Genomic DNA, 288,358 nt, shown 5'->3' on the forward strand with positions numbered 1-288,358 from the left:
GTTTTTGTTTTTCCTTTATGTTGTGCATTTGTTTATTCATGTATAGGCTCTCTAGCTAAAGCTAGACTTCTGTTCCTTTTTGTAGATGGACTTTTTATAGGTGACCTTATATTATGGTGTGAGGAATCTGTACAATTCACTAAAGCTCCACCTTTTGGATATCGATATTTGCCGGAAAGAGAAGGTTTTCATCCATTAATCCTTATGGATTAATAAACGACCATGAGTATAATTTTTTACTCGGTTTTTACTCGGATTTTACTCGGTGGATCGTAATTTTGTGGACTATTTGCACTTTTGAAGGTCAATGTTGCTAGCCATTGTGGAACTGGGACATCAGCATAAACATAATTGACAATTGACTTTCATTGTAGTGAGCCATACTTGCCCAAGGAATCTACAACCCTGAACTGATCATATAAGATTCTTTATTGTATTGTCATTTCATTATTTTTTTTGTCTAAAGATTTACTTTGCAGAATTGCTATATTCCTTTTGACTTACTGTACTAGTTTAATTCAAAGTATTTTTCATTTTTTATATTCATGCTTTGTTCTGTTTATGATTTCTGATCTACCGAAAGCAAACCACTTATATAAAGATATAAACATTTAATTCTGGTTTTTATTGTTTGTGACAACACACTGGGAAATATACTTAGATAGGTGTTAGCAGCGTTAAGTAAGTAGTTGGTGGGCCCCTCTTTTATTTCAGATTTATATAGCTGTGGTTGTTTATGTGGACACTGGACAGTGGTTATAGTGTTATCTTAACTTTATGAGAACATTCTGGTAACACAAATAAAATTAGCTAAATAAAACATTACAAGAACAAAACATAATGCTCTCAAAACATTAGAACAATAACATTTCTATCTGGGATGAGCTCATATTGTGATCATAGTTTACGCACACAGTGAGAGCGCTGTGAGTTACACTTTTAGCTCACTGTGACTCACATTGCTCATGTTGTGACCACATGGTGAGATCAGTTTTGACTGGAAAGAACATCTTATTATCAATGTTTTACACTCACCCCTCAACTGAAACTCTCCAATATTGCTCTCCATTCTCTTCAATTCTTCTTTAAATTTCTCCTCTGTTTCACGTCTGACTCTGTTCTCTTGAGCTTTCATACACATCTGAAATGAATATGGTTTAGTCTTCATGTTCTCTATATAATACAGTAGTTCTGGGATCTGTCTTGAGTTTTCAGGCTCATTTAACCCCATCACTCTGTAATGACCTCCACAGAGACGGATTAACCTCTGAGATTCTGGGCTGGATTTTATTACGTTTGTCACTGGTTGGTTAACAGTGATCCGTGTAGTGAAAAGCACCATAAAGTGTTCACTGGAGTCAAATATTTTCTGGATCTTCTCTATGTCTGCTTTGTCTTCATCAGTCAGTGGACCATCAGGAACAATGAGGAGGAAAACATGAACTCCAGGATGACAGAGAGACACACAGTTAAGAGCTGCACTCTTCAAGTTCTCTTCTGAGAGCTGATGGACAGCTGGAAACTCCACCAGTCTGATCAGACGACCATCTATCGTCTTAGCCTCCATCACAGACTTGGACTCAGTCTGAGGTGATCTGGAAAGTGTTTTTTCTTCCCTGAAATGTTTCGATACAGAGGCCTTGAGAACCGCATCACTTCCACACAACACCAGATTCAGAACTGCTTTTCTAGATGCTTGTATTGACACTGAAATGCAAGTTAGGGAGAAGAGCCAGTTTAGACTCAGTCTTCAAAAATACACAAGAACATAAAATATCATTACAATCTGCAACATTATAGTGACTGTAAATGGACTACTTATAGTATTTGACAAAACACTTTAATGAGCTTTTTGTTTAATAAATATAAACATTTCAGGTTAAAATTTACTGCATTTTTAAAAATTCGAAAACAATTAGCAAAATGGTCTTTAAATGTCCATGTCCTGCAACTATTTAGGTCTAATGTCAGAACAGTCGTAATGTCAAATGGAATTATTATGTGGAATTATCGTGGTCCAAGCACTAATGGACTACTAATCCACTGACTGTGGGTGATTTGCAATGCAGTCAAAATGTATCTTATATGTGTTTTTTACTGAAAGTTGGGGTTTGATCAAAATATGTGTGTTGTATGTGGAATCATATTCAACATTTAAATCTTAAATGTCTCTTTCTATAGAAATGTTAGAATAAACACAGCAAAATCCCCGGTGTTAAATTAACTCTGAAAAGAGTGAATTATATAAACTCTGAGCAAAGTGTTAAATGAACACTGAAGAGTGTTAAAGTTAATGAGATAATTAAGTGATTAATTGAGAGATGATTGAGCATTATTGAAGACATCTGATGTTAACAAGCAGAATCACTGAAGGAGAAAATCATAATTTTAGTCACCATTATGTAAATCAGTGTTTGCTTTAGTTGGTCTCTTGACCCTTAAATTATTAACTTTAGATTTTGTTTGGCTGCTGTACATGAGTTAAAACAGCCGGTAACACTTTACAATAATAGTACATGAATAATCATGTACTAATTCCTGAATTAATAATTACTTTACTATGAACTAATGATGAGTTAAGACATGTATTAATGAGGTACTAACCTTAATTACGACATGAGTATCATGAATTCCTACATGAATATACCATCTTAACTACGCATTAGTACATGCTTGTTAATTAATGTATGTAATGTATAATGTATAAGTAAATCAAACATGCTCTAGATCAGAAGAAAGATGTACTAAAAGGGCACAATGTTAAATTGTTCATAAATTTAACACCATCAATTGTCACATACATCAGTGAATGACACAAGATGTCTTGAAATATTTATATTAAGCCTACTCATTGAACACACATTCCGTTTTAAGTGATTCCACTGCTGCCTTCAAGTGTAAAATACCTACTACACTAGCATATTCATTAAACAGATGCAATTTTCAAAATTAAAATCAGTGTTAGCACAGATGATGGTTATTTTCTGGATTTGTTTACTGTCTTTATATCATAATGCAGTCGGATGTTAGTCTTGTTTGCTGGCTCTTCTTTGGGGCCACTATTGCCCCTTCAAAATTTGTCCACTTTTTTCCTACCGTTCAGTTCCTTCTCCATCTAAATTCAGGCACAGCACCTCTGCTCTTCCACTTCTTTACAAACCACCGACAAGCACCAAATGATATCTGATTTAGAAGAGCTGAATATGTATAAAACATGTGTAATTGATACATTTTTGAAGATTTACTCTTGGATTTTCCAAGTAATTAATGATGAGTTAGTAATGATGTGCCCCCCCAAGTAAAGTCATGACATTATGATACATTAACAAGTCATGAATTCATGTTACTTTCCAAGTAATTAATGATGAGTTAGTAATAATGTGCCCCGCCATGAAGTAAAAGTAACATGAATTCATGACTTGTTAATGTATCATAATGTCATGACTTTACTTGGGGGGGCACATCATTACTAACTCATCATTAATTACTTGGAAAGTAACATGAATTCATGATTTGTTAATGTATCATGTAATTTCTTGTCTTGGCCCTCCAAGAGTAAATCTTCAAAAATGTATCAATTACACATGTTTTATACATATTCAGCTCTTCTAAATCAGATATCATTTGGTGCTTGTCGATGGTTTGTAAAGAAGTGGAAGAGCAGAGGTGCTGTGCCTGAATTTAGATGGAGAAGGAACTGAACGGTACACTGTAAAAAAGAATACATTGATTTTATTGATATCTAATTAATAAAAATGAGGCAACAGATTACAAGCAATATTATTAATTAAATTTAACAAATTAGAATTGAGTAATAATTAATCAAATGAATTCCTTAAAAGTTAACCATTTAAAATGAGTAAAATGTACAAAATATCTTTTATTGCCAACATTGAAGACACCTGGTGTTAACAAGCAGAATCACTGAAGGAGAAAACCATAATTAAAGTCACCATTGTGGAGATAAGTGTGTGTTTTAGTTGGGCTCTTGACCCTTAAATTATTAACTTTAAGTTTTGTTTGGCTGCTGTACATGAGTTATAACAGCCAGATGAACAAAGAGAAAAGGTGATCTGATGGTGTTGGTTGTGTTTTAACATAATCATTATTTCACAATCATTAGACCTGAATCACTGAACCTCATATAGAGTCCAATTTATGAATTAAGTTAACTTTATTAATTACAGCAGTATAATATTTTTAGCCTTTTCAATGAAATCCAAATGATCAAATCAATAATAAAAAATAAATAAATATGTATTTATGGTGTTTTTTTTTTTGTTTTTTTTTAGGCACAAACACACATCAAGATTTTGCGTATGAATCTCAGCAATGGTGACGAACAGATCACCTCTGAACATAAGCTCATTATTTATTCATGCAGCAATGCATGATGGGAGCCATGAATGAGTTTTGATTGGTGGAACCCAGAATGCACTGCAACATGCTTTATAAATGTCACCATTGTTGAGATTCACAGGCTGATTATTGATGTCTGTGTGTCTCCTTATTATGTAAGAGAAACTTTTCAGAAATTATTTGCATTACATTGTAAAAGTTAAAAATATTATGCCGTACAAGGCCAGTGCTGCTATAATTAAGAAAGTAAACCTAACTCATAAATTGGACTCTATGAGTTCAGTGATTCAGGTCAAATGATTGTGAAATAATGATTATGTTAAAACACAACCAACACCTTCAGATCACCTTTTCTCTTTGTTCATGTGGCTGTTATAACTTATGTACAGCAGCCGAACAAAACTTAAAGTTAATAATTTAAGGTCAAGAGCCCAACTAAAACACACACTGATCTCCACAATGGTGACTTTAATTATGGTTTTCTCCTTCAGTGATTCTGCTTGTTAACACCAGGTGTCTTCAATGTTGGCAATAAAAGATATTTTGTAAATTTTACTCATTTTAAATGGTTACCTTTTAAGGAATTAATTTGATTAATTATTACTCAATTCTAATTTGTTAAATTTAATTAATAATATTGCTTGTAATCTGTTGCCTCATTTTTATTAATTAGATATCAATAAAATCAATGTATTCTTTTTTACAGTGTAGGAAAAAAGTGGACAAATTTTGAAGGGGCAATAGTGGCCCCAAAGAAGAGCCAGCAAACAAGACTAACATCCGACTGCATTATGATATAAAGACAGTAAACAAATCCAGAAAATAACCATCATCTGTGCTAACACTGATTTTAATTTTGAAAATTGCATCTGTTTAATGAATATGCTAGTGTAGTAGGTATTTTACACTTGAAGGCAGCAGTGGAATCACTTAAAACGGAATGTGTGTTCAATGAGTAGGTTTAATATAAATATTTCAAGACATCTTGTGTCATTCACTGATGTATGTGACAATTGATGGTGTTAAATTTATGAACAATTTAACATTGTGCCCTTTTAGTACATCTTTCTTCTGATCTAGAGCATGTTTGATTTACTTTACCTCGAAATGTTAATTAATACATTAATTAACAAGCATGTACTAACGCGTAGTTAAGATGGTATATTCATGTAGGAATTCATGATACTCATGTCGTAATTAAGGTTAGTACCTCATTAATACATGTCTTAACTCATCATTAGTTCATAGTAAAGTAATTATTAATTCAGGTATTAGTACATGATTATTCATGTACTATTATTGTAAAGTGTTACCAAACAGCCAGATGAACAAATAGACAAGGTGATCTGATGGTGTTGATTGTGTTAAACATAATCTTAACTTCACAATCATTTGGCCTAAATCACCAAACTCATGGATCTCAATTTCTGAATTACATTTACTTTGTTAATTATAGCAACACTTTCCTTGTACAGCATAATATTTGTAACTTTTACAATGTAATCCAACTAATTTCTTAAAAGTTTCTCTCATTCAAATTTTGTTCAAGACACACAGACATCAAGCATCAGCCTGTGAATCTCAACAATGTGACAATAATAAAGCATGTTGCAGTGCATTCTGGGTGCCATCAATCACAACTAATTCATGACTCCCATCAAGCATTTATGCACGAATAAATAATGAGCTTATGTTCAGAGGTAGGGCTGGGCGATTTAAATCACGATATTGTTATGCTCATCTCTCAGTAAAGCCGGTTCCTTGATTAGTAGTAAATCGCCATCACCTGCTTTCAGATGGAGCAGAATTTACTACAAAGAGCCGTATCGCCATATACCTGAGCCATATCGCATTAATTATCGCTGGCGATACGTCCGCGATATTAATGCGATATGGCTCAGCTTGTCAGTTAAAGGGACACTAGGTAACTTTTTAACCTTATCTGAACAGCTTCAGATTCAGTGGAATGGTTATATTACTTATTTCGGGTTGAATGGTGGTGGTTTCGCACCCCCCTGGTGCCCGAGAGCGGAAAATACGCACTTGCAACTTTGGCCGGCGGGTCGGCGTCAGGAAGTATCGCGTGATATCAGGCCTCGCGATGTAACGAATTGCTTGACGGCACTGCACACGTACACGCCCCCATTCAAGCACCGGCTAGCTAGCTATAAGCAAAGGGCAACGATAGATTGAGTTATGGCTGAGCCTGTAAAAAAGAAGCAGAAAGCTAGGAAATCTTTGTCGGAGGACCGATGGAAGAGGAAACGGGAGACTGACCGAGCAAGAAGTCAGACTTGAGTAAATATTGGACCGGCTTTTTCAGAATGGGGAGAACTGAGAGAAACAGAAGCCTGCAAAACGGATGCTGATCCTGCTGTTGAACTTGTAAGTGTCTTTGGAATAAGCTGTGTTTAATTTTTAAATTTCAAGTAATTGTGACCTCAGGATGTTTGCTATTGTCTGTAAAGGTTTTTATTATGATCGCTCTCTGTTAGGGGCTTACTAGTACGCTAGATACTATAACTTTGATGTTAGCATTGTCATTAGCAAACATGTTTGATTTCTGTAGTTGTTTGGCCGTTCCTCTGTCGGTTTGATTTGTGTAACTTACACTTTTATTTTATGTCACTATGTCAACGCGTCTGATAATAGGCAATATCAGACGCGCAAAATGTTGCACATATCATGATCGAGCTAGAAAAAAACGCTCTGAAGCAAAGGTAAACAATCATTCTACCAGATTAACTTATAGACCTTGCTAATATAACTTTAGACAAATATTAGCCTCCGATATATATATATATATTTTTTTTTTATGCTCATGCCCATTCTCCCAAAAACAAACAAACACGAAAGCAGTAGTTCGCCTCGTTCATATCGTTCGTTCCCGGTAAAAATACTAGTATGCATGACAACACAATAAAAATAAAAAAATTGCCATCAGTTGGAAAGAAAGTATTGCTTTACTTGCCTCGGTAGACATAACTGGTTTTGAAATAGCCGGTTCCTCTGCTTAGCTAGGTTGACAGCTGATCAGCTGGGTTGCTCGTGGCGAGGGGGGAGGGACAACAGTTCGTTTTTACGAGTGTTTTAAGAGTGTTTGAAAGCATTATACTACCAGACACTAGGGGGAGCTCGTAGAGAAAAAACACTCAGACTTGCAAAATGCCCCTTTAACTACGGCTCTTTGTACTAGGGCTGGGCGATATATCACACGATATTGTTATGCGCATCTCGTCAGTAAAGCCGGTTCCTTGATTAGTAGTAAATCACCATCACCTGCTTTCAGATGGAGCGGCATTTAGGGCTGATGAGATAATTAAGTGATTAATTTAGTGATGATTGAGCATTATTGAAGACACCTGATGTTAACAAGCAGAATCACTGAAGGAGAAAATCACAAATTGTAAGTTACCATTAAGGTGATGGGTGTTTGCTTTAGTTGGGCTCTAGACCATTATATGTTTACTTTAATATTTACTGTTGTTTGTCTGCTGTTATTGATTTATAACAGTTAAATGAGCAAAGTAAAATGTTATCTTATAGTGTTGGTTATGTTTTGACATAATCATGCTGTGATCTGAAAAAGGAAATTTATTGAGATAGCTTGGTTTAACTTGTTAGCAGCAGTTTTTTGATTCTTCAGCCTATGATTATCAGTACTTTACTTATAGTTCAAAATATTTAATAAATATTGTTCTGATCAAAAGACATTCAGATAAATTCATTTAAAACACAGACATCAATAATCACCCCTCCTTGAACTGCCACCTCACCGTGGTGGAGGGGTTTGAGTACCCGAATGACCCTAGGAGCTATGTTGTCTGGGGCTATATGCCCCTGGTAGGGTCTCCCAAGGCAAACAGGTCCAAGGCGACGGGTCAGACTAAGAGCGGTTCAAAACCCCTTATGATGCAAAAAAACCAGAGGACCGTGACGTCGCCCGGTATGGCGCAGCCGGGGCCCCACTCTGGAGCCAGGCCCGGGGTTGGGGCTCGTATGCGAGCGCCTGGTGGTCGGGCCTCCCCCCATGGGGTCCGGCCGGGCTCAGCCCGAAGGAGCAACGTGGGGCCACCCTCCCGTGGACCCACCACCTGCAGGAGGGACCGTAAGGGGCCGGTCCCTGGATGCGTAATCTAGCTCTAGGGACATGGAACGTCACCTCTCTGGAGGATGGACTCTTCACCACTCTGGAGTTGCCCATGGTGAGAGGCGGCGGGCTGGTGTGGGTTTGCTTATAGCCCCCCAGCTCAGCCGCCATATGTTGGAGTTCACCCCGGTGATCGAGAGGGTCGCTTCCCTGCGCCTTCGGGTCGGGGATAGGTCTCTCACTGTCGTTTGTGCCTATGGGCCGAACGGCAGTGCAGAGTACCCGGCCTTCTTGGAGTCTCTGGGAGGGGAGCTGGAAAGTGCTCCGACTGGGGACTCCGTCGTTCTACTGGGGGACTTCAACGCCCACGTGGGCAGCGACAGTGACACCTGGAGGGGCGTGATTGGGAGGAACGGCCCCCCTGATCTGAACCCGAGTGGTGTTCTGTTATTGGACTTCTGTGCTAGTTACAGCTTGTCCATAACGAACACCATGTTCAAGCATAAGGGTGTCCATCAGTGCACATGGCACCAGGACACCCTAGGCCGGAGGTCGATGATCGACTTTGTGGTCGTTTCATCCGACCTCCGGCCGTATGTCTTGGACACTCGGGTGAAGAGAGGGGCGGAGCTGTCAACTGATAACCACCTGGTGGTGAGTTGGATCCGATGGCGGGGGAGGAAGCTGGACAGACTCGGCAGAAGTACTGTGAGGGTCTGTTGGGAACGTTTGGCCGAATCTCCTGTCAGAGAGATCTTCAACTCCCACCTCTGGCAGAGCTTCGACCAGATCCCGAGGGAGTCTGGAGATATTGAGTCCGAGTGGACCATGTTCTCCACCTCCATTGTCAACGCGGCCACTCGGAGCTGTGGGCGTAAGGTCTCCGGTGCCTGTTGAGGCGCCAATCCCCGAACCCGGTGGTGGACACCGGAAGTAAGGGATGCCATCAAGCTGAAGAAGGAGTCCTATCGGGCCTGGCTGGCTTGTGGGACTCCTGAGGCAGCTGATGGGTACCGACAGGCCAAGCGGACTGCAGCCCGGGTGGTTGTGGAGGCAAAAACTCGGGCCTGGGAGGAGTTCGGTGAGGCCATGGAGAAGGACTATCGGCTGGCCTCGAAGAGATTCTGGCAAACCGTCCGGCGCCTCAGGAAGGGGAAGCAGTGCCCTACCAACTCTGTTTACAGTGGAGGAGGGCAGCTGTTGACCTCGACTGGGGATATCACCGGACAGTAGAAGGAATACTTCGAGGATCTCCTCAATCCCGCCGTCACGTCTTCCATTGAGGAAGCAGAGGCTGAGGGCTCGGAGGCGGACTCGTCCATCACCCAAGCTGAAGTCACCGAGGTAGTCAAGAAACTCCTCGGTGGCAAGGCACCGGGGGTGGATGAGATCCGCCCTGAGTACCTCAAGTCTCTGGATGTTGTGGGGCTGTCTTGGCTGACACGCCTCTGCAGCATCGCATGGCGGTCGGGGACAGTGCCTTTGGACTGGCAGACCGGGGTGGTGGTCCCTCTTTTCAAGAAGAGGGACCGGAGGGTGTGCTCCAACTATAGGGGGATCACACTTCTCAGCCTCCCTGGGAAAGTCTATGCCAGGGTACTGGAGAGGAGAACCCGGCCGATTGTAGAGCCTCGGATTCAGGAGGAACAGTGTGGTTTTCATCCCAGTCGTGAAACACTGGACCAGCTCTATACCCTCTACAGGGTGCTGGAGGGCTCATGGGAGTTTGCCCAACCAATCCACATGTGCTTTGTGGATTTGGAGAAGGCATTCGACTGTGTCCCTCGCGGCATCTTGTGGAGGGTGCTCTGGGAGTATGGGGTCCGGGGCCCTTTGCTGAGGGCTATCCGGTCCCTGTACGACCGGAGCAGGAGCTTGGTTCGTATTGCCAGCAGTAAGTCAGACTTGTTCCCGGTGCATGTTGGACTCCGGCAGGGCTGTCCTTTGTCGCCGGTTCTGTTCATAATTTTTATGGACAGAATTTCTAGGCGCAGCCTGGGGCCGGAGGGTGTCAGGTTTGGGGACCACACAATTTCATCTCTGCTCTTTGCGGATGATGTGGTCGTGTTGGCCTCATTAAACCAGGACCTCCAGCATGCACTGGGATGGTTTGCAGCCGAGTGTGAAGCGGCTGGGATGAGAATCAGCACCTCCAAATCCGAGGCCATGGTTCTCAGCCGGAAAAGGGTGATTTGCCCGCTTCAGGTTGGTGGAGAGCTCCTGCCTCAAGTGGAGGAGTTCAAGTATCTTGGGGTCTTGTTCACGAGTGAGGGAAGGATGGAACGGGAGATTGACAGGCGGATCGGTGCAGCTTCTGCAGTAATGCGGTCCCTGTACCGGTCTGTCGTGGTGAAGAAGGAGCTGAGCCGCAAGGCGAAGCTCTCGATTTACCGGTCAATCTACGTTCCTACTCTCACCTATGGTCATGAGCTTTGGGTCATGACCGAAAGGACAAGATCCCGGATACAAGCGGCCGAAATGAGCTTTCTCCGCAGGGTGGCTGGGCGATCCCTTAGAGATAGGGTGAGAAGCTCGGTCACTCGGGAGGAGCTCAGAGTAGAGCCGCTGCTCCTCCACATCGAGAGGGGTCAGTTGAGGTGGCTCGGGCATCTTTTCCGGATGCCTCCTGGACGCCTTCCTGGGAATGAGTTCGGGCATGTCCCACCGGGAGGAGACCCCGGGGAAGACCTAGGACACGCTGGAGAGACTATGTCTCCTGGCTTGCCTGGGAACGCCTAGGTGTCCCCCCAGAAGAGCTGGAGAAAGTGTCGAGGGAGAGGGAAGTCTGGGCATCCCTGCTTAGACTGCTGCCCCCGCAACCCGGCCCCGGATAAGCAGTAGAAGATGGATGGATTGATGGATGGATGGACATCAATAATCAGCCTGTGAATCTCAACAATGGTGACAATAATAAAGCATGTTGCAGTGGCTGCCACCAATCACAACTCATTAATGGCTCCCATCATGCATTGCGGTATGAATAAATTATGATCTGAATTGTCTATGTAATTTACTTTTCCTAATTGAATATTCTGCTCCTCGTCTTTTGATCAGAACAATGTTTGTTAAATATTTTGAATTGTAAGTAAAGTACTGATAATCATAGGCTGAAGAATCACTAAACTGCTGCTAACAAGTTAAACCAAACTATTTCAATAAGTTTCCTTATTCAGATCACAGCATGATTATGTCAAAACATAACCAACACTATAAGATAACATTTTACTTTGTTCATTTAACTGTTATAAATCAATAACAGCAGACAAACAACAGTAAATATTAAAGTAAACATATAATGGTCTAGAGCCCAACTAAAGCAAACACCCATCACCTTAATGGTAACTTACAATTTGTGAATTTCTCCTTCAGTGATTCTGCTTGTTAACATGCAGATGTCTTCAATAATGCTCAATCATCACTAAATTAATCACTTAATTATCTCATCAGCCCTAAATGCCGCTCCATCTGAAAGCAGGTGATGGCGATTTACTACTAATCAAGGAACCGGCTTTACTGATGAGACGCGCATTACAATATCGCGATTTAAATCGCCCAGCCCTACTCAAGCCCACACGGATGGATGCTACCTCCTACTTTAACAGAAGCGGTTATTACAGTGATAAAAGGGTAAGGACCCAGAAGAGGTTGGCTCTTTTCGACCTATTTCTTTATTAAACCAAGATGGGAAATTATTTTCTAAAATTTTGGCCAATAGATTGAGCCCCTTTTTAGATAAGTTAGTACATCCAGACCAAACTGGTTTTATACCAGGTAGAAATTCTTTTTTCAATCTTATACGTTTATTTAATATCATGTATATAATATCATGTATTTAATATCACTCTGCAAATGTAAATTATGTAATGGTACATTTATGCAACTCATTTCAATGCCTTGTATTATTACACTTGAGCCACAAAAGGTATCGTCAGACAACGGTAACATATCTGCCACAATAAACGACTGCATTGCACCTGTGTCTTGGAGCATCCTTATCTCTATCTGATCCTGACGATTACCAGTTAAAGAAACTAACCCTTTCAAAATAAAAGGTCAGTAACTGTCATCAATTTTCTCCTCACTATGTACAACATCAGACGGCTTAACAGCTTTCAGAAATCCTACGGTTTTAGTTTGTGACTGTTGTTTGCGTTTTAACGTCAAACAATCCGCTATCACATGCCCCTGTTTGTGACAATAAAAACATTCCCGATCCTCTCTAGTACGAGGTGGGCTGTGTCTGGAACGTGACGTTTGGTTTTGCAAAGGAACAGGCTGTGACTTTTCTGGGCGTACAAATGCAAAGACATTTTTGTGGGTTAAAACAAACTAATCCGCTAGCACGGCTGCATGGGACAATGAAGTTACTTTCTGTTCATTAAGGTAAACCACAACACGATCAGGCAAGCATCCCTTAAACTCTTCAAGCAGTACAAGCTCTCGCAACTCGTTAAAGTCACTCACTTTACTGGCTGTGCACCATTTGTCAAATAAAACTCCCTTGTCCCTTGCAAACTCCACGAAAGTCTGGGTAGCATTTTTTTATGTCCTCTAAATTTCTGCCTATATGCTTCTGGATTCATAAGCACGAAGAATAGCAGACTTCATAGACTCATATTTTAAACCTTCCTCTAACGATAAAGTAGAGCAAACCTCCTGAGCTTAACCAATCAACTTACACTGTAACAATAAAGACCAGATTTCCTTAGGCCAGCGAAGCGAAGTAGCGATGTGTTCAAACGCATTGAAATACGAATCTACTTCTGATTCTCTAAATTGAGGTACTAACACAATGTGCTTACTTATGTCAAACGTTACCTGGGATGAATCAGAGCGCGGAGGAACCTGAGAGAGCTGCCCTGGATTCGACTGCACAGCTGAACCGTCAGCAACCCTCATTGCTTCCAGATCATGCTGTCGCAGCTTCACCTGAGTCTCAGCCTCAATTTCGAGCCTGCGTACCTCCATCCGCAGATTCTGCTCAGCCTGACGTGCTTGGGCTTTCTCCTGTGCCTCATATTGCAACTGGGCTAGAACTTGGAGAGAATGGATCAAACGGGGGCAAGCCGGCCTTATCATCGGCGCTCACCTCTGCCCCAGCACTAGCTCTACCGCTCCGCCTATCCTCATCATCCATAAAGCTGAGATTTGCCACTGCAACATCACCAACAACGACCTTTCCACCCGCCAATGTTCCACCCACAACATTTGCCATAGGAAGAACATTGATCTCTCTTAAACGCTGTATCAGCGTAGTCTTTATAACATTTTTAAGAGCCTGTTTACTCACAACAATCTGATAGTGATCAGCTACCAATAATAAATCTTGCTTCCTGTACAAATTAATCTGCTCTAAAGACGGACTGGCAATAAACGTCTGCAAGCTTAACACTTCCATAATGTACAACAAGCAAACGAGCACAACGATACCATTCTGCATGAGTATGTCAAATAAATAAATAAATAACGTAATATCAGTTGCCACCAACACACACACAAAAGTATCACAACTAATTTATTTGGGATTGAACGATCCCGGACGAGCCCCCATTAAATGTTACAAACTCTTATGAATTGCAAGGTCAGAAGAGGTAACATTGAAGTCATGACACTATTTGGTGTGGTTAAGGTAGCAAAAGATAACATGGCAACAAAGTAAGGCGGAAAAAGATAATTTATTATACATAAGTGAAATAACTATACAAAAAGAAAGGATAATGATAATAATAATAATAATAATATTAATAAATATATAAACAAATGAGAAAAAAAACAACAACAACAAGCGGCTCAAAAAGATACTGAAAAGATAAATAAACCAAGAGTAACGAGAGGACGAACGAGAGGATTGAAGGCAAAGAAATGAAAGTAACAAAACAAAACTCGTTCTAACTCATAGTTAAACCTCTTGCCTAACTAATAAACAAAAGAAAAAAAAAACAACAACTCTTCGGCGTCACACGCCCTAACTTCCTTACTCTATCTCACAAACAAAACATACAGGGGGTGGCATTCACTTCCTTACCTGATGTTCTATACAGATCGAGTTACCTACGTGTTTGTAATGTAGGTCATGTGACATATAAACTGTCCTCTTAACTTTATACTCTTTCCGTAACACGCCAAACAAAACCAAAACTGAACGAAAAAGGGAAAATGCAAAGCAACAACAAAACCAAACGACAGAAAACAAGTTGCTTCCTCGCTCTGTGTCAGCGTCCTTTTAACTGCTGGCGAGGAACTTGATTAGCTGCGGTGGAATATGGCGTCACGCCACTGGTAGCGAACGATAGCCCTCCAGCAAACGGGAGGTGGAGCAAACCTAAGAGCGCGACAGAGAGAGAGAGATAGAGAGAGACACACAGGCATGCGCAGGCACGCGCAACCACGCAGGGACGTAACAGCTACTAATAGACCACAAGAAGAGCTAGCCATCCTTTCACTCGATGCTGAGAAGGCATTCGACCAAGTCAAGTGGCCGTATCTATTTGAAATTTTAAAGAGATTTAATTTTGGAGAAAAATTCATGTCAATGGTAAAGCTTCTCTACAACAACCCCTGTGCACAGATACTGACTAATCAAATATTGTCCCCCCGTTTCAAACTACATAGAGGAACGAGACAAGGGTGCCCTCTTTCCCCCTTAATTATTGTTTTAGCAATCGAACCCCTTGCCGAGAGTATCTGCTCAGACCCATTAATTCATGGTTATAATACCTATAAACAAAATCTCATTAAATGCCGATGATGTTTTATTATTTATCTCTCAACCCCAAGTCACAATCTCACAGATACTCGATAAAATAAATTCATTTGGGACCTTTTCTGGTTACAGGATAAATTGGAATAAAAGCGAGCTAATGCCCATGCAGGTGCGGAATATTGCCTGGTTACAGAACCTCCCTTTTAGTGTATCTTCAGAAAAATGCACGTATTTAGGAATTCAGATTACAAAATGCCACTCTAATTTATTTAAGGAGAATTTCCCACCACTGCTGTCTAAATTACAATCAAATATACAGTTTTGGAAGACCTTGCCAATATCATTACTTGGCAGAGTATGCTATGCTATGAGTATGCATGCTATCAAAATGGTTTTCTTGCCCCAATTACTATATTTATTTCAGAACATTCCAGTGTTTCTTCCCAAATATTTCTTTAAAAAAATTGACCTGATTGTGCTCCCTTTCTTATGGGACTACAAAACCCACAGAATATGCAAGAAACACCTCTGCAAATCTAAAATAGAGGGAGGCTTGGCACTCCCGAATTTTTTGTCATATTACTGGGCCTCACATATCAAGATTATGGCGTACTGGCTGGATAACACTGCTACCCCAACCAAACTGGCTCGAATTAGAACAAGAGGCATGCCAGCCTAACTCTATAGGTGCCATCCTTCTGGCACCTTACACTATTGAGAAGTCTTTGTACAATAGCAATGTGATGATCCAAAGTACAGTGCGTATTTGGAAACAAATCAAATCACACTTTAAGTTGAAACCCATATATTATGCATTACCTATCACTGGAAACCCTACGTTTCCTCCATCCATTCTTGATAATACTTTTAATCTCTGGATGAACAGAGGCATCCATACAATAGGAGAGTTATACATTAATGACATTTTTGCATCCTTTGCACAATTACAGAGTAAATATAATTTACCGGGTAGTAAATTCTTTAGATACTTGCAAATTAGAAACTATGTAAGAAAATATTTGCAAAATTTTGAGACCTTCTCAGGCTCTTGTCTTGATTGATGCCTCCGACCCATGTCTTGCTCAGAAAAATCGATATCTTATATTTATGACACTTTGCAGTCTATCAGTCCAGTGATCTCCACTTCAATAAAAACAAAATGGGAGGAAGAAATGGGCACTGTGATCCCAGACCCTCTATGGGAAAAGAGTTTGAAACATACTCATCAATGTTCTAATAATGCTAGGCACTGCCTAATTCAATTTAAGATTCTACATCGTCTTCACTATTCTAAGGAGAGGTTACACAAAATATACCCTGAGATATCCCCTCTATGTGACAGATGCATTGTTGCAGAAGACACGTTGCTTCACAGCTTCGTCCTGTGTCCCAAGGTTAAGATCTTTTGGTTTAATATCTTCAGTTTAATTTCTAGGATACTTAAAATACAATTGGAGCCTAATCCACACATTATTATTTTAGGAATTTCAGATGATATTAAAAGGTTAAACAACTACCAACAATGCCTCCTGTCCTATAGTCTCATAACCGCAAAGAAGCTACTTCTCATGCATTGGAAAAATAATGAAACACCCATCACAAAGATATTGCTTAGTGATCTTACTAACACTTACTACTTAGAGAGAATAAAATATATTCTTATGGATAAACTCCCACACTTTGAAAAAGTGTGGTCACCTCTCATTCACTATCTCACACCTGGCAGTGGAAATTAATATTTCCCTCTAACTATAATAAAGTAGTATTTAGACGGAAGGATATGGCTGGGTAGGGTGGGAAAGAGGGATTATTTAGGTTTGTTTTTGTTTTTTTTCTGTACTCTGTATGTCTATCTGTTGATACTGTTCTTCTTTTACCATTGTTGTATGTTCTAAAAACAAAAAGAGGAGTATGTCCTAACTGCACACATTTCTATGTGGATATATATTATACTCTTGTGTATGATGTAGATAATATAACGATGTGAATATGTGCTCTAATAAAAATATTTGAAACATAAAAGGTAATCCCATGGTTTGAATAGCCGCTGAGCTATGTTTTTGTTTTGCTGCTGAAACAGTGAAGTAAAAATGCTGTAATTTTATGCTGTATATTTGCTTTGAAATCTTTCCATGCTGTTTTTCAAACTTGAATTGGTGTATTCTCTGAACTGAGTATGATGGCATCATTGACACTTTATAATCGCCCTTGTAGACTCATGTAAAATGTAATAAACACCGCTATGTTGTAGGCTGTTATGTCTGTTCTGCTGAAACGGTGAAGTAAATATGCTGTTTTAAATGTGTGCAGGTGTTAAGCTGTTTTATTTCTAGGTGTTTCTAGGTGTTAAGCTATATATATATATATATATATATATATATATATATATATATATATATATATATATATATATATATATATATATATAAAATTCTGGCTATATATGTTGCCCCCTCATTTAAAGATGGGACCCCCAAAAAATAAAATTCTGGCTATGCCCCTGGTGTTGCTCTGATCAGCTGATAGATATCTCTTCTCACATGGTGAGATCACTGTAAGATTAAATTGTTGACTGGGTAATCTCATTTAGTATTTATTAATTATCAAAAAATAATATTGATTACTATTGTAAACAATTATTACTGTCAATAATGTTGATTATTTTGTTAACATTAGTTAATAAGTGAAGTGTTAATGTATTTCTACTCATTTATCTTGCATTACTTATTGCATATTTAGTTACCTATTAATGATAGACAATTATTCATTATTTACTGACACTTTGCCAGTTTTGGCATTAAAAATAAAAAACTTCTTTTACATTTGTCTATAAAAACATTTGTGATAGTATTTGTTACAGTAGAATACTTACTGTCATGTTTCTGAGAGCTATTTTCATTTGTCAACTCTTTCTGGTTATCATATTTTCCAAATTTCTGGTCATCAAAACCTGCTGCTCTCTCTTTCGGTCTGACTGAACACACAGATCTGCTGAGTTCTTGATCCGCAGATGAGCTCTGTTGTGTGTCTTTAAATTCACTACGAGAGATTATTTCATCCACTTTTTGAAGTAATTGAGAGTTTTGTGTATTTTGAAGTTGAAGATGACATCCACATTCTGTAGATATTTGTTTAATAAATTCATTTTCTTCATGTTTCTCATCATCAGTAGTCAGAATCATTGTGCGCTTCATCGCCTGCTCACCAAAGTAGTTAAACACAGAAGTTAATCTTTCTCTATCTTTCTCATTAAAATCCTTATGCTGCAGCACCAGTATGATCACATGAGGTTCTGGACGAGACAACGCTGATACTTTCTGTGTTATTTGCGATCTTGAGAGATTTGATTTGAGCAGTTGAGTTGTGTGGACTGTGATTTTTCTCCTTTCCACTATTTGAATGAACGTCTCTACATCAGGTTGTGGTGTTTTCATTACCAACACATTTCTATTCACGATGAAGTTTCCCACTCTGTTGGTTTCTGATGCGTTCTTCCCCACCAGGACAATCCTCAGATCACACACTGAAACAAACACAATGTTATCAAATGGTAGTTGTACAAACCTCATTGTATATTGAATCAAACAATCAACAACAACAGTTTTCTGAGAAAAAAAAATATGAAAATGAAAAAATAGACTACATCTAATTTGATTATTTAAGTTTTACAACATTTATCACATACTATGCAAGCTATCCATTAATATAAACAATCTTTATAATCATATTTTTTGTTTTACTTACTGTTGGGACGATCAATAGGTGGACTTTGGTTTCCTACAAATAAATAAATCAACAGCTGTTAAGTATATCTGCATTATTTTCCTTTTTGACTAAATTAAGTCAATGAGCCAAAAGTCAAAACACACATTACAAACTATCATTGTGTCTGTAATTTGATGGATACAATTACAACTTTTTGTATTTGTACTCAAATAAAGGTGCAATATGTATTAGGACAATAGTTTTGAGACAGTAATGCAAATACAGGTTGGCACCTCATATTTTGTACAGAAATTTTAGTAATTTATATAGAAAGTATATAAGATTCCCTTTGTTTTACTTGGTCTACTACTGTCTCAATTCGAATCAAGTTTGATTAGATAGAAACCCTTTAAAAGCATTTATATGGTCACTGTGATTGCTGATGTAACAAACTTTCGCTGCAGTCAATGACATGGTGTTTGGAAAGCACTTCTTGAATGTGGTTGGCATAGTGGCCTTAATGGTTTATTTTGGGAGCCAGCTAATCAGAGGGCGCAATGCCTCCTCCATTTTATCAATCCAGAATGAGATAACCTTACTGGCAACACTCTGAGACACATGAAACTGCCTACCAAGGTCACCCAGCACACGATTTAAATTCAATTTTATCAGTGTCATTAGTATCTGGTCACGCACTGACAAAACAAAAGCCCTTTCAGCAAACCCCTTTAAGGTGGACACAAGAGAGTTGAAGGTTTCAAGTGAGACTCCAGTGTAGAGGAACGAATCGGCATCACTCTGAAGCATGGAGGAGCTGAAATCTTCAGTTTGTGTTGTGGCATCATTGGCCGTCTCATTAACACCCTGCTGTTCACCATAGTTGTGGTCCCAAAGCGATGGATCTTCCCACTGGCTGGAAACAGTGCTGTATGACGGTTGTGGCACCTCAGGTATGCCCTCATCCTCCTGGTCTGTCACTTCTGCTGTTGCTGTAAAAAAAGAGCACATGGGCTACATGTTAAACTCTACAGTTTCTGTCCATGTTTCTCACACTGACAACATTACAGTAAAAGCTTATGATAAATGGTGATTGAAGCTCTTCCTCGCTCAGGCTAACGTGGCCCACATAATGACAGCAGCTAGCTCTACGATAGCCCTCAGTGCTGCAAAAAATGCTTTTCTTACTTAGTATTTTTGTCTTGTTTCCAGTCCAAATATCTACACATTTTTAAATCAAGATGCATTTACTAGGTAAAATGACATAAGATATTATGTCCTGTTTTCCTGGGGATTTAATAAAAATGAAGTGAGTTTTTGCTTAGAAAAATTATCTGCCAATGGGGTAAGAAAAATAATGCTAATTCAAACAGAATTCAAACTTGTTTTAAGCAAAAATTTGTATTTATTTCCCCAGAAAAACAAGACTTAATATCTTATGTCATTTGACTCATCTAGTAAATGGATCTTGATTTAAGAAATGTTTGATATTTGAACTGGAAACAAGACAAAAATACTAAGTAAAAAAAAACATTGTTTTGCAGTGTAGCATTAAACCTAAAGTAACATTCAATGGACAAAGGCATAAACCATAGCCATGTTTTTAACACATTTACTTTATCCAGCGACATAATGGGAATATAATTGTTCATAAAAATGTAGGTTAGACTGCCCACAGATAACACAAATATTTTTGTAGCAGGCCGGTGGAGCTTGTAAAAATGTAAACAACTGGAAGTAACTGTAAGCTAACTAACTAGGTTAGCTGTGAAGTGGTGCTATCGCTAACCAGCTACACAATTCAACATTAAAAGTGGCTTACCTGTCGCTTCGACACGAACAATTGCACGTCTCTTCTTCACCACTGGTCTGTCATATCCAAGGTATAATTCCAGGTTGGGATGGTCATCCATGATGTCATCAAAAAAATGGTGTGAACAGACATACACCTTTTTCTGTGGATGCTTCAGTTTTAGCGCAGCTAACCACTCTAAACGTTTACTCTCTGGCATTGAATGTAACTGATACGGAGCCTGACATGGGCATTCTCTCCTTCTTATCTTATGCTCGAAGCACTCAGTTTCTAAAAAGTTTGAAATCTTCTTTGAATTGTTAAAACAACCAACAACAGCACATGTGAAGCCTGAACTCATTCTCTCACTGCTAGTACAGGTAGAAGGTCTATTGCTACGAACCAGAAGTAGGCAATCAGAGTCATCGTCATGGCGGCGCGCATTGTTTAGAGCAGAATAAGGTGGATATAGACTTTATGCACCCGAGAAACAAGGGCGCCGCCATCTTTAAAATATTGTCTTTGAACTTCCGGTTCTGTGGTCGCTCTGTATATTTCAATGAGATCACTGTCCAGGAGTAATTAGCTTTTGAAGTGGATTTAATCAATGTAAAGTTAACTAAACTTATCATGAGGATTGTAGTGTTTAAAGCAGATGTCTTAACAAATGTCAGTTTACCGTCAAGATTTTAAAACGAGCCGTTCGTTGATTAATACACAAGATCACTGTGCAAATACAGACTGGAAGACAAAAGACAACGAGCGCAGCGCTAAAAAGGGGCGGAGCTACATAAGGTCTATATAGGAAAGTAGGCATAATCAGAGCCCGTCTACGGAGAGCCTGCCCACTCCCTATTAAGCCCTGTTGTACCGAATTTTGGTTGTAGTACCACCAGAATTCCACTGGGGGCGATCGCCATGAGTGCAAAATGAATGGGAGTCAATGGGGCTAGACGGCTAAATTTGTCTCTTTCACCCGATTGCCGTTGAGAAATCTCAGATCTGATTGTAGATTTTGCAAGTTCAACATGGGTTATAGGTTGAAAGTTGAATGAACGAGTACTTATGTCCTTTTGATTTCTTACAGGTCGAGTTGTTGTTGTCCATAACACACTAGCATTCTGCTAATGAACGCTGATTGGTCAGTGAAGGACTGATTACGACCAGAGATCCCGCTTGATGGCATCGTGTCATCCGAAGCGGGACCAGAAACAAACAAAACAAAAACTCTTCTAGCACGTGTGTTTACCTGTGTCAGCTGTGTTGTCGATGTCTCGAGAGAAAAGAAAGTGCAGAGCACGAAAGCACCAGAGTGACTGAAGGATTGCCGTAAAGCAGTATCTCTGGTCGTACGTTTATGACGTCATTGACACTTTAAAAGACTTTTTAAAGCAAATAAGTGACTCTAAAAAATCTAACACCCAGCAATGTGTAATTTATTTGCATTTCCTTTCGAATACAACATTCAAATTACTAGACAAAAAATTATATCCTGAGAAAAGTGGATTTTTATTGGTATAGCGCCATAGACCTCCATTCATTCTGCACTCGTCCTGTGAGCGCCCTCATATGGAATCAGAGAGGAACTGCAACCAGTTCAGAAGCCGGAAGTGTAGTGAGAGTGAAACTTCTCGCCATATTAGACAAGAGGTGCGTTCCATTCGACAGGGTCCCTACGCAGTGTTCACTGCTCCCTACTCCCTGAGCACGGTATATCAGTTGAAGTGGACTTCACTGACAATAACCGCTCATTTGGAATTGCCCTGCAAACGTCATCAAAGAAAGTCAACGACGGGTCGCGCAGATAATGATATAACATAAATATAGGACTACATTCATATTTTAATTTTTATTTACTATCACATGTAAAATATCACTTTACTTCACAAACTAGCTAAGCTGGGTGCATTCACTGAGGTAAATTATAATCATCAAAAATAGTATATGTAATATTCACAAGAATAACCGTTAAAAATACTGTCATTTGTATAACAATGGTGAAATGTTTGAATAATTACACACATACGTAAACTCCTCCATCATTAGTTATGACCGTTACTGGTGACGACGTGGTGCGTGCAATGACAGTTGGGTGATCATCGCTCTCCACTTCCTGTGAAGTGATGTATCGATGTTCCCTTATTCCCTATGCCGTGCACAGTGCCCTTCGAACTGAACATGTTCGCTCCCTTCGGATTGGAATCTCACTTAAGATGGCGGAATACCCTGTGAAGTCCACTTCGCAGTCCACTTACGGTCGAATGGAACGCACCTATTCTCTGGCATAATGCACTATTAGTATGCGTACGTCCGAATCTCGCGAGAATTAGTACGTCACCCTGGTAATTCTCGCCTACTTTTTTATGATTCGTACATACTTTTTCGCTCGCCTACTGCTTTTCCCTACTATATAGGGAAGTAGGCCTATGCGGTTTCGAACGCTTTTTAATTGTATTTTATTTAGAAAATATTTTAGTTTGTTTTGAATATATTTTTAATTAGATCAGATAACATTTTAAGCTGTCATATGTCATGTTACAATGTACCCCACCTATGGGGCATGTTGTCACATTTCACTTCCATTCTTTCGGGGTATATCAAGAAAAAAGTATATACTGTATTAATAAAACAAAAACACATAATTGTAGTAGACATATGGGAAATTAATGTGGGAAAAAATAAATACTCTGAGCCATAAGTAGATTTACACAAACTGAGAAAGTCAAAAAGCATTACTTTGTGCCCCGCTCTCCCCTATAGTAGGGAAGAATGCGGTTTCGAACGCAGCCATGCTGTGTGTTCCACGTGGAATAAAGACGCCAGTATCAGCCATTCCTTTTCTCTTTATTTGTTATCTCTTGAACAATACAGTGGTCATGTACAGTGGTAGTGGAATTCAGAATACAAAGATACATTCATATATTGTTGCAAAGAAAAGTGATATTTAATGTCCCCAAAACATTTATATCTTAGACACAGAACTAGTTTAATCTAGTCATTTCTGATAGTGTTATTATTGCGGACTGTATTACATTAGTTTTACATTACAACCTACATTAGTTTGTGATGATTCTTCACTCTGTATGGTTTCATTGTAGCCTACAAGGATGGATTTAACCAATAAGCATAGTAAACATCAAATACCAACACCATCAAATATCCAGAAGCCTATAAATATATAAATATATATATATATATATATATATAAATTATTTTCAATTGCATTTTGCTTCTTCAAGATTTCATAGTTAAAACATGTTTTCAGATGTGAAGGTAAACACTTTACGTGAGCAAATTGAAAGTAAAACAGTATGAAATCTCTGGAGAAAATACACACGCATCTGTGTTGTTACACAATTATCTCGATCAACGTTAGTCTCATTATTGTTAAGGTAGAAAGTTACCTTTTGTCTCTGTTGTGGGGCTTGAGGTCGCCATGATTCAAGAGCAAATATCAGCGCGTCTCCCGAATCCAGAGTCCCGAATCCCGCAGATAATGGCGATCACACACCTGCGAACACAGGAAGTTATAAGAATTATTTCAAGAATAATTATAAGAAAAACATGAAAACATGCCATAAGGACCCATTACGGAGGAAAATATAGGCTAATTACAGCCAAACTTTCCCTAGTGGAAAAAAAGTATACTTTATTGTATTTGAAATATAATCCCCTTTTCAATAGTACATTGCAAATATACTAACAAAAATTGTACTATCTTTTAATATATTAAAAGTATATTAGCATCATGTTTTTTACCTATTTTTACAATACAACTTTTAACGCACTTTAAAATAATTGTAATTTAGTATATTTTCTAAAAATATATTTAAAAACAAACATACTTTTAACATATTTCTAAAAAGTGCACTATAAGTACATTGGTAATAAATATATGCTTAATTTTAAGAAATATGCTAAAAACAAGCATACTTTTAACATATTTAATATTTTTGTTTTCAGACCATGGGCACACAGATGTGCGCAAATGCATTTGCTATTTAAACAACGTGGCGCAGGATGTGAAAATGATACATGCGTCACATGCGTCCTGGCGCTGCGTTGGTACGGGTGTAAGATAAGGCAGTCTTGTCCCTCAGCAGCAACTCTTCACAGCAAAAGGGGGTTCTGCTTGTTAACAGCAGGTGTTCATCACTAATGATCAATCATCACTTAATTATCTTTAACACTCTGAGCAGAGTTGATTTAACTCTGTGGATTTTGCTGTAATCTCGCATTCTAGTTATTAATCAACATTTTATTTAAGCGTAGGCTATACACCAGTTGTGTAGCCATGTGGATGCCTGAGTGGGCCTAGAACTTGTGAAAACACCAGTGTTAACAATTATACACCGCATATTTTACAAGAAAAGATATTCGTCAATGGTGCTTAAAATTTCTGGCGCTTATTTGATCTTTAACGTTAATGCTTAATGTTGATTCAATATTATTCTTAATGTAAAAACACAACAATAATAAAATAGTACAATGACAAACTCATGATTATGTTCCGACATAGAACTTTCAATAACAAAAGGAATAAGACTGATGACATATACCACATTGTAACAAAAATAAATGAAAGGTCTTTGGATTTTCCCCTTAAAACACATCAACAACAAAATAGTACAATGAAAAATTTGCTTATATTAAACATCAAACTTGTATTAACAAAATGAATATGGATGATATGGTATACCCGTGTTGTTTGGATTTTCCCCTTACTTTAAAAAAAAAAAAGTTTTGTAATTGGTTTATGGCCGAACACTGTGTAACACCGACTACAGCGCCAAGCCCACCTCGGAAAAATACCGAGGTCTGAACCTCGCGAACGTTAGTGGTGGGAACGGCCCTGCTCTCAACTCTGAACACTGCCTTTTACACTCATTTGTTCCTGATACTGTACTTCTGTGACAAAACTAGTATCACTGCAGTTCATAGAGTTATTCATTAAATTCATCATTAAACTAAACTTATGTTGTATGTTACTGTACATTTACATAGACCCGAAATACGCCATTTTGAATTTTAATTTAATTTAAATTTAACATGGATGAAAGCGATTCTGTGAGGAATCGTCATATAATCGCCATACGTCTTTACAATGACACGCACTGTATAAAGGTTAATCAACAGTACAATCCATTGAACACACAGTAGGCCCACTGTCTATCACAGCCTCATCATTCTGCCTAAAACTAAATATGGCTCTTCTCTCACTAAGGTCTTATTCATATAACAAACAATAATGTGTTTATAATTAAATGTGTTACCTTTATGTGGAGGTTTAGAAGTCATTCTTGGGAGTTTCTTTCCTCATTGCCTGTATAAGAGCAAGATGAAATCTGTGTGTGCGGGAGGAGTCAGTCATGATACAAAGGTTAAAACTTTTACTGTCTATCTTGAGCAACAGGTGCAGGTAAAAGTTCAAGATACAGTTCTACCAGAAAGACTTGGGAGAATAAAAACTGTGACAATTAAACATTTATTAACAGCCCAGCAAGCAATCAAGTTCTTTGGCCCCGTCCGTAGCTTGCAATCCGAGGGTCCGGACTATGCATATCCTGCCTGAAGACAAAGGCAGGGGCGCAGCCAACCCCCTGCGAGGTATGGGAAGGGACCATCCTGGTGGTGTTGGGGAGGATGGAGGGAAAGACCCATCTTGATGGTGGTGGGGAGGATGGAGGTGAATGGAAGTGTCAGCATCTGCAAACTCAGACGTGTGTAAGTACCAATCTTTTATACAAAAGTATAGGAATATGATTGGATAGATGAGAAGGTAAAGTGACGTAACAATTGAGTCTTCCTGGCAGAACTTATACTAAAGCTTAATTTCCTGTGGGAATAAATAAAGCAGAGTGAAATTATGAATTTCTGGCATGGCATTCTGTTAATTGATCACTATATTGCATTGTATATGACAGTATATATATTATTCTTTTACTTATTCCGAGAATCATATGCATAAGGTTGGTCATATTCATTTCATTTCTGTAAAACACACTCCTTTGTTGAACATTATGTTGTGCGCTTAGAAATCACCACACTATCTTGAATCATCAGCAGTGTTTATTATTTCTATAAAATGATATGTGGAGATGATGCTGATACCCCTCGTCATAATTCTCAGTGATTATTACTCTCATTAAACCGTTATATTTTCTTGTATTGAGCATGTTGTATTAACCGCATATTAAAAGCGTCTGTATCATCTACATACTTGATTCAATGTTGGTAAAAAAACCCATCAGATTTCAAATTTTTTGTTTTAGGTTGCAAAAGTGTTGGCTTAGTGGGTGTTATAATGTTCTCATCATGAGCACAGTCAAACCTTGTTATGCAAGAAATAGTGCTTTTTTTCTTCTTCCAGTATTCTCATCCATAAACAAATGCATTGCCCAAAACTTAACTCATTTCCTCAAAAAAAAAACAAAAAAAACTCACTTCCTCAAGAATCACTTAACCCTGTTTGCCTGCCCCCTAGTGTCTGTAATTGACATAACATTAAACATTACAACTCTTTCCACTTTTAGATATTTTCAAATAAATCAAATACTCAAACATTAGCAGTGAACATTGAACATTTCACTCTGTGTCCAAAGAGTTCCTCAAAATGTATATATTTTGAATTTCATAATCTACTAATCTCCTTGGAGGTCATCTGTTATCTTCATCTTTTATATATCATGAATGATATGCTGAGACGAATGCTGTGTTATCTCACATTTTGTTTACTGGGAACTCTTGTACATCAACACAACATCCGAGGAGTTGTCCTAAGTAAGTGCATATATCATCCTCTGAGGAGATCTTCTGACCTCTGAAGTCTGTGGCTGTAGATCCACTGCTGAGGACAAGTACACCTGGCTGCAGCCTGCAGATCGGGGCGGGGCTGCACATAACGCTTCTCATTGGTTTGGGGTAAAGTGATGACGTCGATCGAGGCGGGGCCGCACCTGGTTCTCATTGGTTAGTGGCACAGTAATGACGTCGACGCCACGGTAAACAGGAAATGCGGTTGAAAACTCTTGTGCCATATCGCGCTGACAGCGCATGCGTCGTATTTGCGCAAATTTGAAATAATACTTTAATAAAATGATAAAGTATTAAAACAATTCTAAAGTAATAATGAAAGCAGCAAAAAGTAGTTGAGCATATATCCATAGTTTTAACTATGTCTGATCTAAGGTAAACATAAGGAATTACAGAGTTTTTTTTTTACATTCTGTTGCACTTCACTGTGTAAATTACAAAATTACTGTAAACATTAATGGCACCTTACATATTTTTTATTTTAATCATTCCTCTGTAATAGTTCTTGTTTATTTTTGTGCATTAGGTTATTATAAAACATTTATGCCAATAAAGTAGTTTTAAGTTAAACTAACTACATATAGTATAGTACATTGTCAATCTCTGTCTGTATCCCATATTATGCATGGCAACTCAAAAAAAAAAAAACTCAAACCAGTGATAACTTTTATTTCAAAACAAAAATAATTGTGTAAAAGAGATATGCACACATACAGATAATCACATACATCAACCGTACACACACAAGCGTACGTACGTACGTACGTACGTACACACACACACACACACACACACACTTGTACGTACGTACACACATGCACGCGTGTACCTACACACACGCATACGTATACACAGACAGACGCGTACGTATACACACACACACACGCACACACACGTACGTACATACACACACACACACACACAGACGCGTACGTACACACACGCGCGTACACACATGCGCACGTACACTCACACACACGTACACTCACTCACACACACACACACACACACACACACACACGTACTACGTACACTCACACACGTACGTACACTCACTCACTCACACTCTCTCTCACACACACACACACACACACACACACACACACACACACGTACGTACACTCACACACACTTACGTACACTCACGTTCACTCACACACGTACGTACACACACACGTGCGTACACTCACACACACTCTCAGAAAATAAAGTACATAATTGTACCTTTAGGGGTACAATGGCTTGTCACTGGGGCTGTACCCTCAAGGGTACAATATTGTACCCTTGGCATAGGGTACATATTTGTACCCTTGTGATTTGTACCTTAAGAGACCAGTCTTGTACCTGTGGTGACAATTTTGTACCTTTATTTAACAGTACAAAAATGGACCCTTCAAAAATGGTACAAAATTGGCTTTGACAGGGTACAATCGTTGACTATAATGAGATATATTTCACACACACGCAGAAGTAAAATAAAAATGTAGCCTATTAAATACTTTTCATTTTCACATTTTCCAACATTTCATTTTAAACTTAACCCATTTAATCCCAAATCCAGTGTTGTATCTGTTAATTTAATGCACTGTGAACGAACATGAACTCACATATTTTATTAACTCACATTAACAAAAGTTTTTCTCTCTGTTAGTTCATGTTAGTTAATGCAATAACATATGTATTGTGAAGTTTTACCAAAACATATATTGCCTTAATAATAATAATAAATCAAATGAAATTAAAATGCAAACAAGTTATTAGACAACATTAAACTTAAAATGAAATGGCCTAAAGAGCTGAAGGAACACCCCTAAACTGAGGCTTTGTTAGATGGTTTTAGCTCAACGGAACACAACCTATATATGATAAATTAGATATTTATACAAAATAAACACAATATTACAACTTATACTTGCACAAAATCATGCACAGATTAACTTGAGCTATTATTAATATTATCAACTATTACATAGTGAAACTCCTGTTGTGGATGTGCTCCTCCCAGGACAACACGCTGAAACACAGCAACTAAACCCGAAGAATTCACGACGTTTTTAATGCAATAGTTTGCTCATTATAGTGTTATGTATATATGACAGTCCCAATCATAATTAATGTTTTGCTGACCACCGGTAGGCCTACAGTGAAGTGTTTACTGCAGCACTCATTAACTCAGCCAAATGCATCCTATATGAGATAAATCAGATATATATCACAAAAATAAAAAATATTACAACTTACAATTCCACAAGCGAACTCTCCCTGTAACAATGCGCTGATTTCACAGATTTGTGATTCAAACATTTCAAAACCATCATGGTGAACAGCGCACATCTGAAGCTGAAGGAAGTAATCCATTATTTATTAGTGTTAATATAGCGGCCTAATTTTCTTATCGGATTGACAATGATAACATTAATAATGAGCATTTATTTTCATGCATCCCTGATTGGTTATGACCATATATTTATAGGGTTTTAACTTTATGCTTGATTACAATGAATGAATGAATGAATGAAATCTTTATTTCGAACAATTATTTCGAACAATTAATAAAATAATAATAATAATAATAAAATTAAAAAAGACAGCAATGCGTATGAAATATTCATACAAATAAATAAACAAGTTTTAGCATGATAATCAACCTGTTCGAAAAGGGATAGGTAGAAGCCCTAGGCTTATCAAGACCTACCCCCAGTAATACCCATACCAATTCACATTTAAACAAGAAAAATCAAACATAACGTTTTAAATAATAAAACAATTAAACATAAATTTAAATAATGCTTTATCTTAATATTAAGAAAAAAAAACATAAACAAATACCATTTCAAGCAGCATTTACAACCATAATGACTTATCATTCACCCTCTCCACTTCTGTATTTATCAAAAATAAAACTTTTGTACCTTTTTTTAAATTGCAACATATTAACACTTTGTTTGATCGAACTGCTCAGACCATTCCACAAAATCACCCCACAAATCGAAATACACATTCTTTTGAGTTTTGTCCGAGTCCTATGTTGACTCAAATTTAAATCCCCTCTCAAGTTATAACCCCCAACCCTATCTGTAAATAACTGTTGTATGTTTCCAGGCAACAGTTTATTTATTGCTTTATAAATTAATTGAGCGGTCTTAAATTTAACGAGATCATTAAACTTTAGAGTATGCAATTTTAAATATAGTAAATTAGTATGCGCATGATATCCTACCTTATTTACTATCCTAATTGCTCTTTTTTGTATTGTGCTTAATGTATGTAAGGTGGTTTTGTAGGTGTTGCCCCATACTTCAACACAATAATTTAAATAAGGCAACACAAGTGAACAATACAAAATAAAAAGTGCTTTTTTACTTAATACATGCCTTGCTTTCCCCATTACTCCAATACTCTGCGCTACTTTTGTTCTAACATATTTGATATGTGGTTTCCAACAAATTTTATGATCAAGAATCACACCCAAAAATTTATTTTCATACACTCTTTCTATTTCAACATTATTAATCATAACTTTTACTTGTGTGTCGGTTTTACGATTACCAAACAGCATAAATTTGGTTTTATCTAGATTTAATGATAATTTATTTAAGTCAAACCATATTTTTAACTTATTAATTTCTGATGTGACCACCTCCAAAAGCTGATTTAGATTTTCCCCTGAACAGAATATATTAGTATCATCAGCAAAAATCACAAATTTTAAGAGGTTAGTCACCCTACATATGTCATTTATGTACATAATAAATAATTTTGGACCCAATATTGACCCCTGTGGTACTCCACAGGTGATACCCAAGCACTCCGATCTGTAATCCCCCATTTGAACAAATTGTAGTCTGTTAGTTATGTAACTTTTCATCCAATCTAATGCAACTCCTCTGATACCATACTTTTCCAGTTTATTGATTAACAAACGATGATCAATTGTATCGAAAGCTTTTTTTACACACAACTTATGTCACAGTGTTTTAAATCTTAAGTCACTATTCATATCATTAATTTGATCAGTATTAATACTGAGTGGTTTGAAATGTCCCATTATACCTGAATTAGTTTGGCGTCATCAGCCTTATTTTGCTCAAGTATATCATTGATAATGTGAAATTGTTTTAATTTTATGTTTTATGACAGTGATCAGTCAGTGTTAATGGAGTCAAGTATCTGTGCTGCTTCATTTGGAGAATCTCTGAATCCTTTGTCTCTAATAGATGTTTATTTTTTCTTTCTTTGCCTTGCTTTCAGGTGAGCCCTGAGAAGGAACAATCATCATTGGAGGATCAAGACTGTGTTGAGATGGTAATAAAAAGAGCATTGCATCATTTTTGGAAATGCTAGTCTAGTAAGAACTTTTTCACATCATCTTTGGGGCTGTTTTACACCTGGTCATTTCATTGTCAAAACAATTCCATTTACACTTGGCCACATAAATGTGTCTTTACAAAACGGACATAAATCCGATCTTCATTTCCCGCGCTATATCAGATTTAACGGTGTTCACGTCATCGAAAGCTACCGCTATGAGCAGCATTTTTTGTATCATCAGCTAATTTTAAGATCAATAGGAGAGAGAGAGTAGCATCAGCACTGGTAAAATCATTTATTCTCACTACTTTTAATGAAGATGACTGTGTTGAGCATCTGCGACTTACTTTAATTTATTTTTAGTTTGTATTTTGTGCATCAGCATGCTGAAGAGATCCTCAGCTACTCATCTGCAGTGATGCGTGTTGCAGAAGCGCTGTCATATCTCACTATAACGTGTCTTATAGCCTAAAATATGCTCTCACCTGTTTATTATTTGGCATTTTTGGGAGGAGTAAAATTCATAGTGTTACCATTAATTACCTTTACTCTAGTGACCCACCACAGTCTAATCTGTCCCTCCACAGTTTGAACCAAAAGAACCGAAAATATTTTTACGCCTCATAATAACATAAATTGTCTTTGTTTTTTGCGCAATTGCTTTGGCAAAGCATCTCTCAAACATACTAAAATCAAAAGCACAACATGGCTTAATGCCCTTATCAAATCGCAAAAGACGATAAGAAAGTAAGTCTGTAGTCTGTTGTGCTGCGTGTTTCGAACTGAAGAGCACACTTTGCTCGCTCGATCAGCTCATGATCTGGCTTTTTCCACGCCTCGTTTCACAGGGAATGAATGCAGTGAACTCCATCTCTGCTTGTGCCATAAGTTTAACATGCATTTGGGAACGCAACCAGCACCAGTTACTCTCTATTTTTACATTCGCATTATATCCACATTTTTTGTGGTAATACAATTTTGCAATAAGATGCGTTTATAAACCTGTTTCACTTAAACTGCAGGTTTCTGCCAGTATAACAGCTTAAGTGAAGAAATTAAGAAAGTATTATAACCTCTTATTGTAAAATAATATACTCATTATAAAATATTAATTTTTCATTGACAGTATTAGTATATCACTGTCTAGGCGATAATTCTAATAATAGTGATCTTAGTGAAGTATTATAGTTGTTATTAATATGATTATTATTATTAAACGGTGCCATTTGTCATGTTTCATAAATGACTTCTGAATACAGGTTAATCTGAAGATGTTCTTGTTTTAAATGTCTCTTTTTCTTTAAGATGAGATCAGTATGACGGACTCTGATGCCAGTGATCCTGATGAAAGCGGTTCTGAAGGTGATGTTCCTGCTGGAGCTGCAGGCGTCTCCAGTAATGTTGGTATGTGTCAACTAATGCTGGGTACACACCAAAAGATTTTTTACATCTTATAAGATTTTCAAAATGTGATAGACCACAAACATGAGGACAAAAAATCCTAGATTTAACCGTTTGGCTCCTATAGTGTGTGGTGTGCCATGATGTGAAAAGACCGTTAGGGTTGGGTATCGTTTAAATTTTAACGATTCCGATTCTGCTTATCGAATCTGGTTCTTAACGATTCTTGGTTTCGATTCCAATATTTATTGGAGAGAAAAAAGAGAGCAAATACTTTTTTCTACCTTTTATTCTTGTTACATTTAGGCTATTACCAGTAAAACTGTGACAATGCATCTTCATTTACAATATACTGCATATATATAACACTTTAAGGAATTATAGACTCGACTCGTATTAATTGTCTGATGTATTTATTCATGATCTCTATTTTAAACAAAACTGGTTCTCATTTTATCCAGAATTATGCGGCTCTAGTTTTGTACCTGAGTGTGAGAGACTGCTATTGCTGCTGCTAGTAGCTTTATCTGGTGTGTGGAAACCTGTGGTACTGCTGTTGAGAGATCGCACCGAATCAAATGCGCTGCATTCCTTCAAATAGACCCCGTGTTGCAGAAAATGTTTCATCATATTGGAGGTGCTTCCTCCCTTGCATGAAATGTCTTTCTTGCATGTGATACAATTTGCTGTATTTTCATCTTTTTTTGAAAAGCTTAACCAAACTTTTGAACGTCTGCTGCGCTCCGCCATCGTAAATATAACCTACAACGCATGTGCGGCAGGCAGGTCCTGGCAGATCAATACAACTGTAAACAAATGCTCACTGCCATTCACCTCACGCATGTGAGCATCACCAAAGTAAGGAATCGATAAGCGGAATCGAAGTGTGCGCGTCTTATCGAATCCCCGGTTTTTGGCATTTTGGAACCGGTTCTAGATACCCAACCCTAAAGACCATGCAACCAGAGTCTCGACTGTTAACACTCTAGAGACCTCAGAATAAGCATGGCGGACGATATGCAGGAAGAAATTGCGATGATAGTGTTTGGAAAAGTTTTACACAACACGTTGTGTAAACATTTGTGCCACAAATCAACAAGCTGATCCTCCATCTCTGCTGTCCACATCAATTTCAGTTTGTGCTCCGCCATGACTGCGTTTGTTATGCTTCCGTCTTCCTTCATCTCGCTTTCTGATTGGATATTGTTTCCTTTCACGTGATAATCTCCAGAGCATGCGCGCGTTTGTCCTCGGGCTTCCCCCCACATTTCAGGATTTCTGATCGTAAATATTCAACATGTTGAATATTTGCGATTCGCGATCAGGGCGACTCCGGCGTTCTTCTGATCAGGTTCGGACACTCTTAACACACCTCACACCAAGGGAAAATCTGATAAGATAATCTATAACCATCAAGATAATCGGGACACAGCTAGGATTGTCAGAAGGGGGAAATCGGCCCAAAATCAGCCTGATTATCTTTTGGTGTGTACCCAGCATAACAAGTTTGTGTTTATGAACATGTTTATTATTATTTTAAACCAATATATATTGTAGTGCAATTTTACGTTAGTATTTTCACCAAAGAAAAATGGTTTTAAGCCAGTTATATACACTGAACAAAATTATAGATCTAACTCAAAGTTCTAAGACTTTTTCTATGTACCCAAAAGGCCTATTTCTCTCAAATATTGTTCACAAATCTGTCTAAATCTGTGTTAGTGAGCACTTCTCCTTTGCCGAGTTAATCCATCCACCTCACAGGTGTGGCATATCAAGATACTGGTTAGACAGCATGATTATTGCACAGGTGTGCCTTAGGCTGGCCACAATAAAAGGCCACTCTAAAATGTGCAGTTTTGTCACACAGCACAATGCCACAGATGTCGCAAGTTTTGAGGGAGCGTGCAATTGGCATGCTGACAGCAGGAATGTCCACCTGCTGTTGCCCGTGAATTGAATGTTCATTTCTCTACCATAGCCGTCTCCAAAGGCTTTTCAGAGAATTTGGCAGTACATCCAACCGGCCTCACAACTGCAGACCACGTGTAACCACACCAGCCCAGGACTTCCACATCCAGCATCTTCACCTCCAACACCGTTGAGGCCAGCCACCCGGACAGATGCTGCAACAATCGGTTTGCATAACCAAAGAATTTCTGCACAAACTGTCAAAAACCGTCTCAGGGAAGCTCATCTGCATGCTCATCGTCCTCATCGGGGTCTCGACCTGCAGTTGGTCGTTGTAAACGACCTGCGTGGGCAAATGCTCACATTCGATGGCGTCTGGCACTTTGGAGAGATGTTCTCTTCACGGATGAATCCCGGTTTTCACTGTACAGGGCAGATGGCAGACAGCGTGTATGGCGTCATGTGGGTGAGCGGTTTGCTGATGTCAACGTTGGGGATCGAGTGGCCCATGGTGGGGTTATGGTATGTGCAGGCGTATGTTATGGACAACGAACGCAGGTGCATTTTATTGATGGCACTTTGAATGCACAGAGATACCGTGATGAGATCCTAAGGCCCATTGTTGTGCCATTCATCCACGACCATCACCTCATGTTGCAGCATGATAATGCACGGCCCCATTCTGCAAAGATCTGTACACAATTCCTGGAAGCTGAAAACATCCCAGTTCTTGCATGGCCAGCATACTCACCAGACATGTCACCCATTGAGCATGTTTGGGATGCTCTGAATCGGCGTATACGACAGCGTGTTCCAGGTCCTGCCAATATCCAGCAACTTCGCACAGCCATTGAAGAGGAGTGGACCAACATTCCACAGGCCACAATCAACAACCTGATCAACTCTATGCGAAGGAGATGTGTTGCACTGCGTGAGGCAAATGATGGTCACACCAGATAATGACTTGTTTCCAGACCCCCGACACCACACAAAACTGCACATTTTAGAGTGGCCTTTTATTGTGGCCAGCCTAAGGCACACCTGTGCAATAATCATGCTGTCTAATCAGTATCTTGATATGCCACACCTGTGAGGTGGATGGATTATCTCGGCAAAGGAGAAGTGCTCACTAACACAGATTTAGACAGATTTGTGAACAATATTTGAGAGAAATAGGCCTTTTGTGAACATAGAAAAAGTCTTAGAACTTTTAGTTCAGCTCATGAAAAATGGGGGCAAAAACAAAAGCGTTTAGAATTTTGTTCATAGTGTATGTATAGTGTGCCAGTAGATAATATCAGATTACATTTCTAAACATTCCTTTTGCCATTAATTGTAAAAATCAGTTTTCAATAATCAGATATTATTATAAATAACAATTTTTCTAGAACAAAATTAATGGAAAAGTTTATCATGTTCATGTTGGTCAAAAACTTTGAAAAGGAGATGTTTAACACAACATTCCATCTCCAGAATAATGTTTTGAATGTCATTTGAAATGTATTTTTTAGATATCAGATGTATAACCAGTTTTAAGTTCTAGATGCAGGTTTGAGTTACATCTGAGTTTCTGATCTGTCTATAACTGATTTCCTACAGGTGTTCAGAAGATGCCCATCGAGAAACCACTGAAGTTTCTCAAGGTACCTGAGGTTTAAATCAGAATATGACTACCATTGTAAGTACATGAGCTCTCATATAGTTAGAGTTTACTAAAGCATGTATTCTTCTGTACAGAGAATGAACGTGAGGCAGGAATTGAAAACCTTGTGGAAAGGACAAAAAGTGTGCTGGTCAAATGCTGAAGTTACAACTGTAATTGAACATTTTAAGGCACATACACTCTCCTAAAGGATTATTAGGAACACCATACTAATACTGTGTTTGACCCCCTTTCGCCTTCAGAACTGCCTTAATTCTACGTGGCATTGATTCAACAAGGTGCTGAAAGCATTCTTTAGAAATGTTGGCCCATATTGATAGGATAGCATCTTGCAGTTGATGGAGATTTGTGGGATGCACATCCAGGGCACGAAGCTCCTGTTCCACCACATCCCAAAGATGCTCTATTGGGTTGAGATCTGGTGACTGTGGGGGCCATTTTAGTACATTGTCATGTTCAAGAAACCAATTTGAAATGATTCGAGCTTTGTGACATGGTGCATTATCCTGCTGGAAGTAGCCATCAGAGGATGGGTACATGGTGGTCATAAAGGGATGGACATGGTCAGAAACAATGCTCAGGTAGGCCGTGGCATTTAAACGATGCCCAATTGGCACTAAGGGGCCTAAAGTGTGCTAAGAAAACATCCCCCACACCATTACACCACCACCACCAGCCTGCACAGTGGTAACAAGGCATGATGGATCCATGTTCTCATTCTGTTTACGCCAAATGCTGACTCTACCATCTGAATGTCTCAACAGAAATCGAGACTCATCAGACCAGGCAACATTTTTCCAGTCTTCAACTGTCCAATTTTGGTGAGCTTGTGCAAATTGTAGCCTCTTTTTCCTATTTGCAGTGGAGATAAGAGGTACCCGGTGGGGTCTTCTGCTGTTGTAGCCCATCCGCCTCAAGGTTGTGCGTGTTGTGGCTTCACAAATGCTTTGCTGCATACCTCGGTTGTAGGGCTGGGCGATTTAAATCGCGATATTGTTATGCGCATCTCCTCAGTAAAGCCGGTTCCTTGATTAGTAGTAAATCACCATCACCTGCTTTCAGATGGAGCGGCATTTAGGGCTGAGGAGATAATTAAGTGATTAATTTAGTGATGATTGAGCATTACTGAAGACACCTGATGTTAACAAGCAGAATCACTGAAGAAGAAAATCACAAATTGTAAGTTACCATTAAAGGCAGGGTAGGTAGGATTTATTAAAAATTAAAGATCCAAATTTGTTAAAACTTTCTATATATATCAATACATAATTAAAATGTAAGAACTCTGAAAAAAAGAGTATAAAAATCAAGTGACTCTAGACCGTTTAATCTGTATTAAACACAGCTCATTATTTCGATTCGGGACGAATCAAAGGATTGGCTTAGGCGACTGTCACTCTCTCGCAACCATGGCAACCACCCTTTTGCCACACAGCACCTGCCCACTTGCGCGCGACCGTTTGATTTGAGGAGTGCGAGAGGCACGGAACCTGATCACACCTCCGTCCAGTAGATGGCGGTAATGCACTATGTTTGCAAGCTGCCAATAAAATCTATCGAAGAAGAAGAAGAAGGCACTGAACCTAGGAATACCAAAACAATGGCAGAGAAAGAGCAATCTAAATTTACAGTACCGGCATATGCAGTTAGTGAAGGCAAACCAGGCAAAAAAATGCCCCTTCCCCTCCGCTTGTCTCAGGTAAATAATGCGTCCTCTAGCTCAGCGGTCGGAGTCGCGCGTTCATGTGTTTTGGGGGCGTGGCTTTGGAAGAAGCACAGAAATGAGGGGTATGAATAAATTATGATCTGAATTGTCTATGTAATTTACTTTTCCTAATTGAATATTCTGCTCCTCACCATTGTTGAGATGCATAGACTGAATCTTGACATCTGTGTGTGCCTAAAAGAATGATTTTTTTTTAAAAACAACTTTTAAGAAATCTTTTATATTATATCAAAAATTCTGGGCATTTATGCAGATTCACAGTTATGCTGTAACCAACAACATAAATCGAAGTCAGAAAGAAGGATCTTAATGAGTTCAGTGATCAAATTCAAATGATGATTGTCATAATATAACCAACACCATCAGATCACATTTTTCTTTGTTCAACTGGCAGTTATAAGCCAGATACAACAGCCAAACAAAATCTTAAGTTAATAATATATGGGTCAAGAGTCCAACTAAAGCAACCATTGATCGTCATAACGGTGGCTTACAATTTGAGATTTTCTCCTTCAGTGATTCTGCTTGTTAACATCAGGTGTCTTCAATAATGCTCAATCATCACTAAATTAATCACTTAATTATCTCATTAACTTAAACACTCTTGAGTGTGGACTCCTACACTCCCAGGAGTGTTAATTTAACACTGGAGTTTTTGCTGTGTACAAAGAGCCGTAGTTAATTGACAAGCTGAGCCATATCGCATTAAAAATCGCTGGCGATACTTCCGCGATTTTAATGCGATATGGCTCAGCTTGTCAGTTAACTACGGCTCTTTGTAGTAAATGCCGCTCCATCTGAAAGCAGGTGATGGCGATTTACTACTAATCAAGGAGCCGGCTTTACTGACGAGATGCGCATAACAATATCGCGATTTAAATCGCCCAGCCCTACTCGGTTGTAACGAGTGGTTATTTCAGTCAAAGTTGCTCTTCTATCAGCTTGAATCAGTCGGCCCATTCTCCTCTGACCTCTAGCATCAACAAGGCATTTTCGTCCACAGGACTGCCGCATACTGGATGTTTTTCCCTTTTCACACCATTCTTTGTAAACCCTAGAAATGGTTGTGCGTGAAAATCCCAGTAACTGAGCAGATTGTGAAATACTCAGACCGGCCCGTCTGGCACTAACAACCATGCCACGCTTAAAATTGCTTAAATCACCTTTCTTTCCCATTCTGACATTCAGTTTGGAGTTCAGGAGATTGTCTTGACCAGGACCACACCCCTAAATGCATTGAAGCAACTGCCATGTGATTGGTTGATTAGATAATTGCATTAATGAGAAATTGAACAGGTGTTCCTAATAATCCTTTAGGTGAGTGTATAACCAAAGGAAAACTGGCCACACTGACTGAATGCCAGCAGTGTAAGACCGCTGAGGATCCTTTCCGTGGGTTTTCAATTTCTGCCTCACTCTCATTCTCTGTACAGAAGAATACATGCTTTAGTAATCTCTAAACACATGAGAGCTTTTGTACTTACAATGATAGTTGTATTCTAATCTATCTATTCTGACACTATACTCTTCTAGAGCTGATGTACAGCCCAAACTAACTTTGTTGAATAATTTCCCTGTTATCTCTGTAATTCTGCTTTGAAACTTGACAGTTCTGTTTACATTTTCTGGAAATAACAGAATAGTCTTTTTAGGTAAACCGTCCCTTGTAAGTCGGTTTCTCTACATGTTGCAGCATTTATTGCATGTTGAGTGAGTTCATTTTATACATTTCAAAGCCTGTTTAATGACATCTTTAAATTGTGCCTGTTTCCAAGGGCTGTTTTGTCAATCTTTTCGAAGTTTTGAATGGTTCATCTGCTTGTCATTTTAATATGTCAAAACAGTAATGATACTGTATGCTTTCGGAAAGATCACACAGTTGTGCAAGTTTTATTGACCATGTTTTTAAGTTTGTGGATGTCACTTTTCCCTTAAAATGGCATGTCATGATTGTATTACATGGTAAAACTGAAAAAACTCAATGTTTATGATGATATTATTGAAGTCATAATTAAAGCACTTCTAAAACACCTCTGTCCCTGTAATGTTGCAAGTTGTTTTGTGTATTGTATTTGAGATCCGGTACTCTTAAATCACCTTAGTCTTGGTAATACACCGTGTTGTCAGGTTTGTGTGTGTGTGTGTGGGCATGTACCATTAAACACACTCGTCCTTATAATGTTGGATTATGCAGTTGTGTATTGTTTAAGATCCAGTCCTCTTAAATCACCTTAGTCTTGGTAATACACTGTGTTGTCAGGTTTGTGTGTGTGTGTGGTCATGTACCAGTAAAACACATTGGTCCCTGTAATCCACTGAAATGACATATTTAGTGTATTGTAAAAAGAGTGTCCTCATAATCAAGTCGGGCCCCAAAAATCACAATTATGTCATAGGCGGGAACATTTTAGGATGGGCGGGAATGTCCTTGTGTACCACCAAAATATCATATGGTCATATTTTCTGTTCTGTTGTGTGTATAGAACATTTGAAGTCAGATTTGTGATCTGCAGATTAAAACAAAATTTTTGATATTTGCATCATCACTGTAGGGCATTGGGAAAGGGGTGTCCCCATATACCACCACCAAACTTGTTTGGGCATCAGTGTCCTTCTATACCACAAAAACAAGTGTGTGTGTGTGTGTGTGTGTGTGTGTGTGTGTGTGTGTGTGTGTGTGTGTGTGTGTGTGTGTGTGTGTGTGTGTGTGTGTGTAAAATTAGGTAGAAAGTAAGGTAGAACAGTTAGCCTATGTGTATTAGTATGTAGATACAATGGGTTATCCCACCGGTCACTATTGTTGCCGTTGACATGTTTGTGAGTTCTATGACCACATTAAACAAAGTTGAGTAATTGCAAATGCATATATCAATACTAGACACCTTAAACATGATGTGTACCAAAAATCTATGTCCTATCTTTATGTTAACATACTTTACCACCCTTTTCTTTGGGAGCTTTCTTGCTGGCATCCTCTTCTCTTGGCGCAAACAAGAAGTAAACAGCTCTGGTCATGTGACAATTTACAGTAAACATGCGACACTGCACATATTTCATTGAGACCCTTTATTATTTCAATATCTGCTGGAAATGCATTGATAGATCATTCAGTAACATTTTTATAGCCTTAGAAATGAAACACTTTTTTACGGTCACTATTGTGACCGGTGGGATTAAATGGGTTAATGTCTTGCTGTGACATATAAATTATTATCATCTGAGTAATTGTCATTTGCCTGAAAGTCTATTTCATGTCCTTTCATCTCGACACCGGTTACTTCTATGCCTGCTTCTGATATTTTCTGAAGGACCTCCTCGGTTGAAAGCCCTGTAAGAACCATGAGTAACCGTGCTATGACTTCTTCTCCACCGATGGCCAAAAGAAAGAAAGGCCGCGAACTGGACGTTCTTTTAAATTGAGATTCAAGCAGCCAATCAGGGCTGGCTCTATACACTCTCAGAAAATAAAGTACATAATTGTACCTTTAGGGGTACAATGGCTTGTCACTGGGGCTGTACCCTCAAGGGTACAATATTGTACCTTAACCTTTAAAGGAAACGGTACATATATGTAACTTTTAATGCTTTTTGATCCTCAAAAAGTTACATATATGTACCTTGAGGTCCAACAGCAAAAACTCCAGTGTTAATTGAACTCTCCTGGGAGTTTATATGACTCCAGACTCAAGAGTGTTAAAGTTAATGATATAATTAAGTGATTCATTTAGTGATGATTGAGCATTATTGAAGACACCTGATGTTAACAAGCAGACTCACTGAAGGAGAAAATCACAAATTGTAAGTTACCATTAAGGTGATGGGTGTTTGCTTTAGTTGGGCTCTTGACCCTTAAAGCATTAACTTTAGATTTTGTTTGGCTGTTGTATCTGAGTTATAACGGCTAGATGAACAAAGAGAAAAGTTGATCAGGTGGTGTTGGTTATGTTTAGACATAATCATAATTTGATCTGAGTCACTGAACTCATTTAAAGTCTAATCTCTGACTTAAATGTTTATTTTTGATTACGGCATCACTGTGATTCTACAGCAAAAGAGTTTCAGCATTTTCAATATAAACTAAATATGCGTAAAAGTTGTTCTGATCAAAAGACTTTGAAAATTCCTTTATGTAGACACACTAACATCAATAATCAGCCTGTGAATCTCAATAATGGTGACAATAATAAAGCATGTTGCAGTGGCTGCCACCAATCACAACTCATTCATGGCTCCCATCATGCATTGCGGTATGAATAAATTATGATCTGAATTGTCTATGTAATTTCCTTTCCCTAATTGAATATTGTTTTTGTCACCATTGTTGAGATTCATAGACTGAATCTTAATGTCTGTGTGTGCCTAAAAGAAAGATTTGCTTTATCAGAACAACTTTTAAGAAATCCTTTAGATTATTTCAAAACTTCTGGATCTTATGCTATAGTATCACAGTGATGCTGTGATCAACAATAAACATTTAAGTCAGAGATTTGACTTTAAATGAGTTCAGTGATTCAGGCAATTTCTGATTATGTCAAAACATAACCAACACCACCTGATCAACTTTTCTCTTTGTTCATCTGAGAGTTATAACTCAGATACAACAGCCAAACAAAATCTAATGTTAACAGTTTAAGGGTCAAGAGCCCAACTCAAGCAAACACTGATCACTATAACGGTGTCTTAAAAAATGATATTTTCTCCTTCAGTGATTCTGCTTGTTAACATCAGGTGTCTTCAATAATGGTCAATCATCACTCAATTAATCACTTAATTAGATCATTAACTTTAACACTCTTGATTGTTAATTTAACATTAAAACATCATTAAAACCTTAAAAAAAAAAAAAAAAATTACTTAGCAGAGGCTGTCTTTTGATATTGTACCGTAACCTTTAAAAGAAACGGTATATATTTGTACCTTTTAATGCTTGGGGACATATATGTACCTTTTTGACCCTCAAAAAGGTACATATATGTACCTTGGGGGACAGAAATGGACTCCTGCTGTACCCCTATTTCTGACAGTGCATGTACGTACACTCACACACACACACACACACACACGTACGTACGTACTAGGGCTGGGCGATTTAAATCGCGATATTGTTATGCGCATCTCCTCAGTAAAGCCGGTTCCTTGATTAGTAGTAAATCGCCATCACCTGCTTTCAGATGGAGCGGCATTTACTACAAAGAACCGTAGTTAACTGACAAGCTGAGCCATATCGCATTAATATCGCGGCCGTATCGCCAGCGATATTTAATGCGATATGGCTCAGCTTGTCAGTTAACTACGGTTCTTTGTACACAGCAAAAACTCCAGTGTTAAATTAACACTCCTGGGAGTGTATGAGTCCACACTCAAGAGTGTTTAAGTTAATGAGATAATTAAGTGATTCATTTAGTGATGATTGAACATTATTGAAGACACCTGATGTTAACAAGTAGAATCACTGAAGGAGAAAATCTCAAATTGTAAGCCACCGTTATGACGATCAATGGTTGCTTTAGTTGGACTCTTGACCCATATATTATTACCTTTAGATTTTGTTTGTCTGTTGTTTTTGAATTATAATTACCAGTTGAACAAAGAAAAAAGTGATCTGATGGTGTTGGTTATGTTATGACAATCATCATTTGAACTTGATCACTGAACTCATTAAAATCCTTCTTTCTGACTTCGATTTATGTTGTTGGTTAGTGAATCTGCATAAATGCCCAGAATTTTTTAATATAAAGGATTTCTTAAAAGTTGTTTAAAAAAAACAACAACATTATTTTAGGCACACACAGATGTCAAGATTCAGTCTATGCATCTCAACAATGGTGAGGAGCAGAATATTCAATTAGGAAAAGGAAATTACATAGACAATTCAGATCATAATTTATTCATACCGCAATGCATGATGGGAGCCATTAATGAGTTGTGATTGGTGGCAGCCACTGCAACATGCTTTATTATTGTCACCATTGTTGAGATTCACAGGCTGATTATTGATGTCTGTGTTTTAAATGAATTTATCTGAATGTCTTTTGATCAGAACAATGTTTATTAAATATTTTGAATTATAAGTAAAGTACTGATAATCATAGGCTGAAGAATCACTAAACTGCTGCTAACAAGTTAAACCAAACTATCTCAATAAGTTTCCTTTATCAGATCATAGCATGATTATGTCAAAACATAACCAACACTATAAGATAACATTTTACTTTGTTCATTTAACTGCTATAAATCAATAACAGCAGACGAACAACAGTAAATATTAAAGTAAACATATAATGGTCTAGAGCCCAACTAAAGCAAACACCCATCACCTTAATGGTAACTTACAATTTGTGATTTTCTTCTTCAGTGATTCTGCTTGTTAACATCAGGTGTCTTCAATAATGCTCAATCATCACTAAATGAATCACTTAATTATCTCCTCAGCCCTAAATGCCGCTCCATCTGAAAGCAGGTGATGGCGATTTACTACTAATCAAGGAACCGGCTTTACTGACGAGATGCGCATAACAATATCGCGATTTAAATCGCCCAGCCCTAGTACGTACGTGCGTGAGTGTGCGTACATGGGTAATTCTTCAACTATGGTACTCTTTGAGCTAGACAGTTTCAGAAAATAAAAACATTTCTACAAACAGTTTTTTAGTATCAGTTGGTTTCTCAATCTGTCTAGAAACCTTCCCTTAAGTTGGCTGTGATGATTTGTATTGAATAATATATATATATTTTGCCATTTTTACCTGACAGTCCAAGAAAACGGTCATTTCCATCACATAGCAAAACATGTGTTTTGAAGAGAAAATAATAAAATATATTCTGTTATAAATATATTTGATTAAATAGCACACAAATCTCTGATCAAATTTGTAATTTATTTATTTTTCAGAAATGTAATTGTAAAGATTTTACAATGTTTACACTAAAAAACACCTAAAACTAGATCACTGGAACATTTCATTTACTTGTCATAGCTCAAAATCATGTATTTCTCAAAGTGTATACACATATCTTACCCCTAACTGCACAATTATCAACACCACTGAATATAGTTGTTTTGATTGTATGTTTTTCATATGTTTTACTTTAAAATATGTGTTGTTGTGGAAATGACATGGCGTGGCGGAAGAGACAGTGTGTGGCGGAAATGACATAGATAGGCAACTTCCAATTAAAAACTATTTTTCTACTGCTCTATGTGGTGAACCAGAGCAAATCAATAAGCAACAGCATTAGTGAACAAACAAATATAATCAATATTTTTAAATGAAAATCAATCCAAAAAAAAAAAAACATAAATATGTGTTAAAAATCAGCAAATAATTTATTCACTGCTTACATGCTGAACTAGAGCAAACTAGTACAAACTAGAGCAAACTAAAGCAAACCCTTTATGTCATCATTGCCTTAATATAACCAGTTGAATATAATGTTGAATAACAGATAAAATAGGCAATATTTTGAAATGAACACCTTGTTGCTTTTTCTTCAGGTATCTTTATATGTCCTTCTTGAGGGACTCTGCATATTTAAGTGGATCTAATTTTATTCTTTCTCTATATGATCTTGACCTCTGTGCTGTGGTATTGCTTGCCATCTTAAATAAAGAGCCAAGACATCATGTCAAACTTATCTATTGTTCTCTTATTTACCAACAATATTGTAACAATAATAAATAATAAAATATTTCCTTACTACCTTAACTTAACCTTTTCATGCATGAATTATGATAACCTAGGTCAGGATTTTTTTCCTATGTGTTTTTATTGCTCTTAGGGCATGAAAAACAAGATTTGAATTGTTTTTTGTTTGTTTTTTTTTAACACATTTTTCAAAGAGATTATCAGATGTCCACTTGAGTGGACAGTATGCGTTTATAGTTTAAACTGAAGAGATACTGTATTAAACATACCGTAATACAATAATCAAACAGATAACGTATGTGTATTTAACAAACTAATCAATAAAATTATATTAAATCATGTGAAAACTATAAAATATATACAAAAAATATAAATGTGAAATATTGCAAAGGCAATTGAACTTCATACAAGTTGCACTTCGCGTGTCTGTTATATCAGAGGTGGACAGTAACAAAGTACATTTACTTGAGTACTGTACTTAAGTACACTTTTTGAGTATCTGTACTTTACTTGAGTATTATTTTTTCTGGAAACTTTGTACTTTAACTTCGCTACATTTGAAAGACAAATATCATACTTTTTACTCCACTACAATTTTGTCAAGGTCCTTGAGTAGAAAGTAACATCAGTCAGTGGATGATTTTGGTTGCAGGGTTGCATTTTGGTTGGAAATGAAAGTTGGGTTGACATCAGAACCCTGCATCTTATTGACATCAGAACCCGACGTCAGATTGATGTTGGATATTAATTGAAAATAAAAGACGGGTTGACGTCAGAACCCGACTGATGTTGGTTTCTGACGTCAACCCGATTTTCATTTTCAACCACAATACAACGTCTGTCCAGCGTTGGAGATCAACGTCAATCTGACATTGGATTCTGACATAAACCTGATTTTCATTTTAAATGCTGGGTTTGGTCTTCTAAATGCAAATTTTGTCACTTTTTTGGAGCACACTAGCTTATAGATAACAGTAAGGCTAACATATTCATACTAAAAGCCAAAAAAAATTAAATAGGGCACTTTTTGAGGGAACAGCCATTTGGGTGTCGGAAACCATTGTGGACATTATTGAGCGATCAATCTCACATTCAATCCCACTACTGGAACTGTGTTCTAGAAATAAATTTGATATTGACATGAGGGTAGGTTATGCAGGCATAGATTTAGAGGCATACGGTCCTTTAAGTATTACATACAACAATAAAACAATGCATTGACATTTACTTTTGATACTTAAGTACTTTTAAAAACGAGAACTTCTGTACTTTTACTTAAGTAAAAATAGGTCTTTACAACTTTTACTTGTAACAGAGTAATATTTGACCAGTAGTATCTATACTTTCACTCAAGTAAGGAAGTTGTGTACTTCGTCCACCTCTGAAATCAGAACATGAGGACGTGATTCCATCAGAGATCTCTACAAGGTACAACTGTGGAAACCACTCAGATGCTCCCTCCAGTGTACCAGAGTATGGAGATTTACCCTTATTAGCTGATAATTCTGATTATGTTCAAGACGGACCGACCTGATCTCACGGGAAAATGTACAAATTCTACGAGGTGGAGGTGGCTAATTCGTACGAATTCATACGACTTCAATTGTACCTCAATCGTACGATTTTTGCAAAACCGTACATATTTTTACAAATTGAATTATACGAATTCATACGAATGACCTACCCCTGCCCCCTGCCTAAACCTACCCATCACGTGGGTTTAGATAAATTAGCCACCTTTTTATCATTTGTACAAATTCGTACGAATAGGTCGTGAGATAGTGTTAGATGAACACATTTCTAGCATAGCCCTCCTCTGAGAAAACCTAGCGATACGTTTTTATCAATCTCATCTTGAATGAGCAGTGTTGGGGGTAACGTATTACAAGTAACATGCATAATGCATTCAGATTACTTTTTGATGTTACAAGTATTACAAAAATCTGCCTGCCTCTATGGGAATTTAACATAGGGGTGTCCAAACTTATGCACCCTGTATTTTAAGGAAGAACATTTATTTATGTATGATGCATTATTCATTCACAAAGAAAATTGGTGTCCTTAAAGGTTGGATTTTTCCTAATTTTTTAAATTAAGGCATTAAGTTCAGTTTCCAAAAGATGATTTTTTATTCCTCTTTTTAGTCAACTTTAGTATGGGTGTATACACTTATGCATAGCACTGTACACTCACACACGTACGTACACTCACACACGTACGTACACTCACAGACGTACGTACACTCACACACACTCACACACGTACGTTACATACACTCACACACGTACGTACACTCAAACACGTACGTACACTCACACACGTACGTACACTCACACACGTACGTACACACACTCACACACGTACATTACATACACTCACACACACTCACACACGTACGTACACTCACACACGTACGTACACTCACACACACTCACACACAATCTACTCAGCCTGAGAAAAAAAAAAACAGTCAACAGAGCAATAGCCCTCAACCTCCTTCTCAGAATAAAGTCCCCGCAGGACTCCCCTTCGGCCATCACCCACAGACCCAGGTGGGCAGTCCCTGTATACTTCAGTGCAGTGCAAGCACAGAGTCAGCGAGTAGGGCACCTGGAACTCTTGCTTATATTGTCTGGAAAATGCACTCCAGTTCACAACACCTAATTTAGATAAAATACAGAACAAACAATCTTTGTATATTACTATTAACTCTTAAATCCTATATTTCTTCTCCTGGTTTAGTTTTGCCACTGTATTTCTTTTTAAGGGCCTCTGTTTTAACCTATGGTTTTAACACTATATCCTAATCCCACCAAAACCACAGACACCACGCAAACGCACACACACACACACACACCACGCACACACACACACACACCACGCACACATACACATACTTCTTTCTTTGATCCCTAGCTGGCGCTTGGTCTGGATTGGCCGTACTAAGTCCGTACGCTGCTGTGGGTGCCAATGGTTGTCGAATCTCATTTACGAGGTGTTTCCATGCGGGACGATCCAAGGCGGTTGTTCTGGCGTCGTGGATATTTAGTCTACGATTCCTGATGTCCTCCTCAACCTGTTTGAGCCACGTTTTCTTTGGTGCCGTTCGCTGGATTCTCCACTGGGAGGGTCGGTCATGCCAGAGGAGTTGGTGTGGTAGTCGGCTCCCACTCATTCTGCAGACATGACCAAACCATCGCAGTCGTCGTTTTTGGATTTGTTCCTCGATCAGAGGTTGTTGTTGACATCTGCGCCGGATGTCCTCATTTCGAAGGCAATCTCGAAGTGATACTCGCAAGATCTGGCGCAGGCATCGCATTTGAAAAACTTCGCGTTTGTTGAGGTCCGCCTTCAGCACCGTCCACGTTTCGGATCCGTAGAGTAGAATCGGCAGGATCAGCGTCCGGAACAGGCGAACCTTGGTCGGGATAGAAACATTGGTTCGCTTCCACAGACACCACTTTAGCGAGGCGAATGCTGCGGTTGCTTGGCCAATTCGACTGTGGGTCTCCGCCGTAGACGCAACTCTCCTCTCTTCAACCAGTGAGCCCAGGTATTTGAACTTCTGAACTTGCTCAATCTGGATGCCGTCGAGGTTGATGTCGGCCGGCGATCCATCTGTTGTCAGTACCTTCGTTTTGTCAACATTAATTTTTAAACCATATGATTGGGCAACGCCGGCGATCTCGTAGAGAATGTCCGTGGCTTCGGCATCATCCTCGGCCAGCACGCCACTGTCGTCGGCGAACATAAGATCCGTTACTGATGAGCCATTTTCGTCGAACTGGACTCCTCGCCTACCCTCGAAGACTTTCCTCATGATTGCGTCGACAACGATGTTGAAGAGCAATGGTGAGGCGACGTCTCCCTGGCGTACTCCAGTGCGGATGGTAAGTTCAGCAGATAGTTCGTTTCGGATGCGTATTTGGCTTGATGATCCATTGTAGTTTTCCTGCAGGAGCTTGATGACTTTCGATGGGATGTGCTCGGTCTCCAGCATCGTCCAAAGTGCTTGCCAATCGACGCAGTCGAAGGCAGATCTAAAGTCAATAAAGACGATGACCGTCCGCTTTCCACATCAAATTCGCTCCTCCATCACCTGGCGGAGACTGAATATTTGGTCACAGCACCCCTGTTGTGGTCTGAAGCCGGATTGCTCCTCTACTCGTTTGCATACACACACACACACACACACACACACACACACACACACACACACACACACACACACACACACACACACACACACACACACACACACACACACACACACACACACACACACACTTAGACCTACGCTGTCCTAGTTATTTGTGTGATATGATGAGTAAAGTTAGCACTACACGATCTCATTTTTACACCAATTAACATCACACTAAACGCCACTTCAGAATTAAAAATTGTAAAATAAAATGTAAATAAAATTAGAACAAAAAAAGAGTAGCTTGCCTGTAATGTACTCATCATGCAGTGATGAACATCGGAAATTAAAACATGTTAGAAGAATCACGTCATGACTTCACGCCACTAACCAATGAGAAGAGATGTTGGCGGGAAGAGACGTGCAGCCCCGCCCCAGGTGCGACCCCGCCTCGAATGACGTCATCACTTGCCACTAACCAATGAGAATCATTGTGGGCGGGGCTGCACGTGCACCCCCGCCCAAATCTGCAGGCTGCAGCCAGGTGCTTCTCGCTGAGGAAGGGGCTGTTGCTGGTGTCAGTGGTTTGGGTTGACCTGGGATGTTTAATTCCCAGCCATCCATTTTATTTTTGAGGACCACAGAACTTTGAATTCTGACGAATTTCTTGTGATCTTACGATTGCCAGAGACTGCTGTGATCATTGGCCCTTTTACAGAAATCACACTGTATGGTTGAGAGTCAAAAGCTGAACAGAGCGTCCCACTCTTCTGTTGTCGACACGAGAACAATGTCATCCACGTTTAGGTTTGAAGGTTTGGTGTGATATTTCATATCTGCATGCCATTTCATTTTTTATTTTGCTGCTGCATCTGTACAGCGAAACATGTCATCACAGCTGAGGTGTTTTAGAGAAAGCTCTGCTAGATTAGTGTGTATGGGCCTTCCGGACTAAACTTCAGCAGTGGACTTTAGTGCAGTGAACAGTGTGGGCTGGCACGATAATAGCGAAGGAAAGTGTACAAAACTTGATTCCATGGTAAATCATCCACATGGGCTGCTTGAATGGCTTTCTCCAGCATCTTCATAAACCACTCTGCTTCTACGCTTGCTTGTGGCCATAGTGGGGTGATATGATTAGGAAAAATCTGCAAAATCGGTGGGTCATGGTCTGTTGTTACTTCTGAAGACACGCCAAAAGATGAGAAAATCTAATCTTATCTAACTTCAAATGTTGGTTTTTGCTGATGTGGACAGAACAATCTCAACCTCAGGGTACCTGTAATATTCATCAGTCATGAGAAGGAGGTAATCTCCTGAGGGAAATGGCCCACAGAAATCAACTCTAATTATACAATATAAACTAATGACTTCGACGTCACAGCGCTGTCGTCATCTGTTTAGCTCGCCTCTGGCCCGCCTATATCAGATACACAGATGTGATTGGTGCAGCTCGGATACAAGTTAATGACCATCATTACTCAATGCCAGAGTGACTCGCTGAATAAATCATGTAAAATCTCCTATATGATTTAGTTTTTGACACAATGAATTTAATATTTCTATTTAAAGTTGACTCTAACAAGTGTGTTATTTAAAATGAATGGAAATGACCTGTTTGAATTTGACTGAGTTATGTTGTACAACTAAAACACTGTTTGCTGCGAGCACAGCACAAGTAGAAACAAACTAATTACTACCCTAACATTAACAAAGCTATTGCTCATTGAACAAAGCACCATACTTAATAATATTAGTACATGTAGTTATCCACAACCTAACTTATCATAAGCTCTAGTGGTTCCGGTTTGGAACGCACTTGATTTAAGGATTAAATGCAAAGTTTAACCATCATAGAGTGAACCCCAGATAGCAAGCAAACATCGAAACAACATTAAAGCAATGTTAATGTGTCAATGTTAACTGCATTGAATCAACATCACTTTTGCACCTGTAATTAATGTTGAACATTTTTTGAAATGTCATCCTAAAATTGAGTCAATGCTACAATGTGATGTTGGTTCAACATCATGCTTGCATAAGGTTGCCAACTGTCCCGAATTAGGCGGGACGTCCCGTATTTTGGACCTAATTTATTTGTCCCGTGCGTGACCTCCCGTGTCCCGTTTTTTGACAAGCTGATAAACCACTGACTGATACAACAGCAACAGCAGCAGTGCTGACCACGACACTTGAGAATGATCACCGACACCTGTCATCATCCAATCACAGCTTTTTTTAATCAGTGTTTTGAGACAAATCATTGTTTGATTTGCGAACATCCTCTGCCGTCTGGTCGCTTCCGCTTCAAGCCGGACTCGTCTCGCACTAACGGTAATTTCCTTTCACTGTCCACGTTTTGATTTCAGCTAATCAATTTTGGCGAATGCAAACAACGTGATTATTGTTCATGAGTCTAACATCCAGCCACGCAAGAAAACATGTAATCTACCTGAGGGAATAATATGCTCAAAAAACATTTCTGATTATTATTAATGTTTTAAAGCTTTTAGAAAGTACATAGAAAGCTTTTGTAACATTATCTTAACTGTCACTTTTGATTAATGTAATGCATCCTTGCTGAATAAAAGTAGGCAATTACTTTCTTTATTTTTTTTCCCAAAAAATAATCTTACTAACCCCAAACTTTTGAACTGCAAGCCTAGTGTATAATGTTAAAAAAACTTTCTATTTTAGATAAATGCTGTTATTTTGAACTATGGTTTGTTTGTAATGTGACTTTTTTCATGTATGACATTAAAATTATTTTTAGAATTAAATACATAAATAGGTTAAGCAATACAAATGTGTTTATGTCTGATAACCTTTTAAACACAAACTTAACTGCAGACACTGAAATGACGTACACTGTGTGATACAGTACAAATATTTTGGTGTCCCTCATTTTCCTATAAATAACCACGATTGTCCCGCATTTTCCTTTTCTGAAGTTGGCAACCCTATGCTTGCACTCTCAGAAAATGAAACACAACTACAACTGACTTAAAGCCACACAGCCTGAAATCAACTGCTGATAAAAGATGATAATAAATCTGTCAAGATCTCAGAAGTTCTTTTTGAGAGTCAACAGAGGTTTAGATGTCGATGTGTTATTGAAAGTGTTTGCTTTAGTTGGCCTATTTGACTCTTGGCTTTTTATGTAAGTTTGTGGTCTTTTTAACAGTGTTTACCTAAACACAATTCCTGACACATAAACATCATAGAAACCATAAAATAATTAGACCAACATTTACTTGCATCAAGCAACTATGTTGGAATTTTCATAATTAGTATTAATATAATTTTTGCATTTAATTTATTGCCACTCTTTAATATATGAATTATTTTATCAAAAAAACTGAATATTTAGCGTTGTCAGGCTTTTATTTGTGCTTAATGGATAAAACAACGGCGCCGCACACTCAGCTGCTCATAAACATGGCTGCTATACATTTGATCTGCCACAAGATGGCGCTGTTTTCGACACTCTTGATGCTTCAACTCTTTTCCCAAACAAAGTCAGTCTGGTCAGTATTAAGTGAAGCTGGTAATGCTGTTTGTGGAGTTGTTTAATCCTCCTCTGCTGAGATCTTCACATATTTAATGTCTTCTTTTCTCTTCAGTTGATTTCATCTGAGGCTGTGTCTGAAGTCAGTTGTAGTTCTTGTGTTTCTGCTCTCTTCAGAGGTGTTAAGTCCAGGTTCAGAAAGTAAAAGTCCTGCTCAGTATTTTGTTCCAATCACCTGGATTTGCTAATTAGCAGTTTTTCAGACAGGAGAGAGAACTAATTAGTGAAATCAGCTGACTGAGTTCATGGGTGGAATAAACATATGGCAGGACTTTTATTTTCTGACCGCTGGACTATACACCTCTGGTTTAAATGGAATTGTTGTTAATATCAAAGCTTCAGTGTCAGACTGCCGTCACTACAAGAAACAATGATGCACCCAGTGCAGGACTCGGGCCAGTTATGGCTTGTGTGTGGTCCTTTAACCCAGATCTGGGCCACTCCAGGGCCGTCATTCTTTGTGGCATGTGGGCCGTGGGAAAAGGGGCTTTGTGGACCAGAGCTGGGCCAGATAAAAGATACTATGTGGGAAACAGGAGAAGCTTTTACTAGCGCCGTGTAGAACACTGTGTCATGCGCGAGATACTGCAAAAGGCTTAAAGAAATAACTGATGATGTCATATTTCAATTATGCAAACATATGGTGCAAACAATAAAGCCGTCTTCCAAAAAAAATGTACACACAAATAGGCTATGTGTGTAAGGAAATATTATTTTAAAATCGTGATTAAAAATCGAAATCCAATATTTATCCAAAAATCGTGATGTTTTTTTTTGTCCATATCACACAGCTCTAATGAATATGAATACATTTAAAAAATAATAATAATGTTGAATAAAATGCTGAAATGAAGTACAATTCAGAGCATCCTCCTACGAAACGAAGATGAATTGTTATTGAATGTCAGTACTAATGTATTTGTTTGTTTGACACACCACTCACATCATGTCATGTTTCTACAGATTCTCTGATTTTAGATAAGATAATTCACTGTGTCAGCTGGAACTATGATGATGATATTCTGATTCATGCCGACTGCAGTCATTGCAGTTTTCTTTTTGCTTCTTTTTTCTGGTTGTCAGGTGAACATAAAATCAGTTGTGGATTTTTTACTTTATCTGAAGTGGGGAAAAAATGTGCCATGTTTTTATTGCAAAAAATAACCAAATTACCCGTTTTCCACCACATGAGGTTGTGGCATAGTTTCCGATCATTATGATGACAAAATGTCCCCACAAAGATGGCAATAACCGAAATCCCCATGAAGAAAACAGCTATAAATCATACAGAATGAATTTTTTTTTAATACGTTTGGTGGGATGGATGGGTTTTGGGGTAGTGTTAGGGTAAGGGGATTATATACTATAATAGGGAGACCGGGTATGGTTGTAACACTTTTTGCTTCAGTAACTATAACTCACTGAATTTTGTAGCTAGAGTTCTCAAAATTTTATACAAATGGCACCAATTCAATCCTCTACAAGAATATCACAGACCTCGTGAGTTGGTGTCAAGTACATGGTGTACCTTTGTTACAACCTACCCCAATACCGGGGTAGGTTGTAACACATGCTGGGGTAAGTTGTAACAATTACACAAAAGAAGCAAAAATGGATGCCACACTATAAGATATGCTTCAAAAACAGGTTTATTGACATAAAAGAACAATGTCTCACTCCCTCTCTGGAACAGACTGTCTGATTAACTTGTGTGTGTGTGTGTGTGTGTGTGTGTGTGTGTGTGTGTGTGTGTGTGTGTGTGTGTGTGTGTGTGTGTGTGTGTGTGTGTGTGTGTCTGTGTGTGTCTATGCAAATGTGTCTACTTGAACGAACTTATTTAACAGTATACTTGATAAACATACTATAATTTCTAACAAAAAACAATATATGTGTCTCTCTGTGTGTGTGTGTGTGTGTGTGTGTGTGTGTGTGTGTGTGTGTGTGTGTGTGTGTGTGTGTGTGTGTGTGTGTGTGTGTGTGTGTGTGTGTGTGTGTGTGTACGTACGTGCGTGTGAGAGTGAGAGTGTGTGTGTGTGTGTGTGTGTGTGTGTGTCTTCTTAATCAGAGTCACAGTGCTGACAAATGAATGCCGGTAACCCTGGAGTGCAGGCTTTGTGGGCCCAGAGACTGCAATAGGCATTCTGTAAAAATATTAAAATCAATCAGTTGTATGATAGGGGGATGGTTGTAACACTTTTTCAAGAAGTGTTACAACCCACCCCACCCCTGTCAGTCACCGTTTAGCTAGAGCCCCTTTCACACAGCGCATTGAACCCGGGAAATTGCCGGCAAATTGCCGGAACGCCTTCTGTGTGAACGCAAACACGACCCGGGATTGATGCCGGGATCGATGCCGGGTTGGGGACCTAGTAACATTGCCGTGTTCAGTCCCGGAACGCGCGCTGTGTGAACAAAAGCCGTAATAATGCCGTGTCGCAGTGATGACGCTGAAGCGTGGGATCGTTCGCCAGCTGTGAAACGGCACGTAATGCGCAAGTTTATGATCGAATCAGAGAAATAAATGCACAAGCATGGTTTCTCGAGAGAGAAATCGTATGGAATTAATTTTGTTCCAATAATAATGAACGTAACTTTTCAAGAAACTAATTAAAATATAAATTGAAACTGAATAAAATATCTTTGAAACTGAAAAAGAATAAATCGCAGGCAAATTTTTTGACTTCGTTTTTAATACACTTCATGTTTTGCTAACTATTTCTCATATTGCGTTCGCTGATCTGAACTTACAAATGCGCTTCCAGAGATTTCATTTACGCTTCTGAAGTTTTCGTTTACGCTCCCAGAGTTTTCGTTTGCTGTTCTGACACATTTCTCTCGTGGGGGCGGGGCTAGTAGCAGTGTGCTCTTATTGGCTACTGAGTTTTTGATTGACAGCTTCTTCACCTGGAAGTGAAGACGTCAGTGCTGTGTTTATGTGTGGATGTGAGCGTCTGTAAGCGCAGCTTTCTATTTCATTTTAATGATATTAAGTTTATATCTGTATTTTTTTGCTGCTACACTATATTGTTGAAATGATTTCCTATAGAAGGAATAGTACAGACGAATGATATCATTATCATTAGCCATCGTCGCTATCAGGATACTGGATAGCCTACTCGTGGTAAGTCAGATTTATTTATTTTTAATCAATACTATAGCCTACTAATACTATTTATAATACAGTACTGGCTTTTTTCAGGTGAGAGCCCATAACATTATACAGCTGTGTTGTCTTGATTTAACTTAGCCCAATCATTACATGACTTGTTTATCTACATTCGGTTACAGTCTTCGATTAGATCATATTTCCCCCCAGCCACCCCAAACAACATTGTGCTAGAGTAATGTACAGTATCTGTAATGTAGCCTACAGTACAAAAAGTACTGTATCAGTCAATGATGCCATTGGACCAGGGCGCTGTCAGTCACTGCCTGATTCAACTTTGGCAATGTAAAGCCTTTTTTTTTACCATGCCAATTAAGCTATTTAAACCTGAATTTCTCAATTGCTGATTAATTTGCGATGCAGAGTTTTTGAAAGAGGAGAGAAACGACTTGACCACAGAACACGTCTCTGTTCATAATAATAAACACTCAATTATTTTGAAGTATCTTGAAAATTATTTAATTATTTGATTATCTGATTACTTTTGTGTGATAAAGATGACTGATAGATAAAGCTATTATATGTAGCTAGTATGAGTAAATGCTTTTTCTGTGTCCATATTTGACTAATAATAATGGCAAAAATTGCACTTCAAATGAACATTTCTGAGAAAAATGTTTAATCTTTAATAGTCTTTCATAATAAATATATGTCCAAATTAAAACCTTAATACATGCAAGTAATTATGACTGAAAACATCCAGCAACTGGGGAATACACAGCCATGGATATATGTTTATAGGGGTATACAGCCATCTACTGGTTACACAACAGTATTACATATGATAAATGCTTCATGACTCCCGAGGTAAATATTTAAGCTAGTGCTGTAAAATCCCTTAAAACATTTATATAATTTGTTTGGAAAAAATATTGTAAATCTGCAACTTGTTACTGTATGTGGGGGTTCAAAGTAGTTTGTATTGTTAGATTATAATACATTTCCTCTCTCATTTTCCAGGAGTGGAGCAACTTTTCCATAAACAAAATTCCGATGCTGACAGAGGATGGAGTGATAGTACCAGAGATGTCATCATTTATCAGACAATAATCTTACTTTGTTCAGACACATCACCTTTGAATGACTGGGATCTTGATCTTCAGACACCTGATTTATTTTATTTTAATATAAACTAGCAAATATTTTAATTTCCTCTAGATTAAAACAAACACAGTTCACAAGAGGTTGCACTTTATTCTTATTAGTCTATGCTGATCTTGGATTAGCATACCAACAGCATATGAATGTTAAGGGCATAGTTCACCCAAAAATAAAATTCTCACTTATTTTACTCACCCTCATGTTGTCCCAGATGCATTTTACTTTCTTTCTACAGATAAACACGAATTAAGATTATGAGGAAAGTAATCCATCTCTGCGAGTCCTAAATACGCTTTAAAAACCACACACAGTGAGCGTGACGGTAATCCATGCGACCTCAGTGAATGAATCAATGCCTTCTGAAGTCAAACAATAGGCTAGATAAAAGAAATACTAATAATGTAAACTGTTTTAACTATTAAAAATCACTTCCGACCAACTGTCTTACGTACATGGGTTACAATCCACTTGTATTATGGACTCACAGAGACGGATTATTTCCTTAAAAATCTTTGTCTATGTTTATGTGAAGAAGAAAGTCATATACATCTGGGATGGCATGAAGGAGTAAATGATGAGAGAATTTTAACTTTTTGGGTGGACTATCCTTGTACTGCTTGTGTCCAGTCACTGCTTTGTTACTTGAACTGCAACATTTAAAATTTTTTAAATGTATTCTGTATTTGTAATTTTTCATTTTGTATAGTAATGTATATGAGAATACTGTACATGTATATTATGCAGTTAATGTTTTGTGAATTCTGGTCTTTCCTGTCACAACATAATTGCATCCAAGACCTTCACTTCGATGCTTGTGTATATGCTTTAGTGACAATAAAGAATGTACATTTAATTGAATTCATATTTTCAATTACATTAATATAACTGGTTGTATAAGTCACAATTGAAATGGTTGATGATTGTTACAATATATTTACAATTTTAAATCTTAGAAGGTAGTATTAATTAAATGAAATAACTAAATACAATTATCAGTTAAAAAAAAAAATGGCAACAAGAACATTCTTTGTGGTTCTTGGTTCATGGCCATGGTTGCCAACCTTGATTAGCTGCTACCTGGTTGAAGTTTGACTTTCTTGACGGCTGAATATATCACACACGTTTGCTAGTATTCTCTTTAAATTGTAACAGCTCAACCTAATCAGAGCCTAACATGCAAAAGAATCATCAGGAATAAACAAATATTGTCCGAAAACATTGGACACTATACAATATTTTAAGCATTATACAGTACTTTAATGTACAATTACACCTGAATAGACTGGATAGATCTCTTGTGCTCCTAAAAGCTTCTGTCGACAAAGTAGTAGCAGCAGGTAAATACAGATAAAATTAAAAAACAAACCTAACTTAATATCATTAAAATGAAATAGAAAGCTGCGCTTACAGACGCTCAAATCCACACATAAACACAGTACTGACGTCTTCACTTCCTGGTCAAGAAGCTGTCAATCAAAAACTCAGTAGCCAATAAGAGCACACTGCTACTAGCCCCGCCCCCACGAGAGAAATGTGTCAGAACAGCAAACGAAAACTCTGGGAGCGTAAACGAAAACTTCAGAAGCGTAAATGAAATCGTCTCCGGTTACTATCGTAACCTCGGTTCCCTGAGAGGCGGGAACGAGACATTACGTCACTGACGTATATGGGAACTCCTTCCTTCTCCATTTCACTGAAATCTTATAGGCTAACGCCAGCTGGAGACAGCTGGCCAATTGACGCGAACATGCAAATGCTGACCGACCGCGGGCAGTATAAATAGCGTGGGCGCGACAATACGTCAGAATCAAGACTGAACGCTAGCACAGCTGATCAAACGGCGAGCACGGCGGCTGACGTAATGTCTCGTTCCCGCCTCTCAGGGAACCGAGGTTACGATAGTAACCGGAGACGTTCCCTTTCAAGGCGGTCACTTCGACATTACGTCACTGACGTATATGGGAACTGTATAGAATCCCGCCGTGAGCGCAGTGAAGATAAGCCCTGAACGGGGTCAAGCCACACTCCCACGAGAGACAACAGTTCTAAGCCAGCAGCACCGCCAGGAGCACTCGAACTGATAGGCAAAACTAGACCAAGAAACATCTGATCCGACCTTACCAAGTTGCATATCCAATGCAATGAAGCGAAGGCTGCACTGGACAGGGCAGCACAACACCATAAGCACTCAAACACAAGAGTTAACACAGTGTCGACAGCAATAGCGGTAACAGCTGCATAACCTATAGCCATACACAGAGTAACAGTATATAGAAAACTACTGCGTAATGCGGAAACAGCCATGAAACCTTAAGTCATAACACAGAGTTAGCAGCAATGGTAACTCTGCATAATGCAGACCACTGCACAGCTGGTGGTACCAGTTCATGAGTACACTTAATAAAACTCACCGAACCCACGACGCTATAGGCAGTGCACCAAACTTGAAACCCTGGCGAATGTGTTCTGAGAAGACAGCCAGCATACCTAAATCCCGTAGGCATTAAGCCAACATTGAAAGCGTCGAATTTAGGAGAAAGTCTCAGTATAAAACAGCACGTCCCTAGTACCATCCACCAAGCACACAAACAGCTAGTCAGACTGCTGCCTAGTGATCCACGTACATCCGCAAAGCCCTTACAGGGCCAACAGCACTCTGAGCATCGGCATCATGCGAGGCTGACGGCTCAGCAGATAAGGCGGGCAGGGATCAAACTGTGCTCTGAACGGTGTAAGCGACTTCGGAACGCAGCTTGGTATCGGATGGAGAGTGACGCTGCAGTCACCAGGTCCGAGACAATGCAACATCATTCACTTAGAATGAGCGTAGGTCTCCAAAGTGCTTCGCTGGGGCGAGAGCAGGTGGAAGGCCATATTCAAGGAAGCTCTCAGCACTTATTAGTGTGAAGTGTCTTGCTCAACTATGGACCCAGCAGCGGACACACAAGAAGGTTCCACAGCTTGGGGCTGGGGTGCCAATCGTGCCGATCACCTGTAGAAGCAGGACCTTCCTGAGGGGGATTGTCATGGGGGAGCCCCATAACTCTGAGGTCCATGAACCGGGGATGAAAGGCCAGTAAGGGGGTCACAAGGAAACTGACACTCCCTAGTAGAACATAGCCGATGTTCTATAGCCGATGTACGGAAGTTCAAATTAACACATAACTGAATGTACATAAACACAGTGCTAGTGGCCGTAGCGACAACAACTGTGAATATACGCAGTTAGATAATAGCCCCATAATAGCATGGAACCTCAGAAGTACACAAACACAGTCGTAGCCGTAGCTAGAACTGTGAGTATAAGAGTTAGTACAGAATAGCCAGTTGCACTGAAGGCAACGGGGCAACATAACAGCGTAGCACGTGTACGTAACAGCATCGGTCGCTGTAGCGCCAACTTAACGCAGTAGCTCAGTATAGGCACTGAAGGATACGTGGCAACACCGCAGCATGAACACATCCATGTGCAATTAAATGCAGCGCAGGTCGCCGTATATCGACAGAGACTGTGAATATGCACAGTTCGACTGGGATAGCTAGTTGCACTAAGATACAGGGCAACATGACAGCATAACACAAGTGCGCAAGAATAGCGCATCCATGTATGTACATAAATCCAGCGTAGTCGCCGTAGCGACAGAAACTGTGTAGAGACAGAACTGAGATGCACAGTTAGATCAGGATGGCTAGCTGCACTGAAGGAAACAGGGCAGCATTACAGCATAACGCATCCATGTATGTACATACATCCAGAAATTGTGAATATGCACGGTTAGATAAGACAGCTAGTTTTGCACTGAAGGAAACAGGGCAACAAAATAGCAAAAACACATCCTTGTACGTACATAAGTGCAGTGTAGTCGCCATAGCGACAGAACTGTGAATATGCACAGTTAGATAGGACAGCTGGTTGTTGCACTGAAGGATAGAGGGCAACATAACAGCATAACACATCAGTGTGCACTTTTAAAACATCTGTGTGTATAATGCAGCGCAAGTCGTCGAAGCGACTGAAACTGCATGAATATGCGCAGTTCAAACGCAATGGTCGGTTATGTTGAAGGGCAACATAACAGCATAACGCTTCAGTGTGTACACAGATGCAGCGCAAGTCGCCGTAGCGACAAACTGTGACTATGCACAGCGACAACGACTGTGAATACGTAGTAACCAGAATAGGCGGTTGCACTGAGGATACAGGGCAATATATAACGGCATAAGTCATAGACACATATCAATGTACATAACACAGCGTCAGTGGCATTGCACAGCAACTGTGAATACACAGCAATCAGAATAGCCATTTGCACTGAAGGATACAGGGCAATATACAGTGAGGAAAATAAGTATTTGAACACCCTGCTATTTTGCTAGTTCTCCCACTTGGAAATCATGGAGGGGTCTGAAATTGTCATCGTAGGTGCATGTCCACTGTGAGAGACATAATCTAAAAAAAAAAATCCAGAAATCACAATATATGATTTTTTAACTATTTATTTGCATGATACAGCTGCAAATAAGTATTTGAACACCTGTCTATCAGCTAGAATTCTGACCCTCAAAGACCTGTTAGTCTGCCTTTAAAATGTCCACCTCCACTCCATTTATTATCCTAAATTAGATGCACCTGTTTGAGGTCGTTAGCTGCATAAAGACACCTGTCCACCCAATACAATCAGTAAGAATCAAACTACTAACATGGCCAAGACCAAAGAGCTGTCCAAAGACACTAGAGACAAAATTGTACACCTCCACAAGGCTGGAAAGGGCTACGGGGAAATTGCCAAGCAGTCTGGTGAAAAAAGGTCCACTGTTGGAGCAATCATTAGAAAATGGAAGAAGCTAAACATGACTGTCAATCTCCCTCGGACTGGGGCTCCATGCAAGATCTCACCTCGTGGGGTCTCAATGATCCTAAGAAAGGTGAGAAATCAGCCCAGAACTACACGGGAGGAGCTGGTCAATGACCTGAAAAGAGCTGGGACCACCGTTTCCAAGGTTACTGTTGGTAATACACTAAGATGTCATGGTTTGAAATCATGCATGGCACGGAATGTTCCCCTGCTTAAACCAGCACATGTCAAGGCCCATCTTAAGTTTGCCAATGACCATTTGGATGATCCAGAGGAGTCATGGGAGAAAGTCATGTGGTCAGATGAGACCAAAATAGAACTTTTTGGTCATAATTCCACTAAACGTGTTTGGAGGAAGAAGAATGATGAGTACCATCCCAAGAACACCATCCCTACTGTGAAGCATGGGGGTGGTAGCATCATGCTTTGGGGGTGTTTTTCTGCACATGGGACAGGGCGACTGCACTGTATTAAGGAGAGGATGACCGGGGCCATGTATTGCGAGATTTTGGGGAACAACCTCCTTCCCTCAGTTAGAGCATTGAAGATGGGTCGAGGCTGGGTCTTCCAACATGACAATGACCCGAAGCACACAGCCAGAATAATCAAGGAGTGGCTCTGTAAGAAGCATATCAAGGTTCTGGCGTGGCCTAGCCAGTCTCCAGACCTAAACCCAATAGAGAATCTTTAGAGGGAGTTCAAACTCCGTGTTTCTCAGCGACAGCCCAGAAACCTGACTGATCTAGAGAAGATCTGTGTCGAGGAGTGGGCCAAAATCCCTCCTGCAGTGTGTGCAAACCTGGTGAAAAACTACAGGAAACGTTTGACCTCTGTAATTGCAAACAAAGGCTACTGTACCAAATATTAACATTGATTTTCTCAGGTGTTCAAATACTTATTTGCAGCTGTATCATACAAATAAATAGTTAAAAAATCATACATTGTGATTTCTGGATTTTTTTTTTTAGATTATTTCTCTCACAGTGGATATGCACCTACGATGACAATTTCAGACCCCTCCATGATTTCTAAGTGGGAGAACTTGCAAAATAGCAGGGTGTTCAAATACTTATTTTCCTCACTGTATAACGGCAAAATTCATAACACATATCAGTGTGTAGTGTGTACGTATACATAGCGTCAGTTGCATGGCACGACAACTGTGAATACGCACTGCATAGTAATCAGAATAGCCATTTTCACTGAATGACACAGGGCAATATATAATGGCATAGATCATAGCACATAACAGAGTGCGGTGTGTACGTAACGCAGCACCAGTTGCATAGCGCAACAACTGTGAATACGTAGTAGTCAGAATAGCCATTTGCACTGAAGGATACAGGGCAATATACAACGGCAAAATTCATAACACATGTCAGTGTGTAGTGTGTACGTAAACAGCGTCAGTTGCATCACGCAACAACTGTGAATACGCACTGCGTAGTAATCAGAATAGCCATTGCACTGAAGGATACAGGGCAATATACAACGGCAACATTATATAGTGGCATAAAACCTAACACATAACAGTGTGTAGTGTGAACGTAACACAGTGTCAGTTGCATCACACAACAACTGTGATTACGTAGTAATCAGAATAGCCCGTTGCACTGAAGGATACAGGGCAATATCGTGGCATAAGCATAACACACACATAGTGTACATAGACACAGCGTCTGTGGCATCGCACAACAACTGTGAATACATAGTTGAATCAGAATGGCCAGTTGCACTGAAGGATACAGGGCAATATATAATGGCACAAATATAGCACATATTAGTGTGCAGTGTGTACATAAACACAGCGTCAGTGGCGTAGCGACAACAACTGTGAATACGCACTGCGTAGTAATCAGAATAGCCATTGCACTGAAGGATAAAGCGCAATATACAACGGCACAAATCATAGCACATATCAGTGTGCAGTGTGTACATAAACACAGCGTGAGTTGCATCGCGCAACAACTGTGAATACGCACTGCGTAGAAATCAGAATAGCCATTGCACTGAAGGATACAGGGCAATATACAACGGCAAAATCATAACACATATTAGTGTGCAGTGTGTACATAAACACAGCGTCAGTAGCGTAGCGACAACAACTGTGAATACGTAGTTGCATGGCCAGTTGCACTGAAGGATACAGGGCAATATATAACGGCACAAATCATAACACATATATCAGTGTGCGGTGTGTCCATAAACAGCGTCAGTTGCATCGCGCAACAACAGTGAATACGCACTGCGTAGTAATCAGAATAGCCATTGCACTGAAGGATACAGGGCAATATAAAACGGCAAAATTATAACACATATCAGTGTGCGGTGTGTACATAAACACAGCGTCAGTAGCGTAGCGACGACAACTGTGAATACGTAGTTGCATGGCCAGTTGCACTGAAGGATACAGTGCAATATATAACGGCACAAATCACAACACATTAGTGTGCAGTGTGTACATAAACACAGCGTCAGTGGCGTAGCGACAACAACTGTGAATACGTAGTTGAATGGCCAGTTGCACTGAAGGATACAGTGCAATAACGGCACAAATCATAACACATATATCAGTGTGCGGTGTGTGCATAAACACAGCGTCAGTTGCATCGCGCAACAACTGTGAATACGCACTGCGTAGTAATCAGAATAGCCATTGCACTGAAGGATACAGGGCAATATACAAAGGCAAAATTATAACACATATCAGTGTGCGGTGTGTACATAAACACAGCGTCAGTAGCGTAGCGACGACAACTGTGAATACGTAGTTGCATGGCCAGTTGCACTGAAAGATACAGGGCAGCCTGACAACATAAGCTGTAAGCACATCAATATGTAATGTTACGTAGGCCCAGCGTCAACAGCATAAGCGGTAACGACTGCGCAACCCCGTAGTCAAGACTGAAGGGGGGTAAACACTCACCGGATTGCGGCTGTGCACTTTCCATTGTCAGAGCGGGGCGTCTAGACTCATAGCATCCACACTTCCCTTTTAGACTCGGCCATGCCTTTGCCTCGTCTCTCTAGACGTGCGTCTTGCGCACGACTACCACTTTTAGGACGTTGTGGAAGACGGAGTCTTTCGTGAAGCCTGTTCTTTAGAAGTTTTGGTGGAAGTCCGACCGCAGCGGGACTTGAACACCGTCGTTTCCCTAGACTGGCTAGGAAGACTTGAGTTGCTATAGAAACAGTGTTTGGGTGCAGGCGAGCGGGTTGTACAACGCGCTCGTTGGCTGCTGCTGAGATACCGGGCTAAAGTATCGTCTTTGGGCGGGAGAGGGCCCACCAGCGGCCTGCTGGCGGCAGTGGGCCTCATCCCCGCTGATGCCCGGGTTTATTCCCCTGAGGGCGCGCACTGTCCGGCACGTGCCTGTCGTCCTTGAGTGCGGCCTCGGTTGATCCTTGTTAGGGTAGAGCGAGTCAATAGGACCCGCACATATCTGGCATGTAGTAGCAGCCATCGGATGCGGGGAGGGTACATGGTCAGTAACCTCTATTGCAACTTCCACGATGACTTCAGATAAGACTTCTAGCGTGAAGAAAAAGAGTCTGACGTATTGTCGCGCCCACGCTATTTATACTGCCCGCGGTCGGTCAGCATTTGCATGTTCGCGTCAATTGGCCAGCTGTCTCCAGCTGGCGTTAGCCTATAAGATTTCAGTGAAATGGAGAAGGAAGGAGTTCCCATATACGTCAGTGACGTAATGTCGAAGTGACCGCCTTGAAAGGGAACTCTGGAAGCGCATTTGTAAGTTCAGATCAGCGAACGCAATATGAGAAATAGTTAGCAAAACATGCAGTGTATTAAAAACGAAGTCAAAAAATTTGCCTGCGATTTATTCTTTTTCAGTTTCAAAGATATTTTATTCAGTTTCAATTTATATTTTAATTAGTTTCTTGAAAAGTTACGTTCATTATTATTGGAACAAAATTAATTCCATAAAATCGCAGCTCATAAGCAAACTGAAGACGCAGCTGAGACATTACAAGTCACATCGATGTCACGTGTCTTTCCGGGACATACACGGGTTGTGTGTGAACGCGCTCTCTGATTCCGAAAATCACTGGCAGTGTGAATGAACCAAAATCAAACGAACCCGGGTCAAATCCTGGGTCACTTTATCCGTGTATTTTCCGGAATCTCTGTGTGAAAGGGGCTCTAAGCTGTATTAGCATACTGGTTTGAAATTAGCAGGGGAAAACTGCATCACATTTTGCCTAAGAAACTACATTTTAATCTAGTATAAGTCAAACGACTTTATCTGCAATAGTTTAAATACTAGACAAAAAATAGTCTTGGTCAAAAAATTTACTTTCTTACCTCAAAATCAGTTTTTTCTATATAAATTCAGAATGTGTCGGTTTCCAGACTTGACAACCACCATGCGGTATCAGAGAGGCAGTAGGTAAATATTGAAATTATCACATGACTCCTATCTTATACCCAAGTGGTGGAAATGGTAGTGTTACAACTCTCCCCGTGTTACAACCATACCCGGTCTCCCCTATATATAAATATACAGTTTGTACAGTATAAAAAGCATTACATCCCTGGAAAGTTTCCATAAAACAACCTGTAGGGGAAAAAAATATGGGAATATACTGCAAAATATAATGCAATATTTTACATAATACATTTCCATATACACAAAACTAATGCTTATATTTTTCAATATACTGCAATTATGCATTGACCATGTGGCTATATATTAATAACATATTTATAAATGAAAACAAAAATAGCATTACATGTAACATTCACAAAATGTATCCTTTATTGTGTACATATATTACATACATGTTCCAATATAAATGTGAATGTATGTTCACACACACATACACATATTCATGGAATGAGTCACAACAGATTTCTAGTTCCCAGCATGCTTTGTTTCTGACTGTTAAAGGAGAGCAAATGTTAAAATTAAGTGTTATTTAATGTGTTTTGCTCAATATTAATATAGGATTAAGATCTGTTAGTGTTTAATGTAGCCTACTATTATTTTGGAATGTAAAAGGTTTTCTGGTATGTCTGAGTGTTTGGTGTTACCATTGTGCTGAAGAGCAGAGCCTGTGATTCGGTTGACGATTGGCTGCATATCATTAAAGGCGCTTTCACACTAGCACTTTTCGTGCGTACCCGGGTTCGAATGACGTCAGAGTTTGATTCGTTTGGATGATGTGAATGCTGTTTTCCGAACTTGGGTGCGCACCCGCGAATTGTATTCGAGGCCGCTTAAAAAGGTGGTCTGTGGTACGGTTCATGTGAACTCTGGTACGGTTCACTTCTGATATGAACGCAATCGTACCAAATCGTGGAAGTGAACCACTATTGATGACATATAATGTAGTGTGTGCTTGCGTGCGTGCGTGTGTGTTTAACAACTGTAAAAGTCAAGTCATCTTCATTTATATAGCGCTTTTAACAATGTAGATTGTTTCAAAGCAGCTTTACAGAAATAAACGTATAATTTAAGGTAACAGAGAATGTTTTGGCTTTATAGCGGCTCTTTAATAAAGCTATTTTACAGCTAAAGTTAGTTTTGATCGACTCGCTTCCGTCGCAACGATCATTTGTTATTAAATTAGGGGCCGCCAAGACGACACCATTCTCTCTGACACAAACTTTAAACGCGACGCAAATTGAGTTTTCCTGACGATGCTTTATCTGTAGAGTGTTAAAGGGATCCTCCATAGGGAGAGACTAGTTGCCACTTCAGCACTGCGTTGACATCGGGTCCAGGCGAAGGTCCTTCATCAGATCTGGATACGGCCTGGATCCGGCAGGCTGCGGGAAGACCTCAGGATAAACAAAGACACTAAAATTAGCGTAGATGCCATTCTTCTCATGATGTAACGAGTACATCAGGATTTATGGGAAGTGTTCCCGGTTCCAGCTGACCTAATCTATGCAGCCTAACACTGAATTATAGAAGTCTATAATGTATTATGTGAATGCTAGGTCAAAGAGATGTGTCTTTAATCTGGCTTTGAACTGACAGAGTGTGTCTGCTTCCCAGACAATGTTAGGAAGATTGTTCCAAAGTTTTGGTGCTAAATAAGAGAAGGATCTACCGCCAGCAGTCGATTTTGATATTCTAGGTATTATCAACTGGCCGGAATTTTGAGATCGCAATAGACATGAAGGACTATAATGCGTTAAGAGCTCGCTCAAGTACTGCGGAGCTAAACCATTTAGTACTTTGTAAGTCATCAGCAATATTTTAAAATTGATGCGATGTTTAATAGGGAGCCAGTGCAGTTTTGACAGAACTGGGCTAATATGGTCATACTTCCTGGTTCTGGTAAGAACTCGAGCTGCTGCGTTTTGAACTGCGTTTAGCTGTAGTTTGTTTATCAAGCGTGCAGGGCAACCACCCAGTAGAGCATTACAATAATCTAGCCTTGAGGTCATGAAAGCATGAACTAATTGTTCCGCATTTGTCAATGAGAGCATATGACGTAATTTAGATATATTTTTAAGATGGAAAAATGCGGTTTTACAGATACTAGACACGTGACTTTCAAATGAAAGATTGGTATCAAAGAGCACACCCAGGTTCCTAACCGACGACGAAGACTTAACAGAGCAGCCATCAAGTGTTAGACAGTATTCTAGGTTATTACGTGAGGAAGTTTTTTGTCCAATAATTAGAATCTCTGTTTTTTCAGAATTTAGAAGTAGGAAATTACGAGTCATCCAATTTTTGGGGGCAGGGGGCAGGGGGAGCAATCGAACTCGGGTTCGGAACAGGCAATCGAACCAAGTGTGAAAGCACCCTAAGATTACTAATTACTGTTTTTAAAAGAAATGTGTATTTTTCAGCAAAGTAGTCTGTTGTCTAAATACTTTAGCACAAACAGACGTGTTTTTGTTAAATAGCTTGAAAATATGGAACATTTATAATGTAAATATTTGGAGAAATGTATGAAATGTATTACATCATATATATTTCTCTATTTTTGTTCATGATGCATGAGTAATATTTGCAATACAGTATAATACACATGCAGTACTGTATCTGATCACATACATCAATATATTATGAAGTGTATTACTGAATATAAAATTACATACATTATGATATTTTAGGTGCATTGGAATGTTGCAATATGTCGATTTATCTGAATTCCTCTAATAAATCAGTCAGGCACAACAGCTCAGTCGATTTACCATAGTACACAAACTGCTTTGCAAATGTGAACAGTTGCAGTTTATGATTATCACTGAAACTTTATTACCTCAGCACCCCCCACTGACACCAAATATCTCAGGAACCAAATATTGTAACACCAGAACCCTGACACTGTTTAAAAAAAACATCTCGGCCGTTAATGGGTGTTTCTCAAACAGAAGACTGCATCTCGGCTGCCACGTCATCAAGCGACACTGAAGGCCATCTCAATTTGAAGGATCCTTGGAAGGCAGCCTTCGTTTCACGTCCTTCATTCTGCCTGTTTTGCATCGGATGGATCCTTCGCTGCCTTAAATCACCCACAATCCTTTGCACACATTCACGCATTCCAATTCACGAAAATAAACTGTCAGAAATAAACTGTCAGAAAACTGAGCTTGTCATAACAGTTTCAATAATAAGCTAAAGTAAACCTAAAAAATTATTGTATTTACTTATATAAGACCATAATAAATAAAAACTTGATCATTTACAGCTGTGTAGAACTATTTTCCTTGGAACAAATTAATTAATTATACACGCTCATAGCTATTGGTAAGAATTTTTTTACATTTATATATAATTGTTATGTTTAAATTAAAATATTCTGACAGTGAGAATTGTTAACCACAGGCTACTCGCTCCCGCTGTATACAAAATGCCGAAACACAGGTTAAAAACTAAACGCACCTTCACAAAGAAACTGACATAATTTCATAACAAAAAATAATTATATATTTCTCTACCCAGCTAATAAATATAATGCAATATAAATGACTATAACATATTCAATATAAATATTCCACATTTCTGCCCAATTCATGGAAACTACTACAGTACATTCATGGTAAATGTAATCAAACACTGAGAGAGACGTGATTAATCAGTAAGTAAATTTTATGAATATTGATTGTTATTTTTTATCTGATTTCACCATGATTGACTGTATATGATCGTCAGGATCTGAATGTGGAAATCATCTTTCATTTGAAAATGAATCATGTTCAATAAGACAAATTGTTCATTGATTTAGTTTTACAGTTGTGCTTTCAGTGGGAATCAGAGATCAGAACTCAAAACAAGTAATTACAATGAAGGATAACATCAAAAAAATCAACAAAACATCACAATACATAAATAATGGTTTTGTAAATTGAGCATTATGACCATATAGATAACTTAATATTTTTTTATTATATTTTTCCCCCCCACAATTTATCTGATTTCACACTTTTGATTCTTAGCTTGGCATTGAGAATATTAATTAAAAATCCAATTCTTAATGTCTTCATTAGTACCAACAGCTCCACCAGCAGCTCCAAGAACAGGAACATCAGTCAGACTAGTCCCCAGTCACTAGCATATCTGTATGGTCCCATACACAAAAGAAATGTATTTTAAATATATTTTCAGAATATATTTTTGGTATATATGCAAATATTTGATATTGGCCCAATAAATATATTTTAGTTAAATATATGTAATATATTTTGAAATTTAAAAAGTCAACATTTTCACAAACAAACAGCACATTTTCAATTTATTTTTTAGATAGACCACTTCAGCCGTGGATGTGGGAGAGCAGTGCTCTGCTTCATCCACCCACATTTTTCCTACCGGTCGAGGATCGAAGCGGCAACCTTTCGGTTACAAGCCCAAAGCCCTAACCAGTAGGCCAGTAGAAAACAACACAGAATGCTGAGTTTTTTCCCTATTTTTACAGAATTGAATACAGATATTTAATAGTGTGTGTATACAGTGTTAGACACTGAGTTCTATCTATTGTTTAAGTGCACTTCACTGTTGGAGTGTCACTTATACTTGCATCATAAATACTGTGCATATTTTCAATATTTAAATGACTTCAGGAAAGATGTCAATAAAACAACAATAAATCTAATAATTGCACTTAGTGTTAGGTACATGCCACCTAATATGGCCTAATAGTCCTAGGAAAGCAACTATCTGTTATTTTACATTGCAGTCATTTAAATGTAAGTACAATATTTATAATAGCTGTGTGTCATAATACAGTAGTGAAATATGGTAGCCTACTGTTGTGTATTGGGGAAAAGGTAGAGGAATTACTATGATCAAAATACATTTTCGACCCTTCTTTAGCAAGCTAAACATTTTCTGACCATATAATTTGTCATATATTTTACATTATATGTTATAAATGTAAATATATTTCACACTTATGTATATTTCACACATATATTTTTGTTATATTTCAGAATATATTTCAAAATGATAAATATAAGTGGACAACGTCTATGTATTTGGAATATATGCCACATATATTTTTGACACTATAAAATATATTTACATATATTTCTTTTGTGTATGGGGTGGTTCTTCTAAAGTTTTAGTCACCTCTTTCTCTTTCAGGATTCTCTCTTGTTCCTCTTTGATGTTCTTCTCCACCAGCTGGAACATCTCATTGGTGTAGAAACTTCCTCCATTTACTGCCACCATTCGGTCGATCTTCTCAAGAAGATCAGAAACCTGCATCTGATCTTTAGTCTTCTTGTTATTGAACACATGGTATCTCTTACCACACTGCTGGATGAGGTTCTGTAAACTATCATCTTCTTCGATAAAATCTTCAACCCTTGCTTCTCCAAGATCATCTCCTCTGGTGAACAGCACCATGGTGTACATTCTGGATTTGTCTCCAAAAGTCTCCTGGATCATCTTCACTGTGTCTTTCTCCTCTTGAGTGAATCGTCCCAGTTGAATCACCAGCAGAAACACATGTGGACCAGGTGCCACCATTGAGACGCACTTCACAATCTCCTTCCTGGTCTCAACATTATCAACTCCAGTATCAAACAGGCCTGGAGTGTCGATCACAGTTATCCGTCTTCTGTTGAACTCAGCTGTTTCTTTCTCACACTCTCGTGTCACTGAGCGTGAAGTCAATTTTGATTTAAAAGCTGTCTTTCTCAGTATGGTGTTTCCCGTTGCACTCTTCCCAACACCCATCTTTCCCAGCAAAACAATCCTCACACCATCATCATCATCATCATCACTGTGTGTTAAACCTGCCAAGAGCAAAACCAAAACAGCTATTTCAGTGATATTCTTCAAAAAGAATTTAACACCAACGCATCTTCTCATGTGATATTAAAATGCATTTTTACATTTGTGGCATTAGAAAAATTGAATGGACCGTGAACAAATCAGAAATATGTCTCATAATTGAAAATATTAAGAAAAAGACACTTTAGTTTCACTTACTAATTGATATAAGATATTATGGCATAATGGACATGTTTTAAGATTAACATAAGGAATAAAATTGACATTGAAACAAAAATTATTTATGAAATTGTGATATTGACAGTATAAATAACAGACTTTTGAACACATACCAGCTGTTTTCATCATAGATCTTCTCAGTTCCTCTATTTCAGCTCTGTGTTTGTTCTTCTCCAGTTCTACTCGAGCCTGAAGGTACATGAAGGTGGTGTAGAAACTTCCTTTGTTCTTTTGAACAATATTCTCCACCTCCTGAAGTAGAGCTGGAACCTGTGAGCTGTTCTCCAGAACAAAATGATGATCTCCAAACATCTGAAGAGATGTCTTGGCCTCAGTTGCTGAAGAATTCTCTTGCATTATAACAACCATGAGGTGGTTTTTGATTCTTGAGCCAAATGTCCTCTGGATCTTCTCCATTTCTTTGTCTTCATTATTGAGTGGATCAGGAATAATGAGGAGGAAAACATGAACTCCAGGATCACAGAGAGACACACAGCGGAAAGTCTGACACATCACTTCCTCCTCTGAGAGCCGAGTGTTGAACAGAGCTGGAAGCTCCACCAGACTGATCACACGACCATGAAGATCCACGTCTTTCTTCTCTCGTATAAGTTTGGATACAGAGTTCTTCAGTGTTTCATCACTTCCACACAGCACCAAGTTCAGCTTCTGTTTTCTGTTCACACTTACACCTTTAACAACAATCATAAATTTTGTTACTACAACATATTGTAGAAAGTCTAAAGACTGTTTTATGCTCTATATCAGGTGTGTTTTAGGTGCATGTATGTTCTTTCATGTGTTATGAGCTCTGTTTGTGTGGGGCTTTAAGGTGTGGGCTGTTCTTCTGAAGAACGAGTGTGTGGGCGGGTAGTTAGTGTAAAGAAAATGAAACGTTTATCACATAATTAATTTCTTATCACTGTATTATTTTAAAGATTGGTAACACAATTAATGGATTGTACAAATCAAACTGAACATTTATTATTTTACTAAAACATTATTTTCAGGAACAGCTTATTTCATTTCTAAGTTGATATAAATCTTTGAAGTTATCTTTTGCCAAGGCTTTATGGGTGCAATGTTTATAATGTGTTAATCAACAGTAGAAACATATTAAACATACGAAGACATGCATTGACTTTTTAGTTTGGTTGACTATATTCAGATTGCAGCAGTTCTCAGATCAGCACACTTACACATAGGCAGAGGTGTATAGTCCAGGGGTCAGAAAATAAAAGTCCTGCCATATGTTTATTCCACCCATAATCTCAGTCATCTGATTTCACTAATTAGTTCTGTCTCCTGTCTGAATTAGCAAATCCAGGTGATTGGAACAAAATACTGAGGAGGACTTTTACTTTCTGAACCTGGACTTTACACCTCTGAAGAGAACAGAAAAAGAGACGAGCAGAAACACAAGAACTACAACTGAAAAGACAAAAATATAATCAGAGTTAAGAACCCAACTAATGGAAACACTAATCACTGTTATGGTGACTTTAAATTAAACAAATTAGAATTAAACCTCTGTTAATTCTCAATAAAACCTTTTGTAGACGTCTGACAGAAATAAAGTCAGTCTGGTTAGTAATAAGTGAAGCTGGTAATGCTGTTTGTGGAGTTGTTTAATCCTCCTCTGCTGAGATCTTCACAGATTTAATGTCTTCTTTTCTCTTCAATTGATTTCATCTAAGACTGTGTCTGAAGTCAGTTGTAGTTCTTGTGTTTCTGCTCGTCTCTTTTTCTGTTCTCTTCTTTTCTTCAGTGATTCTGCTTGTTAACAGGCTTATTAAGGCTGAGATGAGTCTATATTTAATATACACAGATTTTGTGTGTCATATAAGGTCCAGTTCTGGTTTATTTCTTTGCTCTTGGCTCACATGTGGCATTGCTATGGCCAGTGCCGTCGCTGGTGGGGTGCGAGGCCCTGTGCGAACCTGAAATGCGAGGCCCTGCTCTTTGATGTGTATATATTGCGCATGAATTACAGTCACACGGACGTAGCTGTTCTAATTCTTTTGCACGCATAATCTTGCTGCAATACGTTTTTATCAAGTAGAATAATACAGCATAATCATGCACAGTCTCAGCTATGACTTTTTGCTATTTATTTCAGAGGGAGAAAAAATCAACTGTGCAACCACGAATGGCTTTACATCAAGTCAGCTCGAGAATTTTCATCGAGAATCCGCCTACATCAATAACGTGTATCTTAATTGTCCAGTGGTAGAACTTTCGTTTAGCGTGTCAGAGGTTATAGGTTCGAATCCGCTCTCGTATGGTATCATTTTTCTCGTATAACGTTAGTTTTTTTTTTTTTTCATCAAAACCGATTATGTTAATCAGTGGTTGTACGCCATATCAAGCAGGGACACATTTGTGTGCATTATGTTAGAGTATCCACAACAGATTGAAGCGCGTGTCCAAATTAAGACAGTGCGGCGTGTGCGCAAGCCACACGAGAAAACACTGTATCCGCACCACTGATCGCAGCGGCAACGAGCACTTTGATCACTTGATTTACAAAACACATTTCAGCGCTAGATCTTCTCTTATTTAAAAAAATGAACGAAATGAATGCTCTGCCAGTTAACTGTATATGTTTTATTTATTTGTAGAATTGTTACATTCGTGCCGTGAGATGTTTTAAAAAGTGGTGAAAAAAAAAAACCAGCAGGATTGCGAGGCCCCCTATTAGCGCGAGGCCCTGTGCGGTTGCACAGTTCGCACAGTCTATGCGACGGCTCTGGCTATGGCCTGCTTGTGGCCCAGATCTGGCAAACAGGAGCGGTCCACTCAAGTGCCGTCATTCCACGCTGCATGTGGGCCAGATGTGGGCCGGATCTGGGCCGAAGCAATGTTGCTATGTGGGCACTCGACGAACAGGTTCCACTTTAAGGCATAAGTGTGTCTCGCATACGGTGCTCGCGCAGAAGTGAGGGTGTTCACTACCTCCTGGGGTAAGTCACCTAGAACCAAATATTTATACTATTCTTAGTAAATAAAGTAGTATAAATATACGTATTTCTCTCGCGGCAGTTTGAGGCCCATGCATGTAAGATATAGTTCCGGGTCGCTAAAGATCCGAATATGTAATAATGATTGGCGAAACATTCATGCATTTAAGGTTAATTGTAACATATATTAGAAAAATTATGAAATGCCAAATTTCAAATAGAAAATTAAATGATGTAAAATATTATAGCTTATGTTTTCTATTAACCCTTGTATGGTGTTCGGGTCTGTTGGACCCGTTTTCATTTTTTATCAAAAGAAAAATGATACAATTAGTTTACAATTACAATTATTTTTTCAAACTGAGACTCATTGGCCTTGGCTCATTTTCTGTGAGGAATATATATCAGAACACATTTTCAATGAAAACACACTGTACACTCCCCCTACACATTTACAGATGGTGGACTACCAGAATAAGACTTTTACCGCCGCCGTTCCCGCAGCGGCAAAATTGGGATGTGTATTAGCTGCCTTTTACCGCTGAGTGGCGCTGTAATCACAGACTTTGAAAAGTGTCAGTTTATTCTCTTTATGACATAATCTGCCGCGGCAGTAATCTGAGCTGAGGTCACAGATAAATTCAAGATAAATATTGTGGTTAAACGAATTCAAATTAATTAAATTTAAACAAAGTAGACACACGTTAACATTGTGTGCCCAGTTTTTCTATAATTTAGAAAGGCTATGTCAATAGATTACTACTTGTCATTTACTTCGTGTTATTTTAATGTGTTTGTAGATTTATTAACTGAAACATAACAGTGAAATAAATTAAAATAATTTACCGTAAAATTAAAACATTTTCAGGACGTGCAGTTACTAACCGATGTTAGTCGGTTTAAGCATTCTTTGTTATATTCAGAATTAAAAAGGGTTACATGTTGTTATGATTATCAATTGAATTCTTTAATAAATAATCAACCACAATGCCTATTACTGCCGCAGCAAAAATAAACCAGTCGAATTTCAAAGTCGTTCGCGAAATGACTAGGCTATGTTGTAGCCATTAAATAATCTCATTTAGTATCATATTTGTTAAAATATTATAATGTTATTTTTTCCATCTATGTTGAATATGAAAATTGAACAGCACGAGTAAGATAGGATGCATTATATCGAGAGATGGATATGGAGTGGGTCAGACATGATTTTGACCACTTCATTAAGTTTTGTTTAGTAGAAAACCTTTCTTTAAAGTGAATTTCGTTTTCTATAAATTGTATCTTAATTTTAATCAATTTTTCATCAACCAATTGCCTGGATTTAATAAGTAAGAGAAGCAAATATAACAGACACTATATGGAGGCGCCCGCGCAGTCACTTGCATTGCACGTCAGCTGGAGCGCATCTCATCCTCCTAACTTAACGAAACTCAGCGTATGCCTCACACAGACATGATAAATACATCAAATACACAAAGCTTGAAATGTCTTCAAACGAAATAATTAAAAACGAAAAGAAAAAGGCTACTCTCTGATTATGTCTTTATGTGCATTTCTCTCTAGGTGCGTTCACTACAAATATGGCGATCGTCAACTTTATCTTTGCAGTCGACACTGTCAGAAAACACTAGTTTATTGATAAAAATCAATGCACGTGTGAGCGGAGGCTATTGCCACCTAAGATATAGAATGTGTTTTGTAAATGCTCCCAACTACAGGGTTTCCAAATAAATGGAAAAAACAAGCAGAGATGCATATAATCTTTATTTGACACCAAAGTAGTAAAAGGATAATCATACAAAAATTATAGGAAAAAATACACAAGTTACAAATACAACAACATTCACACAAAAGAAAAAGAATAAATCATAAAGTGGCCACCTGTGAAATTGGATCTTGGACAGTCAATATCAATATCCCTTGGGATAAGTCACATTTGGGAAAGAGAAAGAAAAATGAAAACAAAATATCCAAATAAATTAAATTCAAACCACCTCAATTCACACCTTCATGCAAACGTATAACCAAAAATTACAATCCACACAATAAACAACAAAGTTTAAATGGATTAAATAAATCCTCCCAATTGCAGCAGCTAATAGCCCATGTTAGTTGTAAAGGAATTGACAGTAGATAAGAGCGGTGGCAATAACCACCCACAGTACTCAAGAACACAATTAGCCACAAAAAAAAGAAACAAAAAGAGAAATATCAAATTAAAGAAAATACAATTAAATCAACCAATATAACAAATAAATAATTCAATACCCAATCATCTCAGCACACGCACACACTTACACACAAACACGCGTTCACACCGAGCTCACTCAAATACGCGCTCGCCTCAACACACACTCAAATAAAGACTCGCTCACATCAAACGTGTTCACACGAACACACGCTCGCATCAACACACACGCACACACACATAAAACCCCGCTCACACAACCGTGCGCTCGCACAACACACGCTCGCTTCTAAATTACAGTAGTCCGTGGTGGGACTTGAGCGCGCACCCTCTTCAGTCTTCACAGCACAGCACCACGGGTCGCAGTAACGAGCCGCCACACAGCAGCAAAACAACAGCGGGCAGATTTCTGCAGCACAATTGACTGGCCCTCGGTGAGAACGGTGAACAAACCACCAATACTGCCTCGATCACACTTGATATAATGCAATTGAACATCCACGGCAAAAGTTAAAGGAACACTCCGACTTTTTGGGACTTTATCACAGTATCCCCCAGAGTTAGATAAGTCCATACATACCTTTTTCATTTCTGTGCGTTCTGTAAGTGTTATTTGACGCACCCACCGCTAGCCTAGCTTAGCACAAAGACTGGATGTAAATGGATAGTGTTAGCATAGTAATCCCAATAAGTGACAAAATAATGCAAACATTTTCCTATTTACATGTTGTGATCTGTATAGTCACAGCGTGTACAAATAACAAGGCTATATGAGACAGAGACCATTTTTAATCGTATAAATACTGGGAACTATATTCTCACTAGGCGTAGGAGCACAGCTACTTGGGCAGAGTGATTAGCGCAGCACACGAGACACCCTGTGGTGAGGAGCAGAGAGTTCGCTCAGAGTTGGAGTAATAGAGTCAGGAATTACTAGATAGTAAATTTATAGTTTACAATCATGGGTGTTCGCTGTATTGTAAAGAGCTGCGACAATAAACAAGGGAGACCAGGTAATACTATGATGTTTCATAGAATTCCAACCAAAAACGCTGACCTGATGAATCGATGGCTACTTATCCAAACACACCTGTAAACAGCATCAATAAGTATTTCGTTTGCTCTGAACATTTTACTATAGACGACTATTTTGAAAAAATGCAAGTTGCCACACGGACCATGAAACGTGTGCTAAAGGATACAGCCATCCCATCGATAATAAAGACAGGACAAATTGGATCACCTGTTGCTGCGGTAAGTGTTCCGTTATGTTTTGAGATGACTAACATTAGCCATACTGTAACAGTGCCATGCTAATGTAATGTAACCTTAGTAGTGACACTATTACGTGAATAGAGGCTCCGTGTATCCCCTTTATTGTTATTATCACTGTACTATGAATGATCATTATAACAAAATCACTTACTTGGTGGACAGCTGACCATTAGGTTCACTCGGCATGGGGCGTTTCTTCCAGTTGATCTTCCGTGGTAGTGACGCAAATATTTTGATTGTGTGCTTGATCATCACTCATCAAGCCTTGACATTGATGGCAATACCCGGTCCCATTCATTACAACAAATGCACTCGGTTTCTGTCGGCATAGGTTGGCATGTTCCACATTTACACCACCAGTCCGTGTTCGTTCTGATTCTCCCTTCGACATCAATCTGTTCGGCATCTTGTCTTACAGCTTCCAAAGTTTGTAACTCCTCGTCTGTGTATTCTGGCTCAAAACTATGTGGTTCTGGATCTTGGTCTGATACACAGTAAAATTCCTCTGACAATTCCTCAAAGTCAGCCATGATCACGAGTCGCGTTCGCTACTAGCTAGTCTGTCATGTTTGTTTTGTTTACGGAACCATCAACAGTCAGGGCGTCTCGTGTGCTGCGCTAATCACTCCGCCCAAGTAGCTGTGCTCCTACGCCTAGTGAGAATATAGTTCCCAGTATTTATACGATTAAAAATGGTCTCTGTCTTATATAGCCTTGTTATTTGTACACGCTGTGACTATACAGATCACAACATGTAAATAGGAAAATGTTTGCATTATTTTGTCACTTATTGGGATTACTATGCTAACACTATCCATTTACATCCAGTCTTTGTGCTAAGCTAGGCTAGCGGTGGGTGCGTCAAATAACACTTACAGAACGCACAGAAATGAAAAAGGTATGTATGGACTTATCTAACTCTGGGGGATACTGTGAGCTAAAGTCCCAAAAAGTCGGAGTGTTCCTTTAAGAAAAGGGATTTCCAACTTATGCAGGTCTACAACACTTAATATGCGCTCAATGCTTGATGCATAATAGATTGCTCTTGCGACACAAAAGACTGCAGCCTGCGTACCATGCCGGAAGGAAAAACGGAAGTAAAAGGAAATCTCCGCGTTTTTAAAGGGCCGTGCGTGAGCGTACCATGCCGGAGAGAAAACGGAAGTAAAAGGGAATCTCCGCATTTTTAAAGGGGCCGTGAGCTTAACTTCTGCCCAGCTCCATCCACCTACACATAACGGAAAACCCTAGAAGGGTCACCCCATTACACACGCATCACCGGATTTACAAATACACATCTTGCTTGTTGCACGCACACATATTATGTCGAAAAAACGAAATATTATGTTGAAATAACATTATTATTAATAATACATCTTTTAGAATATTTGATTAAATGCTGATTGTTGCGCTTTAAAAAGTGTGGAAATTGTAGGTCCTGTGTACCTTTACTCTGTCCTCCTCCTGTCAGGGCCTGCTGTTACTGTGTGTATGTTCTTGTGTATGGTTTATGAGGACATTAATGTGTATAATGACATGGGTATTACAACGTAAACATGGTTTATGACAAACATCTGTGTCCTCATACTAAAACATACTAAATGGTGTTTTTTGAAATTCAAAAAATGCCAAAAGTTTTCTGTGATTGGTAGGTTTAGGGGTAGGGTTAGTGTAGGGGGATAGATTATACAGTTTGTACATTAGAAAAACCATTATGCCTATGGAGAGTGACCGTACGCCACATATCCAAGTGTGTGTGTGTGTGTGTGTGTGTGTGTGTGTGTGTGTGTGTGTGTGTGTGTGTGTGTGTGTGTGTGCATTGGACGAGAAGATGCTGTAAGCAATGAAATGTATAATGCGCTAACCAATACATCTCCATTTCCAAATTTATACTCTAGAACACATACACACAGGTTCCCAAGATGGAAAGGAAGGAAAGGTAGAAAGAATGCTGAGATGAATGCACACTTGTGGTAACAGAATTCCAAGAGTTAATACAATGGAGTACTAAAAGTCACATTGTTGCATGAGTTATGAATGTCACATGATTTCACTTCTTGTGGGAAAAACCCTAGCATGAGGCACAGGAACTGATGTAACAAAACGTTCCTATATATATGAGTGCTTCTGTATGAGTCTTTGCTTTTTGATTTTGCTGTCTTTTAGCCCTGAAAAGAACTTAACTCCTTTTCAGCTTATATTTTCGATTTTCTGATTGATCTGGCTCTGCTGAATATTTTTAACTTGTAGACCTCGGACGAGAACAAGTAATTAAATATTGCTGAAACTGCATATAAGGTATTTAGTCATTGTGAATCCGATTCTCAGGACTGCCCTGGAATCCGGATAGAGCTGAAATTATTATAACCTGTAACCTTTTGTTGATTTGCTACCAATTTTGTATTGTATAACCAGTATCTTAATCTTTTGTATAAATAAATTTTGTTTTATAAAGACAAGTACTGTTTTATATCATATTCTCAGCTCGTCACAATATAGTACTATACCAGATAACCGCAGAGCATAATAATAATAAAACATAATACTATTCTTCTTCAACGACGCAAACCTAGGACGATATTCTGCTGGAAGGTAAGCATGAATTTTGATCTATAGGTTTGAAACAAAGAGTCTTACATTAGTTTACATTAGGATTATAATATTCCTAGATTTGCTGATATGTAGTAAACAAGCCATAGGAAAGCAACCCTGTAAATCTGACCTGACAGCACAAGGCCATTATAGATAACTTTAGTTACTATGAGGCTAATCAGGAGTTGAGATAATATCAGATCTCACAACAGCGTGTGTGTGTGTGTGCATGTGTGAGTGTGTGTGTGTGTGTGTGTGTTTTGTGTGTGTCTGTGTGTGTGTTGTGGGTGTGTGTATGTGTGTGCATGAGTGTGTGTGTGTGCGTGTGAGAAAGAGATTGTGTGTAAGTGTGAAAGAGTGCAAGAGTGAGTTTTGTGTTTCTACTCCTGCCATTCCCACACGAGGTTGCAATTCTTAAATGTGATCTAACAAAGGTAAAGAGAAAATATTAACCATATATGCTGTTTATATTGCTAGTAATTGGGATGAAGTAAGCATCTGTTGAGTATTTTAACATAACATTTTTGATTGTGTTGAATTAAAAACCCAAAAATGCAGCGGGTCCACCAGACCCACGGACACTGGCTGAATAACAAAAATATGAACACCACACAAGAGTTAAAAAAATTGGCATTTCATACTTTTTCTAACATATGTTTGAAGCGACTGCGAGGATGAACCAAACACAAACTAATCTTCTCCCAGAAGATTAATTCGAACTTTCCGCTTCTCGCCGAATGAAGGGGGAAGATTTGTTCAGAACTTCTCATCATCATCATCAATCTTGCCATCGGGTCCCGACGCCACCAGTCTGGCTATTTAAAAGAGCCCCCCAGCACTATGCAAACTTCAAAGGGATGAGCCCCACAAACGAAATAACTGGTCAACGCTAGATTTGTTGCCGAACACTGATTGGTTAAGAGAATGACAGAGACCAAGGTCCCACAAGAGATGAACAAAACAGATTTCAGCAGGAAATATCCATGACCTCAGATTGGAATGTCTTAAACCCCATAAACTTTACACACCAAGAGACTTTACATATCAAAATCCATAAAACTCATCCCAGAACAATTCTTGACTGACCTATAATCAAACATTGTTCAACTACATAATTATTTGTTGTCTACAACCTATATGTGTCTATACTTGTTTAGATCCCATACAAGTCATGAAATCGTTAGATTTTAGATGTGTGAATGAAAGTGTGTACTGTTTCATATCAATGCTATCTTACGAACACAACTAGCAAGATGGCTGGAATTAAATCTGTGTAAAATGTTTCATATTCTGATAATTCTAAACTCTTGCATCTGGTCTCCGCTTAAAGCTAGAGAACCGACACCCCCAGGGAAGACATGATTTACGACTTTGCAAACAAAGCAGCAGTCAGAACTCCCCTTTGTAGGATGAACAAACCTTTCTTTGTTTTAAAAAACCTTTAAAAACCAGCGCAGAGCGTTAGTTAAGGGTTCGCATAACAAAAATGTAGCGGAGATGAAGATCTAAACCAGACTAGTAACCATGTAAACGCGCAGACGAAAGAACCCAAATCAAGATCAGAAGAACATGGATTAAACAACTAAATTCAAGCCATCATCTACTCTCGTCTCAATTTCCTTTCTTTTCTTAGTTTCCTTTCTTTTCCGTTGTGAGTCTCGGTTCTAAGTTAAGTTTTGCGGTAAGATTTCGGTCCACGTTTCTTCTGCAAAGCCAACTTCAACAAAGACTTTTATTCATCCGCCAGAACACCACGTGACTGGCCGCCCCAGACATCAGGCACAAGGAGACCAGCCAACGAACGAACTCGGGAAACCCCTTTGACGCTGACCAAAGGAATTCCCAAAAGGAATGCAAAACGAGCAAGTACTGCCTCCAGACTCTTAAACTGAACTGGTGTATTTGATACAGATTTAGTAACCCACATAAGAAACGAAGGGTGAAATTAATTATTGATGGTTCGTTCAGGTTATGTCTTATAAGTGCATAGAATCTTGAGATTTCATCATCTCACTCTTAAACTCATTCTTTCCAAACTCTTTCTTTCTTTCTTTCTTTCTTTCTTTCTTTCTTTCTTTCTTTCAGCAACTTGTATGAATGTGTGTTTATGCGTGTGCGTGTGTTTGTGTAAGATATTAATTTTATGTGTTAGTATATAATAAATAAAGTATTGTTTGTATTTGAAAATAGAAGTATTACTTGTAGTATGTGCTTACGAAATTATTGTCTTGAACTGCGATCTAAGTTACCTATGCTTTTACCCTTGATTTATTTCTTTACTGTTAGCTGGGAATTAATTCTTTCTTGGCCAGGAAGATATTATATTCCCTAGAGTTAATAATTGTTTATGCTTTCTGTTCATTGGATGAACTGATCAAATGATCATACTATTGATTCTGCTACAGTACATTCTGAAAATAATTAAATTATTCATTATTGATCATAATCCGTTATGAATAATAATTAATTATATTTATGCGGGCGTATAAACGCTACATGTTACAATTAACCCTTAAATGCATAATTGTTTCGTCAATCATTATTACATATTTGGATCTTTAGAATGATTAACAGAAAAAAAGTGATAAAATAAGTCAGAAAAAGTATGACTCACCCTTAACTGCTCTGTTCCTTTGCTTAAAAACACATTTGATTCTAATTAACACCTGATAAGATGATGACATTGGCAATAATGGCAAAAATATACCCCATAACTCACTCTCATAAAATACATATGTCTCTAATCACTCATTTAATTATCATATTTCTTCATACCTCAGTGGTAATGCTGATTACGTCACAGTCTATGGTGTAGTTGAGTTTCCCCACCGCTGCACACTTGATGTCATACTCAGTTCCTGGTCTCAGATCAGTCAGAGTAACTGTGTGTTGATTCTTCAGCACAGGTTCAGATCTCCAGACTGTGTCCTGCTTCGGTTTGTACAGTAATCTGAGCTCCACTGTAGCAGGACATGACGGAGGAACCTTCAGAACCACACTCTGACCTTTGACCTCTTCAGTGATTGGACAGGCTGGTGTGGATGGAGGAGTAAAGCAAACAGCTTCATCACATCCATGTTCATACAGAAAAATGCAGGAACCAGGATGATTTTTGTGGTCTTGTGAGGAAATCATAAATTTAGTGGATTGACTGTCGTGTGATGTCATCAGCTCCTTAAACATGATTACATTTTCTCTCATTTTCTCCCTGATGTTTCCAGAGAGCCACGTCAATGTTCGAGGAGTCGATCCTGGATTCTTCCACACTGTTTGAGTTTTCAGGTAATTTTCTTGTTCAGAAAGCAGCTTGTCTGGCTGCTCAAGAGAACTAAACATGTAGCAAACCACATTCTCCACTTTAACATCAGACAAAGCTGTATCTAAACTCGTGTTCACTTCAGCCCCCAAGTCCAATAATTGTTGAAGAAACTCCCCAACTGTATTTAATTCTTTCTCTTTCTCTCTAATCCACTCCATTAGGTCATGTGTGTTAAATGGAGACTCCTCGTGAGCTTGTAGAAGATTGGTCAAAGCACAAGTCTCTTCTTCACAGACTTGAACTGAACGGATCAGCGAATGAATTGTCTTATCAAAATCTTGTCTGTAGATTTGGCAGAATCGTTTCATATCTTCCATTTTTTTCCAAAATGCACTAAATGTGGTTATCCTGGTGTCTTGCAAAAGTTCACCGCACTTGTTTTCAGTAAAACTCAGATTTTCAATGACAGAGTCTGTTGCCATGAGAAGCTTCTTCTCTATGACCCTTAGATGGATGACATCACTGTCTACGGTGTACTTGAGTTTCCCCACTGCTGCACACTTGATGTCATACTCAGTTCCTGGTCTCAGATCAGTCAGAGTAACTGTGTGTTGATCCTTCAGCACAGGTTCAGATCTCCAGACTGTGTCCTGCTTCGGTTTATACAGTAATCTGAGCTCCTCTGTAGCAGGACATGACGGAGGAACCTTCAGAACCACACTCTGACCTTTGACCTCTTCAGTGATTGGACAGGCTGGTGTGGATGGAGGAGTAAAGCAAACAGCTTCATCACATTCACTTTCATACAGGAGAATGCAGGAACCAGGATGATTTTCCATTTCTCTAGAGGACACAATGAACTTGGCTGGTTTACAGTCTTTGGATTTGGTCAAGTTATTAAATATCTCCAAATTGTTCCTCAAGAACTTTATGACATTAGGACTGAGCCAAGACTTTTGCTTTGAATCAGGGCTTCTCTGATCAGTTTCTCCTTCTGTTGAAGAATTTAGATATGCAGTTTGTTGATGAAGAAGCGCATCTGACCAGTCTAATGATGTGAACGTATAACTGACGAGATTCCTAACCTCCAGATCCATCATAATTACATCTATGTTGACTTCCACCTGTGCGCCAGCATCCTTCAGCTGTCTGAGGACCGTTTTAATGATCTCAGACTCTCTTTCTCTCCCATTCAGCCATTCTGCAAGATTACTTCCTCTGAATGGAGATTTATCATGTTCTTGTAGAAGATCATTCAGTGCAGTTTCCTTCATCACGTCTCCACGGATGTTTGGCAGCAGAGAGCCGAGTGTCTTCACGAGTCTCAACTTGTACGTGCAGCAGTTGTTTTTCATTTGCTGAATTTTATAATGAAATGCAGCAAATGTCAGAGCAGGAGAGTCTTCTATTAGGTCACTGCATTTCATCTCTGTTGTATTTAAACTCTCAATCACTGATTCTATCTTTATGATCAGATCCATGCTGATGTCTTTATGAAATTTTGAAGCTCTTGAGTTGCTTTCAGCAGTTTTGGAAGATCAGCATAAACCTTCATCCCATCTTCAAAAGTGGTCGGGTTAGACGGTAGCAGGAAGTCGCCATAAAATGTACATGTGAAATTTTTGACTGCGTTTTTCTCATTGTCATTCATCTTCAGATCAACATTTCCACTCACTGAAAAACCCTTCAGTTTCTCAATGGCCACTTTTAAATCTCCATTCACAGTGGTTGTGTCCTCATCTAATGAAACTGTTCTGTCAAAAATGAAATAGGCATTTGCTCCGTACTCCACTCCTGTCACTACATGTGTAGCTGTATCATTATAATTGTCTGGCATATTTTGCATGCTAGGCAAATGGTTAATGATCAGTTCTTTAAATTCACAGGTTGAATGATAATGTAGCGTCAGTCTCTGCTGTATGAAAGACTTCTTGGTGTCATTGAGATACTTTGCTGCTCCACTAACCTCGATGAGTCCACCTAAAACACTCAGGCTCATCCCACCGTCAATATCTAGTAATTTCGATTTGTCCTGAATGGAGTCTGAAGCTTCGACATTGAATTTTGTATTAATTTGGGAACGAGAGTCCGTATTCTTCTTCATCTCCTCTATTTTCCAAGGTCTGATCCCTGAAGAAGGAAAATGTGTATTAGCTTTCAACAATTCATTTTTATTAGAATCACATTTTATGTCTAAAAACTATTTTATGTCTTGTTTCACATGTTCTCTTGCTCATTCAGTCTTAATAGTTAAAGGGTACATAACATACACAGTTTCACCTAATCTCATGTTAATCTTGAGTACCTATAGAGTAGTAGTGCATCCTTCTTATCTCCAAAAAGTCTTTAGTTTTATCATGTTTATAAAAGAAAAATACAGCTTTCCGATTCTCTCCGGAAAAAGCCGAGCTCCTGTAGGCGTGCCGTGGGCGGAGCTATAGACCCCTTTTGCGCGGACATCACAGTTACGTCACGGCGCTAGCTGGAGGCAAAACAAACGGAAAACTGGAGGCGGCCAATACAAACCAGCACAGATTCGGCTACATAATAAGGATCTTAAATTATTAATTTTATTATTAAATGTCATCTTGTTGTGTTGTTGGGTGCAAGAATCGATGAAAATGAGTATGCTGTATCTGGAATTTTTATTTCTAGAAAATATTCATATCATTAAAATTGCACCGTAGTGTCACTCTTTACATTGTCGTCTTCTTGGCGCTGGCTGGGCAGAACTGCGGATTGTCTTTACATGACCATTCAGCACATAGTTATAGGCATCTAAATATATATATATGCCCTCAGTTTCTCTTTACCCTCGGTTTCTCTATCGGGTAGGTGTAGAAGTCAGGCCACTCGACCGGAGGTAGCGACGCGTTAACGTTAATACTGTCAGATCGTCCATTGACTGAGCGTGTACGATCATCTGTTTCCGTCCGTTAAAATGAACTTTTGCAAATAACAATCGCGGTCCTGGACAGTGAGTGACCTTGCACATTAAGCCAAAATCGGATTTTTCTCAATTCATTGTTAAAAAACAAGCTAACAAAACTTGCAAACTAGCGTTAGTGAAGCGGCCAGAGGGATCTTTCTGCCTCCAGCTAAGCCCCGCCCACACAAATACGTCACCATGTTTACCAACTGTAAAAGGGTCTATAGAGTCAAGCGCGTATACCGTATTCACTTATGTGCTGATTTCCAGCAAAAGACAGAAATCTGATCCAGTTGTACTTAGATCCACGATCGGAAAAAAACAGCCGAAACTTGTACTAACCCGGAAGTAAGATTTTCGGCACAGAAATTCTCCATTATTCGTCCAAAATATTTTTTTCAAACTTTGGCCATGTTTAGCATGAGAATCCATCTCTTTAACACTGTAAACAACTCTGAATACATGAAACACCATTGTACCCCCCCTTTAATGATAAACAAATTTGCTGTCCTCAACAGGGATCAACAGGGATGATTGACAGGACTGAATGTTTAGGCTCCTTCTGAACTATGTTTAGAAACTATGTTTAGAACTTCATTTTTTCTCTCTTGTTTTCAGCTGGTATCTACGGAGCCCCTGAGGGGACCTTTGCAAAAAAAAAAAATATACACACTTTCGCATGCTCACGAGAAACTATCGCGTGCTCACGAGAAAACTATTGCGTGCTCAATTTCCAGTTTGCGTTATAGTGTCATTACTACAAATGTGGGAAAAGGGATGAGATGAAAGTGTATGGATACAGTTTCTATGCATAAAAAACACTAGAAGACAAGCCTGCAACCTTCAGCCAAAAAAAGGAAAGGAGACCATAGTCTGTTTTTTTTTTATGGATATCAATGGAGATGGAGAAGAGGCTTTACAGAACCGTTTTTGTGAGGAAATAGCTTATTTAATGAATTGACTGCCTGTCCACTAATCTTCAACATGTTTTGCTCTAAACAATTCTTTTGTTGGGAATGATAGGCTATGTAGATTTTTTTATGATAAAAAGGTTGCAAAGGTTGTTATGATAAAAAGGTTGAGAGAATGCAAAGAAGGGAACATCGCGACAGGTAGGATCCACTACACTGTTAGACATTACCAGGTTTTTTTACAGTAAAATACTGTCAATTTACTAATTTACTGTTAATTGTACAGTTCTTTACTGTAATCTACAGTATGTTACTGTAAAAATACAATGCACTGAATTAAAACTCGTGTTAACTAATTTCACTTGCAGAAACCGACCGCTTTAAATTGACCAACTGTCGTTTAAATATAAAGTTATATTACTATAACTTTTGTAAATTAGTACTTTTGTAAATTATATTAGTTTAAATATAAAGTCCTATATGTACTATTACTTTTGTAAATTAGTTAACTCGAGTTTTAATTTAGTGCATTTTTACAGTAACATATTGTAGATTACAGTAAAGAACTGTACAATTAACAGTATATCACTGGCAACAGTGTTGCCAGTATTTTACTGTAAAAAAAAAATCCTGGTAAGGTCTAACAGTGCACCTTTAGGTATAGCTTTTGTACCCTTGGCATAGGGTACATATTTGTACCCTTGTGACAAAAACTTTTATTTCCTTTATTTCAAGGCTACTCAAATATAAGTAAGTCAAATAAGTTAAAATCTACCTTAAATAAATAAGGTATCATTAAAACCTTTAAACACTAACTTTTACAAAAGAAATAAACAAAATAAATGGCTTAGCAGCAGAGGTGGGAAATCCAGGGCCCAATGAGTAGAAGTCCTGCCATATGTTTATTCCACCCATAAACTCAGTCAGCTGATTTCACTAATTAGTTCTCTCTCCTGTCTGAATTAGCAAATCCAGGTGATTGGAACAAAATACTGAGGAGGACTTTTACTTTCTGAACCTGGACTTTACACCTCTGCATAGCAATGCCACATGTCAGCCAAGAGCAAAGAAATAAACCAGAATTGGACCTTATCGTAGCCAAACAATCTGTGTATATTAAATATGGAGTAATTTCAGCCACAGCCTCAGGTGAAATCAACTGAAGAGAAAAGAAGACATTAAATCTGTGAAGATCTCAGCAGAGGAGGATTAAACAACTCCACAAACAGCATTACCAGCTTCACTTATTACTAACCAGACTGACTTTATTTCTATCAGACGTCTACAGAAGTTTTATTGAGAATTAAACAAAGCCAAGTAATTGCTATGATACATAATAAAACACTTGGTTAATCTTTGTAACGTTAATCTTCTCAGCTGACATAGACGCCGGTCAAACTTTGTTGTTGTGATTAACGTACACGCAATACAGAGAGCTTTTCCCTCACCACTAACATGCTGTTTTAGCAAGATTCCGTGAAAAAGTTTAATCTTTTATTTTCCTTTTACGCCCCGAAGAAGATGTCACGGGTTCATCAAGTTCGCTGAAATCCATCCTCGATCACTTTTAGTCAGCTTTGACGAAACTCTCAGCTAGTGCGTCTTTTCAAAGTGGCAAGCAAGCAGCCTTGTCACCTGACCTGAATACTGCACACTGATTCGCTGCCGTTCTATGGTACCGTGCTGGGAAAACAGAAAATAACACTGTGCTTTCCGAGTTACCCATCGCGTGTTGGTAAATGGGGTGTACCACAGTTTGCTTTGCTGTTTGCTAGATGTGATTGGCAAATGGTTTGCCAGAATATACCCTGACCCTCCGCCCTTTGTGCCGGGAGCAGCAGCACATTTGCATTTAAAGGGACAGACACAAAATGGTTCGTTTTTGCTCACCCTCAAAATTGACAATTTTAACATGCTATATAAAAATATCTGTGAGGTATTTTGAGCTAAAACTTCACATACACACTCTGGGGACATCAGATACTTGTTTTACATCTTGTGAAAAGGGCATTATACCACCCCTTTAAATATGCATGTGTTTGGATTGACCCGAGAACATTCTGGGAACCAAAAACTATTACCTGGGTTGTTATTAGTTCTCTGTTTTAATTTTGAATTGGATTTGCACTTGTTTTCATTAAATGGCATATATGTATATGTATATGTATATGTATATGTATATGTATATGTATGTGTGTGTGTGTGTATGTGTGTGTTAGTACCTGGTATTAATGCATCACTTCTGCAGTCATACAGCATGCCCAACTGGAAGGATCTCCCCAAAGCTGCTTTTTTTATCACGGTCACTCCCACTGAATCCATACTAAAGACAATCAGATGAGAAGAACAGGTCCGTGAGGTTGCAGTTATATGAACTAGGCTACAACACATTAAAAGCTGTTGCCATGCGGAGGGAACAATATAAAGAAAAAATATAACTTTGTTTCTAATTAAGTGTCTTAGATGCACATTTGCAGCACTGACATTCCAAGGTGAAAAAGAATTATTTTAAAAATATACTTTAATAAAGTGTATTAAAGTATATTTTCTTTAATAAGTATATTTTCTACATTTTGTACTATTTTCGTCAAATCCATGTATAGTTAAGTGTATTCAATTATGTATTAACTTCAGCTTAACATCTATTTGACTACACTTCAAGTGTAAATAGTATACTAAAATAGAACAACTTTTTTTAAACTTCAAGTGCACTAAAATACACTAATGAAAATCAAGATTCATGAGCAATTAAGCACTTACAGTACAATTGCATTGTATCGCCATTCTAATGGAAATACACTTAAAAAGGCATTGCAGGGCAAATTATAGTTGTGTTTAAGTACATTTTGTGCATACTGCTATCATACTTAGAATTACTATAAACTATGTTAATTTAGTATGCCTCTGTAATATTTCAAGTGATCCACAAATGCACTTCCTAACTATATTTAGTGCTTTTAAAGTGTCCCACTATGACAATAATAATGTTTTTGAAGTGAAGTTCAATTACAACCTAAACATCATAGACACATATACTTACAGTGCAATGTTATTATAAGGTAGAAACAAATTTGTTTACAGTGTACTAAGATTACACTACCGTTGAAGTGAAATCAGTGTACACTTTCAAAAATTATACTAACTCTGTATTACAAATAAGCGTACACTAAATTACCACTATACATTTTTGTATTTTAACATATTTTATGAAAGTACTCTGATATGCCACTAAAAATACACTCATTTTAGAGTGTACTATAAAGTGTACAGAAGTCACACTTCTAATGAAGTGAGATCATAGTACACTTTAAAAAAGTATACTAACAATTAATTTCCAACAAATATACTTCCCATAAGTACACTGAATTACCACTCTAAGTATGTCAAATTTAATACACTTAAAAAAAAATAAACTTCTATACAATTTAAAAAAAAAAGTGTGAAGTACACTTTCAAAAAGTACATTTAAAAAATAATTTGATTACTGGTAAATTTGTATACTTACTTTTTGGACTCTTAAGTTGAACTTAATTACATCTTTTTTGAAGTATACTTTTAAAAAGTACATATTAAATACTCTTTAAATAAAGCACAACAAGTAGAAGCATACTTGTTTTATACTTCACTTGTTCATGTACTTCATTCATATTTCTAATACACTAAAGTATACTACTTTTTTACCTGGGTTAATACACTATATAAAAAGTCTGTAAAGTGGAAACTGCAGTTCCTTTCGTCATGGGAGAAAAAAAGTATACAAAAAAAATTGAAAATTGAAATTGTGAGATGTAAACTCAGAATTCAGAGGAACAGTCAGAGTTGTGAGATAAAATGTTGCAATTAACTTTTATATATTTTTATGCTGTGACGGAAACAAGCTTTCATGTAGGGCAAAATATAGACTACTGTTTTAAAATATTGAAAATATACTGTATTGAAGTGTTTTTTCCAATTTGATTTTACCCGTATTTTGAATAAGGCCTACGCATTGCATTGTTGTGTTGTTGTGGCAACGCAGGCTCATTGAAAAAACGTATACCTGTTTTGTTATGACCTAAAAACACGTTTTACCATAGTGCATGATTTGTAAAGTCAAGTCATGTCAAGTCAAGATCATTTATATAATGCTTTTAACAATGTAGATTGTTCCAAAGCGGCTTTACATTGATAATAGAAAATTAAAGTAACAGAGATTGCTTCGGCTTTACAGCAGCTCCAGAACAAAGCCACTGTCAAAGCTAGTCCTGATTGACTCTCCTCCGTCGCAACGATCATCAGTCACCAACTATGGGGCCGCCAACACGACACCGTTTCAACAGAAAACTCTTAAGTTCTTTCTGCGCAAAATTCAAAAACGCGAACCTGTGAGAACGCCGATGGCGTGCACATGCGTATTATGTCTCACCAACGCCTTGAAGGTTTTGAAACCGAAAGTGTGAATTTGACTGATGTTCAGACGAGCATGAATGAAGCGCACGCGCGCCCCCCTCTGGAGGCTTTCTCGTTTTATTTTCTACATTCATTATCTTCAATATCTTGTTACTTTAATATGATTTCTTTTTAAAAATCTGATTTTGATATTTCCAATACTTGTACTAGAGCTTCAATATTCTCTTGTTCATTGGAGAAGCATTACATGTTAGAACATTTCAAATAAAAAGCAACTTTTTGGACAGGACTTTTGGACAACTTTTTTTGGCTCTTTTTCAAGGTGAGTGTCTTAATTTTCAGACATTTTTCTCTCACAAAGCATCATATGATTTCAGATGAATCTGATATAGATGATTCTTACATTTCTTTCTCAGTCTAGAGGTTTGGTGAGGGAGTAACAAGAAGAAAAAGGTCAGGGCAAATCTCTTTCAGTTTATGTGCATTGGATAAGAGTTGAAGTTGTCTTTTTTAGACTCTTGTATAAAACTAAGACTTTGTTTCCTCATTAAAACCTTCAAATAAACTCGTGATTTATTTACGCGCTTTCACCAGCTTCAGATTCAAACTTTCACTTTCTGTAGGTTCACTGAAACTCCTCCCAGTTAAACTTACAGACATGCACTATAATTTTAGATAATCGTAGTAGGCTATATTTGTTTGATTGGAAAGGCTACTTGATGTTGTGAAAGCGATCAAATGAACATAAATCAATTAAATGAACAGTCCATGAAATTATTTGAAAAGGGATGCTTGTGTTTGTATTAATAGCTAGATTTACACGTGCAGTTTTTACATAGGCTAGATTTAGATTAGATTCGCCTTTAACTGAGATAACATTAAACAACAATGAGAATGTTGAGTAATGTTTAGTTACACAACAAAACATTCAATAAGTCATTTGAAACGCATACCAAGCGCTGAGTCCCCCTGCTGGTTAAAGATGGTAAATGCACAGAAATAATAATCAGTATAAATCAGTATTTTATCAGTATAAGATATAAAGGCCTAGTCTTTTAATAATACATAACCTAACAAAATAAGTTTGCAGCAGCATTTTACAGATAGGCCTAATTGTAGTCCATCCATTAACGCTAAGCACATTCCACTGTATCAACTTGTTTTAATCATACAAATCAAATTAATAAGTTTATTTGTGCAACCCATTGTCTTCAAACCACTTTCATGTAGGCTATGGTTATTTATTCGAGATCCGGAAGCTTTGTGAAGCAACCCGCATTAGTTAATGTGCATGTAAATGCCTTAATATTCCGTAAAATGCGCTATTTAAATGGTATCAAAATAATAAATAAAATAACTGTTCAACTTGTTTTTCGCTATCAAATGCGATATGGTCATTTGTTTAGGGAACATGGTCAGTGTCTAAGGATAATATAGGAGGTGATCATTTTCCAGTGATCTATCAAAGTAAGATTCAACTACAAAAATGAAATGGTGTAAGATGGACATATAAAAAAGCAGATTGGGAAATATTTCAAATGTTATGTGAAGAACAATTTGATAGTCAGTGTTGATGATAGATATGGCATCTCAGTCTATCCCTCTATTTAAGGGTACAATAGAAGAAAGAATGTGCCATGGTGGTCAGAGGAATGACGAACGCACTCAGAGAAAGCAATAGAGCATTTCAAATGTTAAAAAGAAAGTGAGAACCCCAGAAGCAGATATAGATTATCAAAGGAAAAGAGCTTAAAAAAGGTTATTAAAAAAATAGAAAAAGGGCTGCATGGCAAAATGTCTGCAACACAATAGGAAAGGAAACTGAAATAAATGCAGTCAGGCGTATGATAAAGAAGATGAATGGAATTGACAGCTTCAAAAAATTGCCTGTAATGGAGGAAAATGAAAAGATAGTGATTACAAATAAAGACAAGACTACAATGTTGGCTCAAACATTTGCTAAAGCTCATAGCATTGAAATGTAGATGATACATTCTTAACAAGACAACAACAAATTCAGAATATATGGGAATACTTGCAAGAAAAAGCGAGATTTTATTTTGGATGACAAGTTTAATTATTTTAAATTAAAAACAGTAATTAATAACTCAAATACAACACCAGGTAAATATATGTTAAGTTATAAAACCTTAAAGAAATTATCACCAAAAGTATTAGAAGCATTATTGGACTTAATTATATGGAATGAGGGTGTCCTTCCTAATGGAAAACTGCAATTGTGCTCCCTGTAGTTAAACCTGGGAAAGATGCAAGGGCGTAGATTTGGTTTGAACATTGGGGGGGTTGAAGTTTGGGTCTGCATATTTTTTATGTGATCATGGTATAAATATTGGGGGGGGGGGGGGGGGGGTTGTAATGCATAGATTTAAATATTGGGGGGGTTATCTCCCCCCCAACCCCCCCACAAATTACGCCCCTGGAAAGATGTAACAACACCTAATAGTTATATACTCATACATAGCTCTTACCTCTATGTAAAGAAATGGAAAAAAAAAATATTGTGATTTAATTTCATCTTGGAAAAAGGGAAGTGTTATTAATGTTTCAAAGTGGTTTTAGGAAAGCAGGTTAACAGCAGATGCTTTTGGTATTGTTTGAAAATGTAAAGCTAAAAAAGTTTTTCTAATGGAAGAATACATGATTGCAGTCTTCTTTGACATAGAAAGGTTTGCTAATTAAATTGAATAAAATTGGAATAGGTGGAACATTTTACAACTGGGTTTTAGACTTTTTATTTGAGCTCACTTTTTAGGTTAAAGTTGCAGAAGAATTATCGTCTCTGTATAACATTCTGAATGCAACTCCACAGGGTAGTGCAAAAAGATGCATGTGTGCAGGTGCTAGTTACCATTGTGGATCTAGTCGTAGTGCAGTGCTGTGCATGTATCAAGCACTGATTCAGTCTTGCTTTAAATATGGATACATTGTATTGTATGGTGTGTTTTGTGGGTCATCATTGTTGAAGAGTAGAGCCTGAGCTTCAGTTCAGATGAGCAGAGAAACACTGATGATGATGATGAAGAGTAGAGCCTGAGCTTCAGTTCAGATGAGCAGAGAAACACTGATGATGATGATGAAGAGTAGAGCCTGAGCTTCAGTTCAGATGAGCAGAGAAACACTGATGATGATGATGATGAAGAGTAGAGCCTGAGCTTCAGTTCAGATGAGCAGAGAAACACTGATGATGATGATGAAGAGTAGAGCCTGAGCTTCAGTTCAGATGAGCAGAGAAACACTGATGATGATGATGATGATGATGATGATGAAGAGTAGTGCCCGAGCTTCAGTCCAGATGAACAGAGAAACACTGATGAAACGCTGTGTTGCTTTATTTAACAGACAGTGATTGTATTGCAGGGTTGTTTATTACTTTATTTAGTTGTTGTCTTAGTTAAGTGTTTGTACACAAAATATTTTGAAGTACAAATAATAGTCCTACAAACTTACTTGAGGATGCAATGATGAAGTACCGACAGAGGAAAATAAGACTTGTGCCAGCTTAAATAAAGCCTGACAAATGATAAAACAATACAGTAAAAGTACAATAGCTGCAAACTGAGAATAAACCTCCAGTCAGTTCTCTCCTGTCCTGCCAAATAAAGGGGAAAGTAATAATAAAAGAAAAACAAACAAGACCATGCTGAAATACTACAGAATTAATGGTAATTACAATTTCTTACTATTAATATACAAATCAAGTTACGTTTAAGTTATTTCAATCATCTGATGACTGCAGTGTCCTCCTCCATTCTGCTCTATCATTGTGTCAATCTTCTTCAGTAGATCATTCTCCTGATCTCTGTTTCTCATGTCTCTTTTGTCTTTATTGCGTAACTTAATCTATTGTTCACCTCAATGAGGTTTTCTATGGTCTCAATAAGCTGGCATTTACTCCTAAAACATTGAGGAAAAATAAAGGATAAATTCACACTTCTGGTAGCCTGGCAAGCCAGACATACATCAAGATGTTAGGTCTGGCAACTCACTATTGGCACGGCTCAAGCCGAGGGGCGGGATAAACCGTTGTCTTTCAAATTCCCTCTGCACGCAATAGGATAGCGCTACAACCAACCAGAGCGTTTTCCTTTTTTAAGAATGACTTAAAGCTGCAGTCAGCCAGATTTTTTTATCATATTCACTATGCTCCGACAGAACAACATAAATCAGCCAGTTTTAGAAAAAAAACGCTTCTACCTCCTCCTGGAGCCTGTTATTTATTTAGCAAAAATCCACCGCTTCCGATTCTTCTGGTCCAATCAGCGCAGGGCTGTGTGAGATCTGACTGTCAATCACAGGTCGTGCACACGCCACAGATGGGGATCTTCCGGGAGACCACAAATGGGCACGACCCCCTCGCCTCTCGTGCACGTTACAATATCACACGCACACGCCTGAAGTTCGCAGGTGTGTTGGATTGTACGAAGCGTGATGGCGGAGAGAAAATCTACTAACAAGCTTCCAATTCCTCGGTTAACAACCAGAGCTAGGAGGTCCAAAACAACCAAGGAGAAGAAAATGATGCTTTGATGCTGAAGAGACGGTCGCGTTCACAGAAAATCTGGTGCACACGCACTGACGAGCGAGTGGGAGGGGGCTCGGTGGTGGTGGGGGAGGGGCATGAGAGTTGTAAACATTCAAAAGTCCCGTCAATTTGCCAGACTTGCCGACTGCAGCTTTAAGTACCGTTCTTTGTTCTTTTCTCAAAGAAAAGCTTAACTCCAAGTCCTCCAGAATCGCGGCCAAAAGTCGATTGGAAAGACCGCTGTTCTCCAGCAGCAGCCGCCATTCTTTGTTTACAAGTAGCAGGGAACCGTTGCAACTCTGTCATCATTGTTAAGCCCGCCCGCCGACTCTACACTCTTTTAGAAAATAAAGTACATAATTGTACCTTTAGGGGTACAATGGCTTGTCACTGGGGCTGTACCCTCAAGGGTACATATTTGTACCCTTATGATTTGTACCTAAAGAGACCAGTCTTGTACCTGTGGTGACAATTTTGTACCTTTATTTAAGAGTACAAAAATGGACCCTTCAAAAATGGTACAAAATTGGCTTTAACAGGGTACAATCGTTGACTATAATGAGATTTATTTATATATATTACACACACACTGAATTAAAATCTGTATTTATTAAATCCTTTTCATTTTCACATTTTCCAACTTTTCATTTTTAAATGTTTTATATGTGACATATAAATTATTATCATCTGAGTAAGTGTCATTTGCCCAAAAGTCTATTTCATCTCCTTTCATCTCGACGCCGGTTACTTCTATGCCTGCTTCTGATATTTTCTGAAGGACCTCCTCGGTTGAAAGCCCTGTAAGAACCATGAGTAACCGTGCTATGACTTCTTCTCCACCGATGGCCAAAAGAAAGAAAGACCGCAAACTGGACGTTCTTTTAAATTGAGATTCAAGCAGCCAATCAGGGCTGGCTCTACACAATGTGATTGGCCTGACATGAGTTTGTTTTTTTTTCAGCTCGAAAGCCAACGGAGAGTTGCTAGACTACCCTGGCTGCAAAATAAATGTTGCTGCCGCTAGGGTGCGTCTAGATTTCTAGGTTACACTTCTGGCTATCTCTGTCACTAACTCTTCAGGTTTCATCTGTGTGTCAAAGAACCCAGGAGTATCAACTACAGACACAGATCTGCCTTTGTCTACATCTCTCATCATCTTCAAGCATCTGATTATTGTAGTGTCCTCCTCCATTCTGCTCTACCATTGTGTCAATCTTCTTCAGTAGATCATTCACCTGATCTCTGTTTCTCATGTCTCTATTGTTGAAGACGTGAAATCTGCCTCCACACTGATCAACTAGATCTCTTAAAGCTGAGCTCTCCTGAATGTGTGTCTCTATGGCCTCTCCTCTCAGCAGATCTCCATGAGTGAAGAGAATGATGGAGTATTTTAACACTTCTTCACCAAACAACATCTTAATCTTCTTAATAATCTGTTCATCCCCTCCAAATCTGACACTGAACACAATGAGAAAAGCGTGAGGTCCAGGACTGGATAAATAAACACTTCTGGCTATCTCTGTCATTAACTCTTCACGTCTCATCTGTCTGTGATAGAATTCAGGAGTATCAACTACAGACACAGATCTGCCTGAAAGAGTGGCGTGTTTCACTGAACATTCACTGGTTACTGGCATCACACTGATCTCAGATCTGAACTCTCTCTGTCCCAGTATTGTGTTTCCAGCTGCACTCTTTCCAACTCCACCACTGCCCAGAAGAACAATCCGTCTGGATGAGAGAGCGGAGACTGGAGTGTCCTTGATGTTGGTGAGGAATCTTTGTATTATTGACACTGTATAAAAAAAGAAAACATATCACACAATCACTTATTTTACTACCATTTACTGCACTAATAAAATACAGTTACAGTAACATATAGTAAATACCAATTCAGTATCCAGATTAATCAGACAGTATCACTGCTAAACCAGTGATAAAGCAATACAAATTGACATGTTTTAAGCTATTTTTTATTAATAGTGACGGTTTTAAGTTATCTTTCACTGCTAATGTGGAAAGAATTAATGACATATTTAATATTTTCAAAGAATGAAGCCTAATTCCTTAATGGCTATTTAATGTTCACATTCCCTACAAATCAAAAAAAGCTTTTTAGACTTTCAGATCCTCTATAAAACTTTCAGAAGTGTCACTTGATCATGAGGTCCTATTGTCTTGTTGTTGAACACATGGTATCTCAAATCATATTTCTGAATGAGTTTCTTCAGTGATTCAGTGTCATTAATGAATTTATTAATTGTCATGTTTTCTTCTTCAGCTGTGTTCAGTTATGGGAAGATCAGATCATTTTATTGATTTGACGTTTTAAATTTCGTTCAGCAAAATTTATTCAAGCAAGTTAAAATGTTATATTTTCTATAGTTAAATTAATTCTCTAAACATGCCCACATATACAATCTTTGATCATATTCTGAAATAGGAAATCATTATAATGCAGCCAAAAAAAGCTTTGAAAATTCACATATTCAGCACATAATACAGAGATATTAAAATATTTGATTTCAGTCATTTCCACAGTGAGAAATAATTAATCTATGCAAATGTCCAGTGTTTCTAACATTACACGTTTGTATTTGAATAGACATTTTATACTATAAACTACATGAAACAATCAACATACTTTGCAAAGAGTGTGAAGCTATCAGAGAAAAGATGTATCAGGCTACAACATAACATGTCAAAACTAAACCTGACCAAAACACTAACCTTGTTAAAACAAAATTGACTGAAGAATCATGATTTGTTCACGCAAAATTTGTTAGTGAATGAGACCCAGTGTGACAGATCATCATAAATTCATTTTTGAATGTTGATTTTTGTCTGTATCTTTAAGTTTAAGCTACAGATTTTGGTTTTGTGTCAAGCTTACAGATGCAGAAAAGTGCATCACACTATAATGATGATTGTAAAGTCAGAATCAGAGAAGAAATATTTAAACACTGAAAACAAACATATTTATATTTCAACAGAATGTTTTACATTGAGTTATGAAGTTCAACTTACTCTCTGTGTGATCAGTAACTGGACTTTGTTTCTGGTGATGTTCAGATTTCAGTTTTTCTTGTTCTTCTTTTTTCTTCTCTTCTCTTTTCTGTCTCTCATCTTGTTTTTCTTTTCCCCACTGCATTCGTTCCAGTTTCATCTGCTCAAGCATTTCACTCTCCTTTTCTTCTCTCTCTTTTATTAGTGTTTTATATTGTTCTACTCTTGCATTAAACTCTTCTTCTCTTTTCTTTCTCTCTTTGTCATGATTCTGTCTTTCATTTTCTATTCTGTTCACCAGTGTGTCTATTTCCATCTTAATTTGGTCTTTTTCGGTTTTTATTTTTTCCTTTTCTTGTCTCATTTCCTCTATTTCATGTTTAAATGTCTCTCGTTCTTTTCTCATCTCGTCTCGTATTTCTCTCTGATGTTTCTCTTGTTCTATTATTTCTCTTTTGAGTTCCTCTTCTCGTCTCTTTCTCTCTTTGTCATGATTCTGTCGTTCTTCCTCCATCATCATTCTCATTCTCTCTTTCTCTTCTTCTAGTTTGTCCACCAGTTCTTCTCTTTCTCTGACTCTGTCCATCAGGATCTTCATCTGTTGTTCTTGTCTTTCTCTCTCCATCTGTCTGAACATCTTACACGAGTAGAAACTCCCTCCGTTTGCTTTCACCATGTCGTCTATCTTCTCCAGTAGATCAGACACCTGTGTTCGGTCTCTAGTCTGATTATTATTGAACACATGATATCTGTTTCCACACGCTTCAATCAGGTTCATCAGAGGAGATCCAGGTTTTCCCAAACACTGTTCAATGGTTTTGTCCTTCAGGAAATCTCCTCTGGTGAAGAGCACCATGGTGAACATTAAAGATTTCTCACCAAACGTCTCTTGGATGATCTTCACTGATGTTGCTTCTTCTCGAGTGAATCGTTGTCCTAAATTGAGCACAATGATGAACACATGCGGTCCAGGCAGGATCATGGAGATGCAGTGTCTGATTTCTCTCTGGATCTCTTCATTAGTGAGTTCAGTATCAAACAGTCCTGGAGTGTCGATCACAGTAACGCGTCGGCCGTTGATGTCAGATATTTCACTCTGACTCTCTTTAGTCACTGACTCTTGAGATATTTCTGCTGTAAACGCTTCTCTTCCTAAGATTGTGTTTCCTGTTGCACTTTTTCCAACTCCAGTTTTTCCCAGCAGCACAATCCTCAATTCATCTGGGTTTTCACATGAAACTGAAAATTAAAAACAGAACAAATCATACTGAAATTTAAGAAACCGTCTTCATTCATTCAAGTGACAAGATTATCAGAGGACTGGGGTAAGATGGACCACTTTTCACCAGTTTCATTATTTTGATGAGTCAAAAATATTCTTTGTTATATTTATACCAAATCAAACTCTAAAATGTAGTGCCTTTTCATGTTCCATAACTTAAAACGTTTAATAAGCGTTGGCACAACTTACCCCATGCCTGTTAATATGCTGGTCAGTAACCACAACAATGGAGAATTTAATATAATTTCTTTAAAAAAAACTGACACTCAGGAGAATACAAAGTAATGATAACCACTAACCAAACATGCCACATCAATGCAAGACTCAACACTGGGGAGAACTAAGGGCTTAAATACACAAAGAGAGGTAATCAACTGAACAGGTGTGTGAAACTAATTAACAACCAAGAAAACTAACTAGGGAACACAGAACACAGGCAAAATGGGAACATAGTACTGACTGAGGACGAAACCAAACAGAACTAAACATAACCCTGACATTATACCCCCCTTCGGAAAGGCACATCCTCACACAATAACTGTAGAGAGAGGGAGAGAGGGAGAGAGGGAGAGAGAGAGGGAGAGAGGGAGGGAGGGAGGGTGGGGGTCCTGGGGCAGATGGGGTGCAGGGCGAAGGGCACACAGCAAAAACTCCAGTGTTAAATTAACACTCAAGAGTGTTAAAGTTAATGAGATAATTAAGTGATTAATTGAGTGATGATTGAGCATTATTGAAGACACCTGATGTTAACAAGCAGAATCACTGAAGGAGAAAATCACAAATTGTAAGTTACCAGTATGGTGATTTGTGTTTGCTTTAGTTGGGCTCTTGACCCTTATATGTTTATTTTAAATTTTGCTTGTCTGCTGTTATTGATTTATAACAGTCAGATGAACAAAGAAAAAAAGTGATCTGATGGTGTTGGTTATATTATGACAATCATCATTTGAAATTGATCACTGAACTCATTAAGATCCTTATTTCTGACTTAGATTTATGTTGTTGGTTACAGCATAACTGATTCTGCAAAAATCATTTTTTTAGACACACACAGACGTCAAGATTCAGTCAATGCATCTCAATAATGGTGATGAGCAGAATATTCAATTAGGAAAAGTAAATTACATAGACAATTCAGATCATAATTTATTCATACCGCAATGCATGATGAGAACCATTAATGAGTTGTGATTGGTGGCAGCCACTGCAACATGCTTTTTTATTGTCACCATTATTGAGATTCACAGGCTGATTATTGATGTCTGTGTTTCTAAATAAATTCATTCTAACATATTTTGATCAGAACAATGTTTATGAAATATTTTTGGATTATATGAAAAATACTGAAAATTATATACTGTAAAACCACAGAGTTGCTGTAATTAACAAGCTAAGCCATCTCAATAAGTTTCGTTTTATGGATCACAACATGATTATGTCAAAACATAACCAACACCATCAGATCACATTGTCTCTTTGTTCATCTGACTGTTATAAATCAATAACAGCAGACAAGTAAAATCTAAAGTAAACATATAAGGGTCAAGAGCCCAACTAAAGCAAACACAAATCACCATAATGGTGGCTTACAATTTGTGATTTTCTCCTTTAGTGATTCTGCTTGTTATCATCAGGTGTCTTCAATAATGCTCAATCATCACTAAATTAATCACTTAATTATCTCATTAACTTTAACACTCTTGAGTGTTAATTTAACACTCATATTTAAACACTTTACACTCTTGAGTGTGGACTCATATACACTCCCAGGAGTGTTAATTTAACACTGGAGTTCTTGCTGTGCAGGAAACTGGCAGAGATGATAGTGGGAGAGACCAAGGGGTGATGATGGTGGGAGGATCCAGGGAGGACCGGGGAGCAGGAGTAGCCAGACAGGGACCCAGAGAACAGCCAGGACGATGGTGCACTGTAGAGTCAAGGGGGGAGGAGGAGGCATGGTGGAGACTTGGCTGACAAAAGCAGGGGGACAACTGATGGAGCCAAAGCCGAAGAAAGTGGAGACCCAGGCGGAGTCAGAGAGCAAATAAGACCAGACAACATTGATGGTTCTAGAGAGCAAGGAGGAGCCACAACAATGAGCAACCAAGGTGGAGCCAGGGTATTGCGGCGTATAAACTTAAAAACCAATCCAAACGCCGCAGCAGGCTAAGACATATGGGTTTATACTGAAGACGCGTCACGCTGAACCATTGCACATGATGGGATGTCTTTATTGTTCCATTTCACAAGCTTAGAAAGAACCAACACTTACTTTAATAGATGCATTTCATAAGCCGTGCAAAGATACCTCAGACAGCATTAACAGAAGATGATGAAGATGGTGATGGTGATGAAAGTTTCTCCACATGCTCACCCTACAGCCATAATCTAAACACACCGCCATGCCACACAGGTGAGTCCACACACTAATACAGACACCAGAGGACTGAGGCGGAGGCGGTGGGACTGAGGAACAAGTCAGAGCCAGAAGAAAAGCGGAGCCTGACGGAGCCATTTTGGAGGGACAAAGCACAGCTGAAGGCCCAGAAGATCGGGATGGAGGCAGAGATACATCTGATCAAAGTAGAGCTGGAGGGACAAGTGAGTCGGTGGAGCCATAAGGACGATGGGCCCAGGTACAGCTGAGGGAGTCAAGGGATCCTCTTGACTAGGCGGAGCTGGAGACCAGACCTGAGGAAAATCCACACAGCAGAGTGGCGACAGAGGAGACGTCAAGGGCTTGAAGGGAAACAGTGGTGGCGTGGCTGAGGAACTGTCTGTTATTGAAAGAGGAGGTGGAAGATGGAGGCTGGGCAAGATCCTCAGAGACACAGGAGACTTAGAGCTCGGTGGGACCAGTGGAGACACAGAAGACTTGGAGCTGGGCTGAACCAGCGGGGACACACGAGACTTGGAGCTGGGAATGGGGACCCATAGTTTACCAGCACCCACTCCACAAACGCTACGAAATTCCCCAGGCAGACATGCCTTTGTGCACTTGTTCAGGCTGGTTCTGAAAAATGTGCATCGTGTGTGGTCTGGAAAGTTTGTGAGGCACGCCAGGTCTAAAAAATCTTTGGTATGGTCCTCCAGGCTTTATTGCTCCTGCTCCAGGCAGAGCAGTTGTACGCCTGAAAAGTCCATGGTGGGGAAACAAAAGAGCAAAAAAAACCCCACAAATAATCTAATCTAGGTCTTGCGTTTTCTTACGCTATGCTGGGCAGTAACCGCGATTACAGAGAATTTAATTAATATAATTTCTTTAAAAAAACAGACACTCGGGATAATACAGGAAAAGGAATGATAACCACTAACCAAACATGCAAGACTTTATACTTCTGCACAGAGTGTCCACCGAAACTCACATCGTAGGCTGCGCACATAGCCGACACAGTCAGGAGCATTTATACATCTGTGTTCTGTCAGTAATACTCTGCACTTATACCGCCAAAACGCTAGTAGGTGATGGGGTTTCTATGTGCCTCTGTGTTGAGTTTGTTCGCCGCTGTTTAGAGTTTAGGCTACTACAAACAATGGCGACTGAAACTGAGTGGATCATGTTGGAATTGGAGCTGATTGTGTTAGTGTTAAAAAACAGTTACTTTTACTGAAATGACTTAAACCAAAAATGCAGAAAGGAGAGAAGGCGTCAGAGGAGATGGTAAGTACAACCCATGAAATGCGTAGGAGGAAATACGATGCTACCAAGCCGACAAATCACAGATCTTACGGTCTGCATCATCGCGACATGCAGTTACATTTTCAGAGGGGAGCGTGCCAGGGTACGGCAAAGGGTACACAATTATTCATAGGCTACGCCGTACCTACTGGCTGATCGATTGCTCCTGTCTGCCTCTCTGCCTGCTGTGAGTTTGCTGTGCCTGCTGTGAGTTTGTTTGCTTCGGTGCTGTAAGCTCCGTCTTAGCCTCATATTTCTTTTTTTTTTTTAACCATCATTTACTACAATTTGTAGTTGTTTATACTAAATACAGCTTACCCAACATCTCAGATTGACATCGCTAGCTTCCGTTACTACTAGCACAACACGCTAATTCGCTACTGCTAGCCTGTTAACGCGCCACCCGTGCGCTCAGCTGTTTTATTTATTTATTTTTCTCTCGCGCGCTCGCGCCTTTGAGTTAATAAAAGCTCAGGTAAGTAATAATCAGTCAACAAACACGGTGAGTAATGTCTTGTCCTGTTATTGTCACCTGCACTTCATGCCACATGTTTAGCATAGGCTTCTCTGTTGGCAATGTAGGATTTATATGTGATAAATGCAAGGAGTCAGTTAGGCTGACAGAGAAGATTTCAGAACTAGAAACACGCATCCAAACCTTAATTGAGGATAGTAAGAGTGCTAGAGCTTTAGATACTATTTTGGATGTGCCTAGCATAGTGAACTCTTTACATGATGCGGTTCCAGCTGAATTAGTGCCTGCGCAGCCGGGCAAATGGGTGACAGTGAGGGATCGCTCTAGTCGCGGATCAAAAAACCACTCTTCCGTTCCGATTACCACAACAAATCGATTTGCCCCGCTCAGTGAAACACCCACTGAGAATTCTGTTGATTGTGCCCTAGTAATTGGTGATTCGATCACACGGAACGTGAAAATAGAGACACCAGCGAACATAGTCACATGTTTGCCGGGAGCCAGAGCGCCTGACATCAAAGCAAATTTAAAAGTGCTGGCTAATGCTAATCGTAAATTCTCTAAGATCATTATTCATGTCGGCACTAATGATGTTCGACTCCGCCAGTCGGAGATCACCAAAATTAATATTAAAGAGGTGTGTGAACTTGCAAGCACGATGTCAGGCACTGTAATCTGCTCTGGCCCCCTTCCTGTTCGCAGGAGTGATGAGATAGTTAGTAGATTGTGTTCACTGAATCGCTGGCTGTCTGAGTGGTGTCCGTGTAATAATATAGAATTCATAGACAATTGGAAAAGTTTTTGGGGCAAACCTGACCTGTTGAAAAGAGATGGTATTCATCCCTCCTGGGATGGTGCTGCTCTTCTCTCTAGTAATATGGCTCATAGTCTTAGAGCTCAAACATGACAAATTGGGCACCAGGTCAGGAAGCAGACAGACTGGCTAAACCGACCGTCTGCTAGCGGCCTCACGTCACCAAGGTCAGATAAATCCTATCACATAGAGCCTCTTTCACCTAGATATCATCATATAGAGACTGTGTCTGTTCCCCGAATTTGGAAATCCAAAAAATGTTTAAACCTATCTAAGGTTAAAAATTTAATTGATGTTCAACAAATAAAAAACAGCTATAATACAGATGAGCAAATGCTAAAGCTTGGGTTGCTGAATATTCGATCGCTTACTTCAAAAGCACTCATTGTTAATGATATGATTTCAGATAATAACCTAGATGTGCTGTGTTTGACAGAAACCTGGCTAAAACCAAACGATTACATTACTTTAAATGAATCAACCCCGCAAGATTACTGTTATAAACATGAACCTCGTCTGAAACGCAAAGGGGGTGGTGTTGCTGTAATTTATAGTAATATTTTCAAAACCACTAAGAAATCAAGTTTCGAATATAATTCTTTTGAAGCATTGGTGCTTAATGTAAAAATATATAGTATAAATGATAAATCACGTTTGAGATTTGTGCTGGCTACTGTATACAGGCCACCAGGGCACCATACAGACTTTATCAAAGAATTTGCGGACTTTCTATCAGAATTAATATTGGCTGCAGATAAAGTACTAATTGTTGGTGATTTTAATATACACATCGATAATGAAAAAGATGCATTGGGTTTGGCATTTAAAGACATTGTAAACTCAATTGGAGTTAGACAACACGTGTCAGGACCTACTCATCGTCGTAATCATACTCTAGATCTAATATTATCACACGGAATAGATGTTGATGCCGTTGAAATTCTGCAGCAGAGCGATGACATCTCAGATCATTATCTAGTCTCGTGTAAATTACATTTAGCCAAGGCTGCAAAGCCGACTCCGTGTTACAAATATGTTAGAACTATCACTTCTGCCACTAAAGATTGCTTTATTAATAATCTTCCTGATCAGTTTCATCATTTTAGCATCCCGGATAGCTTAGAAGAACTTGATATTGCAACAGAAACTTTTAACTCTCTCTTTTCCAGCACTTTAGACACAGTTGCTCCTTTGCGCTTAAAGAAGATTAAAGAAAATAATCCAACGCCGTGGTACAACGAGCACACTCGGGCCCTTAAGAGAGCAGCCAGAAAAATGGAGCGCAACTGGAAGAAAACAAAACTAGAGGTATTTCGCATTTCATGGAAAGAGAGCTCGATTGCTTACAGAGAGGCTTTAAAAGCTGCTAGATCTGCTTATTTTTCAAACCTATTAGAAGAAAATAAACATAATCCTAGGTATTTATTTGAAACAGTGGCTAAACTAACGAAAAAGAAAGCTTCAAGCCCAGAAGTTTCCAAGCAGCACAGCAGTAATGACTTTATGAACTTCTTCACTTATAAGATTGATAATATCAGGGATAAAATTATAACTATGCAACCGTCTACTACAGTATCGCATCAGGCAGTGCATTGTAGCCTCCCTGAGGAAAGATTTGATTCATTCGTTGCTATAGGAGAGGAAGAATTTACTAAACTCGTTAAATCATCTAAATCTACAACATGTATGTTAGACTCTATACCGACTAAGCTACTGAAAGAGATGCTTCCAGAGGTCATAGATCCTCTTCTTAATATCATTAATTCGTCTTTGTCTCTAGGATACGTACCAAAAAACTTTAAGCTGGCTATGATTAAACCGCTTGTTAAAAAAATGCAACTTGATCCTTCAGAATTAGTCAATTACAGGCCGATCTCGAATCTACCTTTTCTGTCAAAAATACTAGAAAAGGCAGTATCTTCACAACTATGTTCCTTTCTAGAAAGAAATGATATCTGCGAGGATTTCCAGTCTGGATTTAGACCGTACCATAGTACCGAGACTGCTCTCATTAGAGTAACAAATGATTTGCTCTTATCATCCGATCGTGGTTGTGTCTCTCTATTAGTGTTACTCGATCTTAGTGCTGCGTTTGACACCATTGACCACAACATTCTTTTAAATAGACTAGAAAACTATGTTGGCATTAGTGGAATTGCACTAGCATGGTTTAAATCATACTTATCTGACCGTTATCAGTTTGTAGCAGTAAATGAAGAGATGTCTCATCGATCACAAGTTCAGTATGGCGTACCACAAGGCTCAGTACTAGGACCGCTGCTGTTCACTCTGTACATGCTACCATTAGGAGATATCATTAGGAAACATGGAATTAGCTTCCACTGTTATGCCGACGATACTCAGCTCTATATTTCTTCAAAACCTAACGAAACTTACCAATTCACTAAATTAACAGAATGCATAGCTGATATAAAAAATTGGATGACTCGTAATTTCCTACTTCTAAATTCTGAAAAAACAGAGATTCTAATTATTGGACAAAAAACGTCCTCACGTAATAACCTAGAATACTGTCTAACACTCGATGGCTGCTCTGTTAGGTCTTCGTCGTCGGTTAGGAACCTGGGTGTGCTCTTTGATACCAATCTTTCATTTGAAAGTCACGTGTCTAGTATCTGTAAAACCGCATTTTTCCATCTTAAAAATATATCTAAATTACGCCATATGCTCTCATTGACAAATGCGGAACAATTAGTTCATGCGTTCATGACATCAAGGCTAGATTATTGTAATGCTCTACTGGGTGGTTGCCCTGCACGTTTAATAAACAAACTACAGCTAGTTCAAAACGCAGCAGCTCGAGTTCTTACCAGAACAAGGAAGTATGACCATATTAGCCCGGTTCTGTCAAAACTGCACTGGCTCCCTATTAAACATCGCATAAATTTTAAAATATTGCTGATTACTTACAAAGCACTAAATGGTTTAGCTCCGCAGTACTTGAGCGAGCTCTTAACGCATTATAGTCCTTCACGTCTATTGCGATCTCAAAATTCCGGCCAATTGATAATTGCTAGAATATCAAAATCGACTGCTGGCGGTAGATCCTTTTCCTATTTAGCACCAAAACTCTGGAACAGTCTTCCTACCATTGTTCGGGAAGCAAACACACTCTGTCAGTTTAAATCTAGATTAAAGACACATCTCTTTGACATAGCGTTCACATAATACATTATAGACTTCTATAATTCAATATTAGGCTGCATAGATAAGGTCAGCTGGAACCGGGAACACTTCCCATAAATCCTGATGTACTTGTTACATCATGAGAAGAATGGCATCTACGCTAATTTGAGTGTCTTTGTTTATCCCAAGGTTTTCCCGCAGCCTGCCGGATCCAGGCCGTTTCCAGATCTGATGAAGGACCTTCGCCTGGACCCGATGTCAATGCAGTGCTGAAGTGCTAACTAGTCTCTCCCTATGGAGGATCCCTTTCCCACTCTACAGATAAAGCATCGTCGGGAAAACTCAATTTGCGTATCTACCCCGAATTAATAAAATAAAATTAAATTCTGAATCAAAACTGTAAGGAAACACCAGTAATTTGTTTAGGCTTGGTTTTTAGGGAATTCCAAACATGCACACATCAACGCACATAACTATAGAACCCGTTCTTAATGCGCATCTGAACGCCATCAGCGTTTCTCACAGGTTCGCGTTTAAAGTCTGTGTAGAGAGAATGGTGTCGTCTTGGCGGCCCTAATTTAAAAACAAATGATCGTTGCGACGGAAGCGAATCAATCAAAACTAACTTTAGCTGGAAAATAACTTTATTAAAGAACCGCTATAAAGCCAAAACATTCTTACGTTAAATGATACATTTATCTCTGTAAAGCTGCTTTGAGACAATCTACATTGTTAAAAGCGCTATATAAATGAAGATGACTTGACTTGACTTGACTACTGCGTACACTCGACACAGGAATATTGGGCTTAAGGGTTTAAATATACAAGAAGAGATACTCAACTGAACAGAAACAGGTGTGTGAAACTAATTAACAACCAATGAAACTAATTGGGGAACACAGAATACATGCAAAACTGGAACATAGTACTGACTAAAGACTAAACTAAACTGAAACTTATCAGAACTAAACATAAGACTGACAGTAGTAAGATTAGCAGTATAAGTGGATTCGGCCAGACATCAGATATATATATATATATTTTTTTAAAGATTATCATATTATTGATTAATTAATTATATTATTCATCCTAACTAAAAGCTCTGTAGTTTTAGAATTGAACTGATTTTCTGGTTATTACCTTGTGACAGTAAAAGTGTCTCTTGTGAATGAATTTTCTTCTTCATCTCTTCATATTTCATCAGTTTTTTCATCTGTGCCTCCAGAAATGTCTCTGTGGAGAAAAACTCTCTTCTGTTTTCTTCCAGCATCTTCTCAACGTTCTCCATCAATGTGGACACTTGTGTGGTGGGACCAAAGAAATGATGTCGTCCTCCAAAACTCTCAATGACAGAAAGCGTTTCTTCATTGAGTTCTGCTGTCTGATGATCTGAATTCTGCATTATGAGGATCATGATGTGTTTGTTGATCCTTGAGCTGAAGATCCTCTGGATCTCCTCCATTTCTGCTTTGTCTTCATTATTGAGTGGAGCATCAGGAATAATGAGGAGGAAAACATGAACTCCAGGATCACAGAGAGACACACAGCGGAGAGTCTGACGCATCACTTCCTCCTCTGAGAGCCGAGTGTTGAACAGAGCTGGAAGCTCCACCAGACTGATCACACGTCCATGAAGCTCCACGCCTGATCTTCTGTCTTTCTGCTGCAGGATCAGCTCTGATACGGAGGACTTTAATGTGCCATCGCTCCCACACACAACAAGATTCAGCTTCTCTCCCTCTGAAACTGATAGAAGAGGAATACATTTAAAAACTGTTCATTTATCACTATAAACATCAAATATCATCACACTCACGTCTTTTGGCCTGTTGCTTCATTGTGAAACACTGTGAACCTTCAGCACAAACCAGGTGCCGTCCATCATTCATTTGCACAATGTCCTCAAACGTCTGCAGAAGATCATGAGAAGATCTGTTTCTCTGAAGACTGAAGTGTCTGCTGCAGCATTTCTGAATGATTTTCTGTAGGATGTCATTGGTTTCAGTCGGTTCTTGTGTGGTGAGAACCATGGTATGTTGATAAACCCGCTCAGAGAAAGAGTCCAGCACCTTCTCCACACACTCTTGATCTTCTGTTGAACACTGATCATGTTTGAGGAGCAGAACAATCACATGAGGTCCTGGATCAGACAGAGACACACACTCTCTCACAGTCTGTGTGATCTGATGATCTGAGATGTGTGTCTGGAGCAGCTGAGGACTATTGATGACCATCACACGTCTGTCCTTCAGTCTTCCTCCGACTCTCTCTACAACACCTGGAGGAGCTTCACTGTCAAACACCGCTCGTCCTAATAAGAAGTTTCCCACTCGACTGTTTTCTGACACACTCTTCCCTACCAGAACAATCCTTATATCGCTCACTGAAACACATACATGAGCAACATGTTATGACATCAAGATCTTTACCAAACTGGAAATCATCAGCATCAGCATCTGCTTTCAAGGTCTGAATTTCACATTTGTGTTTTGGAGGGACTAAAACTGACCAAATTAATCACATATCTTAATTTAAGTTAATCAGTGTTCATCTATATAAAGACTTCCCAGCAGGCACAGTATGCCAATGTGACGTCAGGAAAACGTTGGACTCCAACTAATCAAACGTCAGTCAGACGTCATATTTTGGTTGAAAATGAAAGTCAGGTTTTTAAGAATACAATTTCCTCTGGCTGCTATAATTGTGTGTAACTGCACAACAACTACATAAATGTATCCACTAACCATTCAGAAACGTCCAGGTGTGTCTAAAAGTTGAGTCTCTCTTCCTGAGTCTCTCCGTAAGGCTGCACTCACCACTGGTTATTTCTGAGATTCTGGATAAGTGAAACTATTTGCATGTTTTGTTATTGCTGGCGTGTCTGAAGCTTGTGTAAAGGATCAGCCTCTTCTGAACAGGCCCGGGGAGCAGCAGCTCATTTGCATTTAAAGGGACACACAAAAAAACGGAGCGTTTTTGCTCACACCCAAAAAGGGGCAAATTTGACAAGCTATAATAAATGATCTGGGGGTATTTTGAGCTGAAGTTTCACAGACACATTCTGGGGACACCATAGATTTATATTACATCTTGTGGAAAGGGGCATAGTATGTCACTTTTAAGTACAATAAAGTATAGGCATTTGTTCTACTGTAAGTTAGACACTTTTAAGTGAAACTTCCCAATTAACTTTTTTCCTGCCATAGACGGAATTATCCGGCTTCCAGTGTTTTCACTCTTAAACAGAGGGGGGAGCTATTACACATCTTCTGAAAGAGTACAGAATCTCCTGATCAAAACACATGCGAAGAAGAAGCAGAAACACAAGGAACAAGCATTGCTGACGCACATTTAGGGCTGTTGCGATAACCGCAATATTGTAGTACAGCGCTACTTACAAAGTCGAGCGCAGAGGAATGCAAGTAACAATAGCAACCACGATATTTGCGTGTTTTCTTTTTTCATAAGGCTATACCTTTCTTGTTATGAATTTCGTGCATGTGTATTGAATGTTAATAAGTTAATAATGATAACAAGGCTGTGTTTATCGTGGTGATTTGTAATGAGGTTTTTTGGATTTGCAATTATCAAGCCTAGACAGTGATTGAGAGAGATGGATTGAGCGTGTGCGATTCTACGTCTGTCTTTGAGGTCAAGTCATATTCGGGAAAAGGTTGCCGTGTCCAAGGAAAGCGAAATATTTGTCGTATCATCCTTTTAACATTTAAGGGACTGTTCACATATCACAGCGGCCCTCCTTCCATGCACTGAATGACACTGGTCAATGCATTGAATCAATGCCACTGGTCTCTATTCCCCTTATTCACCGCGCCTCCATCTTGAAAACCAAAACGAGGCTAGGGGGTACACTACCGTTTCATCTCTTCCGGAATTAACAGTGAATTATGTTGAAAAATGGGCAAATAACGACTGCAAGAATCCCCAGCTGTTTTGCTGAAAGGTTACAGCAACAGGATCGAGGGATATGTGCACAATGTGGAAGGTAATGCACAGACGATGACGGCTTTTTTTCTGAAATCAACATGAGCTAACGATACTTTTAAACAGAGTTGGAGCAGCCAGAGAAATACTACTGTTCAAAAATAAAGGTCAAGAGCCCAACTTAAGCAACCACTGGTCACCATAATGGTGACATGAAACAAACCATTCCATAAAACATTACCATCTAAACGTCTGTTAAATCTAAATAAGACCGTGTGTAGATGTATGACAGAAATAAAGTCAAACTGGTAAAATAATAAGTGCAATAATGGTTCAAAGTCAGTAGTTTTTATTTCTCTTTTCTGTTCTTGTTTCTCTTTCCTTCAGTGAGTCTGCTTGTTATCATCAGGTGTCACCACTAATGGCCAATCATCACTTAATTAATCACTTAATTACCTCATTAACTTCAGCACTGCTTCAGTGTTAACTCAATTAACTCATTAACTTAAACACTGCTTCAGTGTTAATTTTAACACCCTGTAGTGTGGACACATATGTACACTGAGGAGTGTTAATTTAACACTGGGGATTTTGCTGTGTGGACTCCTATATTACAGTTTCAATATGTAGGCTATTAAATGCATTTTCTGAGAATTTATATTTCAAGTTTTTACTGCAAATGTCCCGTTTATAACTCTGGAATTGGCCAATATTAAATAATTTATCCTCAACTAGTTTTGTGGTGTAGGTCTACGTATTGTATGTTAAACTACACATTAAGAGAATAAATTATTATGCAAGTACTTTTACTTTTAATACTTAACGTACATTTAAAATCAGGTACTTTTTACTTAAAGTGTAAGTTGCAGGTTAACCACCACAGCCAATTAATGTGTAAATTAAAGTGCTCTATATGTATATATTTAATTATTTCTGTCTTAAAATGCGTTAAAATAACATTTATTGGGGTTTCTTCAAAGGTAGCGTGTTTTTTCAGTTACTGGGTGATGACGTCACAAGAGGAACTCGCAACCCATACTCTGCTAGATTCCCACTGTATTACGGCTATTTGGAGAACAACTGTGGATGTGGGAAACCATCAAATTCTTTATGGACCACAGCCCTACAATTTTTAACTGGTCAGGCGTGAGATAGGGGAGCCATGGCACTCAAAGAGTTATTAATGCTTGGTGTGAGGAGAATTAGTGGAGGGTTAGCCAGGTGAGTAACGTTAGCTACGTTAGAGCAAGTCTAGCCTGGTGCAAACTTAACCCGGATAATATAATGGAACAAGCAAGTCTTTTCAAAATATTGCCGTCATGTAGAATAGCAAGGAGGGACAACGACTGAAGACATTATTTACTTACAGTAAGTCAGTCCAAATCAGAGCTGCAAGCCTGCAACGTTAGAGATGCACACACTGCACAGGCATCAATCGCTAGTCTCATCGACGCCTCAAACGTCATGTAATAATACCCTTCCTCAATCCACGTGTTATCAATTTCTCACGATTTAATTAGCGATGTTTATTGTCAGAAAAGAAAAAGAGAGATCGATGTCCCCATCACTGTGTTTGTGTGGGCTATGCCACCCAGTTGAATGTGGAGAGTGTGTGCTGCCGTGAGGTGAGCGCGTTTAGTAGTTTAGTGGAACAGCTCGACCTGCGACCGGCTGATCTGACGTGCCTGAACCCGTTTGTTTTGCGAATAGCGTATTCTCATTTCAGGCAGGATCACGATCCCCTTGAAGTCAGCACACACGAGTATGTTTACAATGGAGTTATTTTATCCATAATTTGTTTTATCAAATAAAACATACAACCAACTTTTCTTAAGTTATGTAAGGCGAATATAGCTGCTAGTGTACGGTAATTCTACTAGTGAGTTCCTCTTATGACGTCACGCCCCATCTAGTGGAAGGGAGCGGGAGCGGTTAAACCACTGTTAAAAGTGCCAACTTTTCATATTATATCAGCATTTTGGCATAAAAAACAATGGTGGGCGGTTCTTATCTTTATGTTTAATAAACACATTGCATTACTTCGTGAAAAATTTAACCTGCAACTTACACTTTAAGTAGGGTTTTCATTGTGGTACTTCTACTTTTACTAAAGTAAATATGTCTCTGGTTATTTGTACTTTTACTTAAGTACTGAGATTCAGTACTTCCTCCACCACTGGACGTAGGTGAATAAGGCGAATTAAGTGAGGCATCAGCTTCAGCGTTACCCATGTGACGCACTGCTGGTCAGCTGAGCCTTAAAAAGTGAAGTTCAAAGTTAAAAATAATTAACACCTTGTTTCAATACATCTATCTTTTAATGAATCCGCATTTTGAACGTGTTCATTGAATGAACAGTTTAATGACTAATGACAGACACTACCTTGCCAATGGTAGTAACAAGTAACTGTGCGCTGAGTGACAGCCTGTCTATGCGCAGAGACGAAGGCTCTGTCCCAAATGGCACACTTCATATGCACTTTCGCTCTTGTTGACTTACAAAGGCTGTCGTGTGCGAGTGTCCGTTAGGTCCATGAGACCGGCTTAGGGTGTCCCATTTGTCATTTTAGATATGACTGATTTTTATTTTTCAAGTGATTGTTTTAAATGTAGCCATTGAGTCTGTTTCTATATGATGATCCTGTTTGAGTTGAGCCCAGCTGCTTATAGTTTGAGATAATCAGTTATTATCTGAACCAGAGATGACTGACTAATATGACTGATGTCTATTCAACTATTAATATCATTCATATATTCATAATCTCTGACCTCTGCTTTCTCTGCTGGACATGATGATATTCTGTTCTTTCTTCAGTCTTCAGTGGATCATCTTCTCTGACTCCTGACTTCTGTCTCTTCATCATCCTGTGAGAGATTACAGTGATTTTATTTTTTTAACACACACTAATGAGATCATGTTACCACACCACAACATTTATTTGAATATGATACTTTAATATGCCGTTGTTTAAAACTATTCTGTCTGGGAGTTGGTTTTCTCCAAAACACACACATTACATAAATTGCTATACTGATAAAAACTGAATGATTGTTTTGGGGTGTTTCTGTGTATATGAGCATCTTATTACAATGATTTGCTCAAAGACATACAAATAACTTAGCATCAGATTTGTATAGTCCAGGGGTCAGAAAATAAAAGTCCTGCCATATGTTTATTCCACCCATGAACTCAGTCAGCTGGACTTTTACTTTCTGAACCTGGACTTTACACCTCTGACTACATGTCAGCCAAGAGCAAAGAAATAAACCAGAACTGGACCTTATCTGAGCCACAAAATCTGTGTATATTAAATATGGAGTAATTTCAGCCACAGCCTCAGATGAAATCCACTGAAGAGAAAAGAAGACATTAAATCTGTGAAGATCTCAGCAGAGGAGGATTAAACAACTCCACAAACAGCATTACCAGCTTCACTTATTACTAACCAGACTGACTTTATTTATGTCAGACGTCTACAGAAGTTTTTATTGAGAATTAACAGAGGTTTAACTCTAATGTGTTTCATTTGAAGTCACCATAACAGTGATGAGTGCTTCCATTAGTTTGGCTCTTAACTCATATTATATCTTTTGTCTTTTTTGGCTGCTATGATGGTGTGTTTGTCAAACACATTTGCAGCAGCAAAGAAAGCTAAAGTGAAATGAGATCAGGTGATGATGGTTACCTGTTGATGGTTTAATAATCATCATGAAGTATCCTGCTCCACTGACGCTTTTCAAATCTAACAATTGTGTTCCATTAAAAATTTCACATCACAAACCCTGAGTTACTGCAGTATGAGATCTAGCAGTATTATAAATGTCAATATAGTATTATTCATTATGAATCAGTTAGAAGAATTTCATAAACTTGAGCACTAAGTGTTAATCTACTTTGACAAACATCAATAATCAGCGTATGAATCTCAACAATGGTGACAATCAAAAGTACCTTGCTGCAATGCATGCTGGGTACCAGCATAGTACAAAACTCCCAGCATGCATTGCAACATGAATAAATTATGCAGCTGAATTGTCCTATAATTTTAATTTTAAATATTTGCTTTTATTTTTTTGCTGTTGTTTTTGTAGTGACATTTAGTAGCTTTTTTGTAATGTTCAGAGTTGATCAGTTTATCTGAATATTTTTGATTGTCACCATTGTTGAGATTCATATGCTGATTGTTGATAAGTGTGTGTGTCATACTAAATAAACAATTTTTATTCTCATGTTTGTTAAAATATTTTAAGTATTTTATTTTATAAGATATAATACAGCTTAATCTCATACTGCAGTAACACAGGGTTCATGATATCAATATATTATTTGAACAAAACAAATTTTTAACACAAATTACAAAAGTGATTCAGGCAATAGCATTATGATTACAAAGCCATCAATAAGTAACCAACCTAACCTGCACTGATTAAATGTAGCTTTGTTTGCTGCTACATATGTGTTTGACAAACACACTGTCACAGCAGCCAAAAAAGACGATAAATATAATCAGAGTTAAGAGCCCAACTAATGGAAACACTAATCACTCTTATGGTGACTTCAAATGAAACACATTAAGAGTTAATCCTCAGTTAATTCTCAATAAAACTTTTGTAGACGTCTGACAGAAATAAAGTCAGTCTGGTCAGTAATAAGTGAAGCTGGTAATGCTGTTTGTGGAGTTGTTTAAATCCTCCTCTGCTGAGATCTTCACAGATTTAATGTCTTTTTATCTTCAGATGATTTCATTCGCACGGGATTAGTATTTTACCTGGTGACCTCTAGTCATTTGTAATAATTGCGGAGGTTGTCTGTGATCTTAATCCCGTGCGAATCGACCATGTCTGTAATTTGTAAAGTAAAAATTCCCCCGCAAATGACCTACCATATTTCGCCGAACACTGATGATATTAGTCCCGTGCGAATCGGCATCTCTGTGATTTGGCGGGGTCGTATATATTTTTTTCAAGGTTTTTGTTTCCCATGCGCTTTTTTATCCATCTTTCGTGAAGAATAGATGCTGCGTATACAATTTGCAGAAAGAGAAAGCTGAAAAAACATTATTAGATTGAGAGGAATGACACGTATAGCAACATGCGGTGAGGAGCATTCTTCTGTTTATGATATATCATACAGCTAGAACTATAATAACGACAAGACATTTCCAAGCAATAGCCTATTGACATCATATCCGGGAGATAAGTCAGTAAATTCGAGTAAAATCACAGGCTTCGGTTATCCTGTGCGAATGCACCACACGTAATTTCTAAATCCCACGAGGTCCCCATATAATACTAATCCCGTGCGAATCGGGCTTAAGACTGTGTCTGAAGTCATTTGTAGTTCTTGTGTTTCTGCTCGTCTCTTTTTCTGTTCTCTTCTTTCCTTCAGTGATTCTGCTTGTTAACTTATTAAGGCTCAGATGACTCCATATTTAATATACACAGATTTTGTGGCTCAGATAAGGTCCAGTTCTGGTTTATTTCTTTGCTCTTGGCTGACTTGTAGTCAGAGGTGTAAAGTCCAGGTTCATAAAGTAAAAGTCCTGCTCAGAATTTTGTTCCAATCACCTGGATTTGCTAACTAGCAGTTTTTCAGCGAGGAGATAGAAATCAGCTGACTGAGTTCATGGGTGGAATAAACATATGGCAGGACTTCTACTTTCTGACCCCTGGACTATACAACTCTGCGTAGCATATTTGATTTAACAACAAAAAAAAAGAGCCATTTCAGAAATTTGTTTAGCCAATTGTATGCAACAATACAATTGCACATTTTGCACTTAAAATATACAGAATCTAGACGCACCATATGGTTCCATATGAAAGTGAAACCAACCATTGTACAGTTACAATTACACTCCTAATTAATCTAAAATGGTCATTTTGTGCTGTGTATAGTATTTACATATTACATTACGCTCCACAAACAGTGTCTTTAAAGTTAAATTGATACCTGCATGTCGAGTATTGTCATTTCCTTCAACAAAGCAGGAAGAAATCTGTGTGGGCGGGGTTAGTGACGTCACAGTCAACCAAACCAATCCTAGCATGGCAAGACATTTTAGCTTAATGTTCCCAGTGTTACTCGTCATAATTGTATTATTACTAGTAAGAATTTAATTAGAGAGCAAACCAATTTAATTCTTACTAATAACAATTACAATCAGAGAGCTCTACAAATGAATTTTTACTTGTCATATTTTTTCCATTCACTTCCATTCATTTTTAATTACAGAGCTCTACAATTACATTTTTACATGTGAAATATATTTTTAATACCTGAGGTAATATTTCTCATAATTTATTCAGAGGGTATGAACTATTGTTTTTCATATCCATTTTCTTGAAAATGTATTTTCTTAAAAGTGATCCCAACCATGTCGTTTCTCTTTATCACTATCATTTTAGATGTGGTGTGAACTCTGCTATTCTTTAACATTGAGAACGATTTTTAGAACTATATCTTTGTCGTTATTTGTATCGTTGTTGTTCTTGGTGTGAACAGTAGAGATTGCAATTACGAGTGACGCTATAGTGTTTCTTCTTGTGCAGTGTATCCAATAAACTACATACATACACAAAGAGTCACCGAACCAACCGTTTATTCATATCTGTTCATACTGACAGAGCAGCTACTGCCGCTAACAAGTTCAAGCCAGACTTCTTCACCTTCGCACTCCAACAACCCCCTTTACCCCCCAGGTGGCCCTCTAGTGGAGTCTGCCATAATCCTAGTGAACAGTGAGGAACATATAATGTGATATTCTGCATATAGACTGGTTAAGCTGCAGTCACATTTTAAAATGTGTTCAAATAGAGAAACATTTTAAATATGTAATCATATTTCACAATATTACTGTTTTTGACTATCAAATAAATGCAGCCTTTATAAGAATGTTCTTTCAAAAACATAAAAAAAAACTTCCAGATCCTAGATTTGTGAACGATATTAGGGTATATAAGTTTAGAAATACATAATATACCTATAGCCTATCAAATAAACTAAAAATATATCAGTTATACTACGGTAATATAGGCAATAAAGTTCCATTGAAAAATTTCACTGTTGAAGTTAAATCACAAACTTATCTACTCACTAATACTTGCTTATTAGATTATCAATTATTGTAATTTATTTTAGGCATCACAGCTTGACTTTATATTATAAGACGCAAGGTTTGGAAAACATTTTTCTTTTACGAAGCGCTCGACTCCGCGCACTGAGGCCTTCTGCTGGTTAAAGATGCAAGGAGAACACAGAACAGTATAATCAATATCATTAAATATTATTTTCTCTTAAAATCTGTGTAAACAGATTTGTAGCAAAACACGTATAGACAGAATGTTAAGAACTTTATAGGAAATTACAACTTCAGCGATTGCTGAAATCACGTGACTTCAGTTTGACATGCACTTCGAAGCACTGATTCGAAATAAAAGGTTGCGAAACTTCGTGAAGCTTAGTTGTGCATCAATGTTCTATCAAACAAGGTGTCTAAATGTGTCATAAAAATAAAGTTAGGCTTCAGCTGCTTTTTGAAGGGGGATTGATTGCAATCGATTGCCATGTGTAAGTGTTTGGGGAAGGTCAGTGTTGTGGCGCTGGTGTTTCTGCACGGACTGTGAAAGCTGCAGCACCGCCGGAAGTTCATTCCACGCTTCGACTCGTCCTGCAGTCTTGCGCGAGACGCAACAACACACTGAAATTATAGGAGAAATTAACAATTAAATCTTCTTTACGACACACAGGACACTAATTATGTCTGACAACGAAGACAAGTGAGTTCTAAACGCGTCGGCTACAGGGGTTTCTAAATGTCTACTGTAGTTTAAAGTGTGTGAGTGTGAAAACAACACGATGAGATCATATTTCTGTAGGATCCTTAGCAGCTATATCTATTATAAAACTTAAACATTATAACTGTGAACGATATTATAACACGAGTAACTCCGTAACTCTCTACATCGTGCTTTAGTAAATCTCTAGTTTAGGGTTTAACGTTAGTTCACAGTGAGATCTGTTGTCTGTTTATTTAACGTTACTTCAGTTGTTGTTTGGTTGTTGTTGTTGATCAGTTTTGATGACGGAGACTTTGATGATGTTGAAGATGAAGAGCCTCTGGATGATCTGGAGAATGTGGAGGATGTAAGATCTGTTTTATTATGATTATATTCTCACTAGTGTTTCCTGGCAAATATAACTCTTAATGTATTCTAATCTCATGACTCATATAATGTAATGTCAAGATTTCCGGCTGAAATTTCATGTCAAAATCGAAATAAATTGGAAAGTCGTTGTATTTTGCCTTATATAAATTATATTAAGACTAATTTACCAATATTAGGATTTTATTTATTGCATTGTTACATTATTTACAGACATTATAGTGCATTTAATTCTGTAATTAATAAAAAATAACAATACAGCAGAGTGTATATTTATAAATTATTCTTATTGTTGTGTTAGTACAATAATAAATAATAATACATTTTATATGTAATGCGCTTTTCTTAAACCCAAAGCGTTACAGTAAAATAAGCAGAAACAACAAGGCCAATACAACAACTAATTGAAGAAAAACAGCCTTAAATAAATGTGTCTGAATCAGCTTTTTAAAGTGTCCCGATGCTGGTGCGTTTCTGATGGTAAGAGGAAGCACATCCCATCGCTTGAGGGCTTTGTATGAAGAGCCTCTTTCCCCCATAAAGTCTTGAGCTTACATGAAGGCTGATGTAGCAGAAGAGAGTCAGCAGAACAGAGAGAACGTGATGGAGTATAAGGGCTAATGAGATCACATAGATACTCAGTCCCGTCTAGTGCCTTATATGTTAAAATAAGAGTTTTAAAATCAATAATCACATTTATGGGAAGCCAGTGCGACTGTGAAAGCACCGGTGTGATGTGTTCACGAGGAGAATGTTGAATATACTGAGATTTAGCTGGAGGGACAGAAAGCAAGGCATTACAGTAATCTAACCCAGTTGTAATGAAGGCATGAGCCTTTCTGTGTCTGCAAAAGGTCTGAGTCGAGCAACAGTTCTCAGATGCTTAAGAGCAGTTTTAGAGATGTTTTATATGTGCTTCAAATGTTAACTGTAATGTAAATTTTGTTAAGAAAATATTAGTTTCTGTTGCTTTTTAGCTCGTAATCTCAGTCCCAGTAAAGGTTAATAAGTGTATGTTTTAGGACTATTACGATTTTTTTTATTGTGACATTTTCACTTTTCAGTGAAGTACAATATTTAATGTTAAAATAAACAGGCTACTATTTATTGTTCAGATAATTGTATGTTGTTTCTCTAGTTTTTCGACTCATAATTTCACTCTCAGTTGATTAGTTTCAGTCTCTTCTGACAGTCTTGTGTGTGTTTCTCATACGACGTGTTGTGTGTGTGTGTGTGTGTGTGTGTGTGTGTGTGTGTGTGTGTGTGTGTGTGTGTGTGTGTGTGTGTAGGAGGACCAGGAGAACGTCCAGATCCTGCCGGCGGGTGAAGGTCAGCAGGCCAATCAGAAGAGAATCACCACACCGTACATGACCAAATACGAGCGCGCACGAGTCCTGGGGACACGAGCACTGCAGATCGCGTGAGTGACCTCTGACCCCTGACCTCCTGCACAAACATACCTCAGTTTACAGCTGGACTATAGAGCTGAGGTTTGCAGACCTGCCAACCTGTACGCAACCTGTTTTGACCTCTAAGTACGCTGGTGCGATTTCACTATAAACTCAAAGCTTACTCAAACTCTAAACGCAAAAACCTGTGCACGCGCTGTACTTAAATCAAGCAACAGCGGAAGAAGAAGAGTTCGACCAATCAAAGCGCTGGGATCATTCCCCAAATAGCATGCGGGGATGATTGGCAGATGTGTGAGGCCTATCATTAAAAAGAGACTGAAAATCGACCGCTAAAACTCTTCCACTCCCGCCGTCTGACTGATTTCTTCAGTGAGGACAGTAACGTTACAGTATCACTCAATCAACTTTTATTTATATAGCACAATAAAAGCAACAGTAGTTGTCGTCCATTGTGCTGTACAACAGGATAAATATCTAAAAAACCAAGAAAAAAACCCCCGCAAAACAAATGATAAAGGGATTTTTCAAAAATTTAATTCAACATTAAAGTCAAGGACAGCTGTAAGCCTGTAAAAAGAGGGAGGTTTTTAACTTAGATTTAAAGGAGAACTCGGCAACTCTAGCGAACTCTAGTCACTTCTTCGCTGATTTTCCCTTTTGTTGTCGCATGTTATCCCCACGAGCTCCCCCTACAGCTGTGGGGGGGCGTATATTTCACAACACGGTCGTAAAAAACTCACTTGCGGCGGCCTCCTCCCCCTCTCTACCGCTGCTCATGTGCGTTTGTTTTGATCGGAGCAAGCCAACTGTATCGCGTGGAGCTATGTCTACCGAGGTGGGTAATCTGGTAATACATCATACATGCGTGTGTGTTTATGTCGAATTGCCGTAAAGCAATTCGTGTTTCGCGCTCGTTCTCGTTCTCGCTTCTCACGAGACTTCCAATTTCTATCTTGCCGGGACGGTAGTCCCCAAGTTGCAAGGTTGGTTTTCCGCCTGGGAAAGCTGGGGGGAGCGGGGAAAGTCACCAATATCACCAGAACAGGTTGTTTAACCATCCAAATGATTTCTAGACAGTTTTATTAAGTTAAAAAAGTTACCAAGTTCTCCTTTAAAACAGACTCTGTGGATACGAGAGTCTTAGGGATAGGGGAAGACTATTCCACAATTTTGGACCAACAACAGAAAATGCACAGCCACCTCTCATCTTAAAGGTCCTGTTCTTCGTGATCCCATGTTTCAAACTTTAGTTAGTGTGTAATGTTGTTGTTAGAGCATAAATAATACCTGTAAAATTATAAAGCTCAAAGTTCAATGCCAAGCGAGATATTTTATTTAACAGAAGTCCCCTTTCAAAGCCTACAGCGAACGGCCGGTTTGGACTACATCCCTCTACTTCCTGCTTTAATGACGTCACTAGAACAGTTTTTTGACTAACCTCCGCCCACAGGAATACACAAAAAAGGGGGCGTGGTCTTGTTGCGCTCCCACGGAGAAGAGGAAGTGTTGCGTTTGTAGAGTGGCAACGATTTCTTTTACACAACATGACAGCTTTTAAGGCTATATTCATGGTGAAAATAAAGTGTATTTATATAAAATTGTTTGGATGAAAACTATTTCAAAAGAACTATACACAACACAAAATAATTTAATTAGGAGGTGTTACAGTACTTTTTGTATTTCTCTGCAGCAGATGTTTTCAACCTCTGTTGGCATTTTGCCACAGTTACCTCATGTACACCTATAAAACATATATTACTAATCAAAACTCGTGCCCACGTGTAACTAAGGTAGGAATAAAAAATGCACTTATTTTAAAAATTCAACAACACCATCGTTAATTCGACAGATGGACAAAACCATATACCACAAGCTTTTATAACAGTTTGTAACATTTAACATTACAATTTAACGAATTCAAGGTAACAGCCAAAGGTAAAAGTATGACAACTACTAAATAAACAGCTTACCATTGTGAAACAAGTCGTGCTTGAACAGGTTCTAATCGATCCTCTTCATCTATTTCTCCGGGTCTGATTCCGGCTCAAATTGATAGGGTAATATTAAAGAAATGTTTACAATAACACTGAGCGCATGCATCTCCACGTTATGGTAAGAGGCGTGACCTTTCCGGGCAACGTGCGCTAAGCTGCTGTCCAATCACAACACAGGAACCGCTGGCACAATCAGAACTCGTTACGTATTTCTCAAGGAGGGACTTCATAGAACAAGGAAGTCATCAGCCCGTTCTTAGGACAGTGAAAACAGCGGTATACAGATAAGTAAATTGTGTGAAAAATACTGTTTTTTTACACGCGAAACATGAACACATGTCATATTGCACACTGTAAACACAATCAAAGCTTCAAAAACACACGAAAAAAGGGACCTTTTAAGTCTAGATCTCAGAACCATCAGCAGTCTTCGTTGAGATGACCTTAATGATCTAGAAAAGTTACTTAATTTCAAAAGATCAAAGAGATAGTTTGGAGCTAATCCATTCATGGCTTTAAAAGCAAAAAGCAAAATTTTAAAATCAATTCGGATTACAAACTTGTAGCCAGTGCACCGAGCGCAGTATTGGGCCAGTTAGTGACAATCAAAAGTCCATCCATCTGAAGACGACTAATATTGGATTGACTCATTCCACTATAAAGAGAATTACAATAGTCAAGTCTAGATGAAATGAACAAATGGATCATTCTCTCAAACTCTGCAAATGTTAAAAAACTCTTAGCCTTAGATAATAATCTCAATTGAAAAAAAAAATAGATTTAACGTGAGCATTTATCTGTTTATCAAATTTAAGAGCAGAATAAAAAATATTTTACATTGGGGACCAAATCTCCCAAATTGCCATCAGGAGTAACAGAAACACCTGAGGTCCCAAAAACAATGACCTCAGCTGGAAAACCAGTACTTAATATCAGACAAGCATGCGGACAATGAGCTTAGGCCCTTTTCGTCATTTTTCTTTAGTGGCAAATAAATTTGGGTGTCATCAGCGTAAAAATGGAATGACACCCCATGTTTAGAAAAGGTAGTCCCCAAAGGGAGCAAATACAACGAGAACAGAGCAGGGCCCAGAATGGAGCCCTGAGGGACTCCATAATCCAAAACAGAAACAGAAGAAGAAAAGACAGGACTTCAATCTAGAGTGCAACCTTCAATACTCACACATTGTTCAAGTCGTGAGATAAGAATTTTGTGGTCCACATTATCAAAGGCAGCGCTTAAATCTAAGAGTAAGAGTATCACAGAATCAACAGACAATAAAATATCATCAAAAACTTTTAATAAAGCTGACTCAATACTGTGATATTTTCTAAACCCAGATTGGAATTCTTCAAAAACACTATTTAACTCCAAATGACTCTGCAGCTGATTCATTAAAGCAGACAGCACTCACAGGACTCACAACCCGAATTTAAAATAGTAGAAAGCATTTTAGGTTTATGGGAGTTTTGTGCTATAATGTTAAAAAAAAAATACTGAGATTTTGCAGCTTTGACTAACTTTTGGTATCTAATGAGTGACTCACATAGTATTTCATAAGACACTTGTAATTTGTCTTTTTTCCACTTTCGTTCAACTCTACGACAAGCCCGCCTTTTGTTCAAGTTCAAGTGTGGTGCTGGTTACCCAAGGTTCAGCTTTAGAATTTTGCCTTTTTCCTCTTAGTGGAGCCACAGAATTCATTATTTCATTACTAATGGAATTGAATAACATAAGATGTTCGTCAACATTAAGCAATTTTGAAAGGGATTCAAGACAAAAATCATCACTAGAAGAAGGACTAAAGGTACGAATCTGCTGCGAAACCCTCAATGTTTTTGAAACTTCATTTGGAAAGGAGAAAGTATGCAACAGGCATATGGTCAGAAAGATTTCGAGTTCACAGATCGAAATACCATGCAACAACAACACAAGGTCTAATGTGTGGCCCTGTTTATGAGTTGAACATTTAGCACTTGAGTGAAATCGAAAGAATCAATCAGATTTTAGTAAAATCCTTGGCCAAGGAATTTGACTCGCAACAAATGTGGATATTAAAATCCCCCGCAATCAAAAGACGATCATAATGAAGAACAGCGTCTCCTAAAAAGTTTGCAAAACTTATTTGGTTTTGGAGGCCACATAACAAAGCGACTGGATCCAGGCCCGAGCTGAAGGCGATCTAAGCCATGACGCGATTTCAGCTGACGTATTAAACTTAACTTCAGTTTAGCCGCAGTGCCCCACTCGCTTTCCTCTTCTCTTTCTCTTTTTCACAGGCCGGGACGGTTTTCAAAAATAGAGGGAAGTAGTTTGAGTGAAAGAATTTTACAATTTACAGAAGTTACTGTATTAAAGGGGTCATCGGATGCCCATTCTCCACAAGTTGGTTTGATTCTTTAGGGTCTCCATGTAAAGTTTGTAACACACTTTGGTTAAAATTCCTCAATGGTTGTGTAAAACAACTCCCTTTACCTCCTCAAAAACAGCTCTGCTCACAGCGACCCGTTTCAGTGCATGTCTCTTTAAGGCCGCAGTTCCACCAAAGCATTTTCAGCCATCTGAAACGCTAGGCGCTCTGCAGAAAACGCCTAGCTGTGAGCGCCCGAGAGTGTTTTGGCAGCGCAGCGGCTTTTTCAGTTGAGACACTTTGCCTGCTATGATACGTATGTGCTAGCTTTAAATTTTGTTCTTGCTTGTTTTTTTATGTCAAAGCATTTTGTATTATTCATCCATTTTTTTTTAATTTTTATTCATTAAATGATGGACGCGTTTATACTTGATATTCTTTTTGAATATAAGGGACTCGTTTTGCTATTATTGGTCCTGTTTATTCAATGTGAACTCAATGTTTTCTAAAAATATGTTTGTATTGGCTAACATTGATTCAGCTAATGAGTGTCCTGTTTATAATGTGCAATGATCAAATGCAAATCTGTACTTTACAAATATAAACCCTTCTTTCTGTGGGATTTAGGATTATATTTGGATATTGGAGTAATAAGTCAAGTAGCCTATTTAAAATGAATCGCATGTGCACACAACAATGTTCCTGTGTGTTGGTGTTTTTACTGTTTTCTAGGGGTTTCCTAATTTTAGACTAGTTGACCAGTTCACATTATGCAATGCAATATGAATCATGAAAAATAATGTGAAAAAAGTGACTTTCACTGTATCTCATAATGTAGTCAGTGCAGTGAAATCTTTGATTTGGGTCAAATTAATAACTTTAGAAGAAAACGTACTCGGTTACTCACGTAACTTCGGTTCTCTCTAGAGAGGGAACGAGTACTGCGTAGACTTACGCTAGGGGAAAATCCTTTTCCACGAGATATTGAAGCCAAAAATTATGGTTTTATAATTATGGTCTTATGGTTTTGTCCATCTGTCGAATTAACGATGGTGTTGTTGAATTTTTAAAATAAGTGCATTGTTTATTCCTACCTTAGTTACACGTGAGCACGAGTTTTGATTATGTTTTATAGGTGTACATGTGGTAACTGTGACAAAATGCCAACGGAGGTTGAAAACATCTGCTGCAGAGAAATACAAAAAGTACTGTAACACCTCCTAATTAAATTATTTTGTGTTGTGTATAGTAGCCCGCTCATCGACAGGAGAAAAAATGCTCTGACAAAACCATAATAAGTCCCGCTTTTACTATCAGTACAGGCCGTAACCCGCCCTGTCTGTTGTGCCTTGCGTCTACACGACGCTGCTATGTATGGAAGAGCGTGGCTAACCCCCCTCCTCTTCCCGGATTCCTTGTGAGTCCACTGGGTGATTGTGCACTATATGAACTCCGGGCTTTCGCCCTCGGGTCTATGGTGTCAGATCCTGGCACGCACGGCGTCTGGCAGTGGGTCTCCTAGCGTAAGTCTACGCAGTACGAGAGAACCTCTCTAAGAGAACGTACTCGGTTACTCACGTAACCTCGGTTCTCTCTAGAGAGGGAACGAGTACTGCGTACCTTGCCGTGCATGCACACGCTCTGGTTGCTTCGACTATGAAAAAAACATATCTGTCGCCTGCAAGCTGTATTTATAGGCCTAAGCCACGCCAGTTTCGGCGGGACGTGACGCAGAGGGCGCGAAGCACCCCCATTGGGTCTGACTAGGCCGCTATGCCTCGCTCGATAGGCTCATGCAGTTGCCAGCAGACCAGCCAATAGGCGCGCGAGCCGTCTTGCCTATGTCTGTATGCTGCCACAACGCGTTTAACATTAATACAAAATTAAGGATAATTTTTGGCTTCAATATCTCGTGGAAAAGGATTTTCCCCTAGCGTAAGTCTACGCAGTACGAGAGAACCTCTCGTAAGAGAACTATAATTATGAAGATAGGCGTGTGTTTGTGTGTGTCCCGTCTCACACTGATGGTGCTCAAGCTTGGCAGGACTGGGTTTGCTGTGCTAGTGCTGCAGTGGTGCTCAGTGACATCACTTCCTGTGTGACAGCATATGCTCAGTGACATCACTTCCTGTGTGACAGGATGTGCGCGCCAGTGATGGTGGAGCTGGAAGGAGAGACGGATCCACTGCAGATCGCCATGAAGGAGCTCAAGTACGACACACATACATACACACACACACACACACACACACACACACACACACACACACATCAGAGATGCACGACTTATTGACTGGATCTGTTAGGATGAAGCGCTCGTTGTAGAAAAGCGTCTGATAAATGAATACATTTAAATGTGAACTGCCGTGTGTGTGTGTTTGTGTTTCTCATCTGTTGTGTGTGTGTGTGTGTGTGTTTCTTGTTTGTGTGTGTGTGTGTGTGTGTGTTTAGTCATTGAGAACATTGGACCCCATTGACTTTCATTGTATGGACAAAACACACTGATAAAGCGTGTTATTGATGTGTGTGTTTAACTGTCCCTCAGGAGCAGGAAGATCCCCATCATCATCCGCCGGTATCTTCCTGACGGCAGTTATGAGGACTGGGGCTGCGACGAGCTCATCATCACCGACTGACCTACGCACACACGCACACACACACACACACACACGCACACACACACACACACACACTCAGATCACATGATCATCTGTGTGTCACATCAGTGTTCACAGCACAGGTCTCCTCGTGTGTGTGTGTGTGTGTGTGTGTGTGTGTGTGTGTGTGTGTGTGTGTGTGTGTGTGTGTGTGTGTGTGTGTGTGTGTGTGTTCGTGTTCTGCTCTGGTTTATAGTGGAGGTTTGGTTTCATCCTGCAGGTCTGGTGTTTGTCCACATGAGGGCAGCACACACACACACACACACACTTCACTCTGAATCTCCTTATTTAATGTGTATTTGTCTGTTTTATTCATGCAAGATTAAACCTTTTTGTAGTAAATGACGCCCTTTGTTTTTATCTTTGTTGTTGGGAAAATACTGTAATGTCAGCAGAGGTGGACGAAGTACACAACTTCCTTACTTGAGTGAAAGTATAGATACTACTGGTCAAATATTACTCCGTTACAAGTAAAAGTTGCAAAGACCTATTTTTACTTAAGTAAAAGTACAGAAGTACTCATTTTTAAAAGTACTTAAGTATCAAAAGTAAAAAGTAAATGTCAATGCATTGTTTTATTATTGTTGCATTGTTGTATGTAATACTTAAAGTACCGTATGCCTCTGAATCTATGCCTGCATACCTACCCTCTTGTCAATATCAAATTTATTTCAAGAACACAGTTCCAGTAGTGGGATTGAATGTGAGATTAAATAAGTGCACTCAATAACGTCCACAATGGTTTCGGACACCCAAATGGCTGTCCCCTTAAATAGTGCCCTATTTAAAAATGTTTGGCTTTTAGTATGAATATGTTAGCCTTATTGTTATCTATAAGCTAGTGTGCTCCAAAAAAGTGACAAAATTCGCATTTAGAAAACCAAACCCAACGTTGAAAATGAAAATCAGGTTTATGTCAGAATCCAATGTCAGACTGACGTTGCAACGTTGGACAAACGTTGTATTGTGGTTGAAAATGAAAATCGGGTTGACGTCAGAAACCAACATCAGTCGGGTTCTGACGTCAACCCGACTTTTATTTTCAATCAATATCCAACGTCAATCTGACGTCAGGTTCTGATGTCAATCAGATGCAGGGTTCTGACGTCAACCCGACTTTCATTTCCAACCAAAATGCAATCTCTGCGACCAAAATCATGCATTGACTGATGTTACTTTCTACTCAAGGACCTTGACAGAATTGTAGTGGAGTAAAAAGTACGATATTTGTCTTTCAAATGTAGTGAAGTTAAAGTAAAAAGTTTCCAGAAAAAATAATACTCAAGTAAAGTACAGATACTCAAAAAGTGTACTTAAGTACAGTACTCAAGTAAATGTACTTTGTTACTGTCCACCTCTGAATGTCAGTAGATCTTTCTGCTCCTGATGGACACAGACAACATTGAGACACAATGTGACATTGAAGTTCAGCACACTGATGATGACTGTGATACATGAGTATAGAAAGTTCTCATACAGTTCACCGTATACGCATATTTATGCAAGACACTGAAAAATGACTAGGTAATTTACTTGCTAAATTTAAGGCGATCTGTTTTCAGAGAAATTCTAGGTAAACTCACCAATTTTACAGTGAATTTTGACATGACAATCCACACTAGGAAGAAATCTTAATCAGAAATCAGGCTTGTTTGTGTTATGGTTTTTGGTCAAAATAGAGTGAAGCAGAAGACCAAATTCATAGTCAACAGTTCTTCATTTGATTATAATATTTTTTATTATAGTCCACATGCAGGATATATACAATATATACTCCGTATGGCAGCTGAATTCAGTTGCCGATTCACCTTTTAGTGCTTAATCCGGTTCTGTTCACACACACTTCAGTAATTCTGGTGTGACAACTGGATTAATGACTGACATCCCTTAAATATCTGGTACACTCTCATGTGGCAAACTGGACTGAAAGCTTTACCATAGTAAATACCTGCCGTATTAAAGTAAGCACATTGGCTTGTCTTTACATTTCCTCTTTTCTGATTTTTCATGAGAGACTGAAATCTGAGTTCCTCTATGAGTAAGACACAGATGAGACATTAAACCTCTTAACAGGTTTGAGTCATGTTACTATTTTTCTTTTAATTCATTGACTCTCTGATTTGGTGTCTGAATTATAAGAATTCCAACTTACATTTTGTTGGAAGTGCAGCAGTAGCGTTAGTGTGCGTTAGCCATTTATTAGCTATTTTTAAGCTGAGATCATTTTAAAATCGATAAATTAACCATTGGTGCATTTTGCTTAGATGGTACCTGCCAATAACAATTTAGCATATTTAAATTGCATGTTTATTTGACCGCAGATCAGCTGAACGCCTCAAGACAGCCACAATATATATATATATATATATATATATATATATATTAGCGAATATTTAGTTATTTTTAAGTAGGCCTACGCTGTAGAATCTGTCGATGTGTTTTAAAAGCCTCCACAAGGGGCCGCATGCATTGGCATTCATGTGTGTTCCACAGACGGTATGGTATGTTCATAAGTTTCGACTTAGAAAATATCACCAACGCTTTGACAAAATGGCTTATAGTTCTGGTAAGGTTTGAATAAAGTATGTTAGCATGTTAAAACTGTCTTTAATGACCCATCATAATAAGCGTCTCACTTTAATCATTAAACGCTGCGACTTAAGTTTAGCTATTCTAAAGGTAGGCTATTAATAGCAAGCAAGGCCAAAACAAAACACGGTTTACGCATATTAACACAGAGATATAGGCCTTCAATTGTACTTTATAGTTGTGTTTGCATTATTTTAGTGATTATTTCGTGCTGTTGTTTGGTCTTTTCCAGACATACGATGGATTTCGACTATGAGAGGAGAGGAGAAACGTGAGTTTTGGAATAACAGCGTATTCTGAATCATTTTAGTCATGCAGCGCATCTTACCTAGATTCACAAACAGTTTGTTTTCTTTTGTTTTGTAGTGGGAAGTCATAGTCCAGATCTCAATCGCCCAAACTGTAAGTCATTAAATGATTTGACAGCAATACAATAGAAAAGTAAAAAAAAAATAAGTCCTGAGTGCTGTGACTGTTACTGTGACATATTTATTAGTGATATTTTATTGATAGATCCAGCAGCAAGTTAATTGTTGCCAGTAGTGGAGCCAGGCTTTTTTTCATAGGGGTGGCCAGGCAAGGGGTGGCACAGAAATCTTAATTATTTTATCATAAAAAAATTATTTGACTATAATGTTGGACTGTTTTAGTGCCTACACAACTGAATAAAGTTAATTTGTGCTTAATGTAATTGAGATAGTAGTGAATTGGGAATCATGGAATACTGAGTGAATTTTATATATTTTTTTATTTTTACCCACCACCTCAAATTAAAATTAATTAAATAGTAATAAAAGGGCACACACTACTAACAGCTAAAGTTCAGCTTGCTCAGTTAGCTTGGTTCTGGTTCTCAAAATCTCCAATAGCTTGTTCTACATTGTTGCATCTTCATGGATGAGATAACATGCAGATAATACTGTAGTCCAAAGATTATTCAGCCTTCAGTGTGTTTTATATAGTCAATGAACTCTTCAAACAATTCAGAGTTAGTAAAAAAAAATTTTAACTTTATATATTAGTTGTCAAAATAAACAATTGCAACAGTTGTATCATACCTAAATTAAAAAGGAAAACAAAAGTTCTCTTTTGAATCCCCATGTGCAAGAATGTGAACAAGGCGGAAGTCAACAGCACATAATGTAAAATGTTATGTTTTTCATAATGTATTGTTGCCAGAATGTAAAATTAGTTGTTTTATGGATTTAAAAATTATCCATGCCTATCGTCTAGTACAAATGCACAGTGCTCACATTTATTTGGACATTAAAACATTACATCCCAGCTAGCAGGGAACGTTCTCAGAACGTTGCACATTCCCTACAAGTTTGGTTAATGTCTTAAAGAAAACATTTGAATGTAATGTTCAAAGAATGTTTTGAGGATGTTTTCTCATTCCAAATAATGTTTCAATAAGGTTAAATGTAAACTAAGATATAACGTTTTAACTGTAACATTTTGAGGATGTTTTTAGAGAATGTTATCCTACACAGCAAAAACTCCAGTGTTAAATTAACTCTCCTGGGAGTTTATTTGACTCCACACTCAAAGGGTTAAAGTGTTAAAATTTGAGTGTTAAATGAACACTGAAGAGTGTTAAAATTAATGAGATAATTAAGTAGTACTGATGATTGAGTATTATTGAAGACACCTGATGTTAAAGAGCACCTATCATGGAATTTCGAAATTTACCTTTCATGTAGTGTGTAACATAGATCTAAGTGAACAAAAACATCCTGCAAAGTTTTGAATATGAAAGTGCACCGTATATAAAGTTATTGTCTTTCAAAAGTAAGAGTCGACTCCGAGTCATTTTTATGAATCGTTAGAAGACCGAAGCTTTTTCTCTGACTAGATGACGTCAACTTGTCAAGTTATTTGAATATTATTATTTGCAACCTGTAAGTGTTATTAATAATTGTTGCTTTTATGTTTTATGTAGCATGCTTAATAATTATTTTGTTTGTTCTGTAAGCACCGTTTAGCTTCTAGGTCTTCAATGACAGTTGTATTGAGATATGTGAAGTGTTTGTCGTTGTTTTCGGAGTTGTCTTAAAGAATAGAGTAATACCTCGTAGTACTGCATTATTTTTAAAACGTTGTGTTTATCCATCAGGCTAGCGCAAACAAAGACTGATTGTGCTGTAATTACTAAGTAATTAGTTACAGTTACTAGTTACTTCTTCCAAAAAGTAACTAAATTAGTTACTCAGTTACAAATTTTAAAAGTAACTAGTTACTTAAGAAAGTAACTATTGCGTTACTTCCAAGTAAAATTAAATTTTAAATGCTCAATTGTGACCCCACCTCTACCCCTCTTTAACAGAACTTAAAATACATGTGCATGTTCAATTATTTATGATAAATCTGAATATTATAATGAAATGTACACTTAATACAATACATTATTAACAGAAACATGAAACATTGTACACACATCAAAAAAAAAAAAAAATGTTGCTATGGGACAAAGTGAGACTAGCCTCCAATCAAATGCCATGTATGTAGATATTATGTTTATATAGTGGATCAATGCAAATAACACAATAGATGTTTTGGAACGTTTGATACCTGTCTCTCGTTGACTGACTGGCTTGTGTTGTTCCTTGTGTGTCCTGTCCTGTCCGACTCTGCGTTATGATGGGTCGTTCGCAATTCATGAGCGTTAGTGATGATGGATCGACTTGTTCGCGAATGAGCTTTTGATGGGTCGTTCGCGATTCGCGAATGAGCCGACTCTAAGAGCCGGCTCTTTTAGGTGAACGTCGGGAGCTGGCTCGCATATCTGAAGAGCCGACTCTATTTTTACAAATTTAGCCTATAGAAATTAAATAATTATGTAATAAAAATTTAAATATTATAGTCAAAGTCATTTAAAGAGCCGTTTGTGAGCCAAAAGAGCCGGCTCTTTTCAGTGAGCTGAGTCAAAAGAGCCGAATGCCCATCATTACTATGCGTGCTTTCGAACACCCGGCCAACTCTACCTCTGATTGGCTTACAATGAAATTTTACTCTACCTTAGCCAATCGTCAGCATTTATGCGCTTGTCTCGTGCTCTGTCCACTAACCAAGGAAGAACAGTAAGAAAAAGTATTTGCCTCTCGCTCAGAGATCTAGTTGGTCTGATGAAAAAAAAACAGCTTCATCAGTTGTTATAGTAACGCGCCGCATTTTTTGGCAGTAACGGTAACGGCGTTATTAAGATGAGAAGAGTAATCAATTAGATTACTCGTTACTGGAAAAAGTAATGCCGTTATTCCCATCACTGGCTTTTACAATATCTCTGGGCTATGCTCACTAACATAACATTAAATTCCTTATCTTATTTTTAATTTTTTACTACAAACTACAAAGCAGTGCACTTTAATCATTATTATAACACAATTTAATTGATAAAAGCATCATTGTACGCCGTGTTAAACAATATAAGTATTATCTCTGTAAACACTGCTAACATTTGACTGGGTCATCGGACCAATCACCGCAGATTAGCGTCACGTAAAGGCGGGGTTTTGAAAAGTGATTCACTAAACGAATCATTTGAGAATCGCGGTCAAAACAGGTAACAATAAATGCATATTATAAGAAAACTAAAGTGTTTTTTGTCATTGCATACATGCAAAACTGTTGTTGGGGACTTCTAAAACAATATTAGGAACATTTTAAATGCCATAATAGGTGCTCTTTAACAAGCAGAATCACCAAAGAAGAAAATCTAATTTTAAGTTACCATTATGGTGATCAGTGTTTGCTTTAGTTGGGCTCTTGACCCTTAAACTATTAAAGGGTTAGTTCACTTTGAAATTAAATTTTGGTATGTTTTAGCTTACCTAGACCATATTTGACCCAAAATTGGGTTAACACAACCCAGCAGTTTTTAGAGTGTGTGCATGCTCTTTGAGTCGGGATCCATATATCTGCATTATATGACTGACGAATGAAGAATTGTTTGACCTAAAAATATCAAAATTGAAACTACTGCGGAAAAAAAGACACCTCCATCTTGGATGCCCTTCAGGTAAGCTAAAACATACCAAAATTTAATTTCAAAGTGAACTATCCCTTTAACTTTAGATTTTGTTTGGCAGTTGTATCTGAGTTATAACTGACAGATGAACAAAGAGAAAAGATGATCAGATGTTGTTGGTTATGTTTTGACGTAATCATCATTTGACATGAAAGACTAAACACATTCACAATTAGTCATTTAGCAGATGCTTTTATCCAAAGCGAATTACAACAGAGGACTAAAGTTTAAAGAGTGTTGATTGCAGCAGCCTGGTGGTTTTATAACATATGATTTGTAGCATTTTCTATAGAATCCAAAATATTTCTTAAAAGTATTGTTCAAAATATCTTATTTAGACACACTGACATCAATAATCTAGCCTGGTTCTACCTAGGGCTGGGCGATTTAAATCGCGATATTGTTATGCGCATCTCGTCAGTAAAGCCGGTTCCTTGATTAGTAGTAAATCACCATCACCTGCTTTCAGATGGAGCGGCATTTACTACAAAGAGCCGTAGTTAACTGACAAGCTGAGCCAAATCACATCAATATCGCAGACGTATCGCCAGCGATTTTTAATGCGATATGGCTCAGCTTGTCAGTTAACTACGGCTCTTTGTACACAGCAAAACCTCCAGTGTTAAATTAACACCCCTGGGAGTGTATGAGTCCACACTCCAGAGTGTTTAAGTTAATGAGATAACTAAGTGATTAATTTAGTGATGATTGAGCATTATTGAAGACACCTGATGTTAACAAGCAGAATCACTGAAGGAGAAAATCGCAAATTGTAAGTTACCGATATTGTGATGGGTAGTTGCTTTAGTTGGGCTCTGAGCCTTTCATGTGTTGGCTAATTTAGATTTTGTTTGACGGGTGTATCTGAGTTATAACTGCCAGTTGAACAAAGAAAAAAAAGTGATCTGTGTTGGATATATTATGACAATCATCATTTGAACTTGATCACTGAGCCCAGTAAGATCCTTCTTTCTGAATTCGATTTATGTTGTTGGTTAAAGCATAACTGTGAATCTAAATAAATGGCCAGAATTTTTGATATAATATAAAGAATTTCTTAAAAAAATTTAAAAGAAAAATCTTTATTTTAGGCACACACAGATGTCAAGATTCAGTCTATGCATCTCAACAATGGTGAGGAGCAGAATATTAAATGAGGAAAAGTAAATTACATAGACAATTCAGATCATAATTTATTCATACCGCAATGCATGATGGGAGCCATTAATGAGTTGTGATTGGTGGCAGCCACTGCAACATGCTTTATTATTGTCACCATTGTTGAGATTCACAGGCTGATTATTGATGTTTGTGTTTTAAATGAATATGTCTGAACATCTTTTTGACCAGAACAATGTTTATTAAATATTTTGAATTATAAGTAAAGTCCTGATAATCATAGGCTGAAGAATCACAAAACTACTGCTAACCAGTTAAACCAAACTATCTTAATATGTTTCATTTTTCAGATCACAGTATGATTATGTCAAAACATAACCAACACTATAAGATAACATTTTACTTTGTTCATTTAACTGTTATAAATCAATAACAGCAGACAAACAACAGTAAATATTAAAGGAAATATATAATGGTCTAGAGCCCAACTAAAGCAAACACCCATCACCTTAATGGTAACTTACAATTTGTGATTTTCTCCTTCCGTGATTCTGCTTGTTAACATCAGGTGTCTTCAATAATGCTCAATCATCACTAAATTAATCACTTAATTATCTCCTCAGCCCTAAATGCCGCTTCATCTGAAAGCAGTTGATGGTGATTTACTACTAATCAAGGAACCGGCTTTACTGACGAGCTGCGCATAACAATATCGCGATTTAAATCGCCCAGCCCTAGCTCTACCAGACTCTCGTACATTTCATTTGTACAGAGAGTCTGGACTCTCTCCATTGAGAAACGTTTACTTCCTTGAAGGCGGGTTCTCTGTTAAAGTTCAAAACTATTGGATCTGCCCAGAGTCACTCAGGATCTGCCATAGCCAATCGCTAACGTGTGGTCGTCCGAATGAGCAGAGGATTATGTTTAGAATAAGATGTCTGTCTTTTATAAAGTTTATAAAGCGACGAGAATACTTTTTGTGCGCACAAACAAACAAAAATAACGGCTTTATTCCACTATTCATTTCCTTCTCTCTGTTCCTCGAGTCTTGATAGAGCAGCGCGTCTGTGTTGTACGTCACACGTAGGCTCACTATAATTGGCCGACGCTAGTCGTGTGTGTGATCACATCAACGTCATCGTTCTCAGCCACTCTCTCTATTTGCTGATTGGTCCTACAAAAAATTTGTTTCTGGAAACCTAAGAATATACAGCAGTACCAGACGTAGTACTGAAGGAAAATGAAATTGAGCGGAAGTACGTAGGTGGGCGGAGCCAGGCCATCAATAATCAGCCTGTGAATCTCAACAATGGTGACAATAATAAAGCATGTTGCAGTGCATTCTGGGTGCCACCAATCAAAACTCATTCATGGCTCCCATCATGCATTGCGTTATGAAAAAATTATGATTTGAATTTTCTTAGTAATTTCCTTTTCCTAATTAAATATTTAGTTTGTCACATTGATGAGATTCATACACTCATTCTTGATGTCTGTTTGTGCCTAAACATTTTTTTTTTTTTATCAAAACAACTTTTAAGAAATCCTTTGAAATAAATAGAAAATTCTGGATCTTATGTTGTAAAATCACTTGATGATGTAATCAACAATATAAATTTAAGTCAGAGATTAGGTTCTAAATGAGTTTTGTGATTCAGGTCAAATGATGATTATGTCAAAACATAATCAACAATGTCTGATAATCTTTTCTCTTTGTTCATCTGGCAGTTATATCTCAGATACAACAGCCAAACAAAATTTAAAGTAAAAAATTTAAGGGTCAAGAGCCCAACTCAAGCAAACACTGTGATGGTGATTAAAATAGTGATATTTCTCCTTCAGTGATTCTGCTTGTTAACATCAGGTGTCTTCAATAATGGTCACTCATCACTCAATTAATCACTTAATTATCTCATGAACTTTTATCACTGGAGTTTTTGCTGTGTACCTTTTAGGAGAACATTCTGGGAACCAAAATAAAACTACCCGCTGAAAACATTATTAGAACTTCAGGGTAATGTTCTCAGAACGTTTTTAGAACAAAACATTTCTAGCTGATTATCTCAAATAGCAGATTATTTTAATCCAGACACATGTGACGCATATATAACAAATACACGCATGCAGTTTTGACAGCTTTAATCGCCTTTTTGATTCTTACAATTGACGACAACCACTAGCGGTTTTTGGCACGGGCGAACCGGGCAATCGCCCGGGGCGGCATTTTTTGGGGGGCGGCGCCACCGGCACGAGCAGAAAAAATATATAAAAATCTGCGTCGCGAAGCGGTTTTCTATGATCTATCATTTAACTGTGTGGGGAATTGGCAAATTTGCGCCCCCTGCAGCTGCAGGCGACCCTGCTTGCTGAGAAGATGTTGTGCACAGAAGCTGTTTGTTTGAGAAGGGGAAAGGGGAGGGGGCGCGGGTGCGGGCGCAGATGACAGTTCACCTCTGGGTCTCTCCCAAATGGAACGGACAAGGTGGGGGGAACGGGGGATCCATATAGTTATCTAAGTCAGTCACACCTCGACATTCTTCCAAATAACGCAAATTTCATTCAGAATATTATAAATACAGGCCTCTATATTTCCTGCACATCCTGCTCGAAGGGGGTCTCGTCCAGGGTGTAATTCAATGTAGAACCGCCACTGATGACAACTACGGCTACAGCACACCGCATTTGCGCGTGATGTGCGTACCGCAAGCACAGTACAACGGCTGTCAGCCATTGACAGAAAACCCAGTCAACACGTTGATCTCACAGTGATCTCTCCATATGACCACAATGTGAGTTCACAGTGAGCTAAAAGTGTAACCGCACTGTGCACTCACTGTGTGCTCATATTATGGACACAATTAGTAGTAAATCACCATCACCTGCTTTCAGATGAAGCGGCATTTAGGGCTGAGAAGATAATTAAGTGATTAATTAAGTGATGATTGAGCATTATTGAAGACACCTGATGTTAACAAGCAGAATCACTGAAGGAGAAAATCACAAATTGTAAGTTACCATTAACCCTTTAAAGCCGCACGTATCATATTTGATACACGAGTTTCTAAGACATATACTGAATCAGTGAGAGCAATACTTTCTTTGAAAACCTGTTGTATCTATTTTGATACGTGTATTCTGCCATCTTGTGGAATTTCACTGTACTGCAGGCAGTAGAGGGGTGATTTTTTAGCTTTTCAAATTGCCGGCTGCGAGTTGAATCAAGCTAGAAGCTTTCGGCAGGAAAATAAAGGCTAATTTCAAGTTGTTAAGGTAAAAAATAATATTGGATTTCGCCTGATATAATTAATTTAACACTTTCTGAATTGAAATAATGCATAATTACTTAATAATTTAATCGTTAAATTACGAGTAAATCGTGTTGGAAATTGTGTATCAAATTTGATACAACAGGTATTAATGGAACATAAAGCAGTCTAAACAGTAATGTCAAATGTAGTAATGTTATTTTATGACTACCACAATGCAAACACACACAATATTGGGATAATTCAATTAATGGCAATTAATGACTGAAATGCCATAACCCTCTGGGATTCTTCGCCCGAAAACAGGCGAAAACTTGAACGTTTCGAATTGTTTAATTTTTTTGCTTCATTGGATGGGGGTGAAACTTGGTGACTTTTGTTTTATTACCTATATGAACACACACAAAAAAAAAAAAACAATCAAGGAGATGATTCTGATATGGTAAAGGGTCGTAAAAAAAAAGTCACACTTAGCTTCCTCCCGCCCGAAAACGGGCGACGAATGGGAAATATGAAAAAATAGGAAAACTCAGAGAAACTTTTGGTGGTACAAGCTAGATCAGCCACTGTGCTGAAAAAAAGTGTACAGCAATGAAGGGGTGACACTCTAAAACATCAAGAGTGCAAATAAGACACCCCCCCCCCACACACACACACACACACACACACACACACACACACACACACCCACCCACCCACACACAGAAATGAACTGGTAAGCCTGAAACAGCCAATTTTGCCCCATATAAAAATTATATAATCATAATAACTCCAAAACTATAGCAAGGAGAGTCAAAAGGTAGGTATCGTTTGAAAGAACTCTTTTTACATTTTTTGAAAATATAAATTACATTACATTTGGACATTGTCCTGCCAAGAAACGGCGGATAAAAGACAATATATATATATAATTTTATTATGATTTTGCATATCTTTCTTATTTGTCATGGAATAACTCAGGAAGGAAATAAGGTAGGAGGAAAATTCTTTTTTAGTTAGGTCCCCCTATGTTAGCTGCATCTGGATAAAAAATAATAATTTTTGGATAAAGGAATCAAAAATTACAGCATTTTGAAAAGAGATGGCCTTTTTGTACAGTCTTTGACACCCCCTCATGGGCAATTTTTTCTCCATGAAGAATATCTTGTCATAAAAGCAATAGATTATGTTAATTTTGGGCTCATTTTAATTGTAATAGTATGCTGTAAAAAATGAAGTGCCATTTTCAATTATCTGAGAATGTTTCATGAGCTGTATGATGTTTTTGACACATTGCAGTACATTATTTTATAGATTATGAAAAAAAAGAAATTATATTTATCAGCAAATAACTCAGCAATACTTTAGAGTTTTTCAAAGTGGATACATTCACTGTAAAATTCAGACTCTAAACTTTCAAATGACATCAACTTTGTGTTAATCAAGGCAAGATTTTTGAAAAATATGGTAATGAATATTTTCGCAGCTAGATGGCGCCTGCTGGCGGTACACTTGGTTTTAGAGGGATTACTCAGCACTCGTTAGGAATTAATAAATGTAATTAGATGCATTAAAAAGCTGAGATCCTAAGCTTTAAAATGATATATAATTTGTGTTGTTCCATTCAGTGGTTGCTTAGTAATTTAAAAAAATCTTTCCAAATGGGAATAAATCAAATAAATAAATAAAAAAGCTATAGGCCGCCTAAAGCTATAGGCCGCCAAAGTGCATCTTTGCACTTTGTTGGTGCAAAGATGCAAGCATTGCACCAACAATCACTTCTCACATGTGTACTGTGAGAAGTGTAAGGTGCATATTTGCCTGAACAAAGACAGAAACTGCTATGTTTTCAAACTGTTAAAGGCATAATAGATTTTTTGTATCTAAAATCTACACTGTTGTAAGCAAAACGTTCCCCAAAAGCCTGATGTATCAAATATGATACAAAAAATATATCATAAACAAAATGAGTTGGCAAAAAAATTTTTTTTATATTTTGATTCAAGGCTTAATAAACATCTAATTTCCAAAAATATATAATTTTCTGACATTTTTTTAATGTGTCAGGCTTTAAAGGGTTAAGGTGATGGGTGTTTGCTTTAGTTGGGCTCTTGACCATTATATGCAGGGTGGGAATTATACCGCGGCCACGCGGCCATGGCCGCCGTTGCCCTACACTTTGGCCTTCATGCCCCGTGAAAAAAAATCATCGTACGGCCACAGTGGCCTGTGTGCCCTGGCCCTGTCCAAGTTCCACCCAAGTAGTCTCTGAACTTCAATTAGTTTGTGGATTCGCGCAGGTGCAGTGTCATAATCACATCGATGATCTCACGCATCAAAACAGCAGTGCAAGAAGCATGTAACGTCAGCACCAACAGAAGAACGACACTCTGTTGTCGACACTGGTGCATAGATATATACACTAGATTTCGCCTTGGCTACGGCATTCGTTCATGAACTGCCGTAGCCAAGGCGAAATCTATGTCTGTCTATGCACCAGTCTGCGCACACGTCACACAGCAGGAAGCGCGGGCGCCCTCAGATCACTTGGACGTCGCTGTGTTACAAGAGGTAAAAACGATATAAATACTGTTCGTTTTCTCACACAAACCGCTCGTTTCGTGTCTTAGGCCATCAATGTGTACTTATGATGGGGAATTGTTTAATTTGGACGATGGGGAATTGTTTTAATTTGGACTCTGTGGATGCTCTTTGAGACCGTGACCATAGACCTGCATTATATGACTGACAGACAAGAACGGTTTGACCTAAAAATATCAAAATCTATTTGCTAGTAGATAAGTGCCCTTTTCAGAAAAGGGCCCTATGCAAGGTTCCAGAGGTAACGGCGTCGGAGCACTTTTTTTTTAATAGTTCAAAGTTACGATTTAATGTTATTACCTTGACAAACTATAACTTGCATCATTAAAAAGATATAAGACTCACGTTTCAGTATTTGACCACTATTGTATTCTGAGAAATTTATATTGACAGTTATGTCTTAATTTGTGTCAGGAGTTATGAAATGCAAAAATGAGTCGATACCTTTAATATGAATTATGAGCGTCAGACGCTCCCATTCATAAAAAACTCCTGTGCTGTTGTCATGAAAGCGATTCACAAAACAACGTCCCTCACGGCTTTAGCTCAAAAGTGTGCAGATTTGGAGAAATAATGATATATTCTCAGTTTACATCAGATTTCTATTGACAGGAATAATATTTTATTGAATTTATAACCAAATGCGTCGATGTAATCATTATGAGCGCTGTATACTGATGTGCTGTGTTTTCAGTTCATACCAGCAGCCTGAAGCGGGTCGCACACCGGACGCGCAGCTCAGCGCCGCGCCCAGCAACGGCTCAGGACCGTGTTCAAAATCCTGCCGCGCCACAGAGCGCCATTTAAATAGTTTTATATTAAATTTACATTTATGTGTCTCAAATCGTAGTTAATGTATATATGGACTTAACCCTGTGCTGCAATATACATTTAGTTTTATATTTATTTAAAGAAATCAGAAAATTGCTGATGTTATCGGATTTTCAGGTGACAGTTGTCCTAGACGTGGCGCGGCGCGGCGCTGAGCTGCGCGTCCGGTGTGTGACCCGCTTGAGGGCGCTCTACTGAACATTATAGTCCATATTTGAAACACATGAAGAAGAGCGTTCGACAATGCAGGAAATTATTAATTTATTGGCATTTGTGTTGTTTCTGAATGCTTTTATTGGCATTTGTGTTGTTTCTGAATGCTTTTATTGGCATTTGTGGTGTTTCTGAATGCTTTTATTGGCATTTATGTTGTTTCTATTGTTGTGTGAGAGTGTATACCTTCTGGATGTAATGGCGCTCTTTCTCTCTCTCATTAAAAAATGTTTTTTTTTTTTTATTAAAAAAGTCATAATCCATGTCTTATTCCAAATTAGGATGTTATGGTATCAATCTGAATGGGAAAACCATCGAATTGTACGATGGCCTTTGTGCCCTGTCATATGGCCTTGGTGCCCCTAAAAAAAAAAAAAGGTGGAGGCCAATTGGCCTTGCCCCTAAAATTACATAATTCCCACCCTGATTATATGTTTACTTTAATATTTACTGTTGTTTGTCTGCTGTTATTGATTTATAACAGTTAAATGAACAAAGTAAAATGTTATCTTATAGTGTTGGTTATGTTTTGACATAATCATGCTGTGATCTGAAAAAGGAAACTTATTGAGATAGTTTGGTTTAACTTGTTAGCAGCAGTTTAGTGATTCTTCAGCCTAGTATTATCAGTACTTTACTTATAATTCAAAATATTACTAAACATTTTTCTGATCAATAGACATTCAGATAAATTCATGTAAAACACAAACATCAATAATCAGCCTGTGAATCTCAACAATGGTGACAATAATAAAGCATGTTGCAGTGGCTGCCACCAATCACAACTCATTAATGGCTCCCATCATGCATTGCGGTATGAATAAATTATGATCTGAATTGTCTATGTAATTTACTTTTCCTCATTGAATATTCTGCTCGTCACCATTGTTGAGATGCATAGACTGAATCTTGACGTCTGTGTGTGCCTAAAAGAATGATTTTTTTTTTTAACAACTTTTAAGAAATCCTTTATATTATATCAAAAATTCTGGGCATTTATGCAGATTCACAGTTATGCTTTAACCAACAACATAAATCAAACAGCCAAACAAAATCGAAAGTTAATAATATATGGGTCAAGAGTCCAACTAAAGCAACCATTGATCGTCATAACGGTAACTTACAATTTGTGATTTTCTCCTTCAGTGATTCTGCTTGTTAACATCAGGTGTCTTCAATAATGCTCAATCATCACTAAATTAATCACTTAATTATCTCATTAACTTAAACACTCTTGAGTGTGGACTCATACACTCCCAGGAGTGTTAATTTAACACTGGAGTTTTTGCTGTGTACAAAGAGCCATAGTTAACTGACAAGCTGAGCCATATCGCATTAATTATCGCTGGCGATACATCCGCGATATGGCTCAGCTTGTCAGTTAACTACGGCTCTTTGTAGTAAATGCCGCTCCATCTGAAAGCAGGTGATGGCGATTTACTACTAATCAAGGAACCGGCTTTACTGACGAGATGCACATAACAATATCGCGATTTAAAGCGCCCAGCCCTAAGACCAAAGAGCCCAACTACAGCAAACACTGACCTCTACAATGGTGACCAAACCAAACTCTTCAAACAAACTTCAACATGTAAACCTCTTAAACATAGTTTCTAAACATCGAAACTTCCCGCTATAACTGTCTAAGAATGTTAGGGGGGATAATGTTCTATCAATGTCATCACTAAACATGTTTGAAATGTTTATAGAGAGTGTTATCCTACCTTTTAGGAGAACATTCTGGTTACAAAAATAAAATTAGCTACAGAAAATATTACAAGAACATAACATAATGCTCTCAAAACATTCATAGAACAATAACATTTCTAGCTGGGATGAGCTCATATTGTGGTCATAGTTTGAGCACAGGTTACACTTTTAGAACACTGTGAACTCAGATTGCTGACGTTGAAGATAGCCAACTGAATAAGGACAACACGCTTTTCTCAGCATCTGACAGAAGTGTCACAAGCTTTCACACACTGACACATCTTCTAAAATAAAAGTAGCATCAGAAAAAAAGAGAATTATGTTTGTTGTTGACTGCACACTATTCGACTTACTCAAAACGGTCTTGCAACCCACCAGTTGAGAAAGATTGACTCTATATTTACTATGTGCATATCACTGTCTGATGTTCTGCTGAAGCTCATTCGGCACTTGCACATTTCCGCACTCGTTTGACTTGCGCCTGGCACTGAGGTGAAGTTGGAGTGTGCGTCTGAAAAGTCTCACGTTTTTTTGTGGTCTTAAAGAGACGGTTCCGCGTTTAAAAAAAACGCTATTTTTGTCAAAGAGAGACAGAAACAGCAGTTTCAACAACAACCAAGCTTAGAGAGCTCCGCCAGTGATTGTTGCTAAATGAGTCACTATGTTTACGCTTGTTTTGTCATGAAAGCATCCCCACTAAGCAAAATGATGTCCGAAAGACGTCTTTTCAACGTCTTTGTCACAAAAATCGGACGTCGAAAAGACGTCCACTGAGGGTCTAGAATGAAAGTTGATATGACGTCTTTTTTCGACGTGTTCTGCACGTCCGATATAGACGTTCATCGAACCTTCGTACAAGGTTAAAACTAGTTCATATGTGGGCATTGTGGACATATTTCAACATCATTTATTGTCTTATTTAGACATTATTACTTTGACTATTGCTGTCAGATGATCTTAGTGAGAATAAACAGAGGTTTAGATGTTGATATTTGTTTAATTTGAAGTGTCACCATTGTGGTGATCAATGTTTGCTTTAGTTGGGCTCTTGGTCCCCTTTCTTTAACTTTTCTTTGGCTGCTGTAACAGTGTGTTTGTGTAACACAATTGTTGTGGCAGAGAAAGCTGAGAAAAAGTTTGAGTGTTATCAGCTCAATGTTGATGACAACATAATCATCACAAAATGGGTATCTAATATTGTTTAAAATTTTGTGTTTATATTTGGGATTAATAACCACCATCCTTGTGGAACTGCAATATTGGTGCCAAAAGCATTAAAATTATAACTTATTTGGTGGATAAAAATCATGTGCACATGTTTTGAGCAAGAGTATCATATAGTCACACACAGACATCAAGATTTTGGATATGAATCACAACAACGGTGACAATCAAAACAAAAAAGCTTGAGAATCAAGGATGAGTTTTGTCCTATGAAAGCTACCCATCATGCATTGCAAGATGAAGCTTTTTTTTTTTTTTTTTGTCACCGTTGTTGTGATTCATATCCAAAATCTTGATGTCTGTGTGTGACTATTTGATACATTTGCTCAAAACATGTGCACATGATTTTTATCCACCTTCAAATAAGTGATCATTTTAATGCTTTTGGCACCAATATTGCAGTTCCACAAGGATGGTGGTTATTAATCCCAAATATAAACACAAAACTTTAAACAATATGCCCATTTTGTGATGATTATGTCATCATCAACATTGAGCTGATAACACCTCAAACTTTTTCTCGGCTTTCTCTGCCACAACAATTGTGTTACACAAACACACTGTTACAGCAGTCAAAGAAAAATTAAAGTTTAAAGAAAGGGGACCAAGAGCCCAACTAAAGCAAACACTGATCACCACAATGGTGACACTTCAAATTAAATAAATATCAACATCTAAACCTCTGTTTATTCTCACTGAGATCATCTGACAGCAATAGTCAAAGTAATTATGTCTAAATAAGACAATAAATGATGTTGAAATATGTCCACAATGCCCACATATGAACTAGTGTTTAACCTTGTACGAAGGTTCGATGAACGTCTATATCGGACGTGCAGAACACGTCGAAAAAAGACGTCATATCAACTTTCATTCTGGCTCCTCAGTGGACGTCTTTTCAACGTCCGATTTTTGTGACAAAGACGTTGAAAAGACGTCTTTCGGACATCATTTTGCTTAGTGGGTCAGGTATAATAGCAGTGAAACTGTCTGAACACTGTTCAATGTTTGATAAGATTTCTCTTTATGGAATGTGCTGTATTAGGAGTGTGTGATGTGAGAATTAAGCATACTAAAAAGTATGGTTTCACTCTTTGCAGTGAGGATTGTTCTGCTGGGGAAGAGTGTGTCAGAAAACAGTGGAGTGGGAAACGTCATATTAGGAAGAGCAGCGTTTGACAGTGAAGCTCCTCCAGATGTTGTAAAGAGAGTCGGAGGAAGACTGAAGGACAGACGTGTGACCATCATCAACAGTCCTCAGCTGCTCCAGACACACATCTCAGATCATCAGATCACACAGACAGTGAGAGAGTGTGTGTCTCTGTGTGATCCAGGACCTGATGCATTCATACTCGTACTGCAATATAAAGACTTCACTGAGGAGGACATGAGAAGAGTGAAAAGTGTCCTGAGAGAATTCAGTGAAGAGGCGATTAAACGCACCATTGTGATCACGACTGATGAAGAAACACACAACGCTAAAGGTGCATCTGTGAAAGCTAATGAATTCATTCAACAGTTAAAGGCCGAATGTGGAGGAGGACATCTGCAGCTTGAACATGAAACAGAGGAATGTCTCTCTGAAATATCTCAACAGTTAGAGAAGATTCTCAGAGAAAACAATGAAGATTTTCTCACATGTGAACCATATGATTATGCAGAAGAAACTTTTGCTTCACTCAGAACAGAGGAAGAGGAAGATTCTGATTTAAAGGATGATGCACAACATCAAGACACTCATACAGAGACGAAGAAAACAAAACATTTTCTTCATAGAATACCAAATATAGGATCCTATTGTAAGTTTTATTTTTATTTTTTTAAACAATGTATTCATAACCAATTTTCTGACACCAGGTTATTGAACATCAGGGACAGATAATACATGATATTTCAAGTTAATGGATAAGTATAAAAACACGTTTGTTTGTTTTTACACTTTATAATATATACAGTATAATGTAGGGATCCTATATTTATAATTTTCCATAGTTTAAATAATGGAAAACATGTCATTTCAGTCATTTAAATTTTTGTTGTGGGCAGAGATCTCCTATGAGACGCATGTCAACAGATATTAGACAACAGTTAAACAAGGTTTCAGTCATGATGCCTTATTATGTACTGAATCATGACATTTGTACGGCAGTGTTTATCATCTCAAGTTGTATGTACCATGAGTTTAAGTTGGTGAAAAATTATTATTATTATTTTTATTTATTTTTTGTTACAGGGGGGTTTACAGGAAAAAGTGCAACGCAAAATCACCCAAAGGGTACGTTTATAAACAGAGTATATGAAGTTTCCATTTGATTATTTGATTATTTCCATTGATTGATAATAAAATGTCAATTTTAAAAAGATCAATCAAAATACTTTGTTGTTGTTGTTGTTGAAGGAGGTGTAAGTGTCACCAGACAACAGAAGCTGAACTTGGTGCTGTGTGGAAGTGATGAAACACTGAAGGCCACTGTATCAAAATATATAAGAGGAAAAAAGAAAAATCGTGTGATCAGTCTGGTGGAGCTTCCAGCTGTCAATCAGCTCTCAGAGGAGGAAGTGATGCGTGAGACTCTCCGCTGTGTGTCTCAGTGTGATCCTGGAGTTCATGTTTTCCTCATCATTATTCCTGATGGTCCACTGACTGATGAACACAAAACAGAAATGGAAGAGATCCAGAAGATATTCGGCTCAAGAATCAAAAACCACCTCATGGTTGTCATAATCCAAGGGAAGAGCATGATTAGTAAAATTAATATATGTCAAACTTCAGCTATTGAGACGTCTCTTCAAACATTTGGAGGTCATTGTTTTGTTCTGGAAAACAGCTCACAGGTTCCAGCTCTACTTCAGGATGTGGAGAACATGGTACAAGAGAACAAAGAAAGTTTCTACACCACCTTCATGTACCTTCAGGATCGAGTAGAACTAGAGAAAAACAAACACAGAGATGAAATGGAGGAACTGAGACGATCTATGATGAAAACTCAATCAACATCAGGTAAATAAAAGTGCACTGTAAAACCTTATAGTTATGTACTATACAAAAATTAGTTTACTGCACTCAAATATTTACGAAATTTATGTGCACACTAAGGACCATATTTTAACGATCTAAGCGCATGGTCTAAAGCGCACGGCGCAAGTGCATTTTGGGGAGCGGCCAAATCCACTTTTGCTTGTTTAATGATGGGTAAAATGGTCGGTGCACCATGCGCATGGTCTAAAAGTGTTGTTCCTATCAGAGGTGGAAGTAACGAATTACTACTCTCGTTACTGTAATTTTTTGAGTATATTTTTAAATTTGTAATTTTACTTGTACTTAAGTACAAATTAAGCTAAATAATCTACTTTGTTACTTTGGAAATCACAGTTCGTTACTGAGTAGGCTATGCCTACAATTTCAATTAATAGTCAAATCTCTGACTGTCATTTCTGTTGCCAATAAAGAGATTCGATCGTAAACGCACCATCAAAGCCCTAATATCTGGACTGTAAAAGCCGCCAGAGCAGCAGGTTTGATGAGCTGATGATTTGGAGTGGGAATCTCTAGGCACCTCACGATTCAATTCGATTACGATTCAGAGGGATGCGATGTTAAAACGATTAACGATGTGCCTTTTTTTGTGTGTGACAACTTGGTACTTTTAAAGCAAAGTATTTATAATGACCCACACTGTTAGACCTTACCGGGTTTTTTTACAGTAAAATACTGGCAACACTGTTAAAACTCGAGTTAACTAATTTCACTTGCAGAAACCGACTGTCTTAAATTGACCAACTGTAATTTAAAAGTATTAACTAAAATGTATAATGCATAAATAAAGTGAGCAAAGTATTACTGTGAACTTCTTTCATTTGAAACCACAAAATTTTTTTGGTAAATAAAGAGATTTTCACTGGACCAGCAACTACCCAGTCACCGCCTGTTAAATAAAGCAACATGCAACGTATCAACAATGTTTGTAGATCTTCTCCTGGACTAAAGCACAGGCTCTACTCTTCTGCACAATGGTGACCCAAAAAACAAGATTTTACAGTAAAATACTGGAAACAGTGTTGCCAGTATAAACCTGTTTTATACCTTACAGTTTATTACTGTTAAAATACATTTTGTGGGTGTGTCTTTTTATCTTACACTGTTAACCCTTTCAACCCCACAGGGAAATCCACACTACAAAGAGTAAAAAGTAAGACTGACGCAGTGTTGCAGTGAGATAATTAAGTGAATATGTAAGTGATTGTTGAGCATTAGTGATGAACACCTGCTGTTAGAACAGAAAATAGAGAAACACAAGAACTACAACTGACTTCCAGCCATTACACATTATTACACTTATTATTAACCAGTATGACTTTATTTCTGTCATACATCTACAGAAGTTGTTGTTGAGATGTTTAATTGAAAATGTTTGGTTTGAAGTTACCATTATAGAGATCAGTGTTTGCTTTAGTTGGGTTGCTGATGCAAAAACATTAGTGTTTATTTTGCTGCTTGAGCTGTTTTTGTGCAAGTCACACTTGTGCACACACACAGTTTATGAATGATTGTGATTATGGAGATAAAATCATCATATAGCCTGTTCATTCACTAAGGAATTTATTCTCACTCATTCAGAATTTAATCCTCAAACAAAAGTGTTACATTAGCACCACTGTGAAACTACAGCAATAAATTACAATGATTTATTTTTTTAACACATCATGCATAAACCAAAAAAAAACAGTGCTATGCTGTCTTTTAGAAACACAGAGATATCACAATTTAGCACATTAATCTCAACAATGGTGGCAATATTTTTTTATTATTCATGCAGCAGTGCATGCTGGGAGTTTTATATTATCCTGGAACCCAGCATGCATTGCGACATGAAACTTTTGATTGTCACCATTGTTGAGATTCATGTGCTGATTGTTGATGTCTGTGTGTGTCTGAGTCAGGCAGGAGTTAAACATGTTTTAATGCACTATATGATTACGATATTGTTCAGAAGACCTAATTACAGAAATGTTGATTTCATGTTGTAGATTCACAGATAAATATGCAAAATATGAAATACCCATAAATTCAAAGAATATATACAGGAAAGATCTGAAAATCAGACATGTCCAGGATGAATGTTAAACCATCACACAAACCAAAAACAATTAATCATCTTCCTCTTGACTTTTTCTTGCAATAACAAATGTGTTTTATAAACTCACTGTTATAGCAGTCAGAGAGAGATGAACGGTAAGAAGTCAAGGGACAAGAGACAAATAATAATAATAATAATAGATTTTATTTGTATTGCACTTTACATTTGGAGCAAATCTCAAAGTGCTACAGTTAAGATCATTTAAGGGTGATAAAATACAAATAGATTTAATAGTTAAAAGTCATAGGTTCTCCTAAAAAGAAATGTTTTTAGTTCTTTTTTAAAAGTCTCAGTAGTTTGAGGTGCTCTCAGATGGTCTGGGAGGGCATTCCAAATCCGAGGAGCGGCAGAACAGAAAGCCCGATCACCCATAGTGGTGAGCTTAGTCTTGGGGAGAAGGAGGCGGTTTGATTTTGTTGAACGGAGGGATCGAGTTGTAGTTGAAGGTGTGAGAAGTTCTTTCAGATATGGGGGGGCATTTCCATAGATGCACTGGTGGGTTAGAAGGGAGACCTTATATTCAATCCTGGCGGAAACAGGAAGCCAGTGAAGTGAATGGAGAATGGGTGTGATATGCTCGTATTTTCGAACTCTCATCAGGATCCTTGCAGCACTGTTCTGAACATACTGTTGTCTCTGCAAGCTTTTGTTAGGGATCCCGATGAGAAGTGCGTTACAGTAAGCCAGTCTGGAGGAGACAAAGGCGTGGACCAGTTTTTCAGCATCTGCTAAGGTGAGTGTGGGACGGAGTTTTGCAATATTTCTGAGATGGTAGAAAGAAGTCTTGCAGAGGTTTTTGATATGGGTTTCGAAGCTGAGTTGTGGATCAAATCTTACACCAAGATTAACTAAAGCAAACACTGATCTCCATTATGGTGACAACAAACTTTATTATTAACTCAATCTCTGTTAATTCACAACAAGAACTTTAGTACATGTATGAAAGAAATAATCTTAAACTGGTTTGTAAACTGGTTTCACACTCAGTGTTGCTGGAAGTCAGTTGTAGTTCTTGTGTTTCTCTTTTGTCTGTTCTTGTTTCTCTGTCCTTCAGTGATTCTGCTTATCAGGTGTTCATCAGTGTCTCAATTCACTCACTTCTTTTCAGTCAAGGGGACTATATTGGTGAACTAATGTAGGGAATAGTGAATGAGGGTATAGGGTGTGATTGTGAAAACAACCTCTGAGTGTCGACTTTGAGCACTGTTCATTTACAGTATATTTCTGTAGGCTAGTTTTATTTTCTACGGTATATTACTGTTTTAATGGAAAATGGTATGATATTGTCCGAATTTGGCCTTTTTTTACAGCAAGGGCTAACAGTGCATAAAGAATTTACTTCCAATATATTTTATTAATAAAACAAATGTAAGTGATTTGGCAAGTCAATTGTAGCCTAAGGTTACATTTGCCAGCATATTTCCCAACATTGCAAAGAACCAACATGAAAAGAAATGTGTGCCTGTACTAGCAGCATACTTGTAGTAAATGAATACATTACAAATTTCATATATGTAAGGGATAATCCACGGCTAGCCGTGCATTAAAGGATTTTAATGCACGACGTAGAGGCGAAGTTCGCGTCGGGTGGTTGCCTCTACGAAGAAAATTCTTTAATGCATGGCTAGCCGTGGATTATCCCGCTTATACCTTGGTTATTTGCCAAGTTAAAAACAAGTTAAAGCTGTAACTGATGTTTACAGTGTAATTTTTTAACAGACGTGTAAAAATGACGGTTATTTTCTTAAGTTACGGCTCGTTAGTTCTAGCACTCTGTCCGCTTTAAATAAAGTAGAGCCATCGGATTGCTTTTATTTGAATGAATTATCACATTTATTTAAATTCATTATTAAAAGAGAGAGACAGAGAACTGAAAGAGAAGGAACAGAGAGAGAGAGAGAGAGAGAGAGAGAGATAGATGCGTGCGCAAGTTACCTGTGTGCGTCTCTTCTTTAAAGTCTACAGTCCCCTCGTTGTTTAAAGGAGTCATGGATACCTACTGCTGTACTATAGTCTTTCATGCCCTTCTAAAAAATAAAAGTGGAAAAAAAAATAAAAACAGAGCTCCTAAAACCTTTATTTCTGAAGGCATTATTGTCTCGCGAGATCTGATGCGATGTTTTGGCTGTCGTGGTCGGTCATTTTAATACTGCAATGAGGGGCGCGTTGATTGGTTGTGCGGGGGTTGACACCATAGATATTATGGTTGACACCGCAGGTAACTTCAGCATCATTACAAACTGACATCATGGCGCAAGTTGTCAATGAACCCGACCTGGCCGCGACCTACACTGTTAGCCCTTGCTGTAAAAAAAGGCCAAATTCTGAAAAGTATAATACCATATTCCATTAAAACAGTAATATACCATAGAAAACAAAACTAGCCTACAGGAATATACTGTGAATTAACAGTGCTCAAAGTCGACAATAAGAGGTTGTTTTCCCAATCACCAGTGTTGGGCAAGCTACTTGGAAAATGTAGTGAGCTAAGCTAACAGTTACTCTACATTAAATGAAGCTTCACTACACTGAAGCTACCACCCTGGAAAATGTAGCAAGCTAAGCTACAGGAAAATGTCAAAAGTAGTTCACTACATCTAAGCTATTTTTTTAAATTACATTTTCATTCCAAATCAATGCTATCTCAGTGATCAATAAAACTCAAACAGATAGGCAAGCATAATTGTTAAGTTCAATTGTTTATTCAACAACTGTTCCAAACCAATTTGGCACCAAAAACAAACAAACAAAAAACGTGATCCACATAATAACAAAACCAGGTGTCGAGAGTGTGTGTGTGTGTATGTGTGTATGTGTACGTATGCATGTGCACGTGTTTGCCTGGGTATGCACAATTTAGACTTGGGCACATTTGCAGGACTAACTGTAGGCCTAAGTTAATTTAAAACTCAACTCAGCTCAAACCACAAAAGAATTAAACCTGCTCCAAACAGTACCAACATGGCAAAAAAACAAACAAACAAAAAAACATGTCCTTTAAATCAGGGGTTCCCAAACTTTTCCATGACAAGGCTCCCCAATTACCACTAGGTTATGGCCAAGGCCCCCCTTTTACAGGATGTGTTACTGAACCCATCGACAATACTACGGTAAATGTAGAAATAAATAAATAAAACATCTAGGTAAACATCAGATTATGTGATGTTTGATACCAGCCAATCAAAAAGATTGACCTGCCAATACAGATTTTAGCCAATTCTGATTTCATTTTTTTAACCACTTTACACTATAGCACACACAAATATTTATTTTCTATATATTTTTGTTTATAAAACAGAATATAACTATATATATTATAAAACACCACTTTTACCCAAACTGATTAATAAAAACAAGTTTAAATGGGTGCATTTTCTATTTTTGAGTCTTTCTGATTTCTGACATAGTCTACTCTAGTTCTTGTTAAAACACACATGCAAATAATGTGCATTTTAGGTAGCCTACTTTTAGTGTGAAATCCTATTTATTTTGTCCATCAAAAGTGTGCTTTCACTTTAATTGAGCGTGAGCTCAATGGTGAATGAAAAATAGACTGGGCGCCGAAACCCTCAGCTTCACCACTGCTCACGCGAGGCTCCTTCTCGCGGTGTGAATGCACTCATTTAAGCTGCACTCATTTAAGCTGATCGCGCTTGCGGTCTGAAACGGCCGTTATCCACAAGGTTTCCTACATGTGCGTTCCGTGTGCACGTGTGATGCTGATGTTGCGCGATGTTAATGATGCGGCGCCCGAGTTGAGCTTGTGTTTTTAGAAAATGTAGCTTCAGCTGGAGTGGACGCTACCGCACTACTTGATCAACAAAAGAGCTTTGCTACTGAAAAGCTATTTGATTCAGAAAACAGCGACACTACCACCACGCTATTGAGAAATGTAGTTAAGCTTGTAACGTCACTACTTGTAGCGACGCTACTGCCCAACACTGCCAATCACACCCTATACCCTCATTCACTATTCCCTACATTAGTTCACTAATATAGTCCACTTGAATGAAAAGAAGTGAGTGAATTGAGACACTGATGAACACCTGATAAGCAGAATCACTGAAGGACAGAGAAACAAGAACAGAAAAAAGAGACACACAGAAACTACAACTGACTTCCAGCTACACTGAGTTTACAAACCAGTTTAACATTATTTCTTTCATACATGTACAAAAGTTCTTGTTAAGAATTAACAGAGATTGAGTTAATAATAAAATTTGTTGTCACCATGATGGAGATCAGTATTTGCTTTAGTTGGTCTCTTGTACCTTGACTTCTTACCGTTCATCTCTCTCTGGCTGCTGTAACAGTGAGTTTATAAAACACATTTGTTACAGCAAGAAAAAGTCAAGAAGTAGTTGATCAGGTGTTTTTATTCTTTTGTGATGATGTCACAATCATCTTGGACTATCTGATTTTCAGATTTTTACTGTATATATTCATTGAAATTATGGGTATGTTACATTTAGCAAAAATCTGTATCTACGAAATTAAATTAATATTTCTGTAATCAGGTCATATAAAAAATCTAAATCATACAGTGCATTCAATTTTATTTCACTCCTGCTTGGCTCAGACACACACAGATTTCAACAATCAGCATATGAATCTCAACAATGGTGAAAAGTTTCATGTCGCAATGCATGCTGGGTTCCAGGATAATATAAAACTCCCAGCATGCACTGCTGCATGAATGATAATAAAAAAAAAACATTGCCACCATTGTTGAGATTAATGTGCTAAATTGTGATATATCTGTGTTTCAAAAACATAATGTAACTTGTTTTTTTTTTGGTATATGCATGATGTGTTAAAATGAGTCATAGTAATTTATTGCTGTAGTTTCACAGTAGTGCTAATGTAACACTTTTGATCAAGGATAAAACTCTCGATCAGGCAATATGATGATTTTGTCATCATAAACATTACAACCGCAATCTTTCATAAACTGTGTGTGCACAAGTGTGACTTGCAAAAACACAGCTCAAGCAGCAACGGAAAAGCTAATGTTTTAGCATCAGCATCCCAACTAAAGCAAACACTGCTCTCTATAATGGTAACTTCAAACAAACATTTTCAATAACAATTTCTGTATGACAGAAATAAAGTCATACTGGTTAATAATAAGTGTAATAATGTGTAATGGCTGGAAGTCAGTCGTAGTTATTGTGTTTCTCTATTTTCTGTTCTTGTGTTTCTCTTTTCTTCAGTGATTCTGCTTATTAACAGCAGGTGTTCATCACTAATGCTCAACAATCACTTACATATTCACTTAATTATCTCACTGTAACACAGTCTCAATCTTACTTTTTACTAGGGCTGGGCGATTTAAATCGCGATATTGTTATGCGCATCTCGTCAGTAAAGCCGGTTCCTTGATTAGTAGTAAATCACCATCACCTGCTTTCAGATGGAGCGGCATTTAGGGCTGAGGAGATAATTAAGTGATTAATTTAGTGATGATTGAGCATTATTGAAGACACCTGATGTTAACAAGCAGAATCACTGAAGAAGAAAATCACAAATTGTAAGTTACCATTAAGGTGATGGGTGTTTGCTTTAGTTGGGCTCTAGACCATTATATGTTTACTTAAATATTTACTGTTGTTTGTCTGCTGTTATTGATTTATAGCAGTTAAATGAACAAAGTAAAATGTTATCTTATAGTGTTGGTTATGTTTTGACATAATCATGCTGTGATCTGAAAAATGAAACATATTGAGATAGTTTGGTTTAACTTGTTAGCAGCAGTTTAGTGATCCTTCAGCCTATGATTATCAGTACTTTACTTATAATTCAAAATATTTAATAAACATTGTTCTGATCAAAAAGACGTTCAGACATATTCATTTAAAACACATACATCAATAATCAGCCTGTGAATCTCAACAATGGTGACAATAATAAAGCATGTTGCAGTGGCTGCCACCAATCACAACTCATTAATGGCTCCCATCATGCATTGCGGTATGAATAAATTATGATCTGAATTGACTATTCTGCTCCTCACCATTGTTGAGATTCATAGACTGAATCTTGACATCTCTGTGTGCCTAAAAGAATAATTTTTTTTTTAAAACAACTTTTAAGAAATCCTTTTATATTATATCAAAAATTCTGGCCATTTATTCAGATTCACAGTTATGCTGTAACCAACAACATAAATCGAAGTCAGAAAGAAGAATTTTAATGAGTTCAGTGATCTAGTTCAAATGATGATTGTCATAATATAACCAACACCATCAGATCACTTTTGATTCTTTGTTCAACTGGCAGTTTTAACTCAGATACAACCACCAAACAAAATCTAAAGTATTCATAAAAGGGTCAGAGCCCAACTGAAGCAACTACCCATCACAATAATGGTAACTTACAATTTGCGATTTTCTCCTTCAGCGATTCTACTTGTTAACATCAGGTGTCTTCAATAATGCTCAATCATCACTAAATTAATCACTTAGTTATCTCATTAACTTAAACACTCTTGAGTGTGGACTCATACACTCCCAGGAGTGTTAATTTAACACTGGAGGTTTTGCTGTGTACAAAGAGCCGTAGTTAACTGACAAGCTGAGCCATATCGCATTAAATATCGCTGGCGATACGTCCGCGATATTGATGCGATATGGCTCAGCTTGTCAGTTAATTACGGCTCTTTGTAGTAAATGCCGCTCCATCTGAAAGCAGGTGATGGCGATTTACTACTAATCAAGGAACCGGCTTCACTGATGAGATGCGCATAACAATATCGCGATTTAAATCGCCCAGCCCTACTTTTTACTCTTTGTAGTGTGGATTTCCCTGTGGGGTTGAAAGGGTTAACAGTGTAAGATAAAAAGACACACCCACGAAATGTATTTTAACAGTAATAAACTGTAAGTTATAATACAGGTTTATACTGGCAACACTGTTGCCAGTAGTTTACTGTAAAATTTATTTTTTGGGTCACCGTTGTGCAGAAGAGTAGAGCCTGTGCTTCAGTCCAGGAGAAGATCGACAAACATTGATGATATGCTGCATGTTGCTTTATTTAACAGGCGGTGACTGTGTAGTTGCTGGTCCAGTGGAAATCTCTTTATGTAGTTTTTTAGTGGTCTCAAATGAAAGAAGTTCACAGTAATACTTTGCTCACATTATTAAATTTTAGTTAATACATTTAAATGACAGTTGGTCAATTTAAGGCAGTCGGTTTCTGCAAGTGTAATTAGTTAATTTGAATTAGAATTTAGTGCATTTTTACAGAAACAAACTAGACTACAGTAAAGAACTGTACAATTAACAGTATTTTACTGGCAACAGTGTTCCCAGTATTTTACTGTAAAAAAACCCGGTAAGGTCTAACAGTGTACGGAATTCAACCGTATATGTTTGAGCCAGACTCTGAACCTGAGCTGGAAAGGGAAGATGTGGAGTCGATGGAAGGACGTCTACATCAAGACGTTTTTGAATGGTAAAGACAATCATTTTGACTAACGAGCTAAAACATTTGTTGCTAATTTCTCCCAAATAGGTTTACCTTTTATTTAATGGAGATGTAGTCGATTTTTTTTATCAGCTTACAGTGGTTATTGAGATCAACGTTTGCTATCATGTGGTGTTTTTGCCTTGTTTCACGTTCTGTTTTTTTTAGACATTTAATATTTTTCTTCTACAGACATGTAACGTGATGTTTTTCTATAAGTTTCTTATTACTTGACTGTTTGTTTTATTTATCTATCCTTATCTATTCTATAAAAAAATCAATACAATGATATGTTGTCAGTTATATAATATACAATTCGATGAAAATATAGCTGTATCATTTTCTTGTCTATCACTGAGGTCAAACTTCATAATAACAATGTATCAGATTTTAAACTATATTTATGTACTTTTCACAGTACTTTATGTACACTGTTAGACCTTACCGGGTTTTTTTACAGTAAAATACTGGCAACACTGTTGCCAGTAAAATACTGTTAATTGTACAGTTCTTTACTGTAATCTAGTTTGTTTCTGTAAAAATGCACTAAATTATAGTTAACTAATTACACTTGCAGAAACCGACTGCCTTAAATTGACCATCTGTCATTTAAATGTATTAACTAAAATGTATAATGCATTAATAATGTGAGCAAAGTATTACTGTGAACTTATTAGGGCCCAAGCCCTGAAAGGGCGAAGGCCCTATTGTTTTCGGTAGGATTATTATTATTATTATTATTATTATTATTATTATTATTATTATTATTTTGTCAACCTTTCGGGCACTTTTGGGGCCCTTACCATGCTCGAAAACTCTTGAAACTTTGCACACAGGTCAGAACCCGCGGCCATCAGGGCCGGGCTGAGGCTGGTACTCGGGCGTGGCAGGGGGGCTCGACAGCGCCCCCTGGAACGGGATCCGAACACGTGTCCATAAATCAAACACGCTTGCATGTAATAATATGAAACTCGGTACACATATAGATCTCATCGGGCCGAACAACTTTCGTGCTCTAAGTTTTACGCCAGCCCAACAGGAAGTCGGCTATTTAGGGTTGTTTGGAAACGCATGCTGTGGAATTTAATGTACTCCTCCTAGAGAATTCATCCAATCTCCTCCAAACTCGGTCAGCATGAAGTCAAGACATTGAGGATGCTAAATTGCGGACGGATTTTTGATATCTCGAACGGTTTGGCCGTGGCGAGGAAACGAATTTATGGCGAAAAAATGAAACAGGAAGTGTGTTATAACTTCTGCATATATTAACTGATCTTGATGAAACTTCAGCAGTGTGTTCATTGTAAGAGGCCGATCGCACAGATGTGACTATTGTGAGTCAAAGTTATAGCGCCACCAACAGGCAGCAGGAAGTACATCACTATTAAAATGCTTTGAAATCACTGTCTTATTTTTACCAGATTTGCTTCAAACTTTATGTGTACAATGTAGACACACGGCAGATGTAAACCTGTGAAAGGATTATTGATATCTTAGATACTGTTGCCGTGGCAACGCATCAAACTTTAATATTCTTTTTTTATGCTTTTGAGACTCTTAACATACTTGAAATTGCATGAAACTCGACAGACACATCACATTTATTAACCCGTAGACATGTGCAAAGTTTCAGAAACGGGCGTGGTGAGGGGCTCAGTAGCGCCACCTTTAGTCATAAGTGGGGGGGGGGGTAGTTTTATCAACAGCAACAAAACTTGGTATGTGTATTGTTCTCATCAAGACGGACAACTTTCTAATTTACATGATCTATCTCCGACCAACAGGAAGAGAGATATTTTGGTTTGAATGTGGATTTTCTGAAGAATTTTCTCTCCCTCTCTCTGTGTCTGTGTGTGTGAGGGGAGGGGGGATTTGACTATTGCTTTTATATTGTTAATCAAGGTTTCAGGGGCTTTTGGGGTCCTTAACGTGCTCAAAAACTCTTGAAACTTTGCACACAAGTCAGAACCCCCTGCCATCAGGGCCGGGCTGAAGCTGGTACCCGGGCGTGGCAGGGGGGCTCAACAGCGCCCCCTTGAACGGGTTCCCAAAACTTGGTCCATAGATCAAACACGCTTGCATGAATTAATATGAAACTCGGTACACATATAGATCTCATTGGGCCGAACAACTTTCCCCCGGTCAAGTTTTACGCCAGCCCAACAGGAAGGTTGTTTGGAAAACGCTCGCTGTGGAATGCGAAGTACTCCTCCTAGAGAATTCATCCAATCCCCACCAAACTCGGTGTGCATGAAGTCAAGACATTGAGGATGCTAAATTGCGGACGGATTTTTGATATCTCGAACGGTTTGGCCGTGGCGAGTAAACGAATTTATGGCGAGAAAAGAGAAACACGAAGTGGTATAACTTCTGCATACATTAACTGATCTTGATGAAACTTCACCAGTGTGTTCGTGGTAAGAGGCCGATCAGATGGATGTAACTATTGTGAGTCAAAGTTATAGCGCCACCAACTGGCAGCAGGAAGTGTGTCACTTTCAACATGCTTTTGACAAAAGTGGGGGGGTTAGTTTTAACTACAGTAAAAAAAAATAGTTTGTATATTGTTCTCATCAAGCCGGACAACTTTCTAATTTACATTCATTAGCTCCGGCCATGAGGAAGTCAGATATTTTGGTCTGAATGTGGATTTTTTTGCAAAATCAGACTCTGAATTTTTAGCCACTCCTCTTAAAATATTTATTTTATTCCCACCAAACTTTTTCAACATGATGAAAATACATTAAAGATGCTAAATTGTGAACGGATATTGAATATCTCAAACGGTTTTGCTATGGCGAGGGATTAAATTAATGTCAAAAAGGAAGCAGGAAACATCTCATAACTTCTAAAAATGTAATTATACACCATTTATTTTTATATAAAATTATACAAATATTAGAACTAAACCCATTTTATTCTGTTTTTGCAATTCAAGAAGTATGAAAAAGTTATGAACAGGCTATTTAGTGCTATTTGGTTCAACAAAAAAGCAAACATAGGGCTATACTGCCCTCTTGTGTCCAAAAGGATATCCAAATAGTATATAAAACGTTTTACTAGGTAGGCCTATTGTATTTAAATATAAATTTATTATGTATATGACTGTGAGGATATTTTCCCATTGGTTAATCGATGTGTGACACGAGCGGGTGCTTTTAAATCGCTAATATAAAAGTGAAAGTAAAGACGTCCGCACAGACATTGATAATGGTGCACACACGTTGGAAAGAATGATACTTTTAAACATAACACTAAACCGCCATTAGGTGTCGCCAGGCGATCGTCTTAATGAGCGAGTCATTAATTAATTCGTTCAGACGATTCGTTCGAATGACTGAGTCATTCATGATTAAGACAGATGTTTATGGATTGGTCATTGAATCTTTGAGTCAACCGATTCGTTCAAAATGCTGAATCATTCAGAAATGAGAAAACAAGTTGCTGTGAGATGCGCGATTGTTCTGCTGTGATCTTGGTTTAACTATTTTTGCTGCTGAAACAGAACAAAAACAGTCAATATTGCATCTTAAATGTAAGTGACTTAATTGTAACTGTTTATTAACCTGTTGATGAAATCAATGTCGCAGTTTTAATCGTAATTTTATTCAGAAAACACAGCCTACTCGTCAAGTGAGGTTGCTCTTATCATATGTTATAAAATATATAAAAACTCCATATTTGTAATTTTTATAGTCAGTATGTTGTTAACTGGGTTTCTTTTTTGTGTGCTGCGCTCAGTTGTTTACGTTTCTCCTGGAGAAGCTGCACGAGCCTCAGCAGCGCAACCTTGTTACCATTGATCAGTAATACATTTATTATTAACTGTTGATTGCAACTTAAAATTAATGTAATATAATTAGAATAATCTCTCGTTTTAGTGATTCCCAAGTTATTTTTTTTGTCATTGACGTTCTAATCAGGCTACTATGGTCGGGCAAGCTAAACTCTCTTTCAGGTAGGCGGCCTATACTATGTATGTGACAGTGAGAATATAATTTTACCACCGGTTAATTGACGTGTGACACCGCTGGGGGCTTTTGAATCGCTAACTTAAAAACGAAAGTAAAATATGTTTGTCCGCACTGACATTGATTATGGTTGGGAGCAGAGCGAGCTTTTTCAATGAATTCCTATGGAAGTAGGAATGAATTCCCGTGCAGCCGTGAGCATTTTATTTCAATTTTAAAGTTAGCACCATAAAGTATATTTTTATGTCTCCACTGTTCAATCACGCCCACGACACACACACACACACACACACACACACACACACACACACACCAGCATTGCAATCTTGACATCGCAGCCTGTTCATTATAGCCCTAATAAAATATAATTATAAAATAGTCAACCTAACTTATCAAAATTACACTGCTCTGTTTAAATAGTCAGTAGTACAATTTGTACCATTTTTTTGTGAAGTGACAAGACAGAGAATATTACTTGTCTGATATATACTGTATATATATATATATATATATATATATATATATATATATATATATATATATATATATATATATATAAATATAGCTGCGAGCAGCGATGGAGGGCCCAAGCCGGCGGCACCGCCACCCCGGTGCCTTTAGGTAACTAAAGGCATCGGGGTTGCGGTGCCACCGGCTTGGGCCCGTAATCGCTGCTCGCAGCTATATTTTCATTTGAAACCACAACAAAACTTTTGTAAATAAAGAGATTTCCACTGGACCAGCAACTACACAGTCACCGCCTGTTAAATAAAGCAACATGCAGCATATCATCAATATTTGTAGATCTTCTCCTGGACTGAAACACAGGCTCTACTCTTCAGCACAATGGTGACCCAAAAAACGAAATTTTACAGTAAACTACTGGCAACAGTGTTGCCAGTATAAACCTGTTTCATAACTTACAGTTTATTACTGTTAAAATACATTTTGTGGGTGTGTCTTTTTATCTTACACTGTTAACCCTTTCAACCCCACAGGGAAATCCACACTACAACGAGTAAAAGTAACATTGACACAGTTGCAGTGAGATAATTAAGAGAATATGTAAGTGATTGTTGAGCATTAGTGATGAACACCTGCTGTTAATAAGCAGAATCACTGAAGAAAAGAGAAACACAAGAACAGAAAATAGAGAAACACAATAACTACGACTGACTTCCAGCCATTACACATTATTACACTTATTATTAACCAGTGTGACTTTATTTCTGTAATACAGAAATTGTTATTGAAAATGTTTGTTTGAAGTTACCATTATAGAGATCAGTGCTTGCTTTAGTTGGGATGCTGATGCTAAAGCATTCGTCTTTCTTCTGCTGCTTGAGCTGTGTTGTTGCAAATCACACTTGTGCGCACACAGTTTATGAATGATTGTGGTTGTAATGCTTATGATGACAAAATCATCATAATGCCTGTTCATTTACTAAGGACTTAATTCTTACTCATTCAGAGTTTTATCCTCGATCAAAAGTGTTACATTAGCACCACTGTGAAACCACAGCAATAAATTACTATGACTCATTTTTTTAACACATCATGCATAAACCAAAAAAAACAGAGCTACACTATATTTTAGAAACACAGAGATATCACAATTTAGCACATTAATCTCAACAATGGTGGCAATATTTCTTTTTTATTATTATTATTCATGCAGCAGTGCATGCTGGGAGTTTTATATTATCCTGGAACCCAGCATGCATTGCGACATGAAACTTTTCACCATTGTTGAGATTCATACGCTGATTGTTGATATCTGTGTGTGTCTGAGTCAAGCAGGAGTAAAATAAAATTGAATGCACTATATGATTACAATATTCTCCAGAAGACCTGATTACAGAAATATTGATTTCATTTTGTAGATACACAGGTTTATGCTAAATATGACATACCCATAATTTCAATTAATATATACAGGAAAAATCAGATAGTCCAAGATGATTGTGACATCATCACAAAAGAACAAAAACACCTGATCAACTTTCTCTTGACTTTTTCTTGCCATATCAAATGTGTTTTATAAACTCACTGTTACAACAGCCAGAGAGAGATGAATGGTAATTAGTCCAGGGACAAGAGACCAACTAAAACAAATACTGATCTCCATCATGGTGACAACAAACTTTATTATTAACTAAATCTCTGTTAATTCTCAACAAGAACTTTTGTACATGTATGAAAGAAATAATCATAAACTGGTTTGTAAACTGGTTTCACACTCAGTGTTACTGGAAGTCAGTTGTAGTTCTTGTGTTTTTTCTTTTTTCTGTTCTTGTTTCTCTGTCCTTCAGTGATTCTGCTTATCAGGTGTTCATCAGTGTCTCAATTCACTCTCTTCTTTTCATTCACTCTGTCAAGTGGACTATATTAGTGAACTAATGTAGAGAATAGTGAATGAGGGTATAGGGTGTGATTGGGAAAATAGCCTCTGGGTGTCGACTTTGAGCACTGTTCATTTACAGTATATTCCTGTAGGCTATTTTTGTTTTCTAGGGTATATTACTGTTTTAATGGAAAATGGTATGATACTGTCTGAATTACGGCTTTTTTTACAGCAAGGGTTAACAGTGTACTGAGTCCATTCCCTGTGTTTACCTCGAAGCTAACGTTACAATAGCCGCATTAGTAGTTAGCTGCTGTTTGTTACACACAGTAGAGCAATAAAAACAGTCTTACCGTTTTAATTTCAGGCAAGTCCCGGATGGTTGGAATGGCACCTTTTTTCAAACGGAGCTTCGTGGCCAATTTCGCCTGATATTGGCCCAAATTTGTGAATGATTCCGGCGTAAAATGTTTAGCGCAGACACCGAACAATAAGCCAGTTGAAAGTGTTGCTGGGACAGCGTCATTAAAAATGAATTTTATCCACTGGTCCCTGATAGTTTGGTCCATTTTTGGTATAGAAAACACATTTGCATGTTGTTTCGGACAGTCAACCACAGAGCAACTCACGTGTGCACTCGGTTTCTCCATCTTTCGCGACTGAACTGAATATGAGGGGGAGAGGGGAAGGGCGGGCTTCCTGCTGCTGTCTCCATATATGGTATATCCTGCCCCGTCTTGACGTTAAGACGGGGCTGAAATCAAAATCTCGTTTTTTAGTGCGCGTGCACGTGGGCTATTTTACAAACCCTGAGGTAAACAAACGCTTCACTTTTAAATATCGGCTTCCCGGCCAGTGTATAATCATTATGCAATCATAACATACATTGATTCTCGTGGAAAAGTGAAATTTGCAGGTGATGACTCCTTTAAGCATATAGCTAACTTAATGATACTTTAATGGATTTATTAAAATTATTTATGAATGACAGGCAACACTGACGGTGACAAGGCAATCTTTATTTGAACTAATGTCATTTATTTAAATTAATTATGTAGAGTGTGAAATAAAACCAGCGTTTCTAACCACGATTACTATATAAAGACACATTACATTTATTGAAATGCATTAAATTAAATGAAAACAAAAAAAAATCAAACGGTTGGAAATTTCGATAGGGGATTGTTTTACTCATCATTATACTAACTGATGTTAAACTCCACATTTCCATTTATCGTGAAGTTAGACATGGAAAAGGGTAGGGTTATTTCAGGTTTAGGCTTGGAGGTGAAATTATGCTTTGCTTGTTGAGGTTCTAGATGTCAGTATGTCACTCCATGCCCTCCTCTATGACAAAGATGGGGCCCGATATGGCCGCAAACTCGCCTCGCATCGGTGGCCTGTCACTGACATGATCTGGCGACTTTCTAGTCCTGCATCAGAGAGTCGTCCAACAGCAGTGCTCCGCAAACTATGGTTTGTGTACATTTGTGAGATACCTTCCACCTGAACAACAAGAATTTAAAGTATACAATTTACATTTGGAAAATAATATAAACACAGTTTAAATTCATGGGCAAAAACAAAATATCTATTACCAACCTCTTCACAAATACTTTTTTAGCATATTGCCAAGGTAGTTGAGCCCCATCGGCTCCCTGGTGAACCACACTTCGGTGCTCTCGAGTTTGCACAGAGGGATGCGTCTCGGATGCAAATAGAACACTCCGGCATTTTCTGGACACTTTGACAGATATTTTTCAAAGCTGTCCACGGGACAAAGTGGGTCGCCGGGGCTCGCAAACATAAATCCTCGTAAATTTTCCCTATCCAATGCAGTGGGATCCTTGTGTTTTTTTGTCTCTGGGTTATGCAGGGTCAGGTACTCTTTCCCATTCTCGTCTTGTCGGAGAACGAAAGACTGTTTTGATAGGTTGCGGTTTCCTTCTCTTCCCCACCGTGCAAAACACAGCTGTATGTCAAACCAAACTTTTCTTACAAGTCCTGTGGGTGTGAAAGGGGAGAGTGCAGGTGCATTTCTAATTTTCTCCAAGTCAGAATCAATGGCGATTCTAGGGAGTGGCCACCCCTGAAAGCTCATTGGCCACCCCTGTGGCCACCCCAGATCTGATAGGTAGGTCAAGTTCGTCAACACAAGAAACGAGAAATGTTGTCAATCAATGATGACAGCTGATTTAGGGCCAGTTTCACATTTTTAACTAACACAGTAAATGTCGTACTGAGACTGTGAGAGCCAGGGGCGGCTGGCCAATAGAGGGCGCTAGGGCGCCACCCCCCCCCCCCCATGAGCCAGACCACAGTTTATGAGCCACACTCATTAAATAAATAAGTAAATACATACATAAATCATACATACAAATTGTCAGTATTTGTGTGTTTAAGATATTAAATACACCCAGTATATGTGAAAAATATGATAGAAATTAAAAATGTGTGCTTTTTCAACACGTCTCCTCCACCTGCGTACACGTCTCATCAGCTCTGGGGCGATTTCTCCAGCGCCCCAGAGCTGATGAGACGTGCACGCAGGTGGAGGAGACGTGTTGAAAAAGCACACATTTTTAATGTGTCTGTGGGTCTGTGGAGCAGCTTAGCCAATTGCTGATTTAAGATATACATGTTTGACATAAACTGTAGCCAATCAGCGAGCTCAAATCTAGCCAGCTATGGGCGCTTCTGTTAGCGCCCCAAGCTGCGCGTGCCCGCCCGCGCCTGCGCTCATGCACGCCTATCTCCATGACTCCATCAGACAGCGGTCTATCGGCCTGACTAGCTGGATGTCATGCTAATGCCTGGTTTTGCTTTCCGTGATTACTTTTTAAAACAACATGGACAGTTGCCGAAGTGAGGGACCTGTCTGAGAAAGTAACTAAACTTTTTGAGTAAAATTTCAAATGCAAATGGAAAGTTTGTGCAATTTGTTTGTTTTTGTGTAAGAATGCTTCAGTCTTGTAATATGGCATTAAACAATTACTGACTTTTTGACAGAGCACTGGTATCATGCAGTTTGTGTTAAATTGTGTTTGGGTGGTTAATACTAATAATTATTTGTAATAGTATTATTATTATTCGTTTTACAAAGATATGTAAAGGCAGTGGTTCTCAAACTGGGTTTGTGGTGGTTCTCAAACCGTGAGGTGACAGAAGGGGGTGCGGGAACAAAATGCTGAATTTTGCCGTTTCTTTAACGTTAATACTTCTTCATCTTAAAATAAGATTTAAACTGAGCATGCATTTCTCTCAGGTTAATTGCTGTAAATACATGACATACGATCAAATTACCTCATCTTTTGCGGTCAAAACTGTCTGCATTTAAGCAGCGTGTAGTAAGTTAGGCTATACGACAGGTCTCGTGCAGATTGCTGCCTCAGCAAATCGCGCTATACTGCCGTTCTCGACAATGTACGTTACCTTTGTAAAAGTAGGTATTTAAGTTATCACTTACTAGCATGAAGAACAAATATAGACACAGGCTGTGCATGGAGATCGATATAATTCAAACTCTCTTCGATACAAACACATATCCTGTGTGAGTTCCCGTGTTTAATGTTGATCACATTATATGAAGATCCACACGATTGCGAATGTGACATTGATTTTATATAACAGTTCAACAAACTAAATATTTATATTAAGTGATGTTCATTTTCAACACAGTTGTCAGTATTTTTACAATAAATTAATAGCTCCAATAAAAGCCACAACAGAACTGCAGCACACAGCAATGATTGTGACCGAATCTTTAGAGTCAATGATTAATTCATAAATACAGCCACATTGCTTCGTTACTGAATGAATGACTCGATGGCTCATCACCTACTGGCGGTTTTAATTTAATATTTAAAAAAGCATCACTTCGTGTTTACCATCATTGCATATTTATCTATTTAACATTTTTTTTAATTCAAAGCATTTATTTTATAAAGGTATTTGTAAAGGTAAAAATGCACTTGAAAAAATCGATTTAAGGGGGCAAATATTGTCCCTTTTACTGAAAAAGGCGTGACTGAAGAGTGTGGGTGCTCAGAAGGATGTTAAAGCCTCTTGGGGTACAACTCTAAAAAGTTTGAGAACCACTGGGACTGGGTTAAGGATAGGGCTGGGCGATATATATCGTGAGATTGATATGCGCCTCTCCTCAGTAAAGCCGGTTCCTTGATTAGTAGTAAATCACCATCACCTGCTTTCAGATGGAGCGGCATTTACTACACAGCAAAAACTCCAGTGTTAAATGAACACTCAAGAGTGTTGAAGTTAATGAGATAATTAAGTGATTAATTTAGTGATGATTGAGCATTATTGAAGACACCTGATGTTAACAAGCAGAATCACTGAAGGAGAAAATCACAAATTGTAAGCCACCGTTATGGTGATGGTGTTTGCTTTAGTTGGGCTCTTGACCCTTATGCATTCACTTTAAATCTTGTTTGTTTGCTGTTATTAAAATATTATAACAGTCAAATGAACAAAGTAAAGTGTGATTTGATAGTGTTGGTTATGTTTTGGCATAATCATGCTGTAAACTGAAAAAAGAAGTTTATTGAGATAGTTTGGTTTAACTTGTTAGCAGCAGGTCTGTGATTTTTTAACATGTGATTATCAGTATTTTTCTTATAATCCAAAATATTTAATAAACATTGTTCTGATCAAAACACTTTCGAATGAATTTATTTAGAAACACAGATATCAATAATCAGCCTGTGAATCTCAACAATGGTGACAATAATAAAGCATGTTGCAGTGGCTGCCACCAATCACAACTCATTAATGGCTCCCATCATGCATTGTGGTATGAATAAATTATTATCTGAATTGTCTATGTAATTTACTTTTCCTAATTGAATTTTCTGCTTGTCACCATTGTTGAGATGCATTGACTGAATCTTGACGTCTGTGTGTGCCTAAAAGAAAGAGTTTTTTTTTAAACAACTTCTAAGAAATTCTGGATATTTCTGCAGAATCACAGTTATGCTGTAAACAATAATATAAATCAAAAACACAAAGTTCAAATGATGATTGTCATAACATAACCAACACCATCAGATCACTTTTTTCTTTGTTCATCTGGCAGTTATAACTCAGATACAGCAGCCAAACAAAAATGAAAGTTAATAATATAATGGTCAAGAGCCCAACTAAAGCAAACACCCATCACCATAACGGTGGCTTACAATTTGAGATTTTCTCCTTCAGTGATTCTGCTTGTTAACATCAGGTGTCTTCAATAATGATCAATCATCACTAAATTAATCACTTAATTATCTCATTAACTTCAACACTCTTGAGTGGACTCATACACTCCCAGGAGTGTTAATTTAACATTGGAGTTTTTGCTGTGCACAAAGAGCCGTAGTTAACTGACAAGCTGAGCCATATCGCATTAATTATCGCTGGCGATACGTCCACGATATTGATGCGATATGGCTCAGCTTGTCAGTTAACTACGGCTCTTTGTAGTAAATGCCGCTCCATCTGAAAGCAGGTGATGGCGATTTACTACTAATCAATTATCCGGCTTTACTGACGAGATGCGCATAACAATCTCACAATATATATCGCCCAGCCCTAGTTAAGGAATAGAACAAAATAAACATCAAAACACAATACACATACCAAGGGCAGAAAGTAGGCCTAATACTCCCATGGTTACCAGACTATTGAAACTGGCTGAATATGACAGCCCCACCTAAGATATTTTTCACCAGCCGCCACTGATGAGAGCTGATTTCTGCTCAGCGGACGTTTGGCCATGCAGGTCAGATGACCCATGAGATAAGAGCACGCGCGCTGGACGGTGCACCTGCTGCTGCTGGTCCGTGAAACAAGAGGACGGTCACACAGTTGCAACAATACAACAATGATAAAAACGCTGGAATCAGTCGATTGAGAGGTATGGTCGGGACCCAACGCAACAGTGCGGCACGGGAATATAGATCTGATGGCCGAGTGCGGGCACGTGCGGTAATGCACTCGTGTGTCGATTCGCGGGAGTCGGGACTCCCACAAAATAGAATTATCTATAAATTGAACAAATAAAAACGAATAAATTGTCATTCATCTGTTTCACAAAAGGAACAAGAACAACTAAAACAAAATAGAAACGATTTACAGGCCAGAGTCTCTATTTATAACATGTTTGCAGCGTTGAACAATGTAACCAATCACAGACATATGTGTTGATTTCTTGAACGCAATGGCCAATCAGATGCATTTAAAATAGAATACCCTCAACCACTCAAAATGGAATTTTTGTTCAGTGCTGAATTCTGCATACTGGCAAATCATCTGATTATAGCAAACAAAGTGTAGATATTATGAAAGATTAATTATGCAGCCAGTTTCATTGATAATAACAGATATTTGTGAGATGGCGATGAACTGAGATGCCAGCTTTTTAGGAATTATTAAAGGGATAGTTCACCCAAAAATGAAAATTCTGTCAGTAATTACTAATTACTCACCCTCATGTTGTTCCAACCGCGTAAAACCTTCGTTCATCTTCGGAACACAAATGAAGATATTTTTGATGAAATCTGAGAGCGGATCACTGCTCCGTAGGCTTTCAGAGGGACCGAAACTTGCTGGCCCAGAAAAGTTATTAACCCTCAGGGGACCACAGTGTTTTGGGGGCCTTTGAGATGTTCTGACATGCCTTGACATTTGTGCTTTTTTCAGTTATTTATAAACATGTTAATGGCAAAGGTGTAAATTCACTCTATATAGCACAAACAGGGCTACCATAATATGCGAGCAACGTGTATGTAGATGTTTGTATTTTTAAGAGAATAATGTTTATGCGTGGTTATTGGAAAAAATTAAAATGAAAGTTGCTGAATTAAGACCACAAAACACATATTAAATATGTGTCCACAAGACTTTTGACTAATGGATGTTGTCCCTTTGTGTTCTAGCTTCAAAATTATGTGAAAATAGTTTTGCTTTATCGTTCACAAAAAAAAAAATACATTGATTTAAATGGTGTAAAACAGGTTTTGCTTGGAAAGCCAATATGCAAGGGGGAGGAGTAGTTTACACCTTAGATTGCATAATCTCTGCATAATCTCCCCACCCATTCTGCATAATGACTGCCTAATGAGCCATTCATTCAGGTGTGACACTGACTGAGCCACAATGCAACGACAAAAGATGTATTTAGAAGAAGACTTATATTGACCATTTAAGATTTCGCTTACATTTCTCTTGTAAATATGTTTTGCTATTTTATTAAAAATGTTACAATTACAACAATAATTACAATTTCAACAATATTTCAAGTGTACTCTTTCTTTGTAAAAAAAAAAAAAGAAAAAAGATTATAGGCCTAAATTTTATCATATGTATTCATTAGTTTGAATATAGCCAACATTGGAACATCTAACATCTTAGTCTATGACTTTATTTTTGACAAAAATAGTATTTTTTTTTTTTTTGCAGTTTAATACGTTGATTATACAAATACATTTTTTTCAACATATTCCAGTGGATTTTTACTCATCTCAGTAGGCTATAGCAAAGCAGTTTATTCTTTCACACACAGACACGCGATTCATATTCAGGCTAAACAGTCTTTACAAATATGTACCCTTCATTCATCTCACAGAAAGGCGAGTCATATTATAGAAATGCGATTCATCTTTTTGCGGTTTGCATAGGCCTACACTAACGTTATTCCATAACGTTATTCCACACGTGAGAAAAGAAAACAGCCTACCTCACTCCTCAGCGCAGCGGGATCTGCTCCTCATATCAGGAGATATTGCTCCTCATCAGCACTGTTCTGAGGAATCGTTTCTCCATAAGGTAGGCTATATTATGCCTCACTCGATCGCGACGCGCTGTGTTTACAGCTGATGGGCGTTTCACACCCCTCAGAATTTGCGTTTGAATAGCACGCGCTCTCCGGGGAGTGGTCACATTACTGTGAATTACTGTGAATGAACTCCTAATGAGCTCGACAGGAGTCGCTCTCTTTTTATACAGATTACAGAAACTGAGAATATTTGTTTTTTATATAAGTTACTTCTTTTAACAGATGCGATCTCAAGCTTTATGCCCGTGGGTCTGTTTGCCTGTTTGACTAAATTTTCGCGGAGTTATTGATCATTTTCGAACGCGTTTCAAATGGGAGTTCACGGACAGAGGGAAGGCAGAAATCGCATCATGTTAATTTTTCTTTATTTGTCAAAAAGCAAAACACTTTATTTTTATTGTGAGTATACAGAAAAAAAATAGAAACTGAACAGGATCGATTGATGTATTACACGAAAATGAAAGATCAAAATTAACAGAGCATTTGGTGTTTATTTTCATTGCTAAAAAAAAAAAACGAGCAAAACGCGCCGGCGCGTTTGTGGTCCCCTGAGGGTTAAAAAGATCGTTAATATAGTCCAAGTGACTACAGTGGCTCAATCTTAAGTATATCAAGCGACGAGAATACTTTTTGTGCGCAAAAACAAACAAAAATAACGACTTTATTCCACTATTCATTTCCCTTCTCTCTGGGCCTCGTAGTGTTTTTGCACTGCGCGTCTGTGTTATACGTCATCACGCACCAGACACATGACCAGCATCGGCCAATAGTGAGCCTACGTGGTGACGTGTAACACAGACGCGCTGCGCAAAAACACTACGGGAACCAACTAGAGGCCCAGAGAGAAGGAAATGAATAGTGGAATAAAGTCGTTATTTTTGTTTGTTTTTGCGCACAAAAAGTATTCTCGTCGCTTGATATACTTAAGATTGAGCCACTGGAGTCACTTGGACTATATTAACGATCTCTTTAATAACTTTTCTGGGCCAGCAAGTTTCGGTCCCTCTGAAAGCCTACGGAGGAGTGATCAGCTCTCAGATTTAATCAAAAATATCTTAATTTGTGTTCCGAAGATGAACGAAGGTCTTACGCGGTTGGAACAACATGAGGGTGAGTAATTACTGACAGAATTTTCATTTTTGGGTGAACTAACCCTTTAACTGAGGAATCCGTCCCGCGCAGGTCTCTAATGTAGACTTTAAAAACAAACCACTAACATTATATTTATATTAACAGTAGCCTAGGCTGCAATCTAGTGTATGTAAACCTTTTTGCAGATAAACACAAATGCATTTTCGGACAAGTTAATGGACAAGTTAATTGAGTAAATCATATCCCCACTACGGTAATTAATAACAGACTATAGTAAACACATTTCCTAATTAGGCCTGTGACTGTATCTTACATTTTATGAAATAGTACCATTATTTAAAAATAAAGTTTGCACTTTGTTACTATTATTAAAATCCTCTATTGTTCATAAGAGTTTGAAGGTTACATAACATTACTTTATAGTATATATGGCCACCCCACTCTAGTTGTGTGTCCCATCTTGGCCACCAGTAAAAATGTCCTGGATAACTTATGCCACTGGACTCAGTAATACGTGGATGATGAACGCTGGTGTCTTTTCCATTTTTCCTGTAGCGCTTTAAAACTGATTTAAAGATGGCATTGCTTGACTTGAAGTTTTTATCACTTATGATGTTGTATTTTGTAATGTGACGTTTTATACCTGCTCTGAGACACATCAAACTTGCAACACTGTATTCACGTCCAGCGGTAGACTGAAAAGAGGCTTAAAACTCCCGCAATGTCTCATTTAAAAGAGAAGCAGACCCAGATAGCAACATTTTTACGGCCCGGATCCAGCCCACATCCGGCACTTGTGGAATACGGATCTGGCCCACATGCAGCGTGGAATGACGGCCCTTGTGTTAATTAAGCTAATTTTTTTGTTTCATGTTTGTTAAAAGCTTTAAACTGATTGTTATAATATTGCTGGATCTCATGCTGCAGTAACACAGGGTTTGTGATGTTAAACTATTAATGGATCAACACAATTATTAGATTCCAAAGACATCAGAGAATGTGGTTATTTCATGATGATTATAAAATCATCAACACGTAACCATCATCACCTGATCACATTTCACTTTAGCTTTCTTTGCTGCTGCAAATGTGTTTGACACACACACACACTGTCACAGCGGCCAAAAAAGACTTAAGAGTTGATATATACTAAGAGTTAAGAGCCTAATGGAAACACTAATCACTCTTATGGTGACTTTAAATGAAACACATTAGAGTTAAACCTCTGTTAATTCTTATTAAAAACTTCTGTAGACGTCTGACATAGGGCTGGGCGATTTAAATCGCGATATTGTTATGCGCATCTCGTCAGTAAAGCCGGTTCCTTGATTAGTAGTAAATCGCCATCACCTGCTTTCAGATGGAGCGGCATTTACTACAAAGAGCCGTAGTTAACTGACAAGCTGAGCCAAATCACATCAATATCGCGGACGTATCGCCAGCGATATTTAATGCGATATGGCTCAGCTTGTCAGTTAACTACGGCTCTTTGTACACAGCAAACACTCCAGTGTTAAATTAACACTCCTGGGAGTGTATGAGTCCACACTCAAGAGTGTTTAAGTTAATGAGATAATTAAGTGATTAATTTAGTGATGATTGAACATTATTGAAGACACCTGATGTTAACAAGCAGAATCACTGAAGGAGAAAATCACAAATTGTAAGCCACCGTTATGACGATCAATGGTTGCTTTAGTTGGACTCTTAACCCATATATTATTAAATTTAGATTTTGTTTGGCTGTTGTATCTGAATTATAATTGCCAGTTGAACAAAGAAAAACCCGATCTGATGGTCTTGGTTATATTATGAAAATCAACATTTGAACTTGATCACTGAACTCATTAAGGTCCTTCTTTCTGACTTCGATATGTTGTTGGTTACAGCATAACTGTGAATCTGCATAAATGCCCAGAATTTTTTATAAAATACAAAGGATTTCTTAAAAGTTAAAAAAAAAAAAATCTTTCTTTCAGGCACACACAGATGTCAAGATTCAGTCTATGCATCTCAACAATGGTGAGGAGCAGAATATTCAATTAGGAAAACCGATATAGCTATATATATATAGAAATTAGGAATCGATATAGCCCTGAATCGAATCGAATCGAATCGTATCGTGGAATTTTTTGAAGTATCGGAAAATATCGTATCGCTGGCTGAGAGAATCGATATCGTATCGTATCGTGATGAACTGTCCGATTTACACCCCTAGTAAATTACAAAATTGAAGTTAATTGAAAGTATGCTTTAATATGTTAAAAAATTATTTTAATTTTTTTTTCAAACAAAACCAAGTAATTGCTATGATAAATAATACAACACTCGGTTAATCTTCATAGTGTTAATCTCCTCAGCTGACATAGACGCCTGACAAACTTTGTTGTTGTGATAACGTACACGCAGTTAGGGCTGGGCGATATAAATCGCGATATTGTTATGCGCATCTCGTCAGTAAAGCCGGTTCCTAGATTAGTAGTAAATCACCATCACCTGCTTTCAGATGAAGCGGCATTTAGGGCTGAGGAGATAATTAAGTGATTAATTTAGTGATGATTGAGCATTATTGAAGACACCTGATGTTAATAAGCAGAATCACTGAAGAAGAAAATCACAAATTGTAAGTTACCATTAAGGTGATGGGTGTTTGCTTTAGTTGGGCTCTAGACCATTATATGTTTACTTTAATATTTACGGTTGTCTGCCTGCTGTTATTGATTTATAACAGTTAAATGAACAAAGTAAAATGTTATCTTATAGTGTTGGTTATGTTTTGACATAATCATGCTGTGATCTGCAAAAGGAAACTTATTGAGATAGCTTGGTTTAACTTGTTAGCAGCAGTTTAGTGATTCTTCAGCCTATGATTATCAGTACTTTACTTATAATTCAAAATATTTAATAAACATTGTTCTGATCAAAAGACATTCAGATAAATTCATTAGAAACACAGACATCAATAATCAGCCTGTGAATCTCAACAATGGTGACAATAATAAAGCATGTTGCAGTGGCTGCCACCAATCACAACTCATTAATGGCTCCCATCATGCATTGCGGTATGAATAAATTATGATCTGAATTGTCTATGTAATTTACTTTTCCTAATTGAATATTCTGCTCATCGCCATTGTTGAGATGCATAGACTGAATCTTGACATCTGTGTGTGCCTAAAAGAATGATTTTTTTTTTAAACAACTTTTAAGAAATCCTTTATATTATATCAAAAATTCTGGGCATTTATGCAGATTCACTAACCAACAACATAAATCGAAGTCAGAAAGAAGGATTTTAATGAGTTCAGTGATCAAGTTCAAATGATGATTGTCATAATATAACCAACACCATCAGATCACTTTTTTTTCTTTGTTCAACTGGTGATTATAAATCAGAAATAGGGCTGCACGATTTTGAGAAAAAACCTAATTGCGGTTTTTCTGACAAAAATTCGGTTTCGATTTTTTTGGTTTTATTTATTTTAAAGCTTAAGCTTGAGTAAGCAAACTGTACTTTTTATGTAATTTATGTAATAAATATAACCTTATTGTAAAGTGTTACTGATTAGTTATACACCGATTCAGACGTCTCCTGAGTTCACTGTTGGAAAGATCAGTTGTTTTAACCATTCATTAAAATGAATCGGTTCAAAGGAGTCATTAGTTCGCGAATTGGACGTGTCATGCGCGATGTGGATTATCCCAGCAGTTAGGACATGGACATGCAAGATTTCTGTCAACACAGAAAACATTTCATCACTGGATATTTTTTTCGTTTAATTAAAGAGTTTTTTTTTTTTTTTTTTGTCAGTTAAATGTCCGGAACGCTTTTCAGTTCAACTTATTTAGCACAATTCACACCCAGCGATAATTCAGGAAAAAAAAAAAAAATCTCCGAATGATCCACATGAAACTTTGGTCTTCCGACCTTTTACCACCGTGTCGATTTATTTTGATTAATATGTGCGAGGGAGAGAGAGCAAGACAGCGCTTAGTTTGGAGACGGTGAAGTCTTGTTTACACTTTCGCCTGGCTCCGAAGAGAGAGAGAGAATGCACGCGCGCGCGCGACCGTCTCTCTCTCTCTCTCTCTCTCTGCTCGTTCTTTCAGTTAAACATGCGCCCTGTCACTCACAAGCGCAGCAGTTCATCTACATTACTCACCGAGCAAATAAGACTTTGGCGGGACAAAAATTCACTTTGGCGGGCGCTAAAACAAGTTCAATGCAGAAAAATCATGCGTGAATTTAACTTAGTAGGCTACATGACCATGCACTCGCACAAATGCGACCACATAAAATTTTAACTCGCACATTCTCAAAAAATGGTCGCAGTCTGGAACCCTGCTGTCGGTGGTGATTTTTAAGATGCTGGTATAGATTGGTAGTGTTTCCTCTGGATCTGGCCACGGCACGTCGACATATTTTAGCACTCTTTTGCTCCACGTCGTTCTTCGCGAATCCAAAATAAGTCCAAACAGCTGAAGTACAAGTGCTCCCCCGCTTCCTCTCCCGTCACCGAAGAAGTGCCTTCGGCCATTTCTGCGCAGTTACAAGCTTTACAATTTGAGGTACACGTTGTGTGTTAGCTGCTTTGCTGCTGCCAGAAAGCCGGTGCACTTCATACAACCTTGTAACTTTCCATTGCCATTTCTAATTGGCCAGCAAGCCAGGAACGCGAGATTCGACCATTTTGATTGGCTAATAGGTTTGTCACTCAAATGTCAGAGGCGGGGGAAAAAACCTCAGACTCCTGAGGTTAGGTTATTGCGGGAGTTAAAACCTCAATATCGATGCGATAAAGGTTAATCGTGCAGCCCTAATCAGAAACAACAGACAAACAAAATCTTAAGTTAATAATATATGGGTCAAGAGTCCAACTAAAGCAACCATTGATCGTCATAACGGTAACTTACAATTTGAGATTTTCTCCTTCAGCGATTCTGCTTGTTAACATCAGGTGTCTTCAATAATGTTCAATCATCACTAAATAAATCACTTAATTATCTCATTAACTTAAACACTCTTGAGTGTGGACTCATACACTCCCAGGTTTTTGCTGTGTACAAAGAGCTGTAGTTAACTGACAAGCTGAGCCATATCGCGTTAATTATCGCTGGCGATACGTCCGCGATTTTAATGCGATATGGCTCAGCTTGTCAGTTAACTACAACTCTTTGTAGTAAATGCCGCTCCATCTGAAAGCAGGTGAAGGTGATTTACTACTAATCAAGGAACCGGCTTTACTGACGAGATGCGCATAACAATATCGCGATTTAAATCGCCCAGCCCTAGCTCAGCTTGTCAGTTAATTACGGCTCTTTGTAGTAAATGCCGCTCCATCTGAAAGCAGGTGATGGCGATTTACTACTAATCAAGGAACCGGCTTTACTGACGAGATGCGCATAACAATCTCACGATATATATCGCCCAGCCCTACTCTTTGTACACAGCAAAAACTCCAGTGTTAAATTAACACTCCTGGGAGTGTATATGAGTCCACACTCAAGAGTGTTTAAGTTAATGATATAATTAAGTGATTAATTTAGTGATGATTGAGCATTATTGAAGACACCTGATGATAACAAGCAGAATCACTGAAGGAGAAAATCACAAAGTGTAAGCCACCGTTATGGTGATGGGTGTTTGCTTTAGTTGGGCTCTTGACCCTTATATTATTAACTTTAGATTTTGTTTGGCTGATGTATCCGAGTTATAACTGCCAGATGAACAAAGAAAAAAAAGTGCTCTGATGGTGTTGGTTATATTGTGACAATCATCATTTTAACTATGTTTTTGATTTATGTTGTTGGTTACAGCATAACTGTGATTCTGCATAAATATCCAGAATTTTAGATATAATATAAAGGATTTCTTAAAAGTTGTTTTAAAAATAAAATCTTACTTTTAGGCACAAACAGATGTCAAGATTCAGTCTATGCATCTCAACAATGGTGATGAGCAGAGTATTAAATTAGGAAAAGTAAATTACATAGACAATTCAGATCATAATTTATTCATACCGCAATGCATGATGGGAGCCATTAATGAGTTGTGATTGGTGGCAGCCACTGCAACATGCTTTATTATTGTCACCATTGTTGAGATTCACAGGCTGATTATTGATGTCTGTGTTTCTAAATAAATTCACTTGAAAGTCTTTTGATCAGAACAATTCTTATTAAATATTTTGAATTATAAGTAAAGTGCTGATAATCATATGCTGTAGAATCATAAAACTGCTGCTAAAAAGTTAAACCAAACTATCTCAATAAATTTAATTTTTTAGATCACAGCATGATTATGTCAAAACATAACCAACACTATAAGATACCGTTTTACTTTGTTTATTTAGCTGTTATAAATCAATAACAGCAGACAAACAACAGTACATATTAAAGTAATCATGTAATGGTCAAGAGCCCAACTAAAGCAAACACCCATCACCTTAATGGTAACTTACAATTTGTGATTTTCTCCTTCAGTGATTCTGCTTGCTTACATCAGGTGTCTTCAATAATGTTCAATCATCACTAAATTAATCACTTAATTATCTCATTAACTTTAACACTCTTGAGTGTTAATTTAACACTCTTATTTTAACACGTTACACTCTTGAGTGTGGACTCATATACACTCCCAGCCCCAGGAGTGTTAATTTAACACCGCTCCATCTGAAAGCAGGTGAAGGTGATTTATTAGTAATCAAGGGAACCGGCTTTACTGACGAGATGCGCCTAACAATATCGCGCGATATATCGCCCAGCCCTACTATAGAGTAGTACTGCATCCTTCATATCTTCAAAAAGTCTTTAGTTTTATTATATTTATAAAAGAAAGATAGGCTGTAACAAGTCTTTCCGGAAAAACCTGAGCGGCTGGAGGTGTGCCGTGTGGGCGAAGCTAAAGCTGTGCTAACGCGCCGAGCTAGTAACAACACACAGAGACATTTGAAGCAGGTTTACTCACCGCCCGGTTCCAACCACGACCGCAAACCTTTATCATTGTGACTGCTCGATCCTTAAGTCAAGTCAAGTCAAGTCATCTTCATTTATATAGCGCTTTTAACAACGTAGATTGTTTCAAAGCAGCTTCACAGAGATAAGCGTATAATTTAAGGTAACAGAGATTGTTTTGGCTTTATAGCAGAGTTAAGTTATTTTCCATCCAAAGTTAGTTTTGATTGATTTGATTTGCTTCCGTCGCAACGATCATTTGTTATTAAATTAGGGGCCGCTAAGACGACACCATTCCCTCTACACAGACTTTAACCGCGAACCTGTGAGAAACGCTGATGGCGTTCACATGCGCATTTAGAATGGGTTCTATAGTTATGTGCATTTGAAAATATGCAGGTTTGGAATTCCCTACAAGCCAAGCCTAAACAAAGTACTTGTCTTTCCTTATACATTTTGATAAAGAATTTTATTTTATTTTGTTGCTTTGGGGTAGGAACGCGGAACGAATTTTTCGACAACGCCTTATCTGTAGAGTGGTAAAGGGATCCTCCATAGGGAGAGACTAGTTGGCACTTCAGCACTGCGTTGTCATCGGTCCAGGCGAAGGTCCTTCGTCAAATCTGGATACGGCCCGGATCCGGCAGGCTGCAGGAAAACCTCGGGATAAACACAGACACTAAAATTAGCGTAGATGCCATTCTTCTCATGATGTAACGAGTACATCAGGATTTATGGGAAGTGTTCCTGGTTCCGGCTGACCTAATCTATGCAGCCTAACATTAAATTATAGAAGTCTATAATGTGTTATGTGAATGCTATGTCAAAGAGATGTGTCTTTAATCTGGCTTTGAACTGACAGAGTGTGTCTGCTTCCCGGACAATGGTAGGAAGACTGTTCCAGAGTTTTGGTGCTAAATAGGAAAAGGATCTACCGCCAGCAGTCGATTTTGATATTCTAGGTATTAGTAACTGACCGGAATTTTGAGATCGCAATTGACGTGACGGACTATAATGCGTTAAGAGCTCGCTCAAGTACTGCGGAGCTAAACCATTTAGCGCTTTGTAAGTTATCAGCAATATTTTAAAATTGATGCGATGTTTAAAGGGACACTTCACCCATTTGCATTAAGCTTTGCATTGTTAGAAACACAGTCATACTATTGAATGGTCATGCAACATTTTTTCATTTTCCCCTGAGACGAGAGAAATCTGTATTTACCTCTTTACACTTCCTCCTACAATGACACAAAAATCGTCATTTTGCGTCATTGTAGGAGGAAGTGTAAGAGGGGGGGATTTCTGTTAAGACTACAAGCACTAGATCCACCCTTTCAAACCCGCCCATAGGGGGTTGGACCTAATGCGCTAACAGACCTATCACAGATCAGTGCGAGTGCGTTTGATTTCAACGGCAGAAACCTGCAGAAAACAGGGACGAAGAAAGCAGAGTAGTAGGGGTTACCATAGTCTATTTCCCGGACATGTCCGGCCGTCGAGATCGTCCAAAATGTCCGGGATTTGGCTTTTGCTTTCTGCGGTCACCATCCATTGTTTACATGCTCACCTTTTGTTTCAATCTAACTGAATTCACCCCGATTGGTGAATCTGAATGTAATGTTTACATGAATGCTAAACAAGTGATCGGTTGATTTGCGTTTTAACATTGCTAATGTAAGGGTGGAATTCCTGCAGTGGTTCAAGCTGCAAGAACTGCCGAATGACTAAAGAAACGTTATTGGCAAGATGGTAGAAAACTGCACATTTCTTGTCTTTAACCACCCACTGCCACTTATACAAACGACGGAGAGAAAAGAGGAGGCAAAAGGAGAGAGCCCCAAGAATAAGAAGAGAGCCCCCAAGAAAGGGACCCAGAGAAGAAGAGAGACGGAGCATCAAAAGGGCAGAGCAACCGTTACAATCTTCTTTTATCCTTTCCTTGACCATGTGACTAAAACCTAACTGTGAGACATTCAAACTGACCAATCAGATAATTACACTTCCACCACTGTACTAAAGGTGTGACAATTCATCGACCCCCAAAGTACAAACATTTGGCCTGCAAGCCTCTGTGCCTTAGGAACTCCATATGGTCATTGTGGTAGAAAGAGGGGGGTAGAAAAACAGCCATGCAAATGTCTTTGTTCATTTAAAATATCTTGGATTATTTTCAATTCTACAATTCCCCCCTTGGCACCGTTGGCCACACACATGGAGTTCAAAGGTGACACAATCCATAAAGACCTGCTTTCTGTTGCGTGTAGTTGCATCTTCAGAGTTTTCGTCCAGGCTTGTTGCAATAGCAGTTGGTCAGTGTTCAGTCTTTGTTCTCCTTCAGCCCTGCATGAGGAGGGCTCCAACAAATGGTGTTGCACCGTTCATAGATATGCAAATCATCCATCGAACACTTCACACCTGCACAAGAACAGGCACTGACTCTGGGAACGCTGGTTCTTCTTTATAAGACGGGTCACAGGATGTGAACTTTGCTTGCAGGGATCCTGTTATCTTAAAAGAGCATATAGCACAACAAACAGCAAAAGCAGACACATGGCATTTGACATTGGTCAGAGGTTTGATATGGTCAGATTAAAATTAGTCTCTGGCAAAAAGCCCTTAAATTGATGTACTTAAAAATATGGTCAAGAATAAAGGGAGAATAAAATAAGATCTAACAAGCTCTTACACTGTTTCTGGAAACATTTAAATAAATTGCATTTCAACAAAACAACAAATGCTGGTTAAAAACCCCATTCTATGAAGAGTATCAGCAAAATATTCAGTGTAACCAAACACAGAGATTCAATTGAATGAATGTCCAAAACATTGTTGCAAGTAAAATGGACAAAATACAAATAAGCAAAAATCAAATCAGTTTCAGAAATGTTTCAAATGCATTAATGAGAATACAAATATTTGAAATACTGACATACAATTTAAAATTTAACTTGGTGAGACTAATGATTACTTAAGTGATAAAGTAAATCCAAAGAAAAACAAAACAAACAATTACTAGATGCAATTCACAGTTATAATTCAGTCTAGATGTAAAGACTTAAATAACATTGTATGCATTAATTTTGTGAGGCAGAATCAGATAGATGCAGATTTGACTTTGTGTGGAGATCAGATTATGTGGCTGCATTTAGCTGTGGCTATGTGTAAATTCATCATGCCCCAAAACAAAGGTGAGGAGGTTTTACAATTGTGATGCAAATTTGGTCCTGTTGTTGTAACAGGGAGCCAGTCTGAGAATGTGGGTATGAGGTGTGATTTGGCTCAAAATCTTCCAACACCAATGTTTCAGTTGAGAAGCATGATAGAAGTGCAAAGTGCAGAGTTACTCAATCCTGTTGTGAGGAAAGCATTTTCATGGTTAATGCAAATCGTGATTAACATTGTGGCCACATGGCAATTCTGTGCTCCTTTACGTGGTTTCACTGCAGCTATATGGAAAAATAGCAGAGTTTTCCACTAAGGAGACAAACAAATTCAACATAGTCACACATGCAACTTGAAATCGCTATGCAATTCCAGTAAAACAGTTATTCCAGTTTACACAAGATACATGGTCTAGAATACTTAGCATCTACAACCTTTTAACCTAAGTGTTTCATACAACACTTACAGTAAAGCATTCATGTGTTTTAAAGAATAAACTTAATTAGCCTATGTGCACATGTAGCACAAACAACTATAAAGTGTGTTCTATGAGCACAATGTGTTACGCACAATTACACATTTGAAAATACAAACAGGATCATTGCAATTTGGATGTTTAACTATTTAACTTGTTGCTATTGGGCTACTAACCCACTAGCAAGTGAAGTTAATAGTTGAAGGCCTTGCATGAACAAAGCAGTTAACTCACTAAGAGTTTTACCTGTGCGTGCAGATCGCTGATTTTTGCTCTTAGAAAGTGGTTTACTATTTTTCTGAAAATAAGGAGGAGGTCTACCCCTTCCCAGTGACCAGCATTTTCCCTCTTTATGGCCTATTTTCTGACAGGAACTGCAAAACCTGCTTTCTTTACCATAGGGATGTTTGCTACCTTCTGGAGTTTGAGGGTTTTCACGACTCTCTAATGCTTGTACACCATGCGTTCTGGTACATGACTCTGCGCTATTACGGTGTTGCATCACCTTAAGAACTGAAATAGGCACACTTTCTTGGTCAGTTCCACATGCATTTTCTGAACTAAACGTTGCAGATTCATTAGAGCAAGTCACCTCCCCTAAGAAGTGAACATGCCTCTTAGTCCCATCGCTGTTAAGCATTTTGGGAGACAATTTAGCATTTAGCTTAGCCTTGAGATCTGCAATGATTTCCTTGTGATTTGTACACTTTTCAGTCAGGGCAAACTGCTCAGCTAGTAATTTATCTAGCTGTGTTTGAAGATCTTGAATCTTTGCCTCAGACTTTTGTGCCTCTGCACTCTTAGATTGCACTTCTTTACATTTAGCATCTATACTTGAAGATAGACATGTTGTTAACTCACGTAGCCGTGTAAAACTTATGAAGTTTAAAGCCTCAATTATTTCAGCATGTTTTGATTTCTTTTGATGTTTGCCAATTGTGTCCCACCATTGGAGCATTTCTTTATCTGGACATTTAATTCCAATGTACTCTTTCTTGAGTTTACTCAAGGTAGGCTCAACTTTTTTGCTCCATAAAGCAAACAATACATCACTATTCTCAGATTTTTTCCCTTCCATCCCCGAGGAGTTCTGAATATTCACAATATTTACAAATTATACAGTAATGGGACTATTAAAGCTATTCAAAACCTTCTAAATTCTGTTTCATTCAATTCATGCAAATGGAGACTTTTCCTATCATACCATTAAACAATGAAAACAGACTTACCCATTCCATGGTCAGAAGATCAGCTTTAATCCATTCACAAAATTAACTGTGAAAAAATGTCCTCATTCTGATCAAAGTGAATTTCAGAAAACACACTGCAAGGGATCCCGGGTTTCGGCACCATCTGTAAGGGTGGAATTCCTGCAGTGGTTCAAGCTGCAAGAACTGCCGAATGACTAAAGAAACGTTATTGGCAAGATGGTAGAAAACTGCACATTTCTTGTCTTTAACCACCCACTGCCACTTATACCAACGACGGAAATAAGTACAGTTACAATAGCTTAATATTTGTGGGAGAGCGTTGCTATAGATAGCGACGATATTGTATTGCAATATGTAGCACTTCAAAGTCAATACCAAATCAAAACTAGTTAGCACATTAGTTGTAATTGAAAATGTTTAATGACAAAATATGGTTATGGTTACACTTAAAATAGTTACAAAATAAATGTATGAAATGATGATAACTTATATTATTAAATGTACCCAGCATATGTGAAAAATGTTACCTGAGAGAGAGAGAGAGAGAGAGAGAGAGAGAGAGAGAGAGAGAAAAGAGGAGGCAAAAGGAGAGAGCCCCAAGAATAAGAAGAGAGCCCCCAAGAAAGGGACCCAGAGAAGAAGAGAGACGGAGCATCAAAAGGGCAGAGCAACAGTTACAATCTTCTTTTATCCTTTCCTTGACCATGTGACTAAAACCTAACTGTGAGACATTCAAACTGACCAATCAGATAATTACACTTCCACCACTGTACTAAAGGTGTGACAATTCATCGACCCCCCAAAGTACAAACATTTGGCCTGCAAGCCTAGATCACTATCAGCCCCTCTGTGCCTTAGGAACTCCAAATGGTCATTGTGGTAGAAAGAGGGGGGTAGAAAAACAGCCATGCAAATGTCTTTGTTCATTTAAAATATCTTGGATTATTTTCAATTCTACACTAAGAAAATACCCGCACCTCCGTGAGAGATAGTCCATGAGACCGGTGAATCTCACAGGCGCGCTCATCAGTAATCACAGTAATACAGGGAGCAGGACGAGGCTAGCGCCGCGGGAGAAAGACGCGAGGCCGGTGGCGTGATCGGTTGAAAGACGCGAGGCCGGTGGCGTGATCGGTTGATGTGTGTTTTACCATTGCTAAGAAAATACCTGCTCCTCCGTGCGAGATACGAGAACAGTGCCTCACAGGTGTCGGTCGTTGTCAGTAATCACGCCACCGGCCTCGCGCCGTTCTCCCGCGCCCCTCAGCCTCGTCCTGCTCGCCACAGTAAACATGATGAATGGCGACTGTAGAACGCAAAAGCCGAATCCCGGACATTTTGGGCAAACTCGTCACGGAGACTCACTCGTAGCCTAGCCTTGCCTTGATGTTTTTGTTTTCAACTGCGCTGTCTTACCGGTAGGCGTGGCTTGGGAGTGGCCTTGTAGGGCAGCGAAGCAAGTGCATTCTGGGAGTTGTTGTCTTTCATCCACATAAGCCAAAAATAAATTTTCTGGCTTTTCTCAGTCTAGAAAGCTCCAAATTCAAAAATAATTTCACATTTCTTCTACATAAATGACCCACTTTCAATACACATTCATGTCTCCACGGGTGAAATGACCCTTTAATAGGGAGCCAATGCAGTTTTGACAGAACTGGGCTAATATGGTCATACTTCCTGGTTCTGGTAAGAACTCGAGCTGCTGCGTTTTGAACCAGCTGTAGTTTGTTTATTAAGCGTGCAGGGCAACCACCCAGTAGAGCATTACAATAATCTAGCCTTGAGGTCATGAACGCATGAACTAATTGTTCCGCATTTGTCAATGAGAGCATATGGCGTAATTTAGATATATTTTTAAGATGGAAAAATGCAGTTTTACAGATACTAGACACGTGACTTTCAAATGAAAGATTGGTATCAAAGAGCACACCCAGGTTCCTAACCGACGACGAAGACTTAGCAGAGCAGCCATCAAGTGTTAGACAGTATTCTAGGTTATTACGTGAGGAAGTTTTTTGTCCAATAATTAGAAACTCTGTTTTTTCAGAATTTAGAAGTAGGAAATTACGAGTCATCCAATTTTTTTATATCCGCTATGCATTCCGTTAATTTTGTGAATTGATAAGTTTCGTTAGGTTTTGAAGAAATATACAGCTGAGTATCATCAGCATAACAGTGAAAGCTAATTCCATGTTTCCTAATGATATCTCCTAATGGTAGCATGTACAGAGTGAACAGCAGCGGCCCTAGTACTGAGCCTTGTGGTACGCCATACTGAACTTGTGATCGATGAGACATCTCATCATTTACTGCTACAAACTGATAACGGTCAGATAAGTATGATTTAAACCATGCTAGTGCATTTCCCGTAATGCCAACATAATGTTCTAATCTATTTAAAAGAACGTTGTGGTCAATGGTGTCAAATGCAGCACTAAGATCGAGTAACACTAATAGCGAGATACAACCACGATCGGATGATAAGAGCAAATCATTTGTGACTCTAACGAGAGCGGTCTCGGTACTATGGTACGGTCTAAATCCGGACTGGAAATCCTCGCAGATATCATTTCTTTCAAGAAAGGAACACAGTTGTGAGGATACTGCCTTTTCTAATATCTTTGACAGAAAAGGTAGATTCGAGATCGGCCTGTAATTGACTAATTCTGTAGGATCAAGTTGCGTTTTTTTAACAAGCGGTTTAATCATAGCCAGCTTAAAGTTTTTTGGTACGTATCCTAGAGACAAAGACGAATTAATGATATTAAGAAGAGGATCTATGACCTCTGGAAGCATCTCTTTCAGTAGCTTAGTTGGTATAGGGTCTAACATACATGTTGTCGATTTAGATGATTTAATGAGTTTAGTAAATTCTTCCTCTCCTATAGCAACGAATGAATCAAATTTTTCCTCAGGGAGACTACAATGCACTGCCTGATGCGATACTGTGGTAGACGGTTGCATAGTTATAATTTTGTCCCTGATATTATCAATCTTATAAGTGAAGAAGTTCATAAAATCATTACTGCTATGTTGCTTGGAAACTTCTGGGCTTGAAGCTTTATTTTTCGTTAGTTTAGCCACCGTTTCAAATAAATACCTAGGATTATGTTTATTTTCTTCTAATAGGGTTGAAAAATAAGCAGATCTAGCAGCTTTTAAAGCCTCTCTGTAAGTAATTGAGCTCTCCTTCCATGAAATGCGAAATACCTCTAGTTTTGTTTTCTTCCAGTTGCGCTCCATTTTTCCTTAAGCATTAGACGATCTGCAAATCCGTCGATCTGGGCTTTGTTTATAAAACAATCATCGTCGAAATGCAGGGAACAAACAGTCTTACACAACTCCGTTGATGATGCTCTGAAAAAACAAACTCCATCCACTGGTTTCTTAACGCTGGGTTTTTGGGGAATCTGTGCAGGGTTGTCTTGCCCTGGCAACCAAAAACCCACTTCTTTGGTGACATTGACTTCCAAAAGCCGAGCAGAGCGCTTTGATGGCGAACTGCTTTCGCTCTCTTGCTCTGGTCTATGAGTGCGCGCGCCCGCGGTTTTCCGGCAGAAGTGCCCTTAGGACCCATATAAGGAAATTCCGCCCCAGCTGACGTCACACAGGCCCATACTCGAAAAAAAACTTTCCGAAACTTGTGACAAACTGGAAGGACAATTTTTGGCACAGAAATACTCCTTCAAACGTACAATTTAATTTTTGAAACTTTGTCCATGTTTAGCATGGGAATCCAACTCTTTAACAGTGTAAAAAACTCAGTATGCATGAAATAGCATTTCACCCCCCCCCCCCCCCCCCTTTAATGTATATGCCCCAAACTGGGATGACGCTGAGTTCTTCAAGAAACTTTTTTCTGCTCTTCCGGATATGTCCTGCCACTTACTCATCTTAGGTGGGGACTTTAATTGTTGGTTGAACCCAAATCTTGACTGTTCCTCTAATAAATCTGTAGCACTTTCAAAATCGGCTAAAGTTATAAAAGACTTTATGTAGAACTTTTCAATTTCAGATCCTTGGCGTTTCTTTAATCCTACAAGTAAAGCTTTTTCTTTTTTCTCTCCTGTGCATTGTACATTTACTCGGATTGATTATTTCTTATTGGATAATAGATTTCTTCCATGTCTCTCTTCTACCTCTTGCTCATATGAACCAATGGTTATCTCAGATCATTCTCCTGTCGTACTCAATATTAGGTTTAAAGGCTTGGTTCGTTCACGTTACCATTGGCGTCTTAATACGTGTTTATTGTCAGATGAAAAATTTACTGATATGATTTCCAGCCAAATTGATTTGTTTTTGCGTACTAATAAGACCTCTGATGTTTCTGCGTCTGTCTTATGGGAGATATTGAAAGCTTACATTAGAGGTCAAATTATTTCTTACGTGAATTACGATAGGAAGCTGAAGAGGAAGAGATTGGTCACTCTAACTAATCGTATTGCCCAATTGGATGCCGCGTATATGCCACTTCTCCAACTCCTGAGTTGTATAAAGAACGCCTTACAGCTCAGTCAGAATTTAACACATTGGCCGCGGACCGTGCTGAGCTGTTACTTAAAGGGGTCATGACATGTTTTTTTCTTTTCTTTTATTATGTTCCCTTATGTGCAATTATAGTATTACTATAGTTTTTTTGGACAAAAAACGTTTAAAATTGAGTGATTTATGACCTTTTCCTACCCTGTTTCTCATCCTCTGATTCAAACAGTCTGTTTTGGGGGTGTTTCCCCTTTAAGAGTTCAGTGTTAACACCCACTGTTATGATTGGATAACGTCAGTGCCTATGCATCAATTGTTAACGCCCCCTTGTAAAAACGTGCTGGTTTTGCGGAGCTGTGTTTACCATTACCATAGTAATGGGTGATGCGCAAGGCGATGACGATTGCAATGATGTTTGAGTCGGAATCAGAGGAAACAAATGAACCATCAACACAACTAAGAATGCATCAGCCCGTCCACATAGAAAGTGTGAAACTATTTTGTCAGTTTGACAGCCTACATCTTTTAATAGCCTATGGAGCATGACGGTCATGAAAACACTCTAAAAAATGCTGGGTTGTGTTAACCCAATGTTGGGTCAAATATGGACTAACCCAACGTTGGGTTAAAATTCAATTTAAAAATGGACAAACCCAGCAGTTGGTTTACATTTTTAATGTAACCAATGCAATTTGTCCATTTTTAAATTGAATTTTTGTCCATTTTTGATTTTGTCCAAAATGCAATTTGTCCATTTTTAAATTGCATTTTTTAACCCAACGTTGGGTTAGTCCATATTTGACCCAAAATTGGGTTAACACAACCCAGCAGTTTTTAGAGTGTAGGCTAAACAAAGTAAAAACACGGTGATTATTCATAATGAATTAAACTGCAATTAACGTTTTAAAAAAGTTTTAAGTTTTAAATAGTCTACATTACTTACAGTTTGCGTTGTCGTTGTTGAGCCCAGAATAGTCCACACGGCCTTATCTTATACAAAAGTTTTCTGGCAAAGCCAGCATCATACTGCGATTGTTCTCAACTGTCACTCATCCTTGAAATGTGGAGAACACACGCTTAAATTAACACTGCCGTGACTGGGACGTCTGCAAAAAATAAACTGCATCCATCTTCCCCTGACGTCTGGATCTTTCAGCAGCGTATATTATTCAAATATGTTGTTTGTCCACAGCCAGGAACAGCACATCTGCGTGACATCGCAATCTTCTTGTAAACAGACCCATTTGCTGCACGTCGACTGAACACATGTGAAGCGCGTGACAGATGCGATGATGAAATGAGGCGTAGTTATCTTGCGCTTGAAGCGTAGTTGTCTACGCTGGAGGCGGTCATATGCAAACGACTGGTACGTCACTTCGTACCGTGACGTCACTTCATACCATGGATCCAGAACGAGCTGTGTTTAGAGCTTGATTAAATAAATGATTTGTTTATAATGGGGAGGACATCTTAAGCTATGAAACTTGCAGGACGTTTTAATGGTACAAAGACCTCTTATATACCAAAAGATCAAGGCAAATTTGGTTTCTCATGTCATGACCCCTTTAAGACTAGCAGTGCATTCTTTGAACAAGGGGATAAAGCTGGTAGAAAGCTGGCACATCAGTTGAGGTAGACTATCTCCTCTCACCAAATTCCGGAAATTGCCACATCTTCGGGCACTACGATAGACCCAGAAAAAATAAATGAAGAATTTAGAGCTTATTATGCCTCATTATACATCAGAGACAAATGTGGGAAACTGTTATTTTGATGGCTTCTTCTCCCATTTGGAAATCCCTCAGGTTAATTTGGACATGGCAGATCAATTAGAAATCCCAATAACTGCTCTAGAACTTTCTGGTGCTCTTAAAGCGATGCAGTCTGGCAAATGTCCAGGGCCGGACGGCTTTCCTGTAGAGTTTAACAGATGCTTTCAAAATAAACTAGCCCCGGTTTTGATTGATATGTTTAATGAATCTTTTCTGGCTGCTAAACTTCCCCCTACACTTAATCAGGCTTTGATTTCTCTTATTTTGAAAAAGGACAAGGACCCTCTTAGTTGCTCTTCGTATAGACCAATTAGTTTATTAAATGTTAACTTCAAAATTTTATCTAAAATGTCAAGTCAAGTCAAGTCAAGTCAAGTTTATTTATATAGCGCTTTTCACAACACAGGCTGTATCAAAGCAGCTTCACAGCAATAAATTAGAACAATACATCAATGTTTGTTTCTAGTGGAACGTCTACGTTTGGTAATGCTGATCAATAGTATCGTTGATTGATTAATTAAATTAAATATCCCCAACTGAGCAAGCCAAAGGCAACAGTGGCAAGGAACCGAAAAACTCCATCAGGTGACCTAATGGAGAAAAAAAAACCTTGGGAGAACCCGGGCTCAGTCGGGGGCCAGTTCTCCTCTGGCGTTTATATGCTAGAGGTCGGATTTAACTGTAAGATTAAAAGTATTATATGAATGCCTGGCTGAAGAGATGCGTCTTTAATCTAGTTTTAAACTGGGAGAGCGAGTCTGAGCAACGAACAGTATCCGGAAGACTATTCCAGAGTTTTGGTGCTAAATGTGAAAATGCTCTCCCTCCTTTGGTGGATCTGGATATCCTAGGTATGACCAAAAGCCTCGAATTTAGTGACCTTAAAGAGCGCGATGGATTATAGGGCGATAGAAGATCCGTTAAATAGACTGGAGCTAAGCCGTTTAGGGCTTTATAAGTCAGTAGCAATACCTTGTAATTAATACGGGACTTTATAGGTAACCAATGTAGTGATGATAAAATCGGTGTTATATGATCATATTTTCTTGATCTAGTTAGAACTCTAGCGGCAGCATTTTGGACTAACTGTAGCTTGTTTATTGAGGATGCAGGACAACCGGCTAATAACGCATTACAGTAATCTAGTCTCAAAGTCATGAATGCATGAACTAACTTTTCTGCATCAGAAACTGATAGCATGTTACGTAGCTTAGCAATGTTTCTAAGGTGGAAAAAGGCTGTTCTTGTTACATATGAAATATGATTTTCAAAAGACAGGTTGCAGTCTAATATAACACCCAGGTCTTTTACTGTAGAGGATGAAGTAACAGGACATCCTACTATGTTAAAGTTGTATTGTGAGAGGTTTTGTGGGTGGTTTTTTGAACCAATAAGTAGTACCTCTGTCTTGTCTGGATTTAATAAAAGAAAATTACGCGTCATCCAATCTTTTATATCTTTAACACACTCTGTCAATTTGGATAATTTAGCGTTTTCATCCGGCCGTGATGAAATATAGATTTGAGTGTCATCAGCATAACAATGGAAACTAATTCCATGTTTCCTTATAATATTTCCAAGTGGCAGCATATATATTGAGAATAATAGAGGGCCTAACACAGATCCCTGCGGCACTCCATAGTTTACTGGAGTTATGATAGATTTTTCTCCATTTAAATATAAACAAAATGGTAGCGGTCAGATAAATACGATCTAAACCAGCTTAATGCTTGTCCTTGAACACCAGTATAATTTTGTAATCGATCTAAGAGTATTGTATGATCTATAGTATCGAACGCAGCACTAAGATCAAGTAAAACTAATATTGAGATACAGCCTTGGTCAGAAGCTAAAAGTAAATCATTTGTGATTTTAACGAGCGCAGTTTCAGTGCTATGATGCGGCCTGAACCCAGACTGAAACTTTTCATAGACGTCATTTTCTTGTAAGAAAGAGCCCAGTTGAGCGGACACAACTTTTTCTAGTATTTTAGACATAAAAGGTAGATTTGAAATGGGTCTATAATTTACTAGATTATTCGGATCTAATTGTGGTTTCTTAATGAGAGGTTTTATAACTGCCAGTTTAAATGTTTTTGGAACATAACCTAAAGATAAAGACGAGTTAATAATATTGAGGAGAGGCTCTTCCACTACAGGTAACACTTCTTTCAATAGTTTAGTTGGTATAGGATCTAGTAAACATGTTGTTGTTTTAGATGAAGTAAAAAGTTTATTTAACTCTTTTTGTTCTATAGTTGTAAAGCACTGTAATTGTTCTTGCGGGGTGATAATTGAGGCTGAATTATAAGGCGCGATTGAGGATTGAACGTTTACAATTGTGGTTCTGTTTTCTATTTTCTCAGTGAAGAACTTCATGAAATCATTACTACTAAACTGTAATGGAATATTTTGTTCAGGAGTCATCTGTTTATTTGTTAGTCTCGCCACGATGTTAAATAAGAACTTAGGATTGTTATGGTTGTTTTCTATTAGTTTGCGGAGATGCTCAGCCCTGGCTACTTTTAGGGCCTTTTTATAACGTGACATACTGTCTTTCCATGCGATTCTAAAGACCTCTAAGTTAGTTTGTTTCCATTTACGCTCTAAATTACGGGTTTCTCTCTTTAGAACACGCGTAGTATTGTTGTACCATGGTGCTTTACTTTTCTCTCTGACCTTTTTTAATCTAATGGGCGCAACAATATCCAATGATCCAGAGAGAATGGTGCTCATAGTGCTAGTTAATTCTTCAAGTTCATCTGTTTGTTTGGGTTCACTGAGCAGCTGAGACAGATCCAATAAGCTATTTGAAAAATGATCTATGGTGGATGGAAGGATTGTTCTGCCTAATCGATAACGCGGCGCAGCATGATATATTACAGGAGTACGTAATATGCAAGTTACCATGTAATGGTCAGTGACATCGTCACTTTGTGGAATGATATCTATATCGGTTGCATCGGTTCCATGTGATATAATTAAATCGAGTGTATGATTAAATCGATGAGTTGGTCCAGTAACGTTTTGCTTGACCCCAAAGGTGTTTAATAAATCTGTAAACGCAGCCCCTAACGCATCATTTTGATTATCTACATGGATATTAAAGTCTCCAACAATTAATGCTTTATCGAAGTTAACTAATAGGTCTGAGAGAAGATCTGCAAACTCTTTTAGGAAATCAGCGTAAGGCCCAGGCGGTCTATATACGGTAGCCAAGGCTAGAGATAATAGGGATGTTTTTCGAACATCTAAGAGCGTAACATTTAGTACAAGTACTTCAAATGAAATAAACTTATAACCCGTTTTCTGAGTAACATTGAGAAAATCTCTATAGATTGTTGCAACACCGCCGCCACGACCATTCAGACGGGGCTCGTGCTTATAGGAGTATCCTGATGGAGTAGACTCATTTAGACCGAAATAATCATTTGGTTTAAGCCAGGTTTCAGTAAGGCAAAGTACATCGAAGCTATTATCTGTGACTATTTCATTTACAATAACTGCCTTAGGTGTGAGTGATCTAATGTTTAGAAGACCTAGCTTTAGAAATTGTTTTTGATTACCAATAGCAACATTTTCTGGTTTAATAACAATTAGATTTTTTCTAGATCCTGCAGTAGATTTATTATTTGATCTCACTAAACGAGGAATAGACACAGTTTCTATGCAATGTTCTACACTATTTATATCAGTTAAATTGGTGCAGCAGAGACTATGATTTGGACTTTTGGTTACTAGTCAAAAGGTATTTAACATTTTGGAGATGTTATCTGACAGAAGATCCGATCCGAATCTGCTTGGGTGTAAGCCATCAGCACGGTAAAGCCTAGGACGCTCCCAAAACAGATTCCAATTATTTACAAAGAGCAGTTTCTGCTCATTGCACCATGACATTAACCATTCATTTAGCGCGAATAATCTACTAAACTTTTCATGACCTAGTCGGTACGTGGGAAGCGGTCCTGACACAATAATCGTTATATCAGGCGATGTGCTGCGTACCGTATCGATCAGATTCCTGAAGTCTTTCTTCAGAACCTCCGTCTGGCCCCTCCCGCGTGCAGGACCACAGTTCCGACGCGCTCGTTCAGAATCTCGGGAACGTGAGCAGCGATTTCAGAAACGCGAGCACCAGGAAAGCAGTGATTATGCACCTTACTTTTATTTAACGTAGCGTGTACGTGTCGAACGATGGAATCGCCGATGATCACAGCATCGCGTTCTGTTTCGCGAAGAGGGGAGAAACGGTTTTGTGTGGATATCTCGAAAACCGGGAGGGTCGGAGAGAGTTTTCTTGGTCTAGACCTGGCTCGCGTCTTCCGCTGCGGAAAAATCCAGGCTTCGTGATGGCATGTTGGAGCCGGGGTGAACGAGACCATGGCTGATCGCGACCTCGACGTTCGGGACCGATTTTGAGGAACGCACGGAGTAGACGAGGTCGGAGTCATCGGGTTAGTAACGTTAGTCTCTGATTTGTGTGCCTCGGCGCGCGATGTTTCAAGAGCTAACCGCCGGTCTATCAGCTCGGCTTTTCTCACTAAAAGGTTGTGGATCTGTTTCTCAACAGCTTCCAGCTCAGACTGCACCGCGTGCAGCTCAAATGTGTCCTCACCTGCACCAAAAGGTAAACTACTTACATTTGATATATTCGCCATTTTAACAGATGGACAGTAAGTTAAGTTAGCAACGACGCTACCAGTGATGCTATCAATATTAATACTAATTTATGGCTTAAGTCTTGGATATAATCCGTCTTTATACGGGTACGGGTGTAGAGTAGACGCACAATAGGCGAGAGAAAAAAAAAAAATGTTTGTTTGTAAATGAGTGCGGAGAAGACGCGTTCAGCCGTGATCCACGGACGTAACCTATAAGATTATCCAGCGTTGGATCACTAGGCTTGAGACGCATCTGCTCAACAATCCGTGTTGTAACTATGAGGTGAGAAAAATAGAAAATGTTCGTTGTAAGTGAGTTTAAAGAGAAATCAAGAATTATAAATCAATCGATGGAGCTCCAAAGACAACAACGCGAACGCATTTTCCAAACGAAAATGCTTGCTCTTCGTTTGGAAACTCTTCTTCCAGATATCATCTCTCCGGATCAAACTGGGTTTGTTAAAAATAGACACTCCTTTTTTAATTTGAGAAGGCTCTTTAATACTATTTATAATCTTTCGTCAACACCCTTACCTCAAGCAATTATAGCATTAGACGTGGAGAAGGCCTTCGACCGTGTGGAGTGGGCATACTTATTTTATACTTTGGAGAAATTCGGCTTTAAGGAAAATTCGATTTCTTGGGTGAAGCTTTTATACTCGTCACCTTTGGCTTCAGTTAGAACAAATAATAATCAGTCGTCTTATTTTCCTCTTTATCGTTCAACGCGGCAAGGGTGTCCTTTAAGTCCTCTTTTATTCACTGTGGCAATTGAGCCTTTTTCCATTGCGCTTCGTGGTGACCCGCGTATTAAAGGTATTGTGAGTTGTGGGCAGGAACAGAGAGTGTCTCAATATGCAGACGATCTTCTTTTATTTATTACTGACTTCTCTATGTCAGTTCCAGCGGCACTCTTTGTTCTTTGCTCATTTGGATCCATTTCTGGATACAAGTTAAATTTAAGTAAGAGTGAGATTCTACCTCTTAATAAAGCAGCACATGAATATCCACTTCACACCCTGTCATTCAAAGTTGCTCAACACGAGTTAAAATATCTTGCGATTCAGGTTACTGCTAAGTTCAAGGATCTTTATCGCGCTAATTTCACTACTCTTCTGTCTCAGGTACAAAGCCGTTTTAACCGTTGGTCAGTGTTGAACTTATCCCTACCTGCTCGGATTAATAGTATTAAGATGAATGTTCTTCCCAGGTTTTTATATTTGTTTCAATGTATACCGATTTTCCTTCCACAAATTTTCTTTTGTAAATTAGACGCCATTTGGCCATACCAGACGGTATGGCCTTACCCAACTTTAAGTTTTACTATTGGGCGGCTCATCTTAGAATAATTCAGTTTTGGTTACATTCTGGTCCACAATTATTATCGTCAGTCTGGTTGGGAATGGAACATTCTTCCTGTAAGCCTGTTTCACTTTCAGCTTTGGCTCATTCGCCTGCTAAATCACCTATAAAAAGTTACACTAAAAATGTCATTATTAACCCTTTAAAGCCTGACACATTAAAAAAATGGCAGAAAATGATATATTTTTGGAAAACATTTTTGCCAACTCATTTTGTTTATGATATATTTTTTGTATCACATTTGATACATCAGGCTTTTGGGGACTTGGACACTCGGGTGAAGAGAGGGGCGGAGCTGTCAACTGATCACCACCTGGTGGTGAGTTGGATCCGATGGCAGGGGAGGAAGCTGGACAGACTCGGCAGACCCAAACGTACTGTGAGGGTCTGTTGGGAACGTTTGGCCGAATCTCCTGTCAGAGAGATCTTCAACTCCCACCTCCGGCAGAGCTTCGACCAGATCCCGAGGGAGTTTGGAGATATTGAGTCCGAGTGGACCATGTTCTCCACCTCCATTGTCAACGCGGCCACTCGGAGCTGTGGCCGTAAGGTCTCCGGTGCCTGTCGAGGCGGCAATCCCCGAACCCGGTGGTGGACACCGGAAGTAAGGGATGCCGTCAAGCTGAAGAAGGAGTCCTATCGGGCCTTGTTGGCTTGTGGGACTCCTGAGGCAGCTGATGGGTACCGACGGGCCAAGCGGACTGCAGCCCGGGTGGTTGTGGAGGCAAAAACTCGGGCCTGGGAGGAGTTCGGTGAGGCCATGGAGAAGGACTATCGGTCGGCCTCGAAGAGATTCTGGCAAACCGTCCGGCGCCTCAGGAAGGGGAAGCAGTGCCCTACCAACACTGTTTATAGTGGAGGTGGGCAGCTGTTAACCTCGACTGGGGATATCACCGGACGGTGGAAGGAATACTTCGAGGATCTCCTCAATCCCGCCGTCACGCCTTCCATTGAGGAAGCAGAGGCTGAGGGCTCAGAGGCGGACTCGTCCATCACCCGGGCTGAAGTCACCGAGGTAGTCAAGAAACTCCTCGGTGGCAAGGCACCGGGTGTGGATGAGATCCGCCCTGAGTACCTCAAGTCTCTGGATGCTGTGGGGCTGTCTTGGCTGACACGCCTCTGCAGCATCGCGTGGCGGTCGGGGACAGTGCCTTTGGACTGGCAGACCGGGGTGGTGGTCCCTCTTTTCAAGAAGGGGGACCGGAGGGTGTGCTCCAACTATAGGGGGATCACACTTCTCAGCCTCCCTGGGAAAGTCTATGCCAGGGTACTGGAGAGGAGAATCCAGCCGATAGTAGAACCTCGGATTCAGGAGGAACAGTGTGGTTTTCGTCCCGGTCGTGGAACACTGGACCAGCTCTATACCATCTACAGGGTGCTGGAGGGTTCATGGGAGTTTGCCCAACCAATCCACATGTGTTTTGTGGATTTGGAGAAGGCATTCGACTGTGTCCCTCGCGGCATCTTGTGGAGGGTGCTCTGGGAGTATGGGGTTCGGGGCCCTTTGCTAAGGGCTATCCGGTCCCTGTACGACCGGAGCAGGAGCTTGGTTCGCATTGCCGGCAGTAAGTCAGACTTGTTCCCGGTGCATGTTGGACTCCGGCAGGGCTGCCCTTTGTCGCCGGTTCTGTTCATAATTTTTATGGACAGAATTTCTAGGCGCAGCCAGGGGCCGGAGGGGGTCAGGTTTGGGGACCACACGATTTCATCTCTGCTCTTTGCGGATGATGTTGTCGTGTTGGCCTCATCAAACCAGGACCTCCAGCATGCACTGGGACGGTTTGCAGCCGAGTGTGAAGCGGCTGGGATGAGAATCAGCACCTCCAAATCCGAGGCCATGGTTCTCAGTCGGAAAAGGGTGGTTTGCCCGCTTCAGGTTGGTGGAGAGCTCCTGCCTCAAGTGGAGGAGTTCAAGTATCTTGGGGTCTTGTTCACGAGTGAGGGAAGGATGGAACGGGAGATTGACAGGCGAATCGGTGCAGCTTCTGCAGTAATGCGGTCCCTGTACCGGTCTGTCGTGGTGAAGAAGGAGCTGAGCCGCAAGGCGAAGCTCTCGATTTACCGGTCAATCTACGTTCCTACTCTCACCTATGGTCATGAGCTGTGGGTCATGACCGAAAGGACAAGATCCCGGATACAAGCGGCCGAAATGAGCTTTCTCCGCAGGGTGGCTGGGCGATCCCTTAGAGATAGGGTGAGAAGCTCGGTCACTCGGGAGGAGCTCAGAGTAGAGCCGCTGCTCCTCCACATCGAGAGGGGTCAGTTGAGGTGGCTCGGGCATCTTTTCCGGATGCCTCCTGGACGCCTTCCCGGGAAGGTTTTCCGGGCATGTCCCACCGGGAGGAGACCCCGGGGAAGTGTCGCTGGAGAGACTATGTCTCCCGGCTGGCCTGGGAACGCCTCGGTGTCCCCCCGGAAGAGCTGGAGGATGTGTCTAGGGAGAGGGAAGTCTGGGCATCCCTGCTTAGACTGCTGCCCCCGCGACCCGGTCCCGGATAAGCGGTAGAAGATGGATGGATGGATGGATGGCTTTTGGGGAACGTTTTGCTTACAACAGTGTAGATTTTAGATACAAAAAATCTATTATGCCTTTAACAGTTCTATGAAAACATAGAACATTTTAGGCAGTTTTTCTCTTTTTTTTTTTCACATAGATCTTTTTTCCAGTCCTTTTATTTCACTTTGTGGTAGTCACGAAAGCAGTTTCTGTCTTTGTTCAAGCAAAGATGCACCTTACACTTCTCACAGTACACATGTGAGAAGTGATTGTTGGTACAATGCTTGCATCTTTGTCGGGTTTCCCATGTTGGAAAATGATCCATGGCATCCCTTCTGACATCCAGGGGCACACTGCAGCTTGACCTTTTACGGGGTGCTGATGGAGCTGCTTCTGGACAGGATAGTGGTCGGCCAAACTTTTTAGCCTTTTCAGCACTTGTGAGTGAAGTACCAACCAAAGCTTGAAACCTTCGCAGAGCCATGGTTTTCATCTTAGGGTTTAGCATCTTCTGGTCTCTTCTGTAGAGGTTCCACGCATTGATGACTGCCACTGTAACAGTGTGCCACCAGATGTACATGTACCATCTTCGGGATCTGAAGCTGAATTTGTAAAGTGCAGACAGCATATCAAGGAGATCGACGCCTCCCATGAACTTGTTATATGCTTCAACGATGGCTGGTCTGGGAACCATTATGTGAGTTTTGGATTTGCGATCCCAGCGTTTCACATTTCCCACAGGTTCAATACCCACAAATGAAGAAATCAGGTTCACTGCTTTGTTGTCAAACCATCTTACAATGATGTTGTTGTCCTGGTTCACTCTGAAGTCCATTGACCCTCTTCCATGTTTCTTCATTTCCCTTTCATCCATCACGGTGCAGTTGGCCATCCTGTTCATCCGGATTGTGCCAATAAAGTGGATTTCTCTCTCCTGTAGGTGCTGCACCAGGGGAACTGATGTAAAGTAATTGTCTGCAAAGACCTTGTGATTTTTTCTTGCTGGAAGTGTTGATGTCATTTTCAGCACAACTTCTCCTGTAACACCCACTTCTGATTTTTCTCTGTCTTGATGTTCTGCACCTTGACAAACATCAAAGTCATAAAGAAAGCCACTTTGTCCTGCACGTCCCCACATCTTAAAACCCCATTTGTGTGGTTTTGCAGGCATGTAGACACGTAGATGAGATTTTCCCTTGAATGGCACCATAATTTCATCTACTGCATGACATTCTTCAGGAGGTATGCAAAGAAACTGTTCTCGCAGGTTTTGTAACCATGGCCTAAGCTTCCACAGTTTATCTTTCTTTGCATCATCAGAAACACTGAAATTGTCCTGAAAGTGAATCAGTGTGAGCAATTTCAGAAACCGATCTCGAGACATTACATCACAAACTGCAGGAAACTTTGTCTCCATCTCCCAATATGCTCTCACAGAGGACATCTGTACTAACCCCATATGCATGTACATGCCTAGAACTTTCTCTATCTCTTTGGCAGTTGTGTTTACTGACTTGCCCTCTTTTTGTACGCTGTACAGATTTGTTTGTTCTGCCGTTTCCTGTAGCATTTCATCAGTGACAAACTGTTTGAAATACATGTATGGAGTCCAGTTACACCTGTCTTCTGTCCCTTCCTCATCAGATGCAATGAAATCGACAGATGGAGGTTGAAATTGTTTTTTTCTCCATCTGTATTCTTTCTTTTTTGCATTATCCTTCACCGACTGCTTTTTGAATGTGTCCTGTGTTGTTGGGACCTCAACTTCTATGCTGCTCTGGACTACACTTTCGACTTGATAATCTTCCTCATCACTGCTGTCTGAACTTCCATCATCATGCATGGCCTGAGGAATCCATTCCTCATCATCATCATCCTCCTCCTCCTCTTCCTCTAACTGCTCTAGGTCACTTGAATTGCCATCCATTATTATGTCGATTACATTTTGAAGATGCTTTTTTTTTCTCTCTTCTTCCTATAATCTTTTTGACATCTAAAAATACACATAAAAAATTGATGATTCCAGCATATTGATTATAATTTTAGAGGAATTGTTACTGTAAAAATAACCTAAATGTATTGTAAGATGACATTGTGGTAGGCATATTGTAGATTACATAAAAAAAATGTGACACGACTATTCAGGGATAAAGAACCTTATACCTGCAGTTTCAAATTTAATATGTGCATTTTTAACACAATATATATTTTAATATGGCATTTCAGTCATTAATTGCCATTAATTGAATCATCCCAATATTGTGTGTGTTTGCATTGTGGTAGTCATAAAGTAGATAACATTACTACAATTTGACATTACTGTTTAGACATAAAGCACCATTAATACCTGCAGTATCAAATTTGATACACAATTTACAACACGATTTACTTGTAATTTAACGATTAAATTATTAAGTAATTATGCATTATTTCAATTCAGAAAGTGTTAAATTAATTATATCAGGTTCAATCCAATATTATTTTTTACCTTAACAACTTGAAATTAGCCTTTATTTTCCTGCCGAAAGCGTCTGGCTTGATCCAATCGCAGCCGCCATTTTGAAAAGCTAAAAAATCACCCCTCTACTGCCTGCAGTACAGTGAAATTCCACAAGATGGCCGAATACACGTATCAAAATAGATACAACAGGTTTGCAAAGAAAGTATTGCTCTCACTGATTCAATATATGTCTTAGAAGCTCGTGTATCAAATATGATACGTGCGGTTTTAAAGGGTTAAGACAACTATGAAGATTCGGAATCAGTTTAGACGTTCCTTTGGTCTTCAAACATATTCTATTTTGGCGCCAATAACAGCTAATTACTCCTTTCCTCCATCATTAATTGATTGTGCATTTGAGGTTTGGTCCAATAAGGGTATTAAAACATTTAAGGATCTCTATATTGATGACACTTTCGCCTCATTTGAACAGTTGTCCCAAAAATTCTCCCTCTCAAATCAACACTTTTTTAGGTACTTGCAAATCCGTAATTTTGTTTTTCATAGGTTCCTCCAGTTTCCTTCTATACCCTCTGACACACCCCTTGATATTTTTTTAAAACCAGCTCCTGCTTTGAAGGGTATGATCTCATTCATTTATGCTCAGATTCACTCACTCAGATTGGTTTCTTTGTCGTCAATTAAAGCGCTATGGGAGGAAGATCTGGGGATTGCGTTCACTGACGATATGTGGGGGAATGTTCTCGACAAAGTACACCGCTCTTCAATTTGTGCCAGACATGGACTCATCCAATGTAAAATTTTACACCGTACTCATCTGACTAAGACCAGGCTCTCTAAGATGTTTAATAATATTGACCCGACTTGTGACCGATGTCACCAGGCAGCAGCAACACATATACATATGTTTTGGTCTTGCCCAGTCCTAACAAATTATTGGCAAAATATTTTTGATTCCTTGAGTGAGGTCACAGGGAAGAGAATAGTGCCTGATGCGGTCACTGCACTTTTCGGGGTAACTCCGGTCACAATATCATTGTCTGCAGAACTCAAGATGTTCATAGCCTTTGTTAGTTTGTTAGCAAGGCGCTTGATACTTTTGAAGTGGAAGTCTCCTACACCTCCATCGTGCTTTCACTGGATTAGGGATGTCCTTTACTTCGCCAAACTAGAAAAAATTAGACATTTGTTAAGGGGTTCCCAGGCTAAATTGGATCCCTTTTTTGAATATGTGGGGAAGTTGACCTTCCCAGATAATCCTGAATAAATTTAGTGTCCCGCGTCTTTGCTGCAAAGGATTGGGCAGTAGTCCTCGGATCGTTACTCACAGCTAATAATTAATGTTCGTTTTTTTTGGGGTGTTATGTTTCTGTATTTTATATGTGAAGAGGGATTTTGTTTGTTCTTGTTTCATGTTCAAAATTGAATAAAGAGATTGGGGGAAAAAAGAAAAACTAATGTTAAAAAGTCAAGAGCCCGACTAAAGCACACACGGATCGCCATAACGGTAACATCAAACCAAACTATTACTTTCAAATAAATAATCAACATCTTACCCTCTGTTAATTCTCAATAAGAATTTCTGAAGACGTCTGACATAAATAAAGTCAGTCTGGTTAGTAATAAGTGAAGCTGGTAATGCTGTTTGTGGAGTTGTTTAATCAGATCTTGAGAGATTTGATGTATTTTATCTTCAGTTGATTTCTTCCAAGGTTGTGGCTGGAAGTAGTTCTTGTGTTTCTCTTTCCTTCAGTGATTATGCTTGTTAACAGCAGGTGTTCATCAATAATGCACAATCATTATTCAATCATTTAATTATCTCATTACCTCCAAAACTGATTAAGTGTTACATTAAACAGCCTGTAGTGTGCACACTAAGCAGTGTTCATTTCATCTGGGCAAACCCATGTGGGGCCTACATGGAAACTGGGCTCAAAACTGTCTGGGCCCCAGTTAGATAGCCCAGGTCAAACCCATTTGGGCCCCACATGGCTGTGCTGGCTGGGATTACTATATAGCCTACAGTCGACAAAACTAAAGAGTCGATGCGTGTCTCCAGTATGTTAAATAGGCTATGTTATGTTTTGATTAACACATTATACACATTTACTTTGCACCCTTAAAACATTGGCAAGAGTTTGCGTCAAAAATGTATATCAACTTACTTAGAAATTAAATTATCTGTTCCTGAAAATAATGTTTTAGTATAATAATACATGTTTAGTTTTACAATCCATTTATTGTGTTTCCAATCTTTAAAATAATACAGTGAAAAGACAGTAGCCCATGTGATAAACATGTTTCTAACATGTTTTATTTTGTTACACTTATTGATGTTCAACAAAATACTTAAAGTCCCTTTAAAGGCAATTCTAAAAAAAAATTCTAAACACATTATAAATATTAGAAATGTATTGCTAAAACATATTACAAAGACTGTGAACTGTAAAGTATTTAATTGTAGAGTTAGACCATTAAACAGTTTTTCACCATTGCTGTGTTCTGGATTTTTTGGGCGGGGCTAAAACGGGGGCTCGATTACGCACTGGAGCCCCTGAGCTCCTGGACACGCCCCTACTTGATGACGCACTGGAGCCCCTGAGCTCCTGGACACGCCCCTACTTGATGACGCACTGGAGCCACTGAGGCTGCCCCCACCCCTATCAGTACGCTGCTCAATCGCGAGTTACAGTCAGTATTATTTACTACAGCCTACAGTTTGCTAGCTAGCTATGCCTTCGTCACGGAAATGCGTATTACCTGATGCGATCACTTACAAAACAGATCAGTGTCCTTATTTAAATTTCCAAACAACGATCATATCAACAAGAGGTGGATTCATTTTATGGAGAGCTGAGGATCACCACCAACACCCGCCTCTGTAGTGATCATTTTACACAGGATAGTTTTATAAACTTTCGTCAGTGACAACTGGATTTCACTGATAATCCGCTGTTACTTACTGGTGAATGGGGCCGAGCCGACTATCTCCCGCCTCGGCCTTCATCCTCCCGTTGCGCCGACAACTGGTACCATCATCTGCAGTGCGTGCCCGCGAATCAACTTTCCCACGAGTGGGTGTGGTTTCAGCGCAGCCAGCGGACACGCCCCCAGCGTTTGAGAGCAGAGACCACTGCTAATTTTTTCAAGATTTTGATAGCTTATTTTATTTACTTGGCTGCTTTTTTTATCATTCAAATTTGGCAGGGTGGCTAATAACACATTTTTCTGTGGTGTGACAAATTCAGAACACATACTTAATTTTGACTTTACAGGGACTTTAAAGGAGAACTCCGGTCAATTTTAACATTGAGCTCATTTTTTTGTAAATTTGGAGTGCTGTCAGTACAGAGAACAATGACAAAAATCGGTGTTGCCTACAACGTTTTATCCTCTTTTTAAAATTTGCACCCTGTTGACTTCAATGGGGCAAGTTTTAAACCTGCTTTTAGCCTCTTAATATCCTTGATGTGTCATTACAAGTGCACAGCCATTGTGAGTGATTCCTTCAGAGTGAACATGGTGAATCTGACTGCAGTAGATGTGAAAGATATGAATAAAAATGATGTTATTTTAGCCAGCGCTCATACCTGTATTTTCTTCCTGTTTTCGGTCGAAGTCCACATAGTCGATTGTCAAGTTCACGCGCATAGTTTATCACACGCGTGAACTCGACAATCGACTACTGTGGACTTAGACCGAAAACAGGAAGAAAATACAGGTATGTGCGCTGGCTGAAATAACATCATTTTTATTCATATCTTTCACATCTACTGCAGTCAGATTCACCCGTGCCATTCATTTTGTTTTGCTTAATTGACGATGCTGGGGTCTTTGTGCCATTGTACTGCATTGGACAAAAAAAGGCAGCGTAGGTTGTCTGAGAGAAGAGTGAGCTCACTTGTAACATGGCGAGCAACAGGTCCTCGCTGATTTAATATCATAAACCTATATAGTGACAAGTGAACTGAATTATTCTCTTGTTATGCTCTCCCATTTAAATAACTGACGTTGGCTAAACCAGTGAAGTTCGGGCCAAAGGGTCGGGCTTATGTATTCATGTCTGAACTGCCATAACTTCCGGATCATTTCATTAGACTAACAGTTACCTGGAACCGTGACTGTGCTAGCAGCAGGAGAGACGTTACATTGACTTTTAACAATATTAGGCTAAAAGATTATAATGATAATAAAGGTACATAAAATAAATATAAATTAGGTTTTATAAATTACTTCACACGTTTTCTTTTGTTAATATATATGATATATATGCAGCTCAGTGCCGCAATATAAAGTTAAGAAAACTAAACAACCGAGAGAAATATATGTCTAAGATTTAACGTTCTCTTACGAGAGGTTCTCTCGTATTGCGTAAGTATAGCTTACGCTTCGGGAAAGTATTCTTTCTTCGAGATCTGAAGCCAAAAAATTATCCTTAATTTTGTATTCATTGTCAACGCAGTGCGGCAGCCGGCAGACCATGGCAGGCTGTAAGAGCGTGCTCATTGGCTGCTCGGCGGCAACTGCTTAAGCCTACCAGTGAGCCCTGAGTGACGTCACGTCCAATGAGGGCGCGTCGTGCCCTCCACACCCCTCTAACCGTCAAGGTGGGTGTGGCCAGTGTGTATATAAGGGGGGCTCACAGGCTAAAATTCAGATTTTCTTGTCTTCAGCGAAGCTCTTCGCATCGCTGGATCTTGAGAGCCACCGCCGTCGAAACCAGCGACCAGCAAGCCCAGGACAGCGCCTGAAGAAGCCGGCCGCCTTCGCCGCCTTCAGCCATCCGTGCCTGCTACGCTATCCGGCGACATATCCTTTTTTGTATACTACTGTGTGTGTGTGTTCGCCCTGCGACACACTTTCTCTGTTCTAAAAGAGCACGAGCGTTTTTCTAAAAATGCCTCGTTTTTCCTGCGGCTCGTGCCGCTCCCCGCTCAGCAACGGAGACCGCCCCCTCTTCTGCGCTCTCTGCCTGGGCCGCGAGCACGCCGCCACCGCACTCTCTACGGGCGGCTGCCCCGAGTGCGAAGAACTTTCAATGTCGACCCTGCGGGCTCGACTTGAAGTTTTCGACCAAGCTGTCGCTCCGCCTGTCCCTGCCGGGCCGCGCAAGAATAAGCGCCGCTCGCAGAGACCACCGGAGACTGATGTGACTGAGAAGCTCGCCGGAACCCCTCCCTCGAGCTTCTCTCTCGCCCTCTCCGCCCCCCCCTCCCGGCCGCTCATCCGCCGGCTCTAAAAACGCCCGTGCCGCCGCCGCGTCAGGGGATGAGGCGAATGAGACAGACACCCTCCCTCTGTTCGAGCCGCGCTACTGTGCCGCTCACAAGGGATGGCAGAAGCGGACGGTCCTGGAGCTCTCTTTACGTTACAAGAAAGCTACCCCGTCCTCACGCGTCACTCACCGGCGAAAGGAGAACAGAGAGTCGTCCCGCTCTGGCTGGACTTACCTCCATTCTCACACATTTCTCAGTCCCCTCTTAGTTCAGGCGACTGGAATTGTTCATATTGCAGTATACGAGCCTGTTATAAATACACGCACGTCTGCAAGCAAACGCCGTCACGAGGCTTGACGCTTTTTATATGCTCGCTCTAACTGAAAGCTAATGTATTCTCCCCTGTGGCTCAGTGGCGGAATCTTACGCTTTTGCACCAGCGTCCCGGGTTCGATCCCGGCTCTCGCGGCAAATAAAATTTATGCGCTTTTGCTTCTCCTAGCTCACGGCCAGCTTTTCTTACATACAGAAAGCAAACCCACTCTCCCCCTTGTTGGGCCGCGCGGATTGCGCCGTTCACAAGGAATGACAGAGCGGACGGTCACGAGCAACGTTAAGCGCGCGCGCCTCACTCACCGGCGAATAGAGGAGAGCGAGTGTTTTCGTCCCGCTATGGCCGGACAAAAACCGCCAATCCTCATACATTTCTCAGTCCCCGCTTAAGTTCAGGCGACTGGAATTGTTCATATTGCAGTATACGAGCCTGTCATACATACACGCACGTATGCAAACGCCGTCACAAGACATGACGCTTTTATATGCTCGCTCTAACCAAAAGGTAATTTATTATCCCGTGTAGCCCAGTGGCAGAGTCATAGACTGGGGCGCTAAAGACCCGGGTTCGATCCCAGCTCTCGCGGAAGATAAAAATGAATGCTCGAGCTCGCGGTCAGCTTTTCTTACATACAAAAAGCGAACCCGCCTCTCGCACCACTCCTACTTTATTTATGAGCATCTATACACGAGGGAAGAAAAGACGGTTAAGTCTCGCTGCGGCTGGACCACCGTCAAAGCTTCACGCTCTGTCAGTCCCCGTTGCCACGGCTACTGCAGACTTTACCTCGCTCCCCCGCGCTCACACATTCTCACGAACATTTCGCCCCCGACGCCGCCCTCGCGCGTTGAGTCTCACACAGTTTGTTCCCCGTCCAAAGCTACCGGGACGCTATGTGAAAACGGCCAGCTGTCGCTATGAGCGATCCGCCGTATCCAAGCACCAAGAGCGCGCGTGCTGCGCCCGCCCTCCCACGAGCTCCCGAGCCCGCGATACGCGGCGGCCGGAGCCCGGAGGCCATTCTGCCCCTGGCGGCACACGCGAGAGCGTGGGAAGCTATCCCAGGCGCATCAGAATGGGTGCTGAGCACAGTAAAACAGGGCTATACTCTGCAGTTCGCTCGCCGCCCTCCGCGCTTTCGAGCGCGTACCGAGACGAGAGTGAATGGGGAAGTAGCACACCTACTTCGAGCAGAAATAGTGACACTTCTGTGCAAAGGGGCTATAGAACCGGTTCCCCCTTCTATGAGCGAGTCGGGCTTTTACAGCCGTTATTTCCTCGTTCCCAAGAAGGACGGAGCTCTCAGACCAATTTTGGACCTGAGATATTTGAACAAAGCTCTTATGAAAAGACCGTTCAAAATGCTCACAACCAAGCAGATACTCGCGCAAGTTCGCCCGAGAGACTGGTTTATCTCCCTCAATCTGAAAGACGCTTACTTTCAGATCCAGATAATACCCCGTCACAGGCCATTCTTGAGATTCGCCTTCGACGGTCAGGTTTATCAATACACCGTCCTACCTTTCGGCCTGTCTTTAGCACCCCGTACATTTACAAAGTGCATGGACACGGCTCTGGCTCCCCTGAGAGGGCAGGGGATGCGAATTTTGAACTATTTGGACGATTGGCTTATTCTAGCACCGTCAGAGGCCGAGCTCATCGCCCACAGAACAGTGCTTCTCAGCCACCTGGACAGCCTGGGGCTCACGGTCAACTGGACCAAGAGCTCATTAGTGCCCAGTCAATCAACCTCTTTTCTGGGTTTGAATCTGGACACTGTGGCAATGACGGCCCGCCTGTCACCACAGCGCGCGCGCTGCATTCGACGCCTGGCCGCGTCCCTCCGGCCGGGCAGCACCGCACCTTTCAAAACATTTCAGAGGATGCTGGGTTGTATTGCTTCAGCTGCAGCAGTGCTTCAGCTGGGTCTATTGCATATGCGCCCGCTACAACGCTGGTTAAATGCCCGAGTGCCTCACAGAGCCTGGGCTTCCGGCGGCATTCGAATCAGAGTGACTCAGAGCTGCGTTTCAGCACTGAAGCCCTGGTTAGCAGCCGACTGGTACCAGCGGGGAGTGACAATGGGAGCCATCTCACACCGCAAAGTTATCTCGACGGACGCTTCCACCTTAGGCTGGGGCGCTCTTTTCGAGGGCAGACCGGTCTTTGGCCTGTGGTCAGACCAGGAGAAATGCCTCCACATAAATTGTTTGGAGATGATAGCAGTCGAGAATGCGCTAAGGCGCTTTCTCCCATTCATACGAGGTCACCATGTGCTAGTCCGCTCGGACAACATGTCCGTGGTGTCCTATGTGAACCGACAGGGCGGTGTCAGGTCCAGGAACCTGTGCAAACTGACAGAACGCCTTCTCGTGTGGGCTCACCACTCGTTGCGCTCGCTGAGAGCCGCGCACGTGCCGGGCCACCTGAATGTCGGCCCAGACAGACTGTCCAGAGACATCATTCCCCCGGGAGAATGGTCCCTGCACCCTCAGACAGTCCAGCTCCTCTGGCGCCTATTCGGCAGAGCGAAAGTCGACCTCTTCGCGTCGATAGACAACGCTCACTGCCCGACATTTTTCTCGAAAAGCGAGGATGCGCTGTCCCAAACCTGGCCCAGCCTCCCGCTTTATGCCTTCCTTCCGATCTCCCTGTTGCCACAGGTCATAACGAGAATCAGGGAAACGCACCACCCAGTGCTACTCATAGCCCCGCGATGGGAGAACCAATTCTGGTACCCAGAGCTAGTGAGGCGGTCGCACTCACCCCCATGGCCGATTCCGCTGAGAAGGGATCTCCTGTCTCAAGCCGGAGGGTCGATCTGGCATCCCCATCCAGAGCGATGGTCTCTGCATGCATGGGTGACAACGGATACCCGTCGACCTGCCAGAAGGGGTCGTGAACACGATCACGCAGTCTAGAGCCCCCTCTACGAGACGGCTCTATGTCTCCAAATGGTCTGTGTTTTCCAAATGGTGCGCTACTAAGAGCTTGGATCCACAAACATGTGGGGTCCCACGGGTGCTCTCCTTCCTACAGGAGCTGTTGGATAAGGGCAGGTCCCCTTCCACGCTCAAAGTATATGTGGCGGCTATCGCAGCGTTCGCTCAGACGACGCTCGGCCGCGCAATAGGAAGGAACGAGCTTGTTATCCGTTTCCTCAGAGGAGCCAGACGGATGAATCCCCCGCGGCCCCCCTCGGTTCCTATTTGGGATCTGTCCTTGTTCCTGGAGGCCCTGAAGGCTTTTCCCTTTGAACCGCTTGAATCCGTGGATTCTAAGTATCTTTCGCTCAAAACCGTTTTTCTGATAGCTCTGTCTTCAGAAAAACGCGTGGGGGATCTGCACGCGCTGTCCGTTAGCCCTGCATGTCTTGAGTTCGGACCGAATGACTCGAAAGTCATTCTCAGACCGAGACACGGTTACATCCCCAAAGCGATTGGAACCCCCTTTAGGGCACAAATCATCTCCCTTTCGGCTCTGCCAGCATCCGATAACGGGGACAGTGATAACCTCCTATGCCCTGTGAGGGCGCTGAGAGTTTACACCACGCGCTCTGCCGCTTTCAGGCGTTCCGAGCAGCTCTTCGTTTCTTTCGGCGGGTGCACTAAAGGTCTCGCCGCCTCGAAACAGAGCTTGTCTAGGTGGATTGTGGACGCGATTGCAGCAGCTTACGCCTCCAAACACCTACAGTGCCCTTTGGGTATCTGAGCCCACTCCACCAGAGGCATGGCCTCTTCGTGGGCTTGGTCTAGCGGAATTTCTATTCACGATATTTGTATGGCGGCGGGCTGGGCCTCCCCATCGACTTTCGTGAGGTTTTATAACCTGGAAGTTCCTGCTTTGCAGGCTAAACTGTTATCAGTGTAGTGTTCTGTATGCTCTGCCCAGTCGCTCATGCGCAGACTACGTTCACATACTGGTTATTTTTCTGGTGACACCTAGGGAAGGAGCATTTTGGGCGTTCAGACCGGCTCTGCCATTCTGTCCCCTGTCCCCCTTTGCGCATTGTGTGCTGGTGCTGGCCCGCGCCGCTGGCCGCCCCTCTCGCACTTGCCGCGCTGGGCGTTATTCTCCTCATAAATAGACTGTTCTATTTTTCCCTAAAGTGTGCTTATGTACTGTGTGGGCCCGCTCTGCCGGCCGCACTATTTACATTGATATGAATAGACCGGCTGTGCCGCTCTATCTATTCACTAAGTGAAGTGCTTGTGCATGTGTTGGCCCGCTTCTAGCCCGGCCACCTGTTTTCAGCGTTATGTTTTCCCCGGCTCCCCTGGGATTCATGTGCTGAATGCTCGGCGCGCACGGCGTTGACAAGGCGTTCCCGAAGCGCAAGCTATACTTACGCAATACGAGAGAACCTCTCGTAAGAGAACGATACTCGGTTACCTAATGTAACCTCGGTTCTCTCTAGAAGAGGGAACGAGTATTGCGTAACCTGCCGTTCGCGCCACGAGCTTTTGCGCTTCAGACTACGAAAACCAGAATTTTAGCCTGTGAGCCCCCCTTATATACACACTGGCCACACCCACCTTGACGGTTAGAGGGGTGTGGAGGGCGCGAAGCGCCCTCATTGGACGTGACGTCACTCAGGGCTCACTGGTAGGCTTAAGCAGTTGCCGCCGAGCAGCCAATGAGCACGCTCTTACAGCCTGCCATGGTCTGCCGGCTGCCGCACTGCGTTGACAATGAATACAAAATTAAGGATAATTTTTTGGCTTCAGATCTCGAAGAAAGAATACTTTCCCGAAGCGTAAGCTATACTTACGCAATACTCGTTCCCTCTTCTAGAGAGAACCGAGGTTACATTAGGTAACCGAGTATCGTTTTATCTGTACATCAGCATCGGGAATAATATTATAATCTTGTTCACGGTTAAATGTATTATATAAATATTTTTAAACATAATGCATATTTTGGAAGTGAAATCTGAAAGGTGAATAAGGATTATTGAATTTTTTTAGTAATGAAAACGTGTGTGAAATGTTTTGAATTGAAATATTCACAGCTTACATATTCAACCATGTTGAATTTCAGCCCATAAAAATTCAAGCCCTAAAAATACAATGCATTAAAATGCAAGCAGTATAAACAAACCATAGAGTTTTAGTGCAATTTGTTGTGATTCTGAGATAGACTGTTCATATGCTTAACAATATGCTAATTTGTTCAAACAAACTAGTTTTTCTTTTCATGTTTTATGAGGAAAATGTTTTTAGGGCATGGAAAATTCATGTTTTGGTGTATTTTAAATGAAAATTTGGAATTGAATTGAAATAAAACAGAAAATTGAATGAATACATTTATTTGCTTTTTTTTCATTTTCTAGTTTAACAAATAGAAAATAAATCAATTGACAAATTTAACTTACTTATAGATTGAACTTAAATATACTATGTGTAATAATAATATAGTAATTGATAAAACAAAACATTAAGTTAAATTAACTCAAAAATTTAAGTTACCATTACTTAATTTATTTAAAGGTGCCCTAGAATGTGAAATTGAATTTATCGTGGCATAGTCAAATAACAAGAGTTCAGTACATGGACATGACATACAGTGAGTCTCAAACACCATAGTTTTCTCTTTCTTATTTAAATCTCGTTTTTGAAAAACACCCCTGAAAAACAGGCGAATCTCCACATAACACCAACTGTGACGCAACAGTTGGGATCATTAATATGTACGCCTCTAAAAATTTGCATATGCCAGCCCATGCTCAGTGCCAGGCGGAACTGCGCAGCCGAATCATCAGAAGTTCTGCAGGTGAAGAAACAAGCGAGGATCATAGGGAAAATGGCAGATCTATCTATAATCTATCTATAATCGGATACCGCTACAGTTTAATTCGAAGAAAGTTGCTCTGCCCATTTCACCACGGACTGTTTTTTCTAACCTGGAACAATATCAAGCAGCCAGGCTTCTCTCGGCGTCTCAAACGGACGAAGGGGGCAATTTCAACTAACGTTATATTCCCGCAAGCGGTAAGAAGTGATTTTATTAACGATAATTTACACTGTGTTATCTAGATCCAGCGCGATATTTTTTTTTTCCTCGAGAGACATCGTGGCTTGCAAACGAGCGAACGAAGCATGGCAGTTGCTCAGTTTGGATGTAACTACAAATGAACACAAAAATATTTTTTTAGCTCCTTCATCCGAGCCTCTGAAGAACCAGTGGGTTATGTGAATTTCTGATGTGTAATTGTTCAAGTTCAGACAGATAATCTTTCTCTCAAAGTCGTTCAACACTGTTTATGCATCAGTAAATCGCGTTGCAGTGATAAGATCTTCATTCACGCGATCAACAGGCTGTCATCTGCTCAATGCTGGAATAGATCTAAATACTTAAAAAACTTCTCATGATTCGTTAATCCAGATAGCTGTAATAGTAAAAACGTATAATAGCTGTAATAGTAAAAGTTTTCCAGATAGTTCCACATGTAATGCCAGATATTTCATATGCAAGCATGTCAGCCAATCACAGCAGAGGGCGTTTACACTGAAGTCTCTCAGCAGACACGCCCCTTCAAACAGAGTGTTCAAACCAGGTGATGAAATCAGGCTAGGAAATATGCCTTTTATTTCTAAATTATAACAAATTTTGATCTAAAAAACATACTAACATTATAAGGGCACCCCAGGAAACATTATAAAATAATAAAATAATCCATTCTACGGCACCTTTAACTGGTTAGGGCAACCAGTTTGCTCAATTTTAGATTCAACTTGTCCGGGCTAACAGTGCAGAAATCATGCCAGTGTTGATGCCCCTCCAGAAGTCCACCTTGTCCTCAGCCAGTACATTCTGTCTTTACAATGAATACTAATGCAACAGAAAAAAAATGAATATAGCAAAAAAAAATAAGATTCTAATCTGTCTTACCCTCTTCCTTGTCTGGCGACTTAGTAGCTTCAGCCACACTGGCTAGCTCTGGTTAGCTGTACCAGACATTCTTGTGCACAGTTTCATAATATGTCTTACAGGCCACTAGAAACCACTAAATTGGTGTGTTAAAACAGACCAACAGTAAATAACTACACAAAAATTGCCTGAATAGAAAAAGAAAAAAAAAACACAGTGAAAATTACTGAGCAGAAATGTATTTGCACAGTTTCCTAATACGTCTTGCAGGTAACTACAAACAATTAAATTGTTGTGTTAAAAAAAGGTAATTAACTTCATAGAAATAGCCATAATATAAAAAAAGAAAAGAAAAAACACAGTGAAAATGAGTGTATTCTTATCTAAGCCTTCATCATGCAGTCCTGTGCTTGCAGCCAGAGCTCTGACTAAAATGTTATCCATTGCGGGACTCAGTGTAGTGTTTCGATGACTCGGCCTGAGTCTCTGCTGAGGACTCTCGGGGGTGCTGAAGGTGAGGCGACCCCCCACTACCCTGGGGTTTGCATTTGTATAGGTCACAAAATAGTCATTCACACACGGAAACTTCACCTAGGCCAAGGGGATGGGAAGCATCTTCAAGCTAATTCCACATCAATAATCGGCAGTTCCCGACAATTTTCTGTGCTGTCGTGAACAGTCGTTAACCAGAAACTTCCACGGCAATTTACAGTGCCGTTAACTGACGAAAATCACACTTTTCATGCAGTGAGTACTGTGATTATGAATTTGTTAAACAATGTTTCACTTGAATTGATCTGCTCTCAATGAGCCGCGTCAGATTACGTAATGGAGAGTCTGTGATTGTAGCACCACTTAGCAGTAAAAGGCAGCAAATACACATCCCCAATTTTGCAGAAGTATTATTCTGGTTGAGTACCAACTGTATTCATTATTTTCAGGTGCTGAAGGAGAAGCAGATGATCAGGAGTGTCTGAGGACTGTGTTGATCGGGAGGACAGGAAATGGAAAGAGTGAAACAGGAAACACTATTCTGGGAAGAAATGAGTTTCACAGCCAGTTAAACACAGATTCAGTGACAACAGTTTGTGAAAAGGGAGTTGGTGAAATTGATGGTCGATCAGTAGCTGTTGTTGATACTCCAGGTCTCTTTGATACGACACTGTCAAATGATCACGTGGTGGAAGAAATAATGAAATGTGTCTCTCTGTCGTCACCTGGACCTCACATGTTTGTCATTGTGTTGAGTCTGGGAAGAATCACTAAAGAGGAAACAGACACTATGGATCTGATAAAGAAGATCTTTGGTCATAAATCTGCTCAGTTCAGCATCGTTCTGTTCACTAGAGGAGATGATCTTGGGAATGAATCTATAGAGGATTATGTGAAGAGAAGTAAGTCTGCAGAACTGAAGAAACTGATCAGAGATTGTGGAAACAGATTCCTGGCTTTCAATAACAGAGAAAAACAAGACAGAACTCAAGTAATTCAACTGTTGAACATGATAGAAGAAGTGAAGAAAACTAATGAGGGTCGATACTTCACTAACAGCATGTTTGAGGAGGCAGAGATGTCCATTAAAAAGAGAACGGAGGAAATAATGAAAGAGAGAGAGAGAGAAATTCAGGCTCAACATGAAGCAATAAAAGCCAAATATGAGACTGAAAAGGAAATCATGATAAAGAGACTTGAGGAAGAGAAACAAAGAGCAGATGAGGAGAGAAAGAAAATGGAGACTCAAATCAGAGAAAAAGAGGAAAAACTCAGAAAAGAGTTTGAAGAAAAAGAAAAAACAGAACAGAATAAAAAAGAAATTGAAAACCAGAAACGATCAGAAGAGGAAGAACAGCAAAAAATTGAATATCAACAAAAAATAGAAGAGATAAAGAGAGAGATTGAAAATCAGAGATTACAGTATGAAAAACAGCAAAAGGAAAAAGAAGAAAGAGATAGAAAGAAAGAAGAAAAATACCGTCAAGATCAAGAAAATAGGAAAAATGAACAAGAACGCATTATAGGAGAATTACGAATGAAACAAGAAGAAGAAATAAAAAACAGAGAGTTGGAGGAGAAAAAAAGGAATAAAGAAGAGGAGAAAGAAAGACAGGAATGGGAGAGAAAAATAAAAGAGTCTGAAAATGACAGAAAAGAGATTAAAGAGGAAATTAAACAAAAGCAGAGAGAATGGGAGGATGAAAAGAAACGACAGATGAGAGAACGAGAGGAAGAGGAAAGAAAGAAAAAAGAGAAACACGAAGAACAGCTGAGAGAAAAACAAGAAGAACTGGAGAAAATAAGAAAGGGATTTGAAAGAGAGAGAGAAGATGAAAGAAAGAAGATAGAGGAGGAGAGAGAGAAACAGAGAAGAGAAAGAGAAGAAAAAGAGAGAGAATATGAAGAAAAGGCAACTGAAATGGAAACATATTATAAACAACTGGAACGAGAGAGAAAAGAGGAGTGGGATAGAAGAATACGAGAAGATGATGAGAGACGAGAAGAAGAGAGAAAGAGATGGGAGAAAATGATTGAAGATCTGAAACAAGAGCAAGAAGAAGAGATCAAGAGAAGAGAGGATAATGAGAAGAAGAGAAAAGAAAGAGAAGAGAAAGAGAGAGATGAAATGAAACAGAAATATGAGGAGGATATAAAATTCATGAAGAAGAAACATGAAGATGAAGCCAGAAAACAAGCAGAAGAAACAAATGAATTAAAAGAGATAAAAGATGAGCTCCAAAATAAGCTTGAAGAACATCAGAAGCAACATCAAATTCTGGAAACACTTTATAAACTCCTGAAGCGTAAGAAAGGGGACAAAAAAGTTGAAAATCTCCATGAACTCCTGCAAGATGCGGAAGGAGATAAACTAAAAAACCTAGAAGACGAAGTTGAAAAACTTTGGGAGGAATCAAATAAATCAAATTGTGTCATAATGTGATTTTCACAAGACAGCTCAAATAATAATTCGGTCGCTTATTCAAAGGCATCGCTTAATAACGCTGTGGATGAGTGTGGATTCATGGGAGCTGTCATTCACAGCCAATATATGTTTCTATTATGACAACTCTCTGAAACATTAGCATGGTAATGGATATAACAATGTTAATGTATTGGTCTTGCCAGAATAGATCTGCTGCTGTTGGTTATTGCTGTTGTTGGAGATTATTGCTGCTGCTGCTGCTGCAAAGCAAGTACAGTAACTTGCTACTGTCAATATTTGCTGATACACTGAGTATTTAGGACACATTGCTGCTCAAGAATAACATATATAACATGTATAATAACCCCACAAACAAGGCTGGAATGAGAAAATCAAACAGACAAAATGTGAATGCTGCTGTGAGCATGAAAACACACTCCTGCTATACAACAATATACTTAAAATCATCCGCATGAGCAGAAGAGGAGAAAAAGACATGTATGTTATGCTGCGGCTCCAGAGAGCAATGAGAACCGCATGTTTGATGTGTGCCTCGGCCTGCTTTGCAGAATGGCTTTTAACGCTATAGTGGACTATTGCTGTGTGTACCTGATTGCTTGACCAGATAGCTTAAAACTAGTGACTTGACTTAAACTGTGTCTGTGCTAGTGAAGCCCAGAGAAATGAACTAGTGGCGTAGCAATGTGAACCTGGGTGTCATACCCTTAGGTTTATTTTACTGTTTTTAAATCTGTGACGCTTTGACGCTGTATTCTCAAATGCTTGTTGCTACAGGGCACGTTAGCGCGTGCGCTTCTGCTGCTTGTGTTCTATGCTCAGAGTTTCATGACAGAACTTGGCATTAAAAAAAACTCAGGCAGAAATAGTGTTTGTGGATGAGCTAATGTATACAGTTTTAATACTGTTGTTGTGGTATGAAGCAGGGCTGGTCGAGAGAAGAAGTGTAGAAAAATGATGCAAACAGTATTATGTGTAACACTCTAGTTTACACATTTGAAATCGGATCCGCCCTGATCACATCAAACATGTTTGATATTTGGGATTTTAAATCGGGATGAGCAAGACTGCACTGTTAGACCTTACCGGTTTTTTTTACAGTAAAATACTGGCAACACTGTTGCCAGTAATTTACTGTTAATTGTACAGTTCTTTACTGTAATCTACAGTATGTTACTGTAAAATGCACTAAAACTCGAGTTAACTAATTTCACTTGCAGAAACCTTAAATTGACCAACTGTCATTTACATGTATTAAACTAAAATGTATAATGCATTAATAACATGAGCAAAGTATTACTGTGAACTTATTTCATTTGAAACCACAACAAAACTTTTGTAAATAAAGAGATTTCCACTGGACCAGCAACTACACAGTCACCGCCTGTTAAATAAAGCAACATAAAATTGTTTTTTGGGTCACCGTTGTGCAGAAGAGTAGAGCCTGTGCTTCAGTCCAGGAGAAGATCTACAAACATTGATGATATGCTGCATGTTGCTTTATTTAACAGGCGGTGACTGTGTAGTTGCTGGTCCAGTGGAAATCTCTTTATGTAGTTTTTTAGTGGTCTCAAATGAAATAAGTTCACAGTAATACTTTGCTCACATTATTAAATTTTAGTTAATACATTTAAATGACAGTTGGTCAATTTAAGGCAGTCGGTTTCTGCAAGTGTAATTAGTTAATTTGAATTAGAATTTAGTGCATTTTTACAGAAACAAACTAGACTACAGTAAAGAACTGTACAATTAACAGTATTTTACTGGCAACAGTGTTGCCAGTATTTTACTGTAAAAAAACCCGGTAAGGTCTAACAGTGCAGCGCTGATGTCATTAGAAATATCCTTACATGTTAAAAGTGTGATTTATTTTGAAGATTCTGCTTTCCTTGAACACAGCAGCTGTTTCACGTGTATTAACTGATATGAGGACGGATATTTTGTTTACGTCTTCTTTTCCGCTTCCGATCTGCTGCGCGAGGCGCTTCCTCTGGCACGATAATCTTAATATCATTTTGTAGTGTGTGATGTGCCGCGATTTTCTAATTTTGTAGTGTGTGATGCGCATGTTTAAGATTTAAGGGAAGAACTCCTTAAGTGTGTGCTGCAACCAGATTATACAATCGGTCAGGATTTTAAAACTCCTGTAGTAGTGATGCGCAGGTCGTCTCATAACCCGCGGGCCCCGCGGGTCGGGTTGGGGCGGGTAAAGAAATTGTCACTTTATTTGCGGGGCGGGTTGGGGCGGGTCATTAAAAACAAAATAAAATAAAAATCCATGTGTTGCATGCAATGTCCAGCCTATATTAAATATTTGGGAATATCAATCTAATCATATTTTAGTAGGTTATTTGATAAGGCCGTAGCAATGCAACTTGCGTGATTTCCCCAAACCTTTGGCGTCACGTGACAGAGCTCGCGTAAAGCAGCTCGCGCCCATAGACTGTAAAAGCTCGCGCCAAGCAGCTCCCGCCGCCAGCCACAACAACAAAGACGGAGAAATAAAAGTGAAGATGGAAGATGAGGTGCGGGAGAAATTGAGGTCGGGATTTTACATAATTAAAAGAAAAAAAGGTGAATGATGATAAATACAAACGCTGCTTTGTAAATATTGAAAATGTTTAAATCATTATCTTATTAATATGACCTGATTTATGGTTCATATTCAGAATCGTCTGTTATTGCCAGTTTACAGGGCGATGTTTCCAAGCACTTTCAGGCTGAAATTAAAGCTGTTTTCATTTACATTACTATGCCTAGTACCTATGTCTATTTAAAGGAGAACTTGGTAACTTTTTTAACGTAATAAAACTGTCTAGAAATCATTTGGATGGTTAAACAACCTGTTCTGGTGATATTGGTGACTTTCCCCGCTCCCCCCAGCGTTCCCAGGCGAAAAACTAACCTTGCAACTTGGGGACTACCGTCCCGGCAAGATAGAAATTGGAAGTCTCGTGAGAAGCGAGAACGAGAATGAGAACGAGCGCGAAACACGAATTGCTTTACGGCAATTCGACATAAACAAACACGCATGTATGATGTATTACCAGATTACCCACCTCGGTAGACATAGCTCCACACGATACAGTTGGCTTGCTCCGATCAAAACAAACGCACATGAGCAGCGGTAGAGAGGGGGAGGAGGCCGCCGCAAGTGAGTTTTTTACGACCGTGTTGTGAAATATACACCCTCCCACAGCTGTAGGGGGAGCTCGTGGGGAAAACATGCGACAACAAAAGGGAAAATCAGCGAAGAAGTGACTAGAGTTCGCTAGAGTTACCTGCTGAGTCCCAATTCGCATACTATCCGTCCTAAATAGTATGCGAAACTAGAATTAGTACGTCCCAAATCGTAGTATGTTGAAAAGAGTATTCCAAAGATACCCGGATGGTCTACTATTTCCGGTTAGAATTCGAAGTGCAGATCAATGCACACTCTACGGCTAATATTGCCCACAACCCATTGCGTGCGGGAGGGAGAAGCTTTGTGGTGATGCTGGTATCTATGGTGATGTAAACATGGCAGCCGGATGCAGCCGCGGAGATTCGCCCTCAGTTTTTAAGTGTAAAGGCCATTGCACACTGAGTCCGAAATTTTCGCATGCGTTTTTTCGTGTTCGTCAGCCTTAAAATTCGTCACGCACAGAAACCTTGCACACTGAGTCCGATGCGTATTTATTAAACCTTTGCGAAAAAAAAACGCAAAAACACTTAATTGATTCGTCAAGCAGTGAGGATGATTTTGTTGCCCTCCTTCTAAAAAGAGAAAAAGAAAGAGGAAATAAAGGGGTCCATCCAATCCTGAGATTGCGCCGAGAGGAAGGAGTTTCACCTCCTTATCAAGGATTTGCGAAATTATCCCGAGCGATTTAAAATTTACCTCAGAATGTCAGTGGAACAGTTTGAAGCTTTGCAAGCGATACTGGAGCCACATATTAAAAAGAAGACCACCAATTTCCGTGAACCAATCGATCCTGAACAGAGACTGGCACACGCACACACACACACGGCCGGCGGAAGCGCTGGGCAGACACAACAGCTGTATACAGGTTATATTTTATACCCAAATAATACATGGGTTTCGTCGTTCGCTTGTACGGTGGCTCTGAATAGTGAAAACACCATTCAAAATGCTTGCTACGGATGCGAAAAACGCAGAAAATCGAACCTGATCCGAATTTTTTTTTGACGGACGAAAGTTTCGGAGGCAGTGTGCAAGCGTGATTGACATAACGTGAGGTCGTATTTATTTTTTAACGTGCGAAAATTTCGGATGCGAATTTCGGACTCAGTGTGCAATGGCCTTAAGAATTCAAATGTTTAACCCTTAATAAAGTTATATTTTATTGTCTCGTAATATTAATGGGGTTATGTTGTGCCAAAAAGTACCGTGTTTATCTTGTAGGGTCCGATGAAATAAAAAGTACAGTGTCATGCAAGTGTCTTTTTTAAATGTATTTCTTCTGATGTTTCTGTCTTAGATTTATAAGTTACCTTACTATAAACCCTTATGAAAATAAACACCTTTTACTACACTAACCATAGTTTAACCACACTGACTTATTTGTAGTAATACTGTGGCTGTACAAATGTTAACTTTATCAATCCCCAGCCAGCACAGCCATGTGGGGCCCAAATGGGTTTGACCTGGGCTATCTAACTGGGACCCAGACAGTTTTGTCCTCGGTTTCCATGTAGGCCCCACATGGGTTTGCCCAGATGAAATGAACACTGCTTAGTGTGCACAGTACAGGCTGTTTAATGTAACACTTAATCAGTGTTGGAGGTAATGAGATAATTAAGTGATTGAATAATGATTGTGCATTATTGATGAACACCTGCTGTTAACAAGCATAATCACTGAAGGAAAGAGAAACACAAGAACTAGGCCTAGGCCTAAACAGCCACTGCCTTGGATGAAATCAACTGAAGATAAAATACATTACATCTCTCAAGAGCTGATTAATCAACTCCACAAACAGCATTACCAGCTTCACTTATTACTAACCTTTATTTCTGTCAGACATTGATTACTTATTTGAAAGTAATAGTTTGATTTGATGTTACCGTTGTGGTGATCAGTGTGTGCTTTAGTCAGGCTCTTGAGTTTTTAACATTAGTTTTTGCTCTGGCAGCTGTGTCTGTTTGATATGGTGAGAACAGCAAGAGAAAATATAATCAGATGCTGTAAGCTGATTGATGATAAGAATATAATCATCATATAGTAGCTTAACTCATTGATTATTTGTGAGGTTTATACGGGTAGTATGTTATTCATTTTGTTTTATTGTTGTGATTCTATAGCAAGAGATCCAGCACAGTTTAATCAGAACAGTTCAATCGGAACATCAAATGATTTTTAAAACACCATTTACACATGTTGGACTTCAGCAAGTTCTACTTGCACACAGACATCAAGAATCAGCATATGAATCTCAACAATGGTGACATGCTTCATGCTGCAATGCATTCTGGGTGAATCATACAAAACTTATCCATGGCTCCCAGAATGCATTGCACCATGAAGCATGTCACCATTGTTGAGTTTCATATGCTGATTCTTGATGTCTGTGTGTGAGTAAGATTAGGGGGAGCCCAAAATATGTAAATAGTGTGTTAAAAATAATAGACGTTCTAATTAAATTATTCTTTCATTGCAGAATCACAACAATAAAACAAAATTAATAACATAAACCTCACACATAATCAATGAGCTAAGCCACTATATGATGAGTATATTCTTATCATCAATCAGCTTACAGCATCTGACTACGTTTTCTCTTGCTGTTCTTGCCATAACAAACAGTCACAGCTGCCAGCGAAAAACTAATGTTAAAAAGTCAAGAGCCTGACTAAAGCACACACTGATCGCCACAATGGTAACATCAAATCAAACTATTACTTTCAAATAAATAATCAACATCTTAACCTCTTCTTAATTCTTTTCTGTAGATGTCTGACAGAAATAAAGTCAGTCTGGTTACTAATAAATTAAGTTGGTAATGCTGTTTGTGGAGTTGTTTAATCAGATCTTGAGAGATTTTATGTATTTTATCTTCAGTTGATTTCATCCAAGGCAGTGGCTGGAAGTAGTTTTTGTGTTTCTCTTTCCTTCAGTGATTATGCTTGTTAACAGCAGGTGTTCGTCAATAATGCACAATCATTATTCAATCACCTAATTATCTCATTACCTCCAACACTGATTAAGTGTTACATTAAACAGCCTGTAGTGAGCACACTAAGCAGTGTTCATTTCATCTGGGCAAACCCATGTGGGGCCAACATGGAAACCGAGGACAAAACTGGCTGGGTCCCAGTTAGATAGCCCAGGTCAAACCCATTTGGGCCCCACGTGGCTGTGCTGGCTGGGTCCAACCAAAGAAACATGGTTACTACACTTTTACTATAGTAAAAGCATGGTTCATTTTCATCAGGGTATTTTTGAGTATTATACATAAGTATAAAATACGTTAAACAATAGTTATACTATAAACTTTAAATATTTTAGCTTTCGTTACACACATTGCACATGAACGTCAGAACCAGCCGCCTCACAAACGACCTGCGTTTGGTTGATCTACGACGACAGCCTGCTTCACTCCTCAATTTGGTAGGACACATTGTACATGTATTTTGGAAAAAAAGATGGGAATAGTAAATACATTTATATATGACATATAAGAATGAATGAAATGTAAAATGTTTTGTTAACAGTCATGGTGTGCGTAACTAAGCAACCACGTTCTCGTTCACGTTGCATGACGTCATCGAAGTATGTCCCAGAACGTGCATACTCTTTTGCTACACACTCAAAAGTATGTACTTTTTCCTCACAAAAAAAGTACATACTTTTAGGTCGTAGTATAAGTAGGCGAATTGGGACTCAGCCACCGAGTTCTCCTTTAATGGTCGCGGGTGCGGGGCGGGGCGGGTTGTAAAAATAGATACAGTGATGCGGGGCGGGCTGAGGCGGGCCAAATAATTTCATAAAAGCGGGACCCGCGGGTTGGAAAAAAAGCCGACCCGCGCATCACTATCCTGTAGTGTGAGCCAGGCATGAGATGAAATCAACTGAAGAGAAAAGAAGACATTAAAACTGTGACGATCTCAGCAGAGGAGGATTAAACAACTCCACAAACAGCATTACCAGCTTCACTTATTACTAACCAGACTGACTTTATTCCTGTCACACGTCTACAGAAGTTCTTATTGAGAATTAACAGAGGTTTAGATGTTGATGATTTATTTATCAGAAAGGGAAGTCACCTTTATTGGGGTCAGTGTTTGCTTTAGTTGAGCCCTTGACTCTTTTTCATTTTTTAAAGTAATTTACTTTTAAGTAAATGCAATAGAGTTTGACAGAAAAAGCAGATCAGCTGTTTTTCCTAGTTGTAAAACATTTAAATGAGCATGATTTAATGTTCACCCCCTCTTTTGTCAGATTTTTGACTGAGGTTTAAGGATTGCAAAAAAAAAAAAAAAAAAAAAAATTTATGAAAACAGTTCTAGTAATGAAATGTCAACATCATGCTTCCTACTGAAAGTGAACAACTGCAGTTAAGAGATAGACTGGCAAGCCATAGACACGGCTCAATCCGATGGGCGGGATAAACGGCTGTCTTTCAAATTCCCTCTGCACGCAATAGAACAGTGCTACAACCAACCAGAGCGTTTTCCCAACAGCGGAGCTAGTTGATAGATTACACTTTTCCCGTATCTGGCCGGCAAAACTACGAACACATCTTCCTTTTTTTAAGAATGACTTAAAGGGATACTTCAGGATTTAGCATTAAGCTTTGTATTAGTAGAAAACCTGTAGTATTTTCGAATTACCATGCTTTCCACCCTCATATTCCCCCGAGAGGAGAGATTTATGTATTTTTTGTCTGGAAAAAATCCTCCGATGACGCAAAAATCGTCATTTTGCGTCATCGGAGGATTTTCTGGCCAGAGGCTAAAGACTACAGCCAGTAGATGGCGTTGTTCAGCATGTTTTCAGCCCGCCCATAGAGGGTGGGCTCTCACTCAAAGAATGTACACAGTGTCAGCCGTCTTTCTTTGGAAGCTAAGCTAGCAGGCTCTTGTTCTGTGGTCTGTGGAGAAAACTGAATAGTAGGAGAAAGCTGAGTAAGTAGGGATTACCATCCTCCTTTTCCCGGACTTGTCCGGCGGGCGAGATCGTTCAAAATGTCCGGGATTCGGCTTTTGCTTTCTGCGGTCGCCATTCATTGTTTACATGCACACCTTTTGTTTCAATCTAACTGAATTGATTACGATCGGTGAATCTGAATGTAGTGTTTACATGAACGCTAAACAAGTGATCAGTTGATGTGCGTTTTAACATTGCTAAGAAAATCCCCGCACCTCCGTGAGAGATGTGAGACCAGCGCGTCTCAGTAATGACGCCACCGGCCTCGCGCCGTTCTCCTGCGGCCGTCAGCCTCGTCCTGCTCGCCACAGTAAACAATGAATGGCGACTGTAGAACGCAAAAGACGAATCCTGGACATTTTGGGCGATCCCGAAATCCCAGGCAGACTCGTCACGGAGACTCACTGGTAGCCTAACCTTGTTTTCAACTGCGCTCTCTTACCGGTAGGCGTGGCTTCCTAAGGCAGCGAAGCAAGTGCATTCTGGGAGTTGTTGTCTTTCATCCACATAAGCCAAAAATACATTTTCTGGCTTTTCTCAATCTAGAAAGCTCCAAATTAAAAAAAATGTCTTCACATTTCTTCTACATAAATGACCTGTTTTATATACACATTCATCTTTCCAGAGGTGAAGTATCCCTTTAAGTGCCGTTCTTTGTTCTTTTCTCAAAGAAAAGCTTAACTCCAAGTCCAAGTTCGCAAGACCACTGTTCGCCAGCGCCCAGCAGCCATTCTTTGTTTTACTTTGTGTAATTCTGCCGTCATTATGTTAAGCCTGCCCACCGACTCTATACACGATTTGATTGGCCTGACCTGAGTTTGGTTTTTCCAGCTCGAAAGTCAACGGAGAGTTGCTAGACTACCCTGGCTGCAAAATAAATGTTGCTGCCGCTTGGGTGCGTCTAGATGTCTAGGCTAGTTAAGAGACACACTTAGACATCAACACTTATCCTTCTTTTATCTTCAGTTGATTTCATTTAAGGCTGTGGCTGAAAGTCAGTTGTATTTCTTGTGTTTCTCTTTTTTGTATTCTCATTGTTCCTCTCTTTAGTGATAACTTTCTTGACACATCCACTGTGTTAAAATCAGTAATGTGTCAGAATTAACACAACCAGCATTGTCCCTAAACTCACACATTGATGTATAAGAATTTAACACAATTTTAGTCAGTTTCATCACATGCTTTCTAAGAGTGTGGAGAGAATGCCTATAGAGACTCCTGCACATGCAAGTCCCAGGAGGATATAAAGAAATGAGGACATGTCATTCTAATGAAATACCCAAAAGTGCTGAATTTCTACTCATACAGGTCACTTTATCGGACAAATCGAGATTGTGTGTTAACGCAGGGCTGTTTTACTTGGTTAAAACAATCATACTAAATACAATTCAGTGTTTTGAAAATAGTAGGCTATGTTATATTATTTCTTTGTGTGTTCACTCGGTGTGACAGTGGTTGCATACTGCAGTAAGCTAGATCAATATTAGAATATCATATTAATACATGCTAGATGACTTGTGTTGGCATGCTGTTCATTTTAAAATATATTGTATGGTGAATAAAATACTGTATTACTGTTACAATAAATCTGTATCTACTTATGCTATGTTAGCCACTTGACAAAATAACGTTTTCTCTGAGGTAAAAACATGGTACTCGCAGTAATTCAAGAAAACAAAATTCAAACAGGAATAAATGTGTTGAGCTATGATTAGTATTCTGTTGATATGTATCCAAACAGTTGCTGATCTGTCTTATAAAATTGTGACTAACAAATTAAAGTATTTGCTTTGCTTGTATACTAATGTGCTAAGATGCTAAGAGTCAGTGGACTTTGAATGGGTACCGTAGGCATAGGCTGAGGGGGTCACCGCCATTTTGCCATGTTAGTGTAACCCCTTTAAATGTAGGAAGTAAACAGACTCTTAATTTAAAAAAGTGTAGTGACTGCTGTTGTCCACTAGAGGGCGCTTCTCCGTGATAAGTTGAAATCGCTGAAAAGAAACGCCATTTTTTGCAAAATGAGAAAGAGAGCAGAAAAAAAAGAGACGATTCAGAGTGTAATTATTATAAAAGAGAGTAACAGAGTGTGAAGATAAAGCTTTTAAGTTCTTTTCAAGTGAAATCTGGGGGGAAGAAACATCTTTTCATACTTTTATTTTGAAGAACTCCGGTGAGTGTTTTGTTACTCTGTTCGTTGCTCTGTAATCAGTCATAATGTGTTCAATTAATGATTTACTATAAGAAATATGATTGATAACTAACTGATGAGTAAATATTGAAATATGCATGTTGTGACGAAGAGATAAAAGATAGTTTTGTTATTAAACCAATCGGAGTTTGAATCCAATGTGATGTTAAAATCAACTGCGTCATATACTAATTAATGTGCATTGGTTTGTGTAAACAGCCATTTGACGATAGTTTGATGTTAATTAACTTTGGGGGATAGCCTATATTGTTGTAAAATAATCAGAGTAAGTGATTTGATGAATATGTATTATATGACATTTAGTAGTTTCATTTAGTTTTTTGAGTCATATAACAATAACATGCTCTGTTTAATGTTAATTTAAGTGGGTATATTCTCCAAGTATTTTCTTTGTAAACAAAGTTAATGAGTTAATATACAATTGAACAAAGAAAAGCAAAAGATCTGAAATTTAAAGTGATTTAAATTTGTTGTCAATTCAGATAATGTGAATGAGTGACAAGTTCTCTGCATTATGCAGGTTGCTTTTTTTCTTCTTCCTTGTTTCCGGTTGATGTGTACTTCTTGAGTTGACCGTGGATAAGTGAACGGCGAGCCAACAGTGCCTAGTTAATGTCACAACGCATCTTTCTTTGGAGCGAGCTCGGTATCCTTAATCTGTCATCAAACAGATAAGAGAATTCAACACACCATACACTTTGGATACTTTGAGTAAAACTGAGTGTAAAACTACCCGGGTAGTAAATATATATTTTTTTCCTTTTTTCTGTCACGTGACCACTTCTGCTTCTATTTTTTTCTACTTCAATATTTCTTTCCTGGAAAGATCAGACTTTAAAGGAAAAAAAGACAAATAACAACACAAGAGAAAGACTTTCTGAACTGTGTTTGGAAAACCATTTATTTTGTTATAGTCAACAGGCCTGGTTGTATTTTTTTGTTTATTTTTTGTTTTATTAACTGTATGTTCACAACTGGTACCAATACAGTACATTTTCTTTAATTTCTCAAGTTGTGTTGAAAATTGCTGTCTCAATCCTCCTTTCCGAACTTAGACGTTAACTATACTGTGCCCATTCAACCTGATTAGTTTATTTAGAACCCTACAATAGAGTGATACAACAGGTTACATATCAAAAGTGGCGAGACCAGCCAGGAGGATTCTTTTTGACAGCTTTAATTTTGATCATTACTATTAATTGACATTCAAAGCTCAAATTCAAGTGTTCTGAAATTCTTTGAAACCAACAAGTTTTTGTATTTTTTTTTCACATTAATTGTTTTTCTTAAAAAAAAAAATGGATCTTGAAAGTGCATTTGGAGTAGATGTGCAGAAGTCCCTTTGTGTTAAACCTTTCTGGGACTAATTCTAATGATGACCTAGTGGCATCCTTTGCTACTTACGGAAAAGTAACTAAGGTTGTGTGGGTCGGTAAACCGGACAGAGCCGGTAACACCAAAGCAATTGTCGAGTTTGATTCTGATCAGCCTATAAGTATTTTGAAGCCAGATTTCCCTTGCTATGTACCAAATGTAGCTGATGCTACAGTAACATGGCTAGTTGATAATGTAAATGTCTTGACAAAGAAAACTGACCAGACTGCGAATCCAGTAGATCTTGCTTCGCCTGATGAATCAGGTTCAGATACAGACTCCAATAGCTCTGACACTGACGGTAGTCAAACCCCTCTCCTTAAAGGAAAGACAAAAAGATTAGCTCAGAATCATGGCTCAGTGCAAGGAACCACCACTGCAACAGTTGTTCGACCTAAAGTGCCAAAATCCACACCTGCGCAGAAGCCTGTTACTTGCATCTCCTCTGATATGTTGAACCCATCTGAAATACAAAGAATTGTAGTTGAACATGTGATTAGGAATGACACTTCTGCAGTTTCATCCATTCAAGGGTCAAAATGGCTGAAATCTTTCTCAGGTCGCATTCCAAGACCATCAGGTGAGGCAGACTTTGAGACATGGTGTTTACACGTTCAGTTGATGTTTCAAGATCGTCTGCCAACTGATGTACAGCGCAGGAAAATTCTGGAAAGCCTCCTTCCACCAGCATCAGATGTTGTCAAACAGCTGGATCTTTCTGCTTCCCCACAAGAATATGTTGATCTTCTTGATTCTGCATATGGTCTTGTGGAGGATGGGGATGAGATATTCGCTAAGTTCCTCAACACTTATTAGAACTTAGGTGAGAAAGCCTCTGATTTCCTCCAAAGATTGCAAATTCTCCTCAGTTCTGCTGTGAAAAGAAATGGGTTGAAGAAAACAGATTCCAACCGACAGTTACTCAAGCAGTTTACTCGAGGCTGTTGGGATCAGTCCCTGCTTCTGCTGTTACAGCTAGAGTCAAAACCAGACAAACCTGAATTTGCTCAGCTTTTGCTCCAGATTAGAACTGAGGAAGACCGACGAGCTGCAAAGCTTGAAAGATTACAGCGTCACTTGGGTAGTTCCAGGGCAAAACCCTTCTTGAACGTTCATACAGTAAATGAGGCTTCACTACCCTATGATTCGAATGCAGCCATTCTTACTGCTTACCAGGCTGAAACTGAGGAACTGAGGAGACAGATTGCGGAGTTGAAAATGCAGCTGAATTCTAAAAAGTCAAAGAAGGAGCAGAAAGCAGAACCCGAGAGGATTAAGAAGGGAAAAGAGCACACATTGAAAGCAGAAGTTCAGGCATATCAAACAATGTCAAAGCCCCAGCCAAAGGCTTGGTTTTGCTTCAAATGCGGTGGTGATGGCCATATAGCCAGACAGTGTGCGAATCCTCCTAAAAAAGATGTTGTGGATCAGAAATACAAGGAGTTGAAGGCTAAGCAAAATGAGTGGAAACTGAAGTATGGTCCACATTTAAACTAGAAAGGGTCACGATAGAGGGACATATTGAGGCTCAAGATGATCCATTGATCCATCGTCCCAATTTGAATCAAAGTGAAACTCATACATCAATTCAGTCTTTCCCAGAAGGTCCCCTAAATGGATTGGTGGGGCCCCGTTGCACTGCTTTACTTGTCATTGATGGGACTCCTTGTGAATGCCTTCTCGATTCTGGTTCACAAGTGACCACTGTGTCAGAATCTTTTTTTAACTCATACTTGCAGTCACATTCAATCTTGTCCCTTGATGATTTATTCGAAATCGAAGGTGCTGGAGGGCAAGTAGTACCCTATTTGGGATACCTTCATCTTAGTATTGAGTTTCCAGAAGAAATTGCTGGAAGGACAGCAGAAGTCCGTATATTAGCTCTGGTGGTTCCTGACTGCAAAACCAACAGTGAAATTCCAGCCTTAGTTGGGACAAATACTCTGGATGCATTGTACAAAGTTTGTACTAAAGGTCTTGAGAGTCATCGTGGAAGCCCCCAGAGCCATGTATATGCAGCTCTTGTAAAATAATTGAGTAACCGACATAAAATTGAGCTGAGGAATGGGAGGGTTGCGAATGTAAGGCTCAAAGGCAAAGTGGCCCATACAGTTTCTGCCGGTCAGAAAATGGTATTGACTGGATATGCAAGGAATGTTTCTCTGCCTTTGGGTAAACCTATTATTGTCTAGCCCTTTTCCCATTCCAATTTACCAAGTGGGCTTCTGTTCTGCAATTATGTTCTCACTTGCCCAACCAGGACTTCTTTCAAGGTGCCTGTTCTTGTGCAAAACTGCACAGATCATGACATTACAGTACCGTCAAAGAAGATCCCCCGCTTGCAGTGCCATGTACAGAGTGCTCAAACACTAAAGGCTCCATCACTCTTGACTTTGGTGAATCTCCTTTGCCAGAAGAGTGGAAAGCTAGGATCACGCAAAAATTTAATTCCATTCCAGAAGTCTTTGCTCTAAGTGATCTGGACTATGGCCATACTACTGAAGTCAAACATCGAATTCGCCTTTCTGATCCTACTCCGTTTAAACAACGAGCAAGGCCAATTCATCCATCAGACCTTGAAGCGGTGAGACTCCATCTTAAAGAGCTGCGCGACGCTAACATAATCCGCGGGTCAGAGAGCCCTTTTGCTTCACCCATTGTGGTAGTGAAAAAGAAAAATGGTGCCATAAGACTCTGTGTTGATTATAGAAAATTGAATAGCCAGACCATTAAGGACGCGTACGCCCTACCGAACATTGAGGAGGCTTTTGCATCTTTGACTGGATCCAAGTGGTTTTCAGTCATGGATTTAAAATCTGGCTATTATCAAGTTGAGGTCGAAGAAAAAGACAAACACAAGACAGCATTTGTGACCCCAGTAGGGTTCTGGGAATTCAATCGCATGCCACAAGGGGTCACTAATGCGGCAAGCACGTTTCAACGTGTGATGGAGAAGTGTGTTGGCAGTATGAATTTAAAAGAAGTCTTAGTGTTCCTCGATGACCTCATTGTGTTTTCCAGTACTCTTGAGGAACATGAAGATCGCCTCATGCGTGTTCTCACCAGACTCAAAGATTATGGTCTAAAGTTGTCCCCTCAGAAATGCCATTTCTTTCAAACCTCTGTCAAGTACCTTGGGCATGTAGTGTCAGAGAAAGGTGTAGAAACTGATCCAGGAAAGATTGCAGCACTCACCTCCTGGCCTAGACCCAACAACATCAAGGAGCTGAAATCCTTTCTTGGATTTACAGGATACTATAGGAGGTTTGTTAAAGATTATTCAAAAATTGCCAGACCTCTCAACAGTCTAACTGCTGGATATCTTTCACATAAAAGGCTATCTGGTGTGAAAAGAGCTCAGTTTTCCCCTGCTGACTGGAAACGACCTTTCAATGAAAAGTGGTCTTCAGAGTGTGAAGAGGCCTTTCAGACCTTAATACAGAAGCTGACAACTGCACCTGTCTTGGGATTTGCGAACCCGAGGAAGCCTTATATATTGCATACTGACGCCAGTCTGCATGGACTCGGAGCGGCTCTATATCAGGAACAGGATGGCCAACATAGAGTAATCGCTTATGCAAGCCGCGGACTGTCTAACTGTGAAAGGCGGTATCCTGTTCATAAACTTGAATTTCTTGCTCTCAAGTGGGCAGTGACAGACAAATTCTTTGACTTCCTTTATGGGGCCAAATTTGTCGTCATGACTGACAACAACCCCTTAACTTATGTGTTGACTTCAGCTAAGCTCGATGCTGCAGGACACAGATGGTTAGCTGCCCTCTCAAGTTTTGATTTCAGTATAGAGTACAGAGCCGGGAAAAGGAACCAAGATGCAGACGGTTTATCCCGAAGACCACACACACAGAACGAGTACGATTATAGTTCCAAGGAGGAGGACGATCGGATACAACAGTTCATTTCTCGGTTTGTGAGAGAAGGATCGGAACCAGCATTCTCTAAGGAGGCCGTGAAAGCAGTGTGTCAGAGGCATAATGTGCTCGACAGTGCAGACTCTGAAGATGGAGCAGATAGCGAACCAGCAATTGTTGAGTGTCTGGCCATGAGTGAAGAAGCTATTCCACCTGATTTCTTATCCACAGATTCCTTCCTTGGATCTAGCACGCTTCCAAGTATGTCCCAGCAGGATTGGGCTCGAGAGCAACGGGATGACCCTGCTGTGAACCGAGTGATTGACATTGTTAAGTCAAACAAGCACCTTTCCTGCCGTGCTAGATTGCATGAGGATAGAGAAGTCCAGCTGATGCTGAGAGTTGTAGACCAGTTTGTTCTTACTAATGATGTCTTGTATCGGAAGCGTATCATTGGAGGGGAGCCTCTATTTCAGCTCGTCCTTCCTAAAGCTTTCAGACAAGTAGCTCTTACAGAACTGCATGATTCCGTTGGTCACCTGGGCATTGAAAGGACAGTAGACCTTGTGCGTCAAAGGTTTTATTGGCCCAGAATGGCACTGGATGTAGAGGAGAGGATTAAATCTTGTGAGAGGTGTGTGAGACGCAAAGCAAGGGTAGAGCGGAGTGCTCCTCTTGTCAACATAAACACAAGTCGTCCCCTTGAATTGGTCTGTATGGACTATTTGTCTTTGGAGCCAGATGGAAAGGGCACAAGGAATATACTTGTAATCACTGATCACTTCACGAAATATGCCGTTGCTGTGCCAACCTCTGATCAAAAAGCGAAGACAGTCGCCAAAGCCCTATGGAATCACTTCTTTATTCATTATGGCTTCCCAGAGAGACTTCATAGTGATCAGGGCCGTGACTTTGAGTCCTCTGTCATAAAAGACCTCTGTCAGTTGCTAGGTATAAAGAAAACTAGGACAACGCCGTATCATCCACGTGGCAATCCGGTGGAACGGTTTAATAGGACTCTTTTGGGGATGCTCGGGACACTCTCTGAAGAAAACAAGCTGAGATGGAAGGAATTTGTTCAGCCTTTAGTGCACTCTTATAATTGCACCAAGAATGACACAACAGGATTCTCCCCATACCAGCTGATGTTTGGTCGACAACCAAGCCTCCCCCTTGACCTTGCATTCGGCCTGACTCCCAGGAACCTTGATAAAGTGTCTCATTCAGAGTATGTAAAGAAATTGAAGAGAGAGTTACCGACTAGCCATAGAACAGAGTGACAGAACCGCACAAAGGAACAAACAACGATATGACCTCAAAGTCAGGGAATCCATCCTAGAGTCTGGTGACAAAGTGCTCATAAGGAATGTGGGACTTCGTGGAAAGCATAAAATTGCTGACAAATGGAGCAAAATTGTGTATAGGATTGTGAAGCAGATCGACAACTCACCCGTTTATGTTGTTGCACCTGTGGACTCAGAAGGTCCAGAGAGAACCCTACACAGGGATCTACTTTTACCCTGTGGATTTTTGTCTACCTGCATAGATGGATCTACAAGTGCAGAATCTAAACCAAGAATGGAGAGTTTCAGTGTACCCCAGGATGCTCCCACAGATAAGATTGATGATGTTTCAGATCACATTCCTGGGGATCATGTAGTAGAGTACTATTCACCCCAGTCGCTGTCTTGGATCGAAACAATTGACCTCCCGCTTTCAAGCCAACAAGTGGTTGAAGTCCTGAGGGAGAAGTATGTAGTTCAGAAGAACAGACTGCTGAACTAGAAAACATGTGTCCTGTGCAGTCTCAGGAAAGAGCTAGGACATCTGAACATGAGGATTATGCAGAGTCAACCTTAAGCCCGGAGGCTCAACCATTCTATCCGCAGACAACATCAGTGTTGACTGAATTGACTGACACCCTGTCAGTTGGTGCAGAAACAGATTTGACTGTTACAGAAGAATTATTTAAAGGCCAAAAAGAGGAAGATGAAGTCAAAGCTGATGTCTCTAAAGAGTCTGACACTTCTGAAACTGAAGGAATACCTCAAGCAAGTGATGAACTGGTGCAGGAACATTTCACACCAAGAAGATCCACTAGACAAAGAGTTCCACCAAACAAACTGACTTACCCGACTTTAGGGAATCCTTTGGTTCTCATTATGCAATCTCTATTTAGTGGACTTGACAAAGCATTCTCCCAAGCCATTGACTATGTCATGAGTCCTAGAGTTAGTTCCCTATTACCTCATGAAATTGTATAAGTTGACTACATGCAGGGACGCATGCAGATTTAGGGGGGGAGGATGTAACCCCTTTAAATGTAGGAAGTAAACAGACTCTTAATTTAAAAAAGTGTAGTGACTGCTGTTGTCCACTAGAGGGTGCTTCTCCGTGATAAGTTGAAATAGCTGAAAAGAAACGCCATTTTTTTGCAAAACGAGAAAGAGAGCAGATAAAAAGAGACGATTCAGTGTGTAATTATTATAAAAGAGAGTAATAGAGTGTGAAGATAAAGCTTTTAAGTTCTTTTCAAGTGAAATCTGGGGGGAAGACACATCTTTTCATACTTTTATTTCGAAGAACTCCGGTGAGTGTTTTGTTACTCTGTTCGTTGCTCTGTAATCAGTCATAATGTGTTCAATTAATGATTTACGATAAGAAATATGATTGATAACTAACTGATGAGTAAATATTGAAATATGCATGTTGTGACGAAGAGATGTGTGTGTGTGTGTGTGTGTGTGTGTGTGTGTGTGTGTTTAGTCATATTGAGAACATTGGACCCCATTGACTTTCATTGTATGGACAGAAACACACTGATAAAGTGTGTTATTGATGTGTGTGTTTAACTGTCCCTCAGGAGCAGGAAGATCCCCATCATCATCCGCCGCTATCTTCCTGACGGCAGTTATGAGGACTGGGGCTGCGACGAGCTCATCATCACCGACTGACCACACACACACACACACACACACACACACACACACACACACACACACACACACACACACTCAGATCAGACAGCAGATCTGTGTGTCACATCAGTGTTCACAGCGCAGGCCTCCTTATGTGTGTGTTCTGCTCTGGTTTATAGTGGACGTTTGGTTTCATCCTGCAGGTCTGGTGTTCGTCCACATGAGGGCAACACACAGACACACACACACTTCACTCTGAATCTCCTTATTTAATGTGTATTTGTGTTTTATTCATGCAAGATTAAAACTTTTTGTAGTAAATGACGCCCTTTGTTTTTATCTTTGTTGTTGTGAAAATACTGTAATGTCAGTCGATCTTCCTGCTCCTGATGGACACACAGACAACATTGAAACAATGTGAGAATGAAGTTCAGCACACTGATGACTGTGATACATGAGTATAGAAAGTTCTCATACTGTGCACCGTATACGCATACTTATGGAAACCACTGATAAATGACTAGGTAATTTACTTGCTAAAACAGCGATCTGTTTTCAGAGGAATTCTAAGTAAACTCACCAATTTTACAGTGAATTTTAACATGGCAATCCACACTAGGAAGAAATCTTAATCAGAAATCAGGCTCGTTTGTATTATGGTTTGGGGTAAAAATGGAGTGAAGCAGAAGATGCTGATGTAAACATGAGTTCCTCTATGAGTAAGATACAGATGAGACGCATATTAAACCTCAAACAGGTTTGTGTCATGTTACTAACTCTTTTTCTTTTAATTCATTGACTCTGATGTGGTGTCTGAAGCACAGGAATTCAAACTTACATTTTGATGAAAGTGCAGTTGTAGCATTATTAGCTATTTTTATGCTGAGATTATTTTAAAATCTATACATGATCCATCTGTGTATTTTGCTTAGATGGCCTACCTGCCCATAACAGCTGGCGTATATAAATGTTTATTTGATCAAGACAGCCACAAAATGCGATTGATTGCAATCACTATAATAAATTACAGGAATTGGAAAGAAATGGTTTCCACTTATTCCATGTCTTTTCCACTGATCTGAAAAGTACAAAAACATATTTTAGCGAACACTGAGCTCTTTTTTAGTAGGCATACGCTGTAGAATCTGTCAATGTGTTTTAAAGCCTCCACAAGGGGCCGCATTGGCGGTTAAGGTGTTCATTTTATCCTCATCGAAATCATATTTTAGTTTCGATTTAGTAAATATCACCAACGCATTGACAAAATGGCGCACAGTTCAGGTAAGGTTTGAATAATGTATATTAGCATGTTTACTTTTATTTAAAGTTATTAGCAAGTGTCTTTATTGATCCATCATAATATAATCTTAGCAACTAAAAATCTCACTTTAATAAACGCTGCGACATAAGTTAAGCAAAGTAAACAAAACACGGCTTACGCATATTAAACACACAGGTAAAGTATGGGGCGCCGTTTGTAAAACGGCTCACGCTGAAAATAACAGCAACATTTTGTCACATTTAGCTTCAAACAATGTTTAAAAAACTGGTATGAATTTTTGACGGTCACTTTTTACCACATTTACAACAATATTTGTCAACTTAGAGATATTTTAAATAGTTAAATCTAAATATTAAATGTTACACCTAAATGTTAAATGTTAAATCTAAATGCTAAATATAAATCTAAATGTTAAATCTAAATCTAAATCTAAATGTTAAATCTAAATATAAATGTTAAATCTAAATATTAAATATAAATCTAAATGTTAAATCTAAATGTTAAATGTTAAATCTAAATCTAAATGTTAAATCTAAATATTAAATCTAAATGTTAAATCTAAATCTAAATGTTAAATCTAAATCTAAATCTAAATGTTGAATCTAAATCTAAATGTTAAATCTAAATCTAAATGTTGAATCTAAATCTAAATGTTAAATCTAAATCTAAATGTTAAATCTAAATCTAAATGTTGAATCTAAATCTAAATGTTAAATCTAAATCTAAATGTTGAATCTAAATCTAAATGTTAAATCTAAATCTAAATGTTGAATCTAAATGTTTCGGGTGAAACTAAATATTTAACTAATATGCAAATTCAAAATGCCGGTAACCGGAAGTGCCAAAATAAAAGCTCGAGGAGGTCAGTGTGTGTTTATAGCATGGTTTATAGTGTCAAATAACGAATAAAAACCATCTCATTCGAGGAAATGGACTCTTGGACATGGATTATCGTGATAATAACTACCTAAAATAATAAACACGTTTGGAGAAACTGTATTTGAAGAGTAGGCTAGTGTCACTTTTATGAAAAGTGCGGGACTTATGACCTGTAGCCATAATAGCCAGCCACTAGGGGGCTCACTTTGACTGAATGTCATGTCATCACTCTCATCACGAAACTCAGTTTCTCCAAAGGTGTTTATTATTTTAGGTACTTATTATCGTTATATTATAGTTATTATTATGAGATGGTTTTTATTCGTTATTTGACACTATAAACCATGCTATAAACACAGACTGACCACCTCGAGCTTTTATTTTGGAACTTCCGGTTACCGGCATTTTGAATTTGCATATTAGTTAAATATTTAGTTTCACCCGAAACATTTAGATTCAACATTTAGATTTAGATTTAGATTTAACATTTAGATTTAGAATTAACATTTAGATTTAACATTTAGATTTAGATTTAGATTTAGCATTTAGATTTAACATTTAGATTTAGATTTAGATTTAATATTTAGATTTAACATTTAGATTTAGATTTAACATTTAGATTTAACATTTAGATTTAATATTTAGATTTAACATTTAGATTTAGATTTAGATTTAACATTTATATTTAACATTTAGATTTATATTTAACATTTAGATTTAATATTTAACATTTAGGTGTAACATTTAATATTTAGATTTAACTATTTAAAATATCTCTAAGTTGACAAATATTGTTGTAAATGTGGTAAAAAGTGACCGTCAAAAATTCATACCAGTTTTTTAAACATTGTTTGAAGCTAAATGTGACAAAATGTTGCTGTTATTTTCAGCGTGAGCCGCTTTACAAACGACGCCCCATAGTAAAGGCCTACAATTAGAAATCTTAAAACGTGTAGCCTGTTGTGCCGTTTTCTGCCATTAAACTAAGGGTACTTTATAACTTGTGTTTGCATTTATTAGTGGTTATTTCGTGTTGTTTTTTGGTCTTTTCCAGGCATTATTACACAATCGATTTTGACTATGAGTGGAAAGAAGAAACGTGAGTTTTGGAATAACGTATTCTGAATCATTTCAGTCATGTTTCTCATCTTACCTAGATTCACAAACAGTTTGTTTTGTTTGTTTTTTTAGGGAGAAGAAGTATAGTGCAGATTTAAATCGCCCAAACAGTAAGTCATTTGACAGCAATAGAAAAGTAATATTTTTGAAAGTCCTGCCCAGCTAACAGACTTTTGTTATAAGAACATTCTCCAAATATTCAGTGTTGGTTCTGGGAACGTGAAAAATGTCCAGTTTTCTTGACGTTCGAGGAACCTGTTTTAAAATGTTTCTCAAACGTTCTTTTAACTTAATTTTGATTTTAAATTCAACATTATAGGAACGTTGATTTCTAACATTCCAAGAACATAAAAATATCCAGTCTCCTTAATGTTACTAGAATGTTATTTAAAGGTTAGTGTGATGTTCCTGTAACATTCTTTCAATCATCTTTTGAAAGAGAAATGAGAACACAAACTACAACTTTATTCAGACACAGCCTTAGATAAACTGAAGATAAAATACATTAACTCTCTCAAGATCTGATTAAACAACTCCACAAACAGCATTACCAGCTTCACTTATTACTACCAGACTGACTTTATTTCTGTCATGTCTACAGAAGTTCTTATTGAGAATTAACAGAGATTTAGATGTTGATGTCTTATTGAAAATGTTTAGTTTGAGATCACCATCATGGAGATCAGTGTTTGCTTTAGTTGGGCTCTTGACCCTTGACTATCTTTGCGCTTGTGCTTTATCAGCAATTGCAATGTTTTTGGAGAACATTTCTGCATTGATAAAGCAGATCAACATGTCTGTTATAAAAACAGATAAAGACTGCAGGTAGAAAATTGCATGTACTTTTGGATCTTAAAAGTAATTAGAGACGAAGAAAATGAACTCTTTAATCACAATTAATGTGATTAAAATCATTTGTAACAGACTAAATTTGTGTGAGATTGTCCAAACTTTTCGAAAGTTAAAAGTGACTTAGACATCATCAATTGTCATACAAACCTCAACAATGGTGACAATCAAAAAATAATTCAGCTTCATAATTTATTCATGCCGCAATGCATGCTGGGAGCCATAATTGTATTTTGTATGCTGGCGTGAAAAATGTCACCATTGTTGTGTATCATACACCGAATGTTGATGTCTGTGAGTGTATAAAAGACTCAAAGCAAGTTTGCAACACAAAGCAAAAGAACTAAACAAATTCAGTTTTATATATATAATCTCACAGCAATCAACATTCAGCAGCTGAAACATAATAATGTTACAAATCATCTTTTTCACTTGTTGGGTACTATATTTCTAAATAGTTTTTCAATTTAAATCATCAATTACAGAAAAAGCAATAATGTGTCTATTATTATAACAGACAAGTCAATCTGCTTTATCAATGCAGAAATGTTCTCCATGAATACCTGCAATTGCTGATAAAGCACAAGCTCAAAGATAGTCAAGGGTCAAGAGCCAAACTAAAGCAAACACTGATCTCCATGATGGTGACCTCAAACAAAACATTTTCAATAAGACATCAACATCTAAACCTCTGTTAATTCTCAATAATTTTTATTTTTTTTATTTTTTATTTTACCTTTATTTTACCAGGAAGTCTCATTGAGATCAAAAATCTCTTTTACAAGAGAGACCTGGCCAAGGTAGCAGCCACACATAAACAACATATACAAGTGCTACATACAAGGTAGCAGCCATACATAAACACAACATAATAAAAAAATAAAAAAATAAATTAAAAAAATACTGCATACATACAATCATGCAAAAATCATTAAAATACAAGGACCTCTCAAGAAAAACAACTACATGTCTCCTTTACCACATTTTTTATGATGGTCTTAAATGTATTAATTGATACACGTTTCTAGTTTAAGATCTTTCTGCAAATTATTCCATGCCCATGGTGCATAGTATGAAAATGCAGTTTTCCCCAAATCTGTCCAAACCCTGGGAACATTAAAAAGCAACCACTTGGAGGAGCGTAGCTGATAACTTGCAGAATTCAGACAGAGGAGAGTACAGAGGTAAGCTGGAAGTTTACCTAGCATGGCTTTATATATAAAAATATACCAATGCTGTTTTCTGCGGGTGGTCAGTGCTGTCCAACCCACCAGATCATAAAGAATGCAATGGTGAGTAAGGGACTTTGCATTTGTTATAAAGCGTAGAGACGCATGATACACTGAATCAAGACTCCGTAAGATGGAGGAGGCTGCATGCATATATAATATGTCACCATAATCAATCACAGACAGAAAAGTAGCTTCCACAAGTTTTTTTTTTGGCATTAAAAGTAAAGCTAGATTTATTTCTAAAATAAAAGCCAATCTTTACTTTGAGCTTCCTAACTAGATTAGCAATATGTACATTAAATAAAAGTTTGTCGTCTATCCCTATATCCAAGTACTTGTACGTGGGTACCCTTTCAATGGATTTACCATCAGACGTAAAAATGCTAAGATCATCAAGCAACTGTAGGCGAGTTTTTGAAAAGACCATGAACTTCGTTTTCTGAGGATTTAAAACCAATTTTAAATTGAGCAGAGCAGTTTGTAATGACTGAAATGCAGTCTGAAGCTCTTGCACAGCCTGTGCTATGGAAGGAGCATATGTATAAATGACAGTGTCATCAGCATAAAAGTGTACTTTTGCTTGAACGTCCTTACCTAAATCATTTATAAAAATAGAGAACAGAATAGGTCCCAAAATAGACCCCTGGGGGACCCCTTTAGATATCCCAAGAAACTCAGATTTGTGGCCCTCTGCATGGACACACTGAGTTCGATCTACAAAATAGTTTCTAAACCATTTAACAGCATTAGGACAGAAACCCACATCCCTAAGTTTGTTCAGCAACAATTCATGATCTACCGAATCAAACGCCTTGGATAGATCTACAAATAAAGCAGCACAATGTTGTTTTCTGTCCAAGGCACAAATAAGATCATTTATTACCACCATAGCAGCAGTAATAGTACTGTGGCCAGTTCTAAAACCAGACTGAAAATTGTTTAAAATATTATTAGGATTGATAGTTTGGAGATCGGACGGTAATTATTTAACTCTGAGGGGTCTCCACCTTTAAATAAGGGGATAACATAAGCAGCTTTCCAGATTTGGGGTATTGAATTGGACATAAGACTCAAATTAAAAATGTGAGTAATAGACTCTGCAACAACATCTGCCGCCATCTTTAGGAGATATGGATCCAGATTGTCAGGACCTGCAGATTTTTTGTGGTCAATGCCTTTCAGAGCTTCACAAACTTGCACAGCTGAAATAGTTTTAAAATCAAACAAATCCAGATTTCTCTCAGTTGCAGTGGTGGCAGAACATGGGACAGGTGCGTTTACATTTGAGCTGTTAAATGCAGACCCCGCACAGATAAAATGTTTGTTTAACTGACTGATCATAGCAGCTTTATCCTTTATTTCATCTGAGCCAACCAGAATGTGTTCAGGGAGGCTTGAAGCAACATGTGTACCTGACATAGATTTAATTACTTTCCAGAATTTGGAGGGGTTATTTAGGTTCTCTGTAACTGTCTTCAGATAAAACTCTGATTTGGAATTTCTTATCATCAAGGTACACTTGTTCCTTAGGGTTCTAAACGTAGTCCAATCAGCAGAGGAGTTTGAAAATCTAGCTTGGGCCCACGATTTATTCCTTAAATGAATTAGCTCTGAGAGACTGTCTGAGAACCAGGGATTTTCCCTACCACTAATCCTAAACTTTTTAATGGGAACATGTTTATTTGAAATAGACAGAAAAATTGAGTGAAAATACTCCCATGCCAATTCAACATCTGGAATCAGAGTTACTCTGTTAAGATCACTAAGATATAAATCACGCAGGAAAGCCTGCTCTTGAAAACCTTTAAAATATCTTTTAAAAATAAACAGGGGTTTTACCTTGGGAATTTTTGTATTCCTGACACAAGCAATTGCACAATGATCGCTAACATCATTGCAAAATATGCCTGTTGAGGTGTATTTGTGAGATGTATTTGTTATAATTAAATCAAGCAAGGTAGATTTATGTTGTGCTTTAGGATTTGGCCTTGTTGGAGCATTAATGAGCTGCACTAAGTTTAATGAATCGCACAGTTCTTTAAAACAATCTGACGTCACTGAAAGCCAGTCCCAATTTAGATCACCCATAAGGATGAATTCAGAGTCATTTAACTCATGTAAAATATCTGAAATAGATTTAAAAGCAACCTTTGCAGCAGACGGGGGTCTATAGCAACCAACAACAGTGATGTAAGAATCCTTTGATACGCCTACTTTGATAGCCAAGACCTCAAACTGTTTAGCTTTAGTAATTGACAGAGTTACAGAGCTAATGAGCTTGGATTTGACATACATGGCAACCCCTCCTCCTTTACCCAACCGATCAGTTCTATAGACTTTATAACCATCAATAAGAATTAAATCATCAGTTACAGATTTCTTAAGCCAGGTTTCTGATAGAACCATTACATCAGCGTTTGTCGTATTTGCCCAGATCTTGATCATATCCATTTTAGGGACCAGACTTCTAATATTTAAATGTATTAAACCAAGGCCTGATCGACTTTTGAAATCTGAGGGAGTGGGTAGACATTGCACAGAGGTAGTAGGCCCAGGATTTGGCTGAACATTTCCAGATAACAACAATAAAAGCATCACTATACATCGCAGTTTTAATTTAACAGGAGATGAATTATCAGAACCACTGTTACCTGCAAACTGTGAGAAAGAGTCCTCTTTGACAATAAAATAATCAGATAAAAGCATTAGATTCTGAAGATACATGACTTCTTTGACTTTCCCTTCAGAATAGTAAATCTTAAGTTGATGAAATGGACTGATTATCTGATGATGTGACTCAAGAATTCTCGTCTGAAAAATTGAGAGTTGCCTGGATTGTAACAAATACAACAAGGATTCACTCTCAACGTTGTGCCCAGTTGGTACATTTAGACCCGGGTTACAATGAATAAGCATCAGAATTATAAAGAAATACATGATATCAACTTATCTGCCGTTTTATTGCAGACAGACGAAGTAGCAGTGAGGAATCTCAGATTGAAACAGTGGCTGTGGGCAGATCTGCAGACCAGGAGAAGCGCAGTCACCCCACCTCACTCAGGGTCCACAGGTTTGACAGTCAGTGTGCTACTAGGCCTTAAAATCCAAAATCCAGCAGCAGGAGCAAGCCCCCACTTAGAAGATCTGAAAATTTTTGTGTCCTTCTTAAGAGCTGTACAGCAGCAGATGGATTCCAGGAAGGTCTTGGCCTCAAACGGACCAAACTTCCAGAGTTCTATGGCAATCCAAGAAGATCCACAAAATGTTATGTCCTTCTTAGGAGCTGTGCAGCAGATGGATTCCAGGTTAGGCCTCAAACAGACCAACTTCCAGATAGGTCTAGGCCTCAAACAGACCAACTTCCAGGTAGGTCTAGGCCTCAAACAGACCAACTTTCAGAGTTCTATGGCAATCCGAGAAGATCCGCAAAATGTTATGTCCTTCTTAGGAGCTGTGCAGCGGATGGATTCCAGGTAGGTCTAGGCCTCAAACAGACCAACTTCCAGGTGGGTCTAGGCCTCAACAGACCAAACTTCCAGGTGGATCTAGGCCTCAACAGACCAAACTTCCAGGTGGGTCTAGGCCTCAACAGACCAAACTTCCAGGTGGGTCTAGGCCTCAACAGACCAAACTTCCAGGTGGATCTAGGCCTCAACAGACCAAACTTCCAGGTGGGTCTAGGCCTCAACAGACCAAACTTCCAGGTGGGTCTAGGCCTCAAACAGACCAAACTTCCAGAGTTCTGTGGCAATCCAAAGCCATCTAATAAAAAAATGGACCATCCAAAGATCCAAACTGAAGGAGAAAATGTTTTTCTTGGAAAGTTCTACTCATTCAGACCCAAATTACATAATATATCTTGCATAAAAACATAAAAACTCAGATCTCACATACTAACACACAATAACACACATAACACACATACTAACACAGATCTCACACACATACTGCATAATAACTTCTGTAGACGTGTAACAGAAATAAAGTCAGTCTGGTTAGTAATAAGTGAAGCTGGTAATGCTGTTTGTGGAGTTGTTTGATCAGATCTAGAGAGAGTTAATGTCTTTTATCTTCAGTTCATCTAAGGCTGTGTCTGAATAAAGTTGTAGTTTGTGTTCTTATTACTCTTTAGAAAGATGATTGAAAGAATGTTTCAGGAACATCACACTAACCTTTAAATAACATTAAGGAAACTGGACATTTTTATGTTCTTGGAATGTTAGAAATCAACGTTCCTATAATGTTGAATTTTAAATCAAAATGAAGTTGAAAGAACATTTGAGGAACACTATACACTGTTAGACCTTACCGGGTTTTTTTACAGTAAAATACTGGCAACACTGTTGCCAGTAATTTACTGTTAACTGTACAGTTCTTTACTGTAATCTACAGTATGTTACTGTAAAAATGCACTAAAACTCGAGTTAACTAATTTCACTTGCAGAAACCGACTGTCTTAAATTAACCAACTATCATTTAAATGTATTAACTAAAATTTATAATGCATTAATAAAGTGAACAAAGTATTACTGTGAACTTATTTCTTTTGAAACCACAAAAAAATCTTGGTAAATAAAGAGATTTCCACTGGACCAGCAACTACACAGTCACCGCCTGTTAAATAAAGCAACATGCAGCATATCATCAATGTTTGTAGATCTTCTCCTGGACTGAAGCTCAGACTCTACTCTTCTGCACAATGGTGACCCAAAAAACAAGATTTTACAGTAAAATACTGGCAACAGTGTTGCCAGTATAAACCTGTTTTAAAACTTACAGTTTATTACTGTTAAAATACATTTTGTGGGTGTGTCTTTTTATCTTACACTGTTAACCCTTTCAACCCCACAGGGAAATCCACACTACAAAGATTAAAAAGTAACACTGACGCAGTGTTGCAGTGAGATAATTAAGAGAATATGTAAGTGATTGAGCATTAGTGATGAACACCTGCTGTTAGAACAGAAAATAGAGAAACACAAGAACTACAACTGACTTCCAGCCATTACACATTATTACACTTATTATTAACCAGTATGACTTTATTTCTGTCATCTACAGAAGTTGTTGTTGAGATGTTTAATTAAAAATGTTTGTTTGGAAGTTACCATTATAGAGATCAGTGTTTGCTTTAGTTGGGTTGCTGGTGTTAAAACAGTAGTGTTTCTTTTGCTGCTTGAGCTGTTTTTGTGCAAGTCACACTTGTGCACACACACAGTTTATGAATGATGGTGATTATGTTGATTATGGTGATAAAATCATCATATTGCCTGTTCATTCACTAAGGAATTCATTCCTACTCATTCAGAGTTTAATCCTCAATCAAAAGTGTTACATTAGCACCACTGTGAAACCACAGCAATAAATTACAATGACTTATTTTTTTAACACATCATGCATAAACCAAAAAAAAACAGTGCTACACCTTCTTTCAGAAACACAGAGATATCACAATTTAGCACATGAATCTCAACAATGGTGGCAATATTTTTTTTATTATTCATGCAGCAGTGCATGCTGGGAGTTTTATATTATCGTGGAACCCAGCATGCATTGCGACATGAAACTTTTGATTGTCACCATTGTTGAGATTCATGTGCTGATTGTTGATATCTGTGTGTGTCTGAGTCAAGCTGGAGTTAAACATGTTTTAATGCACTATATGATTATGATATTCTTCAGAAGACCTGATTACAGAAATGTTGATTTCATGTTGTAGATTCACAGATAAATATGCTAAACATGAAATACCCATAAATTCAAAAGAATATATACAGGAAAGTTCTGAAATTCAGACATGTCCAGAATGAATGTTAAATCATCCCAAAAGCCAAAAACAACTAATCATCTTCCTCTTGACTTTTTCTTGCCATAACAAATGTGTTTTATAAACTCACTGTTACAGCAGTCAGAGAGAGAGATCAATGGTAAGAAGTCCAGGGACAAGAGACCAACTAAAGCAAATACTGATCTCCATCATGGTGACAACAAATTTTATTATTAACTCAATCTCTGTTAATTCTATACAAGAACTTTTGTACATGTATGAAAGAAATAATCGTAAACTGGTTTGTAAACTGGTTTCACACTCAGTGTTGCTGGAAGTCAGTTGTAGTTTCTGTGTTTCTCTTTTTTCTGTTCTTGTTTCTCTGTCCTTCGGTGATTCTGCTTATCAGGTGTTCATCAGTGTCTCAATTCACTCACTTCTTTTCATTCAAGTGGACTATATTAGTGAACTAATGTAGGGAATAGTGAATGAGGGTATAGGGTGTGATTGTGAAAACAGCCTCTGAGTGTCGATTTTGAGCGCTGTTAATTCACAGTATATTCCTGTAGGCTAGTTTTGTTTTCTACGGTATATTACTGTTTTAATGGAAAATGGTATGATATTGTCCTTTTTTTACAGCAAGGGTTAACAGTGTACCTTTTAAAACACGTTTCTCTTACGTCAAGAAAACTGGACATTTGTCACGTTCCCAGAACCAACACTGAATATTTGGAGAACGTTCTTATAACAAACGTCTGTTAGCTGGGTGAGTGCTGTGACTGTTATTGTGACAAATTTATCAGTAATATTTTATTGATAGATCTGTTAAGCTATTTAATACAGCATCAAGTTAATTGTTGCTAAATGAGACATTATGGTTTTGTCATGAAAGCATCAGGTATTTAATGGTAGTGAAACTGTCTGAACACTGTTCAATGTTTGATAAGATTTTTCTGTATGGAATGTGCTGTGTTAGGAGTGTGCGATGTGAGAATTAAGCATAATGTATGGTTTCACTCTTTGCAGTGAGGATTGTTCTGCTGGGGAAGAGTGTGTCAGAAAACAGTCGAGGAAGACTGAAGGACAGACATGTGACCATCATCAACAGTCCTCAGCTGCTCCAGACACACATCTCAGATCATCCCCACTAAGCAAAATGATGTCCGAAAGACGTCTTTTCAACGTCTTTGTCACAAAAATCGGACGTTGAAAAGACGTCCACTGAGGAGCCAGAATGAAAGTTGATATGACGTCTTTTTTCGACGTGTTCTGCACGTCCGATATAGACGTTCATCGAACCTTCGTACAAGGTTAAACACTAGTTCATATGTGGGCATTGTGGACATATTTCAACATCATTTATTGTCTTATTTAGACATAATTACTTTGACTATTGCTGTCAGATGATCTCAGTGAGAATAAACAGAGGTTTAGATGTTGATATTTATTTAATTTGAAGTGTCACCATTGTGGTGATCAGTGTTTGCTTTAGTTGGGCTCTTGGTCCCCTTTCTTTAAACTTTAATTTTTCTTTGACTGCTGTAACAGTGTGTTTGTGTAACACAATTGTTGTGGCAGAGAAAGCCGAGAAAAAGTTTGAGGTGTTATCAGCTCAATGTTGATGATGACATAATCATCACAAAATGGGCATATTGTTTAAAGTTTTGTGTTTATATTTGGGATTAATAACCACCATCCTTGTGGAACTGCAATATTGGTGCCAAAAGCATTAAAATGATCACTTATTTGAAGGTGGATAAAAATCATGTGCACATGTTTTGAGCAAATGTATCAAATAGTCACACACAGACATCAAGATTTTGGATATGAATCACAACAACGGTGACAAAAAAAAAAAAAAAAAGCTTCATCTTGCAATGCATGATGGGTAGCTTTCATAGGACAAAACTCATCCTTGATTCTCAAGCTTTTTTGTTTTGATTGTCACCGTTGTTGTGATTCATATCCAAAATCTTGATGTCTGTGTGTGACTATATGATACTCTTGCTCAAAACATGTGCACATGATTTTTATCCACCAAATAAGTTATAATTTTAATGCTTTTGGCACCAATATTGCAGTTCCACAAGGATGGTGGTTATTAATCCCAAATATAAACACAAAATTTTAAACAATATTAGATACCCATTTTGTGATGATTATGTTGTCATCAACATTGAGCTGATAACACTCAAACTTTTTCTCAGCTTTCTCTGCCACAACAATTGTGTTACACAAACACACTGTTACAGCAGCCAAAGAAAAGTTAAAGAAAGGGGACCAAGAGCCCAACTAAAGCAAACATTGATCACCACAATGGTGACACTTCAAATTAAACAAATATCAACATCTAAACCTCTGTTTATTCTCACTAAGATCATCTGACAGCAATAGTCAAAGTAATAATGTCTAAATAAGACAATAAATGATGTTGAAATATGTCCACAATGCCCACATATGAACTAGTTTTAACCTTGTACGAAGGTTCGATGAACGTCTATATCGGACGTGCAGAACACGTCGAAAAAAGACGTCATATCAACTTTCATTCTAGACCCTCAGTGGACGTCTTTTCGACGTCCGATTTTTGTGACAAAGACGTTGAAAAGACGTCTTTCGGACATCATTTTGCTTAGTGGGTCAGATCACACAGACAGTGAGAGAGTGTGTGTCTCTGTCTGATCCAGGACCTCATGCATTCATACTCGTACTGCAATATAAAGACTTCACTGAGGAGGACGTGAGAAGAGTGAAAAGTGTCCTGAAAGAATTCAGTGCAGAGGCGATTAAACGCACCATTGTGCTCACGACTGATAAAGAGAAACTGAGAGCTAAAGGAGCATCTGTGAAAGTTAAAAAATTAATTCAACAGTTAAAAGCCGACTGTGGAGGAGGACATCTGCAGCTTGAACATGAAACAGAGGAATGTCTCTCTGAAATATCTCAACAGTTAGAGAAGATTCTCAGAGAAAACAATGAAGATTTTCTCACATGTGAACCATATGATTATGCAGAAGAAACTTTTGCTTCACTCAGAACAGAGGAAGAGGAAGATTCTGATTTAAAGGATGATGCACAACATCAAGACACTCATACAGAGACGAAGAAAACAAAACATTTTCTTCATAGAATACCAAATATAGGATCCTATTGTAAGTTTTTTTTTTTTTTTTTACAATGTATTCATAACCAATATTCTGACACCAGATTATTGAACATCAGGGACAGATAATACATGATATTTCAAGTTAATGGATAAGTATAAAAACACGTTTGTTTGTTTTTAAACTTCATAATATATACAGTATAATGTAGGGATCCTATACTTATCATTTTCCATGGTTTAAATAATGGAAAAAGCATGTCATATAAATAGACATCTAAATTTCAGTCATTTAAATTTTTGTTGTGGGCAGAGATGCTCCTACCCACATAGCAACATTGTGCCGGCCCAGATCTGGCCCACATCTGGCACTTGTGGAATGCGGATCTGGCCCACATGCACAATGACGGCCCTTGGGTGGCCCACTCCTGTTTACCAGATCTGGGCCACAAGCAGGCCATAGCAATGCCAAATGTCAGCCAAGAGCAAAGAAATAAACCAGAACTGGACCTTATCTGAGCCACAATGTCTGTGTATATTAAATATGGAGTCATTTCAGCCTTAATAAGTCTGTTAACAAGCAGAATCACTGAAGGAAAGAAGAGAACAGAAAAAGAGACGAGCAGAAACACAAGAACTGACTTCAGACACAGTCGAAGATGAAATCAACTGAAGAGAAAAGAAGACATTAAATCTGTGAAGATCTCAGCAGAGGAGGATTAAACAACTCCACAAACAGCATTACCAGCTTCACTTATTACTAACCAGACTGACTATATTTCTGTCAGACGTCTACAGAAGTTTTTATTGAGAATTAACAGAGGATTAACTCTGTGTGTCATTTGAAGTCACCATAACAGTGTTTAGTGCTTCCATTAGTTGGGCTCTTAACTCTTGTTATATCTTTTGTCTTTTTTTGGCCGTTGTGACAGTGTGTTTGTCAAACACATTTGCAGCAGTAAAGAAAGCTAAAGTGAAACGAGATCAGGTGATGATGATTATCTGTTGATGGTTTTATAATCGTCATGAAGTAACCTGTTTGACTGCTGTCTTTGGAATTTAACAATTGTGTTGATCCATTAATATTTTCACATCACAAACCCTGTGTTACTGCAGCATGAGAACCAGAAATTTTATAACAATCAGTTAGAAGATTTTATCAAACATGAGCACGAAAAAGCCAGTTTAGTATGGCACACACAGACATCAACAATCAGCGTATGAATCTCAACAATGGTGACAATCAAAAGTACCTTGCTGCAATGCATGCTGGGTACCAGCATAGTACAAAACTCCCAGCATGCATTGCAACATGAATAAATTATGCAGCTGAATTGTCCTATTATTTTGTTTAATTCTAAATATTTGCTTTTATTTTTTGCTGTTGTTTTGTTGTGATTTTTTTGAGTGATGTTCTGAATTGATCGGTTTATCTAAATATTTGTGATTGTCACCATTGTTGAGATTCATACGCTAATTGTTGATATATGTGTGTGTCAGCATGAACTCATTTTTCGATCTCATGTTTGTTAAAAGCTTTAAACTGACTGTTATAATATTGCTAGATCTCATGCTGCAGGAACACAGGGTTTGTGATGTGAAAATATTAATGGAACAACACAATTGTTAGATTCCAAAGACATCAGTGAATGAGGTTATTTCATGATGATTACAAAACCATCAACAGATAATCATCATCACCTGATCTCATTTCACTTTAGCTTTCTTTGCTGCTGCAAATGTGTTTGACAAACACACCATCACAGCGGCCAAAAAAAGACATTAGATATAACAGGAGTTAAGAGCCCAACTAATGGAAGCACTAACCACTGTTATGGTGACTTCAAATGAAACACATTAGAGTTAATCCTCTGTTAATTCTCAATAAAAACTTCTGTAGACAGGAGTGGGCCACCCAAGGGCCGTCATTCCACGCTGCATGTGGGCCAGATCCGCATTCGACAAGTGCCAGATGTGGGCCAGATCTGGGCCGGCACAATGTTGCTATGTGGGTATGAGACGCAAGTCAACAGATATTAGACAACAGTTAAACAAGGTTTCAGTAATGATGCCTTATTATGTACTGAATCATGACATTTGTACGGCAGTGTTTATCATCTCAAGTTGTATGTACCATGAGTTTAAGTTGGTGAAAAATGATTTTTCTTCTTCTTCTTCTTTTTGTTACAGTGAGTAATACAAGTGCAAAGCAAAATCAGCCTACGGGTATGTTTATAAACTGAGTATATGCAAGTTTCCATTTGATCCTTCATATAATAAATCTGAATAATACAATTTAAATCTCAGAGGTTTACAGGTTCAGAAAGTAAAAGTTCTCCTCAGTATTTTGTTCCAATCACCTGGATTTGCTAATTCAGACAGGAGAGAGAACTAATTAGTGAAATCAGCTGACTGAGTTCATGGGTGGAATAAACATATGGCAGGACTTTTACTCTTTGACCCCTGGATTACCCACCTCTGGTCAATTTTAAAAAGAGCAATTAAAATACTTTGTTGTTGTTGTTGTTGTTGTTGTTGAAGGAGGTGTAAGTGTCACCAGACAACAGAAGCTGAACTTGGTGCTGTGTGGAAGTGATGAAACACTGAAGGCCACTGTATCTAAATATATAAGAGGAAAAATGAAAAATCGTGTGATCAGTCTGGTGGAGCTTCCAGCTGTCAATCAGGAAGTGGAGGAAGTGTCAGAGGAGGAAGTGATGCGTCAGACTCTCCGCTGTGTGTCTCTCTGTGATCCTGGAGTTCATGTTTTTCTCCTCATTGTTCCTGTTGGTCCACTGACTGATGAAGACAAAACAGAAATGGAAGAGATCCAGAAGATATTCGGCTCAAGAATCAAAAACCACCTCATGGTTGTCATAATCCAAGTGAAGAGCATGATTAGCAATCTAAATATGTTACACACTTCAGTTACTAAGACTTCTATCCAGACATTTGGAGGTCATCATTTTATTTTAGAGAACCCCTCACAGGTTCCAGCTCTACTTCAGGATGTGGAGAATATTGTTCAAGAGAACAAAGGAAGTTTCTACACCACCTTCATGTACCTTCAGGATCGAGTAGAACTGGAGAAAAACAAACACAGAGATGAAATGGAGGAACTGAGAAAAAGTCAATCAACAGCAGGTATGAGTTCATTAAAGTCTGTGAACTATTAATATTACAATTTAAAATAATTTCACAGTTTCATTTTGTTTTTAATGTTAAATTTCAAACAAGTTTGTTTATATATCCCATTTCACACACAATGGTAATTCAAAGTGGTTTACAAAAAAAAAAAAAAAAAAAATCCTAGAATAATCGCAACAGAAGAAATAAAGATTACAATAGAATCAGAGTATACAAATTATTAACATGATTCCTGAATCACTAAGTTCGGGGTACTCATATCTGGAGTGGAACAAAATCAAGTCAGGGTCGCGATGTTACACTAAACCACTCTCTTCTATTGTCTCTTCATTCCCATGAGCCAATATGGCTTTAGTGCCCCCATAGCGTAAAACCCCAAAATGGGTCTGCCTCTGATGGCCTGTCGTCTCTTCACTCACTTATGAGTGCGAACCCATATCGCTCTCCTTTCTCTCAACCTTTTCTATCCAAACATCCCTAACCAAAAATAATCTTAACAACAAAGATAATTAAAAGAGTTATAAAAATAATTAAGAGTAAAAAGATGATACATAGATAAGATAAAGTGCAATCAGTGGGGCGTACAGTGGCACAGTGCTCAATCAGTAAATGCAAAGCTAAACAGATCCAGTCTGGATTTGAATGTGGCTCCTGTAGGAGCACATCTGATCTCTTCAGGAAGCTGGATCCAAAATAGCTAAAACAAGCTCTCCTTGCTTTAAGTGAACCCTTGGTATTTCTAACTGACTTGATCCTGTGATCTGTTTTTGTCCTGTGATGGTTTATATTCCATGAGCATATCTGCAATGTATTGAGGTCCTAGGCCGTTGAGTGATTTATATTCCAGTAACAGTACTTTAAAATCAATCCTAAATGCAAACAAGCACATTATGAAAGTTAAACTCCTACAGACAATCAGTAGATTAGCATGTAAACCATTCAAATAAAAATGATGAAGAAGTGTCACATGCCTGTCCTGTCTTGTTATGCACATGGGTGTTTTGTTATTTTGGGCCATGTGCTCGTGTCTATTGTCTAGCCCCTCCCATCTTGTTATCTGATTATTGGTTAAATTGTCCCACCTGTTTGTCTCGTTACCCTCCTTTGTTTGTTCCCCTATTTAGCCTCCTTGTGTTTGTAGTCTTGTGCTGGTTCGTTGTCCTTGTTGCATGTTCCTGGAGTTCTGAGTTTTGAATTGTACCTTGTCTGTCTGTGAATAAATTCCTCTGCATTTGAATCCTCGTCTCACATTCATCCAATCCGTGACAAGAAGTCAGTGTGGAGAGAAAGTCATTTTGTTCAGTTTCAAAAATAACAGAAATAAATCCACTCGGGTGCTCAGCCTCGCACATCAAAACACGAATTCAAAAATACAGTCCAAATGTGTGAAGTCTCTCTCTTCCTCTCCCAGGTTTGCAGGCCACTAATATCCTGTCTCTCCGCCAGTTACTGGAAATAGAGACAGTTTTAATCATCATGCACTTTATGACCTTCTCATTACAGCTTGTCTTCGCACTCATTCCCCTGCTGCAGACTTTATCACTCTTTGGGCCCTATTTTAACGATCTGAAACGCAAGTGTCAAAGCGCAAAGCGCAAGTAACTTTGTGGGCGGGTCTTGGCGCTGTTGCTATTTTCCCAGCGGGATAAATGACTCTTGCGCCAGGCGCAAATCTAAAATGGGTTGGTCTGAAGTAGCTTCATTATTCATAGGTGTGGTTTGGGCGTAACGTGAAATAAACCAATCAGAGCGTCATCTCACATTCCCTTTAAGAGCAGACGCGCTTTGTTCTAAAGCGGATTCCTATTATAACGGCGGATTTGCCAGACGCGCGCCAGGAGCGGTTCACAGCCAAGGAGAGCAACGCTCTCGTCAGGGACGTTGGGGATGGAGAAACCCACCCAAATTAACTTCGGTTAAAAAGGTGTATGATAATTTGGGTAAATGTGTAAGCTAGATGTATGCTTTTATATAAATTGTCTATCTATCTATCTATCTATCTATCTATCTATCTATATCTATCTATCTATCTATCTATCTATCTATCTATCTATCTATCTATCTATCTATCTATCTATCATAATAATGTATGATTTGCAAAAATGAAAACTGCTGCTTCTGTGTAGATGAGAGAATCAAAGTGTATGCGCGTTGTGCACACGCTACATTGATTATGGCCAAGCATGCGCCCTTAAAATAGCATATGAATAACATGCGCAACGCGCCACTGACTTTAAACTATTTTTTCCTGGTTAGTGGCGCAATTGTTTTCTAAACCTGCAAAATAGCATGAAGGAACGTTTGCGCCGGAACACGCCTCCTTTTTTGCGCTGAACCGCCCAGGGAGCGCAAGTTCATTCCCTAGTTTAGCGACGTGCTTCTGTGGAGGGAAAAGCGCGCTTTGCGCGAGTGCAAAATAGGAATGATACATGCGTCGGTGTACAAAGTCAATTGCGCTGGGTGCAAGATAGGGCCCTTTATCAGACTTTATCTTCGTCAGATAGCACATATGCTGTGTTTCTGTTCTTATGATAACAGGTGTCCCTAAAGGTTACACGGGGCAACTTTTTGAGCAATCTTGCTGGGCAATGCTGCAGAGCGATTGTTGCTTGGGAACTTTTAAATTGAGAATGGGCAACAAATTTCCAACAAATGGATAATTTAGATGGTTGCCCGCTGCCTGCATCATTGCCCAGAAACATTGTTCAAAAAGTTGTCCCATGTCCCGACAAAGCAGAATCCCTCAGATTTGGTCTCGGGGCACAATGGGGCACAGTGATCCAACCTGTCATGGAACAATAATGTATAGATAGAAAATCATAGAGGATAAGCATTTAGTGTGTGTGTTTCTAGAGAATTTCAATGTAATGACAGTTCCCTTTGTGGTTAGCAGGTGTAACACATGATGATGATCTAAGGATTGTGCTGCTGGGAAAGACGGGTGTTGGGAAGAGTGCAACGGGAAACACCATACTGAGAAGAGACACATTTGAATCAAAACTGACTTCACGCTCAGTGACCCGAGAGTGTCAGAAAGAAAAAGCTGAGTTCAACAGAAGACAGATAACTGTGATCGACACTCCAGGCCTGTTTGATACTGGAGTTGATAATGTTGAGACCAGGAAGGAGATTGTGAAGTGCGTCTCAATGGCGGCCCCTGGTCCACATGTGTTTCTGCTGGTGATTCAACTGTGACGATTCACTCAAGAGGAGAAAGATGCAGTGAAGATGATCCAGGAGAGTTTTGGAGACAAATCCAGAATGTACACCATAGTGCTGTTCACCAGAGGAGATGAACTTAGAGGAACAAGGGTTGAAGATTTTATCAAAGATGATGATAGTTTGAAGAACATTGTCCAGCAGTGTGGTCACAGATACCATGTGTTCAATAACAACGAGACTAAAGATCAGATGCAGGTTTCTGAGCTTCTTGAGAAGATTGACCGAATGGTGGCAGTAAATGGAGGAAGTTTTTACACCAATGAGATGTTCCAGCTGGTGGAGAAGAACATCAAAGAGGAACAAGAGAGAATCATAAAAGAAAAAGAAGAAGAGAACAAGAGAAAAGAAGAAGAGCTGAAAACCAAATATGAAGCTGAAATAGAACAAATGAAGAAAGACAATGAGAGAGAAATACAAGAGATTCAGAATGAACTGAGAAAAAGTGAAGAGGAATTTAAAAAGAGAGAAGAAGAGGTCAAGAAAGAGACCCATGAGAACCTTAGAAAAGAGATGCAGAGAAAACTGGAGGAGCAGAAGAAACAAATTGAAGAGGAGAATGAAAGAAAGGAACAATATTTAGGAAAACAACAACAGAACTTCATTGAATTCATGGAAGAAAAACACGAGAAGGACAAACAAGAGCTTCAGGAGAAAATTCTAAATGAAACTAGAAAAAAAGCAGAACTTGAATTTAGTGAAAAATTAATGAAAGAATTGTCAAAAGCTGTAGAAGAAGCTAAAGCAAAAGTACCAAACAGAGCAAAGCGAGCTCGTGACTGGGGTTCCTATGTTCCTGTTGTTGGAGCAGCTGCTGGAGGAGCTGTTGGTGGTAGTGAAGACATTGTGTATTACATTTGCAAAATACTAGCTAAAACTGATTCTTGAGATAAGGGACAAAACATGTTTTAGAAGTTCGAGGGGGTTCGCTATTTTCATCTTCCTGGTTTAAAATTTACATTGTGTCATGCACTATAGTACTTCTAAGACGCGTATGTGTCTCAATAATATTCATGAGACTGAGTTTTCTTATCCTATGAGAAGACACTCTCTTAATTATTCATAACACTGCATGGTGCTTTCCAATGACATACATGTCAAACTGTGAGACTGCGTAATAGATGAGATTCAAGGTTCCGGTGTTCTGAAATATTGTTTTGCATTTGAGAAACAGAATAAAAAGAGAACAATGATGTGATGTTACATTATTCACAAACGTGTATATGGACTGGAGAAGACTATAATTGGCATGTATAACTACAGTATATATTTGGCAAAAGTATGGGCATTTAATTACACATAAACTGTTTTGATTGTTCTGTCATTTCTTAATCATTTGCTCAGTCGGTAAATAATTTTAAAGAGTCTTTGTAAAACCTAAATTGAAGTCTTATTTTTTTTATATTAACAGGGAACATTCCCAACCTTTCTCACCAAAAAACAATGCATTTAGTTGACATATTGCCCCATATTTGTTGGAGACAAGTGTGATGCACTGTGAATCTGGATGCAATTTAATACAGTGGTGATATAAATCTATTAACCTGGTCAAGTTGTGAGCAACCCTACATTCACATTGAAATGTTTTAGTTCTCTTCTACAAGCTTACCATAACAATTAAAACACTTACATTTTAGCAACATTTATTTAATGTTTAAAAAAAATACACCATGTAGTAATTTGCACATTTACTGTAGATGTGAAATATAAAAGTAAATAATGTAAATAGTTTCATTTTGAATAAAAATAGCAACTGATTCTGTGTTGAAATTTTATTCACAAATTAGGGAATGAGGAGAAATAGTTATTTTCTTTGCTATTCATTTAAGCCTTTTGTTCTAATTGAGCACATGCTAAATAAGTCTTGAGACAAGTTTCTCTATTGGGCTGTTTTATGCGACCGCTTAATGTGCGGTCGCATAAATTATTGACTGAGTTTGTCGTCTTCGAACTGCTTAAACCTGTGGAACTTCTTGTGGATGTTTATTGACTATAATCATTGACTTTGAGAAAGATGGACTTGTGACAAGCTGCGTTGGAAACTCAGGTTTCTCTATCATACAAACGATTGAACTGTGTTTGCGTGGTGGGTGAATACGTTTGATGTTACTTGTTTGACATATAATCGCTGCAAAAACTCAACGGATGGTACCCTGTACCTCTTTACAATGATTTCGTTCTATCTTTTGGAATTCAAGGTGGTGTTACAAGGTGACATACATTATATTGGTTATCTCACAATTCATCATACCCATTAGGATTTTTAACTTTAAAGGGTTGGTTGATTACGATTTCTCTTTTCGAACGTTGTGTAATGTTGCTGTTTGAGCATAAACAACATCTGCAAAGTTACAATGCTCAAAGTTCAAAGCAAAGGGAGATATTTGCTTTTAAAGAAATTGTTTAAGGACTACAACAAACTGTTGGTCGGGACTACACAACATTTCTCACCTTATAGTCTGCAGTGAGAAAGTGTACTGCTGCCTGACCACTGGAGTTTATAATTAATTTATTATAATTAAACTGTTGTTATTGTTAATTTTCCCACACTGAAAAAAATGATACTTTGGATTAACTTTTTGATATTACTAAATTTTTTTTAGTTTTTCTCAAATTGTATTTATGATTTAGTTAAAACCATAAATTTTGATTAATGTCAAGCCAAAATTTTAAGTTTTACCTTTACCCAAAGTACACAGCAAAAACTCCAGTGTTAAATTAACACTCAAGAGTGTTAAAGTTAATGAGATAATTAAGTGATTAATTTAGTGATGATTGAGCATTATTGAAGACACCTGATGTTAACAAGCAGAATCACTGAAGGAGAAAATCACAAATTGTAAGTTACCATTATGGTAATCAGTGTTTGCTTTAGTTGGGCTCTAGACCATTATATGTCACAATGCCCTGAAGGAGCCTGAGAAGTTTCAAGCCAGCGGTTTTCACAGGAGTGATCTCCTTAGACTCCTGAATCCTTGCTGAGTCCAACGATACAAAACATGCCAGGTTTCGCCTTATGGTTTGTGTAACTGTGTCATTTTGCACTTTAAAAAACTTGCGATTATCTTTGAAACCGTTAGTCCGATCGAGACAAAACCAGCACAGTAAATTTGAAAACATTGATCAATAGCTAAACAATAACGCCCAAATGTCAAAATTATGATAGGAACTGACAAAAAAAAAATCCAATATCACCCATAGATCATTTTTATGCTCTCATAACTATAAGTGTCTAAACTTCAAAACGAAATGAGATATTTACAACAAATTTGACACAGTATGGGCAGACTTTGAGGACACCTAATAAAAGTGGTGGAGATCAGGCAAGACATGGTGCTATAGCTGCCAAAAAAATTTTTAAAAACATATTTTTCCTCAGTAAATTACCTGTATGCTGTAAATAGTATTTTCATCAATCATCTAAGTTAATTTGTATATTTAGATCCCCATTAGCCACTACCTAGGCAGTGGCTACTCTTCCTGGGGTCAACAAGTAAAATATACAAAACTACATTTAATCAATAACAATAAAAAGTTAAGTCAATGACACATACTAACCCAACATTTTTATTGTTAAAAAATGTGTTATATCAAAGGTAAATCATTCCATATTTTAATTCCTCTATATATTACAGTCCGTTGTTTTGCAGTGGTTTTCGAAACAGGAAATAAATTAAAAAACAGCCTGGCGTTAAAATTATGACTAGTACTATTATACAAAAGTTGAGAGTACAAGACATTAGGAACTCTAGACACAGAAATATTTCTTATAAAACAAAGCAGAGAGACAATCCTTGACCAGTGCATTCTTAGTATATTAGCTCTTCTATTACAGTTTAAAGTGAGTCGTGTCGCTCTGTTCTGGACTAATTGTAATTTTTCAATTAGTTAAAAATGTTGTTTTTACTTGATGCACTCGGCCACACCACTGGGCAATAATCTAAGCAAGAACCATTTTTTGCACAATTTTAGAAATACAGCGTTGTGGTAAAAAGGTTTACACATCTCTTAATAACTGGCAAACCTCTTCCCACCTGTTATTTTCATATGTTCATATCTGTTTTGACCACTTCAGCCTACTGTCTAATATAACTCCAAGAAGTCTTATTTCCTCTACCTGTTCAATAGGCACACTCTTTACAGACACGTGTAACTTTTGATTCAGTTTGATGCAAACACAATGCTTTTGGTTTTTATCAAGTTTAGAAACAACTTATTATTCTGAACCTACATTATGACCAATTGTATTTCTTCATCCAAAGCAGTAGACAACTGCTTAATTGATGTTGCAGGTAAATATAATGTTTTATCATCTGCACACATGACTGTCCACACACTTTAAAACAAAAGGAAGATCATTGGTCTTAAACAACTTCCTTGAGGCACAAGGAAAATCTGAATAACTTCCATTATAAATACACATTGTCCCATTAGACAGTTAACTTTTAAACCAAATTTTCTGTAGATGAATAACCTTTGCATCTTTCCAGGTTAAAGGAAAAATCCCTTTTTCAATACTGATATTAAAGATGTGGCAAACTGGGCCAGCCAAACAACATTTCTTCCCTTAATTTATCAACTTTATTAATGATTTTTTTTTTTTTATATAATTTCCAATTTCATATGGTTTAAAATAGTTAAAAAGATTCACCTGTATCAATAAAAGAAGGAATTTCCTATCCATTATTTCACTGAGTGTACTGCAGATTTTTTTACAATCATATTTACATTCACTTATTTTAATTTTTGTAAAACATTCTTTTCTTTTTCCTATTAATTTTATTTACTTGATTTCTTAATTTGCAAAAGACGTCCCAATCCTCACAGTTCTGTTTGCTTTACCCTTTGCCACATCTCTCTCAAACATAATGTTTTCAACTCATTAACAGTCCATGGTGTCCTGTAACATTCTTCACTGTATATTTTTTCATATGTGCATGTTTGTCCAACAAATGGTAAAATAATCTTTCAAATGCTGACAATGCATTATCAGGATGAATTTCCTTATAAACATCAATCCAACATACATTATTCACAATGATTCTTGACTGAATCTCTTATATGATCTTTTATAAATTACTTTTTGTTTCCTAAGTTTTTTAAGTGTTCACATGCTTGCTAAAAAAAACTTAATATCTTTTTACGCATGTGCTTAAAGGCCTTAAACTGTTTGAACCCCGATAAATGCTGCTTGCAGCTTTAATTATGCTTGTTGTTGTCACTGACATTGAAAAGGCAGAATGTGACGGTTGGTCAGTGTGGTATTAGTGCAATGCAATATTAATCATGAAAAATTATATGAAAAGTGACTTTTACTGTATCTCATAATGTAGCCTAGTCAGTGCAGTGAAATCTTTGATTTGGGTCAAATTAAAAACTTTAGAAGAAAACTAGAGTTATGAAGATAGGCGTGTTTGTTTGTGTCTTGTATTCTCAAAAATGTAAGTGTATATGACCATATATATATGGTTTGGTTTCATCCTGCAGGTCTGGTGTTCGTCCACATGAGGGCAGCACACACACACACACACACACACACCATAAACACACACACTTCACTCTGAATCTCTTATTCAATGTGTATTTGTGTTTTATTCATGCGAGATTAAACCTTTTTGTAGTAAATGCCACTCTTTGTTTTTATCTTTGTTGTTGGGAAATACTGTGTCATCGGCAGATTCGCACTCAACGCTTTAATTGTTTAGTTGAGTGTTTATAAATTAATATTGCTGATTAAATACAATTAAACTCGATATACAGCATCTACAGTCAAATGTTGATTGGCACTAAATCATTTTGTACTTAAGTTTGTAAAACGGAGGGTTTATATGCAGAATGAGTTGTTTTGTTTCTAAATAATGCTAATAAAGAGGGCAAAACTATAAAAGTGGAGGAAATGAAGGAAACCGTCGATTAACTAAACGTCAATTACAGTAACAGGCTGTCTTTAAAGATATAATTATGCAATTATCTGTTTCATATCTGATTAAAAAAAAATATATTTTTTAAGTTCTAATAATAAAAATATTCAGCTCAGCTTAACAGTTGATAAAGTTTTCGCGCTGAAAAGGTTTTGCTTCATATCAAGTATCAGTTTTTGCAAAAGCAATATGTGATCTAAATGTAAATATTCATTGTTTACACTGTTAGGTGTGTGAATAAACGTTTTGAAGTGAAACTTGTAACTTGCCGCCATGGAATAAAAAATAATATTTGCGATCTCACAATTCTGAGAGAAGAAAGTCCCAGTTTGAGGGTAACTCTCAGTGAGGAAAAAAGTCAAAATTTGCGAAATATAAACATACAATTAGTAGGAAAAAAGCCAGAATTGTGAGATAATGAGTCATATTTACCTTTTTTTGTTCTTTTATTATTCTTTCTTTTATTCTGTTGTGGACAAGCTTCCAGAGAAACTCGCTACTTTACCAGTGGATGAACATCTGATGATGTCGTTCATGTGGGCGGAGTTTAATGTGCATTTCATTTGCACACAGTTAATTCAGACTGCACGGTGTGCTGTTACTGTTTAAACAATAATAAGTGAAGACAAAATATGTAATATCCAACAATAAGCTCTTTCAAGCAGTAGTGTGTTATATATTGTCTCGTTACTGCATTATATTGTATGTTTAATTTAGCATGTGAGGTGTACTTGCCAAAAGTGGTTAAAGATGCAGTGTGTGATTGTAGCGGCATCTAGTGGAGAGGTTGTGAATTGCACCCAGCAGAAGTTAGGGTGGTCGACAGGAAGTGATGTCGTCTGAGACAGCAGAGAGTAGCCAGTTCAGCAATGAGGTTTATTTAATTATTCAGTAAAACAATATGTTATTGCGAATATTATTGTTACTTTATTCATCATTGTGTGAGTGTTTTATTCGCTGACTTTAGCTTTAGCTTCTTTGCACGAAGAACAACATAGTAACGAAACGCGTTTGTGCGTTCAGGGCCACTGTAGTAACATGTCGATGTAAGCGGACCCGCGGTGTGTGTAGAGAGAAATGGCTCATTCTAAGGTAATAAAAACATAACGGTTCATTAAGTATGTCTTTATACACCACTGAAAACATAGTAATGTATATGAAAATGCATTTCTGTCAACAGATCCTTCTTTATATTACACAATGCAACTTTAAAATGAATTTTAGGCCCTGTCCCAAAAAGAAACCCTGAATATAGTTCATTTTCCACGTTCTGCTCTGCCTTGAACACAGTTGAGTGTGTGAGCTTTACATAGTACACTCCTACACAGTGCACAGACCATCATCTTCTCTTGTTAGTGTCTCTTGCTCTGCCTGCCACATGTGTAGTGGAGTCTCTTCTCTGTCAGCACTGAGGGTGAAACATTTACAAGAAAACCATCTTTTATTAGAGTAAAATCTTACATTAAACTGCCAAATCAGTAGATGTTTAGCCTATGTTGTTGTTAATTTGTAGGCTACATTAAATTAATTAATTCATTGTTTGCTGAATCTTACTTCCATGAAGAGTTTGTATCTTTTTGAGATATAACATGGTGTCAAATGTATTAGAGACACTCATCCAAACTTTCGCAGAGGATAGAGCAAAACAAAACGCCGGTCACCAATTATAAGTCTAAAACGAAAAGTTTTAAAGAAAAGTTTAGGAGGTTTTCGATAAAAGAAAAGAGCAGTAACATCATGTGTCAGGTCAGAGGTCATTTGTCCACCGGAACTCGACTCTCTCGTGAACACGCGTATGGCTGTTGCCGTAAGCCCGTGATTACAGTGTATAAAGTTATGGGAATTTTTTTTCGCTTCAGAGGGCATTTATTAACTCATTTTATGACAGATGGATGCGCTTTTTGGAGCTTGTGAAACTTGGGCACCATTCACTCCCATTATAACGCCCGGAAGAGCCAGGATTGTGTCCGGCTGGAAGAACACACTCATATTAGGATGAGGCTTGAGGGTGAGTAAACCATGGCATCATTTTCATGTTTGGCTGAAGTGTTCCTGGGCCCCTACGGTCTTGTGGATTTAACAGATACACAAACACACGAGCACTAGTGCACATGAAGTGTGCCGTTTGAGACGGGGCCAGTGTACATCAGTTCCAGTTCATTCCTCACACTGATCCTGAAGATGAGCAACCTGATGACTGTGATTCATGAGTATAGAAAGTGTACAGTAGACACATACTTATGGAAGCCGTCACATAAGAAAATATCATGCTTTTGTCAAACAGTATGTCATCATTTTGACTTTTTATGTCACCTTTATTTCTATAGCGCTTTTTACAATACAGATCATTTCAAATCAGCTTTACAGTGATAACAGGAAAATAATGCAACAGAGTTTGTTTCTGCTGTACATCAGATCTGGAAGAAAATAGTGTCATATCAAGTTCATTGTTAGTTCATTTTTATTGTAAATTTATTTATTCATTTTATGTCGTAATTAAGGCCTAATTATGAAATGAAAAGCCGGAATAATGACAATCATAATTAGATTTTTTTATCTCATAATTAAACATTTGAAATGTCATAATTATGACTTGTTTTACATAATAAGGACTTAGTATGTCACAATTATGACTATATGTCATAATTTCGACTTTAAACATCATAATTACGATCTACCAAAGCATGATTGTTTGTGGTGGAAATATATACACAGCTCCAGTGTAGTGTGGATAGTTACATCCAGTAATTGTGTTTCATGTATATAACTAGTGCACAGTATTCAGTGAATGATACTCTAGTATCTCTTCTGAACACAGATTCGCAGTGGCTGATGGGAAATTAATATTGATAACCCTCATGATGAGAAAACTAGCCATGTTTCAGATGCTGGGTTAGACTCTGCGCTCTCTCTCTCTCTCTCTCTCTCTCTCTCTCTCTCTCTCTCTCTCTCTCTCTCTCTCTCACTCTCATTGCACTGTTTAGGAATGTGCAAATCCTGCTGCAGTGTGTGTGTGTGTGTGTGTGTGTGTGTGTCTTTGTATCCAGTGAAACTGCAGGCCAGTACCCCCCCTCCCCTCCTCTCGCTCAGCCAGAGCTGAATGAGTCTCTTTGTTTAACCAAAGTATCACACAGATGATTAAATCAGGGGAATTAGAAATCAGCTTCAGTTCTCAGCACACACACACACACATGCAGATATACAGGGCAGCACACACACACACACACACACACACACACACACATATTAATGCAGAAATGCAGAGGATGTTGAGATATGCGCTGTCATGATATTGGTTTCAGCCAATCAGAATGAACCTGCAAGCTCAGATGCACATCATAAAAGCAAACTGGTTTCATTAAGAATCATAAGCATCTAAAGTTTGTGTTTGGTTAGCTAGGAAAGTTTTATTTATGAAAAAAAAACAATGTTCTTTTTAGGTTTGCAGAACGTTCCACTAACTTTCAGCTAACGTTCCCAGAACCTCTTTACTCTGATATCATTTAACCTGCTGAATCTCAGTGATATTCAGTGCAGAAAATTAATATAGTTAATTCTATATTAATATAATTTCTATTAATATAGAAAATTAATAATATAATTATATAAAATAATCCATAATATTGAAATATATGAATAATAATACCAGTATAGATGACAAATTATACTATTGTAATGTGCTATTCTGAAAACTGACGTGACTTGTGTCATGACCTTACAGGTAGAGCAGATAAGAAAATTAATAAAGGCTACAAGTGTGTGTGCGCGCACGCGCGTGTGTGTGTGAAAATGAAGACGCGTTTGTACAGACTGCAGCTTTATTTAGAGTGAGGGAAGTTAGTCACTGCTCTCTTCTATTTACACTGATAAAGAAAAACAACAACACTTTTACCCACCACAGAATTACACGACAAAAGTTTCCAACATCAGAGTAAAACGCTACTGATAAAAAATGAACAAAAAAAACCAACAAATATAAATAATATTTTGTAATATATAACAATAATGTTGTTTGTTTGCTTCAGTTGTTTTTGAATAGTACTAATAAAGAGGGCGAAAACTATAAAAAGTAGTACCAAAGGGGAAAAAACTTCGAATAACTAAACTTTACAGTAACAGACTGTCTTTATGAAATAATACCGCAGTGTTGTATTGATAGGCATCAAGAGTAGTAATGTTCTGAAACGGACATTTCCACAAAATACATATCTATTTCAAACTCGCATATAATGTGGGCATAAAATATTCGAATTGGCGAATGGATGAAAGTTCGCGCCCTGAAAAGAGTATCACGTGATTTAATTGGACTTTATCGGCGATTATGAACCGTTTCCGATGGACTGAGGCACTAGCGGTGTTAGCTAAACAAAATATAAGGTAATTTTATAGCGGAAACTCATAAATCACGTTAATTCAGATGTGACAAAACATATTACAATACAGTACTCCGTCTGTGTGTTTGGAGTAACACCGTTTAGACGCGTTTACCGCGTCCTGGCACTGATATTTACACACGCTGAAAGTCATAAAACACAAATGTCATTAACAAACACTAGACAGTGGTGAAGACTTTTCAGTGTAGTTATGGCAACACAAGAGTAACAACAATAGAAAAGATTACAACAATAAAAACACGTCATTATTTGTCCAAGATAAAAACAATATGGCCTTATTTTGGTTAATAAAAAGAGATTATTCATACATACAAATAAAAAAAACAACAACAACATGTGGATGTACAGGTAATAACATCAGGGTGTAAGTTTATGTGAATGTATTGGAAGAAGTTTGTGATCTGATACACTGATACCAAACCATACAGAGTTCAATAACTACGCCCGTTTAAGTTGCTCATTCATTTTAATGTTTTGGTCTCAGTACTTTGGTAATGTGTCCTCATAAAATACCACTGGTGTCAAATCGGCGGACGAGCAAGATCTCTGTGAAACGGGTCATGATGGTTTATCTAATCAGCCTGAGGCAACGTGAGAATATGTTTTCCCTGCAGATCTCCACACACGTGTTTTTCTGTGTGTGGATTGTGGTGCAGGCGAGTGTTTTGATGATTTTCGGTCACATACACACTTAAGTTTGGACCTTCAGTGACTGGAAATGAAACGAGAGCATCGCGTCACCTCCGTAATGCGCGTCACGGTCGGGATAGTGTGGTGTAGACGGGCTGCTCCCAGTGAGTCGGGCTGTGCGACTGCGGCACGGATCCGGGGTCGGGAATGGCGGTGTACAGGGGCCTCTGCGAGGGGCCCATGTAGGAGAAGGCGGAGTACAGGCCCGAGGTCTGGCTGGAGTGGGCGTAGTACGAGCCGGACGCCTGGTGCTCTGCGTACTCCGCGAACTGCGCGCGCGACGCCAGCGAGGGAAAGGCGGAGCTGTAGTGTGGCAGGCTAAGAGGCGTGTACGTTACGTGCGAACCGCTAGCCGTGGCGGCATCGCTAGCGAAGTGCGTCTCGCTCTTAATCTGTGTTTTCCCTCCATCCGAGCCCAAGTGCTGCTGGGATGGCAGCTGTTGTTTGGAGAGCCATGCGGTGGAGTGCCCGCTAGCGGCCGCTAGAGCGCTGGAGATGCCGTACGCATACGGTGACGCCGAAGACCCGGCGCTCGACGCCTGTGGGTGCCCGTTCGGTGGGAGGTACTGGTCGAACTCGTTCACGTCGAACGGCTCCATGTTGGCCATCACGTCGTGGCTGATCTCACCAATGTCCACATTGCCGAAGTCGATGTGTGGTTTGCCGCTGCCGGATGAGGAGGCGGAGCTTCCGTCTGGTCCCGCCCCCAAACCGCTCCGGGAGGCTCCGCCCTCACGCTTTCCCTCGCCCGGTTTCCCGCCCTGCAGTTCCGTCTTCGGGGTCGTAGGGGGCGTCGGGGGGCTGTGACTCTGACCTGGAGAGAAGAACGGAAGAGGTTTAGGGTACATTTACACTTAAAAACAGAAGCTTTTCCTTTGAGTTTTCCACGTATAGACGATTGTCAAAACGATCCCCATTCACATGGATCTGCAAAAATGACTAAAAATGCTGGATTCTGCTGCTAGGCCACTAGATGGCGATGAAACACTATAGCCTTTTATTTATTTTTTATTGTGACTCTGACCTGAAGCAACAAATGAAAGAGTTTTAGAGGGCATGTTTGAACGAGGTCTCTTCTCAAGGCATTTTTATTTGATCAAAAATGCAGTAAAAACAGTGAAATATCATTATTAATGCTGGGCAACGATAAATCGCGATCAATCGCATCCAAAATGAAAGTTTGTGTGTACTGTGTATAATTATGTTGTATAAATAAATACACACAAATACATGTATATATGTAAGAAGTTATCTAGGAGTTATCTATGTATTTTTTAATTTAATATTCAACAATATTATTGATCTGCTGCACTGACACCATTATATGAGAACTGAACTGAGCTGGACGATGACATCACGGTTTCTCTAAAGTGGCTATATATATAAATTAACTAAATTTATAACTTTTCTTTTTTTTTTTTTACAACAAAATGAACCATCACTGAACTAACTTACTAACTATTTTCTTCTGGAAACATACTTTGTTGCATTATTTTCCTGTTATCTCTGTAAAGCTGCTTCGATACAATCTGTATTGTAAAAAGCGTTATATAAATAAATGTGACTTGACTATATATAAAATATTTATATTTATATATTATATAAATTATGTATAAATATATACACAGTATATAGCCTACATGCAAATATTTCTTAAATATATATTTATGTATACAAAATAACTATACACAGTTATACACACATATATTATGTCAACACAAACTTTTATTTTTAATGCGATTAATAGCAATTAATCGTTGCCCAGCACTATAATTTAAAAATCGATGTTTTCTATGCACATATATACTTTAAAATGGAATTGATTCCTGTGATCAAAGCTGATTTTTAGCAGTGTCACATGATCCTTCAGAAACTATTCTAATATGCTGATTTGCTTCTCAAGAAACATTTTTGATTATTATGTTGAAAACAAGGAGTCTCTATACAGAAGTGACTTAAACTGCAGTTCATCGACTGGCCACTAGAGACCGGCTGCAGAAGAGAGTCAATCCCATTGACCTCCATGTTAAAATGACCAACTTTACAGCAGAAAGAAAATATGTTTACAGCCTGTTGCAAAAAGTGGTTTTGGTCTATATAGCTGGTCTATTTGCCCTTCATGACAACTGTGAGGGGGGTGAATATTTTCATAACTCATCCGTTAAATTATATTAAGCCTTAAAGTTCTGCATAATTAAGGGCGTGGCCACTTGAGTGACAGGTGGATTGCCGCTGATGTCACTACTAGCCGTTTGTCTCCTGTGCTAATCCCGCTTCTTTGCCCATTTTCGTTTATCCGGGAGTGACGCGCTGCCAAGATGGCGACGACCGGCTCCGCCCACTTTGGGCTTCAAAATGCTCTTCAAAAACACTAGAATGTGCTTTTGCCACTACTGTATGAGCCTCACCTGTGGCGTGCGGGTGGTGTCCGTCGGCCAGTGGTGACCCCGTGACCCCGGCGTGGGCCACCTCCAGGTGCAGGCTCTTGTAATGTGATTGGCTGTGGCTGACCTCGCCCTCGGAGTGGCCGTCGCCCTCAGAGCTCGACCCCGGTTTGCCGTTCTTGCGTCGACGAGGCTGGTACTTGTACTCGGGATAGTCCTTCTTATGCTGCTTCCTCAAACGCTCGGCCTCCTCGATGAACGGCCTCTTATCCGTCTCGTTCAGCAGCCTGAAACACACACACGTGCAAAAAACACTTTATTTCAAGGTGTCATCATTACAGTGTAATTATATATTTTAGTACTGAGTAATGTTAATCAAATACATGTACTTACTATAGGGTTAGGGTTTGTTTGAGGGTCAGTTGCATGTAATTATGCATAATTTACTGTTATTACTATGGTAAGTACTTGAATATATGTAACATATGTAACAAGGACACTGTCAAAAAAAGTGTTACCAAGAACGGTAACACTTTACAGTTCATTAGTTAACATTAGTTAATGTATTAACTAACATGAACTAACCATGAACAGTAGTTCACACTAATGTTAACTAACGAACCTTTTTGTTAAAAGTGTTACCAAAAGATCAGTATCATGTGCACTAAAAAACTTTTAAAATATTGGTATTTTGACTATAAAAACATGACGTATAGAGAGAAATAGGTCCTGTAACCTGATCACTGGATAAATAACAAACACACCATAACTATAAACTCTCATTTGAAACAATAATAGAATCTTGTCTACACTTTATCAGAGCTTTTTAAAACACAAGTGAAGCATCGAATGACCTGTAATGCCACCTGACTCTGAGAGTATTGAACTGTTGAATGCTGATTCTGGCTCAGATTTCTCCTCTGAGAGTTTAACACCATCAGATACTCCAGCTGGTGTATGAAGCTACTCTGAGCGCTTTGATTATCCACCTGTTATATAAATATATATGTATCATATCATATATATATATGCTGTCATATGTAAAGCGAGACTCTTTCACTAGTTTAGTTGTGCATCTACAAACTCCTCCTGAAAATAACCCGTTTGAGATAAATGCCCTCTTGGCGTTCTCGCTCGGGTTAATGCCGTGTGTTTTCCACAGCAGCTCCTGAAGGGATTTGTCCCTCTAATCTGGCATGTTGAAGGAATGATTATTCTGAGCTAAAGCCCCTGAGAAACTCAAAGCCAGAGGCCGGATTGCAGTGAATATGAGGATCTGCAGCAGAACACATTACACTGACACTGGAGCGTCCATTATTCACTGACAGAATTACAGTAATGAATTGATGGATGCTGTTTCTTGAGCTCTTTATGTTCAGATCATCATGGTTTCATGGAGATGCACAACTGTTTTGTAATTGTTTTGAATACATTTTAATATTATGATTATTTTTAAATCCTTTTTATGTAAAGCACTTTGAAATTGGGCCCACCATATATAAATAGAGATTTTCCTTACCCTGGAGTACTATGGATACATGATATAATTGGTGCATGACATGGCAAACATTTAGTACCATCTGATATGGTTTTTCACGAGTTGTACTTGTACCCGTTAAACTTTGAATTACCATTGTGTATGAAATGCGCTATAGCATATAAATAAAGCTTTGCCTTTCCCTATATGAATGCATGATATAATTAGTGCATGTCATGGCACACAGGGTTGTACCCGTAAAAGTGATGATTTTCTCTCACCTCCAGAGTTTTCCCAGTGTTTTGCTGAGCTCGGCGTTGTGTAGATGCGGGTACTGATCCGCCAGTTTCCTGCGCGCGGCCTGCGCCCACACCATGAACGCGTTCATCGGCCGCTTTACGTGCGGCTTGCTCTTGCTGCCCGAGTTCACGCGCACGGGCATGGGCACGAGCGTCCAGTCGTAGCCGTTGAGCACCTGACTGACAGCCTCGCGGATGCCGATGGGGAACCGGTCGTCTTCTTCATCGGACTTCACCGAGACCCCGGCGGAGACTCCGGGTCCATCCTCCCCGACGCCCGGGATCAGAGGCGGCTGGCCGGGGAGAGGGGAGTCCGGGCCCCCTGGAGCTCCTGAAGAGTGACCGGGGGACATGGAGTGACCGTCCTCCGAGACCCCGGGGCTCATCTCCACCTCAGACATACTGTGCTCCTCCGCCGACATCGTGCTCTCGCTCTGCGGACACAGGGGGCTTCGGTGGGTGTACTTTTCCCCCCAAACAGGACCTCTGTTTTATTCTCTAAAAACTATTTTGTTTTCTGGAAAACAATTGCCAGCTGTTTTTGTTTTATTATGCTATAGGTCATCCAGTGAAACTTTATCAGATTTCTTATCATACACGCTCGGTTCTGTCAGAATGAATCCATCCGCCGTCTTCCTCAGGAAGTAGATCTGCTGATAAACCTGCAAAAGTCAAACACAAAGGTAATTTTATTTAATATTATAGGTGGCCTGGAGTTTGCATGTTACATTGTCATGTTTCTGTAAAGCATTTCTTCTCAGTGTACAATAATATTATTTTCATGTTTTTAATAAATGTATGTTCTGAAAACAATGTGGGAAAAGCAATGTTTCTAAAACATCAATTGTACATGTCATGATCTGAACAATATAAAGGTTACTTTCATGTAAGTAATGTACATCATTATCCTGTAACTTATTGTTACTCACAATATAAACATTTTATTTCAGTTTTATTAATATTTATTTGTAATATCCCAAGAATGTTAACGTTAAGAATCATTAAGTAGAAATAACATCATGCTGTTCCAAAAATGTTTTCTCAACATCACGAGAACGCATTTCAGATAATGTGATGAGAACGTTCTAAATATGTCATTCAAAGAATTTTAACATTCTGAACGTTCCCTCCCGCACAACCTCTTCGCTGTTCACTCAAACGCCTTGCGAACAAGAAAAAACCTGTTCAGGGAAAAACAGTTACAAACACTGAGGCTTTGACTTTATTTAGAATTGGTCTCTTTTTCCAGGCCAATCATACGGTGGCGTCAGTTCGCCTCGGTCTGCGTGAGTGTGTGTGTGTGTTATTTTAGCTTCACTCCTGCTAACAGCTACTGTTGAAGGTTTGTCGGTTTGTTCAAGCTCCCGGGAGAGAAAGTGCTGGAATAATACCGGCTTCATTCCGCCTCGCTGCTGGATAAACACGGAGCGCTGCTGAATTACACAGTGTTTGTTGGTGAAAGCACAAGCGACGACTCATAACCAGCAGGAAAACAAGGAAAATCAGAGCTGTGTGTTTAGGAAAACGCAAGCAACCGGTCCGGCACAGTGAATACACGCACGCGCGACATGATATTGCGCCTTTTATTGGTCTGATTATTAAGATCAATCCAAGAATGAGTAGCCTATAACACCAGGTATTGATTTAAATAGCCCAAGGCAAAAACTCTTTATCCAGAGCTGAGCTTGAATGACTGATCAAATCTCCGCCGAACACGAGAACAAACCATCCGACACCAGTATTAATTAAGATCACACACAGGTGACTTCACTTCAGCAGATAACAGATTGATTTCACATTAATTCAGTCCCATTTGTTGGGGTCACGGGAATAGCTACACGTGATTAATAATTTATCTGATTGACTTGTGTGTGAAGTTGAAGTTTCTTTGGGGCAAAACATTAAACAATTTTCTTTTTAGTAACACGGTCCATTTCATTTAGTAGGCTAATTGCGCTTCTGGATTTTCTCTGTTTTCCATTCACATTTCAGAACAACGCGCACATATAGAAACTTTCTGTTTATTAATGTTAACCACTCTTAACTCTTTACCGCATCGCCACTCCTAACTTTATTTGTTCAAATGTGATTGAGTTCATCTTCGGCTGGAGTAGGGCGGATCATAACGCCTGGTTTGGCAATAATTTGCCCCTAATTCACTCATGCCAAAACATTTCCTAAATGGCACAATTAAACATATGTGCTTAGATTTGACAAAATATTAGATTCGAACTTCAGTTGATGCGAAATTCTATTGATTTGATTAGTTTACTGAAAAGTTTGGGCGATATAGCCTATAAATTCAGAATATTGGAATGCGGTAATTTTCTCTATATTGTGCTGAAAGGAATTTTTACTTCATAATTAAGCAGGTTACACGAGCATTTGGACCAGATATAGCTATTGCTCACAAATATGCAGGTAAAGCAGAAAATATACCACATTTAGCCTTAAGCATATAAAAACAGATTATAAAAAAGATTTATAATATAGCCTAATTGCACATACGTAAAATGCTGGACAAATATTACGCACTCGTATCAAATCAAAGTATTCAAATTCAAATTGTACTAAAAGATCGAAGTGTATTATATTTGGAGTAGTTTGGATAGATTAAGCTGTTTTTCCCAAGCTAAGACAGATTAACTCAACACGTCTCCCATTTACTCAATCACGCAAATCTCGAAATGTACACCTCGTGACACAAACTTTCTTAAATAATCGCATGTATATTTTAATCCATTTCGTTGAGAAACTTTGTTATCCCTCAAACTTCAGCAAACATAAACCGAACAGAAAACGAATTCAAGTGAGAAGCCTATGCAGCGAATAAATTCAACGCGAATCATATTTATTCATAATAATCATAATAATAAAATCGTAATTTCTCGGTTTAGACATTGCAGAGTCGTATATCCCCATGCACAGAGAGAGTCAGTGAGAGAGAGAGAGAGAGAGAGGTCTTACTGCACTGGTCGCAGGTCGCCCGCCCAGCGCGAGATCGGTCCGTGGTTCAGCCCCCTCGCTCGCGCTCTGAATGCCTGCTCTGTGTCGCGCGCCGGGGCTTAAAGAGCCTCGTTGTGTGAAGAGCGAGAAAAAAAATCAATTCATGGAAAAAATCTCTTAAAGGAGCAGCAGAGCCCCATCGGGTCCTCCTCTGATTGGCTGATGGAGTTCGCCGTGAAGTTTCTCTCAGCGGAGGGCGGCGATTTCTGCTGTCATATTCGGCAGATCGGATTCTGATCATACTTTATTTGTGATATTAAACTTTTATACATTTATTTGAAAGTCAGTATTCTTGATCTAGATCTCAGTTAGGCCTATATATTTGTCTTTGTCATAATAAGTGTGTCACTTTAAAATAAGATATTATTCTTATTCCTTATTATTCAGGCACAGTTTATTGCAATATTTTAAGTTCTAATAATAATAATGGTTACACTTTATTTTAAGGTGTCATCGTTACAGTGTAATTATATATTTAAGTACTGAGTAATATTAAGCAACTACATTACTGTAGGGTTAGGGTTTGGTTGAGAGTTAGTTGCATGTAGCCTAATTATGCATAATTTACTGTTATTACTATGGTAAGTACATGTAACATATGTAACATGGGCACTGTAAAATAAAGTGTTACCATGATAATAATAATAATTTGTTGTAGCCGATGACATCGTTTCGTTTCGTTTTGATGTATCTATTTCAATATAAGGGTTAGAGTTTATGAGAAGCTAATTAAATCATAAAAAGGTTGAAGTAAAATAGGTCTAACTAATTAGAATATAAAAAACAATCAAAATAAAACACTTACTGAAAAAAAAAACTATTTTATTTGTTTAACTGCGTCAGAGAGCCGCGTGCACATGTTGTTAAATTATTGAAATATTAACTGAAAATGTCAGGGAGACGTCAAAAATATTTATTTCAATAGTATAATAAGTTCTCAAATTTGTAATATTATAATGCCGCCGCGCGTTATATTTGATGAGTTTCATCATGCCTTGACTGTCACAGGTGGTCGTTCATTAGTGTCGGCGTGTCCCGGGGGTTGTGGGGTTTCTCTTTTTTAAGGTCTGTCCGATGACACTGGCCTGTTGTTGGCCCGGGTGTGCCTCAGGGTGAAGCAGAGGTCCTCCACCGGCCCCGTCACAGCTCGCGCGCCCCCGGGACTCTGCGCACCTGCTGTGCGCAATAACGCTTCCTTCTGACGCAGCGCGTGGAGCAACAGCACAACTGTAGGGTTTTAACTCGCAAACCTCTGGATATTCGTGGAGGCCACCACTTCAAAATGTGCTGATATGTAGGGGTGACATTAGGTTAATTGAGACACTTTTTTCCCCAGTCATCTCAATGGCAAATAATATCTCAATTGACCTGAATTCACTCACCATACTAATACTTAGAAATAAAGTTTCCTAAAGGGGGGTTTCGCAACAAGTCAATTTTGGTTCCCCATAGAACATTTCTTAAAATAGCCATGTGTGAAGAACATTTAAAAAAATCTAAATATATATTTTTTCCTCTATAAAAATAAAAGTTCTTTACTGGCATCGATGGTTCCATTTAGATCCTTTGACATCCAAGTAACTACAAAAGGTTATTTTGACTATTAAAATGTTCTTCACATTACGAAAAAATGGTTCTTTAAAGAACTGATGACTGAAAGGTTCTTTAGAGAACCAAATATAAGTTGTTGTTGTTGTTTTTTTTTTTTTTGTGATCATTGCATCACTGAGAAACCCCCCTTTATTTTTTAGGATGCTAAAGGTTCTTCATAGATGCCTTTATTTTTAAGCGTATGCAAATTTTTTTCCCAAGAGTGTATGGCTTCTAAAAATGTTAAAATATCTCCTAAATAAGTAGGAAACTGAAAATGTCCAAGTGAGCTAATTTTATTCAGCATTACACTTTAGTTTTATTTTATTTCTGTAGAATAGTTAAACAGCAGTTGTGAATGCGGGATGGTGCGCGCGCAGGCCTGTGACCCTCGCGCGCGCGCTTGGCGCTGGAACGAGCTCCTGCCGCGTCGTGTCGTGCAATGCGTTAGTTTTATAATCGCATCACATAAACACACAGAGAGCGCATTTAACACGTTTAAACAGAAAATATAGCAAGACGAGAAGCGAGGCAAACGACGGGCCAAACGCACACAAACACGCGCGCTGTTCTGGCCAACAATAACCTCTTGTATTTCCAGCTCGCGACGCCCCCCCACCCAAGCCAAAAATCATTGCCTTTTTCATTATCCATGAATGTTGACTCTGATAAGGGGATCCTGACCATGAGAGCATCTCTCTGTCTCGGTTTCTCCTTTCTTTGCGTCCTTTGTTTTATCTCAGGTGAATTGTAATCATGTGATCAAACGAACACCCCCCTTCCATTACCCTCTTAAATGAAAAAATGAGGAACAAAAAGCAGTTCTGTGTATATAAAAAAAGAAAAGAAAAGAGAAAAGACGTGTGTCTCCCTTTAGAGCGTCTTTTTCTCCGTGTCCTTCAAACGTACACATATAGCGGGAATGAACGCGTCGCGCGGCGCGTGGACGGAGCGGACAGAGGCCTGCGCGAGCGAGCTTTGATGTGAGTTTCTGCCTGTTGATCTCAGGGAAAAGTTTGGGAAGCAGGGAAGCGAAGGAGACAGACAACGCGTTTAGAAATATCACTGTCTCCAAAGAAGCGTTTAAAACACGCAGAGCTGGAGATGTGTTGATCCTCAAGGAACATTGCACAGGGAAATCGGGGGTTTTGTATAGAATTGAATTGAAGTGTAGCTGTTAAACTCACGTTGCTTTTTTATTTGTCTTGATTTATTTTTGATGGTCGTGATTGAGAACTGGAAGGTTTTGTTGTATTACATCTTTGTACTGCGTTTCTGTATCGCGTCAAATTGAGATTTTCTTTACGGCTCTTGCTTCTATAAATTAATTTGCTCTAATGTCAATTGTTTTGTTTCACGTAAATTATTTTACATGATCACAAATGATCAGTTTACTGTTATACATTCGTTCTCTGCAAGGGCTTCCGTTTTAATGATAAATCAGAAACATAATGATAATAATAGTTAATAAGTATTTGTCGTACAGTTCAGAAATTGAATTTATAACAATTAAAAAATTATTCAAATCGAAATAAGCTAAGGTGCGCGAGATGCTCGTCATCACCTGGACTAATTCATAATAATTAACGCGCGCTTTGCTTCTCGTGCATTCGGAATCCTTACAAATTACAGCTAAAATACTGTCAAAATTATTATTATCGAATGTATAATATTTGAATTATCCTGTTTGCATTTCCATTTCAAATTCTTCCTGAAAATCAAATAGACAATTGGCAAAACATATTATTTCGTTGTTATTATTATTTCGTAGTTGTTTTGTAAAGATTGTTTTCACTCTCGCCGACTCATAATTTCACTAAATTTGCTAAAAGAAGTTGAACTTGTTTCACTTCATGTTCAATCGTTTTTTTTTTTTTTTTTTTACATTCTATTAAACCAGCAGAATAAGTGTAATTTCGAGGCAGGATATATGTCGCTGGTTTATTATTACTGCGCCTCTATTCGTGCGATAATATGATTAGTTATTTAATCGCGAGATTTATTATAATGCGCGTTACTTCCAGAGTAAATCCCGTTAAAACTGCCAGCGCGCGTGAATGATTTAGGCTGCATAACCAAACCAGATCATGTAAATGTGAGCGCGTTCTGTGTGCAGTAATTAATAATATGTCTTACAACAGCGGTTTTTAAATGAAGTGGATTATTGAACCCGAGAGAATGAACAGATTCAGTTGTACCAAACTGATGCTCTCAGCAAACTAAAACATGGCATTTCTGAGCACAGTTAATTGGTTAATGTGTGTGTGTGTGTGTGTGTGTGTGTGTGTGTGTGTGTGATAGTGCAGCATGTGACAGTGATGATGCTGACGGTTGCCGTTGGAGATGCTGGCTGGGATGTCAGGAGAAGATGTTTGTGACTGTGGAGGTCAAAAGGTCAATATGAGGACATGATTGTCTCATGACCAGCTTCCACACACACACACACACACACACACACACCTGATGGCATTGGGTCTGCATGTTTTTGAGTTTCTGGCACAACAGGAAGTGGAGTGAACAAAAGACATGGAGATGGAGAGAGAGCGCTAGCGAGTGAGTGGGCGGAGCATTTCTCATTTTCCCTCTGAGAAGGAAAGGTTTTGCCCTTTTGTCCGCTTTGGTGATGATGTGAAGATTCCTGGGGGAATTCCTGCATGTGGATGAAGTTGTGCTGGAGGAAAGGTCAGACTCTGATGGGATGATCTCATGTTGTTGTCCTCACTGAATGAGTTCCTGTGGGCGGAGCCTCAGCTTCACCTGTTCACACTCACCTGTCTGACTCTATACACTCTGATAGGCCTGAGAAACACACTTTACTGAACGCTTGGGCTTCATCTTTCATCTGTGCTGGATCTCAGACTCTTTCAGGCTGGAGTGTGTAACTAACAGGCAGGATTCGGTTCAGTTCTAGTTTTCTATTCACAAACAGCTGCAAAGAGAGTAACTGTAAAAGTTATATAACCAATAAGTTATGACAACATATGTTTTTACATTGCTTTAACTCATCAAAATAAGTTTAGCAATTCTCAAGTTAGAAGGGATTCAACTCAGTTCTTTAGGTCAGTTTCATGGAATTAAAGTTGAAAAGACTTAAACATCCAAGTTGATTGTACTTAATTTAAGGAAACAACTATTTTACAGTGATTATGACTAGGACTACATATATAATATTTAATTGACTTTAAAATTAATTACTGGCAATTAATTAATCTAATATTTATCAATTTTCCTGAATATGAAGTATTTATTATTTATTTAAAAAAATTAGTTTATTTCCTTTTATTATTATTTTTTAAATTATAAATAATATAATTTTTTTTTTTTTTAATCTTTCAATTAATTGATTCATTAATTTACCATTACTTGATTTTATTACTATGAACATGATAAAAGTAATATATTACGGGCTTTCCGGCCACATATGGACAGTAAAACGACTAGGAAATACAATAAATTAAACATGCAAAAAGAAAACTTATTTTGGCCATCAGAATGAAATATAAAATGTTTACCCTAGGTATTACAACTAACGCTGATTTTGTACTTTTGACTGAACTGTTTGCTTGTATGTTGTATAGTATCTTGTATGAACGGTATGTTAACAGTGATTGTGATTTGGACTTCAGTGAAAGTTACATTATTACGCCTTTAGATGGCAGCAAAGACGGTCTTTATGAGTGAGTCAGAACAAGGAAGTTGTTTTAGCGCCGTAGCGGACATATACCGGTAATATTATGGACATCGACCTGAGAATGCATGCTAATGCATTTATGCAGGTAATACACTCGTTTAGCCGATATCTCTCTCATAATACTATAATACTATACTCTACATAATACAAGCACCAATGAAGCGACTCAACGTTCCTTCGCTAATAGTTCTAAAGTGACTAGACTTTAGTAACGGAGGCTCGCGCTCAACTATTAAACTGTTAATTTGAGATCTGAATCCGTGGCGGAAGACACTCCGATGTTGTTTCTTATTTATTTACTCACGTGTGCCGTCGAACTGTTGTATAAATGCAATATCACACTCATAGCCGTATGTATCTCAGCGATTACCTACGGGCGAATCACGTGCTGATATACCTCACGGCTTTTGCTCATAAGTGTAATTTACGTTTTTATTTACTTTAATGAATAATTAATTAATCTATTTATTTATCACTTTTCCTGGCTATGACTGATAAAAGCAAATTATATATATTATTTATTTATTCAATTGATTACTTACTTTATTCATCATATAAGTGTATATAGCCTATAATAAATAATTTATAATTAAATTAATTTTTACTTTTTAAAATGAATTCAAGTAATTAAATGAATTAAACGTTAATGACATAAAATTCAACCTATTAACATTAATTAATTAAAAATGAAATAATTTAATTAATTATTTATTATTAATTAAATGTTGTATTACTATGATTATGATAATAGTAATATATATGTATGTATTCCGGCAGCTGTTGAAGTTCAGCTATAGGCTGTGATTCAGTGTGTCTGAATGCTGGCGATGGATTTCTTCATTTATGTTTATATGACATATTTCTAGATCATCTGCACCTGCGCTAGATCCTCCAGGTGTGGAAATACAAAGAGCTTGTGTGTGTGTGTGTGTGTGTGTGTAAGTGTGAGAGACAGTTGTGTAGATCATTTGTTCATAACAGACATTTGTGAAACACAGTAAACGCAGGAAAACATTTGTTTACATTTGCATTTATTGCTTTATTTAGATGCTTGATTTCTAAACATAATACATGAAGAGATATTACAATCAACAGTCTTGAATGTAATATCTGAAACACGAATCTATGCTTTGAAACGACATGTCGCGAAAGCGCTATACAAATACATGTGAATTGAAATACATCGACTGACTTTAAATCATTCTTCGAGTTGTTTGTCTCGCTTCTCTCTTTTTCTCATCAATCCCTCCATTCTGTACATTCTCCCACTCTCTACTGAATATTAATGCTTAAAGCTCATTAACATGTCATCATGTTGAGAGGGTTAATAAAAGTCTGGGGGTCCGTGACCTCTGCTGACCCCCCTCTATCTCTCCCTCTCCACCCATCTTTAATAAATCCATGCAGCTGCGTAACGCTTAAATGGATCCCCGTCTCTATGGGATGAATCCTGCTTTTGTGTTTTCTCTCTTTCTGCTGGTGGACGGGTGGCAGTTGTGTGGTGGGGGGCAAAAGTTGGACAGGATTCCTCTGCAGCTGGGGAAGAATGGATGGAGAGAGGGAGAGAGAGAGAGCATGAATGCACCATTGTGTGGTCACTTCATATCTGCACCGACTGCCTCCGCCAAGAGTCCAGTTACCCCAATTGTGTTGGAGAAACATCTAAAGGAAGCTGATATGGGGTTTCAGAGGGTTTAATGGGGGTTCGGGTGGAGGAGGAGGAGGAGGGCGAGAGAGAGAGAGAGAGAGAGAGAGAGACAGAGAGAAAGATAGAGAGAGAATTGGTTACCTGGTTTTCAGGTATGCATAAATCCTTCTCAAGCAATATCCCAGCTAACAGGGAAAACATTCTAAAAACGTTCTAAACAAATGTTCTTCCAGTAACGTTAATAGAACGTTCGTTCAAAGTTATCTTGTCTTTAATGTTTCTAAAACTTTCTTAGAACATATTTTTCCTGAAACGTTTCAGTTTTTAAATGTTACGGAACGTTCACAGAACATTTAAAAGAAACATTCCAGTAATGTTTGAAGAATGATAAAACGGAATGTTTCCATAACGTTCACATTTCAAAATCTGAATGTTTGGAACATTATCGAACATACTTATCAACTTATCTAAATGTTAGCAGAAAAAAATTATTTATACATCGGTTCATCGAACATTTTTTCAAACGTTTTTAGTTGGATGTTCATCTAACGTTTTTTTTTATGTTTCTAAATGTTCAGAGAACATTCAAAAGTAACTTTCCTAAAATAATAAAATGAAATGTTTCCTTAATATTCGTATAACCAAGAAAAAACATTTTTTAAATTCAGAGAACATTCAGCAACGTTAGCAAAACGTTCTTAGAACATGTTTTTGTGTGTGCACCATAAACAACACAAAAAGACATATTTCACCAGTCAAATATGGCATTGTTCTGTTGAGGTTGAGCAAACAGTGCGAGTCACATTGCAGTGAGAATTGCTTCATGCTAAACGCTTCAATTAACAATCCGCTGTATTCGTCACATGACCTCATTATGTGTCATGTGAGTTGATTATTATCTTTAAGTGTCTTTTTTTAATTTAATTTGGTTAAGTGTTAAGGTGGTGTTTCTTCCAGTTTATTGACACTGGGAATGCAGCACAGGTCAAGTGTGCTCTGCATTGTGTGTGGGATACAGTAGATAGTAAGAGTAAGAGTAGTGTGCTAGTGTTAATAATGTAACATTATGTTTGCATTGTTTATGTGATGTGTTCATTTCAGATTGACTCTAGTGATATCAGCATGAAAAGTATCATTAATATAATTTAAACAGATTAAATAAACTCAGATAGAGTGTTTTAAAGAGCTCATTTCCTACAGTTGTATCATTCAAATCTGAGCTCCACTTGTTAGACTTCATTTTGATGGTTTTTGACCCAAAACAAGCCATTTCCGCTGAGGTACCTTCAAGACTCCTGTATAAACGCCCCACTATCATGTGCACATGAACTGAACACTGATGATTAGGTGTCGCTGACATGTAAATGTGGCCATAATAGTTTTCTACGAAAGTTTTGCTATCATTCCGAAAATGTTTTTTTTTTTTTTTGAGTGTTCAAAACGTCCAGTTTTGTTAATGTTAAAAAAAAAAAAAAGAAGATTTGTTATTATGTGAACGTTAAAGGAGCATTGCGTAGGTTCTGAAATTTCGAACAGTTACTGACTACAGTGGCCGTTAGAGCCAGTCTCATGCTCGTTCTCGGTGCGCACACGCTTGTACGACCACATCAACCAGGGTTGCCGCAGCAACCACTGACGGCTCATCGAGATTCACCAGCATAATGTTTGAGGTAAGAAAACACCATTTGAAAACACTACCGATTGCCGCTGCTTACTAATAATGGCTGCCGTGCCGTACGGATGTAAGCCCAAGTAGACGAGAACGCGCATGACGTCACATTTTGTGAATTTTCGCGCTGATTCGGGCCCGACGACTCCACACACAATTGAGCCTATAGGCTGATAGAGGCAACCGTGGTGGACAGTCAAGGTGTCATTCTTTTTATTACATCATGGTTGGCTCATACATGTACAAATGAAAACTCTATCTTAAAGATTTGTTTAAGTAAAAACCTACACAGAGCCCCTTTAAGAAAACATTTTGTTTTAGAATTTTGCAAACATTCCTTGTTTGCAAAATTGGCAAACAAGGACGTGCCTTGGCATTCCATGATAACGCTTTAGTGATAATGTTTGGAGAACATTATTAAAGACCAGATAACTTTGAACTAACGTTCTATTAATGTTACTGTAAGAACATTTGTTCATAACTTTGAGAGAACCTTGCCATAACATTCATTTTGAGAGAACGTTCCCTGTTAGCCGGGTTGCTCTTTTACACATGAAAGTGAATGAAAAATGGCAAAAACCACCATAATATGCTAAAACCTGCTGTAGCTCTCAAATACCCTTGTGTTTGTTCAGTTTAACTGTGGCGCGCTAAGACACGTTACACCACATGTGACCTTGATGATGACAGATGATTGACAGCAAACCTGCCGTGAAGCGTCTTGACACAAAATATTTGAACTAAATGAAAATGAGATTGAAGAGCTTCGTACAACAGGGAAGATTCATTGAATTTTTTGTTCACTTTCTCACAGACTTTTGTTTCATAGAAGACATAAGTCACACAGGTTTGGAAACACACACCTGCTTGTTTCGAGTAGGACGTGTCTATAATATTCATTAAATGTTCTTGGTGGATTGAGTTTGAGTTTGGAGTTTGGATTTAATTTTTCAGCATTTTACATAGTATATTTACATTTATTGATTTAGGGGACAATTTTATCCAAATAATCCAAAGCAGAGCTCACCAAACTGTTTTGTTTCAAAAGATGAAAGAAAGTTTGATTCCTCATGATATTAGTCAATAATAAACGTGACATTTGAGAATTTGTTTCCTGAGATCATGATTCCCATTTGAATACATGCATTAAAGACATCACTTTTTTGTGACATATTTGATATCTATGGTGGCTGGGAAAGCTGCAACTGAAGAAAACACATGCAAATAGAAAAAGCACCAGCAACACCACTGACAAGTAGACATTGAACACTAAGCAGTTCCAGCCAGGTTCGTCTCTTGTTGGGGTCTCCT

The 288,358-nt window shown here is 38.7% G+C and overlaps 6 protein-coding genes and 1 pseudogene across 9 annotated transcripts in view; 4 read left to right on the forward strand and 3 right to left on the reverse strand.

Moving 5' to 3' along the window:
• Positions 1-72,452: 72,452 nt before the first annotated feature.
• On the reverse strand, positions 72,453-91,883 carry LOC311081603 (uncharacterized protein; the record flags this gene model as incomplete). The annotated part of the gene is made up of 5 exons (XM_084112156.1): positions 91,731-91,883; positions 85,185-87,798; positions 85,024-85,045; positions 73,505-74,083; positions 72,453-73,174 (listed from the first exon to the last, which is right to left on the reverse strand). The coding sequence occupies exons 2-5, from the start codon at positions 87,147-87,149 to the stop codon at positions 72,453-72,455; spliced, it is 3,288 nt and encodes a 1,095-aa protein (XP_083968282.1). The 5' UTR covers positions 87,150-87,798; positions 91,731-91,883.
• Positions 91,884-99,030: 7,147 nt separating this feature from the next.
• On the reverse strand, positions 99,031-120,794 carry LOC311087128 (GTPase IMAP family member 8-like). 2 transcript variants are annotated; one of them, XM_084120378.1, is made up of 7 exons: positions 120,739-120,794; positions 119,669-119,803; positions 117,555-117,650; positions 112,660-113,226; positions 111,984-112,589; positions 101,468-102,685; positions 99,031-100,235 (listed from the first exon to the last, which is right to left on the reverse strand). In XM_084120378.1, exons 3-7 carry the CDS (start codon positions 117,574-117,576, stop codon positions 99,553-99,555), a joined length of 3,096 nt encoding a protein of 1,031 aa, XP_083976504.1. In that variant the 5' UTR covers positions 117,577-117,650; positions 119,669-119,803; positions 120,739-120,794; the 3' UTR covers positions 99,031-99,552. The 2 variants fall into 2 exon arrangements, with proteins under 2 accessions (XP_083976504.1, XP_083976503.1); XM_084120377.1 differs by lacking the exon at positions 119,669-119,803.
• Positions 120,795-122,406: 1,612 nt separating this feature from the next.
• On the forward strand, positions 122,407-131,707 carry polr2f (RNA polymerase II, I and III subunit F). 2 transcript variants are annotated; one of them, XR_014607296.1, is made up of 7 exons: positions 122,407-122,564; positions 122,862-122,931; positions 124,241-124,371; positions 130,848-130,919; positions 131,254-131,347; positions 131,392-131,468; positions 131,541-131,707. XR_014607296.1 is itself a non-coding variant. In XM_084120864.1 (5 exons), exons 1-5 carry the CDS (start codon positions 122,545-122,547, stop codon positions 131,342-131,344), a joined length of 384 nt encoding a protein of 127 aa, XP_083976990.1. In that variant the 5' UTR covers positions 122,407-122,544; the 3' UTR covers positions 131,345-131,468. The 2 variants fall into 2 exon arrangements, 1 of the variants encoding a protein (XP_083976990.1); XM_084120864.1 differs by lacking the exon at positions 131,541-131,707 and having other exon boundaries at positions 131,254-131,468.
• A 2,135-nt stretch (positions 131,708-133,842) lies between these two features.
• On the forward strand, positions 133,843-222,250 carry LOC311087095 (GTPase IMAP family member 8-like). The gene is made up of 7 exons (XM_084120338.1): positions 133,843-133,866; positions 134,187-134,225; positions 134,321-134,356; positions 150,025-150,723; positions 151,158-151,199; positions 151,323-151,925; positions 219,166-222,250. Exons 2-7 carry the CDS (start codon positions 134,207-134,209, stop codon positions 221,157-221,159), a joined length of 3,393 nt encoding a protein of 1,130 aa, XP_083976464.1. The 5' UTR covers positions 133,843-133,866; positions 134,187-134,206; the 3' UTR covers positions 221,160-222,250.
• Positions 222,251-256,458: 34,208 nt separating this feature from the next.
• On the forward strand, positions 256,459-261,427 carry LOC311081610 (GTPase IMAP family member 8-like; annotated as a pseudogene). Its single transcript has 2 exons — positions 256,459-257,056; positions 259,953-261,427. The product of its transcript is annotated as a GTPase IMAP family member 8-like (transcript).
• An 8,578-nt stretch (positions 261,428-270,005) lies between these two features.
• Positions 270,006-278,518, reverse strand: sox10 (SRY-box transcription factor 10). The gene is made up of 4 exons (XM_084120629.1): positions 278,411-278,518; positions 275,426-276,105; positions 273,692-273,954; positions 270,006-272,097 (listed from the first exon to the last, which is right to left on the reverse strand). The coding sequence occupies exons 2-4, from the start codon at positions 275,863-275,865 to the stop codon at positions 271,349-271,351; spliced, it is 1,452 nt and encodes a 483-aa protein (XP_083976755.1). The 5' UTR covers positions 275,866-276,105; positions 278,411-278,518; the 3' UTR covers positions 270,006-271,348.
• Positions 278,519-280,867: 2,349 nt separating this feature from the next.
• Positions 280,868-288,358, forward strand: part of kdelr3 (KDEL endoplasmic reticulum protein retention receptor 3) — a 51,048-nt gene continuing 43,557 nt past the window's right edge. Inside the window, exon 1 of the mRNA XM_084120810.1 lies at positions 280,868-281,022. The gene's annotated coding sequence lies outside the window, so the exon portion shown is untranslated. The remainder of the gene's footprint in view (positions 281,023-288,358) is intronic.

This window comes from Abramis brama (genome assembly GCF_963993115.1).
Source record: "Abramis brama genome assembly, chromosome: 1".
NCBI lineage: Eukaryota > Metazoa > Chordata > Actinopteri > Cypriniformes > Leuciscidae > Abramis > Abramis brama.

Bases quoted from the DNA above. Each gene is read 5' to 3' on its own strand.
- LOC311087095 (XM_084120338.1), top strand. The intron at 150,724-151,157 runs GTAAGTTTTATT...TTTTTGTTACAG, and splicing joins ACCAAATATAGGATCCTATT to GGGGGTTTACAGGAAAAAGT. The intron at 151,926-219,165 runs GTAAATAAAAGT...CATTATTTTCAG, and splicing joins GAAAACTCAATCAACATCAG to GTGCTGAAGGAGAAGCAGAT.
- sox10 (XM_084120629.1), bottom strand. From the start codon at position 275,865: ATGTCGGCGGAGGAGCACAGTATGTCTGAGGTGGAGATGAGCCCCGGG. The intron at 273,955-275,425 runs GTGAGAGAAAAT...TGTGTGTTTCAG, and splicing joins ACACTGGGAAAACTCTGGAG to GCTGCTGAACGAGACGGATA. The intron at 272,098-273,691 runs GTGAGGCTCATA...TCTTCTCTCCAG, and splicing joins ACACCACCCGCACGCCACAG to GTCAGAGTCACAGCCCCCCG.
- polr2f (XM_084120864.1), top strand. From the start codon at position 122,545: ATGTCTGACAACGAAGACAA. The intron at 122,932-124,240 runs GTAAGATCTGTT...GTGTGTGTGTAG, and splicing joins ATCTGGAGAATGTGGAGGAT to GAGGACCAGGAGAACGTCCA. The intron at 124,372-130,847 runs GTGAGTGACCTC...CCTGTGTGACAG, and splicing joins ACACGAGCACTGCAGATCGC to GATGTGCGCGCCAGTGATGG.
- LOC311087128 (XM_084120377.1), bottom strand. From the start codon at position 117,576: ATGTCCAGCAGAGAAAGCAGAG. The intron at 113,227-117,554 runs GTCAGAGATTAT...TATGTGTTTCAG, and splicing joins GTCCAGCAGAGAAAGCAGAG to TGAGCGATATAAGGATTGTT. The intron at 112,590-112,659 runs GTGAGTGTGATG...CTCTTCTATCAG, and splicing joins GAAGCAACAGGCCAAAAGAC to TTTCAGAGGGAGAGAAGCTG.